Source organism: Phaethon aethereus, assembly GCF_964289735.1.
Source record: "Phaethon aethereus genome assembly, chromosome: 1".
Lineage (NCBI taxonomy): Eukaryota > Metazoa > Chordata > Aves > Phaethontiformes > Phaethontidae > Phaethon > Phaethon aethereus.
This window is the reverse complement of record NC_138575.1, coordinates 200,941,819-201,230,176: the sequence shown is the minus strand read 5'-3', so window position 1 is coordinate 201,230,176 and position 288,358 is coordinate 200,941,819. Positions and strand designations below refer to the sequence as shown.

General features: G+C 40.1%; 4 protein-coding genes across 6 annotated transcripts; 1 reads left to right on the top strand and 3 right to left on the bottom strand.

Moving 5' to 3' along the window:
- Nucleotides 1-52,247: 52,247 nt before the first annotated feature.
- On the top strand, nt 52,248-100,508 carry TNFRSF19 (TNF receptor superfamily member 19; the record flags this gene model as incomplete). Its single annotated transcript, XM_082014216.1, has 8 exons — nt 52,248-52,507; nt 54,185-54,295; nt 64,803-64,981; nt 68,376-68,461; nt 94,010-94,174; nt 97,010-97,135; nt 97,890-97,992; nt 100,118-100,508. Exons 1-8 carry the CDS (start codon nt 52,442-52,444, stop codon nt 100,506-100,508), a joined length of 1,227 nt encoding a protein of 408 aa, XP_081870342.1. The 5' UTR covers nt 52,248-52,441.
- A 31,115-nt stretch (nt 100,509-131,623) lies between these two features.
- MIPEP (mitochondrial intermediate peptidase) lies at nt 131,624-211,491 on the bottom strand (the record flags this gene model as incomplete). The annotated part of the gene is made up of 19 exons (XM_082005750.1): nt 131,624-131,718; nt 140,438-140,511; nt 141,273-141,394; nt 158,288-158,407; nt 163,986-164,060; nt 170,778-170,887; nt 174,450-174,654; nt 175,668-175,745; nt 176,687-176,840; nt 192,011-192,063; nt 192,725-192,785; nt 193,436-193,484; nt 193,919-194,075; nt 197,972-198,154; nt 199,932-199,995; nt 200,828-200,914; nt 204,149-204,237; nt 208,469-208,642; nt 211,321-211,491. The coding sequence occupies 19 exons, from the start codon at nt 211,489-211,491 to the stop codon at nt 131,624-131,626; spliced, it is 2,121 nt and encodes a 706-aa protein (XP_081861876.1).
- A 167-nt stretch (nt 211,492-211,658) lies between these two features.
- LOC309417313 (uncharacterized protein) lies at nt 211,659-219,399 on the bottom strand (the record flags this gene model as incomplete). Its single annotated transcript, XM_082014792.1, has 5 exons — nt 211,659-211,891; nt 212,073-212,257; nt 213,534-214,335; nt 216,594-216,656; nt 219,234-219,399. 5 exons carry the CDS (start codon nt 219,397-219,399, stop codon nt 211,659-211,661), a joined length of 1,449 nt encoding a protein of 482 aa, XP_081870918.1.
- Nucleotides 219,400-230,004: 10,605 nt separating this feature from the next.
- Nucleotides 230,005-248,093, bottom strand: SPATA13 (spermatogenesis associated 13; the record flags this gene model as incomplete). Of its 3 annotated transcripts, XM_082010550.1 has the most annotated exons (10): nt 230,005-230,186; nt 231,435-231,509; nt 235,601-235,973; nt 236,553-236,682; nt 239,058-239,290; nt 239,934-240,113; nt 243,575-243,760; nt 244,820-244,999; nt 245,412-245,548; nt 248,039-248,093. In XM_082010550.1, the coding sequence occupies 10 exons, from the start codon at nt 248,091-248,093 to the stop codon at nt 230,005-230,007; spliced, it is 1,731 nt and encodes a 576-aa protein (XP_081866676.1). The 3 variants fall into 3 exon arrangements, with proteins under 3 accessions (XP_081866676.1, XP_081866677.1, XP_081866675.1); XM_082010551.1 differs by lacking the exon at nt 243,575-243,760; XM_082010549.1 differs by lacking the exon at nt 248,039-248,093 and having other exon boundaries at nt 245,412-246,223.
- Between the last annotated feature and the right edge of the window lie 40,265 nt (nt 248,094-288,358).

The following is a 288,358-nucleotide window of genomic DNA, read 5'->3' as shown; positions in this document are numbered from 1 at the left end:
CAAATAACAGTAAAGCTTTGGTTTCAAATGCTCACGAGACTTTACGAAAAATATTCTACCTCGTGCCGTAGCTTTATCATAAAAACTTTTAGGAAAAACTACAGACCATTCTGCTAAAAGTAGTACAGATCAGAAATAAATACATAAAGACAGTATTTGTAGGAAGAGGTAATAAAGACCATATTTGGATAATATAGACCATATTACCTCTATTCATAAACTTTTCCTTGCTTATGTCCTTAAATAGCAACTGCTACTGTAGCACTAAAGGAAGACAGTGCTCACAGGCAGGATTCTCAGTTTGAAGTGTCCCTTCATTTTCTTCTTCAATACACTCAAGAAGTTTTAAAACATTTAGCAGTTCATCAGTAACCCACCCCTGATGTAGGAGAAATTTTATTTTTTAAAATAAACATTGCACATTCCAAAATGCCTGATGAATCTACCCCTGTGCCTCTGTGTATTGGAAAGAGGGGCTGCACAGAAGTGCTGTTCCCAGCATCCAGCAAATGGCTCTGGACAGTAGTGGAACTAGTCCAACCATTTTCCCATCACCCAATTTTAAAAACTGTTCCTGTGCACTAAGAACCATTCGAACATTTTAATCCTGCTAAACGTTTGGGCCCATAGAGGACAGATTTGCACCTAAGCACTGGAGTTAGCATTGCAAAGGTTGGAGTTTTTAATTTTTATTTGTTGTGGCTCTGCCTGGAGCACACCTAACTGCCAAGGCACTCCATCGTCTGCATCCAGCTCCCTGACCAGCCAGGCTGGGCATCTCTTGGGGTTCACTGTGGCTCCAGCCTGGCTCACATCCCCCGGTGTCTTTCCTGTGGAAACCAGGGATCTGGGGAGGGATGGCTGGCATGCACATGGGTTTCACCCAAAAATGTGATCCAGACATGGCTTTGGTGCACATCCTGAGTCAGAAACTCCGATGTTTCCCAGGTTATGGTGTCTAGACGTAGGCTTAGCATTTCTGGGACAATAATTTAGGTTTTCCTGCACATAGGTTTCTCATCTGCATAGTGGAGTTATTAATGCTACCATTGTGCTGTCCATGTTGCCTGCTATCAGTTTGGAGTAAGAACTCCTGACTTCCTTCTCTAAGACATGAACATCCTGATTTCTGTTTCAATCTTTAGCCAGTACCATAATTAACACATGCACAATAATTTGTTGCAAAGTGTTGGGGCATCTATACAGAGCATATCATACTACCAAAAATCAAAAGAGCAGATAAAATAGAAGTTTAATCTCTCAAGGATATGTAATGCGTGCTTCTCTGCTACACACCTGACTGTGGTGATGACTGTGATGCCACACACCACATAAATCCAGAATGCTTATAAGAAAAGTATGTCACACCACCTGTTCTCATCCAGCTTCTTTTCTTTTTTTAACTAAAACAACTGCAAGTGAAATGCAGACTTTCAAGCCGAAGAAACACTTCAGACAGCGTCCAATTTCAAAGGGTTCATATTAAAATTGTATGAAGAGAAATCCAACAGGAATAACTTCGGGAAATCAAAAGCATAAAAACTGGCAGTTTCAAATTCCATACTGGAAGATGACCTATTTTTAGAGACAAATGAGAATTTCTGCTTCACTTTAAACCTGTTCTATTTCTGGAGCTCCAGCCAGCTGCCTTCCCAATAAAAATGGATAATAATAATAACTACAACATGTGAACATTGGCCTTCTCACAAGGGCTTGCAACTTTACACAAACATTGCTAACGGTCATTTTATGTTGCTGCAACGATTGCATCCACAGCCACACTCACCTTAAGTGAAGGCAAATTTAACTTTTGGCAGCAAATTTTGAGTTAGGAATTATTTTAGGTAAATAAATGCAATGCAAGCTATAGGGAAAAGAATGTGTATCTGGACACCTGTTTTGCATTTGTAATATTGGATTAAGTTCATCTCATCCTCAAGGCAGGGAAAGCATCATCTGAATCCATCTGTGAGAAGTTGAATAAATGATAAGTTACGCAAGAATGCAGAAATTCCCTTTCAACTGGAAGTATGAAAAATGGGTCATGGGTAATTAAATTATTGATTAACTTGGCCTGCCACCCATTCCACAATGTGAAGTGATGTTTAGTCATTTAGACAACACATCTCAGCACCCTTTTGAATACAGGAGCTCCGATTATTTGAATTGATATATTTGATTATATGAGTAGCCTCCCGGTTAATATGTGAATATTGTTTTCAAAGCTTAATACTTACTGGGCCAGAAAGAAAAAGGCCAAAACATGGTGAGTTTTAATGCTGTAAATAGGAGGGCTCTGTGGCCATCTAAAGTATAAAGTCTTTTCTACCTGTGAATTCTCTGACTTGGTGGCTCTTGTAGCCTATACTCAATATATCATTTGTTTTCTCAGCAAACGAACGAGAACTGAACTGCGTGCCGCCCAGGGCCAGATGAGACCTCCGTGATCACTTACTGGTTGTAAGGGGCATAAAGGGCATGAGCTCCCTTCATGATGATAAATGAAGATTTGGAATATGTACGAAATAAATAGAGCGTTAGAGTCTTTAACTTTGGGAAATACCTTACCTGCTACCCTAATGAAGTCATTTGGCTCTGCGTTCATAAAGGCTTTATTACAACTGAAGCAATGAGGCATGTATAAAAGAAGGTGCAAAGAGTGGGTACCAGGTTACCACACACATATGTGCGCACACACAAAGTACATGCAGAAAAGCATGTGACAAGTTTTCATCTTTCAGTATATGAACAGCCCATAGTTATTTCTTTCAGCTAACATACAGCATCTATATTAGGCTCATGTCCCTAATTTATGGCTGATGCATGTGCTGTCAACCAGTAAGTCTGGCAAAAGTAAGTAAATACGTATACAAATACTTCCAAATTAATATCAGTTTTGTGCAAAAGAATAATAAATTATATTCTTAAAACAACAGTGGAGAAGTCATAGAAGACACAATTGTCTCCAAAAATAAAAATGAAAATAATAATTAAGGCAAATCCATCTTTATGCAATTAAATATGTTTTTCCTTAAATAGTTGCATTTGTGAAGCATTAATCCTGTTCATGCACAAAAATATCCTCAAACAAAAAGGAACAGGAATCCAAATGGCAAATATAAAACATTCTGTACTAATAATTTGCCTCTGCTTCATTGTGCTTGCAACTACACTAATCCTTTTTTCCTCACTGGTTTCTGTGTTGTTAATTGCCAGTACAGCCACTCATTTTCATTACAGAAATCTAAACTATGAAACAAGAGGAATATAATAGTTAATCAAATACTATACAAATAGAAGCACTTGTATCATGGCCTTAAGGGCATTGGCTGATTTTAGATTGGAGGATTATCTTGCACATCATATTATATAGTGTAAAATTTGAATGTAAATAATGAGCAAGAGATTTAGGTAAGTAATACCAAAGCAACTTCAGCAGCATCTCAAGTGACTTATTTTTGCAAATCAGCTGCATATAAGGCTACTGTATTTTATTTATACACCCTAATCTTACCTAGATGTCTTGCTGACTTACCCACTTCTAGGTACTTGTTCCAATTCCTTTTTTGGGAATATATCAAAGAAAGAAGCCAAATACAACTTCTGACACGTATAACTTGGCGAGACTGTTTTCAGAGAGAGACCCTTAGATGGGTTCATTATTTCATCCACAGCAAAATTTGCAGCTGCTAGGAGCTGACTGAATACCTTCCAAATTTTTCCTTTTTGTTGTGGATCTTTAGATATCATTGTTTTTGTAGATATCTGCCCAACATGTCTCGACAGCTACTTGATCTCATATTATCTGATAAGAAAATGTAGAATAATTTACTGTTATTAATAATAAACTCTCTTAAGCGCTACTTTGCAAACACAAAAGCAAAGCATACTCACATGAAATGAGCAATGTATGAGTATGCCCCGACAAGTTTACCATCTAATACTGGGAGCTTCAGAAAGAGAACACCATGAGCTCTTCCTATGCCCCAAATCAGAGAATGCAAGCAAGACAAGAAACCAGGAAACTGCTGTGGGAAAGAAGAGCGGAGATTCAAAATATTGGGCGGAAGACTGCTGTAACGAGTGGGGTTTAAGAATGGTCATAAAAGAAAAAACAAAGTTAACTGTTTCATTTTTACTTTTTCGTAGTTTTGCCTTCTTTCCCAGGATAAACTCTATTCCTAAGGACTTCACTCCATCTGGTTCTGGGGAAGGAAACATAAAAGGGTGCTGGGCTTTGCAGCACATATTGTGCTCAGCCGTAGGCACCTCTCCTCTGAGCTCTCGCAAACCATGCATGCAACCTGGCTGCCTGGCTGCTCAAGGCTCTCTCTGCCTCTTGACATAGTGCTTCCCAGCACCCACAGGATGGGAGCATCCTCCGAGGTGCACAATGGCCTAGGAATACAGATAGAATAATAGAAGGGGTGAAATTTTTTTTTTTTAAAGTAGCCATGAGAAAGTCAAAAGAAAGCTGAGTCCACCACTCTTCCTTCCAGCTGTGCAGAGGCTCATGGGCATGTCTACGTACTTTGGTACCAATGCTTGCACATCTGCCGTACCCGTGTCCCAAGCCTGGCAAACCATGAAGCCGTCTGTATTAACAGAGCCATAAGTTTAAGGTAATAAATTTTGCTGGGAAGCAGTATTAAGTAGCTCGTACTACACTAGCTTGTTTGCATGGGTGTTAGTCCTGAGCTAGCCCTTGTCTTGCAAGTTGAGAGATGCAAGTGCCCACGCTTACCCATATAGACACAGCATAAAGGTCTATATTTTTCTGCTCTCCATATATATGTAGATACATTCCTCAGAACTATTTTTCCAATGAATTTAACATAGCTAGCTCTAAGATAAAGCCTTAGCCTTTTCCTTTTTCATTAAAACAAATTCTCTCATGATGAATATGGATATAAACCTGCAAACCATTATTTCTTTCTCCAGTCTTCATGGATGAAATTCAGTTCTGGCACAGACGGCTGTATATATCATCCTGTTCTACATGAAAAGACTGCAGAAAAAGGGGCTGCAGCATCTTGTGTTCAAAGCAGCTCACACACGAACTAGAAAGGTCTCAGCTCCACTGCTTAGCTCGCTGCACAGTGCTAGACCCTCAAGCAGCCACCTTTGGGGTACGTGTTTCTGCGAAGCCAGGGATCCCCGCAGCTACGCAGCTTGCCTGGCAGACTGAAGCAGCAGACGTGAAGGTCTAAGTCTGCAAGTGCTAAACTGCAGGCTGCTTTCCCTTAAACTCTCTGTGCTGCACCTCTAATATCGCCGCGGGAATATTTGCGATCAATGTGCTGCTCCCTGACACGTTGCTCCTTGGGCTTCAGTAACACCGCGCATGGGAGCAGAAGCTTACAAGAAAAAAGAAGGAAAAAAAAAGATATCAGGGGCTTTTATCATATAATATTTAAATCTCTTCATGGATTAAGCTGACTAAATGGAAGTAAAAGAGGCGTTTGCTGCAATGACACTTCAGCTATGAGGTTCCTGCAATTCAGCGCTAAGGAGGTTTATCAAATCCCCTGTTAATACACTGCAGTACTGGGTCCCAAGCTAAGAGTGATGAAATGAAATAACGGGTGGTAGTGGAGCACATTTCCAAATGAAGCCATAACTGCCTAATTCTTTGTCTTAAGATTATATCTAAACATTTTTTACAGATTTCAAACCCTTGGAACTTTAAAAGTTTACAATAGCATAATTGATTTTAATCTTTTCTAAGCACTTATCTGGTATATGGAACTATGTACTCTATATTGTGATTCAGCTCTCAGGCTTTAAAAATTGCAAATACAGTTCCTTTGAAAAATAAAATATTAAATCAAATATGATATCTCTAATGACAGTATTAGGCTTCTCAGTTTATGGTTTTATTGCTGTGATTAATATACAGGCCCTGTGCTTGAGTTAAAAGGAGGCCACAGTTGTGAGAAGAACATTGGTCCAACATAACACAAAGCAATATTAATAAATGACTTAACTGAAAAATCACATTGGCAAGGGCACTAACTCAGCTGCGCGGGACTGTTTATAATACACTTCGTTAGGATCTTCAGCACTTCTGTCATGACTATGTCATTTTAATACCCACCAACGTCAAACTCCGCCGAAGAGCGAAATGCTGGGAGCACCACTGCAGAGCGATGCCACGTGAACGTTTAGACGCTGGGGTACAAACCAAATTCATAACCCAAAATTAGATGTTGAAGTGTCCACGGTACCTGGTGGAGTATGAAGCACCTACAAATGGGATCTTTGCAGGGCAGCACACCGACGAACCAGGGGGAAATGCAGAGGGAAGGAGAGGTCCCAGTGTCTGCCCTGGGACCTGAGGGCACAGCGGCCCCGCTGTGGGATCCGCTTGCCGCCAGCCCCGGCCCAGACCCAGCCGGCACAGCCTTTTATCTCTCCTCGACGTGTCGTCCCAAAACCGCTGTGAAACCTCCAAAAAAGCCACAAAATGAAGCCTTCTGCACAATAACAGGGCACCAGAGCACTCCTCCAAGAAGTACGAGAGCTTTTCAATTCCTTTTTTTCTGTCTGGTATTATTTAAGTACGTCCCTTGCCCCACGGCCCTATCTCACAATTTTGGAGTAAAGTGTACACCTCTGCCGAAGAGCGTACTCAAGTCTCCCACAGAGTAATGACTTTAGCAAAAAAAACCCATAGGTGATGATACACAGCTTTTGCAAAATAAAGCTGTTATGTATTTATGTGTTTATGCTTTACGCAAGTGCTGCTATTATGTCCATTTCGTACAGTCTTGTATCATGTAATAAAATTACTGTTGCACTTCTTAGGAGGTGTGAGACCCATCTTCCAAGTCTCCACCAGCCTGAGGGCGTTTGAACACGCTCGTCTCACAGGAAAAGCCTCGCTCCCGGATTACACATCTGGTGAAGGAGGTGTTCCCGTGATCAGTACCAAAAATGTATACGGATGCCCTTTTATTAAAAAAATAGTCATTTGAATTTCACAAGAATGTTGCATTAGACTATCCCACCTTTCAAGCAAAAGAATTAAAAGCTGGAATGGGTATACTGGGCCAAACTCGCTGCTTCACCTACCATCAGTGAAGCAGAGCAGGAGACACTGGAAAACTAGTTACAGCTCTCTGATTCTCTGCCTAAATTTAGCCTGCATAGGGAGGCCTGGAGACTGACTTGCCCTTGCTGGAGAACAACCATCTCTCGTGAGATCCTCTACAATGGCAGGGCGTAATAAGTGGGGTGGCTGGAAAGCAAGAGGCTTAGCCCTTTCCTTTGGGTGGAGGGATGTTAAGGAGCTTTCACCAAAAACTGCTGCTCCACTCACCCAGAAATTTTGAAGGTGGGAAGGCAGTAGGAGCACTCAGGTGAATCCCCCCAGGGCTCACTTGGCCCATGCTGGCACAAGTAGGTGTAATTTCATTCTCATGGGTCAGCAGAGGTGAAGTGGGGAAAGGATGTCTCTTATGCTTTTAGGGCAGGAAAAAACGTAAATTATAAACGGAATGTAATGTCTGCAAAACGCTAGCTCAGGTATCTTCACATGATTTCCGTGTTGGAGACCTTAGAACTGTGCCTTAAAATTGATCGAAAATGGAGACAATGCACGCCTCATAAGAAGCAATGGGAGCCAAACCTAGAAAATATGCTGAAACATCTTTTTGTTTGTTTGTTTTCTCCACATTTTTCTTTTTTTCTATATTACTCATTTTATGGTTGCACGACCAGGTGCCAGTCAAGAGTGGGATGAAAGGATACAAAAATAAAGCTGCAGTTTATGCATTTGAGGACTCAGCTGCCACTCTCATGTGAGATGTTGTAGTTCTAACTACAAAGCATCTCAGGCTTTAGGACACAGAAAATAAACAGTACCAAGCACAAACACTATGAAGACTAATTTTAGCCCTTAGCCTCTTATTTCACTCTTTTGAACTGAAACAGAAACTGCAGCAAAAATTCCTGAGAGCTGAATTCAATCTCAATCTCAGATACATGGCTATTTCTCTATGTTATATGACACTCTCCAACCTGTCATGTACTGCTATCACTCAGAACCATTTATAACTTGTTAACAAGGTGGTGAAAGGGAGATGAATATTTTCCCAGAATGGTAGTTACATGTTTTAGTAAAGATTAATATCTTGATCATTTTAAGGACATATTAAATAGTGGGGCAAAATAGCTGCCTTTGACATCTGGAGATAAGTTCATTTGCCAGAAGGTGCTGCAAAATTCATGCATTCATTATTTTAAACAAAATTAGGTTGACAATTGACAGCACCAAGAAATATGCCACAGGTTTCTTGATAATTTCATAGCTATTATTATTATAATAGAGAAAACATTTTAGGACAAACTCAGTGAGAGCTAGAGAAAACTTGGGCCGAGGAAGAATAAACTACTGTGGTCTTGACACAGATTTCTCCTAGGGAACGTGCATTGCTTAGTTTCTGAAGGGAAACCCACTTATGATTTTTATAAACCTCACAGATCTCTTTTTGCAGAAGGTGGGCCATCTGCAGCAGACTGTGGTGCATAAAGCACTCTCTTTTCACCTTTTCTTGACAAAGCCTGTTCTCCAGGCTTCGTAGACCATTTCCACATGCTCCCCTTTTCCCTCTTGGTACACGGGGAGCTTTCTGCAGGGAGCAGAAGAAACCAGCTCCAGCCATAGGGACAATGCCACTGAGGTGGCTCCTCTATGCACCAGACTTGTCCCACATCCGGACCACGGTGGGACAAAGACATGAAGTTTGGATTTCCCAGATTCCTTCACAGTTTTTATTTATACATTTGTACATAATGTTATCTCTTCTTAGATCAAGCTCTTTTACTATTTCATCTTCCTTTTGGGAAACTGATCCAAATTAATGCCATTCAGTGACCAGATTTATATAAGGTCTGTGACTGAAGAAGGTAGATTTGGTACATCTTAGTGAACTACCACAGGCACAAGTTCTGTCACCATGTATAAAAATTTGTAACAAAAGGAAAGATGGAACTAATAAAGAATCCGTGAAGTGTAATGAGAAAAATATAAAATGTAATGAAAAATACAATGAATGTTAACTTCATCTCTGCAGTCCAGGTAGGAAAAAATAGTCTTCCTTAAGAACTTAGCAATGCGTCTATAAAAGACTCAATTCTGAAGCCCTGAGTTAGAAGAAACTTGGTGTCTGCGTCAACATTTGCAGAATTGAAGTGCACACTGAAATGAGGTATCTCTCTTTCAGCTTTTCCATTTTCTTTTTTTCTTTCAGACGTCCTTTCCCCTGCACCCACAACCATGCAGTCTCTTTTTTCCTTGTTTGTTGCCAGAATGCAGAAAAGGTCTTTAAGGATTTTTTTTTCCCAGCCCCGTCTGATGAAAAACCATCAAACTGAGTGAGATGCAAATAAAACTGTCATCTGGTTTCACATGTTTCAAGGTGCCTGACTTTTCGTGTTTATAATTTTAAAAATTACTTAATTTTAAAACCTCAGACTTTAAAGGATATCTTCATTATGCCCTGAAAACTAGCACAAAGGCAAAGGATAAAGGAAACAGGTTTTAAAATGAACATTTATTACTTTTTTTTTTTCCTCTGACAAGCTTTTACACAAGCAGCTGCAATAGCGAAATAGTAAATCAGCCGTATGATACTTAACCCTTTGGATGTCAATTTTAATCTACATTTTTAAAAGGAATCAACATTTTTTGTGCACTTGCCTTACCTGCCTCCCAGGTTATGCTTTTGGGATAAGTACATTCTCCCCTCCAGCTGACCACCAAGTGAAAGCTCTGTGCTCCCTTGTTTTGCATGTGTTTTGCTGCAAGTTATGCTGCTGTCCCAGAAGGATAACTGACAGAAGTCATGATCACTGAGTCACCGGCACTCCTGTGTCCAGAAATGCAGCCTTTGGGAGAAAATAAATTATTGGGATATTACCCGCAGGCACAGCTGGGCACTACACTAAAAAAAAAACAGGGTTTCGTGGGTTGTGTCCATAACATTTGCTGAAGTACCATCTTGAGATGATGAGTGTGTGTGTGTAAGTGTATAAAACCAGGCTGTAGAATGGTCACATTTGGTACAGAAAAGACCTGGGTGCAGAAAATGGGTATCAGCCCCTTTTCCAGCCCCTTTACCCAGGCTTCTTGGTGGCCAAATTAACCGCCAGTATCACATGTGAGCAAGCCTAACTCTACAGAGTTAAAGCAAAACCACAAGGACAGGTGCCACTCAGGCTGTCCCATGTCCTTGGGACCTCTTTCCCAAGGGGCACACGCTTCTTCATGCCACGGAGGTCCCCAGGTAGCTCTTTTTTGAGCGCCACGTGCTACCTGCTAACGCACAAAGGCTGAAGTAAAGACCGAAGGGATTAACCCTGATTTGGGCTAACATCACTTACGCTCCCATCTGATTTTTTTAGGAGAAAAAACCTGCACGTGCCTCAAGGCAGAGCACAGCTGGGGCATGAAGAGGGAAGTAGCAGTGACAACCAGCCACAACCCTCCCCGGCTGCCACCTCCCCGCAGAGGTGATGCAGCTGCAGGAGCCACAGACCGCCCTAAGAGCCCGAGTCCCTGCTGCTGCACGGGAGTCTCACGGACGGAAAAAAAAAGAGCTACCCATCCTCAGAAGCTACCCATCCTCAGAAGCCACCCAACCTCAGTTAAGAGGCAGACTGGTCATCTCCTGGGGCTACGTTTCCTGCCGCAGAGGGGTGCAACCTACCAGTCCACCTGCCGTGCAGAGACATAATTTGCTCTCCTTTGCAAAGCAGAAGCGCTTTTGATCCAGAGCCTGGATTAAAATCCAACTTTGAAGATTTGCTAAGTGGTGCTACATTTAAAGCTTTCATATAAACTAATTTAAAGACCCAACAATTATCTTAGACAGAGAATTTCCAAGCTCCACAGCTGTGTTGCTGTGACCTCCTTTCACAGAAGCTTGGGTTGGAGGAGGATCCCTTTGCAAGCTCCAAATATAGACTATCCTCAAATCTATAGTCAAATACAGACTATCCCCAAAAGAAGTGGGGTCAGACAGGCAATATGGAGCCACAACCAGTCCACGCAGGGGTTCCCACACCCATGAGGTGGGCTAATCCCACCCCTCCTTGCGTGTCAAATACAGCCCAGGGTCCTAAGCAGCTCTTTTACAAAACAGTGCAATTAACCAATTGTATAGAAAACTTGATCCTTTGCACTACTTTACTGTTTTGGGGTATATTTGCAGTCCCCTCGGTTACAGAGGCTTTAAAAACAGATTAGGCTGCCTTATTTCATTGCTATGCAAGCTCTGTAAACCCTCGTGACTGATAACTGTTACGTTAATGGGAAACACTGGGAAGCAACCTGCCAAATTAGAATAAGGCCACTAAAATGTATACCTAATAAATATGTGTGTGTACAAGAAAATGTATTAAAATATATTCCTGGGAAAACACATCATTGAAAATAAAAGGACGGCACACAAGATAATTCAAAGGTTGCATAACCTTACAATCTAACCAAGTATATATGCACTAAAAAGTCTTATGCATGCTGGTCAGCTAAGGAACCATTGAGGAATTTTATCAGCTTTTTAAACATGTTACTGTTTTCTGTTATTCCTCTGTGAATACCATTTGCAGTAGTTTATACACATCAGTGACCTATGCCAAGCAAAAGGTCACTGCCACTCAAATATATAGTCCTCAGTGCGTTTTAATACCAGTGAAACCAAGTTTCACTTTACTCAGAGAGGAGTGTGGTTTTTGAAGAGTAATACGATGATTTTTTTCCCACTGCCTGTCATAAATAATCTCTGACCACGCTATCTTTGTGCATCTTGTATGCATATTTATCCTCTTCCCTCTAATCGCTCCTTATAAGCATGTAAAAAATTACATTTTATTCAGAAGTGTTTTTACTACTTTCCATTTTCATGTTATTTAATTGGCTACTGGTTCCTTTTACATCATTAACCGTCTGTCTTGCAAGGTCCCCAGCAACCTGATCCCCAGCCACCTGCCCAGCCCCAGCTCCCTCTCTGAGGCTACCTTTTGTTTAAATAGTTCGTGATGTCTTATTTGTTTCTGATTATAGCTAATTCATCTCATTCTACACAGACAAAGTGGGTTTTGTTAGATTAATATTTAACCAGGCCAGAAACTACTGAGATCATCTAACCTAACTCTCTAAATAATAATGGCCACAGGACTGCCTTGAATTAACTCCCCTTTCAACTGGAGGAGAGCTCTAGAAACACATATGAACTTGATTTAAATTATTCCAGTGATGGTAAATCTACCACAATCCATGATAAACTGTTCCAGAGTTTAATTAACATCTCTGCTAAGAATGTGTGCTTTATTTGTAGTTTACATTTATCTGCTTCATCTTGCACCAACTGGATGTTATTAAAGCCTAGTTGTTTAAGAGTTCAAAAAGCCTTTTCATAGTGAATTTCTGGTTTTGATATAGGTACTTACACGTTCATTGACTCTCTCACCCTGAGGCAAGTTTTAGAGGACTCTGGTCATTCCTACACCCTTCACCTTCTTTACATGTAGACACGAGACCCTGGCACATTTTTTGTCCGAGTTCCATGACCATCTGGAGCCACAGTCAATATTTTAGTCTAAACTTTTAGTCTATGTTCATGAATCCAAAGATGGAAATTGAGCATCATATTCAGATTATTATCCTCTTGAAAACTTCCTAGATAGGGGACTGAGACAGGCAGACAACAGATCACAACCAACATCTTTTAGGACACTATTTATGAATTTGACTGTTACTACTAGTAGGATCAAGCTATTATTACTAATAGCAGGTAACGCTACATTCAAGTATTCAGACACGTTTGCGATCACTTCTCTTTGCCCGGCGGGAGCAGCCATTAGGAGGCCAGCCTCAGTGGTTTGCTCAGAAGCAGAGGCTTATATTGAGGCTCTGGGGGCCTCAGGGGGGTGCTCAGCAAGACCCTCAGGGTTTCACGCTTCACCAGGCTTTATGCAGCAGCCACCACCTTCTTCAGTATGGCCCAGGCTGTACAGCTTCTGTAGGTGCTGGCATGCACTGATAGCTTTGCACAGGCTCTTGGTGGCCTGAGTTTATCAGTTCTTGTGGATTCGCCAGGACCAGGAGTCTTCAGAGCTTGTCAGCTGCTGACAGACTTTCATATGCTACTCCTTAGCACATAATTTTTCTTTCTACAGCTTGCTGTTTTCAGGTCACTATTTCTCCGTCCATACACAGAGACTCCACAGAGCCCGCCTGTACAAACTCTCCCAGGAGAGATGTTCATGGCAGCCCGTCATGATGCTCAAGCCTTCTCCAGAGTCTCACCTTCCCAAGCCCCTCGCCTCTAATTATGGCCTGAATACTACTTTTGGACATTTCAGTGTGCCCAAACATTTCTTTATAGTAAATTTACCAAATTATTCAGATGACCCTGCATTCACAACCTGTCCTTACCTCTTCCCCAGGCATCTCAATATCAGAACAAAATTTCATATAGGAGCGCTGAGAAACATTTCTACTTTACCTTTCACACAGACTGTCTTGATGCTAAGTATTCAAATATGCCTAACAACAGCATAGAAAAAGTATACTATTGTTTCAGTATTTTGAGATAATTTTTTACTTTAAATGTTCTTCCTTCCCCCAAAAGAAGTTCAAGTGAGGTTTACGTATTTTTTATTTTATTACAGGTGTTTAATCTTCTTTTATCCTCATCTATGAAGACAATGACAAGTGTAAAAAAATCACATTTTAGCTACAACTCCTTGGAGCTCCTGAAAACTTTGACATTTGAAGTGTATCAAAACTATCTTTAAATAGTGTATCACAGGTTTTCGAACTGAAAAATATCACTCGTTCATAACATACACTGTAGAATATTTTAGATTATATTCTTTTACAGTTGTACATCAAAGCAATTTTAAATTTAGAAACAAGAACATAAATATTCCTAGCAGTAACTTTCTGCTACTTCCATGAATCTTAAACACTTTAGACAGGAACAAATTAAGACAAACTAATCATTTATATCCTCAAACAAGGTCTACTGAAATCAGCAGAAGGACTACCTCCGAATTCCATGGCTCCAAGTCAGTCCCTTAAAAGTAGGACTGGATTGCTTCATTCACAGTTTTTAAAGAATTTAAAGATCAGTGAACTGACTTGCTAACAAAGTAATTCACCGTTGTAAAAACTAGCTGCTTTGCCTGATGATCAGAAGTTGTTAGTTTAAAAAAAACAAACCAAAACGAGAACATCTGAGCTTGGCAAATAGAGCCCAAAAAGTTTACTTAGCAGCTGTCATTTAACATATCATATTTATTTCATGAGAGTTTATAAATTAAAAACAAATAGTGGCCTGTGATCTCATTGAATTGTTTAGAACAGAACAAGTATAACAGAAGCATTAAAATTCATCATAAGAGGTTATTAAAAGGGGCTAAGTAGTTAAATATGTACTGTATCCTTATGGCTAGGTTCTCTGTAAGCACAGTAGGACTATTTGGAATATTTACTTCAGAGTGTGTATTTTTCCTGGTGATACCCGTTGGACATGTGATTTCTTTCTCTTTGTTTCTGATTTATAGTGGATTGGGTTTGGATTACCTAGGACTTATTTTCAAATATGAACACTTTCAAAGGCGTGCAAGGTTTCTGAGGTAGGTATCGTTGTCATTAAAATAAAAAAAAATACACATGAACCATACAATATACATTTGCAGAAAACAAATGGCAAAAAAGAAAAAGTGAAGAAGGTGATTTTCATCAGGCAGGATCTCACTGTTCTGCATGAAGACCTATGCTGTTGAGGATGTTGCAGGCACACAGCTCATTAAGACTGGTTTAGACTCTCAGGACACATTCATTTCACCTAATCAAACAAATCTGGGAGTTTGGTGCCATAGGTGTCTACACTGATCATCCCTACACCCCACGTTCAGGCAGTGGACAAAGATCGGTCACCCCATGCGCAGGTTGAGTTACCTCGCTTGTCTTGGGCATCTTGTTGAAGGCAGTATGAAACCCTCCCTCCCTGAAAGCCCTGATTTGTCTCCTCAGGCTACTGAGAAAGCTTAAATAACTGTTTTTGCCAACAACTTTTGGATAGGTGAAGTTAGGTGAGATGAATCCTGCCAACAAGAACTGACTACCCCAACATTCAAAAGGAGCTATTTGAAGGTAGACACTTGGCAATAGGAGAGCAAACACCATTCCTGCCAGGTACATACAATTTCTTCCTTTGGGAAGAAATCACTTTTTGAATAACCATATATTTTGATGTCAATTGAATTTTAACTTTCCACAAAAAAGTTTTCATGACAGTGTTGGACACACTTGAAATGAGTAAGTATCACAGAATCACAGAATCATTAAGATTGGAAAAGACTTTTAACATCATGAAGTCCAACCATCAATGCAACACCACCATGCCCACTAAGCCATGTCCTGAAACTGCCATGCCCACATGTTTTTTGAACACTTCCAGTGATGGTGACTCCACCACCTCCCTGGGCAGCCTGTTCCAATGTTTGACCACTCTCTCAGTAAAGAAAGTTTTCCTAATATCCAATCTAAACCTCCCCTGGCACAACTTGAGGCCATTTCCTCTCGTCCTATCACTAGTTACTTGGGAGAAGAGAGCAACACCCACCTCGCCACAACCCCCTTTCAGGTAGTTGTAGAGAGCGATAAGGTCTCCCCTCAGCCTCCTCTTCTCCAGACTAAACAACCCCAGTTCCCTCAGCCGCTCCTCATAAGACTTGTGCTCCAGCCCCCTCACCAACTTCGTTGCCCTTCTCTGGACACACTCAAGCACCTCAACATCCTTCTTGTAGTGAGGGGCCCAAAACCAAACACAGGATTAGAGGTGCAGCCTCACCAGGGCCGAGTACAGGGGCACGATCACTTCCCTACTCCTGCTGGCCACACTATTTCTGATACAGGCCAGGACGCTGTTGGCCTTCTTGGCCACCTGGGCACACTGCCGGCTCAGGTTCAGCCGGTTGTCAACCAGCACCCCCAGGTCCTTTTCCGCCGGGCTGCTCTCCAGCCCCTCCTCCCCAAGCCTGTAGCGTTGCATGGGGTTGTTGTGACCCAAGTGCAGGACCCTGCACTTGGCCTTATTAAACCTCATACAGTTGGCCTCAGCCCATCAATCCAGCCTGTCCAGATCCCTCTGCAGAGCCCTCCTACCCTCCAGCAGATCAACACTCCCACCCAACTTGGTGTCATCTGCAAACTTGCTGAGGGAGCACTCGATCCCCTCATCCAGATCGTCGATAAAGCTATTAAACAAGACTGGCCCAAACACCGAGCCCTGGGGAACACCGCTTGTGAGTGACTGGTCAATATATAGTACTCAATATATAGAAGAAATCAAACACGCTAACAGATTCTAGCACTGATTTTTAATAAAACAAAATTCCCCTAGAGAAAACAATGGTACATGTAGTATTTGAGGGATGGATTATATTTTACTTACCTACCTAAAAATATATATAGCTCAAAGTGAAAAGAATGAACCTAGAGAGAGCATTAAAAATTCTAAATCAAGCATGTTATAAAAATTAAGACTTTTTTTAAAAAAAGAAGCAAGTAGAGTGAACACGAGAGAGTTTATAAAAGAGAACATGGTGTGAGAAAGAGGAGATGGATACTATTCTTACAGAGTGCAGATACCCCATCCCATAGATCAGTATTGATTCTACTAGTAAATCACTATTGCCCGCCTCAATACACTAAGCTTTTTTTAATAACTTCTCCCATATGCGCACATGTTTAAAATCAAGCAATTTACTTCACTGAAGTGGAAGAGAAATGATTAATATTTCTGGAGCCTATGTGATGCCAATATAATACAAATTCCACATCCTGAGTCACTCAGTTGAATTGACCAATGTTTCTCCTCATACTTAACCGACCCTGCATGAGTATGTCACCTTTATCAAGAGTTATTAATGTGTGAGTGTTTGTAGGGTATAAGGTTCTTGGGTTTGAAAGCATGTGTAGTTTTATCCAGTAAGATAATTTTCCTACTGAGGTCTCAAAAAGCGCAACTCATGATGTATTGCCTCTGTTGGAGCCTTCATGTGCTCTGCAGAAAGCTGGGTATTTTTTTTTCAGGAAGGACTCCAAATTTTACAGTACATGAATGTAAATTGCCAGAAATCTACAACTTCACGGAGGCTTAAAACTCAGGTTACTCTTTTAATACGAATGTATACGAAATATACATTCAATAATGCTGCTTCTGTGCTATCTGCTAGTGAGTTGTTTTTATTTCATCTTTCAGTCTACATTTTATCTTTACTGCGCTGTGGACTTGCCTTTTTAAGTTTAAAGAAGCCTAGTACAGGGCAGATCCCATCTCTCAACATTATTATTTCTGGCTTTCTCTCTGACCTCAGGAAGACAACTCTATTTCCATACAACCATACAAATAAAACCACATATTTTCTGAAACATCAGGGCCAGAAACATTTTAAAACTAGGTCTGGGAACTTCTCTGGACATTTACCAAATTATTCCAGAATAATTATTTCAATAAATTCTAGTAGCTTCACAAGTGTGGACACACCCTCGGAATGGAGACAACAATTCTGAGCAAGGGGTGAATTCCACAACAAAATCTCTCCATAAATTACCACCCCAGCAAGGATATAGCAATTCCTCTACATCTACACATCTGGTCTTGTTTTTAGTATCTGCCAACAGATTTTGAATGGATATTTTTGATATGAGGGGTTTTTGTCCTCCTTTGTTGTTCTTATGATAATAATTCTGACATTCCTTTGTAAAACCATCTGAGAATCCTCACCCAAAAAGGTTCACTTATTCGAAGCATTCTTATCATAATTACTCTTGTATTTAATTAGGAAGTTCTATTTGCTGTTTGCATGCCAGTAAGAACAAATTGGCTCTCTTTGCTATTTTTATATCAATAGGAATATGTGCTCTTGTTCTATGATAATTATTTTACTTTTCAGTACTTCTATTACTTTGGAAACAGTTTAGCTCTCTTCTGTCAACTGGTTGCATCCCACACCCAGTGTGCTCACCTATCATTTCTACTCTCATTTTTGATGTTTTTATAAGCCTTTTAAGCAGATTAATTAAAAAAAAAAATCAGACACAACTTGTTTTTTTCTGAAATTGGTATAAACATATAAACAGAACAATGTGACAAGCATGCAGCAAAATAAATGACAGTAATATTCTGCCACATGGTATTTCGGTCTGTGAGTGTGCACACGTCTGTATGTGCACACGTACATTGGCAATTTTGATATTTTACCATTCTCAAAGTCACAAGTTCTAGTTTCAAGGAAGCTCTGCAGGCACAGAATGTCTCAAGAATACTTTCCTTTGAACAGACTTGGTATTTCAGTCAACCACTGGACCAAACGAAAAATCATTTACACAGGGGATCACTTAGAGCAGTGAAACAAGTGAAACGTGGTGAAATATGATCGAAAAGAAAAAGTGTTGGTAGTGCATTTAAAGAAGACACGACGAGATAGCTTTTTATTCCTTTATGTAAAAGTATTTTAAGGACTTGCCATCAGGGTGGCTATCCTTTTCCTGTAAGCATTTAAACTCTTTACAGGATCAAAGGCCATGTGACGCATACTACGTATCCTGAGATATGTAGAGCAGGGAAGGCTCCAGGGGTAGTTCAGAGGATGAAGGTGATAACAGGGCAATGGGAATTCATTTATACTGCCGAAATCTGGGGGAGCGCAGAGTACGGAGCTTGGTGTTACGCGTCCTGCTGACGTTGGGTCTCCCCATCTCCTGCTTGTTCACCTCCTCCTGCAGCCAGAGACCACGTTATCCAGCTGTCCCGTGCCAGGAGAGCACCGCTGACAGACGGCCGTGCGCTGCAGCCTTGGCATGAGAACTGCAGCTGAAGTGCTTGCAAGCTGCAGCTGAAAGGCTACAAGCTTTCTCACCCCAGGCTACGAGACATGTGGAAGTGTTTAAACAAATCTCGTTTCAAAGGGCAGATGTCATTTTTGGTCCTGATCCTTTTGGCTTTACTGCAACTCTAGAGAGCTGAGTAGCCATAAAGCGCAAGCTGTATAATGCATTTCATGTATCTTATCCAGTTTCACCACTTAAAGCAGTAAAATTAAAAAGCAATCAACCAAAAAATAGTTCTTAATCACTACTCCTCGGTAGGGTGGGAAAGGGCAAGAGAAATGAAACCACTATGAATATCAAACCAGCCAAGATCTCATTAAATGAATATGACCTCCTACAATGTTAAAGTATTGGCCCACCTCAGTGCCTTCAGGGAACTCCTCACATGTGGCCCTCATCTCCCCACACCCAAAGAACTTGCTGCCTCCCGTGGAAGAGATGTTCGAGGGCATCTCTGCCACTAACCCCTCTCTCGGGCAGCCCCAGGAGAACGTGTCGCGTGAGGCAGAAGGCAGGGCTGACATAGCAAGAGTCAGGGCTGAGGGAGCGGGCTGGGCGTCCTCCTCAGGCCGAGAAGCATCCCCCAAAAAGATGCAGTAGAGCTGCAGGTCGTTCTTCTTTGCAGAGAGCCTGGATGCCCTTATGTCTCAGCTGATAGTTGAACACCTGCAGTGTAAAATAAAAGATAACCTGCCTTGCTTGCGGATAACTGCTTTGGACCCTGGTAGCAACACAGGATGACCACACGGTGCTCAGCCCAGGCTAGTTTGTCCTGCGCCCTGCACCAGGCACCGGTCGGCACGTTCAGGGGCTGGTACCTGAGCCCGGCACGTTTCCGCACTTACTGCAGGGTGGTAGGGACTGAAGGGATTCCCAGTGAACCAGGGCGCATATGGGACATCTGCCCAGCTTGAGAGGGAGTCTCTGAGCTAACAGGGAGGGCAAGCAAAGTATTATTCACCTTCCCAGACTTTTTAAAGAGATTTTCACACACGTTTCCTAACCGAGAATATCTCACGTAAGTTTTACCATGGGAAGGAGAAACCTAGGGCATTTTGATAACCCGGAAAAACCTGCTTAAGACTTGTGATCTTAGGGCATCTGTGAGCGCATATGAAATCTTCTTAAAAGGTAGGTGTATGTGTGGAACAACTACATCAGATTATATGCACTTCCACCTTCAGTGAAATTACATATGCATGCAAAAGAGGGAGGCTACATGTAAAATAGAGAACTATAATTGTCTGCATCAAGATAGACGCAAGTTTCAGGAAATGATTTTGGCACGAGACTTGGAATAGTAAATGAAAATATAAAGATAAAACATGGAACCGTGACACATCTTCAGCTTAGATAAGGCTGCACAGCATAAGATACTGTAGAAAACTGTATTTACGCCATGACAGGTGGCTACAGATTCCTGCCAGACAAATGACAGCTAACAGACAGCAGCACTTGGAGAACATAAATCACACAAATCAATTGTAATATTCAGAAATTCTAACTAGTAAGAGCTCAAGTTACACTATGGGTGGGCAGAACAAAATCGACTTTGAAATCCATCAGGAAGTACAAGACTTAAAATATGGGAACGGGCCTGATTGTTCATACTAATTGAAAAGCCCTCTAATTCTGCTCACAGTATCTTCTATCTTGCCCTCCTACTGAGAGGAGCAGTTACCTGCCGGGAAACAAGTGAAAACGTGCTTCAGTGCACTGCACACATAATACTTTGAAGTTAAAATTTACCTAAGGAAATCTACAATTTAAAGCAGGTAAATAAAAAGTTTCTTTCCAGTAAAGTGAATAGTTCTATTTACTTCAACTAGCATATGTGGGGGGAAAAAAGAAAAAAGTTCCCTACGTTTTCTACCTTTTGTAACTTAAATACTTTAAAATGTCTTAAGTCATTAAATTTAAAACATTTATAATATGTATTTTATTTTCCAGCATCTTTGTTGCTTGTTCAGTGTTAACATTTTGTCATCTGAGTAATAAACATAAGCATCTTCATTTTGTTTTCTTTTCAGTCTATGTCCTTCCCTGGCTCTCATGTATGAAGAGAAGCATTTAACACAAGTAAGAATTTCTACTTTAGTTACTTTTTAAAAAAAAACAACCAAACAAACAAACCAACGATTAAACTGAGGGATCAAAATTAAGTCAGAATTTACAACATACTGTATTTTTTGTTTGGGCAAGTACATTTTTACAAAAGCAGCCCCCAGACATAGCCCCTGCATTTAACGAAAATATCTACAGGTTCTACGTTAGACAGAATGCACTGTTTTATCTATCAGTTATAAAGCTGTTAGGATGTCAAACACAAGTCAACTTGCGGCCTTCAGGAATTTTTCTTGAGGATTTGTATGTGCCGGGTTTTTTTCCACCGTGGGCTGCTGCAGGGTTTCGTGTTTTCTTTTGAAGCATCTGACACCAGCTACTGCCGTGCGGGAGGCACTGGGCTGTGCCACCTCAGCAGGGCCCTGTATACATCAGGGCATAGGAAGACCAATTCAATGAGAAAAGAAGAGCCAGACTACTAAGAATTTGGGGCGAGGGCTTGTTTTAGTTACCACCTGTTTACATTCAGTGAATAGCTGGAAGTCAGAGAAAGGAACTCTTCAAAGGAAACTCAGTAATCCTATCACTGTGAGTGCAGTGGAAGAGTTCACAGTATAATTTGCTGGGAAACGTGGAAAAAACAAGTCCTCCAGTAAAATCAAACAAGTCCAGACTATGCATAACTGGAATTAATTTTTGCAAGTAGATGGAGTTTTCGAATATCAGGGTGGTTTTTTTCAACTTTTCCGTTGAAAAGACAGTAAAAAGGCAAAAAAAACAGTAAGGCAACTTTAGGAAGTAGGTTTTGAAATTCACTATCCTTTAGATACGTCACTATGTCTCCACCTTCTATGCTATTTGTAAAAATAACAAAATCATCATTATACAAGTAGACTCATTTGTTCCCTTTCTCCCTGTTGCACTGAAAATGATTCCCAGGTATAAGAAAAGGAATATATGACATATTATTATCAACATACAATGTTTATATATTGCTATACCTGCTAGCTAGTTTTGACCATTGCCCACTTTTTTCAGGGAAAGAATTTATTAAGTAGATCTGGGTATTTTATCGATACAAAAAATGGTCAAGGTCTCAGTTCCCTGAAACAACATCATTCAAGCAACAGGAAGTATAGTTGCAAATGCTGCACCAGTTAGCCCCTTAGCTTGAAAGCTTTTTACCACATCTTTGTCTGCAGTGTTGTACTGCAATGTTCTTTATCCTGTTCCACCTTTCTGCTACTCATTTAGAGTTGCTTCGGTCTTTCCATCGTACCAGTCGTCAAAACATACACCCTCCTGTACATCCCCAGTGTTCTTCATACTGAGAACTCAGTATTCTTTCAGTATTCTTCATATTCCTTCAGACAGCTGACCCAAACAAGTTTTATTTTTCTCTTACGCTTATCTTGAAAGAAGGATCTCACTACACCAAGGGCCGAGGGATGAGAGAAGCTGCTGCGTCTCCGCTAAGCTGTGGTAGCTGCTCATGCCCGTTGTAAATGCAAACTTCAACAAAACAAAAGGATATGTCAAAGTATGTCATAATGCTACAATTTAGGAGTATGCACAGTGAAAATTACTCCGTTTCAAGTGTTAATGTAATAAGTTAAAATGTCCAAGCCACTGGTTTCAAATAGACTTAACCCATTTCAGTTACTATACCTGTCACTGTTAAATAAAACTGCAGCAGCAGCAATTTGACACATTAAATGTGATTAACAGTTACAAAGGGATTTGTAATTACTTGGAGGACTCACCACAAGCATTAAATACAAGTACTGGCACTTTACACAGGAGACTTTGTGGCAATTAAAGCTCGTCCTACCCTGGACATGGCATAAGGAGGAAATGGGTCTCTGCAGTGTCCGCAGCAGCCTCCACTCTGTGGGTGGAAATGCTTCAGCTGGAAATACACGGAACGCTTCTGTGGGCTGCGTCCTCTAAATTTATCAGGGCATTTTTCTCCATTACAGCAATTCACTGAGATACACATAAGGTTCTTTGCAGCTGACAGAAAAAGAAGACGTGGGCCTGTGCTTACATCCTCTGCCAGATAACGTTGAATAATAGCATTGTCTAAGGCCAACACAGACATTAAAACGTGTTTTCGTGGCTATGCTATACACAGAATGAAGACTATTTACTTTGCCCCTTTTTAAAACTTCAGTTCACTACTTTTTGCAGTGTTAGGTATGCTTCCACTGCAGCAAGGTGCAAGTATAGCCTACATAAGCAGAGCCTGGATAGCTTTAATTTCTCCAGTTTGAGAGGCAACATCAGTAAAGCTGTGGCAGCACGGACTTCAGCAAAATCTAGAAAACCAAGTACTTCTGTATCTTCATACAGCCTGTTGTAAAGACTCACTGATAGGGCTACCGGAGCTTGCTGTTCGCTAGATGAAAGTTATCTCAGGATGCCCACACATACTGCAATCACACCTCCCAATGGCAACATATGCATAACCTCACTTGTTAGAGTATTAAAGACCATTTATTTGTAAAGGGACTGCCCATGGGCTGTTAGTACTTACAGTGCAGTTTTCCTGTACTGAGGATGGCAGAGCTATGGCGTAGCCTCACAGGAATCCCAAAAAACATTTCTAGCCGATTCTGCTGGGGCAAACCCTCATCAAGGGAGAGGCTCTGACCTTTTCAGATAAGGTGTTATTTGAGTTCCTTTGCCCTCTCCAATCTCTCTGGAGTCAGCGTGCAATTGCACTTTTCGTGTTCCTTGTATTCAGGGAACATAAAGAATGTAGGTAATTATGACTAATGGCCCCACTTCCCCTTACCTGAAAGCATTCACAAAAGACCAGCCACATCTCTGTCAAAAACGTTTAAAAAGCAAGGCAGGGAATATTACAAATACGAGTTTAAATGTGATCTCAGATGTAAACTTTATTGCCTTCTAAAATAGCTAACATCTGTAGATAAAATAATGCTGTAACAGATTTTTTACAGATTTGCAATGTCTCATAAAGCAATATTTTTACAAAATAAATAATCGAGTCTTTCAAACTCAGAAAAAGTTATCCAGTCTTCAGTATATTCCACAAGTTCAGCAAATGACATACTCAACCCATGCAGCCAGAACAGACTGATTTTCATTCATTCCTTAAAGCGGTAAAAGACCTTCTTTCTCTCTCATTCTTCTGTTGTCTCCCACATATGTCAGCATACTTCAAATGTAAAAAGAACTCCATCAAGATGGATTAACTCCTGCATGAGATTACTACTAATACATACACGTACGAAGCAGGAAAGAGATGAAATAGCAGCAAACTTCAAAATGCCAGTTCAGGTTTATCCTCCTCTAACTAGGTAGGAAAGTCATCCCTAAGCACAGTGTTTCATGAGCTGGAATTTAAAACCTCCTGGGGTACATACAAGCTAGCTACATTGCTAAGAATTCATGGTTTAAAACAACAGGAATGTCCACGGTACATTTTTCACTTATATGGTAGGGGGATATATTGACGTTTCAATGCAGTGATAATTAGTTGTGAATGAGTAGTACTATAGTGGCCCTCATTATCTTTATTCCTTCCCTTCTCTAAAGACATAATTAGCAAAGATACAAGAAAATTTCGCTTCAATATCGGACATAAAACTAGCTCTTGAAGAGATATTCAAGCTTGATAAAACTCCGATTTATTAATAATCCTCCTCACATATACACATTTGTCTATAATAAATATTGACTTCACTCATGAGGATGCTAAGGTGTGATTCAGCAGTGCCCCTTTCTACTTGAGAATGCTGACAAAGCACTTCTGTATATTGCTATGGTGGCTTAAAAAAATTAGATGCTCCAACGCCCTATTCCACCTCTTTCAAAGAAGAGTCCTTCGAAGGGGACCTACAACAAAGTCTCAGTCACTTTGGTGCCAAGTCCGGCATCTTCATAACACGTTTTTACATGCAGCTTAAATCAAGAGGCAGATCTAACGCCAAGCGGCAGATTTAACGCCATTCACCACAACTCTCTGGCCGAGCCCAGAGAGTTGTGGTGAATGGCGTTAAATCCGGCTGGCGGCCGGTCACGAGTGGTGTTCCCCAGGGCTCGGTTCTGGGACCAGTCTTGTTCAATATCTTTATAGATGATCTGGATGAGGGAATTGAGTGCTCCCTCAGTAAGTTTGCAGATGACACCAAGCTGGGTGGGAGTGTTGATCTGCTGGAGGGTAGGAGGGCTCTGCAGAGGGATCTGGACAGGCTGGATCGATGGGCAGAGGCCAACTGTATGAGGTTTAATAAGGCCAAGTGCAGGGTCCTGCACTTTGGCCATAACAACCCCATGCAATGCTACAGGCTTGGGGAGGAGTGGCTGGAGAGCAGCCCGGCGGAAAGGGACCTGGGGGTGCTGGTTGACAGCCGGCTGAACATGAGCCGGCAGTGTGCCCAGGTGGCCAAGAAGGCCAACAGCGTCCTGGCCTGTATCAGGAATAGTGTGGCCAGCAGGAGTAGGGAAGTGATTGTGCCCCTGTACTCGGCACTGGTGAGGCCGCACCTTGAATACTGTGTTCAGTTTTGGGCCCCTCACTACAAGAAGGATGTTGAGGTGCTGGAGCGTGTCCAGAGAAGGGCAACGAAGCTGGTGAGGGGTCTGGAGCACATGTCTTATGAGGAGCGGCTGAGGGAACTGGGGTTGTTTAGTCTGGAGAAGAGGAGGCTGAGGGGAGACCTTATCGCTCTCTACAACTACCTGAAAGGGGGTTGTGGCGATGAGGGTGTTGGTCTCTTCTCCCAAGTAACTAGTGATAGGACAAGAGGAAATGACCTCAAGTTGCGCCAGGGGAGGTTTAGATTGGATATTAGGAAAAATTTCTTCACTGAGAGGGTGGTCAGGCATTGGAACAGGCTGCCCAGGGAGGTGGTGGAGTCGCCATCCCTGGAAGTGTTCAAAAAACCTGTGGATGTGGCGCTTCAGGACATGGTTTAGGGGACATGGTGGTTCTGGATTAATGGTTGGACTTGATGATCTTAAAGGTCCTTTCCAACCTAGTGATTCTGTGATTCTGTGATTCTGTGATCTGGCCAGGACCCCCTGATGGCCCTTTTCTGCTTTCTCCATTGGGAGGACACAAGCAGTTAGGTACGGGTGGTGACCTTCTGAAGGTGGGCCTCAAAATCTGTGTGAGCTCATCTCTGTGCTTTGCAGTTGCTCCCTCTCTTCTCTTGCACGCATTGGATCTACAACAGCTACCATCTTCCTGTGTTTGGTTTACATACCAAATTTGCCATGGGTTTATTACCTTTGTTCTCCTTTCCAGCAGAGAGAGAAAAAAAATAAACTTCTGCTATCTTTGCTACCCTCCTTTCTACAACTCCTTGGTCACGGAATACTTAAACTTCTTCCCACAAGGTATCAAACCACATTATCATTATCTTTAATTACAAACTAACCTGATGTATTTTTATAATTAAAGGGAAGTAAATAACATTTAGAGATTAATTCTGAGCTTCTGCAGAAGGCAGTAGTTAAGTTAAATCACTTATTGGAAGTACAAAATATTGTTCACAAAAGATGAAGATGAAATAGACATAACAACAGGTAAATGTGAATCATATCCACAATACTTTGTCTTTCAAAATAAGTATCTGCATCGTTTCGACAAGAAGAGAAAGTGCCTATCTGTAAAGAGTAGTTGGAGTAATCACATCATGCTATAAAAGGACAGCTTTGAACAGAACTATATTTCTTGTGAAATAGGGATGAAAATTGCTGTTTGCAGATCCTTAATTAAAAGGTAGCTATCAAAGCCTTTTAAACCAGAGAGATTACCTGTTCCCAAAATGTTGAACTTGCACTCTCCTTCTTCTATACAGTCTTATTCCAACACACATTTCTATTTTCAAAGCATCTATGCTGAGAAAGAGGCATGTCAAAGCTGTGAATATCAAAATAACAAGACTTGTACAGTGTTAACATGATTTACAAAGAATTAAAGACTCAGTAAAGAGTACAATTACTTATACTGATTCAGTCCAATTTTCAAAGCGGTGTAACACGCTGCTCCCTAGGTGTTAGGCAGAACGAACCAAGCAGCACATAATATGCTGCATATTGGCTTTTTGCAGAATGAAAGGCAGCGTCTCCTCCTTGACTCAGTGGGGATCACTGCCCCACCAGACAGCCCAAACCGAAGACAGCCAACGCTCACTGATCCAACGACTCAGGGGCAACACCAGCACAACTGGGCAGGACTTCAGGGAACCTGTAAGGGTTGTGGCTTGGGGTGGAAGGATGAAGACCTTCCTGCTGAGCACAACATGCAGGCAAGACATCCCCCAGCAAAGAAGCCAGCACCCGCACAAAACCTTGGTGTGGTCTTGGCCAGGCAACAGTGAGCTTTGACTGGGGCTGAACTAACAGGGCTGAAGGAATAGAAAGATGCGCAGAGCTCATCTACGCGGCATGTTAGTACAGCCCAGAACTGCTGAAAATTGTCACTTTTGCATAGATGCCTAAAAGAGAAGCTTTTAACAGCGTGAAAAAGTTGCGGTAGATCACAGTACCAATAACATATGCTGCTATTTACAGCACTAAGGATCCTGAGGGATTCTTAAAACATCAGAATCTTTCATTTTATGTTGGAAAAGATAGGGTCTTTGTTATAGCACTTAACTGTTTATAATCCTCTCTGAATAACTGTAGCACTGTGCAAGGTCTTACCGATACTTTTCAAGGTTGCTCTGATGCAAATCTTGCATGAAGATGTAGCACTGATCTGTAAGCCTCTGTGCATTTCGATAAACACCACAATATACCTCTTAACTGCAGGTTATCATCATCTTCATGCACATTGCAACACATGTTCATTTGTGTTCACCTGCCATTCTGCCCACTGACTTCCCCTGCGCTAGAGATCTGCTCCAGCAATTTAAGACCTTCCACTAGCATTTGTTCTTAAAATGAGGGCTATCATCAGGAAAAGATAGCTTTCGTGAAACTAAACTCTCTAGGTAATGGCTTTTGACCTGTGTCTGCACACTCCCATCAACATAAAGGGTCTAGGAAATAAGAGTTTATTTGAAATAATCTAAAAAATCTCAGTTTACTAGTATTTGATACCTCTATCCCATCTCCCCCGTTCTTTCTTCACAGAACGCACCTTCCAGTCCTCCAGGCAGTAGTGGTGTCCTGAGGGTTCCTGAAGGCATACCTGTTGCCAGATACTATCTTGAACCCACTCCTGGTTAAAGCTCTTTCCCGACAGCATGAATAGCATAAACATTACTGGACACATCACCATTCAGACAGGTTTACAGAACAAAACCTTTTTGTTTTCAGTCAGCCAAAATTCTAACACCATCAAGCAACTAGTCTTTGAGTAATTAGATCTTCCGCCAGGTACAGCATACAGCTTTGTGAGGCAGGGCACTAGAAAATAGGCTGGGTGCTCTGAATTAACAATGAACAGTTGTCCTGGACATTCATCTGGAGGTAGTAAGATCCCCCCTTGTCCCAGATATATGAGTCTCAGAGATATCAGATGTCCTATCATTGCATCCTTACCAGTGTTCATTCAGTCTTTTCTGTGGCTGATGAAGAGGTATAAAATGAAAGAATAGCCATTCTTTCTTTTTGAATCATTTTCTATATTTACCAAGTAGAGCTAGGAAGGGAAACAAAGACCACATATATATTATTGATTGTTCTAGCTGTTTCCTTGTCCCAGCCAGGTTCTTGTTCATCAGCAGCACCCATGCAGGTCGGATAAATCACAGGAATAATTGTCTTGCAAATGCCCAGCAACACAGATCTTCCTTCTCCAACCAGAATATCTCCAGGTAGTGCTTGACAGCCCTGTTCTGCATGACAGAACCGACTGCCACCTGCATGCAGTCTGACAACTCAGTATCAGCAAACCTGCTTCCGACTACTGTTTAGCAGAGGAGATTACATAGCTATTAAAATCAGCACCTGGTGTTGATATAATGCCAAGTTCATACCCAATTTGCATGTTCTCCCATCAACCACTCACTGAATCCTCCGGAGGGGAAGCTGAAGGTCTCCCCATTTTTTCTGGCCCTTCTGCCTCCTGCTGAAAGAGGTGCTGCAAGAAAGTGCTGCTCTCTGGCACTGGCTATAACTCAGGTCACGGAGTGAAGTAAGACTGGGCATAGCTTTACGTGCTTTATTTAACTTACGATGGTGGCACGTTACAAACACTTACCAGGAGGTGAAAGCGAAGGTCAAACAGGTTCTTCCATAAGGCTCTGTGAAGAAATGTGAATAGTGGCAGAAATTTGTTTGGTACTTCAGACCAAAAGATACGGCTGTAGGAAGCCTAGTGCCTACCTGGGGTTGCAGAAGTCAGCGTAGCTGCCAGCTACCAGAATGGGAGTAGAGCGTAGCTGTGCAGAGCAGGTACTTATAGCTGATTTGACTGATTTAGTTTTCCTTATATGAACAAACACTGTACTAGGGACAGACATATAGAAGCTGATGAAATAACAGGCTTTCTCCACTTTAAGTAAATAAATATGGCAAAGATCAGTAGGAGATAAGAGCAAACCATTCTCGGAGATCCCTTCATACACATTTTTCCTGTAGTAGTGATGAGTGATATCTGCTGAATCTTTCAGTGACACCGGTACCAAATAAGTTCCACGAAGTCATAAGTGCTTCAGTCTTACTAAATCTTTTGCACAAATGGTCAGTGCCATTCCAGAGCAGTCACTTTTGTCTCATGGAGGGACCAAGACCTCTTCTTCAAAATAACTTCCAACAGTGCAAAGCAAGCTAGTTCTCAGAGCACTGAGGTCTCCTCTATGTTCACCTCCTTTGGCTCCCCTGTCCCACAGCACCTCATTTTGTCATCCTCTCCCCTTCTAGGACATACAGATTCCCTACTGAATACTCCAAACTGCTCTGAGAAGAAGCAGGTGTTTCAAAGGACAGAGAAAAGGATGTGAGAACAGAGAGAGCTTCTGCTGGAGAAGGGAGGCTGTACAAGTAACATCTGTTCTGGGTTGCAGGAGAAAGGCAGGAGCAGTGTAGGGCCAGATGCTGCCAGGGTCAGGAGGAGCTGAACACAAGACCTCTCTCTGGTGATTGCTGTGAACTGTTACAGTGGCACAGCAGTGGCACCTAAAATTTCTGAAAACACTTGCTACTGAAATAGTATGGTGATCTCAGTATACAACCCATCATTACCCTATAGATCCATTCCCGTTTTGCAGCTTCTTGTAGACTGCATCTCCACACAGTTCCTGCTTACAAAATCTCCAGCCTCCCAAATAACTGATCTTCCCTTTGCGGCAGGCTGCCAGGCTGCTATCTTTGACCTACTGACACTTCCCACACAGGACTCTGATCCCTTAGAATCAGATCCCTTCGATACCTCCATTTTTTTACACCTACCTATGTCTGTTGTTTCCAGATTATTTTCTTTCAGACCAACATTGCTGCATGAGCATGGGATTGGGCAGGACTCTAATGGGGCATGAGGCTTAGTCCAGGCATCTGCTGTGATCTTGTGGAACATACCAGGGACCCAATGTCTCATCGATCATGGAGCCCTTCAATGGCTAGGGATTAATACTAAGTGCCAAATGAGACAGTAGTTTCGTATTTTCTAAGATGCAAAAGCAAAGATTATTGAAAACTTAAAATCCCAAATGTTGATATGGAACAAATATTCACTGTTTATTTTATTACAAGAACTTGTGGGTATCAAATGAAAGAAGTCACCAGGTCCAGAATAAACAAAAGGAGGAATTGCTTCATACAGCTTGATGTTAAGTTGCAGAACAATAGAGGCATTATCATGTTTCTGATGGCTTTGGCCATTCTATAAAGTTCAGTTCATTCCTTGATAAAACTATGAGTTTAACACCAAAGCACATAGAATAGGTCAGAAGCTGGAATATATCATATAAATAAGGAACCATATTTTTATAGCTCAGCATTTTGAGAGACAGCAAGCACATCACACAAAAATAAATCAAGAAATAGAATATTTTGTCATGCAAGGCCATGTTCCACAGAATAAACAGGCTTCTAACAAGTGATTTTTCTGTGGAATTTCGGTAAGGAATTAATGTGCATTAGGTGATAGTCACCAATCTTGACTATTATTTTTTTGTTACCTTTCCTAAGATAAACTGCTGTCACAGTATTTTTCTGATTAAAAAAATCTGTTACACCTTCATAACCCTTTCCAACCAAATCTTAAAGCTGTTCTCCCATCATTTACATTATTACTTTGAATGTATTATTAGAACCCATGATTACTTTCCCTGAGTCATCTTCACTCAGTCTTTATAGTCTCTTGTTTTTAGGTGGTTTTAAACTATTTTTTCATATCTCTGTTTTTTTAGAAGAGCATAAAGAGTTTTAAGGTGGGGAAAAGAGCAGCCATGTATCTAGGGAAAATATATGAAAGCTTTACAAATCATGAGCTAGGAAATGTGTGTCAAACTAGATACAGAACTCCAGACTAAAACGAGATGAATGTCAGAAGAACATCTGCTTTAAAAAAGCTGGAGCAAGTATCAGCTGAGCCTGATCCTTTTTATAACTTATGTGCTTTTGTTTATCTTTTTCCTTATTCTTTTGGCATTTTTATGGCTGTAGCTAATATGGAAAATTTCTTATAGACAGTAGGATGCAGCTGCTATCACATCATATGGGGAAAGTATAGTTTATTATCTATAACCAGAAAAAAAAAAAATCAAACCTGTCTTTCGAAGTAGAATATGTGAAAAAATGATGCATTGCAACTGGGGCTGCAGACAATTGCTTAGGGATTAGATCTAGTTACTTTTTCTTCTGAGATATTGATTCTGTTCAGGTGTCGTTTTAATGATAGTGCTATTTATCACAGCTGCCTATTTAAGGGTGGTGACAATACATACATCTTCTTGTCTTCAATTTCTTCGAATAAATCTACTTTTCTCTAGAAGGTGAAACTCATCCAAAAATTACACTAGTGCTTGCTCTACAAGTCAGTTACTATACCATCATCTGAGGAAAGGCTCTTTATGCCTGAATCTCCAAAAACAACACGTGGGCTAGGCCCCAGTTCAGAAATTTGCATACACTTAAGTCCTATTGACTGTCTCCTGCTTAAAGATATGCATACAAGCGCTTTGCTATAGGGATGAAGTTAAAGAAACTTCAACTCTCTACTCCTTTTGCACTGTTCAAGATAATTATCAACTTTTGAGTGACTAGGTTCAGGCTCTTAGGGTCTTAACGGCAGAGGGAATAAGTACCCACAGCTTGCAGTCATTCTATACAGAACTGAAACTGCTCATCACAGAAACTTGGATTTGTGTTTGCAATATGTGTACTTTGGAGTATAGGATTTGATACAGGCAGTATGGGCTTCTACATTTGAACTATTGAAAAGTATTAGTACTGAAAGTAGGTAGTATTGAAAAGTAGTAGTATTGAAAAGTAGGTGCCAAAGCAATGACAAATCGGGGAAAGTAGAATCGTATTGTTAGCAGGTCTGTGCTGATATAACTCACAGGAAACTACCAGTATTAGCTGAGGATCTGGACTACTACATTTCTACAAGTTTATGCCTTAACTAAATCAGCCACTGAATCAAAGCTCTGGCATAAAATAGTGTTCCAGACAACAATTATAATGAAGCACTGATTTTAAAAAAAGCAAGTAAACTTGTTCGCAGTCTGTTCTTGATTACATGCAGGGGAAAAAAAGGTTGGGAAAGAGGGCTAATTCTGGTTAAGATTGACAGAAAAAAGGGAAGAGGAAGGGAGAAGTTGTATAAGATCTATGAGATAGACTGTTTAAATGGGGAAAATTCTGAACTATAAAGTGAAAATAAAGGGCAAAACTGAACAAATGTTTGAAGACAGAAGTGTGGTCATGTGATTGCAGTCTCGCTATGATGAGACGTAAGTATTTATAAACATCATTCTGTCTAAAATAAGAACATTCTTTTTAGTTGAAGCTAACTTCATGATCTTTTAGAAATTGTTTTGCTGGGGTTGCCTTAAGGGAATACTTCTAAACATGTGTTTTGATAACAACTAGGCAGTTGGCCAGCTATGATCTCCATTCCTCATCAGTTAATTGCACATATCAGATTTGTTTCTCCATTCCCTTTCTTCCCACTTAGCTGCTTTCTTTGCCTCTTCTATAGAACAGTTAGATTTGGATTTAGAGGGTTGGGTTGGGGGTTTTTACACTGTTTTTTGCAACATCTAGCAAAATGTGGCATAACCTGGTTGAGATCTTAGCATGCTTTAGGAGTAAAGGTTGGAAAATAAAGTGTTCTGAAGAGAAGGGCATGCTACTACGTACATAAACTTTTTTAAAAGTATGCTGAAAATACATTGCCTCAAAAACATCCATTGACTTCTGAAATACAAATTACAAAATCATGGGTCTATCAAATCTCCTCTGCTAGCTACATGAACAATATTGCTGATCAAGCTCCAACAGCCTTGGGAGAAGTCAGTTCATTGACACAAATCCACCAGCACCTCTGGAAAGAATGCTAAGTTATTAAAGCTTGCATGCTAGTGCAGAGCTTCACCCACCCTACTAGGTAAAAAATCACAGTGGACCATTTCAGTACAAGTGAAAAACTTGATGTAGAAGAGGCAAGAAACTTTATGTTTTCATTCAATGAAACAATAAGGAACATTTACAAAGACACAACTCTTAGGGTGTTAATTCACTTCTCAGATGTGTGTGAGGACAGCTAAGGGCTGTGAACCTTCAGTGCACAGCAAAGTGAGAAGCACACTATTGCCCTAGGGATCCTTATTATTCTTATTATTCTTCAAGAACACTTTAAATACAGAATTGTTTGAAGTTTCAGAACCATTATTTTGGTTTGGAATTCATACAGAATTATTTTACATTATATCAAGTACAGTATTACAAATAATTACCTTATTTTTTAAAAGATAGGAAAACTGGGGGGACTGGATGGCCACATGGCATAAACTGCCATTGCTCCTTTGATATAATTTTAGCTGTAACTTACACAACTGAGGAGCCAACCCAGTGAGAAAAAGTAACTTGCCTCCAGTAATACCCATGTGATAGAACCAGGAATAAAACCACAATTTCTGACTCCCAATCACAGGCGAATTAACTAATACTTCCTACAGGGTGCATCTACATTATCCTTGAAGACAACCTCAAAGCCAAATTCCCAACCTTCCACATTATCTAGATGCGGGAATGCCCTTGAGGCTTCCCTTAGAGTGATTCACCTGGTGAGCCAAGAACCAAAAATCTCCATTTTGCTTAGATCTTAGGGTACTCATAAGGGAACCAGTGAAAGCTAGGTCCTACGAAGAGCCACGGGAAAAAAAAAAAACACAGGCAAACAGCAATAAAAATTCAGGACCAAACACAGGCAAACCAAAGCTGTTTTTCTCCTCCGAAGTCATGAGGTCAAAGACTTGCCATTGCAGCACATATAAATGGCAGACAGGGCTTTTCCCCTGAAAGTCAAACACTGCTGGGGCTACATTCAAAACTAGTGTTAATTAGAATGAGTAGTGCTGCAATGACTGTGCAGTGTTGCAGATTATGGTAAGCCTGATGACATACTCTGTGATAACAGTGAGCCAGTCTTTCAGGGGGGTCTTGATTTCTCTGCCTAAAGGTGCTGTAGTTGACATTCTTATAAACCTTATGACTATGAAGGAGATTGTAAGCACTGTAGGAGAGTGGGAGTAGGTATCAGCAATACCTGAACTAACAACACCCATGTGATAAAGCAGAAACAGCGTGTTAGCTTTTATTGGGATGGCAATGCAGATCAGGCAAGAGGATGGATTTGGGTATTCTAAAGGACCTCTCCTGACCACAGGACTGACTAGTCTCATGGAACAATATCGCCCTAACACATTAGGAGGGTGATGATCAGCACTTCTGACTACAACTGGGGCCTAGATTGACAACTACTGCTTCAGACCCAGTGCTGACCTGCCATAAAAGGCTCTGAAAATGGGTCTTCCACCTCTATAAATCAGCAGTCCATCGCCGATCATCAGGGGACAGCTGCCCCAGTAGATGTGCATGAGGAAAGCTTGCAACTGCACTGATGCTGTTGGTGTGACATTTGTAACAGGATATCCAGTATCTATGCCACACTTAGAAAGGCTGCAGTTAGCACAAACAAAATTTGCATGGCCAGTGAGTGAGCTATAATGATGGCATTGCGTTTCCTGTGACGATTCTTGACCTCTTCTCTGTTGGAGCTCCTGTGGACTGAAGTAGAGGAAAGGTGACAGAAGAGGTACAGCGAAGTGGTGAAGACAGCATGTATGTAAAGCCACACGGTAAATCATTTGATGATACAAGTATGTCAGGCATAGCATGAATACTAGAAGAGCCTTGTCAAGCACAGGGCAGAGGTTTGTCTAACCACTGTCAATTGTTTGATAGGTTTGATTGTTTCTTCCCCAAATAATTTTTCTTAAGTTTTAGTTATAGTTAAGAAGCATCTCCACAGAGTTCTCATTTCTATCAGCTAACTCTCTTTTATGGCTTTGACCCAATGAAGCACTTTGGGCATGAATAGCAGCCCTGAGCTTTGTTCTGTTTCCCTAAAAATGCCTAAAATAGGATCTAACCTACCTTACGTAAGAGCCTTGACTAATTCTTGCTTAACCTTTAGGAGAAAAATGAAGTGACCTCCTAAAGAGATTGAGGTCCTCCCATATTAAAAAGAGAATGGTAAACCCACTAAATGTTTCTCAAGGAAGAGTCTGTCTAAGTTTAGAAAAGTTTAAGCAATTAATTAGGAAGACAGCATCTCCCTCTGCAGGACTTCACAGACACCTCTCTCTGGTTTCACACAGGAATCACAAGCACTTCTTCTAGAAGAGTTTTTTAGATCCCTAAACAGTAAGCACAAGCTGGATAGCCAATTTCAGTAATTGCAGGTCAGGTGCTACCCCAGTAGTCTAATGGATTTTAATCAGACCACTTGTTCTTGAATGCATTGCCGGATTAGTGACTACAAGAGGAAGCATGAGCTTCTGAGATCAGAAGGTCCAAGTGAAGCGTCATGTATGTAGGTTATATTTCTGGCTCTGGTACTAGTCTGTTCTGTGCCTTATGCAAATCACAATATATATGTATTATCCTCATTTTAGGTAAGGAGAAAAGATTATTATCAACCTTTGGAAAAATACTGAATTACATAGACAATTGTGGTTATTATTACACACTTCTGATCAAATTTTGAGGAAGCTGTAGAATAGGAAATAGCAGATTTCAGGCTGCCAGGCTCCACAGTGAAAAATAGTGTCATAAATGCAAAACGCAATGCTTAAGATTTAGAAGGTTAAATTGGTAGTAATTAACCTTACTTCTCTTTTTCATATGTACAAAAGAAAGATCAAAGACCTCTAACAGACCTTCAGGACTTGCTTTTGCTTAAAATCCAGAGAATTAAAATGTGCTTTCTGGGAACAGTATTTCTTCTCAAAGAAAAGCACCTTTGAAATGAACAGAAAAGGGTTATTTCAGTGCTGTACAGCTCACCCGTAAATTTTATTTCAACATAAGCATTTCCAGTTTTACCATGAAAGCCACTAATGGACTGTTATCAAAAAATCTTCCAGTGAGTAGGGGGAAGCTGTATGTCAGAAGAGCACAAATTAACGTTAAAATAGAAGTAAGCAGCCTGGATAATTTTCTTTTATTTATAATAGATGGTAGTGGAAATTAGAGAAAGAGAGAAATTTATGGTTTGTTTACATATTTTTCCAGCAGCGTATTCCTAAAAGTCGGATTCATTACCTGCAGGATGTTCCTTTGTACCTGCAACACCTCTCCTCCATCTCAAGTACCAGAACATCCCCCAGAGGCCTGCCTGGAGAGATGATCCAAAACAATACTTACACTATGTCCAACTAGCAACAAAATTACACTATATAGTACCCCTTATTAGGACCTCAAAGCTGTCTGGAAACGTTAATTACCGTCACGATGAACACGCTGCTCGGCCCCGGCCTGCTGCTGCCCACAGTACACCAGCCAGCCAGCAGAAGGCTCCCCAGCCTGCCGAGCGCCGCGGGAGCCCCTCGCGCGCAGGCTGGCACCGGGCGGCGGGAGCGCTGGGGCTGCAGCAGCAGCCGCAGCAAGAGCAGGAGCCGCCGCAAGAGCAGCAGCAGCCGCAGCAGCCCGCGGCCAGCGGGAGGCGGGACCGCACGCCGTGGCAGGAGGGAGCGGGCTGCAGCCGGCAAGCGGGGCAGAGAGTGGGGAATCCCGACGAGACGCTTGCTTTATCCCTCTCGCTCTCGGCTCTCCAGTACCCATGCTGTGCTGACTGCTTGCTTTTGTTTTTAATGCTCAGGGCAACCACGGCTAGCGTATTTCCTCTTTTTACTTCTGCCTTTTAAATGAATTCTCGGTTGCTCAGTGTGTAAATATTTGCAGGAGTCTACCGATGGCTACCAGTTGACATGCTTATATCGCTTTCATCTGCACATGTGGTACACCCAAAGTATGGGGTATACGTTTATGAGAACCTCAGTGATCTCTTCAATATGGCTGATTATCCTAAAAGGCATCCTGCTTCATATGTGTATGTTTTATTAACAGCTGAAGTACAGAGGGCTGAATTAATCTCTGTGCCAAAAGCCGACCTTGCCTCAGATCCGAGCAAATGAAATCCAGTCGTGCATTTCTTCTGCCTTTCCTCTGCACGGAAAGAGTGCAAGTCACAACAGCCTTGAGAATACCCCTGCTTTCCCCGGCTGCACGGGACGCTCCAACAGCGCTTGGGTCTACGAACTGCAGCAGCACACAGAATATCTGTCAATGCACTTTTACTCCCCCAAAAGCCTCCCTCTGCTGACAGAGCAATGGTGACCACTTCGATTCTACCCCAGCTAAAAAATGCCTTTCCACTGAAAAGCTTCTGCGAGTTGCTTGTGGCAGCTTTACAGCTCATTTACGTACAGGAATCATGAGGCGCAGATGAATCAGGCTCAAACAACATGATTTGCAAAGGGCCACACAGTAAATAGCAGGCAGGACATGAATCGGGTCTAAGAGCATGATCTACTGTGCTTGATTCTGCCAACGAAAAAAAAAAAAGAAAAACAACTCCAGTGCACAAAATACACCGTTTTCTCCACGCCAAACCTCAGTTAAGAGATAAGCAAAAGTAGTTTTCTGTCACGTATTGCAGCTGCCTGGCACACTGACCTGCATGTCTGACTTCTCAAACTTTATGGAAAATCGTAACTTGCTGTTGCAGACAAAACTATAAAGCATCTTTTTAAGAAAACCTGATAGCTACACTGTGCCCCCTTCTTGGGAGGAAACTTCAATATAACGCAAACTTTGATGCGAACCTTGGGTTCGTTACAATAGACTAACCTGATTAGAAGTCATGCAAGCTCCTGTTGCGCTTTAGCTGTGTTCCCCCACAGGCTGTATTACAGCTCTCCAACCAGTCCCACAGCATCGGATGATGTCATGGGAGCTGCAGCTCAGCGAGATGAAAGGGATAAAGCGGAACCCGCTGGCACTGGGGAAAGCTTCCAACACACAATCCACAACACAGCTTGGGAACTCAGAAGCTACAGATCCAGCCACTCAACTCTAAGCTTTTCAGAATCGTGTGTATTCTCCTGGCACAAGAAAGGAAAGGGGGTGGGGGGACCTAGTGATCGATTTTTGACAAAAGAACTAGAGTACCGAAAGGCAGAATTTAAGAGTGCAACTACCTGCTGGAAAAGGAGCTCTTTTTCCTCTCCAGAGCGCTGCCTTTGATGTATGGCAACTGATCACTGATCAGATTACAGGCATTTGGTCTCGGTGCTCGTCTGCCTTTGATCTGCATGGTTAATTTTATTTTCCCGGATTTGGAGTTTCGTCTGGGCTTGTGCTGACATACTTTTTTTTTTTTTTTTTTTTTTTTTAAGGAGGTAAAAGCATTTAATACAGAAGCTCTGGCAGTGTGAAATTAAGCTGCAGAAAGCCTGGGCACTGGAAAACTTCATCAGATAACAGGTACTGGATTTTGTATTTTTTTTCAGTTTTGTAGTGCAAGATTTTAAGAAATTGTAAAGTTCGCAGTCAACAGTGATACTGCACATCATTGTGTGTACAAAGTTCGAAGATTACGTATTATTTATGCAGCATTTTATTTTCAACTCTTATGCAGAATTATATTGAGAACAGATATAGACAATTGAAAACTGAAGCAAAACCAAAAATTTTTCAACATTTTGGGGGTATATAAGAATTCGGTGTGCACTGCTCGTTCCTACTGTCTACAGTTTTGTGAAGTCATATTCGAATACAAGTATTACGTGACTTAGGGGAGTGTTTATTTTCTAAGACCAACCATATTTCCTACACGGTGTGTATACTTTTATATGCTCTCAGTGCGTTTATTAAACTGTGACTTCTTCAAGCAACATTTTTAATCCTAATAGTTCCATACTTGTGATGAAAAAAGTCTCCTCTTCCACGAATTATTTGAACTAAATTTATAAACATAACATCCTTATATGCAAAAGGGAAATGGTTTTATTTCAAGATTGAAGAGATGATAGTTCAACTGTATCATATGAAATCTTGATAATAAAAGTAACATTTTAACCTAATGATAGAAGTTTCCTTTAAGGCATTTTAATAAAAATATTAAAGAAATCTTAAGCTTATCTAGAGCAAATACCTGGTTTTGCTGAACTTCATGGAAGCTTTGCTGGTATTTCAGTGAAGCAATTTCCATTCACAGTATTTTGTGTTCTGTTCCTCAAATTCGTATTTATGAACATGAATTGTGTTTAAGAAAATTTAAGACATCTACTCCAGAAATTCACTATAAAGGAACAATCATCGGAAGATCTAGGATTATTCACTATACATTTGCAGTTTTAAAGGGCCAGATTTTTGTGTGAGTTTGGGCCAAATTCATGAGTGTTCTGCGCCTGCAGCTGGGGCCAGTCTGTTAAAATAAGACTCAAGCTTCATCTGTAGGTATTTAATTATAATTTAGATTTTCAGAAGAACTTAGAACCCATAATTGGGGCCAGACTTACAAAGAAGTTCAACATTCCAGACATTGAGCTCTTTGAAAATCTAGTCTTAATGGTGGATAGTGAGTTCTTCTGAAATACTGACTTTAGATGTATATTTTTTAATCTAAATTTAAGTGTATATAAGTCTTAAGTGCATCTGTTTATTAACAAATTGCAACTAAAAGTCAGCATAACTGGTAGCTGTTAGGCATTGTTTGAAAAGTATTGTCTAAGAAGTTTATCAGTCCACAGGACCCTCAAGATGTTCCTATTTCAGAATGCACCATAATAACATGCAAACCCAAATTTTAACAGTCTGCTTGCATCTGAATAAGTTATCAACACATCCAGATAAATGTCTTGGTTTTCATTAGGCAGTCTGCAAACTTCATTTCTTCTAATTAAAAGTATATTTGTATATATAAATTTTAAATTTACTGAATATCAAGAGATAATATGCCAGACACAGATTTAACTAAGCCTGACTTGCTATCATTTACTTTGCTATACCACCAATTAATTCATATTCTTACTTAACAAGTCAATTACATTATAAGGAAAGTAATTAGCACTGCATGAATAATGTGCGTCTAGCTGTCAAGGAAGAATAGTTTAAGGCATAGCCAAAGCAAAATTTAATATTTTTCCTTAAATGACAATGATGTGCTAAAACATATTTCCATGACCCTGAAAAGATGGTTTTATTTATTAATTCTGTACTTCACTGATGAGCTTCTCTACCTTTCCAATCTTCTCTTGCTTGTTGTTAGTCTTCTAACATGTACATTTATTTTCTGAGGAAAACTGTTTCTAAACTATACCTCTGTTTGGTGCAAAGAGAAGCAAATTAAAAAAATAATGTAAGGCTGCTTTTTCCTCAAAAGTCAAAACAGCTATGTGAGTCTAACACAATTCAGCTATCACTATAAGGATCTGACCCATCACACAAATGCGTAAAGCTGCACACAGAAGTAACACTGGTTAACCAGATAGATTATGCTTATGAGTAGGCTTACATATATAAATATTTGCAATATTTAGGCCCTAGAAATGCATTTCAGAAACAAAGATTTTTTCATTTTGTAAAAAGTCCCTAGGATTTTAGGTAATCTTCCCACGTATTTAAACACAGATGGGCGTTAACCCATTTAAAATGAAAAATATCTTTGCTTGTCTGTATATAAGGGAGACCAAAATGAAAGCACAGTTGGACATATTTAAGTATGGGGGGGCGAGGATTTTCAGCATTTTTGTTGTTTTAAATAGCAGTTCTCTGACAGTTTAGTCTTTCATTGATCTGAGTTTTAAAGATTAAATAATAATAATTCTTGGCACTTGTGACTTTGCTTTTACAAAGTGCTGTATAAACATTAATTAATCCTCAGGCTTAAGTCTTCAGGAAAAAAAGTTCACAATGCTTTTTCAAGCAAATCTGGCTAGGAAACTCAAAAGTATATGATTTATTTATTAAAATAGCTTGAGCAATTTCTGATTATAGAGCCATTTCCAAACAGTGTGTCTTAGATAACATCATAAACATATTTTAAGATTTGTAATAGTTAAGACTATCAAAAGACATTGCACAGTTATACTGACATCAGTTTCCAACAGCTGTCATAACAAGAGTAGATCTAGCTCACAGTTGACTGGGAGAACTGTGTTAGCATTTGAGATATGGAGATAACAACTTCCTATTGCTGTACAATTCCTGCTTCCACATCAGATATGTCACACAACTTAGTCTTCTTATCAAAGGGGTCAGCTGAAACTACTTTCCAAATATTTCTTTTCTGCTTTCTCTACTGTAGTGAGAATCTCTGTACTTGCATCTCTACTAGTTGCTCTAACAGTTCATGTCTTCCATTTCCTTAGAAGAAGTATCATGGCTTAAAACAAAAGAAACCCTGCAATTTCCAACATCTTTCAATGATGACTGGAATTAACTCATCCATTTTACATTCAGAGGGAATATTTTACATGCTACAACAGGGACTCAAACGTTTACGTTTCAGTGTTACAGATGACATGTTGCTCTTAATTCACTGGCATACTAACCCCCTTTCTGATGAGAAAGTCTTAAATGTTTCTTTATATGGTAATTTGCAGTGTTTAGTCAACACTTCAAGAACTCTTGGGATGTTTGTCTAACTATACTGCTTTAAAATGAGTATCTGAAACACACACGATGACTCCACTAAGAAAAAGTCACACATTGTTTCACTGGTGTCTAACAGAAGACAGGTAACATACAAACCAGTTCTCTGTAAATAGAGGATGTAGCATGCTCAGCGCCGCGCAGCAGCTGCCATTTACAACAGATGCACTGCTGTTGTGCCGTAGCGTGCCATTCCTCACTGAAATTCCAGCCTCTTGCAGAGCTCCTTCTGGCAAGGGTCCTGGAGCAAAACTCTTCTTTGCACGCCCTTTTTTAAGAAAATTAAAGGAAGACCCCCATAAATTCTGAGTTAGTTCTTTTTTTTTAATTGAAAACAACTCATTTTGCAGCAATTCTTTATCTCTCTGCAGACAACTTGCTGTATTTCAGTAAGCGCTACTTGTTTTTATAAAAGTCCACGTGACTGGCGAGCTCCAAAATTTTATCTCTGTGAGAAACTCCCCAAAATTCTGTTTATTTGAAAATGCTTTACAGCCAAGCATATCCTTTAGTTCATTCCCTTCAGAACCCAACTCAGTTCCCAGTGTATCCATATAGTTGTTTACTGTAGTCATATCATTAACCTTTGTTAGACAAGTAAAACCTCAATTCCTAGCAGTAGCAGCTCTTTCACGAAGAAGGATTGGCTTCACCAATGTTGGAGCACCACTAACTTCAAGAAAGCTCCTAATTTATGTCACATTAAGTAGCAGTAAAGTACTACCCTTGTAGTGACTGTGAAAAATGTATTCTTTGTGAAGGGCTCGATTTCTGAACTCATGGTATTGACACTATGCTTATAGCTGGGTAACTTCTTACCTGCAGAATGGAAAAATATTTCTGATTCTGAACTAGAAGGAAAAAAAGCTACTCAAGTACTTTGGAAAGGAAAGCATTTTGCACTGCGTTGTCAGAGGACCTCCAGCATGCCCTTTGGGTGCGATCGGTGGAAGGGGCTTCGATGAGTTGCAAGGATTCGTTCTACACTCACCTTCTAAACTGCTGCGAAGGGTTTTTCCCAGTCCATTTAACAACAGCCCAAGAGTCCAGGGCTAGGCAGCCATCAACACTTCTAAACCAGGGCTCCCACTGAGAGAGATCAGCACCACCAAGGCTGCAGCCCCTAAAGCACAGGCCACCTCTGGAGACAGGGTGGCAGCCACAGCCGGCAACGAACCATCTAGGTGCGCACATCAAGCCTCCGCCATCCTCTTGGTACGATAAAAAGGACCCGAGTGCCTCATTTGTGGTTCACTCTGGCGTAGCAACACTAGTACAAGACACACCCCGCCACTAACCACCAGGCACGCATCTCTCGGCGGGGTAGAGACCTAAACGGGAAGTGGGTACCCTCTCACAGAAGCCGATGCGGGCGCTAACAGCCCCTCCCGCCTCCGGGGGCGGCGGGCGCTAACAGCCGCTCCCCGCCGGGGGGGCCCGCGCGACACCCAACCACGGCCGCCTCGGCCGCGCGGTCCCTCCCTCCCGCGACTCACTCCGCGGGCGCGCGCCTCCTCGCCACGGGGCACGTGGGCCGAGGGCCTGCTGATTGGCTGCCTCCGGTCACCTGAGCCCGGCCCCTCCGGCGGAGGAGGGCGGGGAGCGGCGCGGCGTTGCCGGGGTGACAGGGCGAGCCGGAGCGAGAGAAGGGGAAGGAGGGAGCGGGCGAGGGGCGAGAGGTTCTCGGTGGCGGGCGGCCGGCCGGCCGGCCAGCACCCCGCCGCAGCGGCCGGGGTGGCCAGCAGGCCGCGGCGTGGCAGGTGGGTGCGTGGGCGATCCGGGTGGACCCGATCCCCTCAGCCTCGGAGCGTGCCGGGCCCTCCCCCTCCCTCAGAGGTGCGCCCCCTCGGCCCCTTCCGCGGCAAGGAGGGGGGGTTTTGGCGAGGGTGCGCGGAGCTGCCACGGGGGGGGGGAAGCAGCGGCGCCTCCGCTTCCCGGGGCTCCGCGCAGCTTGCCCCCGCCACCTCCCGCCGCACCGGCCTGGCTAGGCTCCCGCAGCCCCGCCGTGCGCCTGGCACCGGCCCGCTCCGCTTCCCGTTGCACGTAGGGCGCGCTGCGTGCGGCCGGGGAGATGATGGGGATGACCCTCGCGGAAAGCGCAGGCTGCGGGGGAGGAAGGGAGGGGAAGCGGAGAGCAGGGCTCCGCTGGATCCCTTCCTCTCCGAGATGGCTCCAGCTCTGCTGCTCTCTAACCGGCCCCTCTGCCCCGAGGCGTCCCACGGTGGGTATGAAGGGCACCGCGCAGCAAAGGAGAGTTGCAGCTGATGTTGCTGGGTTTTGCTGATCTCGACAGCCCTAGAGTAACTCGTATAGGCTGCGGAGTGCGGGGAACAAAAAGCCCTTGAAAGCCGAGTTTTCTCGTTCACAAGCTCTTCTCGTGTCTACTGCATAAGTAAGTTGCTGTTTGCGTCAAACAATTTTGGAGCTGGAGTTGAAGGAACGGGAGCTAGTAACTTTTTCTCTTGGCTGGTGAAAGGTTGAAAAGACTTTGGTGTTTGCCTTTTTCCTGATGTCAGTCTCCATTAATCTGACCTTGGACTGAAAGCTTTACCTGATACTCAAGAAAAATCTGGATATTTAATACCTATGTATCGCCTTTATAATTACAACTACTTTAAATGCTTTTCTTAGGTTAGCAAAGGGGTTCAGTAGCATTTAATATGAGCAAAAAGTGACAAATGGATTCAACCTGTAGGTAGGTTTGTTAACTACTGCATAATCTCTTTCAAGCACATCACATGTAAAACAAGTTAGGTATATTAACTGGAAGCTTTTTACCATATAAGCAAAGGAGTGTTTTTAGAAATATAATTAAACTTCTTTATTAGTTCAGTAGTAAGATGTTTAAATTGTCAGTTAAGGAGGCAAAAAATTACTTTTTCTGAATTTCCAAGACTTGCAATTGCAATACTAATAAAAGAGAATGCTGAGAATGAAAGTAACTCATCTTGTGCTTTTTAAGACGTTGCATGCTATCCAAAGCGGCTAAAGGGTGGCTGGATAAATGTAACACATTGGCATTGCACCATTGCAATAGTTACTGTATTAACCAGCCTAATACTTTATGATTCTTAAAAATTACTTTGAAAAATAACTACTAGTATACTTTGGTATAAATGAAATATGAACATAATATTGTAATTCTCATTTTAATATATTACTTACATATTTAAGTACAAATATGTACAAATGCAGCTCTGTGATGAGGTTTCCTCTAGCAAAGTATTGTCTCCTAGAAGTTCAGATGAGTGAGATGTATTAAACAGAAGGAGCATCGTTTTTTACCACAGTTTTGATGTTGAAACACAGAATTGCTCATTATTTGTATGAGTAGTCCCATCAACTTCAATGGGATTAGGAGTTTGTATGTGAATCACAGGTTCTGATCCTCTAAAAAGCTTTGTTTTAAGTGTATGAAAAATGTCACCACATTGCACCTTTGTTACCATATTTTACTATAACTTCTAATTAATGATAGTCTGGATACGTTCAAGAACATGGATGATAAACTATTTTACATAATTTTACCAGCATGGATTTGGAACATCGTTTATAAGTGGCAAAACCAGGGATGAATTACGTAGTTCATTCTCAGGTTATGCTGATTATAACCTTTTTGAGACTCTGGGATATAATGCATTCTGTAAATGCTGTATATGATAGTGTAGAGGTGCTTCTTTGGGGTGTTAAATTATCACCATAATTCCTGTAAAGTCAGTTACTTCAGCTGATGTAACTCAAAGCATATGGTACTCAGAAGGAGCACAAATATTTCCTGGCTGTGTGTAAGTCTCCTTTCTCTCTTCCCTTAATCCCTAAAATGGATGTGTTTTATATTACCAGCGAGGTTCCAACTTTAATCTGCTATCTCTGTCTTTAGAAAACTAGAAATAAATTCATAGCTGCCTCATTTTGTCCAATTTCATGTATGTCAGCTTCTGAAAAATACAGATTTATTCAACACAGTATTTAATGTGAAGAATGCTATCTAGCTGACAGTATTTTTTATTTTTTTTCCCCCACGTGGGCCTTCTCAGAGCGTTTGGAGCAAATGTAGTCAGACAAGACCTCATTTATTTCACAAAGGGGGAGAGTACAAGGGTTGTGGGCAAGGTGTAAAGGGAAGGTGTTCTGCCAGTATGAGACACAATAACAATGTGTAGTTCTGGAGTGGAAGTTCTTGTCCCTAACTTGTTCCCTTTGTCTTTATCATTGCAGCAGCATAAGTACTTTCCCTTCTCTTGTTTCTTGCCCGTGGGGCACTGGCTCTGCTAAAGCCATCTGCCACTCCTTGTCATTTTATTGCATACAGTTGACAGCTGCAGGTGGGAAACAGAATGCTGAGAAGGGAGCTGAGGTCCTGTTCATTGGATACCAGAGAACTCTGTTGGCAAGATAAAATGATTGTATTTTCAACCCTCTTTCTTGTCCAGAACTTCTCAGAGTACTCTTTGCCAGTATTATAGAGAGCATGAAATGTTGTCATCAAGTATGAATGTCAAATCAAATACGGGAAACTCATAAGATCTAGGAAAGTTAAGTGAATTCGAAGTTGGGACCCTTCATCCCTTCTAAGGTTTCCCTTAGAAGATGGATGATGTTGACTTCAAAGTTTCAATGCTTATACGTATGAGAAACCTGCTAGTAGGCCATAATTTAATCATGCTGCCATGAGTCTTGAGGTGATGTGTCTTTCATGGTGAAACTTTATTTTTTTGGAGAGAAGGAAGAAATATTTTTCTGACAGATTGACTTTGAACTAGAATGATGACTACTGCTCAGGCAAGCAAGTAAACATAGGAGTAAATTTTGGAGGATGGTGGATTCTAGGACTCTGGAAGGTTGGAAGTTCTTAATTCCACAATGCATTCATTACATGTTCCTAATTTATTGTTTGATATTGCCCTCTTTATACATATGCATAGTAGGCCCCACACAACCTTAAAACTATGCAACTGCATATCTTAATGGAAGTTCTTGAATTCAGGACGTTACCGACGATGATTGCTATTCCCTGAGTAATTTGCGCAAGTGTATTACTGTTAACCTAAAAAGATGCATTTGGAATGATCTACTGACCTCAAAAATAAGTGTATGCAGTTTTCTTTCATTAATAAAAATCAGGATAACTGAACTCAGTATTGTAAATATCAGTATCTGAACAAGAACAAGTACTCTTTAAAAATCTATTGAACTTCCATTTGGTCTCATGTATTTTAGAGGCAAAAATGTCTTCTAGTTACTTCTTACTTGAATGCATATGAGGTGAATGGCTTGTGTCCAACAGACATCAGTGTAATGCCACTTGATATCAAGAGAGAACAAATTTGCCCAATGGCAACCTATTATTAAGTGCTGCAGTGGCTGCTTTTTAAGCAGGGCTTTTAACCAAACTGGAGACAGAAACAGGAAACAAGCACAGTTATGACTCCTTCGGGACTTGCTTTCTGTACACTGAGTTATTAATCACAGAATCACAGAATCACTAGGTTGGAAAGGACCTTCAAGATCATCAAGTCCAACCATTAATCCAGTGCCACCATGTCCCCTAAACCATGTCCTGAAGCGCCACATCCACACATTTTTTGAACACTTCCACTCCACCACCTCCCTGGGCAGCCTGTTCCAATGCCTGACCACCCTCTCAGTGAAGAAATTTTTCCTAATATCCAATCTAAACCTCCCCTGGCGCAACTTGAGGCCATTTCCTCTTGTCCTATCACTAGTTACTTGGGAGAAGAGACCAACACCCTCGTCGCCACAACCCCCTTTCAGGTAGTTGTAGAGAGCAATAAGGTCTCCCCTCAGCCTCCTCTTCTCCAGACTGAACAACCCCAGTTCCCTCAGCCGCTCCTCATAAGACTTGTGCTCCAGACCCCTCACCATCTTCGTTGCCCTTCTCTGGACACGCTCCAGCACCTCAACATCCTTCTTGTAGTGAGGGGCCCAAAACTGAACACAGTATTCAAGGTGCGGCCTCACCAGTGCCGAGTACAGGGGCACAATCACTTCCCTACTCCTGTTGGCCACACTATTCCTGATACAGGCCAGGACGCTGTTGGCCTTCTTGGCCACGTGGGCACACTGCCGGCTCATGTTCAGCCGGCTGTCAACCAGCACCCCCAGGTCCCTTTCCGCCGGGAAATGTACCTTAACCGTTAATGTACCTTAACCGTTTGCATTATTTTTATCAAAACGTTGTCATGAAAAAAAAAAATTTTTTTTTTGGTACTCTTAACAGAGAGGGTTTTTATGGTACACCAGTAAATTTCTTTCTCATATGTTTTAGCCAGTATATAGTCTTTGAGGTGGGGCGGGGGGCAGGTTGGTAGGAACTGGGACAATAAGCACAATGATTGCATGATACAGTACCACAGGTGTTCATACATGTCTACTGAAATGATTTGAATATGTTTTGGTGCTACTAAACCTACTGAAGTGCACTGAAGTTTTAAGGCCCATAGACCTGCAAGCTTATTTTGGAAGATCTGATGATTATAGAAGACAAATTGTCTAGAAGATATCTCTTATTACATCATAGACCTAAAGCTATGAGGTTGTATCATACACACAATGATCAGTCAACAAATTTGAAGCCCAATAAAATGTGTAGATGAGTTGGAGAAGTCTGTGTTAGTTTGGTGCTAGTTCTAACATACGTGATTTTGGAAATTTACTCTGGGTTTTGGAACTCCTGATGTTTGAAGGTGTTGGATTTGGCAAGAGTGTTATAAAGGCAGTAGATTTTCTTTTAAATAGAAAATATTTCCCAGGTGCAATAAAATTTCCACACCTAAGTCAACAAAATGTGTTTTAGTACAGTGTGTTTCTCCATGTGCTTTCTGTGTTCTAAAAATCTTTGAGGTATATGCTATAAGATCATTATGTAACAGACATGGCAAGTCCAAAAGCTGAGATATGCGCTGTCATCATGACCAGCAACATTTTTAATGCTGTTTGTTATTCTGTACTACCTTCTGCTAAGGACCGGCTTTCTTTTTTTAATCCAATTGTAACTCCAGAATGTTACAAACGTAAAAATACATCATTAGCTTTGTTTCAATAATGATTTTAATACACTGTTTATATGCTAACTAACTTTTTTGCAATAGTAAATTTCTTCAGGTTGTTGCATATTGGAAAAAAATGTATAGGATGACTGTGGTTTCATTACATAAAGCTAATATAGTTTTATTGCAATAATATGGCAAGTACTGAATCTGCAATTAATCAGGCTGTTCTTAATTTTCTTTATTTTTCCATACTTCAGGTGAGCTGGTCAGAAAGATACAGACTGTTTAGATTATGCCACAGCTCCATATTTTAGATTGTTAGGCTTAGTACAGCTCACCAATATTGTTTGTATTGATAATTCTACATGAAACTTGACAGAGAAATACACCATTATTATGACATACAATTTCTTTTTTGATATGGTACGCATCTTTTTTCACAAGCAAAAGTAAGTCTTAAAATTTAAAATAAAACATACTTTTAACCTTATTAATAATCCTATTTTTACAATTTTGGTAGTATTATATAGATGGCCATAATTACATTAGAACTGTGCTGTGTTCTATTTGTTTAACAATAATATTGTTTAAGGAATATAGTGACTATAAATTGTTACCAATTAGAATAATCATTTGTCATTCAGTTCTAAGCAACTCAGTTACATTAACGACTTTTTCACTTGCATGCTTATGTAAAGTTTTACCTCCTGTAGCAATTAAGAATGCATATAAAGTATTTAATTTTTTCCACTGAATACCCTTATATGAAATCAAGAAGTCAATTGGGATTTTTCTCCCACATCCCTTCATTTCAGCATGATTCTTTGAATTAATATTTAGTCAGTTTGTATCATTTAGCTCTTAGACTTCTAACTATTGTTTTGTCTTCTCTGAGTCAAATGAAGTCAAGTTTGTTCTGCAGGACTGCGTTTCTGTAATACTGCATAGAGAAATGTTTATTGTATTACTATTCTTTGTTCTTTTTTTAATCTTTTCATAACGCTATCACTCTTGAATTTCTGTAGCATTCCAAAATGTATAAAAATTGAACAGTAGCAAGCTTAAGTCTTTCCTCATACTTTCTTTTCAAGGTTACTGAGATGCAGTCTCAGAATTTGTCTTCTGTCTAATCTGTTTTTGCTTAGCAAATCTTCAGTTACTAATCAGCCAGAAGATACATTTATTATATGATGTGTGTTTTTTATCTATCTTGTTTCTTTCCAAACATAGATAAGAAACATTTCAAGAAAACTTCTGTGTTCCTTTAACAGTACTTTTACTGCCTTTGTCTACTGTTTTGTCTTTGCTATTACTAGAAATTGTTTTGTTCCTATATACTTTTGTTCTTATAGACCTAATTTTCTTCGCAGGATTAGCACTGTCAATTTCTCATGCCAACTTTGTGCCCTTAATAACTTTTAAAGTTTGACTCTTCCATTTTTCCTTTTGTTCTACAGTACTTTTTACATCAAACTGTTGTATCTGGGTCATCCAGAATTCTTTGAGACTTCCCATTTCATGTTTCTGAGCTAATTTTTTTCCTCTGATTGAAAAAAGCAACCTCTGTCAAATACTATATCTGTGTGTATTTGTACTACTTGATGATATATCTTCTTTTTTACCCGTGTTGACATGCATATAATCTGATAATTGTCATTGGCCCATACACCATTACCATCACTAAGTGAGAAATAAGCATAAAAATGTAATCTTTGCTTTCCTGTAGAGTACTGCCTGACACACCTCTTTGCCTATTCTGTTCTTCCTAGTGGACTTCAGCTCTTTTTACACTTCAAAATACAATTGATCTTAAAAGATATCAATAGTGCTGCTGAAGTATACTTTCTTCTTATTGGTTAGAATTTGTTAATTAGGGTATTCATGCAGTAAAATGTGTCTGAATTATAGTTTATGCTCTTTCTGGTCGTATATTTTTTGCAGTGTATTATGCTTGTTATAGTTCCATATTGTAAAGCATTTTGCAATTGTTCTTATGTTTTGGGTTCCATCCTTTCATTTGTCAGTGTCTTCTACTCTTAAATGATAAAAATTACTTATCTTTTAAAGTAGCATAATTAAGCATCAGTCCTTAAGCTCTGAAGCAGGCCAAAAATGTTTTAAACATTATTTTTCACATCTAGCTGAAAGCAATGACATTATATTATGGTCATATAAGGTGTGCAAATTAGGCTCAATTTCAAATACCATGTTATGTAGACTGGATTTATTTATTCTTTTCTTGTTATTGTTGTTATATAGTTTGGATTTCTGAACTAGAAGTTACACTTGCATTTCCAGGTAACAGACAAAACCAAAAAGTAAGAAATTAACACAAAGACTCAAATAAACAAAAGGAAAGTAAGCAGACAATAAATGTTCTGTTGGCCAAGCACAATATTCTTAGTAATTGTGGAGGTGCAGTTGATTGATTTAATAATAAAAAAAAAAAAAAAACCTAATCCCAAATTAGAACTTCCTTTCCATGATGGTTTCAGATAGTTCTCCTTCTTTTTTTTTATCATTTGCTTGTTACCACTTCTTAAAAAATAATTAAACAAGGCTTTATGGGCTGTTCTTTCCTCTTTTTCTGAGATTATGATAAAAATTTTCTGAGGTAGGGTGTGATTTGGTTATGCTGTTTGAAATGTCTTCTATAGTAGTCTTTACCTACTAGATCATAAATTATCATGTTAACACATCTTAAGTTAATATCCCTTAGGTAAGTGACCGAAACAGATCCTGTGTATGCCTCTAGTTCATTGCAGAATGAGGTGGAAGAGGTTATTTTAGCTGCTAGGCAAACCCATTCTGCTCCACATTGTAACACAAAAGCAACATTCTCATTATCAACTATATCTTGGCTGATACATGGCTTATTTGAAGAAATTGATTTTTGTTTGCTGATCATGTACTTAGTTGGGAATCTAACAAGCAAGCAAGATATGTTAGGGATATTAGAAGATGTTAGATTTGTAAATGTTGACATTCTCTAATGTAGACTGATAGCAGTCCTTTATTTTGAGAATTAAGGCTATAGAAGCTTTGTGTATATTGCTGTGTCTTCTAAAAAAGAACATGATTTTTAAAATCTTAAGTTTGTTGTTTAGCTTCCAGGAATCCATCTAAAATATTTTAATGGCACCGACAGATACATACTTGGTTGTGCTGAATGACATGAATGTCCTATGGACATAGGACTTTTGCTATTTAAGCAACATTGTGAATATATAGTATAATATTATATTATATTTTTTATTTTTTCTGTTATTTTTTTCTAGGGAGAAAGGTTTAATTGTAAGAAATGGATGCTAAAGGATTACAAGGAGAAGATAAACTGAAGATGCTCATAATTTTACTAGCATATTTGGTAAGTTAAAAATTTGGGCTTTTTTTCCACGCCCCAAGATGAGTGTTGAAAAAATTGTATTGAAGACAGGAATGGTGTCTTTTGTTTTACACCTTACTGCTAACACTAAAAGTCTTACACACATACACGCAGATAATTACATATGCATTTTACCAATTTAAAAGTGAGCTTGGTCAACTGATTTGTATAATTTCTCACTACTCCTCACATGCAATTAAAAAATTTTACCTTGTGAACCCCTTCATGGAAGAAGGACTGGACTAGGACAGAAAATATAGTGCTGTGAAAGTGATATTGCTTCACTTTGGAGAGATGGCAGGAATTTTAAGCAATTTGCAGTGGCCATCTCTTAGTACAGTATGCTAATATGTATAGTTCAGGAGCTTGGAGTTTCAGTTTATCCACAGAAAACAGCAAAGCGCACAATTACATTCCCTACTAAGCGTACTTCATCTCTGGCTTGCAGAGACAAGTTCTAGCACTAAGGGTAATTAACGCTTCATAGCTATCAGAAAGGCTTTGGTCTTTCTGAAAAGACTAATACACAAAGTAAGAGTTTAGTAGCAGTTGTGGAGAGCACTTTCTGTGATGGAAGCTTCTATGTAGGCATTTAATTCTATTGAGGGTGCTCACAGGGTTGCTAAGTTGCTGGGTAGGATTCAAGTGCTTATAGTGAGACATTGCATGGCTGGTATTACTGCTTATGGTATTTCTCATAACCTTAGCTTCTGGTTTGGCCAGATAATGTACTTAAATGCCTTTGAAGGCAGAAATTGGATTCTTTCTCATTGGGCCCATAAAATATAAAGTGATAATGAAATTTAGAATAGAATCACAGAATCCAAGGTTGGAAAGGACCTTCAAGATCATCAAGTCCAACCATTAATCCAGCGTCACCATGTCCCCTAAACCATGTCTTGAAGCGCCACATCCACACGTTTTTTGAACACTTCCAGAGATGGTGACTCCACCACCTCCCTGGACAGCCTGTTCCAATGCTTGACCACCCTCTCGGTGAAGAAATTTTTCCTAATATCCAATCTAACCCTTCCCTGGCGCAACTTGAGGCCATTTCCTCTTGTCCTATCACTAGTTAGTTGGGAGAAGAGACCAACACCCTCGTTGCCTCAACCCCTATTCGTGCAGTTTTGAGGTGGTTTTTAAGTTTCCAAAAGGTTTGAGTGACCTTTTAAGATCTGTAAATATTTCTGTTTAAAGGAATAAATTTTTATGTATCCAATTGTAATAGCATCGTTTTTAAAAAATCACGAATAAATGAAACACAGCAATACAACGTGATGTGACACAGCTTACTGTCATCAAAATTGTAGCTTTAGTAAATGGTTGTGCATTTTTGATAATGTTGAGTAAGGTGAGGAACTTAAACTCATGTTCAAACAATTAAGTGTTTTGACATTACACAGGTGACAAATATCAAGCAGGTCTTGTAAAAATTGTAAAATTGTTGCAAGTCGCTGAGTACTGAGAGCCTTTAACATTCAGGCCACTTATCCATATTTGGAGTTAGATGATTAATTGCCATATTTAAAGTTTTTGATAATGCAGAAAGTTATTTTTGAGATAGAAACATTAATTTATTTCTCATATTTAGAGGTTATATAAAGTATATGTTAATCAAATAAACTATTTTTAGTGAGCTTACTTTTTTTTTTTAAGCTAAGTAGGGTAATTTGTGAGACTGGGGATTGCAGAGAGCAAGAATTTCGGGACCACAATGGAAACTGTATCCTCTGCAAACAGTGTGGACCTGGAATGGAACTCTCAAAGGTAAGCAAATCATGCTTTCTAGAATTTACTTTGTTTTCAAGAAGTGCAATTATGTATGTGGTTAAAAGAACAGATACCTGTATTTCTGTGGAAATATTTTTTGAAATATGATTTTGGCGTTTGAACCTTTTACAGTTTTTCAAGTACTGTGTTTTCTGGTTCTCTACATAAAATGCTCAGTTCAGAAAATGATGATACCATTAATAAAGTAGGCAGTACCATTAGAGGATCTGGGTATCGGCTCTCAAATTAACATGTTTGGGGTTTTTTTAAAGGCGAGTTTGGCGCTACAAAGCGGGGGATAAACTACAGGGAATTAAGACTGAATAACCTCACTCTGCAGAGGAGAGTATGAAAAATTAATTTCAAGCTAGTGATTGGTACAGACCACTGAAATGGAGGGCTTGATTTTTACAATGCCTTTCAGAATCAGTTATGGAATTTAGGTGAAATTTCTACTATAGGCAATATTTAAATATTTTCTATACAACAACTTGTCTTAACAGAATGTTTTATGATAAAAATAAGGGCATAAGCATATAAATACAGAATAGGATTCAAGTGAGAACTGAACTATTTCCTTAGGACAGTTGGGAGATAGGTGATTGTTCTGTTTTCACTAGCTCAGTTGTTGGAGCACTTTGTGCTGGGAAGCTGGATTCAAGTGAGGCTGAATTTCTTTGTTTTAAAACTTACTAAAAATGCTATAAACCTAATCCATATCTTTATGCCATGTAAAGTAATTGAGAAGGTTGAGGCCAGAAAAGTACATGGTAATATGTAGAAAGCACAAAAGTCCTTGTTAATATCACAGAGAAGGAAAGATTGCTATCATGAGTCTTATGTAAATGTTTTTTATTTTAGAACAACTGCATCTCTTCCAAAAGAAAATCCCCATAAAAATTTGGAATTAGCACATTTTTTAGGAGTGCAGAAATGAGTCAACAGAGATGAGCGGTGACTGAGGTTATGGGGTGGGATTCAGTAGAACTAGAAAGTTAACTTGGTAGAATTTCCAGCAAAATTCCAAGTTTGAATGCAAGTCATGAGGGGGATCTTAGTTGCTTTTCAGCACAGAGGAGGTAGGTGCTGTGTATGAGCAAGGATAGAGAACAACAAAGGAAGATATAGCTGAAATGAGGGAGCGGGGGGGTGGAATATGGTGGGATTCACTAACTCCATCACCGGAGGTGGGAGAGATAACAGAATGAATTTGGAGTTATGGGGAGACTGGATGTTTTGGGGGAGCAGGTGTGTCATGCTAGAGGTGTGAAGATGATCAGGCAAAAAAGAGAGGGTGCAAGCTGGTATCATGAAGGGTGAGCAGACTTGTGAAGTCTCACACATAAGCGTAAGACTGTTTCTTCAGTATCCTGCTACTATACCTATATCTTGCCCATTGTAAGAGTGTAAAACTGTGGCCCAAACATAACTGTGCAGTCTGAATTACAGCTAGTAGGCGGGGCCCTGAAGACAGAAGTGGCTGCCCTGCTCAGTGCCTTTGCATGTAGAAGGGAAAAATCTGTTTTGTACTCTTACTGATAGTGTGAAAAGGATGATAAAGGTACAATTTAGGGTGTTATTTGGGGGTGAAATGTAATTTTCAGGGTTGCTTCTGTAGGCTAGTATGTTATGTAGGTCCAAGGGGGAATTTGAAATGGTATTTTTGAAATTTTTTTAACATGAAACATTACTAAGTCTGGTGTGTATGTGTGTTTAAACAACAGGGAAAAAGAAGCCTTCAGTTTGTGGCTTTGTATTTCTTACTATATTCAGCTCTGAAAAAAAACACAAGTTAAGTGTTGTGGTTTGTGGGTGGTTTGAAGAGATTTACTGAAATTGAGTGACACATTTTCCCTATCTCTCCACCCCCTGTAGCTGGTGTTCAGTGCACTAACAGAAATACTTAGTTTCACACTTCAGTGAGGATTGCTTTCTATGTTAGGTAGTATTAGTTAAAGTTTAGTTGTACAACCAATGCTGTTGAAGATGACTAAACGGTATGGATATGATTGTCTTTGGATGTTTTGTTTTTTTTCAGATTTGCCTTGAATTTGAGGACTGAAGGGCTCTGGAGGGTGTTTTAATTTATAAAGGCACTTGTAAACATGGTGCTTTATGACAGTGGTCCTACTAAAGCAGTACTATATACATTGATGTAGCATACTTATATAGTTGGCAAATAAAAAAAAGCATAAAAACTAATGCCCTCAGTAATTACACTTTCAGTTTAATAAAGAAATGCTAAATTAAAATAGGAAGGCTATAGTTTGCAGTAGTATACTATTAAAGTTATGTTTTTACTTTAATTATTTTTGTTTAGTCTGATAGTCCGGATCCTTAGGACTAGTTTTTCTGAAAATATGAATGCTTAATTAATGATTTAATTTCAATGTGTAAGCAGTTACTTTTCCCAGACATGAATAGGTTTCCAAATACTATTTTTTTGCTACTACACTGGAACTGAAATAACTAAATAGATTTTGCTCAAACATAAATGTGAGTGGAAGCATATTTTCCTTCATAAATAGAGGTAGAGGTACAATTTTCTGTGAATCATAGCAAAGGATATGATGCTGTGGCTGTTACTGAAGTGCAGTTGAAAGTAGTCTTGCTGAACTACAGCTTGAAGCAACAAAGAATGTTAAGTCAAATGTCAGAACACAAAGGGAAAAGGGATTTAATGATATACTTTAAGTAATTTGCAGCGCAGGGGGAGTTTTGTTTGCTTTTTTTACATTTGAGAAAGTGATGATGTAATTATGTAGTTTAATAACAGTTTCTTAATAACAAATAATGTGTCTGCTTTCCTGTCAAATACTTAGTGCTCATGCATAAAACTAGATATACTGCTGGATGTGTGAGCATGACTGTATGTCTAAGTATAGAGTAAAATACAATGTTATCAGTGGGTTTTTTTGTTTGGTTTGTTGTTCTCTTCACTTTGCACACCCCACACACCCCCCAAAGTGTTCTAAGCAATTGACTGACAGGTTTTGTTTTTTTTTAGTAACAAAGCACCTCAATCTATATTGTTGAATACAAAAGACTGGCTATTGGGTCATGCAGCAGAAGACTATGTGAACGGCTGATGTAAACATATGTCCCTATTTCCTTCCCGTGAAACTCAGTTCAGGTAGAACTGCTGCTGCTGAGTAAGCTGAAGAGGACAGGTCAATGTCAAAGACTGTAGAGCCCTCACTTCACTCTTATGAGAAACTACTTCATCTTAGTTACAATCTAAATCTGTAGATTTCTTTCTTGTTATTACTGACTATACAAAAATAGGAACTGTGTTCTTTTCAAAAGCAAAGTAAGGTTAGCAGGCTAAGCACTATGAAAGAAAAACTGGAGTTCTCAAGATAAAAATTAAGATAAATACTGTGGTACAAATGGGTACTATGACTTAAATACATTGCCAGTGAATACCGTTGCCACTTTAAACAGCAATCAGTTTAGAGCGTAAGTACACTTGTGCCTGTACTTTCTTTTTTTCGCCTTTGTTAAACTGAGTACATGACGTTACAGAAATCAAAACTAGTATGTTGTTACATCTGGTTGGTTTTTTTTTAACTTCAATGGTATTTTTATTCTGGATTTATAAAACCCAGTTAAGTTTTCCACACTTAAGGGAAAACACAGTGATACCTGAAGATCAGACTTAAGAATCTTAACACAGGTGACTTAAGGTATGGTTAAAGCCTAATCAAGTCAGGTCCTGTGTGACAGTCCAGTCTGTTCCCATGTTGCCAGATGCACTCAGATACACCACAGACTTGCAGCAGCAGTATGGGTAAATGTACAGGGCAAAATACCACCTGTACGGAGTATGTATATACTTAATTTTACAGCTATTAACTTGAGTTAGTTATATGACTTTTGTTGCTATAGTATGTGAGCATTTCATAATACCATTTTGAGTTAGGGAAATGCTGTTGCCTCTTTTTAATTTATACATGAGATACTACTGGCACAGAAATCAACTTGCAGGTAATGCAGGAAATTTTTGGTGGAACAAGAGTAGACAGAGGCCACAGAATAGACCAAGAGGATGGAGGTTCTCTCTTCAGCAGGCACCACATGGACAAGGCAAGGGACAACAGGTACAAGTTGTACCAGGAGAGAGGTTTTATCTCTATATAAGAAAGAAATTTTTTATAATGAGAACAAGCATTCACTGGAACAACTTCCCCAGGAACATGGCAGAGTCCCTATCACTGGAGATTTTTAGGATGCAGTTGGACAGAATACTAGGTCATCTCATCTTGGCTCCCTGTCCTGTGAAAGGTTGGACCAGATGTTCTTTCAAGGTTCCTTCCAACTTGGGCTGTTCTATGATTCAATATGAGTGTTTAATTTTAGTTGCAAACTAGTGCTCAACCTATCGGATTGACCTTCTTGTCTGCATAGATAAGCAATTTCCGATACCCTATATAGCATGAAACAAAAAACACAACCAAAACACCCGGCCTTATTCCATGTAACTAGTTCGGAATCTAGACTATTCTTTTCAGCTTTCGCTGTTGTAGTTTAGTGGGGCTCTCTTTTTCAAGAATGTTTTTTAAAGTAATTATTTCTTTCTTAAAATAAGAAAAAATAGTACACCCTTAACATTTCCTTTCTGATTCTCTATCAACTGTTCTCCCAGCAGCACTGCAGATGTTGCATTAACTTAGAACTAAAATCCATTGATCACTTATGTTGATTTTATTTTTTATAAAGTACTTTCAACATATTGCCATCATAAGAAAGCCAGCTTTGTTATTACATCAACAATTTTGCATTGATGGGGAAGGGAGTGAAAGCTGCTTCTCCTGTTTGTTTTCTTCTATTCGTTTGTTAAAAAAAAAAATTATATAACCTTTTCTTCTCAAACCTGTGTCCTTAGTAATGTTTGTGAAGCCTTTGAACCACTGAAACAGCTTGCTTTTGAGTGCGTGGGTTTTTTGTTTGGGGTTGTTTTTTGTCTGTTTTGTTGTTTTTTGTTTTGTGTGTGGTGTGTTTTGTTTTTTTTTTAAGCAGGGCTTTCTTCTGGGGTGGGAGACTAAAATGGTTGTATTGATTCAGAAGGAAGTGTTTGCTTCACATGGCTCAGCATTATTTAATTTCTCATTCATTTAGTAGGAAACAAAGTGTCATGTACTTAAGCAAGTAGTTTAATATCTTCCATTCTGTAAGTGGCTTCAAGTTGCCCAATGCCTGAGTAGTCATTGGTGTGGCTTGGTAGGAAGAGCCTTTTCTGTCCTATCTTGTTGCTGTATAAATCAAACTTTATATATGATTCAAATTCTTATAAATCACAATTAATGCAGAAAAAATAAACTGTAATAGTTTGGGTTTTAGCCTTTTCCTGAAAATGTTCCAGTACAGAAATGAAAGTCCTTCCAGTCCTTTCACCATAATTTGCTTTTCATAAAAATGCTGTGATTCCTATAGCTTCCATGTAATTTTTTTTTTATTTATATATGAAAAAACAATCCATATCTCAGCTTCATCAAGCTTATTTTGCAACTCAGGACTTTAGCTGCAATTCTAGGTTGTTTTGTCAACAGATCACATCTGAGGTTGTAATTCAGAAACATTGAAATAACAGTTTGTCAATAATAGGTTCTTTCCACAGTGCCTCACCTGTGCAGTTATGCTGAGACAGTAGATTTTTAGGGTGTACTATGGAACAGATCACTGAACTGATCACTTTTAACCTGGATCAGTCCTGTGGTCAGATTTACAGCTTGGTCTCGTAACCAGTGTATCAGTACAGTTGAGGACAATGTATGACAAGGAAGAAAAAGCAGACATGAAAGGGAGAGAGTGCCTTAAGCCAGCATTGCCACCAAATAATGTGATGATAAAGACTGTCAGCAAGAGACTGCTGCTGTACAGAGAGCCTGTGGGTCACGGGCAGCTTGATGGTTGCTTCCTTGGACCAGGTCTATGATGAAGGAAAAGGAGACCTGCATCTTGGCTCAGAAAAGGAATTGTGAATTGAACAGGAAGGTACTGTTTGAAGCTGCTCCTGAATGTAACAGTCCTCATACAGAACGTGAAAGATGGTGTACTATGTCTGACATGTTGTCCCAGTGAAGTCAGTGAGAGCAGCTGCCACCATGTTTAGCAGTCACTCTGTAACTTTCAAAGCAAGAGAGCTGCTTGTGAAGAATCCCACCATATCTCAGCTCAGGAGAGGCTAGCACTTGTTTCTGGGTCAGTGTCTGGGAACTGGAGCAGCTTTGTGTAGGCATGTCAAATCTTACTGAGCATGAAACTTTTCTGATGCTAACTTTGCACTTTGTCACAGCAGCTAAATCTGACGCGTTTGCAGCACAGTCTTGCAGCCTGTCCTGCTCAGAGACTTCTGCTGATAGATACAGCTGACTATAGGATTCTAGCTGAGGTTGATCCACAGTGTAAGGTACTGTTGGAAGCTAAAACTGTGTTTTATTTAACAAGGCCATAAACTCAAAGTCATTGCAAAAAACTTCATTTTCCAGCACCATTGTAGTGCTGCAACCTGTTGTATGACCTGACAGCAATTAAAAGTGTCTTAGTGACTGGAAGGCTTTTTCTTGAGAATACCCAAATATTCTGTAATCATCATGGCCTAAGTGGAACTTCTCTGTGCTGTACTGTCTAGGGACTTACGTAGGTTGTGGATAATCAGTGGAACTAGAAACAAATTCTGAAATGTACTTGCAGATTACAATCTTAATAATGCCTGAAAGCATTTTCTAAATGAAATTTGAGGTTATTCTAATTGAAAGAATGTTTAAAATCTAATTTACTGTTCATTTACGTTCTGCATTGCATTCAACTTTTAGGGAAAAACCATACCACTTAACTTCATTACCCTTCATAGTCTGCTATACTTTTGGTTGTTCTGTCTGAATCAGTGTTTGGGTAGTATATACTGAAATAAAATGTTAACACTGCCAAGGTAGTACTTTAAGAGGTGTCTGTATTATTGTATGCTTTTAATATTTTTAGCTTGAAACTAAGTTATGAGTTTAGTTAACTAGTTTGCTACAGGTTCCTAGGTGGCTTCAACCAGTCATCTCACTTAATACTTCAGTGAAACCCACTTCTGAACAAAGTTGTTCTAGGCATACATACATTAAAGGTAATGAGATGTCACAATACTGTGATAGTGAAAACTGTATAAATATCCAGAAAAAAGAAGTACATTTGACTTTTGAGGATTTTTAAAAAATTAATTTTAATGCAGTTTTCTAAATTAGTGTTTGGGTTTTCATGGTTTGTACTGCATATCATTTGAGAGAGAAATTTTTCATTAATGTTACCTGGCACCATTGATGGTAGCACTGAAAAGGGAAAGTGGAAAGAGAAGAGTGGGCTAAGTGTTCTTCACAGTACACTTCACAACAGGAGAAATAAATATAGCATATATTTACCTGCTCTGTTTTTTTTTCCTGGCACAATTTTTTTTTTTTTTTTTTTTAAATCTAGCTAATTGAGGTTACTTTATTTCTCTCTTCTGCAGTCCTGAGGTGAACTGCCACAGGAGATGAGCCCTCCTTTAAAAATATGAGTGGGAGGATAGAAGAGATGAGGGGAGCTGGGAACTATTCAGAGCTCATCAGCCATATAATTGGACAACTTCGTAAACAGAGCACTAAGAAAACTGGTGCACATCAGTTTTGCACATGTACTGATAAAACATGAACAGTCAATTGTTTGTATCTTTGTTGGACTGCTAAATTATGAAGTCCAGGATTTCAAAGGGTTTGAATCCATCGTCTAAATAATATCCTTCAGTTTTGGGAATGTGGTTAATTATGAGTACAGATCTGTTTGAAGTTCTGCCTGGTTTACAAGCTTAAATATTTATTTGCACCTGCCAGGCAGTTAACTACCTCAAATATTATGAGAACATAAAAAGCACATACATAAAGTTGTAGTTGTTATGGATTATATCTGCAGAATTCCTGGCAAGGACTTAGAAGCCATCTTTGAAAAGACTGGAGACTGTAAATTCCTTGGGCAGAAGGATTCTTTATATTGCATCCACCATTTTTATAGCTTTAAAGTAAACTATTCCACATTACAAAGGACCACTAAGATGCGTCCATACATCCAACTATAGCAAAGCAGATCTGATAGAGGTAGAAACAACTTACTCAAGCTCTGGTATTTTGGGCCAGTGAGTTGAAGGCGTTTAATTCTAACTTTATTTCCTGGTGTTTGCTTGGTTTTGATCAGAAACTTCAAAGGTAGTCTGGAAAGGAAAACTTACAATTAAGTTAATTTAAGCCTTATATTTGAAAGTTTACTAGGACTTGGGAGGGACTGGTTCCAAGTGATTTATCAAAAGATCCAAATATACATGGTTTGACTGAGCTATATAATTTATCATATAATGCTACTATTTGAATGATCTAAATAGGAGTAAAGAGTAGGTATTGAGAAAGAACGTGTTAAGTAATAATAAGATTCAGTGAAAAAGTTTATTTAGACTTGGGAAGAGCAAAATCTCCTAACAGAAGGTAGGCTGTTTCCAGTCTCTGGTGGTAATCATGTAGCTTTGTATACAGTCTTACAATTACATAAATGAAATTGAGTGTAAAACTGAGCACAATAAGATATTTTTAGGTGACATAAAATAGAACTGCTAGGACCTCCATTGTTTTGGCATTGATTCCTAGCAGAAACTGGTAGGTTTGAAATAAAAATTGTAGAAAATGTTCTATGTCTGAAGTAAATAAAAAAAAAAAATTTTTGAAGTATTTTTATCCCCTTTTGCCTACCAGCTTTATTAGGATAAGTATCACTGGAGGAGTGTGGTGTACAGTGTATGAAACTGTAGTATGGGGTTTTTTTACTAACTGCAATTATTTGTCTGTCTGCTCCTTAATCTGAATAATAGTCAATAGTAAGAAACTACACTTCAGATAAAAAAAACAAAACAAAAATTAAAACTTATTTTTAAAATCCCTGGATCTAGAGACAGAGGAAGATGACTATTTTTAGTGTCCATTTGTAGTTGCTTTCTTAGAATTGTTAGTTTTCTGTGTACTTGAGTGCTTGTTCTTCTTCAGAGGACAGTAAAGATATTCTTAACATGAAAGAAAATTGAAAATTCTTAGAATGTTTGGTAAAATGCATCTGGAGGTGTTTATTGTTACTTTATCATTGCAAATTAGAGGCACTGTAAAATACATATTGTCAACTCCATCACATAACTTTTTCCATAGACGCTTTCTCAGTGTAAAGCTGCAAGATTGGAGAATCCTGAATGCATTTCTAAGGTTCAAAGCTTTTTTTACCGCAGCAGATTTGCTTAGGTGTGTGTCTTTGCAAAAAGTTGTTCATATGCATTGAACATGCATGTGTTGTGGAGGAAACCGGAAAACTTCTCTTAAGTTGCCCCAGTTGAAGATTTCCTGCAGTTTTTCCACTGGGGAAAATGCCCTATCCTTCCACTGAGACCACACACTGGAGAAGGAGGTCCCCACATTGTGCCTTTCCCACCTACTCTCTTCCCAATAAGTCTTTTCCAGCAGTTTGTTGTATTCCTCTTGTCATTTTGTGGTGTGTCGCTAACGGGCCAAATCTAATTCCGAAGTACTTATAAAAAATTAACAGGCTATTCAGATGAGAAAAGGGAATAGCAACTCTTAGTAACTTGTTCAGTCTAAGAAATAGTGACATAAAAATGAAATAGATTGATAGTTCTTCATAATCAGTTTGTGGAATTCAGTCCCCAAGCTATTACATATTGTTGGGTGAAGTGTTTCTCTTTGCAGCCTGTCAGTTGTATTAGATGTCCTTTTGCAAATAAATGGAAATAATTTCTTTAAACAGCTAAATTTGAGATAAGTAACCAACCACAGTGATATTCGTTGTATAGCAAAATATCATACCTCCCTGTGATTCGCAGAGCTATTAAACTTTTCCAACCGTTTAAGAACGGTTAGAACTGGAGCGGATTGAGTTTCTGAAATTCTTAGTGGCTAAGCAACGTTTCATGCCTAGCTGATGGTCATTAACCAGCTCTGTTTTATTTGGTAACAGAAATTCTAAGCCTTTGAAGATCAGTGTACCCTCTTTGGCAATTAACTTTGTTCACCTTAGCTATGAACCTTAATATCAAAGTGGTTCTTTGCTGTTCTTGTAACTGAGTAAGTGCCTTTATACTTTACTTGTCCCAGTTTCTGCACTTTCACATGACTGACCTAATTGAAAAACAGACAGCTCAATAATTCTACCATAAGCTAGTAATAATGAAACTGTGGGAGTCCTTGAAGCCCTTTATCATTCAAATACACAGTGGTTTCGTGAATAAAGTGGATGACTAAGTATTACTTATAGAAGTAAGGGAGATTATTAGCAGTGGAAGACACATTTGAACTTGCTGAAAGGTTGGCTTTTGTCTCTAGAAAGACCTACTCTCAGTAATAATTACACTAGGTCTTCATTTTATCCCAGCATTCTCTTCTTGTTCACGTTTTCAGTGACTGAATAGCTTGCTATTGCTTACTAATCCCGACAGGAATGCGGCTTTGGATATGGGGAGGATGCACAGTGCATGACATGCAGGCCAAACAGATTCAAGGAAGACTGGGGCTTTCAGAAGTGCAAGCCTTGTTTGGATTGTGCATTAGTTAACCGGTTTCAGAAGGCCAACTGTTCTGCCACCAGCAATGCACTATGTGGAGACTGTTTACCAGGGTAAGTCCATTTCTGAAGATGAAACTTGAATAAATTAAAAAATAATTTGCATTAACATTTGCTTGGTCATGTTTTCCAGATAAATGTTTGTATCCTTTCATGTATGTATGAAGGTCCTAGGTTCTAATCTAGACATTGCCAGTAACTTTCTGTGTGATTTGAGCAAAGAATTTCAGTATTGCAGTCTTAATTATCTCATCTATAAAAATGGTTTCATAATTACCTACTTGATCTATGAGAGTATTGTCTATACAGTGCCTGAGCTAAATACTTGAAAATATGTTACTTAGTTCATTGTTATAAAGAATTAAACATTTGGAAATACTCAGAGTTACCTTCTTGAAGACAGATCACACTATTTGCTTGCTTTTTTCCCCCTCTAAGTTAATGCCTAATAATTCCCATGCACATATATTTTTAGGTCAAAAGTAGCAGCTGTGGTTTATGCTCCTAAATTTTCTTCAACATGTTGGTAAATTCATAGAGCATGCTCCTGGCTGAGAATCATAAATGGATCTGAAAGAATTGTTTTAGAACAAATTAGAACAGTGTGGATGCTCACTGAAACTGCTGTTACAAATCAAGACCTGTGCCTAGTTTGTTGTCCAGTCATCCCAGATCCCTGTTGCTAATCTTCTGTCTGTAATATTAAGTGTTAAGATCTCTAAAAAGCTATTCTTTACATTGTGGACAAGTTCTGCTATTATAGACCTGCCATGAATTCATTAAAAGGCATTTCTGATGCTTTTTTGAATTATGGGTTGGTAGTTTAGTTGATAGGAGTAGGTTATGAGAACAGATTTGCAATTGTAACAGACTTTGTATTTTTGGAGTATATATTTCAGAGATGCTTAGAAGTTCATACATGTGTTTTCTATATATATCTTATCCATTTTATTTTATTTATTTTTATATACTTTTAAAAATACCTGAACCAGTATTAAATTAATTTTAATTATATATTTTAGCTATAATGTTATATATTATAACAGATATTAATTAATTAATATTAATTAATTAATAAATACCTGAACAGTGTTGAAGCTCCTACAGTTATTCCTCTCAAGCCAGAAGTGAGGTCTTTTTGTTTAAAAACACCTATTAAAGCTTTGGTAACTAATGTTAGTTTAAGTCACAGTGTAAGAAGGTGCAGCCCCAGCCATTAGATGTTACTCACAACCACTTTTGATACTACCTGTAGCTACATGGTGGATTGAATTATGCTCTTATTGCATATTTTTATATATATATTGTAGGGCTTATTTGGCTGTCAGCAGGGAGAAGATGTTCTTCTTGTGGTGTAAACATTATAAGCTAAATTTTGGAAGATGAGAAAGGAACAAAAAAGAAGCCAGAATAAAACATGAATTAAGGGTAAATCTAAACTGGGGGACCTGTGAATGCTTCTCAGTATTCTGGTCTAGAATCTATTCTAGATAGCTGTGTTGAGTACGTGTTGATATGAGAGCTGTTTCCACAACCTGCTTTTACTGGCAGCAAAGTTGGAATCATGAGGAGGGAGGGAGTCATGGCTAGGGGAGTCACAGGTCATCTGGTCTGGATGTTTTGGGGAACAGAACTGTAGAACACACCACCACTCATATCTGCCCATTGGTTTACGTGCTGCACAAGTGAATGGAGGATATAGCTAGCCAAACCAAATGATTTAGCTAATGTTTCACCTCTCAGCAATCATACTTATTTCTGTCCTGCACAGGTTTCCAACGTGCCATTCCTTATTGTTCAGTTTCAAAACACTACAGTGAACATGTCAGCTAAAACCAAATATTAACACATTTAATTCAGAGTAAATGATCACAGTGGCCCCTTTAGTCTTAACAGCCTGTGAATCTGTTTCTGTTCACGTTGTTAATGCATGAGTTTCTTGAGCAGTTGGAAAACTGCTTGCTTTAGCTGATACAGTTTTCATACTGTAATGTCATTTGCACTGTTAGTAGTTTCACATCAGTAGAGTTAGTACTTTTTATTCAATGTGCCACTACATTCACATACTCATCTTGAACAGAGCACATCTGTTGATTCTAGCTTAGTGCTAATGACTGGTTGAAAAGACAGACCAACCTACTTGATTAGGGAGCTGTTGTAGATAAGTTCTTTAGAGGATGTCATACTCTTATACAAATTTGAAATATAACACTAAAGTTCTGGTTTTTCATTTGGTGCTACTTTTGTTCCCTGGTTTAGGAATGTAGGCTTCTACCTGTCACTGCAGTCAGTAAGCTCTTCAAACATAAACTCAATAGTAAAGTTCTTGAAGGGTCTTTAGAATAAAATGTCTCCTTGGGTATGAGAGCCTTTTTTCTATTTTATGTTTTTGCATTAATTTCTTTAGGAATGAGTAGCTGGATGGTTAGTTTGCTTTAGAGTTTTGTTTTATTTTATTGTGCACTTGTTACTGCTTGTGGCCTCCCATTGCTATTACTTACCTAAACCATCTGACTGATACTTACGTTTGCAATATCCATTTTTTTCATACCTTGAAATGCTTGCTATCTAGAATCTTTAAAGTATACATTTAAGTGAGAATATGGAAACAAAGTGGAGAATTGTGTAATGTAGATTGGGACTCATGTGGTCACTTCATTAATGTGCATTCACAGTCCGCACACGTTGTGATTTTGATTAGTGGTGAAGATATTCCTAGAAGAGAAGGAAGAGTCGGAGAGGGATTGTTGGTTTGTTAAAATACAGTTCTAAAAAGCCATTTTGTGCTGTTCTGTTGTTCTACAAAACAATCGGAGTAATCTTTTTTGTCACAAAGCATGTTAAAACTTGGGGAGCGGGGGGGCGTGATGCTCTTCTGTACAAGTACATAAATGAACCAATTTATGAGTGATTTTGTCTTTCTCTGAGCTAGAGGATATCTTAGGGATTTTAAATAGAAAGCATTGATGTCTGGTCCATTATATACTGTTACTGGTGATGATCACCTTGTAATATCGTGTTTCTTTTAGGAAAGTTACATAGATTAATAGTTTACTTCTATTTCGTAAATGTGGAAATAAGCTTGCATAATGTAAGTTCATCATACTTGTTTTGTATGTTGTGATCTATGTGGAAAACAGGATATTGATTTCTGTCTGAAATCTCCAGAATTCTTATGTGAATATGAGATTATAATGATTATGCATTTGGACTAACAGATCTAGAATTTTTCCTCAGTTTACTTTAGATCTACTGATGTATTATTAATTAATATCTACTGTACTTTTGTTTATTCTTATTTTCTTCTATTTCCTGATATTTTGCATTGAGACAGAGATGAACGAAAGTTTGTAGTTATAGAGGATTTTCTTTAAACACCTGTTTAATTTTGTGAGGAAAAAATAACTGGTTTTGATTAACTGGTTTTTTTCATTCCTTTATCGTCCAGATTTTATAGGAAAACTAAGCTTGGAGGCTTTCAAGACATGGAGTGTGTTCCTTGTGGTGATCCTCCTCCTCCCTATGAGCCTCACTGTAAGTGCTCTTTTCCTCCTGTCGGAGTGGGATTAACTTTTTTCCTTTAGAATGTTTTCTTTTTTAACTTGAAAGCTTGGCAAAAAATGACAGTCACAGTTATGATGAATTCTTTTAAAGGCTCATTTTCTCATTAGTAAATTATTTTGTTAATACATTTCAGCAGGTCCAGCACTATTATTGCAAAGCTCCCTCATATGACCAGTCACCTGAGGATAAGCATTCCTGTCATACCACATGTTTAAGGAGTATTGACTCCACTTCTGATGTTGTCGTATTAATTTTAATTTCTCTTTTGTGTTAATGCCAAAAGAAAGGCAGTCTTCCTAGACCCTCTGCCTACTATCAGGTAGCCCTCAGTGAGTATGAATCCTTTCCTGACACCCCAAAGGGGTAATTTGTTGATACCTTTAAAAATAACTTATGTTATGTTAAATGTACTAAGGTTACAGTGAGAAAGAATAGTATAGATGGATATCTTTACATTTGTCATGGTTTAACCCCAGCTGGCAACTAAGCACCATACAGCCACTCACTCTCCTCCTGCCCCCGCACCCCTAGCAGGATGGGGGAGAGAAATTGAGGGGGAGTAAAACTCGTGGATGGAGATAAAGAGGGTTTAATATGACAGAAAAGGAAAGGAATAATAATAATAATAATGATGATTAAAGAATATACAAAAGAATTGATTCACAATACAATTGGTCACCACCCACTGACCGATGCCCAGCTAGTTCCCGAGCTGCAGTCACCACTCCTTGGCCGACTCAGTTTATATACTGAGCATGACGTTACATGGTATGGAATATGCCTTTGGCCAGTTTGGGTCAGCTGTCCTAGCTATGCCCGCTCCCAGTTTCTTGTGCACCTCCTCACTGGCAGAGCATGGGAAGGTGAAAAGTCTTTGACTTGTTGCTAAGTAGTGCTTATACTAACCAAAACATCAGTGTGTTATCAACGTTATTCACATACTAAATCCAAAACACAGCACTATACCATCTACTAGGAAGAAACTTAACTCTGCCCCAGGCAAAACCAGGATGATAGTACTATATACATCAAGAAGGAAATGAGTGATCAGTTTTTCTATTTGTTTTTGGCCAATGAGAGGTTTAGAAACTCTTTAAAAGAGAGAACCTCTTTATTCTGCACAGAAGCCTTTTTACTACTTCTTCCAAGACTCTTGATGGTCTACAGCCCATCAAGTTTTTAAAGCAATAGGAGTGAATTATTCTTGTTGCATTTATTGCTGTCTGCTTTATAATATGAAAAATAAGATTGATTTGACATAATCTTGTGGAAAACCTTGGGTTTACTTGTTTGTTTCTGTAATTGTGAAGTTATGTTTTGGGAAGGTGTTTTTCCCCTATTGCAAACAGAAACAATTGTCTATAGAAAGAATGAATTGTAAAGTTCCTGAAGTGCTTCATGGTACTTTAATAAGGATGTGTTGTTTCTTATAAACATTTTTTCTTTTTTAACTGCTAAATTAAAATGGCAAGTATATGCTATTGTGCGTTAAAATCGTACTTGTAAATAGCTTTATATTGTACTAAATCTAATGAAATAAGGATTCTTCAGCATTTCATATATTGCTTAGATAGCTGTTTATCAAATGAGCCAAACTTTCTTTTGCTCATTTTTGCTTCTGTTCTAGTTTTAGTGCCTTTTGGGGAATAAACTTACAAAACTAGATTCTCAGACAGTATATTTAATAGTAAAGTTTTTATAAATGTGGCTTCCTGTACATTTCTGTTATGGTTTGAGAGAATTTCATTATATACCTCTGAAACAGAATAATTTAACTTTTACTAAAGATTGCAACATTGAAAACTAGTAAATCAGATTTCTATAAAAATAATAAGTTACAATGTTTGTGGCAGTAAGTCCTGCTTGTGTATAAAGTAAGACTAAAAAGTAAATTCAAAATTTTTCAACTATTTTTGTAGTGTAGACAACATAATATCTAAAAGTAGATAGAGAAAGTATGTTCTTCATAGCAAACATTATGGGGTTTGATGCCAAGAATGAAATGCTGATCATGCTGGAGCAAATTACTTCAAATTCAGTGAGTTGCAGAAGGTATTTCTAGGCAGCATTTGAACCCAAACAGGCAATTTCATATGTACATTTATTTTAATCCCCCCAGTTACCAAATTAAGTATTATCCCCTTCATTTGTTCTTACTCTCTTTTTGTCTACAAAAAAAGAAAGTTAGTGAAATCCAAAGTGCAACAGTATTATTCTGATCTAGGATCTCTAACTCATAAATTCATTTTATGCAGTTTTTCCTCTTTTCTTGTATGTTCCCTTTTTTTGTATGTTCCCTTCTTCTAAGAAAGCATGCTATTCAAGCATGGATTCTGCTCTCTGGCACAACTGAAGACAGGGAACAAATTACCTCCCTTATCTTTCCGCTTTGACTGTAGTTAGTGACTTATATGCGTATTTCCATCTTTTTCAAAATCACAAGTTTTTATTTTTAAAAGATGGTGAAAGAATGGTTACCAAGTCTTCTGATATAACTCAGAGTTGTTTAAATTATAGTGATTTGGCTTTTGTAATTGAGCCTAAGCTTGGATCCTAAATTGAACCATTAGGAAGCTGCAACTAATTTTAAGTGGGCAACAGACAACCCCCGTGGAGAAGAGGATTTTCTCTGGCACAAGCTTCAATGATAAATCCAGATTAGAGACTTTTTTGTTCCCTAATCTCATGGCTGTGATAAAGCCTTTGGCTAAATAACAAGTGTTAACAGTTGCTGGTGACAAGTTATGAGAATTGGCAAGTATTTCCAGCTCTTACAGAAGCAGTTACAAAAAGTTTGAAATCATTAAAATGTTCTTTAGTTACATACTAGCCAACCATTAAAATCTTAAATAATGGAAATCCTACAATGAAGTATGGTTACCATACGTCACTGTGGTTTTCAGAAGGCTTTTGCTTGGAATTTGGATATTGGTTCTTCAGGTCTCTAAATAAGCTGTCTCAGTTTAGGAGAGTGTATGTGCATTCCTCAGAATGAGGAAGTTATTCCTACAATAGTAGATAAATGAACTGAAATCTGTTTGTTTTACCTATCAAATAGGTGGAAATATCTCAGTTTTAAGACTTAAGTCAAAAACATGATTCTACAAGGAAATACAAATAATGGTGTGTGAAAGCAAGCTTTTTCCACCTAATGCTACAAATGTTTGGTGTTTATTTCAATAATGAATATATTTTGATAGTTAAGATGTTTAAGACTGCATTGCTTGAAGATAAATGGAGAGAGATCATTAGGTGTATGGGGCAAGTCCTCAATGAACAGAGGGCTAAGTTCTAATTCTCTGCCTTTCTTATTGTTCTTTCTTTCCACTGTGAAACAGAAAGTCAAATATTAGTGCAGCAAACTCTTATATTACAGATGAAAAGGAAAAGTTTAAATGTCCTGTTTCAATGAATTAATTGTCCTGTGAGGTGTGTGGCAATCTTTTGTTTGTTTAAGAACTTTACCAGAAGGGCAGAAAAGCTCATAGCCCCCTACCTGGACTGAAGGTTCATGTTAAAGCTGAGACATAGGTGAAGTTCTTTCAGCACTAGTAGCAGTTGATTATTACCCAGTTAGCTATAAATCTAAATACTTGCTTTTATCTTCTTTCTTTCTGTAGACATTTTAAAACAGATCTGGTTTAAATATTTACTCATGAAAAAATGAGTTTGTGAATTGCTAGAGGCGAAGTTGAAAGGATTCTATAATGAACAAGTAAAGAGAGTATTAGAGGCCAGGAGAATTGCTATCACCTTTGTGTAAACTTTAACGGGGACACAATGACTTACGTATGTTTTGGGGATGTCAGAAAATTAAATACATAATGATATAGTTATATTTTAATTTGCTTAGTTCAGGTAAATAAACTGTAAATACCAATCCTATATATAGGGTCAGCATCTAAACATTAGATTAGAAATGAAAGAAAGTTTTTAAAATTACTATTTATGTTCACTTTGTAAACTGAAGACATTTTTCTCACCTGAAGACTTTTTTTTCTCAATTGAATGACAGAAAAGGAGTCCTTTGAACTGGGAACTAGAGTGGAAACCCAATCAATCATAGATGTAAGTTCTGAAATGGAACATAGCATAGACTATCCCAAACTGGTATCTGTTCAGCAGAGAAACAGTGACGTAGATACGGTTCAATGATTCTTTTTTCTCAGCACCAGTTTAAGGCTTGCAGAGTTCAGTCTCCTGTCTGCTCAGGCCAATGTTGTGCTGCCCCAGTTGTTAAGCTTAAACTGTTAATGAAACTTCTCAGTAAGCTAGATTGTGAATCTTTCCATGGTATAAAAAGAATTAAAATAACTCCCTTCTTAAGGTTACTTTTTAAATTTAATGAGTTTGTTAACCCCAAAACACTTGTAGTGGCACAAGTGAAGGAGAGATGTGGAAAAGGCTGGGCTAAGAAGCAGAAGATTTTCCAAAGATACCATTGCTTGCTTTGAGCAAGCATTATGTTTTCAGCTAGTCTGTCTTGGCAAATAAACAAAATGAAACATTAGAAACCATACTCCTTATCTTCTTTTGATCATTAAGAAGATGGCAGATTAAAGCAATAGAATTATTTTATCAGCTTGGCTGTTTCAGCTCTTCCTACACGTGGTTCCTGTTGTATTGTTCAATTCAAAATGCAGAACAGTATCAGCCACCAGAATCCTTTGGCCTCTGGACAGGCTTTCTACCAAGCAGAAGGACCTGTGACATTGAACTTTTTAGAGTTAAAAAAATAGTTCCTAGCACTTCCACATTACTGTTCCTTTCTGGACCAATCTACAGGCAGTGGCATTCCCCTGTTATGTGCAAATTCAGTATAGAATTTGTCTGTGCAAACATTTAAATTGGAATAAATTGTGGGAGACAAGGAAGAGAGGAAATGAACGCCTAGTTGCCAAGAGCATTTTACAGCCAAACCACCACCAAAGAAACAGTGTTGTCCTTTTTTTTTTTAATTATCTGCACTATTTTTTTTTTAATTTTTTTTATACAGGAAAAAATTTTACAGTATGTCCAGCCAACCTTATCCTTCCTTCTGCAGGACTATTTCTGTTTGTCTTCATGACGTAGAGCAAGGAGCATGGGAGGCTGCAGGGGGGACAGGATGGGGGCAGGATACTATTCCATGTGGAGCTTGGGAAACTAGCCTCTACATGTTCCAGGAAATAAATGCATTCTTTGCTTCAATGAAGCAGAAATGTTTTGTTGAATAAGTGAGAGCAATGGAAATATCTACAGTTTGACTGTAACATCATGTGCATTTGAAATAAATCTGCATTTGGGTCTACAATTTCTACTTTTTTGCCATGAGCTATGTTTTGAGATATTGATTTCAGTGATACTGGTTTCAAATATAAAGAATATCTCAAACTAGAAAATAAACAGTTTTTACTAAGATGAGGAATAAAAGTAAAGTCTACAGCCTGTTGAGATAAAACACACATAGCAGATTATAGTGAAAACATTACATTTTCATGTGAGGCATCCATATCTTACCTGCTTTAAATATTGTTTCCTTCTACAGCACTTTGACTACCTCCACTAATATTGGTCGCAAAGCTCCCTTTACCGTTTTCTTCTGTAGATTTTTTTTTAATTAGTTTGCTTCTATATGTTTACAGAATTGTTTTTCTGAGAATTAAATGTAAGTGTCCTAAGCTGCAGCTGAGTCTCACTCTTTAAATCTACAAGGTATTCTGTTTCACTAATGAAAGGTGCTATTTAAGGGGTAAAATCTAGTGGTATTTCCTTCTTCCTGGTGTTAAAAGTAGCTAGTATAGGAAAAGTACAATTTGGTATAAATATACTTACTTACATTTACAAGATTAGGATCTGTGATTTTTGTAAACTTTCATGTGAGTATAATGGGTATTTGGGGTATGCAAGGACTATACTTCAGGACAAAGAAGGTAAAAAGCTAGAAACTACAGTCTGCAGGGGGATATTGTATGGTGACAAAATACATGATTAAAACTAAGGGGGGACTGCAAGCTTACTGACTACATCTGCATTCTGTAAAATACTTTTTCTAATGGTAAAAGAGAAAAATTCCCACTGTCTCAGCTTTCCTGGAGTTTTTTACATTATTTCATTAAACTTAAATATAGCATTTTAACTTGAGAGCAATTTTTGGATGACATTCGATTCCACATTAGTTCCTCTGTTTATATAGTGGAATTTTAATTTACTCATATCACTTTCTTCTTTCTGTTTATAGAATTTTGTGATTTGAAAACAGTCAAACTCCAGAAACTGTTCTTCCAGCTATTAAGTTTTTCTGTAATTTTTATATGGTTGCTTTATACAGTAAACTTTGTATTACTAGTGCAAAGCAGCCTTTGAAGGTAGGCTGCTTATGTGCATATGAGGCAACTGGCAGCTGAAATTATATAAGTGCAACCATTCTTAATTATTTGATTCTATTCCAACATGTATGTCCATCTTATTTCAGTATTTTTTCTGATTTGGGGTTACCTCACAGCATGTCTCATAATCCTCTTTGCCATGGTGGACACTGTGATAGAAAGCAGCTGGAATATTATATAAAACTTTCACGAAAGTCATAAGGAGTGACAGCTAACTTAAGTACAGCTAATTGCATCACTAGCTTATAAATATCAGTACTGTTTTATTATGGAGATATTAGCTTTCCATTATCTCATAACTGAAATGTACACTTTTGTAAAAATGTAGTAAGTCAGTCTGATATTTTCCATATGTGACCTGATGGTAGAGTAACTTATCTTCAGGAAGTCTGAAAGAAATTTGACTAGGTGTTTCAGAGAGATGAGAATTGCTATTCATGTCTTATAAAGTTTTATTACAATTTTATTTCTTTCGCTCATCATAGATCAAAGAGAGTTAATGTAGAAAACCTAAATGTTTTCAATTCCTTGTCCTGGATAATTGTGATGCTTCTGACCCACTGGGGAAAGATTCATGTATGACTTAGAGTCAAACAGCTCCTTTTCTTCTTATTCTGAATTTGCTTTACATGCTGGGCTCCCCTCCTAAAACAAAAAGTTGCATATATTTCCTTCTTTTAATTACAGAGATGTTGCCACTAAAATAAATTATAATAGTTCTGAAACATTACTTAATGGAGAGGAAATTTAGATTCATTGCATAGTTTAATCATGTTCCAAAACTTTCTCCTTGCCTAGCTCAGAGAATAGCCTTTTTTAAGTACTCATTCCTGACTTACATTCACTAATTCCTGTTGTCTGTACCTCTCATTTCTGTGCCTGTATCTATAGAAGTACTTCATTATGTAGCTTGTTATCACTAAATATGTATTACAGTGAGTAGATAGAACTGGTCAGAACTGTTTCCCTCACTTCTATCCACCATCCCCTTTACTCTTCCTCCTCTTCCGCTCCTCTGGAAAAAAAAAAAAGTGGAGCATGCCAAAACACAATAGGGGAAAAAAAAATGTTTTCCATAGAAGAAAATATAGCTTCAAAATGTTGAAATAACGTTGCAAGGAGGTGCTACTCATAAACCCAACAGAATTTCTGTGTAGCCAGCCAGCCACTTTACCAAGGAATCTAAATTTGGAAGCCAAAGGTCTCAGGGCTTCTAGTCAGTCTAAACTGTTAGACTTTTATCCACTTTCTTGTACTATCCTTAAATATTTTATTCCATGAAGATTACTTTTTACAGAGGAATATTTGTTTTAACAGAAAGATTTCCAGTCGAGTGTAATATAGCTTAGTGCTGCAAAACTAGGTGTGAGGGCTGTTCTAATGAATTGATTCACTTACTAGTAACTTCTGTAGCACAGAAGTACTCAGTATAGCATGTCTGCTCTGTTATGAAAGATTTATCGTTTGCATCTATAGTAGGAGGATAGTAATCTGAACAACTTCAGCAATTCTAATGAGTGTTCGAAATTTCCTGATCTTCACGGAAGCTCTTACAGCAACAGTAAGCAGGGTCACTTATTTTGTGCCTGCTACCTCAAATCTAACTTAGATTTCTTTGCACAATTAAATTTTATTTCACAAAGTGAGTTTCAGGTAACACAGTTCAAGCTACAAACTAAAAGAACTAGGATAGTAGTGAATGCTTTAGAAATATGCTTAGTATAGGCAGCATTAGCCTTGTAAAGTATTGAGAAGTACTTAAGGCTTAAATATCCAAACAGGCCAGGATCCTGACTCCAAAATTGCATGACCAGCTCTCCAGCCTAACACCTACCTAACTGTGCCAACACTTAAAAGCCCAAGGGACCTACAACTATTCATAGATTATGGTCTCCAGGAGTATTCCACTGATTCTGGGTCCAGGTGGTTTGGAGACATTGCAGCTTTAGATTAGGCCAAAAGGATTGTCGTTCACCTACTTTCGCCTGACTGCCATGGAAGGAAATACGTAGCATGGACTAGGCAGGATGTTCTCAGTGCCTAATTGGAGAATACAGACCCCATTCTTTATCACAGTTGATCCAAGAGGTAATGGAATTGCAATTTAAGGAGGCACCTGCGAAGCTCTCTGTACTTTTCACTGGTCATCCCAAAACTTTTGCAACACTGAGCAGCTATGAGCCCAGCTGGCACTGAAACCATCAGGATCTACAAACTAATCAGTCTGTCACCCACCCCTGGACAACCTGTTCTATGGTGTCTTCTGATGCCAAACTCAGCAGAGCAGATTGGGATATTGTCAGGGAGTCTTTTTCTTGGTAACTTCTTTGAGTCCATAATTCTTTCCTTATGTTGACTAACTCTATGTTGACTTCTTGTCCGTACTCTTGGATTCTTACATCACAAGTAGGTTCCCAGCATTGTGTATGCAGCCTAGATGGTACTTAGTGGTGCAGAGCCTGTGCCTATTTGTGATCCTAGTTTCATGCCTCATCAAATTAATAAGTGTGAATACAACTTAATTGTTCTAAGATACCTTCTTGATATAATGACATTGTTCATAATTCTCCTATTCTGACAGCGACCACAAGTGGTGGTTAAATAATAAATTCCAATTTAATACTCATAGATTTTCAAAACGAGGGGAAAAGCATATATTCTATCTTTGCTGTTTGGATATACTGATTGAAGTATACCGCTAAGACTGTTCTTCTATTGAATAGAAATTTGTTCAAATAATCAAGAATTTGAGTTGTATTTTTGAAGTAAAGCTTAAGCTGTGAATTAGTGAATTTCCATTTAAATTATTATCTGACTAATCAACCAAACTTTCCTCCCTACTTCCTGCTTTATGTGTTTGTGTGAAGTACAGGTGACTGGGTCAGACTTCCAATTTCAGTTATTCTGCTCTTTAATCTCAAATAATGGGCAGTCCTCTCTTTTGCTTCTTGCCACCTTTATATTACTAGATGCATTGAGAATGACCAGCAAATCCTAGAGGAGGTCTGCTGATAACATCCAATGGAAATTTTAAAATCTGAATACATCTCTATAAAGGGTCTGCAAGGTTTAACAAAAATCAATGCATATCAAAAAAAGGATGAAAAACATTAACAGACAAAAAGTTTACCTCTGATCTTTTTTTTTTTTTTCTTTTTTCCCCCATCCCCCCTAAGAAGTATGATCAACAGGAAGGAAAGTATGCCACTGTTTTCCAGAAACTGGTTTAAGCGTAATGGGATGAAACTTGGTAATTGTAAATTCAAGTGGAGAATCAGGAATACATTCTAAAATACAATTTATTGAACCAAAAAAGTTTAACGCACTGCTTCATGCACTATATTGAGTAACGCTCTACATCAGGGAATGAATCTGCATAAAATAATCATTAAAAGACATTTCTGCTGTATTAACTGGTGTGGGTTTTGTACTTTTGTACTTTTTCATTCAGAGAAGTATTGCCTTTTTTATTTCCTTGATTGTGTTTGTACTTCTGTAATGAAAATGTTTTCTGAGCAGCTGTAGAAACACAAAATGTCCTTGAGATACAAGTAAATATTCTGTGGCAGTATGCAAGATCTATGGTTCTCTAACATAGACTTTTCAGTAGCAGTGCAAAGCCAAACAAAATTTGGATTTAATGCATATTACTTGGTAGTATTTCTTTTTGGAGACTCTATGGAAGGATGTGCTTTGAATCTACCTTTTGTATGTCATTTTTCAGGGAAATTGTTAAACCTTTCCTTTTGTTACATATGGTAATTATAGTATGTGATTTTTGGTTTAGCAAAATGTGGTTTGCTAGATTGATTTCACATATTGTGATAACTAAGTCTGTGTGAGATGGATTGTGAAACTTTCTTCTGGATCAAAATGTAGATACAAAGTTCCACAGTGAAGAGGTTTTTTTTGTGTGCGAAATCTGTCTGATTGAGGTGGTACTTAATGGAAGAAGGAAGCCCAAACTGATATACGAACAGTGGAAAAAACATCCATCTTTCAGTAAATAAAAAATATTGTAACGTCACTTTGTCCTGGCAAAAGTAAAGGTTAGGGTTTTTTTATGTGGGTCTGACAATAATACTTTCCTTTGATTCAAGGGCAGTCATATGTATGTGTTTTATGCAAAATGGTATTGGTGCTAATAAGCAATAAATAAGGAGGTAGAATATTCATTTTATCTTAACATGCCAATTAAGACATTTGTACTTTTTAAAGGTTCACCGTTTACTATTTCTCTGATGGTAGAGACTCGTGAAGATCACTGCTTCCATTGCTAGCTGATGAATGAAGGAATGCTGTAGCTCTTCCAACAGAGCAAAAATACCAAACTAAAACAACCCTTTTTAGTTCTTTCCTGCTGTTACTTTGTGCAAGCTTGTGATGTAACACAGGTGGAATGCTGCCATAATGTTTCCTCTTCCAGAATTGGTGGCCTTGTGTCCCACCCTTGTGCTGCTCAACCCTCACAGACATTCTTGAGGCTATGAGAGGCTATCAATAGGAAGTGCTTTCTTGCTGACAGTCAAACATTTTCTGTCATTCTACATCCCTATCATTTAAGTTCTAGATTTATCTAGATTGAGCTGAATTGGGTTGGTTGACTGAACACCTATCAGAGTGTTTGCTGATTATCATTGAGCATGTGGATCATTTCTTTAATGCCTGCATCCTACTAGTTGCTGGATCTGTGAAAGAATTTTCCTTCCTGGCAGTTTAGTATTCTTTGGGGGAAACTCCTTTTTCCTGCCTGGCCACTAAAGGCCAGGCTTTGAGAACAGAGAATTTGTCTTTAATTGTTTTTAACTATGACATATTTGAAACATGCTGGATGTTGCCAGTGGCCCATAGGTGTGACAGTTGTCATTTTTGGCTGCTAAAAATAATTACAGAATTGTAAATTCAAGTGTTATTGCAAACCTCTTAAGATACATGGTAAGATTTAAATTGTGTCTTCTTCAGTTTGGTTTCCTAAGTGAACACAGTATATACAATACTGTTGTCATTTATTATCCCTTTTAAATCCTTTTGACCCTGATGTCTAATTTCTATCCATGCTGACAGAGTAACAGAGACCTCAGACAAGGAATTTTCTGATTTTACAAAAAACAAGTGATCTAGCAGTGAAAGTGCACTTACTGAGAAGGTTGTAGCATATGCTTCTATCACATTGGTCAACAGCAGAAAATCTACAGAAAGCAGAATAATGTAAAACAAATGGTAATTTCTGGACCTTTTGAAAGTGCTCATTATGATGGGGGGGAAGAGGAAAATTTGAATATTGGATGTTTGAAACTTTAGAAAATCATCTACTCTAATATAAAAACTAGAGGAGTAGTATTAGAAGACCCTACTTAGAAAACTGTTAGCAATATAAATATTGAATTTGAGCAGATGTAATGTAAATGGCTTCCATCATACAAATGGAAATCATAGCGTAAATTAGGAATGGAAATGTTATTTTTCAACACTATTTGTTCATAATCTCTAAAAATTTAATATAGAAAATATGTATGATTATAATCCAGTAAAGTTTTAAGTATATGGCATGAAGTTGAGGTGATATTTGACCAAGCTGAATTGCACTGAAAGGCATTGGCTTTCTGGTTTCAGCATGAGAATTGCACTAATTATGTGTAATCCATTTTTATCTACTAAAGCATAGATTAATGTATTTTGGAGAGAACACAGTATTCCAATGTAAATCTCTTTGAAAATACATTCCTTATTGCTTGCTACAATATGATGCAAAATGTATAGCTTGAGATGAAAATGGAAATGTCAGTTTGTGATTTCAAAATAAATAGAGTCAAATTCCATTTATTTCATGAATTCACATCACAAACTCATGCAGCTCTTAACTGGAGTTTACATAAGTGGTGCCCATCTGGCATTAGATGGTTATATCAAATCAGTACACAGTAACGTATAGGGTGGATTTTGTATCTTTGTTCTAACTCACAGCTGGCAATCCTGTCTGTTAAGCCCAGCTAAAGCTTCAGTTTGAAATTCAAAGTTACTTTTGAACTTACATATCCTTCCCCACAGATGTCTGGAGCCTTGGTGATGGGTTTCTTTTATGATTCCTTTTAAATAAGGGAATGCATTGTTGCATTAAGAGTGAAGCTAGCAATTCATTGCCTGACAATACAGTAAATCCTTAAATATCCATTTTAAGGGCATGCTTTATATAAAAAAGAAAGCTGAGAGTGACCAAAATACTTAGTTGTGCATGTTTTTGTGTAGTAAAAATTCACTGTAGAGACCTCACTTCTTTACTAGGTTAAAAAATTCCATAGTGTATAGAATGATGAAGTTTGTAATTGCAGTATTCACGTCTAGTTTGTTCATCTAAAATATGAACAAGCAGTTTGCAAGTATATTTAGTTTTGTTTCTGGACACTGTTAAGTACAGTTAGAAAATGAATTTCTCATCTTAACTGCGGAGTACGAGAATTTCAATATGTTTTTTCAAACCAGTTTACCATACTTTTGTTTCTAGTAGTAACTTGTGCAACCTTTCATCTTATGAGTCAATCCTATAATTAGTATCCTTCTTTGCCAGAGGCATGCTGCATGTTTGTTTTAGGTACAGAATGTCTGCAAGAAATTTAACTTAATCATTACTTTTTAATGTAAAAGCTGGTTAGCTCAATTACACTAGATTAAAGTGAACTTGAAATTCCTGAGTTACAGAGAAGGGGCTAATCGTTGACCTGTACTGAATAAGTACTATTTCCTATGGTTTTTTTTCTAATGTGTACTTACTAATGTGGCTAGCCCTTTAGCCCAATCTTGCAGTGGCTATAAACAATTATCTATTCGTTGTATGGAGTGGGTTTGCAAGGTTCTTATTTAACTTGGCCATGGGGTTGATCATAATTATTCCAGTATTGCATACATTGCAGTAAAGCTGCAAAACATTTTTTTCAGTTAATTTTTACTTTGTTGTGTTTAGGGGTAATCTGAAAAAATAAGTAGTAGTTACAGCTTTTCATTGGGTCTTTTTTTATTATTTTTTTAGACATTTTCTAATTATAAAACTTTAGACTTTTAAAGGATTTAATAACATGCTTTTAAGCTATGTTCAGAGTGGAAATATTAGTTTGAATTTACCTTTCATGATAACCCAGCTAATTCTGGGAATGGTTGCATTAGCACCCCTTCAACAGCACTGAGATTTGGTGCCTATGGTATAAGTACATGGTGACTGCTGTGGCTTTTGGGTACAGAGAATTGTGGCCGACGTGAGAATAAAATACTGCTAAATAAATGCACAATAGTGTTGGCGTGTTTTATTCTGCTTTGTGCTGGAAGATACTATTAGCTATGTTGTTTGGCTACAAAATAATTACGCTGTGTTTCTCTGAAATTTCTTGTTTAAAAAAAATACAGTAGAAAACAGGGAATCCATCTAGGCTGAAACTTTCCGTATTGCCAACTCTCTATTAAGGAAATCATTGTCAAGCAAAAGAACACTGAAATATCACTCCAGAGGACTGGGATTACCTGGAGGACTGGAATGTATTGGAAATAAGATAAGTTGCGATAGCCTTAAAACAGGAGTTGTTGTGCCAAGGGCCTTAGCGGTAATGATTCGTTAGAAACTAACACCTCATGAGCTGGAAACAACCTAATAATAAGACCTAATGTTCCTAGTGATCACTTGCATCCTTCCACTTGTCCTCTACTTTGCTCACCTTTAATTTTTTGGGTGATAGGCTTCACACATTCTCAGTCTTACTGGTTTACTTGCGCTAAAGAAGTGTGCTGCCAACCTGCTCTTTTACAAAGATCATAGAGTGATCTTGCCTGCTATTTTGGGCAGTGACATGTGCCTTTGAGGTACAGGCTGTGACTGTAGTTTAAAAAGATTAGCTCTTTGTTACAGCTTTCTTAAATAAATGGTTATATCTACCAGTTTTAATAAAGTTTCATTTAAGTCTGATGGTGTAATTGTACGTGCATGCTACTGAATATAATTTATAGTTACCATATCTGCATGTGGAAATTTAGAATGGAACTAATGCACCCTAATTTAGGCATATAAAAGTTAATGCTTAACACTGACGTTGTCAGCCCAAACTCCCACTGATAATCAGAGGAGAGAATTGGGTACCTCAAGAGTTTAGGCAAGCCAGATAAGGGAAGATTCAATGACTAACACTAAGCAGTCTTCCAAGCCATTTCAGATTAATTACTTCTCTGGAGATTTCTATGTCTGGCTCTGTTTTAGAAAGAGAGCCTAAGGTAAGTAGCTCTGACTTTGTCAGACTTCTGAACCTTCAGACTTCTGAAGTTAGTTTCATCTAGATGCCAATATCAGGTTAGAACTGCAAATTCAACATTGATTGTATCTGTCTTCCTAAAACCTGATCATCTTACTTTTTAATTAATTTTAAGGAGGAAAATTGAGGTTTTAGTGTAGATTATTTTTATTTTTTCACTCCTGCTAAATAAATGAAAACATAAACAAAACAATAAAAATACTTATGCTTTGATTAAATGTTTCTTACAAACCGAAGCCCCTATTCTAAGAAAATGTGCCAAAGTTAAAAGGTGCCAGAATTGATGCCTGCAACCATAATTAGATTCCTTCGTATATAGTCACTCTGATATGGGTTTTATTTACATTGTTGCTTTGTTATTTCCCACTGGGCCTTTGCTCATTTAAAGCACAGGGTAGGCAAAACCTGTAATTCTATATCTGGCCTTATTTGCTACACACTATTTTATATTCCATGCAGAATGTGAGTTACTAATTACTGCTGGGCTTTTCTGTGGTTCTGCTACTGTACAGCAGTTGTTACAAATTTTGCAGTTGTTATTGACTTCTGTCTTTACAATAGAAGTGATTTGAAATGTATAGTGTCTGTTATACAGTTAATGAACTGAAACAGAGAAATTAAAGTCAAAATAGTCAAAGGCGGCCAAAACCCTGCATCCTTACTTGACAAACCCAGAGTAGGATGCCTCCTCCTTGACTTTGAGTACTTATAATGGCTACATCTCTAAGCTGGTGACCTTAGGCTCACTATATTTGGTGGAGAGGAATGATCAAGGGTGCTGTTTAAAATAGATGAGATTAATTGCACCCTAAAAGAGCCTTTCTCCTCCCCACCACCACTGTGTAGAGACAGTTCAGGTGACTCCCTCAGAAGCAGATATTTGCTTTGGTGATGAATCTCACCAATAGAGCTTGACTTTTCAAAGAGTCTTCTGTATTCTATGACTAATTCCTATTGACTTGTGTTAAAGAGGAGCGATGTTACATTTCCGATTAGGTAATACAACAAAGCAAGGATCTTGTACGCAGCGGCCTTTTGTTCTGTATGATTTGACTTTATCCCCAAAGCTCTAAGTGGTGAATTAAAAACTGCTTTTTATAAGCTATCATTATTTCTAACTTCAAAGCTACAGCTTTTTCATCAGTACTATAGTTTTCATGGGCATGTTTACTATTGCACAGTAGGTATCTTTCTTTGCAGTAAATCATGACATTTACTTTGATATTTGCAGTATTACAGTAAGCTGGTTATAAATGTCCATCATCTAAAGGTGTTAAGGCTGTATGTTATAAAATTACGAAAATTTATATTTAATTCCATGTATATCAGAATACTTACCCAAAAAAAGCATTTTTAAAAGATGCTGAGGTTGCAAAGTTGAGCATTAAAAAGTCAGAAGATACTAGTAGGCTTGATTATGCAACTCAACTTCCACCTTAATTCAGAATCACAATTCAGCCTGGTTGTGTATAAGTATTATGAAACAGTCTTAATTACATAAACATACTCTGTGTTTTCCATACTACAGACATTTTCCCCCCAATATGTGGAAATGGCTAGCAGTTATGTTTTTAAAAACCAAAACAACAACCCCACCCTACCCCCACCCCCCCAAAAACAAACAACCAACCACTCCACATTCAGAAGTAGTTGCCTTGCCTGGAGAATTTAACCTACAGTAATGATATTTTAACATAATTATAAACAGGAAAAACGTAAGTGGGGCAAGCCTGGGTATGGTTTATTTAATTTTGTTGCATTCCACAAATACATTTCACGTGACTGTTGGCTGCACGAAGAAGGGTCCTTACTACTCCTGCTGAAGCTTTACAACTTGGCAAATTCAACTGGAGAGATGAAATAAGCTTTTACCCAGCTGAGCTTATAGCCTAGCAGCTAAAATAGTCGCCATGGAGGTGACAGAGGAGGCAACTGAATCTCCATCTCGTGCTTCTTGGCAAAGGGCTCTTGGGCTTTTACAGAGGAGAGAAACCCCATCATTACCTCCTCTTTTAAGAGTTGCATCTGAAAGGCATTATAAGCCATGCTTATGATTCCTCCACCCTCAATTTCATTTTAAAATAAGATCATAGATTTTTGTTTTCAGTAGAGTTTTAAAAGAAGATGGAAGCCCCTCACTGCCACTCTGGATAATTTATGGGAAGAACAAAGTTTAGTATCCTTCTCCAGGTTTCTACATCTGTAAGCCAAGCTGGTAACTTTAGGCACTATGTTACTCACAGTGACAGATATTTCAGATTCTGTTCTATATTTAACTTTTTCTTTGCACTGTATAGGAGTATGTGATCTAATACAGGCCTCTAGTTTCCCAGATAGAGACCTTGGATTTAAAAATTGCAGATTTTAGCTTCTACATACTTGAGACCTGTGCCAAAAGATCAAGTCCTTTGTTACTCTTCAAAATGGATACCAAAATACAGTGGCATCAATTTTATCTGTGCATTGATTTTTAGATTATTCAAAAGCTTATCTGGAAGTTGTGGGACTTGTATTTTATATCTCATATATTCACTCAATTCAGAAGTAATCTTTTTAAAATTTAATGTAATAAATTCTTCCAGGGTTGAATGTGCATGCACACACATGTATTTCCAGATCACTTTCAGTACTGAATTTTTTTTTTTTAGTCATATTTTAGAAGTAGGCTCTTTCTGCATGGAGTTTATAATAGCTGGAAAAATTTCTTTAGAATTTATGTTTTTTCACATTCAGTAACAAAAATGTTGTACATTACAGAGATTTTAAGGAGTGGAGATGTCTCTAACCATCAGGATTTCATTTTCCTTACCCAGTTTTTTCATATTTTAATTGTAGCCCAGGAAGCAATAATGGAAGACTGCTAAAATTTTACTGAATTTTTTTAACAATGCTGGAACATTTAGCTCTCTGGACTAGAGAGGTTATTTGGCCAATTCAAGAACTTCCTTTTTAAGCAAAATAAGCAAATGATCCTGCAGATAATTTGATATGCAAACATTGTCGGTCTTGTAAGGTATCAATTATTTATATATATTTTTCTTTGAATATACAATCCCCATTGTCTAAAGCTATAAAAACTTTGTGACTGAAAATTACAACAGTATACCCTGTGATTCTAATGACAACACAGGTATCCATTCAGCAGACAGAAGTGATGTAACTGAGTACTGTCATTTTTTTCAATGTCTACAAAACATTTTTAAAGCAAGAAAAAAAAAGTGTTCTTAAAAATGTACTGCCTAGACTATTAGTGATGTTTACCAAAGTTTGTGTTAACAAATTTAGGATACAGGCTTGCAGTCATCATGCAAGCTTTTGTTCTACTCCCTGACTTTTACAACAGATGAATCAGGACAAAGAGGGAAATAATTAGGTTAGAAAGTAAAGTGTTAGAAATTATTTCTCATCGAGTCAGAGGGAGATAAAAACTCTTTTATGACTGACTGACAATTCACTTTTTGCTTTACTAGTATTTATACAAATATATATATAGTACTGTATTAATTTCAGTGATCGTGGATGTACATAGCAGTTGCACTTGAAATACATACGTGGTGCCAGCAGTGTGTAGCTGGAGGAGCATGTATGTTCCTTGCCCAGGTGAGGGCATAAAGTGTCACAGCTACCCTACCAGCCCTCAGTCTTGCCTATCTGGTCATGCTTACAGGATGGGCTTTCCACGCTGTCATGTTTCAATCCATACTACAAACCAATCCATACGCCAACCCACAAACTCATCACACAGCAACTATGGGATCTTGTTTGAACCTTTTAGAACAGATCTGTAACCGGTATGCATGGGATTCACAATGTTCAGTTACGCTTTTGATTAATGGAAGTGGGTTGCCCTCTGTTGTCTAAAGAAAAAACCTTCAAACATGCTTATTCTTATGTTTACATACATGCCATTGTCATTTAATTAGTGAATATAGGATTAGATTCTAATATGGTCTTTCCCTCTTTTAGAAAACAGGTAATGTCAGTAGTTACCCACTTGCAAATGGTGTGCATTTAGGCAATACAAACTCTTCTGCTTATGTGGGTAATGCCTTGTATAAGCATTTTGGATCTGAGAGAGAGAGAGTGTATATAAAAGCAGTAATTGTCATTAACAGACTTAATTGACTCAAATACTGCACCAGGTTGTTTTTATTCTTTAACTGGGTACTCCTAAAGATGAACTGGGACTGCACATACAGAATAAAAAGCAGATACTTTCTACTTTCATCTTCTGTTGAAAATTGTAGTCTGGGTGAGATGGATGCATTCTATAATTGGGTTTGAACAGGAGAATATCCTAAAATACTGTGTTCTTTTTCCCAAAACATGTCTGGAAAAGAATTTGGTTAAAAGTACGATTTAGAAGGGAAGTAGAGAAATAGGTTTTCTGCTGTACATAGCAATCTCCTGTGTTCTGACACAAACTTCACATGATACTGATTTAACACATAAAAACACCTGAGGAAGAAAATGCATTTTCTGAAAAATAGATATTAGACACCCTCAAATGTCAGAGCTGCAAAGCGAGCTGATAGAAGCAAAAGTCAGAGAGGTAATTGCTGACAACACCAGAGTCATATCAACAGCAATATATACTTTGTGCCACCAAGTATTGCCGATTTATGGATGAGAGACATGCTGTCTTTTCACATTGATAACCAGTTGTGTTGTGGGGGGAGAATATGTAGTTCAGCAGTGGCACAGATTTCATCCCACTTACTCTGACTTTTTTCTTACTTTCAGTTTTTTTTCAGGTTATTTGAGGGTGCTGGTGATTTGAGGCTTTATTCTCATGTAGTAGTATTTTTTAATGGCTAGGCATTTCTTAAAGGTGAAAGTTTCATATAAAAAACATTACTTTTGTGCCCATATATCAGTTTAGTTTAGATGACCATGGTAGTACCAAGAATTAACATTTCTTAAGTACTAAAAGAAAAAATGTTGCAGAGGTTGACTATGTTTTACATAGTGGTGTGTATCCAGTACTGTGGAGTTCATATATAATTTAAATTCACCTACACAGTGTAATTTTTCTACCATTTTAAACATAAAAGGCTGTCAGCAGTTGGAGTTCGTGAAAATACGCAGTGCAAGAGAAATGGTCTTGGAAACGAATAAATCAAATTCCAAAGATTCTCATTTATAAGCACATTTCTCAGGATTTCCAAACAATGGATAAATACTTGAATAGTCATTTTTCTCCCCTAGGGTTTTTTGGTACATTTATTTAAAAAAATAACAAAACCAGCAAAATAAAACAAAAGTTCTAGGGCACTAACTTGGAAACTAAAGGTTTTAAAGTCAGCACTTGGAGTACATTTGAAAAATGTGGTTTGACATGATGAACATTTGGGTGTAGGCCATGCACGCAAATGGCTGTCCTTTTACAGATGTTGGGAGACTCTCTCTCTCCAGTGTTTACCACAGTCTCCAGCAGTAATGTTTAATAACGTTTCTTATCTCCTACTTGAAAGCTCAGGAAAAGGGAGGCAATCTGCTGCTTTGTAAAGACTCAGAAATGCACTCAGTGGAAACTTCTTTTCCATCAATGTTAACACTCAGTAGTACATATTGCACATGTATTTTTTTTATATATATATATACACATATATATAAAATACATGTAGTGTTTGAATTATATATACACATACGTTTATACATAATACATTATTTTCCTCATTGGGGACTAGGTAGAGGTATTGCCTTTTTACTTTCAAATGAACATCTCTTAAACTTTCTTCAAAATGAAGGTGTTTCAAGATAAGTCACATTGCCTTGCATTTTCCATGGATCAAGAGTACACATACAGATAGCCACTGCAATTCAGCAGACAGGCAGTAACTTGTTAAATTATCATAACTTGAGGGTATGTCTGAGCACCTAATTCTTGTCAAATAAAGGTTTGATACCACTGACTTGGGTCAATCAGCATAAAGGTAGTGGGCAAACACTTTTAATTATAGGTGAATGCTTCTTTCCTCTGCCTTGACCAGAAATATCCATATTCTAAGAATTAAAAACATTTTAATTTACTTTTGTGTCTTATTTTAAATCCTGATTGTAAAAGATGGCACTCTGTCCAATGTTACCATGTTATCGCTATCTAAGTGGAGTTTTGATTAGCGTTGTTTTATTGAGTAAACCCTCTTTGGGTTATCATTGACTTGACATGGTTAGAAAGAAAACCCAAACAGAATATTCCGCATTTTATCCTCCTCAACTTTGGTAATTACTATAATATTATTATATCATTATTTATTGTATCCATGGAAGAAACGTAAAAAGTTGCAAGTTCTGTTTTCACATGGTTAATCTACCACTGAAAGCTTTCTTTTAAGCATTCTGATACCAGTAGTGACTGTAACTAATCATGGTTCTGAAAAAAATCTGAGAAAATAACATGAAATAAGTGATAAAGGAAGTCTTTTTATATTCTGTCCTGTCTCTGCTTGTTTGGTATAATAGGCCGAAAATTCAACTATTCTGTTTATTGGCAGAAGTTATAGTGATACAGCTGGGATTCATATGTTTTGTATTAGCTGAGTTACTGCTATTTAACCTTCTTGGATTAACAAACTTTACTTGCTTTTAAGAACCACACCTTTCCCTATACTGACATCATGATGTACTATTTGTTAATTGATGGGAGAATGTGTACTTAGGCGTACTGCTCAAAATTATGCAGGAAACGGTTTCGTATTTTGGGTAATAATTCTTTAGCACTAGCACATTTCCAGAATATGTTGGTACTAAGACTTAGAAAAGGAAATCTATTTCTTAAATAAAATATATTTTTGTTTGATTTTTGTGATGCATAATATGCACATGCTTTCCAGAATTATAAAATAGTGTGCACCTCCTCCCGCTTTTCTGAATGTATCACGTCCAATTCACAGTGTTTAATTGCATATTTAAATTTAATCATGTAATCATTTAATAGATGTAAGTACAAGTTTAAAGTTTAAAATGCACCTCCTTGCTTTTCTTGAAATGGGACCATTAAGCCTGTGAGCCTGAAAAGAAAGAGTTTATGAAAATGCATACATATCAGAGTAACACTGAAAGCAGAGTTCAGCAATGCCCAACGGGCCACTTCTACAATAGCAATCCACTTCTGAAATGTTGGTCTCTGCAGGGAAGATCACTATCATTATAATTAGAGCTACAGTACAATGGACTGTTCACAGTAGCTATTCCAAAAAGTTCTTTGAAGGTGAAAATGAGTGGTAGGCATTCTCAGGAATAGAAAATTGCTCTCTCAAGTTAAAAAAAAAAAAAAAAAAAAAAAAATTAAATCTTAAATAACTACATGGCTAAAATAAATTTAATTTTTTGCCATCCAGTGTAAAATAAAATCACTGTATTTCCAGTTTGGATGTTGCTAATGGGCACTAAACAAATATGTGTAATATATAAATTCCCAGAAGGTATAATATGGAATTATACTTGCAAATAAATATATTTTGTGAGTAAAAGGAGACAAAAATACAGGATCTCCACCTCCAGTGCTCTTGTTCTATTTTTGCTTTCAAAACTAACAATTCTTTTTTCTAATTATGAAAGCCTCATTTCTAAGAACTGTTTAGTACTTTTAGGTGGGTACATTGATACAGGTATTGATATACATATATTGACACAAAAAAATATTTGAAGATATTCTGATCAGTTTTTTATTGTCTTGTTTTTAAATACTTGTCCAGGCTGTCTTTAACCTTATAAAGACTAGATCAGGCAGTTGACTAAAACTGAATACCTGATATCAAAGCACAGTCCTTGGTTTTCACACCAAAGCCAGCAGGCATTGCTGTATAGATAGCTTTTTTTAATACAATTTTACTGCTTCTCACAGGATCCTATCCTGGAACTTTACATACGATGCAGAACTTTCTGCGGTCTGTTAAAAGTGTAAACTTAAAACTACAGCTGCAAGAATCCTAGAAATTGAGTGAAAAGTTTTCTCTGTGGAAGACTGCAATGCTACTGCCAAGAGCATTGAGGTTATGACAAAAAGATTATGATGCTGTTGCTTTTTCTTTTAAATAACAGTGAAGATCTGGAAAAGAGGTCATACAACTTAGCTCTGTGAGTAATGGGAAATATAGAACATAAATAGAAGGACAGGTAGTAATTATTTAAGAGAAAAAGTACCTCAGACCCTGAATTGGAATTTTATTGTGTTATCTGGAACACAAATAATAGATAGCCCATCTGATATGATAATGAAAATTACAACATTTCAGTACAAGGACAGAGTTTCAAAATGTATTTCTAATTCATGTAGGAGACTTCAGCCTCTTTATTGACTTGAGTTTTGACATCTGCTATATTTTAATAACTCAGAATCACAGAATGGTTGAGGTAGGAAGGGACCTATGGAGATCACCTGGTTCAACCCCCCTGCTCAAGCAGAGTCACTTACAGCTGGTTGCCCAGGACCATGTCCATATGGCTTTTAAGCATCTCCAAGGAGTGAGACTCCACAACCACTTTGGTCTATCTGTGGCAGTGCTCAGTCATCCTCACAGTTAAAAAAGTGTTTCCTGATGTTCAGAAGGAACCTCCTGTGTTCCAGTTTGTGCCTTTTGCCTCTGGTCCACTGAAAAGAGCCTGTCTCTGTCCTCTTTGCACCCTCCCTTCAAGTATTTGTACACGCTGATGAGATACCTCCTTGAGCCTTCTGTTCTCCAGGCTGAGCAGTCCCAGCTCTCGCAGCCTTTCATCATAGGAGAGAGGCTCCAGTTTCTCAATCATTTCTGCGGCCCTTCACTGGACTCTCTCCAGTAGCTCCAATCTGTCAAACTTGGCAAGTTAAGGGATATAAAAAAGATCTGCTTCAAATTTGCTCTCCACACTTTCGATGTGATGATAGTACAAATCAAAGGTAAATACAAATATTCAAGCAGATGTAAATGCAGTAACACTTGTTTTTCTTCACTTTGAAATTGGGAAATTAACAACTAAACATTCTTTCCTCTGAATAATAGCCGTGATCTGACCTCTCCACTTTTTTATATTCCTCCACTTACCAGCAACTACATGATACTGTAATCCACAGAAACTATCTTTAATAAGTTACGTGTCTTTTTTTTTTAATTTTGTCTTCTTTATTTCTTAGAAGTTAATACTTTGTTTGGTGTAAGTGGTCTGAAGACTTAGAATTCGGTGTAATAAAGTTGATATGCGTAATAGCGTGTTGTAAACGCTTTGCTGCCTACGTTTGATGTGCGTAGAGGAAATATCATAATTATTTGAGAAAAGTATTCCTGAGTAATACAATTCCACTGGTTGCACTAAGCTAGCAAGTTCTCTACTGTTATTATTATATTGCAGTTAGGATATGGAACAATTGTATGTATGTACAATTTCATTAGTGATTTTATTATACTCTGTCAGACATTTATCTCCCAATTTAAACTTATGGCTGCATGGACCATTTCTTAGGAATTAGAGTCTTTAGATTTTAACCAAAGATTTTCATTTAACTTATTTTTATAATTTAATATGGTTCATGTTTTTTAAAAAATTACTATCAGAGAAATACTCAATGTTTTATTTCTTTTCTCATAAAATGTTGCTGATTCAATATGAACTTCAAAATAGATTGAAACAGATGAGCTATCAGAATTCATAAGTTGTTAAAAAAAAATTGTAACAAAAAAGAAGAGCGTGTAAAGAGGACCAGCAAAGCTGGTAAAGGGTCTAGAGAACAAGTCTTACGAGGAGCAGCAGAGGGAACTGGAGTTGTTTAGCCTGGAGAGAAGGAGACTCGGGAGACCCTATCACTCTCTACAACTACGTGAAAGGAGGTTGTAGCGAGGTGTGTGTGGGTCTCTTCCCCAGTAACAAGTGATAGGACAAGACAAAACAGTCTCAGGTTGTGCCAGGGGAGGTTTAGATTGGATGTTAGGAAAAAATTCTTCATTGAAAGGGTTGCCAAGCGTTGGAACAGGTTGCCCAGGAAAGTGGTGGAGTCATCATCCCTGGAGGTGTTTAAAAGACGTGTAGATGTGGCACTTCGGGACATGGTTTAGTGGCGGTCTTGGTAGTGTTAGGTTAATAGTTGGACTCTATGTCTTAAGGGTCTTTTCCAACCTAAATGATTCTATGAATTTAATTTTAAAAGGCAATTTGTAATTTAAGATAGTTTCATTAGTTGTAGTTAAACTTTTGATACTTTTTCACTTTCCACATAAAAGTAATGATGTTTGTCAAACCTAGAAACATTGCTTAAGTCCTTACTAAAATGGGTATGAAGTCAATCTGCTGAATTTTTACTAGAGATACTGTCTGTATTAAAAAAGCTATTACTGAATAAAAAAAAAGTTAGCACAGTTGAAATCCTAGATTTGGTCCGAGAAATGAGCATGGTGTCATGACATATGCAACCAAGCAAAATGGTAGCTTTGACAGCATTTGAACTTCTGTGGATGTCTCAGTTCTCAGAAAATTTACTTATTAAGGGAAATTCATGTATTTGTGACTCCCTCTAGTGGATAGCTTTCTAAACCATACACTGGGAAATGTTATCCATATTAAAATCATCCGACATCATTAAAAATTGAGAGGTCTTTGTTTTCATGGTGAAGATCTGATTCCATTCTCATGGATGGTCAGAGTGCGTTTGTGTGCATCTCCACTCATTACAATTAATTTTGCAATATATTTTTTAAAGGTTTTTTTGTAATGTGGTTGCTGATAATCATATCTATTAATGTGCAACTAATGTGTATACATTAGCAGATGGAACATCCTCTTTTTTCTGTGCTATTGATCCTCTTCTATTTCCCAGACTTTCATTTACATGACTGTATATTCCTGAAATGTTTACAGTTTGCCTTAATTCTTATTTAATTATATTTCAGGTACCACCAAAGTAAACCTTGTGAAGATCCCATCAACTGCTTCCAGTCCTCGGGACACTGCTTTAGCAGCTGTTATATGCAGTGCACTTGCGACGGTGCTTTTAGCTCTTCTTATTCTTTGTGTTATCTATTGTAAGAGGCAGTTTATGGAGAAGAAACCGAGCTGTAAGTTTCCGGTTATTACTGTTTCTTTGTAGTATTCATATACCAGTGTTAGTTTGGCAAATCTCTCTGTAGGTAGATAAATGAAATTTCTACAGCATTCAAGCAAGTTTAGCATTGAGATGAACAAGCTAGCAGAAGTCCAAGACTATATATCCATACATGTTTTCCAGCTCAGTGTGGATGTTCCAGCTTCCACCGAGAAAATGCTGTGCAGATATCCAGAAATAATCCAATTGCATTAGTTTTGTGCCGTACTCTGGTAAGTGCTGCACAAATGTATGTGGATCATTTGGGATCCAATCTGCGATGTCATTATAAAGTTGCAGTGCCAGTGTGGAAATACAAACTCGGTGGATCTGTGCATCACATGCCATTGTGAAACAACTTAGCTCATTGAGATAATTAATGTGGCTGGTGAAGGTAGCAGATTTGTCATTAACCATATATTGGTTTTATGGGCATATTCAAGATGAATTAAATGTCTAAATCAGTTAGATTTGTAAATTAAAAAAAAAATCCATAACAGCTCATTAGGACACTCACAAATCTATGGGGCCTGATGGGATCCACCCAAGAGTATTGAGGGAGTTGGCAGAGGAGCTTGCCAAGCCACTCTCCATCATTTATCAGCAGTCCTGGTTAACAGGGGAGGTGCCAGATGACTGGAGGCTTGCCAATGTGGCGCCCATCTACCAGAAGGGCCAGAAGGAGGATCCGGGAACTACAGGCCTGTCAGCCTGACCTCAGTACCGGGGAGGATTATGGAGTGGTTCATCTTGAGGGTGCTCACAGGGCATGTGCAGGACAACCAAGGGATCAGGCCCAGCCAGCACGGGTTCATGAAGGGCAGGTCCTGCTTGACCAGCCTGATCTCCTTCTATGACCAGGTGACCTGCTTAGTAGATGAGGGAAAGGCTGTGGATGTTATGTACCTGGACTTTAGTAAAGCCTTTGACAGCGTCTCCCACAGCATTCTTCTCGAGAAACTGGTGGCTTGTGGCTTAGACAGGTGTACTCTTTGCCTGGTAAAAAACTGGCTGGATGGCCAAGCCCAAAGAGTTGTGGTGAACAGAGTTAAATCCGTTTGGTGGCTGGTTACAAGCGGTGTTCCCCAGGGCTTGGTGTTGGGGCCAGTCTTGTTTAATATCTTTATCAATGATCTAGATGACGGGATTGAGTGCTCCCTCAGTAAGTTTGCAGGCGACACCAAGTTGGGTGGGAGTGTTGATCTGCTGGAGGGTAGGAAGGCTCTACAGAGGGATCTGGACAGGCTGGATCGATGGGCTGAGGTCAGTTCTATGAGGTTTAATAAGGCCAAGGGCCAGGTCCTGCATTTGGGTTACAACAACCCCATGCAACGCTGCAGGCTTGGGGAGAAGTGGCTGGAGAGCTGCCCGGCAGAAAAAGACCTGGGGGTGCTGGTTGACAGCCGGCTGAACATGAGCCGGCAGTGTGCCCAGGTGGCCAAGAAGGCCAACAGCATCCTGGCCTGTATCAGAAATAGTGTGGCCAGCAGGAGTGGGGAAGTGATCGTGCCCCTGTACTCGGCACTGGTGAGGCCGCAGCTTGACTACTGTGTTCGGTTTTGGGCCCCTCACTACATGAAGGACACTGAGTTGCTGGAGCATGTCCAGAGAAGGGCAACGAAGCTGGTGAGGGGTCTGGAGCACAAGTCTTATGAGGAGCGGCTGAGGGAACTGGGGTTGTTCAGTCTGGAGAAGAGGAGGCTGAGGGGAGACCTTATCACTCTCTACAACTACCTGAAAGGAGGTTGTGGTGAGGTGGATGTTGGTCTCTTCTCCCAAGTAACTAGTGATAGGATGAGAGGAAATGGCCTCAAGTTGCGCCAGGGAAGGTTTAGACTAGATATTAGGAAAAATTTCTTTACGGAGAGAGTGGTCAAGCATTGGAACAGGCTGCCCCGGGAGGTGGTGGAGTCACCATCTCTGGAAGTGTTCAAAAAACGTGTGGATGTGGCACTTCAGGACATGGTTTAGTGGGCATGGTGGTGTTGGGTTGACGGTTGGACTTGATGATCTTAAAGGTGTTTTCCAACCTTAATGATTCTATAATTTTGTGATTCGATGAATGTAATTCACAGATTGTTTATAATAAACATTTTTCTGCCCCTTGATTTAAATTAATAAAGAGAAAAGTCAAAAGCACTCTAGTTCCCATTTATCATTTAAAAAACTTGTATTAAAATATGTTTATAACATCCAATGAAGACTGGGTGTCAAATAAGAATAATGACCAGGAAGAATTGATGTTATCGCTGCTTACAGCACAAGCAAAAATAAAAAGATTCAGAGAGGCATTGTAAGAATTATTCCTAACCCAGAATATGCTTTACAATGTAAGTTTTAAGAAATGGATAGTGAATTTAAACTGCAGTTAGTGAAATTTAGTAACTCATTTGCCTTGGCCTACAATTGTACAGATTAAAGGAATTCTTCTGTTAATGTAAAGCTCTTTAAGATAACATAACCAAAATCCCAGTGGCTGAAAGCTGAATGTGGAAAATTTCAGATGGGAATCACTGAGAGTCATTAAACACTGAGAAAATGTAATAGTAAGATATACTGTTAAATCATCATCAAAATAAGAGCAAATGTCTTCCTAGACGAGGCTGTACTTGAACCAGCTGTTCTAGGGTTTGTTGCAAAATCTGTGGTTTGAATTATATGAAACCATATGATTACTGTGGATCTTTCAGTTGGAAAATGTATGGAAATACCGTGTAGTATGACATTTAATCATTCTATGAAGATAGGAGGCTCAACAGGAAAAAGAGTATAATTTACTAATACAGATTTTTATTCATTTTGTCCAAAGGGTCTCTGAGATCACAAGACATTCACTACAATGGCTCTGAATTGTCATGTTTTGATAGACCACGGCTAAATGAATATAACCACAGAACTTGTTGCCAGTGCCAGAGAAGCACATCACAGACATGTGGTATGTTAGGTCTACTTCAAAGTAACTTTATGGCATAATGAACGTTTTTCTGACACTTGTGTTGCGACTTTTAACTTTGACTACAGAGCTAACATTGTCAAACTACCCTTTGTCCTAGGCTAATTTCTTAATAAGCACATAGAATTTCTAAGTAGCTATTTGGTTATGATTTTTTCCCCATTTTCATTCTAACGACTTTTCACTTTGAAAATAGCTTTAAGTATCTATCCCATTTCTTTTCAATACAAATAGCACTGCATCTGGCTTTGAGACTTAAATTGGTGTGCAGGTTTTACCAGAAAGTATCTAAGAACATGATACAAACTTTAAAGGACATTAAAAACCTGAACAATTCAAATAATTGGGATTTTGTGAAGTGGTATCAGAACAGATGCATTTATGATGTTAACAAATACGTAATTTAACACAAGACCACAGGTTTAAATACCATCCTAACATGTTAACTCCAAATGTGGTACTTCATCTCACATGTACCAAACTGAAAAGTAAATTAATTTAAAAAGTAGATACTCATGACTGGCATCTGTATTACTCCCGGACGAACAGCTTGGCTTTTTCCATTTTAAAGTGATAAATTAAAGAGCCCATTTTTTGCAATAAAAAATCGCTTTCCTCAATCCATATATTATAATGTAACTGGCAAACTAATACTCAAGCTTGAAAGAGTACAGAGACAAATTTTACACAGAGCTTTAATACTTTTAACATTATTAAATTAATTTTCATTCCTTAGGACCAGTTCACTTGATTCCATCACTGTGCTGTGATGAAACCTGTAGCATGGAGCACAGCAGTCACAATTGTGCCTTCCACTCACAGACTACACTTAATGAAAGGTAACGTAGTTTTATAAATGTCTAAAACATTAAATATTTCTTATGCAGTCAAATTAATATTTATACAGATGCAATAGCTGTTTGGAGTGGAATGAGGGATTTTGATAAACTTTAGCCATATATTCTTGCTTTGTGCAAAAACAGGTTTATGGTGAAGAATCCATTTTAAGTATTAATAAATACTGACATAATATCTCAGTTTCTCTGACAAAGTGGTGACTTATTCTCTCACAAGCAGATAGTCTTCCTTTTACTCTATGGTACCTTAGAGGCTTTAGCGATGCCCTCTTCTGCTTTGGGTTAGCAAGGTGCTGCATAAACCTGTGAATCTAAGGGGTATAAGGTAGAGTTTAGAAGTGTCATTAAGATTTTCTTTTTTTAGAAGCTCTTAATGACTGTGAGATTTGAAATATCTAGTATTTCTCAATTTCTACCAGATTTTAACCGTTAGTTTCTCCTGATCAGCCATATATAAATACAGTAGTAGAGTAGTTATTTCTACAGCAGTGCCCTAAGTTAAATACATAAAATTAATGGTGTCATTCAGAGTTTCTTGGTTACAGATCTTAACACAGGATGTATTTACTTCTTTTAGCTAGAATAGTTTTACATATAAGGTTTAAATTGGTCTCCATTTGTTTTGTTCTTATGGCCAAATGTAATAAAAAAGTAGAGGCAGCTTCTTCATAGGTATTGTTCATGCAAGATGACTTAGTGACCTAAGTACAAGATACAAAATACCTAAATTTTCTATAATAACTTGTTTAAATACCAGCAAGCTTGAGTCATCCTTTTATACCACCAAGGCTGACAAATTGAAAGCTGTGTGCTTTGTGAGGGGTCTTTTGGTTAAGGCTTTAAAAATAAATGTCATAGCATAGATATGTGGACATCAAAGATCCTGTGGTTCCTTTCAGTAAAAATGGAGTTTGCTTCAATTTCCTTTGCCAAAATAATGTATTTCCTTCAATTGTGGTTCAGTGTCCTGACTTTTGGCCTCATCTATAAAAATGCTTTGTGTGTATATTAAAGCTATCAAAGCATCACATTTTGGAAATGAGTAAAGCTACTTAAAATCTGTTATAGCCAATGTTAATGTGGGATGAGTTTTGTCACAGAAATTATTGCTGTATATCAGACTTAATACAGCCTTTACGTTTTTGTAAATCTGTAGGCAGTTTTTGGAAATAAAATGTATATCTTTTGGGTTTTGTTAATACTTATTTTGGTATACTATAGCAAAAAACATTACTGGGCTTTCAGCAGATAGGCATGTATAATGCACTCAGACATTTCAGTATCATCATGCACCTTAAGTATATTTGACATAGATAATACTGAGCTTCTACTGCCACTTTCTTCCATTTTCTGTAAAATAAAAATAATCCTTGTGAGAATTAAAAATCCTTGCACTTCATTAATATTCTGTCCTTTCCACATTAAAGAGAATAGGAGGAAAACTTTTCACATTTTGAAGGCTAGACAGAACAAACTGAAAAATCTAAAATGAATGCATGTTCAATATGAAATAATGCGGACAGAGGTTTCAAGCATTCTTCTTGTCTATTCCCTTTCCCAGTCTGAACCCACTTTACTTCTTTTACTTCCATTAGATATTTGTCTAGCCTGTTTTTATTAAAAAAAAAACCAAACCTGGTGTTGGAGATTCTACAGTCTTCCCAATATCTTTCTTGCTGCAATTTAAGCTTGTTGTATCTTATTTTAACCCGCCCCATTGTGAACAGTTAAATTCCTTCCTCTTCAAAACAGTCTTTGTATCCGAACAGTACTATAGTATGTTTTATCATATTTCTGTTCTTTAGCCTATAAACAACCCCAGCTGTAGTTCATGTTTTCTAAAAGACTGAATTCACAGTGTGAAGGGCTTTAGGCATCCTCTTTACCTTTAGTAGTGTTCTCCAGAGCTTTCTTCATTTCCAAATGAGGAACAAACTGTATTCCTTTTCAAAATAATTTGTTTGTACAGGATGCCTCTAGAGTATTAACTTAATATAACCCTGTTAAACCTTCTTGAAATACCTACAATTATTAATGACAATAATTAGAAAACTGATAATGTTTTCTGGAATGCTTTTGAAACGATCTGTTTTTTATCCTTTTGCAGGGCTTCTGATTCTGTTGGAGAAATGATTCCTACCTTCCTTGGTTCTCTTTCGCACTCTACCTGTGGAGACATCTCAGATGCTTGGCCTCTTATGCAAAACTCAGCTTGTGACAGCATTTCTTTCTGTGAATCATACACAGAACTGGCTGGAGGATCTGCAAAATCCTGCAGTCCTGAGACTGAAAATGCAGCCACTGTTGAGTTGGGTAATAAACAGGATCTAAGTGAAGTACTTATTTCACCTAAGTCCCTTGATGGAAACATTGCAGAGTCCTTTGAAATATTCAAACATAGAACATGCATAGAAGTTTCATCACTTCAGAACTCAGCGGCTGCTGAAACCCAGCCAAAGACAAAGCGTAATGGAACAGCAAGTGACTCTACAGACTGATAAAGAGGTAAAAACCGTAACTACAAAGGAATGAGAATGAGTACTCAAGGCACGTAGGGCTAGATAAAAATAGAATTGTAGAAAGTTGTAGGGTTATGTTTCTCCATAGGTTACACCTAGCTATTGTTAAAATAAATTAAAACTCTTAACAAGAGATCCAACAATTTCACATTTTAAAATAATTGACTGAATTTGAAAGGTCTAATTACTCAGACTGTAATGTTGAGATTATGTGAACCAGAATACAATGGTAAGTCTGTACACTAGTCAGCTTTTATCAGTTATTTTTTAAATAAATTTCAAGGAAGAAATCAGTTTAATAGCCTTATGACCAAACTATTATGTGAAGCTAGTCCTTGTTTATGAGGGAAGAACTGAGGACTTGTCTCTGCTTATTGTAAACAAAGCATAAAAGACATGTAAGTGTTCATCCAAAAATATTTACAAAGTCTTCTCTGTGAAGTTACTACAGCAATAACAGAAACAGGAGAGAATCTCAAATGCTTTTTTATGCTGTTCGTATTCCCATATCATCAGATAAAACATTCCATAAGTTTGTCCATAAAATATAATTTAATCTATAAAAGCTCAGTGTTCTAATTCTCAGAGAAAATGCAGGTCTGAGGTCAAAATGAGAAGAGGTAATAAAGCACCATCTTTAACGCGTAACAATATAACCATCACAAAAAGTCACTCTGCTACTGCTTCATCATCGTATCTTTTTTAATATTAGCTGTGCATTATATTTTTAAAATGGCATTTTGTCCTATTGGAAGTAACTTGGAGCAACAAGTAGTTAATTTGTGAAAGGATCCCAAAATATGGCATGTGTACTGGTGGTGTTACTCAAGGTCTCCTGTGCATGTACACAGACACAGGAACAGAAGCAGTTGCCCCTACTATTAATAATCCACCTAACTTAATTAAGAAAATTATGCTATCTGTAATTACGAAAATTTTGAGTCATCTGCAGAAATAAAATTGTCTGCCTTTGATCCTCTTCCATTTGGTCTGCATGCCACTTTCATATTGCTCTTAAATAAGAAGTAGAAGGTAATTAGTATTTAACAAAAAAATATGCATATTCTCGAAATATGTAAGCGCAATAGTTAATTTTTTTGTAAATCAATCCTTAATCCCTTAGGTGACATTTTCAAGAGGAGGAAAGGGAGGTAAACAGACTGCTAAGTTAAGATTTTTTTTTGCCATTGACTTCAATGAAATTCATGTATCACCCTGAAAACTTACTGCTGTCACTGAAAATATCAACCATATCTATGTCATGCATGTTTTTCTCAATATATTATTTACAGTATATAGTTTTGTCTGTAACAGTGTCTGGCACTAACTGCCCGAATGTCAGATAGCAAGTGTCATATTTTCATTTTAGTATATGCCAAATACCATTAGGTGATAGTTATATTCTCTAGGTGTATATAGGATGGGACAATGACATGGCTGTGACTGCAAATCTTGACGCTGTTAGTTCCCAGTTTTTCAGTGATTATCAGTGGAACTTGAATGCTTTCTTGATGTTTTAAGGAAATACATTTCCATATTAAGATTTAAAAAATGAAAAGTTTGTGGGTTTTTTTCCCCCACTAAACCAGTGGTTCAGAGGTATGTGCTTAATATTAGTTTTTCTAGATGAAAGGAACCACAGAACTTCAAAATATCACTATAAAAACTAACTTACATTTCACCATTCCTGCTATGATATATAAATTGTAAATTTTCTTACTAATTCATATTTGTATATAGACATCTTTTCTGACATTTCAAAATCCTGTATGCTGTGATGGTTTTGTACTATCATGGATTACTACTGAGATTTGTATATAATTCTGAATAAGCAAGGTGGTTTGGATTGGTTAGGTTCTTCTTCGGTTTTTTTTCTTTAATAGACTTTGCTAATTCATTTTAGACAATTTCTCCATATTCAGACTCTACACTGCATCACTGCTGCATCTTTGGTGGACAAAAATTAAGTAACATTTGAGGGACAGGACCAAGACTAGGCTTACCTGAGATGTATTTTGAGGCTTAACTCTAACCAGCTATACAACTCCATGAAAATTATTTCATCTCAGTCTACATAATTTTCTTCCATTTGCCCTTCATCTTTGTTGTCTTTTTGAGGTGTTTTGAGGGAAGTATGGGCTTTTTAGTACATGTGGATGCATTACAGTCTTGCATAGGGCCATGGTTCATTATTATATTTCAAAATAAATAATAACATGATAAAATCAGAAGATAGCATATTTTTATTTATGTGCACATAAACATCAGTTTTTAATGGGTATTTTAATACAGATTCAGTCCTCATGTTTAGGTGAATTTTTACAGCAAGCAGTAAGTATAGCTGTATTTTTTTAGTGTTTAGTCAAGTACAGAAGTGCATGCAGTTTTTTCTGAGTTTATGTAACCACTGTTCTATCGCTTTCTTTTAGGAAACCAAGCTATTCCTCTCAGCACTGAAGTTGAGTGCTTCCCTAATGCTCCTCTGCTAATTCTCATCAAACTTAAGTCTGATCTTCAATGTTGCATGGTTTCAAAATCAGCTGGAAAAAAATGGCATCATTTCACACCTTCTGAGCAGTTGCATCTGAGCCATAACAGCTGTAAAGTGAAACTTCAAGGAGCATCCTAGGAGAACCATGAAAGTGGATTTATGACCTTTTGCATCTCTTTTAAAAAAAGAACCTTCTGTTCCCTCCGGTTCTCAGAAAGTCTAATGGAGTGAGCTTAAAAGTGTATGTAAATACAGCAAGAAATATAAATACTTCAGTGTGTTTAGGTAGGTGTCTTAAATATGGCCACAGATGTCAGAAGGCGTGGGACAAGAAGTTGCCAGTTATTCTGCTTGCAGATTTATGCATGCATTAGAAATTTTTTGGCTGGTTCTAATTTTAAATCAGTTTCCTGCTGTTGAAGGACTTAAAAAATAAACATTTCTTATTTATGCAAGGATCATCTATTGATATACTGCAGCTTTTATTGTATATGACATTATAGTCAATAAGCTAGTTTGGGGAGTTAAAGAATTTGCATGTTACAATACGTATGGTTGAAGTCCCCTCCAGCCAGTTATTACATTTGTGGGACGGGGCATTGTTTTGTTAAATCTAGCAGGAGATTAGCTTTAAATTAGATTTAGTTTAATAAAAGTCAGCCATATAGATAGGAATGTTGTGTTTAATTGGTAGTCTCAGTATTGGAATATAGCACTTGTTGTTAGAGCATGTAATTTTTGGATGTTGAAATAAATGTAATCAACTATCACATCAGAATGTCAAACTAGCAGGTGTGCCATGAAAGTATTCATACAATGAGACTATTAATAGTATTTTTTAGTAATGCATTATTTTCAAGGGTCAAGCTTCATGGTGACTTAATTCGTTCATTTAGCAGGCCTTTTCTTTTCAGTCACTGTCCTTCTTACTGTAGTATTGTGTAAATTCAATTTTTCTACACAAAATATAAAAAATAATCCGTAACTTTTTTTTTAAAATACCTCTGAATTGAATCCTCAAAGTTGCATGCATGCCTAGTAAATTATCAACTCTCTGCCCTCACTGCTGTTCTTTAAGATTTTTTTAACTGCAGTTTGTTGCACCACATCCCATAATACCATTTGTTCTGCAACCGTTTTTACCCCTAAAATAGTTTTTACTTCTGTGAGTAATCCCAGTAACCTCTACTGATTCATTACATTCAGCAGGCTCAAACCTGTCAGTGATGAACGGGCAATTATTCTTTAAAGTACCCAATGTGCCTTGACAAAAGCAAAGCAATCAGCAAAACAAATGCAAATTTGCAATAAATATTACTCATTTTTCCACACATGGTTTGTGTGGCAATGGAAATGTTGAGACAGTATTCATATTCCATAATGGAAAAATACTTTTGCTTTGAAGCACACAGTAGAAGGTTCAACCTGCACAAGAATAGCTAAAGCCAGTATAGGCAGCCAAGACAGTAAGTTGCTTCAGCTAAAAGCAGTGAGATTATTCATGTGCAAAAATCATAAATAACAATTATCAAATTCAAACCAAAGTAAGTGAAGAAATTACATAAGCAATTTCTTTAGATAGAAGTAGTAAATACCACCATTTTGTCACTGACAGAATAATACGCAGTTATACAGGGAGTACAATTATTCAGCTAAATACTTCAAAGTATATATTCAAATAAGAGTAGTTTTGAGTAATTACTTTGGATACTTTCATACATTTAACAAGTGACAAAGCATTATTTTTCACTACATGTGCATGAAGAGATGTGTGCTTCTTTGTATATACTTTGTAAATAGAAACAATCCAATGTGCATTTCAGTATATGGCAAGATATTTTTAGAACATATGGAGATTTAACTTTTTACTAATAACAGTTCTTTAAAATGTTATGTTCAAAAGTTTTGCCAGCATCTGCCACAGTGAGTATGTTTTCCCATTGGAATTTACACTTTGTATAATTGTTTTTGTCCGGCAAGTCTAGAGAAAAATACTTGTTTCTTTAAACGAGTGACAGATAGCTTGAGAGCAAATTGGGAGGAAAAAATGAAGAGAGTGCTTTTTAAATATGTGTATATTGTGTATATACTTTTTTCCTTAATTTAACCAAATTGGTCTTTTTTATATTGCCTGTGGCAAACAATGTTGTACATGCCAATAGAAAACATACACTATCACCACATTTAGACTGCCCGCATATCGTGACTAGGGACTTACAGTGCTGTTTTAAATACTCCTTTAAGGAATGTAAATTAAAATCTTGTATAAATAGTTTTGTAATACTTTTTCTACTTGTGAATAAAACGTAACATGAACCAGTCTTGGTTTGTTGATCTCAAACTAATAATAGCATTCTATGCAAAGTTAGTGATCAATTCTTCTATCATTTTCAGAATTCCATAATTGTTTCATTCTATTAAAATTATGGTATAATTAGGTACATCTTTGTCTTGACATGCTTGCTGTTTAATAGTAGCATCATTCATCAAGCTGGAGGACCTTGAAGTAGCAGTAAGTTGATATCAACCCTTAAAATCATAGCACTTCAAAATCTTTTCAATATTTTGCTTGTCAAGAAAGGGAAAAAAAAAGCTGGTAAGCACCACAGATTGCTGTCTGTACAATGTCTTTGGAAAGAAAACCAAGTACTCCACACAGTAGACTGTTTCAGACAAGATAGATACGTAAATAAATGAGAGTAGCTGTATTTTTGAAACAGAAAAGGATGCCCTAATCATAATTGCCCTGAGCAATACCAACAGGACCTGCACTTGTCTTGCACTGCAGCAGCCAAGAGTGGTTTCAAACCTTGGTTGAAGAAAGAGGGAACTGGAGAATACCAATAGAGAAGACTAACTACCTGTGACTATTTAGGCCGGTTTTCAAACATTGTCCAGAAGGTTTATATGTTGAAAAGATTCAGGAAAATGTTACTCTAATGGGATGCTGTACAATTTTAACGATTAAGAAAGGCATGGCATGGTTTGACTGACAAGAGTAGAGACTGAGAAGAAAGAGTAATTTGATAATTGCATATAATTACATGACTTCTTCTGGTAAAGACATAAGAAGCAGTGACTGGAAACTGAATCCAGGTAAGGATGGTAGGTAACATAAAGCCACGTTGTTCCTGGTGGAGAATTTATAGCACTACTGGTTTTTATGGGAAAGTTTGAGAGAAATTGAAAGCTGCTTTTGTTCCTGTCACTAGTTTAGTCAGCAGATTTCACACTGGTTCTTGTCTGTGTATCACTGTTCTTCCTCCCGTCTTTTAGGTACATAATTCAGAGCTTTCCTGGGGAGCGTCTCCCCAGAATAGCAAGGTCTCATACGACTGTGCGTATGTGCTGCACTCCTGAGTAGTCTTCTACTTGTCTTCTGCTGAGCCTGTCAAAAGTGGCAGCAGTCCACATCCCCAGCCTACCTAATCACCCTTCTAGTTTGCTTAAGCGCTTGCAAGTCTGCAAAGCAGCCCATGGCATGTGTGGTAGTTCACTTTGGGTCAATAAATGCAGCTTCGTGATGCTCAGCACTGCTAGGGTTGCAATGGTGTGTCCCTGCCAAAAATAAAAAAAATCAAGAAGAAAACAGGAATTGAAAAACAGGTATTTATTCTATTTTACCTGCAACCAAAATACAACTCAAAACATGTGTGTGATCATAAAACTTCTGTAGACATTTGATCATATCAGATGTTAGATAAATGTCATTAGCACGGCTGCAATTTTTTAGCTAATTATCTGAGGTCTACAGAAAAAAAAAAAAACCACCCCAAAATCTTTTCCCTGCTTGCATTGCTTTTCAGTACTACAGTGTTTCCTACCTTTTCTACAAGGTAGACCAAGCTCTTAATCCAGTGCTTCTCATCCTACCAGGAGTTTGAGTACAGCTTTTCCCTTTGTTGTGGGCTCTCCAAGAGCCTTCAGTTTGCATTCCTGTGAAGTCCCTCCGAGCAACAACCTTCATGCATTAAATTAATCCTCTTGATGACTTGGTGATGGAGGTTTAGATCGCTACCTGCAGCACATTCCAGTGCAGACACTGCTGCTTTGTTTTGCCCTTTTAAAAAAGGGGGTATTGAAGGGAGCATGGAGTGTTTTATCAAGCTGAGGTTGGGTACTGCAGAGCAAAGCCACACAATGCACACTTTGTGCTGGCAGAGTGCAATTTAATCCATATTTAGTTTTGGCATGAGTGTTCGTAAAGCCCACTTGCTCTTCACATTGCACATGAGCCATTTTGATGATGTCTGATAAGCTAGCGCTTTCAATAGGATAAAAATGAGACTGAGTGGATTTGCTAGTAGTGAGCCTGCAGGTTTCCACAGCAGCAGTGAATGATGGGATTAGAGGAGTTGTGTTCTGATGGCATACTGACAGAGAGGGTGGCTGATGAGGTCATGCTAAGGCTTCTAGCAAGAGCCACAGCTTCAACAGCAGGGTCAGTTGAGTAAGACTGAGATTTTTTCCCATCATTTGAGTTTCTAAAGCCTTCCTTATCACAGTTGGACTTAATTTTTTTTTGTTGTTGACCTGACAAAGGGAGATTTGACTTGTTCAAAAGGTTATAAATGACATTTTTCTGAAGCATTGGTGGAAAAGCACACAAGAAAGAAGGCAGCTTTTAGAAAGAGCTTTCTCTCAGCCCCAGTCTTTGTGGAGTTTTCCATCTCTTCTGCCCAGGTCCCAGCCTCAGTTTGTGGATGAAAAATTCACATCCTATTCAGCACACAAAAATTCTCCTAAGTGTAGGAGATAATATACCAAAATCTAGTCTGTAATCAACAGTTTATGGGAGAACACTCATTTAAAGCTTGGAAAAAATTAAACCACTGGAATTCAAGAAATCACCTTGATTTGCCCAAGATCTAGATGTTCATTGGAACATAATTATATATAAATACAGAATGTGTATGTGTACATAAAGATATATTCTACGGTAGAATAAAATAAGAGGTTTTTAAAAAAACTACCATTTTGCATGTGATCTGAGGCAGGGCATTTTCCAGGCCAGTTATAATAATTTTATTCCGAATTCCTTAAATACGGGGAAATTACAGACCACTATGGACCAATATGAGACCTTTACATTATCCAAGCATTTATTCTGCATGTGGCAGAGGTTACAAAAGGAATTGAGAACTTTTTAGTTGAATAGCAAAGGTGCTATTTCAATCTTTTTTTAAATGCCTTTCAGTCCAGTAACCCAAGTGCTCTAGATGTTTCATAGGTCAATATGGGAGTCTTAGGGAAAAAAAATTACTGTAAACAACGAAATAAAACATTTAGGACCTACAGCCAGTACTCTGTGGCTCCCTTCCAGGATTTTTAGAGTTGCAATTTCTTGCTCTTTGATAGTGACATACTGGAATATTCAGTGAGTGCAATTTCTCCGCCGGAGTCGGTAGCATCTGAAGGCCCTGGCTGGCCCCGCCGGAGGAGCTGAGCCCGCAGCGGTAGCTTTAATGCTTGTCAGCTGGGGAGGACTCAGCAGGACATTTTGTAACGAGGATGCTGTGTGCATGCGTATGCATGTGCTTCCATAGAATGGACGTTTAAGAGAACAACATTGAACAAAACAGCAACAGTAGAAGTTATTCAGTATGAAAATAATAATAAGAAAAGGACATCTAGTTGTTAGTGCACCAAAAAAAGAGCAAAACCAGCCATTACGTTCCAAAGAAATCATATTTTAAAAGCCAAAGGAAAGATCTAGTTTACAGCCACCTAATTTCATTTTCACTTAAACTCACGTGAACTGTGCCTGGCCAAAGCAAAATGAGGAGGATATGGAATCAGCAGAGTAACAGCTTTTATTGCACCAGTTTTGTTCATACGTTGCAAATGTGCTTTCTAGTACATTTATGTTGACTCCTGCAACATATGGTAGCTGAGTTTAACCTGAGGAAATTCAACAGCAAGTAGCAGTTTGGTCATCTGGTTCACGCTGTTCCAAGAGAAAAAAGTAAGTTGTTGACCAACTTGATGCCATTTTATGTTGTTAGACCCAACAATAGTTGTGTTCCTTTACCATTAGTAACTCCCAGCTTCAGCTTTATCAAACATTATTCCCAAGGATGTTCAACAATAAAAGTTAAGAGGACACTGCACCTGTGCAAGAGTGAGAATATCTTTCTGAGATACCAAAACAAAACCATAATATTCCACCAAAAAACACTTGCAGTACATTTTGTCAAAATTCATCACCTTTTCTTGCTATTTTGAGACTACAAATAGAAAAAATTCCTTGCTTGAAAAATTTTCCATGCCATGACAAAATGCTGTGAAATCTCACATGAGAGTATTTTCTCCAGGAGGGCTTGTGCAGCTACCCTCTATGCTAAAACCTCACTAAATTGAAACCCTCAATATTAATTTGTTGTATCTTTAAATATATTTTAAATTTTGGCAGCTTTGTTGATTACTCAAGGAGGACTAATCCATTTGTGTGGGCAAGAACTGCCTCAAAGTTATTTTCATATAGTGTTTTTTAACTCATGGGACAGATGGATTCAGGCAGAAGAAATTCTAAATCCTTGAGATGATAAAACACCTGTTTTTTTGATGGGTTAAAAGAAGCAAGCAGCAAGCCCTGTGGGTTCAGCCCTCTCTCATTAGTTCAAACAGGCTATGGGATCTGCAGGGAAGAGCTCAAAAATGCCATAAATTACATCTCCTGTGGCTTTCAACAACAAATAGATAGCGTTTGAGTTTACTCAAGGTGTTGGCAAGTGCTGTAATAGGGATTCCTGAAAATATCTGTCTGCCAGATGATGTTTCCTAATACACACAATGTCACTGAGGAGGTCTTGTTGCATTTACAGGCAGATGCTTTCTTTTACTAGAGGAGAAGTCTTTTTATTGCCGTTGTGCAGAAGGTGAGCTGGGCGTGCAGGGGAAGCAGCAACGCCTGCAGAAGCCGGAGGAGAGCAGGGAGCAGCGCTGATACGTCCAGCACACGCTACAGCCTGCTACAGCTGATCTCCCTCTGCAAGTCTCCCAGCTGTGCAGAGATTAGCTGTAAATGTGCTTGGAAGCCTAAAAATCCCCAAAGATGCATTATTGCACCTTCTGCAGATGTACCAGTGTTGTAACTGCAGTAGCTGAAAGCTATAAGTAAGAAGAAATTAGTATCATCTGTTAGTTGAAGGGCGAGAACCAAAAATAACTAAAGGTTTTGGGCTCAAGGCTGCCTTGGATCTGCTTTCTAATGTTTGCTTGCTGCTTGCTGAGGATGCTCCTGCAGTTCTTACCCGACCTTAGGGAGCAGAAGTTTGGCCTTGTTACATACTTCATACTGCAAGAGCCAGAGAGTTTAAATGCCTGATAATCTCTGTTCTTTTCCCAATTACCTCATCTTTTGGACAAAAAAAAAAAAAGACTCTATTCAAATTTTCCTTAAGTTGCATTACTCCCAAGCTGCCCATAATAAAACTCTGATTTCACTTCCTCATGGAAAAGAAATGCAGTTGCCCTATTGCCACCCAGAAGACAGCCCTGATCAGCTGCCAGAACAAAAATCGAAACACCTCTTTGACCAGAGCAACCCCAACCCACACCAGCAACCCATTGTTTAAAAATCTGTTACTGAATAACAGCTTATGGGTAGTTCAAAGAAAACAACAAAAAAAGAAGAGAGACAGGAGGAAAAAACTGCATAAAGAATTATACTGGAGAGTCATTCAGCAAAATTCCCATTTGTGTATTAAAAGTTTAGCTAAATAACCTTGGGCTGCACAGGAAGCCAAGTAGGAAGGAAAACTCTTCTGATCTTTACAATCGCCCTGCCCCTCGAGCATACCAGGCACTTTATCTTCTTAGTCTTCATTAAAATTTGATTTTTTGATGGAGACATGCAGCATGCACTTACTTACCCCTCGTTCTTGACACCGAAGTGTTTGCCCTCCCCATCCCCTGCCCAGCGTCAGAAATAGTAACAGATGACTGGCACTGAATGAAAGCTCTTTCCAATCAGGGATGGAACGTCTCTGTCTCTTACCTCCTCTCCTCCTGTTTTATGTCTCTTCCCTACCGTTTTGCCTTATCACTGCTGCATTTTTCAGGTATTTCTTCGCCTTCTTTCCTCCGGACTCACATTTCCCATTCTCCTGCCTCCACTAGCTGGTCTGTGACCCCATCGCCACGTGAAAGCAGAATTGTGGATTTAATTTTATGAACCTGGAAGATGTAACACAATGTGCGCAAGCATCTCCGAGGCTTTGCTCTGTTCTTATACACACGCAAAGGAAATAAAAGAGAGAGAAACAAAGGTACCCAACCATAGTGTGCAAATTCTGGCCTGTGTGACACTGGGTAAAAGCTTGCTTTCAGAAAGGCAGTAAGCTCAAATTCAAAGCCAGCCTACCCAGGAATTCATTGGGTTGCATTCCTACCTGTGGACAGCTGCTTCTCAAATGGAAGATAACGGTTGAGTACTTAAAATGATATTTTTTAAGCTCATTCCCTGATCAGGATTTTTCCGCAAGAGCCCTCCATGAAAACTAGAGACAAGGAACTGGTCACAGCAGCAAGTGAGACAGAGCTATCCATGACAGTATGTAAAAACTGCTGACAACGGGACTTACCCTGAAGTGCTGAAAAAATTTTACCTATTGAAAAGATTACAGGCAGGACAGTTGGGAATTATGATGGTTTAAACTGACTGGAAACAGAAACCTGCCTTCCTTTTTTGTCTGGAACAGTCATTTTCTCTTCCCTGAGGTAATCTTACCACAAAATATTATAGCAAAATAAATAATCATTCATATCAGATCTACTTTGCACACTCCTGACCTGGTGTTCAACTTAATTTCCTGAAAGAGTGAGTTAAAGGAGGTTGGGCCAACCTGTAGGTTGAGGCACGCAAGGGCATTCACTTCTGTGTGCTTAGCAGGTTGGTGGAAAACAGCATCAACATGGCAAAGGAGTTACTGCAGAAATGATGACACTATTAGACTTAGTCTCCTGCTTAGAACTGCTAATTATAAATTAGTCCAAATCACACATAAGTAAGTTATTTGTTTAAATTTGGTTCAACAGAAAACTAGACTCAAAATTATTTTAACACTAATGTTTTAAAACACTTTAAAACTTACAAACAGCCAGGTGGAAGAGGAATCCCATATAGTTTGGTCCGAAAGAGGCAATGGTCCCCACAGGCGCCGGGAGGGGATGCCGGGGGTGGTACACCCACCCGGAGGCTTGCTGACAGCACCGCTGTTCCCGTCTCAAATCCTCACCTTTTGAAGCTCGCCTGCTATTGCTGGTTGACCAATCAGCTGTGAATGATAATTCATTTTTTAATATATTCTGCTGTTACAATTTTTACATTTGCTTATGGGAAAAACCTATAGGGCCATACGAGGGGCTTTCAAGAGCCCCTATAGCTGCTCCTCAGGGCTGGTCACTGGTGGATCCGGCCCCTCTGCAGCGTGATGCTCCTCACCTGCGTCCAGCCAAATGCAAAAGTGATGCCCCGGCGGAAAAGGACCTGGGGGTGCTGGTTGACAGCCGGCTGAACATGAGCCGGCAGTGTGCCCAGGTGGCCAAGAAGGCCAACAGCATCCTGGCCTGTATCAGAAATAGTGTGGCCAGCAGGAGTAGGGAAGTGATCGTGCCCCTGTACTCGGCACTGGTGAGGCCGCACCTTGAATCCTGTGTTCAGTTTTGGGCCCCTCACTACAAGAAGGATGTTGAGGTGCTGGAGCGTGTCCAGAGAAGGGCAACGAAGCTGGGGAGGGGTCTGGAGCACAAGTCTTATGAGGAGCGGCTGAGGGAACTGGGGTTGTTCAGTCTGGAGAAGAGGAGGCTGAGGGGAGACCTCATTGCTCTCTACAACTACCTGAAAGGGTGTTGTGGTGAGGTGGATGTTGGTCTCTTCTCCCAAATAACTAGTGATCGAACGAGAGGAAATGGCCTCAAGTTGTGCCAGGGGAGGTTTAGATTGGATATTAGGAAAAATTTCTTCACTGAGAGAGTGGTCAGGCATTGGAACAGGCTGCCCAGGGAGGTGGTGGAGTCGCCATCTCTGGAAGTGTTTAAAAAACATGTGGATGTGGCACTTCAGGACATGGTTTAGGGGACATGGTGGCGCTGGATTAATGGTTGGACTTGATGATCTTGAAGGTCCTTTCCAACCTTAGTGATTCTGTGATTCTGTATATACACAGCAGCTCCTCCATCCACCCCCGCAGCAGAAGCAATACCGTATTATATTGACATCTGCCCACCCGCTTTTTTTTTTTTTTTTGGCGAAGTATTTTCTTGGTGTTTGCTCAAAGTCTTCCAGTGGGTGAATGGATTTGCTACAGGAAATGTACACTACGTTACAGTGTACTGCTGTATTGTGAAATTTGGCCCTAAAGAAGCATTTGCACTTGGTCTGTTTGGCTCTGGCTCTTTATTAGGTGATGGAGTGGGAAACTGCAAACTAGTTTCAGTGAGTGAGTCTTTTCCTTAGCACTGCTCACGGACTTCCAGCAGCTGCAGGATATATCCCTGGCTGCAATTAACTCATCAGTTTACAGTATGTGAAAACCCAGATTCAGAAACGGCTGAAAACGCAGCCACCATCATGCTGCCAGCTCTTGCAACATTGTTCTGGATGGGAATTTCCTTCCAACAGCTTTTTTTGGGAGGGGGGGCGGATCCCAGCTGACCCTCATCATCTCTTTGTACCACCCGTGAAGCCGGCACTGATGCTGGCAGAGCCCGGAGTTCAAGCCCGGCTAAAGGAGTTGCTGCCAGTACACTGCCCAGTGGGAATGCTGGAGAGTGCACCAGGGAGAGGCCTGGGATGAGAAGATGGTGTATGAAGCTGGGACTGGCCTTGTAAATCCCATTTTCTCCTTCAGATTGAGAGGACCAGATTCAGACGTGATGAGTTGTATCGGGTTTGCGTGGCCAGGTTTTGGTAGTGGGGGGTGCAGGGGTGGCTTCTGTGAGAAGCTGCCAGAATGTTCCCCTGTGTCCGACAGAGCCCGTGCCAGCCGGCTACAAGACGGACCCACCGCTGGCCAAGGCCGAGCCCATCAGCGACGGTGGCAGCACCTCTTGGGGAACAGAGTTAAGGAGGGGAAAAAACGTGCTGCAAAACAGCAGTGAGAGAGAGGAGTGAGAACATGTGAGAGGAACAGCCCTGCAGCCCCCAGGCCAGAGCAGCAGGAGGGGCAGGAGGGGCTCCAGGCACCGGAGCAGAGGGTCCCCGGCAGCCCCTGGGGAAGCCCCTGGTGAGGCCGGCTGTGCCCCTGCAGCCATGGAGCTCCACGGGGGAGCAGATCTCCACCCACACCCGGGGAGGGCCCCACGCCGGAGCAGGGGGATGCCCGAAGGAGGCTGTGACCCCGTGGGCAGCCCAGGCTGGAGCAGGTTTGCTGGCAGGACCTGGGACCCCGCAGGGGACCCAGGCTGGAGCAGCCTGTTCCTGAAGGACGGCACCCGTGGCCGGGTTCATGAAGAACTGCAGCCTGTGGGAAGGACTCAGGTTGGAGCAGTCCATGGAGGACGGTCTCCCGTGGGAGGGACCCAAGGCTGGAGCAGGGCAGAGTGTGAGGAGTCCTCCCCTGAGGAGGAAGGAGCGGCAGAGACAACGTGTGATGAACTGACCACAACCCCATTCCCCATCCCCTGCACTGCTCAGAGCGGGGAGGTAGAAAATCGGGAGTGAAGGTGAGCCTGGGAAAGAATGGGTGGAGGGGAAGGGGTTTTAAGATTTGGTTTTATTTCTCATTACCCTACGCTGATTTTGACTGGAAATAAATTAAATTAATTTCCACAAGTCGAGTCTGTTTTGCCCACAATAGTAATCGCTGACTGATCTCTCCCCGTCCTTATCTTGCCCCACGAGCCTTTCATTCTGTTTTCTCTCCCCATCCAGCTGAGGAGGGCAGTGACAGAGCAGCTTTGGTGGGCACCCGGCGCCCAGCCAGGGTCAGCCCACCACATGAGTAAAGGCTGGGCAAAGCTTTGTGTGGTGCATAAAAATTGGTGTAACCAGGATGATTTTAGCTGTGAGGAGCCCAGAAGAACATATAAATCATATAAGCTTAGCCTCACCCCTGAGCTTGGTGCAACACCTGGGGACTCGTTTGCCATCTGTTTGCTTTCAGCAGAGCTATAGGACAAAACGGTTTGCAATACCTCGCCGCAGCGAGCGGTCCGTGCCTGACAGCACGCCTGTCCTGCGAGGGCTGGAACAAGAGCAGGTCAGAACCTAGTTCTGGCTTTTGCAAAAACCAGTCGTTGGACTGCATGCCCTTTTCCTTTTTAATATTTGTGAGCACAGGGAGCGCTAATTGGCAGGATAGCGGACACTTTTTTAACCAAGGCACCATCACAGGCTGAGAAAGAGCACATTTCCCGATCAAAATATGCTGAACTGTGAAATGTTCAGCAGCAGCAGAACCAGTGCTCTGCGAGAAGCAATCTTTAGCATGGCGTGGCCGGTTAGGAATGCCACTCCTCTACTCTGCGTTCGTCCCTGGCCGGCAACGTCAGCACTGATGACCTCACAGAATCACACACAGAATGACAGAATCATTAAGGATGGAAAAGACCTCCAAGACCATCAAGTCCAACCATCAACCCAACACCACCATGCCCACTAAACCATGTCCTGAAGTGCCATGTCTATCGCAGACCTCGCGAGGTACCCAGTGCGTGAAGCACACTGGGTAACACCCACCGGTGGAGACGGAAGATCGTGGTTTTAATTTTGCCCTCTAGAGAAAAACGCAGCCCCCCCGCCGATTCACGCCGCAGTCGATGGGGGCTGCAGACAGACGTGGGCAGCAGAACAGGCAGCAGCCACCCACCACGCGTGCCACAGCCCCGCTGGTGGCGTGGGGCCCACCAGGGCACAGGTGGACTGCGAAGCCCCGGGCAGGGCTAAAGCTGCTTCTTTCCTCTGTCACAGAACTGATGCCTTCTTCCCCAGACAGCTCCATGCCATTTTTTAGGAGGCTGAATTACCCACTGGGAGTCGTGCCACGGCTCAGCTCCGCACGCCCCGGCAGCTTGTGGCGGGCGATGCTGCTCTGCGTTTGGGGGGCTGCTAGAGTAGCCCCCCGCCAAGGGCCGCAGTGACGCAGAAGACCAGATACAGGGGACGGAGTTTGGTCCCTTGACACCAGCATGTTACAGCTATGCTACTCTTCCGCTTTAATTAAGCAAAAGGGAAGCCTCGGGCAGATCTGAAGGAGGGGTGGAGATTCCCAACAGAGCAGCGAGCAGGGAGAGCTTGGCTGCCACAGCCTGGGAGCCGGCGGCCAGCGCGGCAGGACGGGAGCCGTGGGCCGGAGGCCGTGGGAAGGTGAAACAGATGCGTCAGCAAGGCCAAAGGGGAGAAGAGGGCAAGATGCAGTGCAGAACGTACAAAACAGCACAGAGATCAGCTAGAGAAGGTGAACGGATCCTAGAAGAGAGTAAAATGTGTATCGTGCCCGCTAGCCACGCACGGGGACAGTGACAGCAGGCTCCCTGTAAAAACGCTTCTGAAAGCGGGTTTTAAGTAAGTCTGACTCAGGTATGCAGGTGATTTACATGTTTCCAGCCAAAGTAAAAGATCTCAACGTTTTCTTGGCTGGCCTCAGCATGGTTTAATTCCCTCCTTAGAGCTGAAGATACTTTTCCTTTTTGAATGAACACAGCTGTGCTGTACACATTTTAGATCAAACCAACTCATAAGGACACACTTCATGATGCCCGAATTCAGAAAGGCGGCTGAGGGAGTGCACTTGAGTGCATGCCTGCAGCAAGCATGGTGGCCATGGCCACGGTGTCTCCACTGGGACCAGCTTGCTGTAATAGACCTCTAAGTACCTACTCCTTTGCTGGCCGATCCCACTACACTGGCCTGCAGCGAACAGTTCAGCCCTGTAATTATAATTTAAATACTGTAAACTTCCAGCTGAGCAAGACAAAAACACTTATCATTTGGTATGTCGTAGTTACTGCGAAGAAGGATGCTCACCTCAGAATCTTGCACCATTTTCACTATCCAGATATATTTTTATTTGACATTATAATAAATTTATAAATCGATTTCATTTATTATGTCTCCCTCTAGAAGTGTTTGGATGCCTTTTCTACACCTCTGACCAGCTCAAGAGCATATCCAGAGACTAGGAAACTCCCCCAAAGACACACTTCTCCTTGTGAAATAACCTAGGTTTCCAACAGCCAGCTGTGGAAATTAAAGATAAACATGGATTTTTGTTAATTAAAAGATAAATTAAAGATAAACATAAATTAAAGATACACATGGACTTTGCAGGGGGGTTCACAGAAGCATTTTGCAGATTTACCTTGAAGGTAATGAAGCTGTGATATGACACATTCAAAGAAAAAGCTGGGATGGGGACTTTCCTAGATGGATCTTACCTTAGCTTTGTTTCCAGCGCACCTTTCTAGCTCTCATCTCAAGGCCATGTCATGACACAAGCATTTCATGCATGCTTCTCCCTTTTCTGTCCTCACTCCAACCCCCAGCCTCACTCCCTGCCGCGCCGGCTTGAACTTGGCTTCAGGTTCGAAACTTCAAAACTTTTTGAACCTGGCATCTGCAAAGCCACCCCCTCACCCTACTTTAGCCCATTTGGCCCTAAAACAGTGCATGTTTTGGTTCTCCTCTTCCCTCACCTGTCCATGCCCAGGGCTTTCAGCATGGTGCTGCTCCAGCCACTTTCCCTCCAGCTCCCCAGCAGCTGGTTTTCCACACCTGACTTTCACCATTTCATCGCCTGGGTTTCTGTCATGTTGGACTGACAAGCAACATGACCACCAAAAGCATCCATGCACAGCCTGAAGATGGGATCGGGGAAGGGCTGTTTTGGAGGACCATCCGATGCCACTGGTCAGGACGCAGCAGGTCAATGGGCCCCGTGCTGAGCATCCCTCCTATGGGACCTCTGCGTGGGTTTTGGGAGACAGAGTAGAGGCATACCAGGCTCAGGCCAACAGGAAAAACCATGGAAGATGTATACGCACGTGGTATTAATGCTACGGCTGTGGTGCTGAGCAGTGAGAGCGGGTCCAGCCTCCACCACGCAGGAGCCAAGCCAACCCATCAGTACAGCCCCCTCCTTGAAAAGCCACTGATTATTGACAACTTCATTCCCTCCATCTTGCCAATGCCCAGCTTCTTATGAACATCTTCCAGCCCCTGCAGGAGGGATGGCATTTCAGCAGCCCCACTGGTGACGACCCTGAAAGTGGAGCAAGACATGGAGGCCACAGCTGCTGCCAAACACCCCAGTGCTCCTTAACAGTAAGAAAATACCAGTTTGGCTGCCATGTACCCTGCCAAGGGATGTTACAGGACTATTAATTGCCCCAAATGACCTCTGGGCATATTAACACCTACTCTCTTCCAAACAGTGGTCACTGCCAGATCCAGTGCCTCCTTCCACTGCGATCTGGTTTATTCATATTTCAATTGCACAGAGATTCATCTATGGACAGTAATTTGTCAGCTGCCTCCACAGCTGAAACCACAGCTTTTCAATCCCGCCGGTGGCGCTGGCAGCCGATTGGCAGCGTGCTGGCAGCCAGCCTTTGGACAAGCAACGTAGGTTGGCAGCAAAACGCTGCCTTCTTGGGGATTCGGGAAGGAGAAACTTGGATCCTACTAGACACATTCGTACTCATCTGCTGTGTGCGTTGTCTGATAGATGGGACGCGTCCTGTTCCCAGTCTGCTCTGGGATGGTCCAATGTGAACCACAGCATGCTTGCAGTGTTCTGCAGCCAGCCCAGCTGCTCACCCAGGGCGCATCCACAAAGTGTGTCTGCAACTCCTTATCCTTTGCATTCTTTCCTATATTTAGGAGGTTCACATGCACACAACAGCCAGGCAAAGTGTGGGAAGGGCAAGCAAATACCAAGACAAGTTTTGAGTTCAGGAATACCTTGGGACTGTCAACAAGTCACAGGAAGGTGCTACAAGAGCAGCTAAAACAATGCGGGTGTGATGGCCACTGTGTCTACAATGGTTCTGTCCCAAGGAGCAAATGGTTATATACTCTGACTTCTAAAGACATACTCGAGCTCATGACCTCAGGTAGCGTTTTTCAAAGTCCCATCTGAAGACGTGACTTGGGCATTAGCAGCTCTTGAGGCTCCCAAGTCACGCAAGCACTCAATGCAATATTCTCACTGTTAAAATCCAAACCCTTCCAAGTGGAACACCAGGGCCCTCTGAAGCCCCATTACACCACCTAAGACACCAACCTCCTAGTTTTCTGCCATACTTCTGAACTAAATGCCCCCAGCATTTCTGGAAATCAGATCACCAGTTAAAATGTCTTTGATATACTGTACATTGCTTGTTTAATTTTTTTTAATAGCATTTACAGCATTAGGGCAGTACTGATGCAGAGAGAGATTACAGACAGATGCACGTTGGCCCTGCTGGACACTTGCCTACTTTTCTGATTGTATTTGCACACATAATGATGCACAGGAGGGGGCAGGATTTACGGCGTAGGTAGAAAAAAGCAACCAAAATGTGGGAGAATGAGTTGCCCTCAGAGCCAGGGTTTGTGTCTCGTGCTGGAGAGCAGCACCCCAAATCCCGATGGGATTCCTCTGTAGGGTAAGTCAGCGTAAATGGGGTTAATTTATCTGGGAGGTTTCCTGCCACCAGGGTATTCCCAGGTTGGAAGAATTCAAATCCTTCTCTGAATGCATTCCGAAAGAAAACAAAGAAAACACATTTGAACCTAACGTAAAAGATCAATAAAATACAGGTTTCAGGTCAGTGGAGGGTGGTGAGGAGCAGCAGCAGTATAAAAGCAAGGGCCCAATGCTGGCTTAGATGATTTGGCATAATGAGGACTTTTCTCCAGTACACAGAAAACCAAAACTATTCACCCACCCCATCATTTGCCCCAATATTTAGGGGGACATAAAATAAAATTCTGGGACATCAGCCAAACCACCAGCTCCAACTTCGTATGTCTCCCATTTCCGCGTACATACTGCGACTGCTGTTTCAGGTTTTGATAAATAAATAAGCTGTCTGGGCAGCTCTGACTTGTAACAAAGTCTCTCGAAATCGCAGAAGCACCACACTAGCTTTGGCTCTTAAACACTTTTTCAGAGGACCAGGGCTAATAAAACGTACATGTGCGTGTCCCTTGGTTGACTGATGGATCTTCCACCCAGAGCTGGAGCACCAAAGGACCTTCTGGCAGAGGACAGCATGAGCTCAGACAGTGACCTTCCCCACTCGTGACGTCAATATGAGGTGCACAGACTCATCCCTCCAGCCTAAAAACCTAGGTGAGTAATGAAAAAAACAGGAGAAACACTCAAGGGTTTGGTTTATTTAAACAAGTCCTGTACTTCTGAAGGGGTTACACTGAAGTGACCTGTTGCGTAGGGTGCAGTGATTGGGATCTGAAGCGTTTTCCGTTGGCACAAAGGGTCCTGACACACAGAGAACAAGTTATAAAGAGTTTACCTTTTACTGACCATTTTAGTTTGTGAAATGTCTTTTTTTGCCACATGAAACAGATAAAGTTGGAGATGCAAGATGGGATGAGAAAAAAACACAAATTGGGGAAAAAGAAAAAAAAATCAGAGTAAAGCCAGTGAGGCACTGGCTTCAGACCCACTGAACAGATAGTTCTGACAGACCAAAAGGCGTGGAAAACTGAATAGCTCGCAGACAAAGTAAGAAATTGAATGTCAAATTAGCTATTTCCCTCTACTCAGCCAGCCTACATCAGTTTTTCACGCACATTTGAGACTGTCAGAAACCAAAGAAAGAAAAAAATAAAAGCAGATTTTGTTGGAAAACAGAGAGTACAAACTGAACAAACTACTAAAACCACCTTGTCTTGGGAATTTGGCTTAAACACCAGATTGAATCAAAGATAACTAATTTGATTAAGTAGAACAAGTTATCTAAATCCCTACTTAAGGAAAACACCACCAGCAAGTCAGCACTGTTTTGCAAAAGGCCTTCGATGTTAAATAGTTTCAGCAAAAGCAGTAACTACAGACACATGGCACTTCTCAGGGCATGAAGGATTGCGTTCGTTGGACAGGCATCAGGGCAAGACAACAAATTAAACTTACGGGAAAATAAGAAAATTGGCCAGGATGGTGAGAAATGGGAACTGATCACAACTTACCTGGTCTCTGACAGCCAAGCTGGGTCACAGATCCTAATAGTATTGTCTCTTCCTTGCAGCACGCAATTAGATCTCCAATGCTGAGGGGATTCCTTTTTCAACCCCATCGCGACCGTGCATGCTATTTGTGCAGATGTTAAGAGACAGCGAACAGTAATTTCAACGCTTTGTTTGTAATGAATGGGACTTACTTATGGCTAGCATGAATCATTTTGATAATACATAATTAGTTTTATAGAAGCTTTAGTATGTTATAAAATTTGCTGTATCACTTGTATTCCCCGAGGGCTCTCTTATAAAATGATTTTGTTATAACTGTATTCTTCTGGGAACTAAAGTGTAGACAACTGAGCACATCTGTATGTCAAGAGAAGCATTGTAAGCCAAGACATTCAAGGCAATTTTGCTGCCTTATTTGTTTCTAAAAACCATGTGAAGAAACGTGATCGCTTCTGCAGTCCAGCATTATCAGCTGTTCAAAGCTGAAGACACCCATTTCCTCGCAGGCCATCAGTAAGCTGTCTCCGCGGCAGATGCCGCGGCTCAGCTACCAGGAGCTGGAACAGCTGTCGAATGACCTTGGGGAAAATGCTCAACAGGTATAAATAACATAGGTCTTTAATAACTTCATTTGAGCTATGGAAATTTATCCTGGATGAGGATTTGGCTCCGTAGGGAGGGCTGCAAAGTGAGTTAACTGGATTCCACCGTCATGAGGAAGAAAAGTGGGGTTGGTAGGAGCGTGCACTACGTGACACCAGCAACACGTTCTGACTTTATGAACATTTTTTCTTTCATATGTATTTTGAGCACTGAAAGTAGGCTATGAGTGAGCCCTTGTGACTGCTTCTGAAGGGTACTGTTAATAAACAGACTTAATTTCTAACAACTGCCCTGCTAACCCATTGTGAGTGTTCTAGCGGGGCTCGATGAACTTGCCAGCCCTTACAATAAGGGATGCTGCAAACATCAGTCAAACACAGGCTTCTGACTGTGCTTAAGGGACAAGCCAATATTAAAACACCTCCTTGATAAATTACTGTTATTCCTGAGGTGCAGCTGCCTGCTGAGAGCAGCTGTCCCGTGGCACGCAACCTAAAGGGGCTCGTCCATCCCAACTTTCCCTGCCTTGGAAATGCTTCGCCTTCCCGGTGGGTCACGCTCCGGGCGTTTCCCCGAGGCCCAGCTCTCCAAACACTCATCTCCTGCGGCACAGGGAAGGTGGGTGAGAAACGCTGTTCAAGCGCGAGATGCACTTCAGGCTCTGTGGGCACGTGCCAGTAGCAGCTGTGGGCAGGGTGGGAAGAACCTACCATGCTGCCGTTTTGATTTTCCTCTGACATGATCACAACCACAGGTCAGAGTCACAGCCCAAATCACCCTTTGCCTCCTCCTACCCCCTTGGGTCATGCTCCACTGCAGCTGTAAGAGCAGAGGGGGGCATTTGGACATGTCTAAGGAGTAAAGTGAGGGGGCTGTAAGGAGTCGGAGAGACGACTGCCAAAAGCCACTTCCTAAAACCCAAGATGTTCTGAAGATTAATTAAAAGCATCTTCTGCAACTATTTTAATATTGAGCTACATGAAACTGTCATTAACATATAAATTCAGTCACATATGACAGTCAGAAAAAGTGAACGATGGTGGCATTTGACTATTGAAAAAAGGTAATGCCAAAAAAAAGAGTAAGTTTGGTGCTTTGCGGTGTTCCAACTTTAAACAGGATTCCTGACGCTTCCATTCCAGCTGTCTGTGCTCTCTCTATAGTTACTGGAGCAACAAAAGGCAAGTGCAAGAGCTGGTTCATCCCACCCTAAGACAGGTAGGATATGTCCCATTTTGAAGGCACCCGTTTCTTTTCATCAAGCGCGAAGGCAGCTGGAATGGCAAGCTTTAGCCATCTACAAGTTGCCTTAGAGGCTACAGGCTCATAGGCAACTGCCTGGCAAGCGGCATCGCACCCTCTTTCCTCTGTGTTTTTAAATCTACACACCAGCAGAGCACCAACCAGTCATCCTGTCAGATCTTTATCGGCACTTCGTTTCCAATTTAAGTATTTTGTCTTTAACAGATTTTTTGGATACTTCCTCCGAACAACAAGCCGTAATGATTTCCTACAAGTGCGCAGCTCCGGCGTGCCGCGGCGCTCCGTTTAAAGAGCCATCTGTTGGAAGAGCAGCCGCAGATGACTTAAAAGGCAAACAAATCTCAGCCTGGGGAAGATCAGAAGGGCAGACAGGCAGTCCTGCTGGTGCTGATTTATACTTCCTTATCTTTTATCTCCTTCCCTCTCCTCCCCGAGCACACTAGCTGTTCTCCCACGGTCCTTCTCCCAGGGAAATCCATGTGCTTGCTTTCTGCAATCGCACATTTTCAACTCTCAAGTTCTTTAAGTCTTCTATTTTAATGTAATATTCCCCTTTTGCTATACTGCAAACTTGCCAGGATAAAGCACTCCCTTGAACTCATTCTCAACAGTACGTAAATAAATCCTTGGCTCTGGGAACAGAGAATCTCCAGTGCTTTGCCCAGAAGTGACCCGGCATAGCAGATGCACGCTGCCTCCCACTTAACAGCAAGCAGAGGAGGCATTCTGGCTCACGCCGCTTTTCCAGCCCTCCACTCACGAATCCTTCCGTAGCCATGAAGCCGTCAGCAGGACCGTCACCCAGCGAGCGTGGACGTGCTACCATCATAGCAAAACCTCCTTCCAAAGACACCCTCTTCATTCATAGCTTGTAAGACCAGAGAAGATGGCTGTTGCCTAGTGTAACTAAGGCTTCTCTGAATTAAGCTGAACTAGGGCTTATTTTTGAGAAAATAGTCCCATTTTTATGTACACTTCTAGTGCTGATCAGTCAACCCCAGCACCATCCTTCACATGTATTCCAGTGCTCAGTTGTCCTTGCTGTCAAAAAATAAACTAAAAATTTGTCTAATTTCAACCTTCAGCTACCAACTTTTGTTCAACACTTGTCAGACCGATGTTCAACCTTTCAAATTTCTGCTTCTGTATCACAACTAAGATATTTTAATTTTCTGATAAACTGAAATGTGTATTTTCTGAGCCATCAATATTACTGTGTTACAATGATCTATCCCTTACATTTCTGTCTTAGTATCATCTATGATATTAAGCTCCATTATTTTGACATATATCTATTTTTAATTTTTGCACACTCATTTAAGTCTGACCCACTCTACAAGTTCCTATTTAACATCTTTAGAATTAGAAAGTATTTTATCAACATATGATATAAATTCTTCCATCTGGCTTTCCACTGACGACAAGAGCAGAAGTATTTTTCAACACCTGTGCCTTTTCTGTTACTGACAGTGCTGTAATTTCCATTGTAGACTTCTTGCTTTGGAAAGAAAACCCTCCCCAGGTTTGTAACTCAAAGGTCATTTTGCTTCTGTATCAACCCTTTTTCATGCCTAGGTTCTAATCTATATTCAAGTCTTCCTTGCCCTATTTCCCTTCTCTTCCCTGCCTTCTCCACTTAACTGCTGCCCTCTGCTCCTCTTACCTTTGCTGGTAAGGCACTTAGAGAACTCATGCAGCACCAGCTGCATTTATGTCACCAGAAAGCAATGATTAAGCGATATTTCAGTCCATCTTAAGTGAATCAGAGAAATAATCACATCAAATGTGAAAAAAGCAGAGCTGACACCTCAGACTATCAAACATAATCCACGTGTGTTTTTCTGATATGTCTTAATCATGTGTGATTGTTTCAGGATTGCATAAGAGTGTAATTTCTTCTGAAGATGCTCAGAACTTATTTTCTAGAGCAGCTAAAATCCAAAACATAGTACAATTTCAGATTAAAAGCATGATGCTGAGTTACAGTATTATAAAACCAACTTTTGGATAGCTGGTTCAGCAGCCCCAGTGGGAAAATATGGAATGCTGGAAAAGGATTACAGTGGTTTTTACATTTAAGAAGAGTTACACTGCTGGTCACAAGAGAGGTCTCACATTACTGAAAGTACACATATTTGCTGGAAAATAAAAGTCTCTCAAAAAGATAAAAAGAAAGGAAAAAGCATTAGACATTTGAACAGCTGGAAGCATTTTTAGAAACTACCAAAAAAGAAGAAAAAATAATTTAGAATAATATTTCCCTTTCTGTAGTAAGAATCGTAGTGGTGATATAATACGTTCTCAAGAGGCTTAATCATGTCTACTGTTCAATCCTCAAAGGTTATTTCATAAAACAAAAATTAGTGCAGTCAACAGAGTTTCTTCACAAAAAAACCTGAAGCTGTCGTTCTGAGTTATATTTATTTTTCTGCCAGCTCCCATCTTTTTCAAATGTCCCAAGAGCTAATCTGTGACAATAAGCTCAAGTCCACTGTGCTCTGGCAAAAGACAAGATTTTATTCCTTTTTTTGTCTATATCTGATTTAAGTATTAGGAAGATGATGTTAGATGCCACTCTGATAAAAACTGGAAAAGACAGAAGAATCAAATGACACAGTGAATTAAGGAAGTAATAGCAGCCAAACCAGTGACTACTACGTGTATTTTGATAAAGTATCTACATTCTAGAACCAACGTTGCTTGAATTTCTTTCAAATTAAAACCGAGAGGCAATTTCTTAATTTTCAATGCTCTGCTTATTCTGCCAATTATGATGCTGTATCTTCTTTACCGCAGTGCTCCCAGGGCTGTGTCAGCACTAGGATTTCCTTCTGCTGAGTTCTTTTTGTCACAATGAATCTTTCAACATGTGCCAACGCCAGAAAAACATTATTGGTAGCTTGCTCCAGTACAAAAAACAGGCAACAAACAACACAAGGCTCCCTTAGCAATACCCTTGAATTCCCCCTAAAACATACTTCCATTAAATACTCTAAAGGGGGTTGTTAAATCTATGTCCATGAGCTATTGTATCCTTCTGAGAACTTGCCATCTTCACAATGCGCTTTTACTCACACCTAAACTCAAATTTGTTTCATTTCTGTGGGTTTTTTTAATCAGTTAACTTACAGCAAAATACCCACCTAGTTAGTTCAGTGAAACCATTCATTCTTTCCTCGTAGGGACCAGCTGCAGATACAGAACGTAACCATTCAGACGTACAACACAGAAGCCTGGTTGTGGTACATGCCTGAAAATATGCCTGCTATTGTTTAATCAAAACATTTCATATCTAAAAATGTCTAAACACAGTTCTAATAAAATGGCAGTGCTATTCATACAAGACGAATTCCCACCATGCAAAAACAAAGTGAAAAAATAGGGTAAAATATCAAAAAATACCCAATAGAACAAATTCTGCTAAAAAAAGACAGGGCCCAATCATCCAATCAGCTCTTACTCTTATTTATCCCTTCCCAAACTTTCACTTTTTCTGGTTGAGTGTTTTTAATCTTTATTCTTCGGATGCTTCTCTCACAGCTATTTGCCCTCATCTCTCAGCCTTAGTTCTCTTCCTCTCTTGCTTCCTTCACTGCACTTGCACTGAGCAGGACACTTACAATACCTTTTGCAACAACCTACAGAGGACCTTTAAAAGACAAGGCCATTACGCTAGAGAAAAATGCATCACTTTTTTTTTTTAAATAGCCACTCAAATGCCATTTCATAATTTATTCCAGTGAAAAATAAAACCCCACTGATAATGTTTCCTTTGTTTATCACGCACTATGTAATGTGCAACCTTAAACTGCTACAGCCTATCCTGGAAATGCATCTTTGTTTTGAATGACTTTTGTCCTCCCCGACAGGCCTTCCAGTACTTAAAACAGCTCCCCAACACTCGTCCACTCATCATTAAAAGGAAACTATGTGAACAAACATGCAGGGAACAGATTCAGGTTGTCCCTCAGCAGCAAAGTTTGTCAAAATATTACAGAATCACAGAATCAGTAAGGTTAGAAAAGACCTCCAAGATCATCAGGTCCAATCGTCAACCCAACACCACCATGCCCACTAAACCATATCCTGGTGCCATGTCCGCATGTTTTTTGAATACTTCCAGAGATGGTGACTCCACCACCTCCCTGGGCAGCCTGTTCTAATGTTCCGCTCTCAGTAAAGAAGTGTTTCTTAATATCTAGTCTAAACCTACCCTGGTGCAACTTGAGGCCACTTCCTCTTGTCCTATCACTAGTTACTTGGGAGAAGAGACCAACACCCTCGTCACCACAACCCCCTTTCAGGGCCTTGTACAGAGTGATCAGGTCTCCCCTCAGCCTCCTCCAGAATGAACAACCCCAGTTGCCTCAGTCACTGCTCATCAGACTTGTGCTCTAGGCCCTTCACCAGCTTCGTTGCCCTTCTCTAGACACACCCCAGCAACTCAACATCCTTCTTGTAGTGAGGGGCCCAAAACTGAACACAGTATTCAAGCTGTGGCCTCACCAGGGCCGAGTACAGGGGCACAATCACTTCCCTACTCCTGCTGGCCACACTATTTCTGATACAGGCCAGGACGCTGTTGGCCTTCTTGGCCACCTGGGCACACAGCCAGCTCATATTCAGCTGGCTGTCGACCAGAACTCCCAGGTCTTTTTCTACTCATCAGCTTTCCAGTCACTCCTCCCCAAGCCTGTAGCGTTGCATGGGGTTGTTGTGGCCAAAGTGCAAGACCCTGCACTTGGCCTTATTAAACCTCATACAGTTGTCCTCTGCCCATCGATCCAGCCTGTCCAGATCCCTCTGCAGAGCCCTCCTACCCTCCAGCAGATCAACACTCCCACCCAATTTGGTGTCGTCTGCAAACTTACTGAGGGAGCACTCGATCCCCTCATCCAGATCATTGATAAAGAGATTGAACAAGATTGGCCCCAGAACCGAGCCCTGGGGAACACCGCTTGTGACCGGCTGCCAGCCGGATTTAACACCATTCACCACAACTCTCTGGGCTCGGCCACCCAGCCAGTTCTTTACCCAGCAAAGAGTAAACCTATCTAAGCCATGAGCTGCCAGTTTCTCCAGGAGAATGCTGTGGGAGACGCTGTCAAAGGCTTTAGTAAAGTCCAGGTAGACAACATCCACAGCCTTTCCCTCATCCACTAGGCGGGTCACCTGGTCATAGAAGGAGATCAGGTCAGTCAAGCAGGACCTGCCTTTCATGAACCTATGCTGGCTGGGCCTGATCCCTTGGTTGTCCTGCACATGTCCTGTGAGCACCCTCAAGATGAACCGCTCCATGATCTTCCCCGGTACAGAGGTCAGGCTGACAGGCCTGTAGTTCCCGGATCCTCCTTCTGACCCTTCTTGTAGATGGGCGCCACATTGGCAAGCCTCCAGTCATCTGGCACCTCCCCTGTTAACCAGGACTGCTGATAAATGATGGAGAGTGGCTTGGCAAGCTCCTCTGCCAACTCTCTCAATACTCAATACTCTTGGGTGGATCCCATCAGGCCCCATAGACTTGCGAGTGTCCAGGTGGTATAGCAGGTCCTTAACTGCTTCCTCCTGCATTACGGGGAATTTATTTTGCCCTCCATCCCTGTCTTCCAGCTCAGGGGGATGAATACCCTGAGGATACCTAGTCTGGATAGTAAATACTGAGGCAAAGGTGACATGAAATACCTCAGCCTTATCCTCATCCTTGGTGACAATGTTCCCCCCTGCATCCAATAATGGATGGAGATTCTCCTTGCCTTTTTGTTAATATATTTGTAAGAACATTTTTTGTTGTCCCTTACAACCATGGTTGTAAGGGACATGGATCGAGTTCTAGCTGGTTTTTTGCCTTTCTAATTTTGTCTCTGCATGACCTAACAAGATCCTTGTACTCTTCTTGAGTTGCCTTCCCCCTCTTCCAAAAGTGACAAACTCTCCTTTTTCCCCTCCTGCCGAGTCCCAGCAAGAGCTCCCTGTTCAGCCGGGCCAGTTGTCTTCCCCGCCAGCTCGTCTTATGGCACATGGAGACCACCTGCTCCTGCGCCCTTAAGATTTCCTTCCTGAAGACTGTCCAGCCTTCCTGGACCCTTTTGTCCTTCAGGACTGTCTCCCAAGGGACTCTCTCAACCAGTGACCTGAAAAGGCTGAAGTCTGCCCTTGGGAAGTCCATGGTAGCAGTTTTGCTGAACCCCCTCCTTACTTCACTCAGAATTGAGAATCCTATCATGTCATGGACGGTAAGCTTAAGACAGCCTCCAACCACATCTCCTACCAGTCCTTCTCTGTTTGTAAACAGCAGGTCAAGCAAGGCACCTCCCCTGGTGGGCTCCCTTACCAGCTGTGTCAGGAAGTTATCTTCCACACACTCCAAAAACCTCCTAGACTGTTTCCTCTCTGCTGTGTTATACTTCCAGCAGATGTCAGGTAGATTGAAGTCCCCCACAAGAACAAGGGCCAGCGATTGCGAGATTTCTGCCAGTCGCTTACAGAATGTTTCATCTGCCTCTTTATCCTGGTTGGGTGGTCTATAACAGACTCCCAGCAGGATATCTGCCTCGTTGGCCTTCCCCCTCAATCTTATCCATAAGCACTCGACTTTGTCATCACAATTGTTGAGTTCTGTACAGTCAAAACACTCCCTAACATACAGAGCCACCTCACTGCCTCTCCTTCCTTGCCTATCCCTTCTGAAGAGCTTGTAGCCATCCATTGCAGCGCTCCAGTCATGACAGTCATCCCACCATGTTTCTGTGATGGCAACCAAGTCATAGCTGTCCCGCTGTACAATGGCTTCCAACTCCTCCTGTTTGCTGCCCACGCTGTGTGCATTGGTGTAGATGGACTTGAACTGGGCTATCAATTTCACCCCCAACTCCAGCATGCCACCCCTAGGCTCATCTCTAGTGAGCCTGGTTTTATCCCCTTTCCCCTTCAAATCTAGTTTAAAGCCCTCTCGATGAGGCCTGCCACTCATAAGCAAGAATCCTTTTCCCCCCTGGAGATAGTTGAACTCCATCTGCTGCGAGGTGGCCCGGTGCTGTGTAAACCGCCCCATGGTCAAAAAACCCAAAATTCCGCTGACTGCACCAGTCTCTGAGCCACGTGTTAACCAGGTGTGTTTTCCTGTTCCTTTCAGTATTCCTCCCTGCCACTGAAGGGATTGATGAAAACACTGCCTGTGCTCCTGCTCCATCAATGAGTCCCCTCAGCGCTCTGAAGTCCCTTTTAATTGCTTTTAGATTCCTTTGTGCAACCTCATTGTTGCCAACCAGCATGACCAACAGTGGGTAGTAATCAGTGGGCTGAACCAGACCAGGGAGCTTCCTAGTAACATCTCTCACCTGGGCCCCAGGGAAGTGTCTTTTATTATGGAATCATCAAAATGCCCGCAAATCCATCTTCACCGAAATGTGATATACTTCATCCAGTAAAGCCCTTAAAGTAACATGGGCAAAACTAAACCACCACTACACAATAAACCAAACACACCCAGATAATAGATAAAAGGACAAAAGGGCCCAGTTAATGGGAGAATAATCCTCAGAAAACAACTGCACTGTTCCTGACCCACGAGCACTGAAGCTCAGTGAAAGACCTCCAAAATATAAGCCTAGGAACTAAAATTCTAACACTGTTGGATAAAAACTACTAATTCAATAGCAACACCAGTTTTATGGCACCTTGTAAATTCCATTCCTCCTCCCAAACATTTTACGCACCTGATAGAATGAACTGTCCATCTTTTGTATTTAGCTTTAAAGATTGCTACTTCTGTTCCAAACCCAAAGAAGACCTGGTCAATAGCTCTGTATAACAAAAGATACTGCTTTTACTTACAAATGTGGCCACACATATACCCATTGGATCATCACAGCTACAAGAGTGTGACTACTTTCTATATTATCCTCCACTAGGAAACATTTGTGGGGTACCTATTTTACTCTTTTGTCTCTTTTTGTGTTGCAAGCTAACTCCTTCCTCCACACCTTAACATTTTCCACCACCTACTTGTATGACTTGTATGTTTCTCTTCTCCCATCTTTCTGTTCCCCATCTCAAATACAATTCCCAGTTTTCCACTTCGTCTTTCTTTCCAATTTCCCCTCTCAGTTGCAGACACAATTTGCTTCTTCCAAATGCAGAATTCCTGCAAAGAACAGGGTCAAACAAGTTTAAAGGATATCCATGAGCATGTGAGAAAGACCCATGCAAACAGTTCTGGGTCATGACACTTGACAGGTATGTCCCAATACTGAATCCAATGTGCATGCCAAAAGACCATCCACACCACTCCACTCTGCCTGAGGATGAGTTCAATTCCCATTTAACCAGCTGTTCCTACAAGATCAAATTCTCTAACAGTACATGCTAGAGGATTTGTTCTCTCAAATTTCATGCTTAAGCTCCTATGCAATGGAAAGCCACCATCTTCATAAATGAAACCAGGTGGTGCCATGAAAGTATTTATTACTGTTCCATTAACATGAATATTCCAACTTTTACAAGTGTTCATCAAGAAGCAAAACCAGTCACAACAATATTTTATCCACAATTATTAAGTTGTATGCAATCTTCCATAAAGGAATTCAGTTCTGTTGAACATTTTCATGAGTCCATGATAAATGTTTCGAAGTCCTGGTCTAAGTCTGAAACAAGGGCATCCACAAAATCTTCAACTGAAGGTGATTTCTGAAGCATACCTATAAAACCAAGACAACAGGCTCTTAGCAAGAATACTATGACCTTGAAAGCTTTGTCAGTAATTATTTTTATTGCTAACTAACTTTTAATGTCACAATATGACCGAAACAGCTATCATGTTTCTTTGTCAAGAAATAAATGCAGTTATAGTGTATAGGGATTATTTAATTTCTTCAAGCTACTTGTTACATGTTATCACAGAACTGACAAGTTTCAAAACTGTGAACTGATTTTTATCATTACAGTCTTGCTTAAGCAAGGAATTATATTCATTTTAAAGCAGTGTAACCATAGACTCAGTCATTTCCAAATGACTGGAATAAATCAGTGATTGAATGGGTATCTCAACCCTTATCTGCCGAGTGTCAGGTATGATAGAGCCAGAAAAAACCAACATATTTTCTCATAGTGTTACACACCTTAAAAGCATTTAATTTAGTAGTTAGAGTACAGATAACTCTAAAATGTATCACAATGCATGACAGTGTCATTTTCAATGCACTGCAGTTTTAGTTTTGCTTTTTTACCTTATCTGTTAAGAACTTAAGACTTTTTAAGAATTTTTAAGACTTACCTTTTAAGAATTTTAATTAGTGCCTATGTTAACTGTAGAATATGGCTACAGAATAACAGACAGGGAAATTAGCATAATGAAGAATCATACTCAAGTACTTTGTCAGGTAATTCTATAAGCAGACCAACTAAAAATCTCATACCTTCTTCCCCAGAATCCCAGTTTTTAGAAAGCATGAGAATATATCCTGTAAATTATTTTCAGATGTTTCTTTGTACTAAACATTACATTAATGTTGGTCTTTTCACTGTTATTAACATTTTCAAGATTATATATGGAAATTTACTCCATTACTTGTACCAGAAAAAAAAACAGTGTAGCTGCCAAATAATGTAAAATTTAATCTTCGTACTTCTTTGAAGTGATCTGTTCTTTCTGACAACTGCCAATGTAAATATAACCTTGTTCTACCCTTTCTGATAGGCGTACCTACTGAACATAATTTTATATTCTTTCACATCCTCAACAATATTTGCTTTCAGTAGAAATTATAATTGCATGCTGCTAAAAGACCGGAATCTTTTACTATACACAATGATTCAAAACACACCAGGAAACAGACCAGCTCGAGGTAATTTTGTGTGAGCAACCAAGAGAGAAATTTCTTGCCAAGACCTCAGAGAATCCCATTTCAATCTGATTTAAACATGTTGCAAGGGTAAACACAAACTGCCAATAGATTAATTCTGAGCACTAAAAGGAAAACAAATATATATAGGTTGACTGAAATGCTGTTAAATGAAGTTTGCATCAAGCTATTTTCAAAATGAAAGAGAACAGAATTAGTATTTCCAAATACTGGGTAAACTTGTCATCTACTCTAATGCTAGTAAAACTGCTGAACTGAACTACTTCTAGTTCACAATGAAAAATGGGTTGCTATATGCTGGGCTGAGAAACAGATGGGTTCAGATACCAGCTACTAATGTAACCTCCCCAAAGAGCCATGGCCTCTTGCAGTCTCCCTCTCTCAGGTTTCTGAGTGGGCTGGCTGGAGACATACCTATTTGCTCCCTAACAACCTTGTAAAAATTCCAGTTTAAACTCCAGTTTAAAATTATTTTCCTGCAGTTTTCTCAGAAGTAGAGAGAATGCCTTAAGAAGGTGACATGGATGGCAACCCACTGGAACATGTACTGTCAGGTGTGAGTACTGGAGCTTCATCTTAAACTCAGATGGAACAGTCCAGTCCCAACAGTGCAATTAATTTTGCCTTTTTTTGGCCTCATTTTGCTTCAGACATTTACATCTGAACTAACTGGCTCTATCTCTAGAGACTGAACAGTAGGAAGACTTTCATGGGTGCCACTCAGAGGTCTTACTTTATGATGAGTTGTACCTATGAAGAACCTACTTTTCCCTGTATCCCAGAAAGGAAACCTAGATGACTAGCTGAGGTATAAAAATCTCAAGTTGGTGAAATTATTCCTCCTTCCAGTTTTTAAGATGTGGTTCTATAAAAGAACCATTTTTCTACAGCCAGTATGCACTTTTCTATCAGATATCAATATGATGGGATGACTGTAATGTGGCATAGACAGCAGATAAAGATGGCCACAGTAGACATAACCACCACTCCCCAACCCCCAAAATACAAAAACCCCCTTCCAGTACTGACTTTATAAAAAAACAGCCAGCCCAGATAATGTTTAGCCAACTCTTTTGACACACTAACATTTATTCTGCTGTGGACAATTCTTAAAACTATGATTATCAATATGTTGCAAAAGAAGAAAAGCTAACAGTATAATGACTAGGGGGAAGAGACTGATGCTGGGATAATCTTCAAGTAGATTTAATTTCCCTCTTACATAAAAATGGCAAATCATAACAAAAACATTCCAACCCTGGATATTACAAAACAAATAAAAGAAACATAATTCACTACAGTACAGTTGGATGTATTTTAGTGCAGCTGAATACAGTCTTACCAAATCTCACTCAAAACTTGTTACAAATTGCATTCATTTAGACTCCACATGATTTGTTTTAAATATGTAGGAGAATTCAAAATTGTTCTGGCAATAGTGATGTCAAATGACCCCCTACCCAGTAGTTCCAACTTTTGATAATACAAACAGATTTCAGATTTCTTGCATTAGTGGTCTACTGCATTGCTATTTTCCCATCACTGACATCAAAAGCAGACACTAGCAGAATTTGCTTTTGCAAGGGAAAGATGAAGAGTAACTGAATACGTTGCTGAAGAACTCCTACTGTACTAAAATGATCATGTCCTTTTGAAATAAGTAACTACAGATTTTAGAGTAGACAACTCCAAAAGAACCAGGCACTGATGGTATTTCTGTGTTTTAACCTCTTACTCTACACAGATGTGTTAAGAATGGTCATGTCTCCCCTTAAACTACATTAAAATATATCAAAGCAAGATCAGCTTTGATATGTTGTAAGTATTCAGCACTTCAGTCCAAATGATTTAGTAAGATGTCCACAAGGTCTGATGGTTGCAGTTTTAAAACTTAGGAGTGCACTTCATACATTCAGCCCAACTTCTATTTCAGCTCAGTCTCTCCCAAGCCTAAGGCAACTGCATAGCTTATCTCCTCCGCTTTGAAGTTTTCTTTCACATTACAGCAGTGTGGTTAACCACACCCTTTTGAGAGATGGCTAGCTATAACCTACAATCACTGAAAATTGGGAGAAGAATAAAGCCTGTGGCAAAATTTGGCCTCTGCCCCTTTGGAAAACTAATTATTTTGTGTCCATGTAGTTTGTGTTAACATATGTTGCCATTCACATCACCTTTTACGATATATGCATACTTTTTATACTTTCAAAGAGACATACAATCATTATCTGAAGATTTTTACAGCCTCTTCAAATCATAATTATTCCAAAGTACAATTTGAGGCATGGAAAACCAAATTTTCAAACTACATTGGAGCAAATGTGTGTTTATTTACAGATTCCGTTGGTTTGATTACCACGTGTGCACACAACTGAATATGTCTGTCTGCAATTTAATACAGCATTAACAAATCAGGAACACAACTTCACATGTATTTTGCACAAGGATTTCTTCAGAGACCCAAAGGGCAATGTGGCTGCATCGAAACTGCAGCAGAAGTGCACTCCAGGTTATGTTCCATACTCTCAGTTCCCAGATCATCCAACACATTACTTTTCACACTGCAATTCACTTTCTGCCTATGTAACTGGGTTTCTTTCCAGTCAGGGAGTGCCAAGGGAGAGAGGGAGGGATGGTGCACAGCTGAATCTTGTTCAGACTTGCAACCAGCACACAACTGGACCTGGAAGGGACACCTGGCTTATATATCTTGAAAGGAATTCGGAACACCTAAAGCCAAGTAGTCCTGGGAAGGAGAGGGTCTGAAAGAGCCATGTGGCCAATGCAAAATGACAGAGGAATCAAGTTCTTCTCAAACTGTATTTCCTCTACAAAAAAAGCAAACCTCCTGGACAAAACATTGTTCACTCATTTTTTAATTGCTCATGCTATCCATATTTGTGACTATTTATGTATTTTGGAAATTATCAAAGGGGTAAAAGCAGTCACTTCAGAAAACGTTAAAAAAGGTTTCATAAAGCCTTTGTGGGGTTTTTTTTTTCTTTAAATGAAACAAACGCCAAGAGAATGATACCCAAACAAACAAACAACAAAAGCATATTGTGTTTTCTAATTAAAGACTAGTCCAAACAGGAATGTTGTCAGTAACTCCACTGGATGGCAGGTCAGATCCTTTATCTTCCCTAATCAGTACATCTGTGGAATCATGTGGGAGAAAGATGAAAAGCTAAGGTCATATCCAAACACAAAAGACAGACAATAGATAGCTTCTGAGAAGAAAATCATAACAAAGAAACTGTATAAATGAAATGCGCTTGTGAAGTTATCTGTTATCAGGCAGTCAATGAATATGGATAACTTCACAATGAGATACGGAAGCACTTCAAAGGTGAGGCTACATACGTGCATCCAGAAGTCAGACTTGGTAGAAGCGCATTTCATTATATTAAAAAAATGCCTGAAATAACAGCCTACGGAACTTAAGGTTTTTGAAATATGGCACTAGTGAGTACAGAATCTGGACCGTTTCCCTGAAGAAGAGTAAAGTCAACAAGCTTTTAAGTTTAGTGGAATCTGTCTTTAATCAGGAATCTGTTTGGTCATCTGCTATAGGAGCACAGTTCTGCAACTGATGAAAACCAACAAAAAATGGAAATCAAATATTCCGGAACATCCATAATGAAAAGGAAAAAATGCAGCAAAAGGAGTCAGAAGCTGATTGAACCTAAACAAATTAGAGAACAAATAACTCTTCTTACTTTTCTCCTTAAATTCTCAATTTTTGTAATAAATAAAGAACAATTAAGTATAAACATATAATAAGCTTTTCCATCATGTGAGTTCTATGATTTAACCTCAAATAATCCCAAACAAGCTATCAAATTATTAACTTGTCAAAAGAGCTGAGTCATCTCAATTTCATTTTTCCGGGAGTCATTCAAGCATGGTTGTTTAAGTTTTGCACTGTCTACAGATGAACGTGACAATATGCACAAGTAAGGAATCTGCTGATGAATTCTGGCTATTTTTATTATTTTGAGTATCTTCTAAACTTTGTTTAAAGTAATTTACTATTAAAGAAATTCAGAGTATAAAAGTGAAATTCAGAACATAAAAGTGGCCAGGAGGATAATTTGAAGCAAGGAAGATGTACCCTTGGTGAAAGAGGATCAGATCAGGGAATACTTAAGCAATTGGGATGTACATAAGCCCATAGGCCCTGATGGGATGCTGAGTGCTGAGGCAGAAGGCACTGCAAAGTGACTCTCAGTAATCTTTGATCAATCCTGGCCACGAGGAGAAGTGCCAAAAGGCGAAGAAAAGCAAAATATCACTCCTATCTTCAAGAAGCCAAGAAGGACAACCCAGGGAACTACAAGCTGGTTAGTCTCCTATCAATCCCTAGGAAGGTGGTGGAGCAGCTAATCCTGGAAACCATTTCCAGGCTCATGAACAACAAAAAAATAATCAGGAATAGTCAGCATGGATTCACCGAGGGCAAGTCATGCTTAACCAACTTGATAACCTTATATGATGGAACAACTGGCCTGGTAGATGAGGGGAGACCATGGATATTCTCTACCTAGATTTTACAAAGTCTAGTTGGAGGCCAGTGACTAGCGGCGTACCCCAGGGGTCAATAACTGGTTCCATTCCTGTTTATCATCATCATTAACGACTAGGATGATGGGGCAGAGTTCAACAAAGAGAAGTGCAAAGTGGTGTACCTGCAACGGAACAACCCCAGGCACCAACATACGCTGAGGCCCTCCCAGCAAGAAAGCAGCTTTGCAGAAAAGGACTGGGGGGTCCTAGCAGACACCAAGTTAACATACACCATCAGCAGGCCTTTGCCGCAAAGAAGGCAAATGGCGTCCTGGGCTGCATTAGGCAAAGTATTGCCAGCAGGACAAGCGAGGTGATCCTTCCCCTCTACTCAGCACTGGTGAGGCCACACCTGCAGTGCTGTGTCCAGCGCTGGGCTCCTCAGCACAAGAGAGACATGGACATACTGCAAACAATCCAACAAAGGGCCACTGAGATGACTGAGGGACTGGACCATCCCTCCTATGATGAAAGGCTGAGAGAGCTGGAACTGTTCAGCATAGAGAAGAGAAGGCTCAGGGGGATCTTATTCTTATTAAGGAGGGTGCAAAGAAGATGGAGCCAGGCTCTCTTCAGTGGTGCCCAGTGACATGACCAGAGGCAATGGGCACAAACCAAAACACAGGAGGTTCCCTCTGAACATCAAGAAACACACTTTCCCTGTGACTGTGACTGAACACTGGCACAGGTTGCCCAGGGTGGTTGTGGAGTCTCCACCCTTGGAGATATTCAAAAGCCACCTGGACATGGTCCTGGGCTCTGAGTGGCCCTGCTTGAGCAGGGGTGTTGGATCAGATGACCTCCAGAGGTCCCTTCCAACCTCAACTATTCTGTCATTCTGTAACTCTGTGAAAACATCTTGAAAACTTCTGACATTTTTTGTAAATCATTAGTCTGTGCTCTTATCAACAGTATTATTCATGCTAAAGCTGAGACACAGGAGTTACTGCTGTCTGGTTCTCCTATTACATGTGAACAAACACAACAGCAGGTGCACTACAGCTACTGACCTTAAAGTGACACACAGTTCTGATTAGTGATTATGAATTTACTGATTTAAACAAAAAAAAAAAGAAAAATCAAATTGTACATATGATTTTTTGGTCCCATCACAAATGATCCCATTATTCTACCATTAATACAAAGCTCACTGTCCTGCAGTATACACAACTACTCCTTACACACAGCTGGCTCTCTTCTTCAAACCGCCAGCTGCACACCTATCACTTCATCACTCACCATTGGTCCTGAGGGCTCACTGATGAAGAATTTGCACTAAATGAATTGAGGACAATGAACATGAGGACTCTGAATATTGAAACACCTAAAAGATCTAATTATTGCATTACAAGAGAGATAAACTTGTTTGTGTGCTTTCAATGTACCTTGCCATACTTCACCATATTTGGATTTCCTTCAAACTTAAAATAAACCTGGAATTTCCTGGACTATGATGCCACTTTTTCAGGTTAATTTCAGTAACAAGTTTTATCCAAAATATCTGATGCATACTCTCAACCCCAAACTGATTGTACCATGTACCACTGCATTCTGTCACATGAAAGGGAGAAAGCCAGCTGTAGCTCCATAGATATGTTCGTCCAGAGATGAATTCTGCAAACTTCATTCCAATAATATTCAGTTCAAGGGAGCACACTGCCAGCAACTTCAGCATAGCCTCTAGGACATTCCAGGAAGATTCCATGCTCAGTAAAATTAAAAATACATCTCAGAAATAGAAGACGTGATAAGCATAAATGGTGTTTAAAAACATTCTTTCTCTGTCTACAATATGACTTGCAATATAATTGGATTTGCTTGTAAAGATGTACATTCCTGTCTTACAACTACTTAATCCACAATCTTGGGATGCAGTTTTTTGAGGTTACAAACACGGGTTCTTGAAGACCAGTAAAGAAAGATAAGTTTGCAAAGTCATGCTGAAGGAAAAGCAACCCTGTAGATGAGAAATATAAATAGACTAATCTAGAGAATATATAGTTCCTTAATATATGATGAGTCTAAGGAGAGCAAAGGTGGCTCAAACATAAACAGATGGGTCAAAGAACTGAATGTTCTAGTTATGAAACTGTGCCAAGTTCATGATGAAATACACACATTACCACTGTCTTCCTTATCTGTAGAAAAAAAGCCACAGCTTCCAGTCTCTCAAACTGGAGTAATCAGAGGCCAGTGAATTAATATTCATCCTTAATATTAACAATTTCAGAGCAAATTGAAGGATGCCCCACTAGCTCATATCAGGAATAGCAACACTAATGGAAAATTGTTTGGTTTGAATATTGCAACATTACAGATGAAAGTCTTTATCCTCATCTCACTGACAGATTTGAGACAAAGTCAGCAGTTTCTCAAACTTGTTTGATTCTCCTGACATTTTTTTTAATATATGAAGAATAGTAATTTTGCTATAGGAATGTTTTTTAAAAGTTATTTTCCAGATTCAAAAGGGAAATATGGTATTGAGAGGAATAATGAACCATGTTTCTTTAAGACAGTCTTCAGACTTCCATTTCATGAGCATGTATATTCAAAGTACAAAGCTATTTTGATGATGGTAAAATTACATGGCCAAAGCAGGTTCAAATTCTTGTATAGAAAATAAACAGATCTATTATGAAACCCATGTATGTAAAAGTTAATGATTTTTTGTATCCAAAAATGGTGTCAACTATCTTCCTTTAAGTATGTGACACTCTGAATTCTTTAGATAGCCTTGTAATACTACACCTTCCAACACTTCACCTCATCTATCTGTGTGTCTTTTATTCTGTGTATCACAAGGAGTTCTACTCTACTGACCATGACACAAAGTTGACAACCAGTCCACTTAGCTATGTAAAAGAACAAGTTTTCTTTCATAAATCCAAGGAAAACCTTAATTAAATTAAAAAGATCAAATAGGTAAATACAGTTAAATTATTTCTTCCTTGAGCAAGAGAAAAAAACAGCTGTAATTTTTTTCTACCTTGAACCATAAGTACGGGCTCTTTTCCACCACCATGTGCCAGCATCTCTCTACGATAACGCTCACCCATTGCCCTGGAGAAACACAGATGTTAGAGCGATCTGCAAACACAACCTGTTAAGCTTTCAGTCATATTTGCTTCTAGGATCTCTGCAGAACTGAGACAGAGATGGAATTAAATCTTCCACCCTGAAACAATGACTGCCTTGATTCCATGTTGACTCCTCAAATTCAAATTACATTTAAAATTATACTATGAGTAACTGGACAAATTTTACACATATGCAGATGTGTTTGTGTTTATAGAAGTTATTTTGTGAACAACATTTTAGCACTCATTGCTCCAAGGGGAAAAGTTGCTCTGTTACAATGCTCTGAACATTCACCTAAGGTATAGGAACACTTGTGATGTCACAATTTACTTTTTAATTTCACAAAGCAAAATGAGTAGGATAGCTATACTTAGCTTTGAAGTCGGTGACATGAAGCTTGTTTAATACCCACAGTTGCTTTTGATTTCAATAGGTAATTACAAGTAATTAGGAACCTATGAAAATCAAGCTCTCTAATTACCTCTAAATATGGATTTCAGTGCCTCCCAACTGGTACACCTGTATTTCAAAATATCGACATGAAATTTTTGCACCAATGAGTATGTCCCAAAGTACACTTTGGGGTTATTTCCTGCTCTGTAATCCTCTTAAAATCAAGAAAAAGGCTAAAAACTAACTGTCATTAAAAAAGACCATCAGCCTACATGGCCTCATTTGTTTCATGCTTTCCAGAAGCAAGTAGTGTGACACTTCATTCTACTTACTATTTTCTCTGGTTTTACCTATCAAATGGGTCCTGAGCAAAACACTGTTTCCACACCATGGAGGCAACGGCCCTAGACATGAGGTAGGAGTAGTATTTGGCACCATAGCCCACAAGATGACTGAATCGCAGCTGCCAGGCCTGAAAAGAGAAAACAAAAAAAAAACGTAACAGCAGTAATCTTTTAAATCCTTTAAATTACTGAGCATTTTCTGAAGTATGATGGAAGAATTCTGACGCTATTAATGACAAACAGCTAAGAACAAAAAGGAAAAAGAAAAAAAAGCCACCACCACCAGAAATCCCAGAATGAACACATCCTTTATTATAACAAGCATTTTTCAACCTAAATACTGTATACCCAATATACTGATCATCACAATTAAATTTATACATAAATAGGAACAGAAGAGAGAAAACCAAGCAGTAAAAAATTTATTCATATTTGACAATAGCTATGTTGTTCTACTGGTCTTGAAAGAAACCCACAAATACCTTACTTCAAGTAACACCATATTTTATCATTTTCCATGTGGATAACTGCACTGTCACAATTTGGAAAAGGTCAATCTATAAACTCTTGACACAAACAGAATTATAACACGTACTTGCATTTACTACTATATAAAATACAGCTTCCCATATACCAAAAAAACCTCAGAGGTAGACAAACTACATCCACATGCAATGCCATTGCTTGCAGGTTTGTTTGCATATTTTTTAATGTATATACATAGCAGATTATCATCCACAATTGTATTATTCATTTATGTACTGTTACATGACTTTATGACTCATTCCCGTGATTGTGGACTCCTTTTTTAATGCTGTTTGGTGTTGACTGTTTACTTATGTTTTCTTAGCAAAGAAAATCAGAAGTATCAGCCTTACTTTCACAGAAATAAAATTCTTCCCCACGCTCCCCCCGACTATAACAGAGTAATTTAGATCGGAAGAGACCTCTGAAGGTCACCTGGTCCAACCCTTGCTCAAAGTAGAGCCGACTTTGATGGGGTTGCTCAGGGCCTTGTCTAAAGTCTCAGAATCTCCAAGGATAAAGATTTCATCACCTCCTTGGGTGCAATGTGACCAGTCTAGCCTCTACTGGTAGCCTACACAACTAGTTTCAAGTAGGAACAACAAAGTTAGGGGAGATGAAAAAATATCACCGGTCTTCAGTTTTGCTGTGGGTCTTGATGCATGATGCAAATTCTTAAGAATGATTAACTGTTTTTTTTTCTTTAAAGTAAACACCAACTATACCGTATCTCATGTACTGCAAGTATGCAAAAACATTCAGCTTGCATACAGATTCTCCAGTTTGCTCTGAGAAATATTACGATTGCCATGTTTATACTTTATAACTACAGTTTTTCTAATTAGTCCCTTAATTATAACCATAATCACTAAACTAAAAGCACATTTTGAATCAGATCAGAGAGCCTACACTTTCAGAAGACTGAGCAGGAAAACATGTCAGTTTTTATTTTATTGTATAGTAAGATTTCAAAGTCAGGATTAAAAGTTTTAACTTGAAACTACAACTGTCTCAGGAATGTGGAAAGATTTACTGATGAATTGGTTTCACATACTCCGAAATTTAAATAATTTCCAAATAGATAATTTCAGTGAAAAATGCAAGTTTCTACCTCTCCCATCAGAAAGGAATTATTTTAATGCATGATATAAGCTGTAACTAGGACAGTATGTCTTCCTCAACAGCTCAGATTACATTGTTCACATCAAATAATCTTGCATTTAATGGTCTGCACCTAAACCAGATCGTCTTCAATTCCAGGATGATCAGCTATTCCATTCATCAGGTTTGTTGAAACTATCTATCACCAGTAAGCAAGGAGAAAAGAACATCTTCTCAGAAACCTGTCCAAGACCAAAAGCTTGTTTCAGAGTCTGCACCTAAACCAGGCTTCAGTACCCTCTGTTCAAATAGAAGACATTTTGTTTGACCTCATCTTTACACTGCTTCCTTTCAAAAGGGAAAAGGAAATTATATTGAAAGACCAAGGAAAGACTCTGCTCATCTCTCTCCTTGCATTTGGGGAAGCTCTCAAATATGATGAAGTTGAGAATTCAAAAACTCATTGGCAGCAGGACAGTATCCAAAAAAAGGAAACAAAAATAGCGAATGAGTCAATCCATCTTAAGATGGATGCCTAAGGTATAGGTAACTCACTCTTCCTTCACTGGAGTATGTAAAAAACATACTTTTAGATAGCTCAAGTTATATAAGATGACTACCATTCTCAAAAGCATGCTGCAACTAAGATTGTTTTCATATTGCAAAGAGCAGTCAAGGAAATCTGATTGCAAACACTGCTATTCCCTAGTGCAGTTTGAAGCCTATATTCTATTTTATTTTTTCTTTTCTAACCAGTACAGATTTTCCCCACTCTGAAGTATGAATAACTCTAGCATGTCATCATTCTCTGTCACTACTTTTTTCTCAGTCCTCACCCAAAGTTTCTGATCAGGAATTCCCAGTCTTTCACCACTACCCATTACCTATTACATTACTCAGATATATTTTCTGCTTCTATGCTGTTAACTAGCAATTAACTTTCCAAAACTGGACTTTGCTACCTGTAAACAGATATTTAAACATTAAGACACATCCTCTACCCTAACTGACAAGGAGCTACCTGCCTGCATTAAAAAACTCTTCCTATTTTATACAGATGAGATTCTGGTCTAGGCAATAAAACGTTCAAAAAGCCCAAGAACACATAGGCTAATACTCCTTTAAAAAGTTCTGTGATCAATAAAAAATTAACGCATCACTGTAAATATATGTAAAACTAAATGGTTCACCTTTTTACAGAAAACTCCATTTTAATAAAATTAGCTATAGATCCAAAATTACTCGATTTCTTGTGTCATTTCTGATGCTGAATGATTTCTCCATATTAAAAAAAAGACATATCAATTTCCCTTTTGGAAAGCATAAAGGCTAGACATGTAGAACTAGGGCACTCTCCTTATTAAATGTTGTATTTTTGGGAAGCAGCTAAAAAGTTAATGAAGACTCTGAGTAATCACCTACTTCAAAAAAGTTCCATGAACCCATTCCAGGAGTTTATAAAACAGTGCATTTTACAGCATAGCCCATGGGTTATGATAATATGCCATCCACAGGTCATGTTCATGCCTGCTTTTTATCCAACACAACAGACTAAAGAAAGGTGTGTGACTGATCCACTGCAGTTTACTACTGAAGGGGCCTTTTTCCCACCAACACTATCAACCTTTTCTTATAACCCAGGTCCTAAGTACTTCCAAAATTCCACATGCAATGGCCTTCCATCCCACCCTGTAACAAACAAAAATAGCTCACTGATACTTTGGTATACTTGCACCTTTTTTTAAAAGTCCTTGTAGGATACATTCTTGAGGGTAAGATTCAATTCATTTTACTTTAGCTACCTTAACCTAGGGGTTTTGCCCAAACTAGTCACATAGGCTTCCTTTGTAGTCAGAGGACAGAAGCATTTATCCTGTTATCTTTGGAGAGGATAGGACTACTGCTCTAGGAGAAATTTGAATCATTTACTACAACTTCTATTTAAAAGTTAAGCCACTTCATCCATTTAAACAATATGGTAGGATCAGTTAAACTAAACTGTTTTGAAGACTACATAAGCTAATTTAGGATTCAATTATTTGAATTCTAAATTTAGAACTGTTAAGATTATGACAAAAATAATCTGATATAAAAATTTAGATGTGATTCTAAAAAGACAAAACTGAAAGAAAAAAAACTATAAGTAACTTAATATATACTAACTTAGCTTTTGTTTGAGTGTGGGTAGTCACTGTACCATGGAGCTCCACTAATTACATGGAATCAGCGCTACAAAATCCTACTATACCTTTTGGAAAGAAAAAAAATATCCTACAGAAATTCTTGACTAGTGCTTGGACTATTCAAAATGCTCTTCCAACAGTTTCTGCTGTGACTTCAGTTACTTCAAAGTATATTTAAGTCCATTTTGCTTTGCATCTTAAGACAAAAACCACAAGTGAGAACCTGAAAAGACCCAACACTAAATTAAGAAAAGTATTTTCGCCATTTAAGTCTTCTAATTACAAAATGCGTGCTACAGTAATTATATCAATGAGCAAGTTGTTGAATAGTTTCCACGAGGAACAATATTTGATGGAGATGATACTTGGTGCCCTCCTCCTTCTTAATTAAATTCTTATTCTGGCAGGAAACCCAATAGAGGAGCAGCCAACTTACCTCCTTCAGGGGCTCCTGGGTGGAGAACCCCTGGTCTGGCACTAGAAATTATTGCTCCTAATGCCCTTGAATTTAGCTATAAGCACGCGTGGAAAACTCCTGAGAGTCATGAAGAAGCTCCAGGCTCTCATAACCTGGGTGCAGGAACAGAACAGTGATTAGCATGGAAATCAGAACAGGCTACTTCCCTCTGCTGAGACCAAGGTTTATCTAGTGGAACTCCAGGACACCACCACTCTGGTATGCAAACAAGCACACTGAAACTTAGCACAGGTTGTGTTTTCTTGGCACTGTGTCAGCCATCCATACAGCAGGAGCTGGAGATGTGGCGTAAAGAGCTGCAGGTTACTGGTCAAGAACGAAAAAGCCACTTTTCAGCACAGAAAAATGGTAAATTTACTGGGGGGTGCAGATTGGAGGGATGCTCCACATTTAGCTTAGCAAGTTTCCCGTTCTGATGTACTAGCTGCGCAGACATGATTTTAAAATAACAGAAGGAAAAAGTGCTTTTAGCAAAAGAAAAAAATGTATTATGTAATGACCAGGAAATCTGGTCTCACTTTTTTTCCTTTGCATTTTCACACTCTTCACACCCATATTTTGTCCCAGATTGATCTTGAACTTCCCTTTTCTCAAAATGCAAGGAAGATACTCAACAGATTTCACAGCAACAACATCCAGTCAGGACGTACAGAAAATTTCAGTCTCATTCATTCATTACAGTGACTCCCAGAATTAGTGTGCTAATCTACTTGAATCAAATGCCCTTCTCCAAACCTCTTCTATGCTCCCATTCCCAAAAAACAGTTAGACAAGCTGAGAAGCTTCCTGGTAAGACTCCTCTTTTTTTCTTGCCCCTGCACAGCAATGGGAGCAAGGAACCCAGCACTGCTAGCAGAAGCCCAGGCTGTGGCTGCCAGCTCCGAAGCTCAAGCTCTGCTGCTGGATGCGCTCATTTTGGAGAGGCCAAACTGTCACATAGCAGAATTTATTCTCCCACTTTTCTGTTTAAACTACTCATTTACTTTATGAAACAAGAAAAGGATTTTCACATTCATTTTGCAGCTTAAAGAACTCACTGTTTTGTTCTGAAACAAATCACAGAATTTTTTTCCTTATTGTATTAGCTTGTTACATAAGTCTACAGTGTGCTTTGAAGACGTCCTCAATTCATTCTCACTTGAAGAAAGAGTTTAATGAGTTTTGGAGTGCAGCGTTTGCAAACTGTGCCAGTAGCTGCCTCTGGGGAACAGCTAGAGCACTCACTGACTGGCAGAAACAACGCTCTCCATAGGTATGCAGCCGCTTGCTCGGTTAACTTACTTTCTGTACTTTTGGCCTGAGACCCTCTAGGTTTTACAGAATTACATCATCATCATTCTGGAGTTTCACAATAATAAGAAAATCCAATAAAGAAGTTTAAAGCCACTTCCTTTGCTGCAGTTTCTAATCTTGTTTAGAATAACAGAAAGCTAATTTCACGAAACCACATCTTGTGCTGTGCCCCTAACTTGCTGAACGTCAATACTCTTCAGCTTTTCAGTGTCTTGCATTTCTGTGTTAGGAGTGGGAGAGTGCACAAAGTAAACCAACCCAGAGACATGGCTGACATTTTAGAAAGCTAGTCAAGCAAGAGATTACGATTTCAATTTATAACACTTCTGTGTTTTTATTAGAAAATGATAAATAAATCTAGCAAAGCAGGGAATGTAAATATTTTTGCAGTTGTTTACACTAGGGAAGAGGAAAGGAATTTAACATGCAATTAACCACTTAGGTGATTCTAGATAGGTACCATATGGTCCTTGAATTACTTAAATTAAAGAAAAATATTTCATTTTTATTTATAAACTATTAATCCATTTCAGTTGCTTATAGCAAAATCATTTAAAACTATTTACTCTTCACCCTCTTCTCTCCTCCCCACAAAGGGACTGAGGGAAGGGGAACCTGGGAGATAAAGAATACTGACATCAGAAAAGCTGCATGTATGATCTGCATTGCTCCACAACCCTTAAAACTTGGATTAAAAGACACAGAGATATGAAAATTGACTCTATATTGTGTGCTTTGACTGACCTTATTTGGACACATTGAGAGACAGTGTTACTTGTAAACATTATACTACTTTTTAAAGTAAAACATAGGAAATATGCAATCAATTTCCAGACAAGTCCTTCATGTTATAACACATAACTCTAAACACATATACATACACATGCAACACACACGCACCATTCTATTACCTATTAATAATTTCTATTACTGCCTAAGGTTTAAAGATTCGTAAGACTGAGATAACTAGAATCAGATTGTCACGGTTTCCTTTGGGTACAGACTCATAATGAAGCCCAAGGGTTTTATTCTACTTCACCAATTAAACCTAATTTTAAGTATTGATCTATTCTTTTAAAACAAACACCATGAATACTCCTTAAGATAAGCTATTACAAAAACCAAGAAATATCTTAAGCAACACTCTAACTGCAAAACAGATTTGCCAGTACAACTTAATCATGTAAATCTTCTGTACCTACACTGGAAGATGAAATAGTTGCTATTTTACTGTAATGCTCATATACTATCTTTTGTAAGAGCCATTCCAGACAGGGATTTAGGGGATCATGACTCTAATCCTAAATCTGCCACAAACTGCAGTATGAACTTGAAGAAACTACTTTTCTTCCCCCTCTCCGTCTAACTGCTTGTTACACAGGGTGATAATAGTTCCTCTGTCGTTCTCTTCTGTTTTGACTGCAAGTTTTTCATAGAAAGGACAATCTCCCACTACATTTGAAGAGCATTTAATCTCTGGCCCTCTAGCCTGTGTTTATGGCAATGATATGTTCAGTTATGTTGATCACTATTCAATATAGCTCCAGTACTGCAATCCTGGGGGAAAAAAAGGACATGTGAGATCTATGTAAAGCACATACAGCTATTTCAAAATAGTACCATGATATGTATGCAGCTACTTCCTGTACTGTTCCTTAAAATGCTCTATTACACGGTAAATACTATCGCTAAGGCATGTTTGAGTTTCATGGGGCTAACACTTGCAAAAAGAAATTCCTTAAAAGTGCTTCATATCTTATATCTGTAAACACTCTGCTGCTGTAGATAGTTGCACAGTGAATAGTGTCATATTACCACTGGAAAACAAATCTTTACAGTATTTGCTACCAGCGTTTTCTTTATCATAAAATGAACTCAACTCCAGAAAGACATAAACCTAAACAAACCTTGAAGGGTGACTTTAAGAGCTTTTGAAAGTCCCAGCATCTACTTTAATACTGACCTCAGCAGGGCACCAATCTTTTTGAAATGGCTTTTAGCTATTAATTATTTATAGAACTATCACTTCCCCAGAGCTCACTGTGCACTCCTCTATTAATCTTTTCCTCAGACTCAGACTCTTTAACTTGACTTTATAGTATACTTTTAAGAAGGCTCATATGAAAACTACTCTAGGGATCTGCACTTTGTGTAAACAACTTTGGTTTCCAACACAGCAAGGTAAAAAATTACTTTGAAGGGGTTACACAAACTTCAAGAGGTTGAGTAATGACATATGACTTCATCTCACTTCAAAACACTGCAAAAGGTGGAATATGAGCAACATCAGTGCCTCTAAGTAACCGGAGAGAGAGAAAAAGTGGAAAAGCAAATCTTCTATGAAGGCTCTCTCCCTTTACTATGAAATTTATGTCTCTCATCTACAACAGCGGTTTGTTTAAAAGGGAGATCCTAGACCTACTGGGTGCTCCTTCCCTCTTCAACAAACGAGGGAAAAGATCGACAAGAGTTTAAAAGGTTAGGTACTAACCATAATCACATTTGCTGTAAATTAAAACATTTTTCCCTCCTACTATCTGCTCATTCATAAGAAACAAATGATCACAGCCTCAATTCCAATTATATTTTTTTATAAAGGTTTTCAATACCAGAACATACTTATGTGAGCCCACATAATTTTCTCTTTGCTAGCCGAATAAACTCAATTTCCTCAACTTTCCTCACAGGTCATGTTTCCAAACCTATTATCTTTCCAAAACCTCTTCTTTGTATTTCTTCTAGTTTTTCTACATCTTTTTAAGAGGCAGACTCCTACTACAGGACACAACACTACCCACTGCTAAGTCCCCAACACCAAATACTAAAATACATTAAAAAAAAAAAAAAATCATTTTCCTTAACAGCTTCCCATAAATAAAAACACACTCTTTAGGCATTTACTGTTCTTTAAATACATGTGGATTTAATTGCTTTTCCCTAATGTAATTCCTAACGAGAATAGACTAGACTATTTCAGTTGGAAGAGACCTGCAATGATCATCTAGTCCAACTGTCTGACCAATTCAGGGCTAACCAAAAGTGAAAGCATGTTATTAAGGGCACTGTCCAAATGCCTCTTAATACTCACAGCCTTGGGGCATTGACCAGCTCTCTAGGAAGCCTGTTCCAGTGTCTGACGACCTTCTCAGTAAAGAAATGCTTCCTAATGTCCAGTCTGAACCTCCCCTGGTGAAGCCTTGAACCATTCCCATGCATCCTATCACTGGATCCCAGGGAGAAGAGCTCAGCACCTCCCGCTCCACTTCCCCTCCTCAGGAAGCTGTAGAGAACAATGAGGTCGTCCCTCAGCCTCCTTTTCTCCAAACTAGACAAGCCCAAAGTCCTTAGCCGCTCCTCATAGCACATTTCTTCCAGCCCTTTCACCAGCTTTGTTGCCCTCCTCTGGACACATTCAAGGACCTTCTCATCCTTCTTAAATTGTGGGGCCCAGAACCGCACACAGTGCTCAAGGTGAGGCTGCACCAGTGCTGGATACAGCGGGATAATCCCCTCTTTTGACCATCTGGCTATGCTGTGTTTAGAATCATAGAATCATTTAGGTTGGAAAAGACATTTAAGATCAAGTCCAACTGTAAACCTAGCATTGACAAGTCCACCACTAAACCATGTCCCTAAGCACCACGTCTACACATTTGAAGCACTCCAGGATGCAGTTTGCCCTCGTGGCTGCCAGGGCACACTGCTCACAGCTCCTGTTGAGCCTGCTGTCGACCAGCAACCCCAGATCCCTTTCTGCAGGGCTGCTCTCCAGACACTCCTCTCCCAGTTTACACCTGTGCCTGACATTACTCCATCCTAGGTGCAGGATCCAGCATTCTGACTTGTTAAATTTCATCCTGTTAATCACAGCCCAATGCTCCAATCTATCTAGATCCCCCTACAAGGCCTTATGTCCCTCAAAAGAGTCAACGGCATCTCCCAGTTTGGCATCATCAGCACACTTGCTAATGGTACATTCAATTCCTGCATCAGATCATGGATAAATATATTGAACAGAACTGGTTTTAGAATTGAACCCTAAAGGAACACTACTGGTGACCAGTTGCCAGCCAGATGTAGCCCCATTCACTACAACCCTTTCAGCCCTGCCCTTCAGCCAGTTCTTCACCCAGCACACTGTGAATCCACTCATCCCACAGTTGGACAACTTGTCCAGAAGGATGCTGTGAGGGACAGTATCAAAAGCCTAACTAAAATCCAGAAAAATTTATTTTCACTGCCTTCCTTTCATCCATGAGGCGGGTGACCTTATCATAGAAGGATATCCAATTAGTTAAACAGGACTTTCCCTTTGTGAATCCACGCTGACTGTGCTTGACAATTGCATTATTCTTTAAACACCTTTCAATAGTACCCAGTATGATCTTCTCCATAAGTTTTCCAGCAACTGAGGTTAGACTAACAGGTCTGTAGTTACCTGGGTCTTCCCTAACACCTTTTTTGTAAATTGGAAGAACACTGGTTATCTCCCAATCAGCAGGGACCTTCCCAGACTCACAAGACCTTTGGTAGACGATAGAGAAGCAACCTGCCATAACATCCACTAGCTCCTTCAGAACTCTGAGATGAATCCCATCAGGCCCCATGGACTCATTCAGCTGATACAGCTGGTTCCTTACAATTTCAGTGTCCACAAATAGAAAGTCACTGTTGCCACACTCCTGGTCCTCTGACTCAGGGGACTGGGCAGCCCAAGGTCTATCAGTATTATTAAAGACTGAGGCAAAAAACACATTGAATGCCTCTGCTTTTTCTTCATTCCTATTAATCAGATGACCATCTTCAACAAGTATTGGTCCAATGTTTTCTTTAGACTTCCTCTTGCTATTAACATACTTTAAAAAGCCCTTCTTGTTATCTGAAACAACATTGGCCAGTTTCAACTCTAACTGCGATTTGGCCTTGTGTGTCTTCTCCCTGCATAAATGAGCCGCAGCTCTGTACTCTTCTTCCGAAACCTGGTCTTGCTTCCAGAGATCATACAGCTTTTTCCTCCCGAGTTCCACAAGGAGTTCCCTGTTCAGCCAAGCTGGTCTTCTGCCCACTTGCCTGACTTATGACACAGTGATCCAACTACTTTGGATCTTACTTCCTTAAAAGTGCTTCATTTCTTCTATCTCTAAACACTCTGCTGCTGTAGATCGTTGCCCAGTGAAATCCAAATTCTTTGGATCATTTAAATTCTACTTTTCATTAATTCTGCAATTTTTGTCAACTGAAGGAGCTTCTATAAATATTATAAATAAATTCTCATCCAAATCATTACCAAAACTACAGAACTGCAGTAATTCCTGGACAGACCCCTGGTGACTTCACTGTCTGAAACTAAGACTTCACCTGCTCTGTCAGCCTGTCTTCTACGTGTTGTCTCAGCCATAACTCCACAGTTTGCTTGTAGAATTATGATTTGCAAGTGTCAGCTTGCTAAGTTTAAAATTACGCTATCAACCACTTCCTTCCTATTCCCAAATTCAACCAGTTTCTTAAGAGAAAGGGATTTTTCCATCTCAGATAGTTCTTAACAAAACCATGGTTATTTTGCTCACTTGATTGTTCTCAAGGTGCTTATGAGCAGCTTAATAATTGGTTCTACTACTTCCTGAGTGACAAAGTCTGAACGATTAGTCTACAGTTCCCAAATTCTCCTCCCTTCATAAGAGTAGTCAGGATATTCTTTCATTCCTTAATCTCAGATGTATTTCCATCCATCACAAAAATTATATGCATTACTTACCTAATCAAAATTCACTTATTTTTTAAAAACATTGAGGCAGAGGTAGGGAATATTTCTGCTTTCTCTGACATTTGTTATTGTTCTCTCTCCCACTCTCTTCTCACTTCTTCAGTAGTTATGGAACTTCGTTACCTTCACTACTTGCATTTTGCAACTCAGCATTTCTAGCCTTTTTTGTTCTGAATTCTCATATTCTTTCAGTAATTATCTCTATTATCATATCATTATTTCTATTTTTTATGATCTTAATAAGGTTTGTAAAGAGCTTGGTCCCTTATTACCAAATCTTTTTTGCATCAGGATAGTTTGTGTCTTTTGTTCAGTCTCTCTGATAACTCCATAATGTCTTTTGAATCATCATGCTTAGCTATTTTCCAGTTCCAGAAAATACCTGGCAGCCTTCCTCTTTCTGATGCATTGTTTTTAATCATTATTGACATTTTTTTTTCCACACTTTTATATGGCTTCTACTTTTCTAATAACCTCCTTTTCTCAGATATTCAAATGTACAGGCTTTTTATCCCACTCAGTTCTTTTCAGCATCTTATTGATTATCACCATAAATTTTATTCCCTCATCCTCACCCCAGTATTGGTCATTTGAAAGCTCATTGCCAACAGCACCAATTCTACCTTCTAGCTATTCGTTTTCATTTCCTTTAACCTAGCTTTTAGTTTTGCTTAGGTTCTATGGTTACATTAGTTTAACTTAATAAATCTAAGAAAAATTTGACCAGATTTTAGATAAAATAAATCTGAAGTGAAATCACAGTTAATAGGCAGCCACTACTTAGGCTTCCTTACCAATAATCTCAAGATTGATGTTCACCACTTGAGTAAAGTTTTCAGAATTCAAAACCACTGTTACCTTCAGAGGCTAAGGGTTATCACTTATTTATTTTAAGACCGCTGCCTCATTGCTTGCCCAGTCTGACGATTTATTCTTTCTATATGGTGTTACTGATATTCACATGAAATGTTACACAGGACCGGAGTTACAACTACACACTAGCAGTCATTCTGAAGACCTAACAAGAAATCCTAAGACAAAAGATGCCACAACAACACAGGTGGCAGATTCAGTAACAAGATACTTCACTCAAACTGCCAGCTAGCCCTCAGTAGGCTGAGGAATAGGTCTGTTAAAAACTATACTCTCCTCTTCACTGGGGCAGCACTGCTGACCGCGATCATGATCAGTACAAGACTGCGACACAGAATTTCAGAAAACACACTGTCTCCATTTTTGGCCTCTGGCTTAGCTAACACAACCAAGCATGAGGTCAGGTCACCTTCAAACTTCTAAGAAAAGGCTCCTAGGAAGGAAAGAAAGGCATACAGCTGCTCTTTTGCTCTCAGGCGTTCTTCCACAAAAGAAAAAGGGAGCTTGGGCATATGGTGGCAATGTGTGATGCAGAAACTATTTTTTCTCTGCAGAGAAGCTAGTTCTCTCTGTCTAGTGACACCAACTCCTCTTCAGGAGGACCAGCCTCCCAGATGCCTTTATATGTGCCCTGTTAATGAAATCCTTGTGTTCTCAGGACCCATGGCAAGCCACATCTTCCTGTAGGGCCTGACAGCCTCCCCGAGCAAGCACTCCAAATGTTAGGTTGCATCTCATCCATTGATTTCCTTTGTCAGGAACATGACAAACACAATCCCAGCAAGTTAAGACAAGGACCTAGGTGGAGCCTTCCAAGGTCAGGATCCCTGTCTGGGCAGAGTCCCCTCAGCTGCAGGAAGAAGAAAGACTAACAACCACATCGGTGATACACCATTTTTCATACACTTCTTCCCTCTAGGTGTCTATAACAATACCTTCCTTGTTTTGTCTTGGCAAACTTGGCTGGCTAACATATTTGGTCTCACAGGTGTTTCGGTCTCTCCAACCACTAGCAACTATAGGCCATTAAGAAGTTCTCATGCTGCCAAAGAAACCTGCACTCTGGACAAAAGTATATAAGCCTAATTAAACCTGTAACCTGATGTAAAATTTAGGTCACCAGTAAAGGTGGACCCTCTGAACTAATATGTACTTAACATGCTACAGCAAAAAGGTATATAGTAAATTATTCAGTGTTCCAAAAAATATCAAAAGGCTCCCTACATACCAACATGTTCCCTCCTATCAAACATAATTATAATGATGTGTGTGGGTTAATTCCAACATTGCACTTTGTATTCAAGTACCACACAAGAAATTATGCTGTTTCTGGAAGAAAAGCTTACCGGAAGACCACGTAATTTAAAAAAAATGCAAAAAGGGACTATTTGGCAGTGATCTGAAAAAACCCCGCAGATTTACCATGCCTCACTCTTTTTCCTCACAATCACAGGTCAAACTAGAATCTCCCACCAAATTTCCATATTAGAATGAAGAAAGGTTGCTATGACAGACAGACAATTAATACATAAGCCCATAATAATTTTTTGAAAATAAGAATCAGTATTTCAAACTAATTCCATATTTCACAAAGAAAATTCAAGTATGATGATTTGGGCAGCTGGCATTTCTTGTAAAACCACTTCATTACTGGGAGCTCTTTCCTGTAACTGCAGGAGGCTACAATCTCCAATACCTACTACAATATCTCTACAGTATCACTGCAGAGCCTGTTTACCCTGTGTCTCATTTTTTGTTACGATATTGAACCAAAATCCACAGCAGGGGATAGGAATTATTATGCTTGGCACTGGACTAACAATGGCATATCATTAAGTTTTGATGAGTGTCTCAAAGGAAAGTAGTTTTCAAGTCTGAACGTGGGGGACAGGCAGGAGACGAAGCAACAGATTGTGGGGAAAAACTTTGATCACGTCTCAGGTTGATCAAAGGGTCACCTGATACTTTTTAAAAGTCTCTCTGGGCATCCTGGAGACTAAGATAGAAGAGACCAAGGGAGATGCTCTAAAAGCAGACAGTGTTATCAATTGCAAGGCAGGCCAGAGTAAATGGAAACTGGCTTCAAAAGAGATGAGAAATAAGTTATGATTTGAAGAAAAGTTTGGAGCAAAAACTGAATTCCCCACAGTGCACAGATTTTGACACCAAGTACATTCAGGAGAAATTGAAGGAAAATGTGTTGTCATTATTATTTGGTTTATCTTGCTTTAAACAGTCAAAAAGAAGATTAATTGATTTTTAAAGGCATCACAAGGATCAAGAATCCAGCCTGTGCAAAACCTATTCATTTTACAAACTCAGTAACACAAACCTCCTCTGGCAACAAAACTGCCAGACGCTACAAAAACAGGCAGATACATTTCCTTGCCCCCTGCCTGGCAGTTGTCAGCTTCTGGATTCGGTAATAGAGCAAAGAAATCCCAGTGGAATTTCATCCTCCAGGAGCCAGCAGCAAACCCTGTGTACTTTTGAACTGATAAGCAATGTCCAGCCAGAAAAGGAGATTTGCATTCTTCAGGAACACAAAGTCTCATGGAGTGCTGTTTCTCTGTGCTTCCATCTGTCTACAGTCTGCTCCATTCCTCCTTTCTGCCTTGCATGTGGCACGAGCTTCTGTGACCGTCTATGTCAACGCAGCCAATGTAAATACTGCTGCATGCAGTGCCAGCTGTCCCAATCCCTGTAAAACCTATCTGAATGGCAAATACAGACTTTGACAGGATTTTCTTCCCACTATTCTTCCTACTGTTGGCACAATAAGACATGATATTTGCTGAGGATTATGCTTTGGTTTACCTTAAAATAGGTATCACCACATAGGTACAGCAGAATTACTTATTAGGTATAGTTTATGTGCCTCATTTTGAAAGTACTATAACAGAGATGCATACAAATTGACCTATTATCTGAGCTGTGCCTTAGAAAAACAGAAATTCATCTGCTGAAGATATAGCCTGTGGCTCTACTTCAGAAAATAAGGCTGCACAATGAGATTGAAGCCCAAGTACATTCAGAGGATATTTAGTAAGTTTACTTGCCTGTCAAGAGCAGTAAGAGAGAATTAAGGTTTATCAGGAGGAGATAATAATGGATGCTTGTGCAGTCCTGACAGTGCTACTACAGAAAATCACATCAATGCAGTTAAGATCTTGACTGAGCAACAATTACTTCTACCCAACACCACTAATTTAATATATGCAAACCTGACTTAGCAATTCATAATGGAATCTAAACCTACAGAAAGCAGATAAAATTCAAATAATCAAAATACTTTGTTTTCTCTGACAGCCATATATGTAGCTAGCCAAATAACAGATGAAAATAAAAGCTGGTCTCTCTTACTATATTTCAATGTCTAGCTCTGAAATTAAATTAAAGGAAGGAATATACTTTCTTCACTTTAAAAAAAAAAAGTCTTGAAGTAAAAGTTTTTGTTTTTTTTAATCTGGACTACATATTAAACTGAAGACATATCTTAAGTTTGGAAGAAAGAGCAGCAAAGGGCAGCAAGCCAAATTACAGGCATTAATTACTCTACAGAGTGTTAACGTTCTCCTAATGTAATTTTTCACTAAGTTTTACTGAAATTGAAATCATATTACAGTTCTTGACTAGACACACTAATTCTACATTCAATAAATGTAAAGAACATAGACTTTCTGATAATTCAAAAGTTCACAGTGCATTTTGCTGGGATAAAGTTCCAGGCCAAAACTTGCTGACTCTCTTCATACTGAGGCTATGTTCATTACAAGATGTTACATTCTTCTGAAGGTAACAGCTAAATAAAAAAATATTTTAAATGGAACAAAAAACGCAGGGTAACTTTCAAAGCAAGGAACTGTTCCGTTCACTGGATAACTAACACCTGCGGAGGAATGGTGTAAAACAACATGTGTAAAAATGCTAAGTCAGACATTGTACTCTGAAGACATCTTGCTTCTACTTCCAGGCCAGAAGAGGTAGCACATTTTCAATGAGGAAAGCACTGAAGCATAGATCTCCTGGTACCCTTCTCAGAGAGCAAAAGTCACAGTTTTGCTAAGGCGGAAAGTACATTTTCTAAGAAGCAGAAAGCAGAGAAAGGATCTGGGTATTCTGACCAAAGTGTCCAACAGTGATTCAGGCCATGCTCCAGCTGGGAATTCAGCTCCAGACAGCTGAGGAAATCCCATAGACTATCATCTATGCAAACTGCACCTTTGGATGTCTCATGAAACACAGAACAAATGCACGATTAGTCATAATGAAGATCAAAATTACGTAGCTCAGTAGAACTCAAGGCTTTAATACTTTCAGATACCACATGAAAGAATAAATAAGTGACGTGCCAAAGGTCACAGCAGTACAGCGAGAAAAACTCACTTCCAAGTCCTGCTTCACACTGACTTGCTCTCACATGCTGATGCTGACAGTATACAAACACCAACATGCAGCACAGTGTTGCCTTTTACAAACAGTTCTTTGCAAAACTAGAATAAACCCTCTTTCTAATGTATTGTTTCCAGTGCCTTCCTTAGTAAGAAGAAAAAGTAATCAAGTTCAGCATGACAAGCCTACACCTGTACAAAACCGGGTACATTAATTAAATTTTGATTTTTAGCTGAAAATTTCCAACACCCTACTCTCTGGATAAAGTGGCTGAAAGAAAGAAAACTCTTTTAACATAAAAATACAGTAATAAGCACGTGAGTCTGCAGGGCAAGGGGTAGGGAGAGGTAGGGGTATTAATATGCTGTCAAAGAAAAGGTATAGCTTATACAGTCAGTATGTTTCTACTCACTGTATTAGGTACATATGGCAATCCATAAATTTTCTCCTGTGTTTCCTTTAGAATTTCTGTGGTTGACTTTTCTAAAGGATGTTTCCCATGGTAGATTTGGTCCAAGGCAGCATAAAATACCTGAAGAGATAAAATACATGTTTGTCTTTGGCACATGGCATTGGCATGTGACAACCAAAAAAGACAAATAAGAAAGGAGAGAGAGAGAGAATAGGGAGAGGGAAGAATTTAAATATGTATGGTTTTGAAAATCTTCTATTTTTAGTATAACACGCAAGGAGAAAAACAGGTTTTTGAAGCACAACAACCACCATCATGACCTATCATAAATCTGTGTTTAGGTCACTGAGAACACTGGAAGTACTAAATCACCTGCATTTTTAAATAAAATTAAGACCTGTCCCTAAAGCCCTCCAGTGAGTCCCCTTTTCAAAAAGAGTATTTTAAAATAGATTTAATAAAATGACTAAAAGTTATTTGAGTGGCAATTTTTGTGCAGAAGCATGTGAACTACAGCAGAACACAGGTGCACGACTTAACTTCCTGAGGTGTTTGAAGATCAGGGAAGCAGCATCAATAAAAAGACTTTTCAAGCAAAGACAGCAAAGCAGAGTATCTGGCACTTTAACAGCAAACATGAAATAGGCATGGATAGAAGACAGTGCCAAGGCTCAGTGTGTGCCACCACTGAAAAAAATTGCAGCATTTATTTCTTTTAATATGAAGATTTCCTATTCTGTGGAAGTGCAGGGAAGACAGAAAAAGAGCCACCCACTGCTGTGCAATGTAAGATATTTTTGAGAAGTTTGGTGGATCCAGATATTTAAGTTGAAGAGTTCAGGTCAGGCCATCCTGTGGTAGGCACATTTCACAGGAAAATTGACAGCAGGGAGCCTCAAAAAGCTTTTGTGTAAGGGATGAAGCAAATAATTTGGCTAGAGATTCAGGCCAGTCACATTCCCAGGGACACTGCAATACCATTCCCAATGAGATAAACACACTGTTTTAGGAATTATAACTACGAAATGCAGAAATTTTATGGAGAAAAGCTTCTTGGAGGTATTCTCCATCCATAGAGAATGAATGTTTTATGTGATCTGAATAACACAACCCCCTCAACCTGTGAAAAGATTCTTTATTATAAAATTTGGGTACAAAACCATTCTGAACTCTTTAATAATTTATCAGAATTCAGCATTTATTTTATTGGGGCTAGATACAACACAAAATTTCACCAAAATTGTGACTGTTTCTAAGGACCATATTCCTTCTACTTGAATAAGCTGTGTTCTAACATACAGAATCTTGATAAATCCTTTGAGAGTGTTTGTTGACAAATGATAAATTTGAAAATTGATTTTTTTTTTTGTAACGAAAGGGCTGAAGAAGCTATGACTTTCAGGAGCTATTTCTGAATTGCCTACTTGCTTCCTACGGGGCTAATAAGGAGAAAAGAGATCAGTAAGACCTAAACTTGCACAATCAGCCATTAATGACATTGCAAGTTTTGTGTCCCAGATACCAACACTGAACAAGAGATGCAAGCACTTAACATCACCCATCTACAAACCCAGAGTAGGCAGCAAATATCTGTTCAGAAGATAATTCCATGAAGACACCGCACCAAATGGCAAATAAGAAGTACTTTATTTTCTAAAGCCAAACTTTGCAAGTGTGTTTTTAATTTCCTATCATTATATTATATTATATTATTCTATCATTATATTATAACTAAAAATCTAAAGAAAAACCTATACTCAATTGTAAAACCTACAATATTTTATACTTATTTGAAGAGAAAGAGACCTCACAATGCCTTTCCTTGTACTTTTCATCCTCAGAGCTGGTCTCTAGAATCCCAGGTAAAAAAGCTACAGCATTTATAGTAGCAAGGGTGACTGAGAATATGACCAACAGTAAGTACCATGAATAGATCTGAAAATTACCTGATATAGCAATCCTAGAAGACTCACTTTCTCCTGTCACTCTAGGCCTTTGTGACTCTGTAGGAGTCATTTCACATCAACTTCCCGTTCCTCTCAAAAAAAAAACAAGCCAAACCTGAGGAACTTCAGCATCTGACAAAAGACTTTAGCATCCTGCTTCAGCCCAGCCTTGATTCTCTTTTCTTCTATCTTCCAGCTTTGTTAGGACCTGTTTGCAGTTTCTCTTCAGTGCTCCTCACAAGCTGGAAGAGACTGCACTGCAGTGGACCTTCGCTAAAGTAAAACTTGTAGTCAAATAGTTTGTGGTCAGGGAGCTGGAGCAAAAGCTCAACTCACAGCTAGTCAGTGGGGAAACATCAGCTGAAGGCCAGTGAAATGGACTGCCTGAAGAACAATGTGGTGATAGGGAAATGAGTCACTGAAGCCATCTACAAGCTCTCCCCCGATCCTGGCACATGTAAAGCGTAGGAAGCAAGCTATGAGCCAGGCCACCTGGACAGTGCAATTTTAAAAAAAAAAAAAATCCATTCCAGAAAATAAACTTGGATTAATTTTATAGCCATAAGCACAAACCACAGTTCTGTGTGCTTACACAGGCCTCTGAAATGGGAAAGGGAGACATATCCCAGGACCACAGGATTTTAGGTGATACGGCCGAGAAGCATTGCTAACACTTGATATTAAGCAGTAGCTAGAAGATGATTTCTAAGTTCAGTAAAACACATTTCCCACAAGACCTAAAAATATGAAAAGGTCATCAAATAATTATCTTCATACTGTCTATTTTGCACCAACAGTGCAAAAACTATTATTAGTTAATATAGTTAACTACTTAACTAATAGAAACTATTAGTTTCACTTGATTCCAGTTCTTTCTAGCTCCTTGTCTGCTTAATAGCATTAATATGTAAACAGTTATGCATATTCCAGTGAAGTTACTACTGACTGAAAGTCTCTGGGCCTCAAGCTGCATGGCAAAAGCCTCATGAGAAGATGCATGCATTCTCCTATCTTTCCTCTTGAGTAACTGATTACGTGAGCTGGAAGAAAATCCAGAGGTATTATAGTTATGATGAAAAACCGGTATAATTTCTTATTTTCACATGCCAATAGACTTATGTTCTGAACAGATCAGAAAAAACCTTTAGGCACCTTCCCCACTGCTGGAAGATTTGCAAGCATTTTTCTTTCTTTTAAAGGTCAAATATGGCTTACATATCACCTAGTTGTCCATATAGAATATACTCTTTGCAAAGTCTGAAGGAAAGGTATTAGAGTCATCATTCACATTTTCAGGTATATACATTAGTAGTACATGTATACTTTGGCATCTGCAGATTGAAATATATGTTTTTCTTCAATGAATTATTATATTTTTAAATCTGCATGGGTAACAATACATGCTTCTATAAAGGAATGTATGAACTTTGTATTTTCCATGCAGTCTACTTCTCTGGGACATTTTTTCTGAATTCATAAACAGAATAGCTCTGCCAGTCTGTCTCTTTGAAATTAGTGCATACTTCTATGGGTACTACATTTGGAATCTCCAAAAACATGATGCTGAAAGTAGGAAATGAATAATATTATTCAGTGTGGCATTGTAGTCATTTGGCATGGGTTGAGACTGGTTGAACATTAGCTACACAAGAGTAATTTGAGGGCAAGCAGCCTGCTTAATCACTGCATCACTGCCAGCACCAGTCAATCATTAGGCGCCCACAGGAATGAGGCCACCAGAAGTGGGTGTTCTCTCCCCAGTTCTAAAGCTATGGGGTCTGGAGTCACTCTAGGACAGAACCTACAGAGATCCCAGGGGCAGCTGAGGGCCAACAGCGCCAAGAGGGTTGCAGAGCCCACCCCATGGGGGTGCAATGACCCCTCCTTGACTTACTTCTGGAGCATGCCATCTCTCCCACCACAGGACAGGGAGGCCATGTCACTCGTTAATATATCTGTGATTTAAAGTGTTCTTGGTATACAAGCCCATTTAGCCCACACACTGTCAATTTTGTCTCAAACCTTGACAGATTACAGCAAATAAGTATTAAAAGTTGAAAGGAAATCTGTCAGATCTATATATAGCTGTTATGGGCACACCAGAAAAGAACGGGTGCATGTGAGAGCACTTGATCATCACTTTGGTGGTCACTAGTCTGTACATTGGCAAATTATTCTGTGTTGGTGGACTTCACAAATAGAGGTCCACCACTAAGCATTCTCAGTATAAATTTTATTTCCATCCAGACTTGTTTCTTTCCGCCAAAAAACTCACTGTATGAATTAATCATATTCTTGCCCACATTCTTTCTAAATTCTCAGCTATCTCTATATGAGAATCTTTCAGAGCAAGGAGTGTGTATTTCAAAATCAGACCTGAAGAGAAGGTGCAATTATTTTCATGTCACAGAGGTATAGCCACAGGTAGACCCTCCTAGTTCATACCTGCACAGCCAACACTGGCCACTGACAGCCAGTGCTGCATTGAAAGAGTGATTAAAAAAATCCATTAAGTTTAACCAATGAAAAATACATGTATACACTGAAAACAGTGTTAAGTCTGGTTTTGATTAGTGTAACTGACACGTATACATTTACAGGTCCACACTCCAGTATTCTGATTAGTTTTAAATCACTATAAATAACAGCACAGAGCAAACTGCAAATATTTAACTAAGTTTTCCTTTTAAATCAACTTCAGTTAACCAGTGCAACTCATGTTTGTAGACAGGACTGCAATCATTTGGGCACTTTTCAAAGCAAAGAATTACAAAGATCTGACCTTTAATTTGTTTCTTTCCATGTCTTGAAAATAATGACTACCCTTTATTAAGGTACTAGGAGAATTACCTCACCTAAACACTAGGTCAAGTGTAAAAAGAAAAATTATATGCTTCTGGCTTAAGGCAAAACAAAGAAGAAAATGAAATCACAAAAAAATCACACAGCAGAAGCTTGTAGCACACTAAATGCAGCCAAACTCTTACTGTAAAAAACAACTTGGCTGGATTCTAATGCTACTGTTTACATCTGAGAACTGCTGTTGCAGGACTGAAAAGAACTAAATACCCATTTTAGATAGAACCCTAATTTCCTTTACTTCCTTTAAAGAAAAGCAACACTGAGAGTTTGTTTATGGGAATGACTGACCAATCACATCTTCCCACAGAAAATAAAGGTCTATGAATTTAATTACTGCTCCTTAACACTGTGAGAGAGAAGCCTTACAGCCTGATAGCTCAGCCACCAATTTTGATGGCAGTAACAAGTTGCCACTTTCATACTGGAGCTGCAGAAGACAAGGAGCTCAGATCACATTCTAGTAAATAAACGAGCTGGTTTGATTTCACTAAGGTGGTCTGTATCTCTCAGTCCTGCTACACTTCAATGATTGGAAGGTATGCGATACTTTCTCTACTGCAAGCTCTCCTTGGATGATTCTGTTAATTTAAGAACTCAATTTTAAACCACATTTGGGAATACTGATAATAATAATACTAATAATTTTCAAAAGCTGCAGTTTGCAAGATATTTTCCTACAAATTTAGACATTTAGCTTTAAGCAGATGGCATAGAATACATTCACAAAACCAAACATGAATACATAATATAAAATTAATTAATTTTCACTATTTTGCATATAGTTAGATAACGTGTCTACATTAAAATAAAAATTTGGTAAAATTGTAAAAATTAAAATATGTTCTGTAAGTTCTGCATAGACTGTAGAGACTAAAATGCAAACAACATACCTGGAGCTGCATATCAGCAGCAGCACACACCTTTTTGGACTCACATAGTCTTGACACCATGTTTTTTGGTAGCGGCTTGAATTAAAAAAAAAGTCAGAACATATTTAGAGTTGTTGTATATTTGTAAATAGTATGCTTAATACTAGAAAAGGCTGAAGAAAAAAAAAAAGACTCCTGGTGATCATAAAAACATATTTGAGGTACTATGCATTGAGGAAAGAAATCTCATTTGCTAAACAAAGCATTAAAAGGGCAATTAAGATATTGGCAGTAATTTACATAGCAATCAAAAAATCCCTGTGTCTCAGTGTTTGTTCTTCCATAAATTGATCCTATGTTCCCTTATATGCCTGTTAAAAATATTACAACTATCTTTAGAGTGAAAGAATAGATGGGGCAGTTAAAGTCCTTCCAGGTCATCCTGACTAATCTCCAAAAGCAGATATTATAATAGATTCTCCTGTTGTTCTTTGAACATAGTTCACTTAGATTTATACAGAGGCCCACATAACTCCCATTGAGCTTGTGGGGTTTTCATAACTTCAACTGTGACAGCATCAGGCCTTCTACCCTAACCCACATAAAAATGTTTGGTCATACTGAACTGAACAGTAGATATCTACCCTTTGAATTTTTTAACAAAGTTGAATTTATTCCACATCTATGCAATAAAATTATCCATGCCACCACAGACTGAAAGTCAGAAACATTTTTCAAGTCATTAAGCAAACTCTTTTTGACTTTCTACCCAGACATCTACAAGTACATCCAAAGATTTTTTAACACCAGATGTTTAAAAATATCTGTATATGAATGCTTGACCTTACACTTTCTCCACTGCTTCCTGAAGCTTTTCAATAGATGTTTTTCCTAGTAAGCATTTTTTTGCTAGCAGTTTTATTAATCAAACATATCAAATATGGTTAAAATAACAGTTCCTGCTAAAATATTAAGAAAGTTACTACAATTTATACAATGTAATACAGATGTTTAGTATAACACTGAACTCAAAGCATACCTGCACTTTTACAGTGTGTTGAAGTGTTTAAGAAATAATACGTGAAAGTCTACAGATCCTCATGGCAGAGCCATATGTTTAGATTCTGTGCAAATGATATAACTTCAAGACAAACAATGTTAATGTTCACAGAATAAAAACCTAACTCCAAAGAAGTTACACGTAAGTCAGGAAAATGTTATCAATGAACTCTGTGGAATCTGGAAGTTAAAGCAGGTAAGAAAAACTCTCAAGTTGCACAGCTGTTTTATGCAGTAGCTTGCCAACACTTGTAACCTCTTCTCCAAGACAAATGTTAGCTGGGTCAAGAATGGGATAGAACAACACCCACTATTTTGCCTGTCATAAATGTGCACAGCTGTTAAATTTCAACACAGAAAAATAAACAAATGAACATGAAGTGTGTCTTACAGTATATGCTTGTTAGGCCAGTATTTACCTTCCCAAATACAAAAATTCTGTTTCAAATTATTTTGGACTGCTGGAATAAGAGTGAATGGGCAGTTATGCATAGTAAGAAAGATTTTAGTAGCTGACTACCATGAGGTTCCATACTGGGTTTAGTATTGTTCAAACTATTTAATTATGTAGGAAAGTTATTAAGTTAAGAAACAAAGTAGAAAAAGTTACAAATTATAGAAAGTATTTTGGTTGGACAATTTTTCTCCTGGCTCTATGAACATTTCTTATCTCATCTTCTTAGACAGAGTGAAGCATGCACTTCAATACTTTTCACCCTGGAACTAAAGCACATGCAGGTTTGCAGTAACACAGTTTCAGTCATGCAAGAACCCCTTGTGTAAGGAAATCTATAGAATTTTGAACAGATTTTGTTATTAAGCACCAATTTTTTTTATTTCCTAGTGAAGTAGTGTGGATGGAATTAAACAAAACTGATTTCTTCTAGAGGCACCTGTATTTTGGATATAGTAAAGTATGAGAAAACTGGATGGGAATTCATAAATTGTAATTTGTCAGTGTTAAAAAAGCTGAACATCCAAAAGCTTGGCAACAGCAAATATGTATATTTTACACAGTTATAATTTAAGAGTGTTAAAGCCAACAGCACTCCTACCAGTGAGGTCAAACCAGCTCTTTCAACATAATGGATTTTCAATTTTATATTTCAGCTATATTAAATGATGGTAAGAGGAAGTGCACAGACTTTCAGCTGGTACACAAAATAAATAGAACAAAAGGCACGAAGACTTTTCCAATTGGCATTTTGGTAAACCACAGTCCCACAGATCCTCAAATGAATTGGGAAATCCAAGTTTGCAGTTCACTGGGGCACAGAGCAGCAAGCACTGTTCAGCAATGCAGACAGACTTTGTACACTCCCTGGGAGATCTGGTCACATCCAACCCTGCTCAAGAAACAACTGAAGCAGGTCTAATTCTCAGTTCAGAGCTAAGCATTTCTTACAGACTCTCCACCCAAGAAAGTCTTGCCTTCTTTTGACTGTACTGCAAATAGCTGACCTCAAGCCAGAGAAGACTGCTGAAAAGGCAGCCTCTGCATTCATTCAGTTCTTCCTTACGTTCTGCTACAAACATCTATCTTCTAAATGAAACTCCTGAGAGGAGACACAGAATGATCATTAATAATGTACTAAAATCCTTTGCACAGGAGATGGCTTAGCACCACCTTCTAGAGACCAAGTAAAATGTAGGTAATATCAAGAGCCTCTAAGAAAATCTTATCTTTTTTGCAGCCGTATGAATATCAAAGTACCTCTACTCTGCCCTGAAGATCAAGCTCTATTGTTTGAGCAGATTAAAATCAACAGGAAATTACAAATCATTCTTAAGACAGTACCTATGGACAAAAAGGCACAGGAGAAAAAGACATAAACGTTCTTTTGTTTAAATCTATCAGTGCTACTGATCTGGCTCAAAGATTGTGTTGTGATCATAATTCACAAGCCAAGCAGAATTTGGCACCAGAAAAGCATTGCCAAAATTAGATTAAATTGAAAGAATGATGAAAAGGAGACCACTTATTTTTCCCAAAGCACGTTTGGGATTTTAAAATTTAAGATTCCAGGGAACTAAAATTAGACCCCAGAGGATTTTCCAAAGATCATCACTCCTTTCCAAAGTTTGTTTCTGTGAATGTCAGGTATACAGATATGCTGAGGTCTTGAATGTACTGAGGAAGATGCACTGTTTCAGGCAAGAGAAACTATTTCTCCTTGCCCCATTACAATCTCATATAGCCCCTTAATAAGCAGCTGAGTGAAGAAAAATATGCATCAGCATCATTGTTTTACTTGTCCTGAAAGATGAACTGTCCGATAAAAAACAAAATCAAACTGTCATCTTTGTTCTAAAAGACAGACTTCACAGAGCTTTGGCTAAAACTATGATAATTGAATAACCGTTCCATTTTTAAAATTTAAACACTACATGCTTTACTTCGGGTTCCACTTTTCAATCCTTCTATATTAAGTAACTTTAAGATCTTGGCATGAATTTTTCAGCATATTTGCCATGGTGGCTAAAAGAACAGAATTCCTTGTGTCTCAAAGCACACTTAACTCTTTGCTGCTGTGCAGTAATGGCGACACATTATGACTGTTTACTATCTGTGGGCTTATTCTTGTAATCATGCTAATACAACACTGCCTTTGTAATTCCATCTCTGTGAAAAAAAACGAAGTCAGTTCAAATTTGAACAGCTGAAATACTGGCCTTTGATCAAGAGAGCCTCCAAAGACACACAAGCTTAAAATGATTTAGCTCGACAGACCTACCACATATCTGTGCACTTAACAAATGAAATTAAACAAACACAGGGATACAAAATGGTACACACCAGATCGTCTGCTTAAGCACTGTTATGACCTCATTTTGGTATAGCTTGACTTCATGAGCTTACCTGAGTAATTCAACTTTAATAACTAATTAACACGGTCTTCTCTATTTCTTTTTTCTCCTCCTCAAGGATTTTCTGTTTTGAGTTATCTTTAAGATCAAAGGAAAGCTAGGCTTGCTACTTTCTTGGAACAAGTATTTTTGTGCTGGCCAGCTTTTTGAACTAAATTCACAAGACTTACTCCTTTTGCCAAAAGAGCTTGCAAGCTTTTTCACTCCTCAGTACTCAACCACACAACCATCCAAAATGCAAAGAAATCAGAGACAACCTTTCAATAAACTTCAAGATATTTTGGACCTCATGATCCACATCTATATGCATAACACATTCACATCTTTGAAAGCCTGCCCACCAAATCTTTTTTCTGCAATGCTACTAAAACACAGTTTTCAACAGTTCATATGTTTTAATAACCAAAACAACACCTCTTTCCCCTCCTCCTCCCATAAGCATAAGCAATGATCCTAAGTGAAGATACTCAGGACCAGTCCTTCTACAATTGGCTTTTATGGCAAGGGCAATCATAAGCTGAGACTGTGCTACCAAGTTTTTTTTGATGTAATTATGATCAGTAGGAGTGTTAAAAATGACACCACCTAAAATTTACATGCAAAAACTATAGCATAGATGCAGCAATGCCGAAAGAAGAATGCTTTTTCAAATTATCTGCACTCCTCAACAAGTTAGGTCAGCAAAAAACCCTCCTGTCAACATCCAGCAGAGCTATGCTGGTGTAGTTGTTTCAGCAAAGATCCTCACCCAGAAAAGCTCGGCCTCTTTATTCATAAAAGGAAACTTAAATGGAAGCTCTCATATGGAACAACATTTGGATGAAATGGTTTTATAAATTTCATATTTTAACTGTTTCACCCACCTTCCTTACTTCCCCTTGAAAAGGGGGTAAAGTGGGCTCATTTTTCTTTCAAATAACTAAAAAACTGGAGAATAAAGTGCTGATTCAAATTTCTATTTGCACACCAAAAAAATTAGTTAGGGAACAACTACAGAAAATGTAAGCCCCAAAAGCATTTTTGTGAAGTTGTGAATGTAAGAGCGCTAGGATTTTCTGTTCAAAGTATTTCATAACATATACAAAACAGATAAAAGTAATTGCTCTAACAATCACTAAATTTCAAGAACAGAAAAGATTACTTCAATCTACTAGTATTTAAATGGCAGATACAGAAATCTGATATCACCTTCTTAAAACTAGCTTAGATGAACCAACATAAGGAAAAGCAGATTCATATATGTTGGATAATGGCTTAAAAATACATTCTAAATTTAAAAAAAAAGCAATTAAAAGGAAGCCGTCTAAAGCCCTCAAAAGCCACACAGCAGTTTCAGGCTCTTTTTCTCATCTCCAGCATAATCCATTCTTGCCCCCTTCAAGACTGAATTTCTACATTAAACCTCTCTCAATTGCTCTCTGAAAGGGCAAGATTTCACCACCAATAAACAGAAGTTTATGGAAATGCCAAATGGGACACAGCGTCTGGTTCTTAGCTTTTGCACTGCAACTAAACATGGTTTAGATTTGTTAAGCCATTTTGAAAATACAAAGCCATAAATAATGTTCCACAAATCTTTTTCAGATGTTTTAGTCAAGCTCATTCTCTGAACTCATATACAATCAGATTAACTGCACAATGTTTAAACACTACATGAACTTTATAGAGAACACTAGAAAGCAGTATTTTGGTATGTGGACTCAAACATATAAATGATGAACACTCCTGAACCAAGTACTTTTAACTTCCCGGTTTTAAGGAGACTTTCTTAGCACAATCTATTCTGCAGAAATGATTGCTCTGTAGAAACAAAACAAAACAAAAAAACCCAGAGCAAATTTCTCAGACAGTATCTACCAAAATAGAAGAAGTTAAGCAACATATTTTTATAACCGTTCAATGGAGGCAAACATAATTCCACTTTCATAATACTGAAATATACTGAATGCTTAGTAGTGGATAAAAAGCTTCAATGAAGTGTAACACTAAACAATTTAAAAGGCTTTCCTGTTTTTGGATTGATGGTTAGTCTATTCTTCAACTACCACATCTGAGTACACTAAAACTTGTCTCAATCAAAAGCACTAGAAAAAGATCTTTGGTTATTGTTTACTGGTTTGTATTTTTGAAGTGGCTGTACAAATATTAATCATATTCTGCTGCTATGTGTTAAAGTGATCAATAAAAGTCACCTTGTTCCAAAGAGCACTGTTTTCTAAATTTCCCATAGAAAGTAGATCTTGCAGTAGACTGGCATAAAATAGCTTTATGTAAAAAAGGTATCAGAGTTTTAATGCAGAGATTCATGACTGCCAGAATCTAACTAATCCTAATCTAATCCTAAATAAAGCAATACACTCTTCATCACAAAATATTTCAATCACCACCCTACACGCTGCTAAAAATGGGCATTTTTAAACACTGCAGATCATTCCCACTTATTTCCACAATTTGGTACCTGAGCTTTATTTTAAGACAGACTTTAGACAGTTCAATGATGAATCACTATTTTTGTCATAATTTACCTGTAATTAAATTAAAACATTCCACATAACTTGATTTGCACAGAAGTTGTTCACCTACTATACTAAGTTTGTGTAGTGTAGAAACCACACAACCTTTGTAGGAAAAAAAGGTTGAAAGTTTTAAATATGTAACTGGAACCTTGCATATAAAGATCTAGTATTCTTTTACAGATCACGTTTATCTTTTCTGCTATGAGAATATTAACATTTTTTCTGAATAATTGAAATTATAACATTAAAATCATTTCTATCCATTGTTTATTTCTACTTTAAAGATTATTAACAATATATGAAAATATGATTCTTTTCCTGAATACATTTATTCCTATTTTTACATATTTTACATAGTAATTTTCCCTACCTGTCCCGTTTTATAATGCCTTGCAAACTGGTTAACCACTCGATAGTCATTTGCAAAGTACTCCATCAGAATTGAGGGAACTTCAGCAAAATCAGTAGGACATCTGGTTCCTGGAGGTAGAATAATTGTAGACGTTAGCATTTGCTATTTTCATTAACACAAACAGTTAACTCTTCCAAAAAGGTTTTGCAATTTTCAGTTTGGACTTTTGGTGAACTTTAATGTTCTTTCATTTATTAAGTCAATATTTTATTTCCATAGCATTATTGTACATATTGCCAGAAAAGCTTCATTATAATCCTACACATCTTACTATAAATCACAAAGTAAAACAAAATATTTGAACAGCTGGGTGAGGCACCTTATAAAGCTCTGGATCACACCCTTTTTAAACTAAACCAGACTGCAGCCAAACTGGCCCTACATGAAACACAAAATCTATTTAAGTGTCCTAAACCTAAATCAAACTACAATGTAAATAAAACTCTGCCTTAATCCCATTCACAGTTACAATTTTTAGCTTCCATCTGTTTGCTGAGCTTACTTATGCTTTATATTAACCTTGCTTTATAATACCAAGTCATTCATCCAAGGAACACTCTTGTAGATTGAAGACATGTTCTAAGTAAGTGCAATGAGGTAATATCTTAGTAGTTAGCATTTTCAGAAAACACCTTCCCATAAACCTTATTTACTCTAATCTTTATCAGCACTTTGCACAACGGAAGTTATTAAGAAGCACAATGCATCACCAAATCAAAGCTGCATTTCTAATTTCTATATTAAAGTTAGGGATGTACAAAGTTGTTGCTTTAGTAATGGACCCACTGGGTCATCACCTCTATCTCTGTCTACTAGAGACAATGTTAACATTCAACACTAGCCTTCAATTAAGTACGGTTTTTGTTTCTACTATTCCTTCTTGAAGACTATTTTTTAAAATCACTCCTTTGATCTTTACAAACCTTTCTCTAATTTTTCATCTGAATTCATAATCTGTTCCTGCTCAATGTTTTCAGATCGATACTGCTCTTTAGTATAAATAGCATTTCCCACACTTTTAGTTCTTAAATTGAGAGAAATTATATTCTCTCTCAGCCATCATTATCTGAAGGCAAGATGAAGTCTAAAATACTATCCATTGACGCTCCTCTCTGCACCTGCTTGTTTGAATTCACCTTCAGACCAGAGACACAAAACCATGCCCAACCATTGCATGAGGTTTCACCAGTATCTTTTTTAATCACTCTAATACTTACTGCTGTTAGATACACCTCTGAGGTAATTTCAAATCACATTTGCCCCTTTCACAGACACATTAGCTATTTGTAGTTCTGGATTAACACATAAAACTGTTCTTCTGTTCCTCCACCACTGTTGAAATATCCATTTGATAACATAAAATCTCCTTGTACTCTTTAAATGCAAGATCTACACTGTGTAGCTCTGAATTGCATTTTACTTCTAACACTGCAGTATCCAGTCATTCAGTTCTTCTACAATACACCAATCCTCCTTTTGTGCCATCACATTTCATCACTATAGTATTTTTTGTTGTTGTTGTTTGAAAATAATTTTTAAAAAGCCTAAAACAAGGCAGGTCCCAAGACAAATGCCTGCAGAACTACACTGATGTTCCCTGAGCCATTTATGCTTCCTCGGTGCTCCTTAATAAAGTGACAGAATTCTTTTAATAACCATTAAAGAGACTCCTGGAAAATTACATTATCTGAAAGTCAGAAAAGTAAAAGGTTGGGCAGTTAGCTGGGACATGTTAGTCCTCCTGTAAAACAAGTGTAGGTATTCTCTACTGCATGATAAACTAAAACAGAATACAAGCTAGGTTTCAAAAAATCTTATACACAGACATATGCATTAAAACAAACAAATGCATATAGCAAAATGACAGATTATCTTAAAAAGCAGCACATCTTAAGTCAAGTATTATCCAAGTTTGGGGCCCATTAGCAGCAGAGTGAGTTCCTAAATATTTGGGAATGTTAATCGGAAAAGGGAGGCAGAGGAGAGTAGGAAAGATGTCAAATACTCAGTGCATCTCAACTAGAACGTCAATTTTTTTTTCTGACAATAGCCCATAGTCATCTTACTGCCACACTTTGCCATCCTAGTGTCTCATGAGGGCAGACAGCCCCTAACAGACATCCCTGGGACGAGCCATTTGATTGCCACACATTCCAAACCCTAAAAAAAGGTTCTCTGCAGAAACAACACAACTGACCTCTGATGCTGCTTTTGCAATGCTAGGTCTGGAATGGAATCCCCTGGGACACAGAGCCACCTGGAGCTAAGGCAACGCTGAAACCATACACAGGGTCTCATGGAAAGTCCTCAATATTAGCCATTTCCTGCCCCTGCAAGACTTTGACATGAAGACGCATACAATTCACCATAAGAGGAGAATCCCACCAAAGCAGTTGCTTTGGGCATATAAGTATTCCTGGAGGTCAAGATGAGCAAGGCGATATGAGTGGAAGGGGTCGGAGAGTGCAATTAACTGTCCCAGGGAGTATACAGAGCTTATACTGAAAGAACATATACAGTGTTCATTTGTCTTAACAATGTCCAGTAGTGACATACTCACACAGCTCAGTCTATTTTAATTTTAAGTGGAAGACTTAAGAAAGAATATTTTGTCACTGGGTGCAAGGTATCTGTTGACAACACATACCAGGGACTCCCGTTTGTATCATTAGCATAACACAAAAATGGTAAACATAAAAAAAACCCTTCTGACAAGGGAGCAACAATTTCATCTGTTTGGTTGTGTTTGGTTTTTTAAATAAGTAAATGTCTACCACAAATGGGATTTCCAGCACACTACAGAAGAGGATATACCAAGCAGTCCGCAGGTAAGAAAAGCAACATGCCAAGCAGCTTGAGCCAGAACGTGTGTTTGACCCATTTGCCGCAACTGCAGAAGGCTGCAGCAGCCTGCAAGCTGTCAGCCAATACGCTTACTGCCACTGCTTGAGAAGAGGGACTAAATGAAAAAAAGCAATATTCCTTTTCTACGCATCCACTAAGCTGTGACTGCATATTCATTCCTATTCATTTACATATGATAAAAAGGCCTACCAGTTAATCACGCTTGCAAATACACTATGTTTTTAATTTATCCTTGCTTTAATCAGAATCAACTAGAAAAGGCCTGGCTTTACAGATTTTCCATATTGTCAGTGTATGCTCTTTGCAAGAACTAATTTACTAATTTTCCTTAATTCAATTTCCTAAATAATTTCCAACCCAGGATTCGTTGTGCTTTTACACTAGGTACAAGTTTAGCTCAATTTATTTTCAATCCTCCAACTACTCCATTATTATAAACTCCACATAAGGCAAACTTGCAAGAGTGGATACCACCACTGGAGTAAAGATCAGCAGTACAGAAAGAAGAGATACAAATACCTAATTCTTACTAGAAGAAGAAGAATATTCAAGTGTTGTTTGGTTGGGTGTTAGATACCTGGGGATCTGATATTGTATTTTCAAGTCAAAGATGTAGAAGTATCAACATGACTCAACCATTTCTCGTTCATCTTCCTTTTTTTTGTTGTTGGTTTTTTTTTCTTTTTTTTTTTTAAATCTACTCCATTCTCCTAGAAATTAAACATTTAACTAAAACAAAAAAAATCGCTAGTCTAACTTACTTACCAGTGACATGTTGGTACCGAGTTCTTCCCAGCATAGAATGCATAGCATGTCCCATTTCATGGAAGAGATTCTCCATCATGCCAGGACTTAGTAGCGTTGGTGCATTCCTTGTCGAATGGGGCAGGCTAAGCATAAGAACAACTACAGGCAGCTGGTACTCTCCATTTTCCCTTAACCTGCCTCCACGAACTGTGAAATGACAATCCTTTTCAAGATAAAAGCAAACATGTGGACAGCCAGTGTCATTATAGCAATGATATTAAAACAATTATGAAATTATTAAACTAAACTATTAAATCAAACCTTAACACATACTCAGTTATACAAGTTGAATTCAATGATCATTAACAGTGCTGTTCAACAGCAGCATGCTGTTTCTCCATCTTTATTATTTGCTTCATATTTAAAAGGAAACTACCTTATTCCATAAAGACTGTGTTGCTTTTAGAAAATAAGTATTTTTTTAGCATTACCAAAACAACTCAATTTTTCTAAAAAATATCACTAGCTTAAAGAAATTTACTGATGTGCCAAATCCATAATTTATAGGTTAAGTTCTCTCCTCATTCTTCAGCAGTAACGTCTTTATAAAATATACTGCACAGCACTCCCAGTATATTGTGGAATATTAGCAAAACAGAGTTACATATTAAGCCAGTATAGATTTAAAGTTTGTCCACTTACCACCTTGCTAAAAGTGGTAATTTGCAGATGCTTCTACAGAGTAAAATATCTGTTGTACTGCATTGTATAGTCAATACACTGGCACTAGCAGCATGAGTAAGCGAGCTGCAACAGTTGGAACCATCTACAGTTTTAAGTAGAACTTTGAACAAAAATTAGTTGTCATTATGAGCTTTCACCTTTAGCGAGTATTAAAATTTCAGTTTGTGTTTACTTATAAATAGTAGGCCAAAAAACAGGTATTTAAAAGTCTACCATTTCTCTAAACACAGTTCTATGACATTTCATAATGCCTGTCATTCTGTAGAACAAAGAGTCTGAGTTCAGCCTATCAGGTGATGTTTTTTAAATGCAAGTTTACTCGCAAAAATATTTTACCTAAAACCACATTTGAAGTTACAGACTTTCCCTGTTTAAATTTAATTTATTTTAAATCAAGATAACTTTTACTAAATTTACACTGAACGCAAATGGCCCTAACGCTGAAGTCATTACTCAAATAAACCCACGCTGGAATCAGATCATAAATGTTACCTGATGTGGTTTATCAGGTCGCTGAAAGAAGTCACAATAGATATATCCTAGCAAACCTTCAGTTTCATGAACAACAGCCTGAAGAAAAAAGTATCATTTCCACAGTGAAAGTACTGATAAGATGTGTAGATTGAAGACATAATATTCTAATCCAAAGATTTATAAAGAATAAATGACAAATAAACTGGGAATAATTAATGTAAAATCTGTCAATAATTTTACTTGGAAAAAAAATATATACAAGATTCACAGCTTGTCCCTCAAACTACAGCCATTTTTGTACTCCACTCTAACTAATTAGTCACAGATTAGTATTAAAAGTAACACTGTCTGTAGCCCCCAAATGACTTCTGAGATGTCAACAATAATAGAAGCTGATTTACAATGGAAATAAAAATAGAAAGAGCAAGGAGTAAAACATTGACCCACAGGATATAAAGAACAGCAGCTCTTGCTGGAGAAGATGTGGCTGTGAATACATGGAGGGAAGACAACAGAGGAACCTAGGAACCTGAGGAGTAAATTATTGCCCAAGTTTTTATTTTCACCCTCCCTTAAAAAGAGAGCAGAAAAATAAAGACATAAAAACCAATCTCAGAGTAAAGATGACATACAGAATAAAAAAATGAGGCAAAGACACGTGACTACTAGAATATGTACCTACAGCATTCTAGTCATCTACAGTCACCTACAAATTGAAATGAAAAAAACTAGCAGGGATCATTCAGAAGGACAGCTTGGAAGGTACAACAATAATCTCCAAACACAGAAACTGCTTCTGATTCCATCAGCCTTCACAGAGAGACATAAAGGCCATAAAATACCAAGCATACAAAGGGGACTTAGAGGGAGTATAAAGCCCTTGACGTCTAACTTCAACTAAAATCAGACAACTAGTGTGTGCTTTTGATAGGTACACAAGTGATTTAAAAACAAAATCTGATTCATGGCTTAGAGGAACACACCATCTTGTCTAACTTCCCTTTGTCATTTCAGATGCTGGGAACAAGAATACTCACCAACTTTCGAACATCTTCAGACCAAACCTCTCCTCTCTGTGTCTGTTCGGCATAAAGGGAGATGCCTAGGAGTTGACTGAACAAAGAGTTCAAACCTTCCATGCACGCCCCAAGAGAGAAAAATGGACAGTACAAGCCAGGATCGATGTTGTACCTAAGGAAATACAACAATCGCAAAGCAGTCAGTTGCGCTACATAAACTACAGTCTTCACCTCCAAGTCATAGGATGTAACAAAACACACCCGATAAGCCGCAAGGCCCTTATTGCGCATGTTTGGCTTTATTTTTCAAATAGTGAAACTAAGTTACAGACTAGTTATGGAACAGTGGTTCAAGGTAACTCAATTTTTCTTATATTGAAATTGGGATACCAAATTCAGCAGATGTTGACTATGATTTTCAGAGATGTGGCAAACACATAGCTCAAACAGACCACGACAACACCATGGCTGGCCAGGTGATGGCTTTTGATCCACAAGAGGCCACTGGCACTCAAGTGCCATCCCCATGCGAAGGCTGTGCTGTGTGACTGATCAGAAAATGGAGCTGGCTTTCGCTGTGGTGTAAGCCAAATCCTCAGCTGGGGCCAGAAACAAACCAGTAAGCACTGCTGACTGCAGTTTCATCTTTCGCTGCAGCAATAGAAACACCAAGGAAACACAATCACCTCCCATGCACGAATCACACCTTGAGCTCTGGGGGTTCTCTGAGCCATGTAGAAAGTATCTTACAGCTTTGAGCCACGTGAAGATTTTAGTATGTGATGTGGAGTTCAAACATGGCCAAGTCCTGAGCCTAACATCAAATGACTAATATATTCAAGACACTGTAGCACAGTAGACACACATAAACTGAGAATGAACAAAAAGCAGTTATAAAAGTAGTTGAGAGATGTATGCAGCCTATACTTGTGCTCAAACTTCCTGAGATTCTGACCCTAAAAAGTAAACAAGCTACAAGGTTATCAAAGCAAACAAATGCTTTGCAACTTACACCCTCCACAAGCTGCTCAGGGCCACACAACTCCTTGGAGAGGACAGCAAAATCAGAACTGGAATCTGCTTGTAGTTCTGCATGCACCCCAAATAGCAATAATGTTCTTGCTCCCTCATTTCACATACAAAGTCCAAGTGTTAAGTTATTTATACCATTTTCTGAGGTCTCAAAGTAAAGACTGTTTAACTCCAGAGAATCACAGTCCCTCCCTTCTATCTCCTTTCACGCTCTTGTGCTTTTGCTTCTTAATGAAACAGTAACTAGCTGCTGAAATTTAAAAACACATCAGCTAGACTACAATAGCTGAACACCAAAGATGAGAACCATGCTATTTTAAGGCCTATGATCAAAAGACTTAGTCAGAGACCAGCTGTGAAAGTCAGCTAGTCCCTATCCACTTACCTACCCTTCCTTCCTTCCCACTCCCACACACAATAGAAAAGACCCAAAAACAAAGTCCACTGAGGATACTGCATTTGCCAACACGCTGCTTACAACTTCACTATCCGGCTTCACTGCACTGTGATGCACAGCAGGGTGGGGTTATTTCTCTAAGCCACGGTACTCGAATATGTCACTGCATTTTGTTTTATTTTTCTACTATCCTTTATATTACCTTATCACATACTCCAGCAGCATTTTGCAACTACCATCATAACATCTGTCAAAAATACTGCTATGCTCAGTTACAGGATTTTGCTAATTTTCACACTAGAAATACAAGAAGGTAAAGCTGATGTATTCCATTTTATTTTTAATTATACTAGAACATAGAAAATAAAGCAGATTTTGTCTCTACCATACTGACACAAGTTCTTCAAGATGCATAGCAACACTTAAATTCACATTCTGCATGCTGCAATACACACATTTTCCTTCTTACCCCAAAAGAGTCTTTACACCAAAAGAACTAAAATATGCATGATACGAATCACTTTAGATCAGCTTAGATAAAAAGACTGGAAGCAGGTCTCTAAAAGAAAGCAGAAGAGATGAGTTAACTTCTGTGTAATGAGCCACAGAAATTTGGAGTACAAAGGACACTCCTTTACACCCGAAGTCCCTCAAAAGTACAGAATTAAAGTTATGTATTGAATAACCTGCAATTTTTAAGTCAGTAATTCCTAACAACTGCAGCTCCTTCAACAGTGGCACTTTTTGGAAAGCTGTAGTAGGTAAATCTCAGATGTCTCCAGACTTTTATAGTATCATCCTGTGATCACCTTCTGCTCAGACTGTTACCTTGAAAACTTAAACCCACCACTAAATGCTTCAGTCCTGATTCTGCTCTGAAGCTTTCCCTGCATACAGACTACAAGACCTGTTAAAATGACGCTTTTATTAAAAGGAAAAATAACACCTTTTAGCACTGAGCCATAACAACCTCTGTAATAGTTCAGGACTGTTTTTGTCACATCACTTTAAAATCTTATGCCATCATCCTACATACTACTACAAATACTAAGCTGACTTTCCCATTTGTAATTCAAACAATTGCTTCTTTAACTAAGACTGACCACAAATAATAAGCTCACTGTAAAAGCACTGTCTCAAGAGAAGTTTACTACAACGTGAAGCAGGATTTCTCCACATACACCCCTCCAAGCTGGGAAACATGATTATCCTTATTTTTAAAATTACAAAATTTCCTGGAAATTACAAAAATCCTGGAAACCATTTCCAAGCGCATGAAAGACAAGAAAGTTCATCAGGAATAGTCAGCATGGATTCACCAAGGGCAAGTCATGCTTGACCAACTTTATAAACTTCTATGATCAAACCACTGGATTGGTAGACATGGGGAGAGCAGTGCACATCACCACCTGGGCTTCAGCAAGCCCTTTGACACGGTCTCCCATAAGATCCTCACAGAGAAGCTGTCAGTGTACGGGCTGGATGAGCAGACAGGGAGGTAGACTGAAAACGGGCTGAACGGCCAGGCCCAGAGGGAGGTGATCAGTGTCAAAGTCCGGTCAGAGGCCAGTGACTAACAGTGTATTCCAGGGGTCAATACTGTCTCCAGTCCTGTTTAACATCTCCATTAATGACTAGGATGATGGGGCAGAGTGTACCCTCAGCACGTTTGCTGATCACACCAAACCAGGAGGAGTGGCGGATATGCCAGAGGGTCATGCTGTCATCCAGAGGGACCTCAATGGGGTGGAGAAATCGGCTGACGGGAACATTGTTAAGTTCAGTTAAGTGCAAAGTCCTGTACCTGGGGAGAACAACCCCAGGCACCAACATATGCTGGGGCCCTCCCAGCAAGAAAGCAGCTTTGCAGAAAAGGACTGGGGGGTCCTAGCAGACACCAAGTTAACATACACCATCAGCAAGCCCTCGCCGCAAAGAAGGCAAATGGCTTCCTCGGCTGCATTAGGCAAAGTATTGCCAGCAGGACAAGCGAGGTGATCCTTCCCCTCTACTCAGCACTGGTGAGGCCACACCTGCAGTGCTGTGTCCAGCGCTGGGCTCCTCAGCACAAGAGAGACATGGACATACTGCAAACAATCCAACAAAGGGCCACTGAGATGACTGAGGGACTGGACTCCTATGATGAAAGGCTGAGAGAGCTGGAACTGTTCAGCATAGAGAAGAGAAGGCTCAGGGGGATCTTATTCTTATTAAGGAGGGTGCAAAGAAGATGGAGCCAGGCTCTCTTCAGTGGTGCCCAGTGACATGACCAGAGGCAATGGGCACAAACCAAAACACAGGAGGTTCCCTCTGAACATCAAGAAACACACTTTCCCTGTGATTGTGACTGAGCACTGGCACAGGTTGCCCAGGGTGGTTGTGGAGTCTCCACCCTTGGAGATATTCAAAAGCCACCCGGACATGGTCCTGGGCTCTGGATGGCCCTGTTTGAGCAGGGGTGTTGGACCAGATGACCTCCAGAGGCCCCTTCCAACCTCAACTATTCTGTGATTCTGTGAAGATGTCATATGGAGCCTAGGAGTAAGACCACTCAGCTGCAGTATGAGATAGATTACAGCTTTATCAGAGGAGGACATTGTTTCATGCTAGCTGCAAAAGATTACCACACTCAGTTGAAATACTGGATTAACGTGTTTGCTGCGGGGTGGAGGGGAAGAATTCTGAAATTACTTTATGTTTCATGTCGTTTCTGTCAAAAATGAACATACATACTAGCAGGAGAAAGCAGTGATGTTTCTTCATGGATAGAAGAGCTGACATTACTACATTAGAGGGAGAAAATAAGTGCCTATTCCTTCCTCATTCTCAACCTTGAACATGTGCGCTGTCCCCATGAATTTACCCCATGATGAAGAGGATGCGGAGAAGGCTTTCTGATAATACACTGCCACTATCCAAAGTGGGGGGAAGAAAAAAAAAAAAAAAAGAAAAAAAAAAATCAGTCTGCAATAGTTTTGCCTTTTGGAAAAGCACAATACTTATCCACCCACACATGAAAACAGCAGTAACAGACTATACTGGCTTAAGGCAGACTGCCCAAGGTAACTAGTCCCCTACCCTGGCTAATGTTTGAAGATGTCACAATCTTGACATTTTGAGTACAATGAAGTCCTGATTAAACAGCCACTTTAATAATAACTACACAAAGTTCATGTCAGTCACTTCTGGTAGAATACTGTAAGGATCAAACTTCTCCAACATTTAATGAAAGATGTGTGCTAATATTCATCCTGCCAATGGAAAATGGCAAAAGAGTTTTGAAAAACAACATTTTTTAATACAGAACACCCAAAAAAAAATGTTTCTAGTTCTGATCTCACTTATTTCTCCATTTCTACCTTGCCTACTACACCAGTGTACAAAGATCAAAAACAAAGATACTGAAAAATCCTCAGATAGCACTAGTGTCTTATGACACAAGACTGATATTTAAATTACTTTTGGATAATCCTGACAGCAGTCAGTGGTGCTTATTATAACTTAAGGTATTTGGCATCCATAGTCTATTTGTTTGCTAGCCACTGCAATGTCATAGGAGTTACAAAGAAAGTGATTAAAATATGATAGTATAAAGCAATGTTCACAATCAGATTATAATAATCGATAACACACTTCAAAATGAATATTGGGTTCTGAAGAAAAAAGCTACTGCTCCAGGAAGTGGATAGTACATGTTCAAAAATCTTTCTCTCATACCAGTCTATTCCCACTAAGCAGTAATCATTCCAGGCACCAAAACACAGATTTAATTCACAGGTTTTGAATTTGGTCCTACCTCATACATTATCTCTCTTTTCACAAATCAAGTAAGACCAACTATCATTGGAGAAAGCCTAACCCCAAACTTGCACTGATTCCAGGAAAACTTTCTCTTTGGGCTTATTTAGGAATAGAAATTAGCCAAAACCTCAGGTATCTGAAGTTGATGTGCTATAACCAAAAAATTCAGTTCCTGGAATTACTATTAACAGATGAACTTGCCTTTGAGTGGCAAGAGCAAGCATATGATTGACTCTTTTCTGAGCCCCACCTTCAAGATTTAATGCTACTCACTGCAGAATGAAAGGTGTAACAATAGATAAGATTAGAGGACAATGGGGGAAAGGGAAGAAATTACTTTAAAAGACTTGAATCTTTCCCAAAAAAAGAATATTCAATAAGCAGAACAGGAAATCCTACAATCTCTACTAGATCTGTAAAACTGAAGTCTGGCTGAAGGGTGTGGGTGGAAAAGTATTTGGAAGAGTTTACAGACAAACTACATGCTCCCTTACTGAAGATTCTTGCTTGATTCCAGGCACTCAAACGGTAGCAGCCGTTAGCAACTTCATTGTTTCCAGATGACAGGAAAAAAGCATGTTTGCTAGCAAATGACTACCCAACCTCAGTTATTCACAGCTTTATCACCTCAGTGAAACTGCAAGAACACAACATTTCCCAGGCACAGTATTTCAGTGTTCAAATTCATGCTAATCTAAAACACCACAGCACATCATCTTGGCAGCAATGGGGACTGTGAATGGTGACAGCAAGCCAAACTTCTCTTCCCTCAGCCCTTTGAATGAAATTTCTAATGCTGTTCAAGGGTCTCCGATTGTATCTTCAAAACACTCTCTGACCCAAGCCAGATTACCTAAAAGACCACATAAAACCCCCAAGATTAAAACTTCTATCAATACACTCCTTTAGCACTTTAAACTGTCCTGTGACAAAGATAGAGCTTGTCTGTGTAAGATGCAAAGCGTTTTTGAGGGTTGATCCAAGACTGTAAAATTAATTTCTCCTGAAGCTAAAGGGGAAACTCAAAGTTCACCATGTTCTATCCCAGGTGTATGGTGTTTCTTTGATCATTTTTTTCAAATGTGAAATGTGTGTATTTGAAAATGCACACAAAAGCCTCCCAACAAAACCCTACCAAAACAAGGCATTCCACTGCACATTACCTTTCTATTGATAGAATGAAAGGACAAAATCTTTAATGAATTAACTGATAGTAACTGACTCCATATAAAAAGAAGCACTACAGCTTAGCCTGCCCCTGAACTGATCACTGGTCAGAGCAAAGCAATCTTCATAATCTACATGTTAGTAACTGTTAACGACCCTACTGTGCACATAATTATTACTATACTACATGTTAAAGTAGCAGCCTTTCTAAGAATCACTTTATGCATGATTTTCAAGCTGTTATCAGCTGTGGTCTTGGATAGTTGTCTAGCTTTGTTCCTTCTATTTAAAACAAGTAGTGAAAAATGCAAATAAAACTGCAAGAAGCAGCTGCTTTAATATGAGCACACTCTTTCTGGTCACTCTTTGGCAAGCTGCCTCTACATTTATTCAGCCAAGTTACAATTTTTATCTCCAACAGGAAATGCATTCAAGTGTTTTTGGGAAAAGAAATCAGAAAGGAAGTTATTACAACCCATCTGAACTATACTAACAGGCATTCTGCTCCCAGTAAAATTTCTGCTAAGGGTTACTGCTAGTAGCAAGAAAGGTTAATGTTCTGGAAACAGACAGCTAAAATCTGCATTGGAAACCGACTGGAGCTCCATTTGGCGACAACAACTGCAGAGAAGTGCCTGAAGACAGGTTTTCTTGTATGCTGTAATTTGCAGCTTGCTTGCTGCACCAGCTGAGCAGACAAGCAGAATTCAATGGGGAGGACGATGCACATGGCATGCTACTGTCACAAGCAGAACATTGTACTGCTGTCTCCAAAGCTGGTAAGTACATGGAAACATGGTTACAGCAGTTCCTAAGGAAGAAAAAGGATTCAGGTCAACTAAGCAGGCCAGGGCAAGAATCAAACACCCTATCTGGATACCCTTTCACTTAAAATTTGAGTTCTGGGCCACAGCAAGGTGATTCAGAGTGCTTCAAATATGCACCTAGGATGCCTATATCACCAAAGGAAGGCAGACACAAGTATAATGACACTCTCGGGCTTAGCAAGGTACCAACTAGAGCTAACTAGCAGTAGTCTTGAGCTCAGCTATGAACTCTTGGCTCCTCTCTGGAACTTAGGCTTCTCTGACTGGACTGCATGTTGTACAGCTGAATCCCAAGAGGATAAACAGCACAGCCTTTTCTATGGGAAGATGCCTTTGAAAATGCAGGCAAAGGGGATGGAAGAATGGTGGTCTGATGAAACACAACAGAACTTTGCAGAGAACTACATACTCCAGTCGAAAAGATTTCTTACCATAGAACCTTTCTTCTGGGGCATCTGAGGTCAAAAAAACAGGTATAGATTGATTTTTGATACTTGCAGTGCTACAAAATTTTTTCCAATTACCCTTGAACTTGAGCATGTAAATTTTCTTAAGCCCTCACGTGAAACTTAAAGGATCTGAATGCACTCCTGGAAGAGCAGGAAAAGGAAATACCAAGATTTCTATCTGTTACAGACATACCAATCAGAAAACACATTAATATAAAAGATTACTTACGGAAGTCAAGAAGGCATTTTTACATGACTAGATTTTAATAAGACAAACAAAAAAAAGATTGCTTTTAGTTTAGATGTAGGAAATATATTACTTTCATGCAAAAACCAAAGAACACTAGTATCTAAATCTCACTCTGAACAAATCCATCTACAGTGGACAAGAATATTTTTCTCTATGCCAAACTTTCAGTTAGATACTTTGACTTAAAAAAAAAATAAAATCAAGAATTAAAACTATTCCCTTTTATTGTAATAATGAACCATAAATTATTTTGTTGTTCCTGTAGAATTGCATAACTCATATGCTTAAATGTCGAAAACTGTGAAAGACTGAGAAGCACAAGAATGAACAAAAGAAGATTGTTCTGGTTTCATTTTGTCTTAAAACATATTCCAGTAACTTAATTCATTCTGAACGTCTGATTTCAGAGGCCAAAGCTTTGTATTTATAACAAAGCCCAGGAATGAAAAGTTTCTTATGTACTTTATGTCAGAATATGAGCTCAGAAACTTTACAATGAGAAATCTCAGTACCCTCCTAAAGAAAGTAGAAATATCAAAGAAAACAGTAGTTTCTTTGATGTAAATTCCTGCTTTATATTAAAGGATAAATTATGTTAAAAAATCCAGACACCTTACTTTTACAGTATGCAGCCCAGCACTATTTTTAAAAGAAGCAATGTAGCCAAACCAATTTAAAAACCAATTTTAAAAAGTTAACTGACACAATGAGGTTTGGTTATTCTTCAAGAACAGCAGGCTTCAAACAAAAAGGCTGTGTCCCTGTGAAGAACAAAGATGAAGTATGTCATTAGAAATAATTATTTCTAAGCTTGTATGACTTCACCGAGTCTAAATAAAATGCAGACTTCTAAAAATCACTTTCATTTAAGCTATATATTTGGAAGAAAACTAAGATGTTTTGTGTAGCCTGACTTCAATCTATTCTATTAAGAATACTTTTTATAAACTTGGACATTAGGGATATTTGAGTAAGGATCACTGTTCTTCAGAACATGAACATTCAGACTCTTAACTGCAAATTAACTGCTTGGCAAGAATTGTTATCAGTGGCTATTAAATGTGGTCCCTGATATATCCTAACTCCCCCCGCCCCCCGAAAAATTATCCTGTTTACATCCATGTAAATACAGAACACTAAGTTAACTATCTCTAATAAAGCAGATTCTCTCACAACTTTCACAGAAACTTGAAAAAATCTTGTTAGTGGAAGATAAAAGTGAGATGAACCCCTCAGGTTAACTTAAGGAGATCAAGACAAGGAAAACCCCTTCCCATTTTCATTACATGCCAGACTATGAAATTTAATTCTTTACCTGAAGGGAGACTCTTAACCATGATTTATAGAAGACTCTGGATTTCTTTAAAAAAAAAAAAAAAAAAAACCCTTTGTACTCTCATCAACCTTAAACTAGCACCTGTATCTCACATTCCTTTTTTCTTTTTGTTAATTGTACTTCATAGAATATTTCTGAGGAGGTCAGGAGGGGTAGTTAGGAATATTGGTTTGGTATTGACACTGTATGCAACTTCTAGATTTGACTTTGTTTTCAAATCAACAACAATTTCTTTGTCCTTCCACAATGTTTTGAATAAAGAAATAATCCTTGAAACTTGAATTCTGCTTCACAGCAAGCCTTTTCAATAACTTTCAGGTTTTCCTCCAAAAAACTTAGTCCACTAGCTTAGTGATTGGTAAGTTAAATGGACTTTTTGCACGTACATTAGTTGATTTAATAGAAAGCATGCTTTCACTTGCTTATAAACAGATAGTTACAGAAAGTTTTCCTTCTCTATCAGCACTCTGGTTGAAAGATTTCCTAGTTCTTTTTAAATTTTGCATTATTTTTCCACTTCAGCTTTTAATTTGAACAGAGTGACAGTTTTCTCACATATTCCACAAAGGGTCTGGGCTATTTTTCCACATGGTGTTTCCAACAGAGAACAGTTCATAAAACTAAAAATAATTTAACAAAAAGCAGCCATAAACAAGTTTGTTTACAAGTAACTTGCAAACCTCAACATTAGTTGCAGCTTTTAGCAACTTCAGAAACATTCAGAGTCATGTTTAGGCACCTTGGTCTTGTCCCTACCCCTCTGAAAAATCAAAAGTGCTGCGCATTCTCCCCTGAAGCCAGCAGCCTATGTACAGTCCCAACAAGAAAGGAGATGAGGTATTCCTAATTTCTACTCAGCTGATCACTCCAAGATTCAAAACGCCTTCAGCTGATGTGGTGGCTTCTCCTTCCTACACAGCAGGAAACTGGTTTATTTTGGCATTGATTTGTTCATCCCCAAGGCCAGTCTTACTTGCCTCTGCAGTCCCAAAGAGATGGACCAGCACAGAGTGCAATACCCTGCAAGCACTGCCCAGTTGCAAGCTGAATAAAATCTTTCACAATTTGGAAAAAATCTCAACCATGAATTACAGCCTGCGAAGTCAGCCCAGCCTGGTAAGCAGCAAAGGTTAGGGAAACAGGAGTCAAACACCAAATACACTAAGCTCACCACTGACGGTTCTCAAGAGCAGTTCTGTGCCTCTGTCAGAAATGGCTTAAGCACAGTCAATCCCACCTTCAAGGCAAATAGCTGACCTCAAAAGGTATCTTCCAGTGTTGTGGGCTTTTTTGTGACCCGGAAGAAGTCAGCAAAGCTACTACATCTTTGCAAGATCAGGGCCTTGAGAATTATTTATAACTGCCGCTGCACTTACTGAGAAATAATGGGATTTAATTAATACTATGGTACTTGCCTGTACTAAAACTCAACAGTATTATTTTTATAATATACATATTAGACATCTTCTTACACGTTAGGTGCTGAAGCATGTTCTAGCATTCACTGTTTTATTACCCTTAGCCTGCCAAAATTCTTGAGGTTCTCCTAATTACTCTATCTTCTTTTAAGATACTACTACCATGAATTTCAGACTTTTGTCTCCAGTTTCTCTTAAATGTATATTCATACAGACACTATTTTTTCTGCCACTTAAACTATAGCTACAAAAACATTACACTGTCATAAGTGTGGATTTAAACCCAGAGAGGATACTTAAAATAATTAAAAAAAAAGTAGTAAACTATCCTGTTACCATCAATGGGAGACTTACACTTTTGAAGTAGGATCAAGTTTCCAGAGAAAAGACTTGGTGAAAGCTGATAGAAATAAAATTATTGTGGCTAAGTTTACAGAAAGAAAAACGTCCTCTGCAAATTAAGTCTGGAGCTCCTCCTGCTGTTCAATTTACAAAACAGCAGAAACGGTCAGTAACGACTGTAGAAGCAGAGTGAAAATAAAGGCAACCTGATAATGACAGCAAATGCCATTAAAACTCAGTAGTCCAAACGCATGTGAATAACCTACATTCTCCAGAAGAAAATATCCATCTCTTAAAACTAGTTATGAGGAATCTAATGAAGGATTTGATATCTTAATTGTGTTCTAATATAGAATAAACACGTATTTAGAATATAAAATATATAAATACATTTAAAATATACAACATACAGATATAAAACCAACACATTAAAAACATGTCATGAGTTTCAGTGTCATCTGAGACAAATTGATGTAGCTGGTCAAAAGCTGGAGAACTACACAAGAAGTAAAAGATATATCAGGATCACACTGTCTAGTGTTTGCTCACAACATTTCTGTTTGCAAATATGGTCATACAGACCAAAATAGGCATCAGTAAACCTTTTTCAATAGACATAGACACTGTCCCATTTAATATTTTTCGCACCCCTTAGTGGTGCATGTGCAACATACGAGAACATTGCTAAGTTACTTCATCAAAAACTAAAGCCCTGTAGTCTCTTGCTTTATACCTAGGTTTGTAAAGATAATCTGCATGTTATGTACCTGACAATATCTAGGAAACTACAGTTCTGAATATCAGCTGGAGCCACAGTAACAACAGTACTCCAAAAGAAATACCCAAAAGCATGCATTTGTTTCCCTCTCAACAAAAACTAAGCAGGAAAAAAAAAGAAATTCCTAACAATACAGAAATACACCACACAAACTACTACTGAGTCCCAAAACACTGCAGACAAAAATGTAAGCCATGTGCTGCACGCACCACTATTACAAATATGACCATGGCATTTCTGTAAAAGGTATAAAGCTAAAAGTAAATTTCTTCCCCAAAAAAAGAGAAACCCTTGAAGAACAAAAGAATTAATCTACTAAACAAAGAATACCAAGAATGGGAGAAATGCATGACAGGTAAAAATATCTTGTTTGAAAACATACTTTGTCATTCCATGATGGAAAAAATGCGTAATAAAGTAGGACACAATAAGAAAGAATTAAATTCTTTATTTCTCTTATAAATAAATACAATGAAACATGGTGGAATTAAAAAAAAAACAACAGAAAGTATAAATTATTTTCCCGGGGAAAAAAAAAAACACAAAAGAAAAAACCATCACTTTTCCTTAGAGACATAACTTAATACTACAATTGGCTCAGTTAGAAAGACAGCAATAACACATACCCAAAAGTCAAACTGCTGTTGAACTGAACACACCATAGCATCCGAGGGGCATTCAAGAAAGGATGTGGTGAGAGGTAAGTACAAATACTAGATAAAGGATAGTGGATTCACATTTACATAGATAGTAAGTGGCAAACAGAACATGTTTGCACCACAGACATGACAAGGTATATTCCTGTCCTCTGGTTGTTGTACGAATACTCTCTCACTCCTGCCTAGTTTCAGTCGTAGAGCACAACCACTGATGCATTGCACTGGAGAAGTGCGTTTTAACTTTTCAGGGCTGATTACCCATTACCTGGTAGCCTGTTAATTACCTAAAATAAGGGAAGAATGAATGTAAAGCATTGGTAAGACACTGCCAGATCAAAAACTTTTCCCAAAGACAGACCACCATACAGAAAACAGGACAGTGAAAGACCTGAGCCCTTGCATTTAAGTGAAACACTGCTGCACACGATGGCACGGAAAACTACTTTTGCTTCCCTGTCCTGTAGATGCTTGTATACCTGCCAGAAAAAAGTACTCCTGCCCAACTTGGAGGAAGAAAAAGGTTGGGCCCCAATCTTGCATTGTGATCAGGGAAGCCCTACACATGTTCAGGATATTCTTCAAACTGATCCAGCTGCCAGACTTGGTGCCTAAATAAGTAAAAAATAACAAAGATAGATCACCAGTGTCTTGGTCTGTTTTACCTGCAGCTCTGCCTTCATAAAGTTACCATGCAATTCTTAAAGTAAAGTAACTTTCCTGGGTCTTTAACAAAGCCCCACAAGGAAAGGAAATATTTTTCTTCCTAATGCCAAATTGAGCAGAATAATCTATTTGTCATCACCAGCAACTCAATTACAATATGGTTACCTTCATAAGATGATCTACAAAGGAAAATAAGACAGTATCAGAAGACACTCCTCCAGGAGGAGAAAGACACAAACACAGAGCCGTCTGCACCTAACACACTAACCCGTGGTGGGACATGCTAATTCTGAAAACAGGGAAAGCAGACTCTACAGGAAATGTAGAAAATAAATAGGATACATAGGCGAGAAATTTCATCAACATTTGACAGTGATGTTAAGCACTATGTATCAGAATGTAATTCTTGCTGTTTTGAAGAATTACACAGAATCACACACAGAATCACTAAGGTTGGAAAGGACCTTCAGGACCATCAAGTCCAACTGTTAACACAACGCCACCATGCCCCCTAAACCATGTCCCAAAGTGCCACATCCACACGTTTTTTGAACACTTCCAGAGATGGCGACTCCAACACCTCCCTGGGCAGCCTGTTCCAATGCTTGACCACTCTCTTGGTGAAGAAATTTTTCCTAATGTCCAATCTAAACCTCCCCTGGCGCAACTTGAGGCCATTTCGTCTCATCCTATCACTAGTTATTTGGGAGAAGAGACCAACACCCACCTCACCACAACCTCCTTTCAGGTAGTTGTAGAGAGCGATAAGGTCTCCCCTCAGCCTCCTCTTCTCCAGACTGAACAACCCCAGTTCCCTCAGTCGCTCCTCATAAGACTTGTGCTCCAGACCCTCACCAGTTTTGTTGCCCTTCTCTGAACATGCGCAAGCACCTCAACATCCTTCTTGTAGTGAGGGGGAACACTACACAGGCAAGGTAAAGGAGATCTGTAAACTACAAGACAGTATCTTGAACAAGTATTGACAGTGCTCTTCCAGACTGCTATTCACCACTGCTAAGATGGAGATAGATGGACCTTGACTCTCCTCCAGTGTAACCACTACTTCGTTCCCACTTTCAGAGAAGTGTCTGCTACCTGTCCAGTTAAAAGCAGCTACTCCCAGGCTGTGCCACAAACAAGCAATCCACGCATACACTGTGGAGTGCTGCATGCTCCAGCATCGACTACTGGGAGCAGACCCAGCAGCTGGACATACCTCTCGCTCCCCTGCACGGCAAGTTTTGCACACCCAGGACATGAACGCTGCTGCAGATACACAGCTCAGTTCCCATCTGAGCACACAGTAGCTTAGGGCAAGGCCAATATTAGAGCTGCTGCTCATAAAACTACTGCCTCAGTAATGAAGTACAAGAAAGTAGCAGAACAGCCAGGACAACTGCTGGCAATCCTTCCATGACACATCTATACTACCATAGCTTTCTGATCCAGAGTAAACTACTACTTTAATGAGATACATCCAGTCTAAGTTTGTTTAAAAAACAAAAAGCTACAAATCTGGAGTGAAGGAAGATTTTTTCTTCCCCCTCTTGTGGGAGAAGCACAACTTTAAATTATCTTTTCCAACACAAACCTAAAAGGTCACAGCTGCTTATCTAATAAAGGCAACATGCAGGGCTCACATCTTTCAGAGCTAGCATTTCATTATGTGCAAAGGTCTTGTGCACTATTTAACTCTACGTAAAGGATTTACTTCTCAGTCTTTGCACGAGAGATGAGAATGAATTCTATCCATAAATAGTGAAAATCTACTCAAGAAGTTGCTATTTCAAGTCTGTAGAAGGAGATGATAGGTCCACGTTCAGCAAGAGGTACAATACAGTTGAAATATGAAGAGGAGTTGGATTGTATTCAGTGATCAAAATTAATTCTTAAACATCACTGGAGCTCAGCTAAGAGCTAAAAGCAAAACAAGAATAAGGATTTTATAGTTGCTCTAGAACAGTTTAATCTTCTTATATCTTCAAAGAGGGCCAATACTTCCCCATAAAACAACAGAGGAGCCAAAAACTTCTACAGGCATTCCAGCAGTAACTAAGAAATGTTACAAACAACTGCCCCACAAGGTACTCCTTATTTTTTCACATTGAAGTACATCTTCAAATAAGGAAAGCCTGTTTACATTGAGGACTTTCTTTATCTTTATTACAAGGAATGAAATAAAGACACTCATTTACGTTACAATCATGAACATAAGGAGCTTACCTCTCAGCACGAAGGACGCCACTATAGTAAGGGTGATCCCACGGCATCAGCTTCTGAAAGAGAATTCCAGCTTGTAATTACAGTAATGGACAACAAGTGAACCCAAAGTAAAAGTTTTGTTTCCTTTGAATATTTTTGCAGTTTTGACAAGTCACGGACCCTTAAAACTTAATGGGAAACATTCAATGCTAAAAACATCATCAGAAATAGCATCATATATCACAACTGGAAACCTTTTTTTTTTTTAATATTTGCTTGAAGATGGTACTTCTTATTCAAATATATAATGGGATTTCATATCAGAGTTCAGGAAATACAGTCAATTCAAATAAAAAGATAAACCTAGTTACATACAGAATTAGGATACATACAATACAGCATGCAAACTGGACATGCATCTAGCCTGAACTACAGCCTTTATTTTTCAAATGAGTCTGTTAATTCAAGACGAAGTAACATTCACTTTCACCACTTCATGTTTTGGTTATCTCAGTATCATTTTGTATAAACCAACAGCTACCTCTCACTCAATGCCTGGTTTTAATACAAATAGCAGCTAGGCAGTCAAAAAGCAGTTGAAGCCAGAAGACAAAGTTTCTCTTTCTAATTACACTACACTTTGTCAGTTAGAGTTAATTTTTCTTGTAGAACAAGGTTAGCTTATATTTGTAAAAAGAAACAAAACAGAAAATGACACATGAAAGTTTAACTTACTGAATTCTGAGGGTTGAGTTTCATTTTCATCTTTGTCATCATTTCAAAATCTTTTTGAGTTCTGAAAAATATTTTATGATGAAAGTGTTAATGAAAGATTTTTAACCAATGGAATACAGTATACAATAATACTCCATCCTAAGAAAATGCTCATTATCAGAGATTGATAGTACTCTATAAAATGGCAGGTCTGTGTACTACAGTAAAAGAACCTTTCCATTCTGTTTTTGTCATTCAGGTTCCTTCAAATTAAGTCCCTCTTACTCTGGTTGTACACCTCCAAAGCTTTTCCTTTCTTACAATACACCCCATTTATACACAGTGATGAAAACTGTTTTGCGCTGTGTGGAACTAAGGGAGGCAAGAAGGACAAACAGGGGGATTTGCTTATACAGGTAAAATATATGGACTTGTGCATATGGGGAGAAGACCAGGAGAGGTGTGCTTCAACACTTAAACTTGGTCCTCCTGTTTGATGCCACCTGCATTTCTTGGCACATCATTTGTTGCATTTGGTCCTAGGTGTTCTCTGATCATAGACACAGAATTTACTCTAAGCTGATGGCTCCCTTCAAAACTCTCAGAAAGTCTTGCTTTTTGTTTCATCAGAGCACGTGATAAGCAGCACCACCTGACTTATGAGTGCACAAGTTCCTCTATTCTTAAAATAAATAGTATGGTTTGAAAAATAACTTAGTGAAAAATACATACCTTTTAGACAACTGGTCAGAAAGCTTCTCCAGAAACTGTGTTACTGTCTCTAGAAGTAAAACGGCGGGGAGGAGGAATATTAAGAAAGTGATTTCTTCCCTTAAAAGAAGTTAAGTTTACATCAAAATTTTCAAAAAAAACCAAGCTCTGTTAGAACAAAGTTGTTTTTAGAACAAACTACTTCTTTGACCACTGTGCCATCATTTCAAGAGAATTCAGTACTACATCTCTTTGTTACATTCTGGGATAATAGCAACTTCGTAATCTAACAAGTGAGCACTGATTCAGAACAAAAACATGGGTTCCTGCTCAGTGAGTATTGCCATGTACAGAAAGCATGAGTACTGCAAAATGTAACTGCAATAAGATACTTCACTGGAAGAAATATGTGTAAACTTAGCAAAAGAAACTAACAACTCTTGACCTCATACCTAACACAGTGCATTTGATTTCTCAACACGTCCGTCCACACATGCCTTATACCTGGAGTTTTGGCCATTGTTCCCTGAAGAGCCCTGTGGGCAAAGGTGTCATACCCAACCAACTGCGCCAGACTGTTTCGGCTAGCAAGCAATTCTTCTAAACGGCTCAACTGTTCAGCATTTGGGTAAAGAAAAATCTTGTAAGCAGCTTCTCGCACCTAATAAAAAAAATAAAAAGGTCACATTACTACAGTGCAATTTTTAAAGGAAACAAGTGATACAATTAAAGATCTTGCATTACATCTGTATTTCACTGATATTTTGGGAGAAGGCCTAAAGTCTTTTAACAATAGTAATTATGATTGCCTGACAACTGCATCTCTCTTATCCATTAAAGATGGAATGAGGAAATGCAATGAGGCAACTTAACAGATCAAAACTGCCAAAAAGGGTCCTGTTCTCTACTCCAGTCAACAGTCCCCTCTCTGCTCATTGTGCCCCTCCTTCTGCCAATACCCCTGACAGGGTCAGGGGAAAGAAAAAAATAAAAAAGGAAGAGAAAAGCCTTATTTCTTTTGCAGTAGCAAGCTACTAGTCTGCCCATCTGCCCACAGACACTCAGTCTTTCTCCCATTTCTGGTTTGGGGTTTTTTATAACTCGGGGGAAAAAAAAAATCACCTCACGCCTCAGAAAATTTGATAAAATTTTTTTTGTTTCACAAACCAATTGAAGATAATCTTCATTTTGTACATATGGAATAGGCTTAAGAAATCTAGCAACAACTTATGCTTGTCTTCATTTGAAATAAGCTTCTCTCTTGGATCACATATTCAACAGGACGGCAGGTCCTGCGTTTATAAAAATTATGACTATAATAATTCACAAGTCCTTTCATACCTGTTCTGTTCCATCAGGCTTTCATTTTAAAAAAAGCAAATAAAGCAAGATAATTCCTCATCCCTGAACATGATTCAGCAGCGTGTCTTTGCAGCAAAGGCCAACAGCATACTGAGCTACTAGGAAGAGTACAGCCATCTGGACCATGGATGCGATTGCTTCCCTCTACTTAGTACTGTCCAGACCACATTTGGAGTGCAATGTCCAGTTTGGGTTCCCTGGGACAAGACAGACACTGACATACCGCAGCGGGTCCAGCATAGGGCCACCAGGGGCTGGAGCACGACACAGAATGGAGGCTGAGCGCGCTGGGTTTGTCCAGCCTAAAGAATAAAAAGCTCAAAGGAGATCTTAATATTTATCTACTTAGCAGTAGGGCGTAGAGAACAGGCAGCCAGATTCTTCTTGGAGGTGCACAGCAAGGGGAGGAGATGTAACAGACACAAGCTGGAAGATGAAAAATTCCATTTTGGTATCAGGAAAAAAAAAAAACCCACAGCAATAGTGAAGGTGGTCAAACAGGCTGCCCAGAGAAGTAATAGAATCTCCATCCTTGGACAAGGTTCAAAACTCAACTGGACATGTCCCTGAGAAACCTGATCTACTTGATCCTGCTCCAAACAGGATCAGACTCAAATTCAAGCTCCAGAGGTCCCTTCCAACCTAAATTACATGATTTCCAAAGATCTGACTCAGAGAACCACATTCTTTAATTGATATATTACTCAGAGCTTCTGTAGCAGTTCTACAGATCATACTATTTTCAGGACAACAAGAGTTTATAGATGACATGCAACAAATATTATTCTTTTATTTACATCCTACCAGTGCCATAATTTAATTAATTTTTAATTTGTTACAGAATATAAACATTACAGCTTGGGTTCTACCACAGTATGCTTTTCTCTTTTTCATGACAAAGAAGATTTCAAAGCTACCTTGATTATTTAACTATACAGTAAATGAAAACAGAACACTTGAGTGTGGTAATACACTCCTGATCCCTAAGTCCTATCTAAAAGACTAGGGAACCAGTGTCACATTTCAAAGAGTCTAAATTAATTTCAAATTTATAAACAAACTCTAAATGAATTTTTTTAGAAAATCATCGTTAGCAATAACTAAAATAAGATCATTCAGGCTAATTCGGGTCAGATGGGACCTCAGGAGGTCTCTAATCCAATCTCCTGCACAAAGCAAGGTCAGCTATGAGGTAAGATCCAAGTTGCACAAAGATTTCTCCAGCCAAGTCCTGAAACCCTGCACAGATGGAGAGGCAGCAGGGCGTGTCTGTTTCACTGCCTGGGTACCCTCGTCAGGAAAAACCTCTCCAACCAGCATTTCTTACTTCAACTTGTGCCTGTTGCCACTTGTCCTCCTGTCACGCACCACTGTGAAGAGCCTGGCTTATCTTCTCCATGATGTCCTTGTAGGTACTGGCAGACTGCTGTCAGGGACCCCCAAAGCCACCTCTGCTACATGGTGAACAAGCCCAGCTCCCTCAGTCTCTCCTCACAGTGCAAGCACTCCAGTTTCTGGCCATCTTGGTGGACTCCATGAAATCACTCCTAAAGAGTAATGTGTAAAGGGCTATAATTTCTTCCCACAGTCTCTGTCTCTGCCCCTGTTCATGCAGTCCAGGATGCTTTGGCCTTCTTTGCTGCCAGGGTCACTGCTGGCTCATGCTCAGCTTGCTGCCCACCAACCCTCTGGGCCTCTTCCACAGATCAGATGCAGCCAGGCTGTCACAGCCTGTACTATTGCCAGGAATTCCCCCTTTCCAGGTGCAGCACTTTGCATTCACCCTTCTTGAATTATATAAGGTTCCCACTGAACCATTCCCTCAGCTTCTAGGCCACTCTGAATGTCATCCCTGCCCTTCAGTGTATCGATTTTTCCTCCCAATTTGGTATCACCTGCAAATCTGGTAGGCAAGCATTCTGTCACCTCCTTTAGGTAACTGATAAAGATGTTAAACAGGCGAGGTCCCAGGACAGATCTCTGTAACACTTCTCTCATTACCAGCCTTCCAGTAGAGCACACCACCTCAATCACTACTCTCTGAGTCTGATCATGAAATGAGGGGTTTTTACCTATCTGGTTGTCCACCAATCCAGACTGTAATCTCCTAACTTGGATTGCTCCATTAATCTTCCTAGAGATCAAAGTGAAGCTAAATTGCCTGTAGTTCCCCAGTTTGGATTTTTCTGGCCTTTCTGAAAGTGGGTGGAGCACATTATTTCCACCAGTCACTGGTGTTCTTCCCTGATCTTCACAGCCTACCAAAGACAGCAAGCCTTTCAAGGACAATAGCCAGTTCTCTCTGGACCCTTGGATGCAGCCTGTCTGGTCCTTGTAGAGGTTGGACTTGTACAGGTTGAGCTCTCTCAAGTAATCCCAGACTGGATCTTCATCTACTGCTGGTTGTTCTTCTCTTTGAACACTTTCACTAAGCACAGTGGGCTGGGAGAACTCATTGGTGAAACACTGAAGCAAAGAAAGCAATCGGCTTCTCAGCCTTACCTGTGTCAGCTGGCACTAAGTCACTCACCTTACTCAGCACTGAGCCCACCTTTTCCTTGTCCAGCCTTTTAGTACTAATGCAGCAGTAGATGCTCTTGTTGCCTTTGATGTCCCTTGCACGTCTCAACTGCAGTTCAGCTTTGGCCCTCCTGACATTATACCTACATGTACAGGCAATAATTCTAAATTTCTCCCTTGCACCTCTGTACCTGCTTCCACCTCCTGTCTGTTACCTTTTGGAGATGAAGCTTTGTCATGAGTTCCCTGCTTGCCAAGCCTGGCTCCTGATTATGTCTGCTTGGCTTTCTAAGCACCAGGATGCGCAGCTACTGTGTATCTTAGTATTCTCATGTCAATGGAGGATACTATCTTCAAAGAACTGCCAGCTTGCTTAAGCTCCTTTACCCTTCAGAGCTGCATCCCATGGTATCCCGCCTCCCAGTTTACTGAATAAGACGAAGTCTGCTTGCCTGCAATCCAGGGTCTATACCCTGCCCCTCTTCTTCCTCAATCCATTCAAGATCTTCACCCCCATTATTTCACAGCTGCTACAGTCAAGGCTGACATTACATTCTAAAATAGTTCTTCATTGTTAGTCATAACATCGTAATTGTAAACTACATGCATTTGCCTCAATAACAGTTAAAATAACTGATATGCACTTTTGCCAAAGCAAACTCAGGGAATACACACCAGATCATCAGGACAATCAGCATGCAGACCAGCCACTTGTAAGTAATTGCCTTCAGCTGTAAAATTATACCGAATATGCTCTGGCAAAACATGTTTGTCAATCTTGTTGGGAAGGTGAGTTCCTGTCAGAAATTCATTACATAAATCCAATATTCTGACGTTGAGGTTAACTGCCTTTTCACGCTGTAAGAAAAATAAAATACAAAATACATAATATGTTCAGACATAGTATAAGCAGAACTCAAACTTTCTAAAACCTAAAGGACCTTTCCAGAAATGAAGCAGGAAATACAACATGTAAGATTAGACCTGCAACATCAACAAAATCCTAATGCAGAGCTGAAGTCAATAAGATCAGATGCCCATACAGATCTATAATTTCATACAGGATTGAAATTTGAAAGAAAATGCCTATGTTTCTGCAGTAAGTAAATATACAGTGGAGTTCAGGTAGAATTTACATAGCTGCTTGGAAAGCCTTTACAAAGCTATGCCTAATAGGATTGCTATGTAAAACACAGAGGAGAAGAAAAGAAGCATCACTGAAATGGATAAATCCCACTAGCATCCTGAAATAGATATAGAATTACAGTTCTCTTGTTACTGTTTGTATTGCATTATTTTCTGGAGACCACAAGGCATTTATGGTATTTCAGCCTTTCCCTCAGGATTTTGTGATTTAGGGTTTTATCAGCATCATTACAATATTTCACACGTTTAACCTTACTGTAAGATTTGCTTCAGTGAACTTGCTCATGTTAGTAGAGTATGCTCTCTATTGTCTGTGGGTTCATAGCTCAAAAGAAAAGGCTGAGGGAACAGATACAACATACTTATGAAGTCCAAAGAACGTACAGATCTGTGTCCTCCCATTCCACCTTTACCCTTTAAAACACATCTTTTTGAATTTTATTCTAAAAAGCAGACATTCTTTGTAGCAGAAATAAATTTCAACTTATGATAGCGAAGGATTTCTAAAGTTTGAAATGAGAACTGAAAAGAAACACTGAGCAGCAAGCAACAGAAGAAAAGTGGAATAGGCAGGGGAGGAAGAGGAAAACATACAAAAATAAGGGGCAAGTGAAATTGTAACCAAAAGGGGATGGGCACCACCACAGAACCAATAGTCAAAACAGAAATAAGACCCGAAGTCCAAGTTTCAGAGTTGTTCTTTGTACAAAGTAATTGTAAAAATATATTCCAGAAGCATTTTCCAGGTCACAAAACATCATCACAACCATGATCTTCAGAGTAATTTTACCACATGAATCTGGTAAAAGAGCTTTGTACAGATCTTTTTGGAGGGGATGACCCAAATAAACATGGTATTAACTTTATACAGGGACATAAGCTATGAACAGACATCCAACAGAGCATCCATACCACAAAGCATGGTGAAAGCTGACATTTTTGGCAAACCCATCACTAACTACTGCAAAAGGGTGGAAAATCTCCATGAGATGTAATCAGACCATGCACAGACATTCAGTTGTGCACAAAATTTACAGCTTCTGGTTATGTGAGCACCAAAGGAAAGCCTGCCCTTCTAAAACACTCTACTTTATTAACCTGTCATCACAGTGCCATGGGATGCTGCTTTCCCCCCCTCTGTAAATAACTTGTTCAGACAGTTAAGCACTTATTTTCAATATCTGTTGCAGACACCAATCAAAGGAAGCAGGATCCCAGGTCTTGCTTATAACTCTTCAGAGCAGGCAAAGGAATGTTGGAAAACTGGGAAGAACAACCAACTAATATCTAAAACAAAATTAAAAAACACACCTTAGAAGTGATTTCAATAGACAAAATTAACCACTTCTGAGAAAATAAAATTCCACAGAGGACAATGGGAATCTTGGAGGACAAACTGGCCCAGAATCATGTGATTCATGTCCCACATGTTTCATTGGTCTTTGGTAGTCAGGCAAATTTCTGTTCATACATTGTAGCCAAAAATTACCTTTTCTTCATCCAAATGAATGCCACTGATCTCAAAATCAAACATAAAAAGTTCTGCCACTCGCCTAAAAATACAGTAAATCCCCGTTAAAACAGCATCATTTGATAGCAAGCATAATTTCTCAACAGATTTCAGCCTTAGTAGTTTTTTAGGTTTGATGTCTTTCACAGAGAATAACAACACAGTTATGTGAGTATTGTTATTATGGACATAGACTTCCTATGTTTTAGGTCCTTAACAGTCTACTCAGTGAAATAGGGTTTTTCCTTTGTAGTTATTTTATTCATCTGCATTGAAAATGTCCTTCAAAATAATTCCCCTACATTAATCTAGATGTTTAACCATTTGTGAAAATTCCCATTTTAATTTGACACTTTATTTATTCCAACAGATCAGAAAAAGACCTCTTCAAATCTAACATCCTTGATTGTAAGGAAAGAAGGAAGAAGGAAGTAACTTATTCAAAAAATTAAGCTTGTCTAACCATGTCAGCAAAGAAATAATTCAAAACTAAGCTGAATAAGCAGCTAATAAAGCATTTTACAGCAATCATAAAGTAAGCTTTAAATAAATATACTGAAAAAATGATTTTGAAAGATATATTTCAGTTTATAGAAACTTATCTAAAGTTATATAGTCTGTTCCCTACTTTTATTGCTAAAAACACTGATTTGTACGCCCCAGTACAGTACCTGATTTTAATCAAAAAGGTGTAATTGGAGAAAATATTAAGTTCTTTTTTTTTTTTGCTTTCGCAGATCTCAGTTACTCAGCTTAAATATATCCTGTGGTATGTTTTCCAGTTGTATTAACTAATTTAATAAAACACAAAATATAAGCACAAAGGAATAATACATTTTATCTAAAACTCTGAATCTGTAAGCATTAATAAGTACCTGGTTTCTGGATCTAGAGAACTCATAACAACTTCATCAGCTAGCAGACGTCTCAAACTCTGACACAGTTCAACATCTGTATTTAATCTGGAAAGATACAGAGTAAAAGAAGCGTGCATTAGGAAAAAACACTAATATTTCAGCCTCTTGGTACTACTTATTCAAAGGCAGAGCTTAATATTTACTGAAACAACATTAAAAAACAAGGACTGTATTTTCAAAATGCCTTCTGATTCCCAACCACACTTAAAAACTGCAAAATTTTTACACAAAGGATGTGTGGACAAACCGGCATGGAAACATATCTTGTGTATCCAATGATACATTTATGCACTTTCTGGAGGGTTATTGATTACATGATTAGTTTAACTCTTGTACAGATTTCTTTAGCCTAATAACTGTGTGATTATGTTTAACAGCCTACTCTCATAGTTCTTAGGCTATACTTGCCTCAATGCTAACCAAGAGGCCTCATGAAATCAAAACAAAGAAGAGTTAAAGGCAAGGACTGAGAAATTAATGAGTACAGAGAAGATATCTTAACCTTGAGAATAGAAACATCCTAGCAGGAGTGCCCAAACAAAGATGATAAGAAAGAATTGCTTGGCTGTACAACAGAAGGGACAAACATCCAAGGAGAAGAAACTATCCTCAGGAGATCTGAGACCATAGAAGTGAAAAAGGAGTAGGGGGCTACCTCCCCAAATGACCACCGGCGACCACCCGAGATCCCTGCGCATGCGTAGTGTAGTTTTGCAACGCCAGCATTATGTAAATGTAGTAGATAGGCAGGGCGGTGGGAGGTGGAGATTTCTCAGAAAATGTGTGAATATTCATGTCTTATATCTTAAGATACATAAAGGATGAGCTTTTGTTTCAGGGTATGCACGTTATGTGGAGCGATCCCCTGTGCATTCAGCACTGCAATAAAGAATGCCTGCCTTCTAAAACTTCAAACTAAGCGTTGGAGGGTTTTTTTGCTGACTTTTTCGATAACACCAACAAGAAAATACTTCTGGATGGCATTTTGTGGCAAATAAGAGCAAGTCTAAGACTGACAGCTTATTTTTATGCACAAAGATAATCATGGCAAGAGCATAAGGTAGGAGAACTGTTTTCTAATCCTTATTTTGAAAGGACTTCAACTCCATTAAAGGAAAATCTGTGCTCAAGTTTGCCATCAGGTAAATGTGCTGCTGGCTGCCACTGAAGTAGACCAAAAGCATCCCCAGAACATTTCCAGATGCTCATTACTGTCCCTGTGCCAGAAAATACTATGTCCATCAAATTTCCTGTCATGTTAACGACAAGCATGTATGTCAACCTGGATTATTGGGTGGGAATCACAGTGGGGAATTAAATACACACTTATACATCAGCACAGCTGCTGTGGACAGCAGCCCCCAGTCTGACAGTCTTGAGCACTACTTAAATCAGCTGAGGTGCAGGAAGCCTCTGCAGGCCCATGTGTAAAATGAATTTAGTAATTACCAGCACCCAGTTCAGAGACAGAAGACAACATTGCATCATGTCTGTATTTCAGAAAAGGGTCTGTACAGAAGGTGCTAAATAAGAAGCCCAACACTGTCAAAACGTGTCTAAAAGCAGATACCTATTGCTTGTAGTTCCTGAGGTATACCATTTGCCCATGAAAATGAACAATCAACAATAGCTAGTTTTGAGCATTTACAATAGTTTATGAACCTCTCAGGTTAATTTGTGAATACTGTCTTCTTTCTACAAATTTTAAATCTGAAGTGGTATTGAGATATTAAAGTCATATTGTTTTAGATGGTGTGCTCAGCCTAGGTCTTGAAAGTCTAGTTTCAAGTGAAAGAGTTCCCAAACGTGCTGGTGAGACCAAAGCACCAATTTCTACTGAATTTAATTTTAGAATTTGCTTTTTAGCCAGCCATGTTAGTCACAAGGCTTACTAAACAAACTGATACACTGCTGTCCTCCTCAGAGTGCAAACAGCTTCACTGCTTCCACTGTTACCAGGAATCCCGAGGGAAGCAGCAGACTCTGGGTCACCTTCACAGTACTGCTTGTTAAAGCTTTCACTTAAGACAGCTACTCCTGAATGCCACAGGAAGAGAAGATACTGAAAGGGCACTGTATTTGGAGATTAAGGATCTTAATTTTTCCACCTTCTCAACAGCAAGAGCAGAAGAGAAGCAAATCAATTCACTGTTGTCAAGGACCACAAGAGGTAACTTTCAGGACTTGGGTTTTAAGATATTAAAAAAAAAAAAAAAAAAAAAAGAGCCAAACTTCAGAAACATAGGTCTTTAAGAATATGTTCCATGAAATGGAGTTTTAAATGCATAAGCATGCCAGGGCAGACCAGGCATATATCACAGCCTTAGAGAGACACATTCTCAAACACTCACTCTAATGGGAGACTGTCTCTTCCTCTTTCACATATCCCATTCATTGGCTGAAATTCGAGGTGTCAGCAAACCAGGAGAAAAAGTGTTGTGAAATATAGAATCATTTAGAATCACAGAATCATTTAGGATGGAAAAGACATTTAAGATCATCAAGTCCAACTGTTGACATCTTACAGAACAGCTTAAACCTTAAAAACAAATTAGCATTTTGTACATATGCTTTACAACAGCTAGTTAACTGTCACAAGTCCTAGAAAAATGTAGCTTTGAGTCTTTGATGGGTTTCAGTGACATGGAGTCAGCTGATAACTTAAAAACTGTTCAGAACATAAATTGAAACTAAACCAGAATGACTTTCCCTGAGATACTATAATAAAACTAAATCATAGAATCACAGAATGGTTTGGGTTAAAAAGGGACCTTTAAACATCATCTAGTCCAACTCCCTCTTCAACTAAAACAGGTTGCTCAGAGCCCTGTCCAACCTGACCTTGAATGTTGCCAGGTCTTTTCCAACGTTAATGATTCTGTGATTCTGTGTGATCTATCATGTCTCTAGGCAACCTGTGCCAGTGTTTCAACACCCTCATTGTCAAAAATTTCTTCCTTATATATAGTCTGAATCTACCCTCTTCTAGTTTAAAACCACTACCCCTTGTCCTGTCACAACAGGCCCTTCTAAAAAGTCTGTCCCCATCTTTCTTATAAGCCCCCTTTAAGTACTAGAAGGCTGCAATAAGGTCTGTCCCCCAGAGCCTTCTCTTCTCCAGGCTGAACAACCCCAATCCTCTGCAAGACTGACACTTTGTTCTGACGTGCAAATGCTTCCTATATATTTTTTTGTGGATTGCTGTTTTCATAGATGATCATACAGTATATTTTTAAATATGCGTATTGAAATAGCGGTGAAAAAAACAAGAAAGCATACTTCTCAACCACGGTACCAATGTTCCTGCAAGCTTCTTCAGCAGCCTCTCTGAATGCAAAGTCAGGATGGGCGATTTTCACAAAGTCAGCCTGAAACAGTAGAATAAAAAAAACAGTGAGGCAAAAAGACAAATTAAAAAAAAATCTGGAATTATAAACAAATTTGCACTCAAGTAGTTTCACTTATACTAACATTTATTCCTACAGTTTTGTGAAATCTATTTGCTGAACTTTTTTTCTGTTCTAAAAAATAAAGCTTATTGGAAAACTGCAGACAACTATTAAAGCAGAGAGTAAATGTGTCTTTCCAAAAAAATATCTTTAATCCATATACTTCTTAAAAACATTTTTAGTATGGTGTGTATCTTAGAGTCCTTACAACATAGAGATACTCCAATGTTTTTAAACGTTATTACAAAAGATTTTTAAAACTAAAATTGACACATAAGAGGAAAGCACACTACCAAATGTGTGTAGAGGGGTTTTTTTCAAACCCTTTGTACCCTTGTGTATAGGCTATCAAGTTACAATTTGACATCATTACCTAGTAGGAAGAAATATGTTTAAAGAGAAAATCCAGTTCTTTTGGATTCAGAATAGGGTTTTTACTTGACTTACTGATTTTTAGTAAGTCTCCAAATACTTAAAGGACCTCCTCGCAGCTGATGGAGTGCAACTGACTCCAAGGGGCAAAAGGATTCTTGCTCATGAGCTGGCAGGCCTCATTGAGAGGGCTCTAAACTAGATTTGGAGGGGGGAGGGGATAAAACCGGGCTCACTAAAGTTGCACCTAGGGGTAGCGTGCCAGCATTGAAATTGATAGCCCAGCTCAGGTGCATCTACACCAATGCACGCAGCGTGGGCACCAAACAGGAGGAGCTGGAAGCCATTGTGCAGCGGGACAGCTATGATGTAGTTGCCATCACAGAAACATAGTGGGATGCTTCTCATGACTGGAGTGCTGCAATGGATGGCTATAAGCTCTTCCGAAGGGATAGGCAGGGAAGGAGAGGCGGTGGGGTGGCTCTGTATGTTAGGGAGAGTTTTGATTGCATAGAAATCAATGATTGTGAAGACCAAGTAGAGTGCTTATGGGTAAGGATGAGGGGGAAGGCCAATGAGGCAGATATCTTGCTGGGAGTCTGTTACAGACCACCCAACCAGGACGAAGAGACAGATGAGACATTCTATAAGCGACTGGCAGAAGTCTCGCATTCGCTGGCCCTTGTTCTTGTGAGGGACTTCAATCTACCGGACATCTGCTGGAAGTATAACACGGCAGAGAGGAAAAAATCTGAGAGGTTTCTGGAGTGTGTGGAGGATAACTTCCTGACACAGCTGGTGAGTGAGCCCACCAGGGGAGGTGCCTTGCTGGACCTGCTGTTTACAAACAGAGAAGGACTTGTGAGAGATATGGTGGTCGGAGGCCGTCTTGGGCTTAGCGACCACGACATGATAGAATTCTCAGTTGTGAGTGAAGTAAGGAGAGGGGTCAGCAAAACTGCTATCATGGACTTCCGGAGGGCAGACTTTGGCCTATTCAGGTCACTGGTTGAGAGAGTCCCTTGGGAGACAGTCCTGAAGGACAAAGGGGTCCAAGAAGGCTGGACAGCCTTCAAGAAGGAAATCTTAAAGGCGCAGGAGCAGGTGGTTCCCATGTGCCGTAAGAAGAGCTGGCGGGGAAGGCGACCGGCCTGGCTGAACAGGGAGATTTTGCTGGGACTCAGGGAAAAGAGGAGAGTTTATCATCTCTGGAAGAAGGGGCAGGCAACTCACGAAGAGTACAAGGATCTCGTTAGGTCAAGCAGGGACAAAATTAGAAAGGCAAAAGCCCAGCTAGAGCTCAGTCTGGCTACAGTCATAAAGGATAATAAAAAATGTTTTTACAAATATATTAACAACAAAAAGAGAGGCAAGGAGAATCTCCATCCCCTACTGGATATGGCGGGGAACATTGTCTCCAAGGACGAGGACAAGGCTGAGGTACGTAATGCCTTCTTTGCCTCAGTCTTTAATAGCCAGTCCAGGTATCCACAGGGTATTCAGCCCCGAGCTGGAAGATGGGGATGGAGAGCACAATGTATTCCTCATAATCCAGGAGGAAGCAGTTAAGGACATGTTAAACCACCTGGACACACACAGGTCTATGGGGCCTGATGGGATCCACCCGAGAGTACCGAGAGAGCTGGCGAAGGAGCTTGCCAAGCCACTCTCCATCATTTATCAGCAGTCTTGGTTAACAGGGGAGGTCCCAGAAGACTGGAGGCTTGCCAATGTGACGCCCGTCTACAAGAAAGGCCAGAAGGAGGATCCTGGGAACTACAGGCCTGTCAGCCTGACCTCTGTACCGGGGAAGATCATGGAGCGGTTGGTCTTGAGAGTGCTTACAGGGCATCTGCAGGACAGCCAAGGGATCAGGCCCAGCCAGCATGGGTTCATGAAGGGCAGGTCCTGCTTGACCAACTTGATCTCCTTCTATGACCGGGTGACCCGCCTAGTGGATGAGGGAAAGGCTGTGGATGTTGTCTACCTGGACTTTAGTAAAGCCTTTGACAGCGTCTCCCACAGCATTCTCCTGGAGAAACTGGTGGCTCATGGCTTAGACAGGTTTACTCTTTGCTGGGTAAAGAACTGGCTGGATGGCCAAGCCCAGAGAGTTGTGGTGAATGGTGTTAAATCCGGCTGGTGTCCGGTCACAAGTGGTGTTCCCCAAGGCTCGGTTCTGGGGCTGGTCTTGTTCAATATCTTTATAGATGATCTAGATGAGGGAATCGAGTGCTCCCTCAGTAAGTTTGCAGATGACACCAAGTTGGGTGGGAATGTTGATCTGCTGGAGGGTAGGAGGCTCTGCAGAGGGATCTGGACAGGCTGGATCGATGGGCCGAGGTCAGATTCTGTGATTCTGTAAAAGGGGACTGGGTAGCTAGGGGCTTCCATGACTGCCAACATGAATTCAGGGAGGTTGTGGCATTGAGATGATGGAGAATTAAAGATTAGGAATATATTTAACTTAAGATTAGGAATACAATGAAGACATTCAGCATGATTTTACAGAAAGTACCTCAAATAAGCTTGACTTTAACAGTATGATTGTAGTTTCATTGAAAAGGCAACCTTACAAATGTTACACACTTAAGATTTGTACTTCTTAGAATGCCTGTTTAAAATCCTGTATAATATTGACAGAATAGGTGCTGAATGGCAGATCTCGAAATTCCTGCCAACAATCACCAAATTACTTCCAGACAGAGCTCTGCAAGCACTGCGTCTTTGAAAATGTAAACCTTCAGGTTTACAGTAAAAGTAAAATTACTACAGAAAGTAGTACATAGGAGGTAATTTTAACTGAGCAAACTGATACAAAACTATGACCACTGAATTCTGACATGAATGTTTTCGATATTGATTGGTTAAGAGGAATTAGGCATAGTCTATGCAAAATACAACAGACAAAAGGAGAATTAGTGACTCGACAGAGATAAGTACTTTCAGAAGGAGGAAGTGCCTGGCACAAAATATGTCTTGAATCTAGAGAAGAATAAGAAACAGTATTTGAGAATTGAAAACACACAAGAGAAATTAAAATGTGAAAACTGAAGTAAAAAAATTCTGTGACCTATTTATTAAGAACTAATTTCAGTATGAAGGCTGGATCTGCTTCCTTCGAACAAAGGATGATGCTTTGATAAGATACACTTTGAGTAAACAGTTTCTAGAAAGCAATACAAAGTACTCCGTTAAACTTAACATTTTGTAATACAGAATGTCAGACCAAGTACTCTAATTCCGTGGATCACAGAAATTGCAATCTAGGAAATACCTGCATTTTTTCTTCTGTTAATAAAAGGCGATACTGTTTAGTTTCATCTGCTGCTTTTAAGCTGTAAGTTCTTTATGGACCTTCACCTGTGAACTTTCATAACTTAAAAACATGTGTATTTCAACCCCAACTTTAACTTTGAAAGCAATTCCATTTATAATGTAAGTGACACTAGAAAGCTTATGTATTAATATTACAACAGAAATACAATTTTGATTTCACTGTTATTTTTCCTGTTGTGGCCTTTATACTACATTTACATCTGTCTTAACATTAACTGGAGAGTTTGACAGGATTTGTAGTTACCTCTCATGTGGTAAAAGCCTTTGTAATTAACTTTTAATCAATTTAAATTTCTGTCTTAGCACAAAATTTCACAGAACTGATCTACTATTTACTGCAATGCAGAAAATCATAAAACGGAACAATACAGTGTAAGCTTGTTAAGTCAGTCAGTTTAAAATAAATTGCTTCAAGGAATAATAAAAAAAAGTAACTTACCAAGTCTGCTACTCTGCACAAGGCATCTGAAAGCTGATCAAAGATCATTACTGTCTCTGGCCCAGGTGGTGTTGAACATGCCTTCTGGACTAGCTGTTCCGACTCTTGCAATGCTTTGTCCTGTGCTTCTTCAAATCCTTCTGGACAGCTCAGTTCTGGAACACCAAACAGACCCTGCAGTGCAGAACACAATGAAAACACATCACTATTTCCCTCCCCGATGAATTATCACCACCACATTTTACCCGAATGACCCTTGCTAGTATATTGTGGCACGTCCCACATGAGAGTCTTTGTAGAGAGAATAGTCACAAAATCAGACAAAAACATCTTCATTTCCTAGAGCAAAACCTCACTGAGGTTCTTTTATCCATGATTGTTCTCAGTAAACCTTAAGAGTTCATCATAAAAGCCCCATAAATTCTCCTCTTCCACCCCATAACCTCCTATACCATCCTTTTCTCAACAATTTTTTAGCTCGATTCCAAGACATGGGCACCACACAAATCACGGAAGTCCATTTACATTCTGAAATGAGGGAAAATCATCTGTCTGAAGCAAAAGAGACTTATCAAGGAATATGAAGACTAACCAGGAGTGTCAAAACAGTGGATGAGTTGGCCAGCAACCCTAGATATCAACAGATTGCAGGCAATAGGACACTGGTCTCGGGGTCATTAAATGAGCCCCAAGTACTAGATCTCAAAGGAATGACTAGCAACAACTCAAAAATTTTATAATATGAACACTTTTATTCCTGAAGTTCTTACCAAGCCTGGCCCAGTCCAACAGGGCAGGGTAAACACATTGACTTGGGCAAGGTAGGCACATACATCAGTTACGTTCTGCATTTGCAGAAGAGAGTTAAAGAGGTCCTACAGCAGATCAAACAAAATTGCTAACGCTACCTGCTAGAGAAGTTCCATGACACAGACCTAAAACAGTTAAAAAATTTCATTTAAGATAAAACAGCATCTCTGCAAGCAATACATTCCCTTTGCAACTGCTCAACTGCAACATGAGCATGTCTTTACTTCCTAACTACAGCATCTAACAGTGTAAGGTATGTGATTTCACACAACGTTGATCCTTTCCCAAATTTAACCTCAGCATCTAAAAATCACAATTTGGATTTTCAAATCTGCAGGCTAGCCACTTTATTACAATGCACCTTCTGCAAACTCTTTATATTATAGCAGTCACTTGCAGGTTTGCATGTAGCTTACAAGCTTTATCCAAATAAAATTAAAAGCTGCAAACTGACAGCTTGTCTGTAAAAGTATATATTCTGAAGCAAAAGCATCCCCTAAAGTAAGATTTTGGGACATTCTGAGTTGCCTTTCCCTATTTTATTTCTGTCGATGTTGCTAAACCTGCCCTTTTTTTTCCTAAAGCTCTTACTATAAGCTGGCCACCCTAAGACAGAACCCCCCTCCTCACACTTCCCATAATAATGTTTTATTATTTGAGAACAGGAACTGGACTGAAATGAACATTGAAAAAGATATTTTTATATATACACGTGCATGTAAACATAAATATACATGTATCACACCACCCTTCAATAATGCTTGCTGCATAAGAGACTCAAGACTGTCCCTTCACTCAGATCCTCAGCCAGCTGATGCAGTGTCCTGCAACGTCCCAGAGAGCTCCTGGCCTTCCTGCTGCCCTACATGACCATCCACCCTCCCAAGTGAGCTCCCTCGGTGCACGTAGTCCTCTGTGAGCAGGAGGTATCTTCTCTTAGAGATAAATTAGCCATGGAGCTCCTCTTCCAGATGACACCAAGTTTGACATAAAAATTTAAAAACTACAAAAAAGTGAAGCCTGGTGCAGGTCTCTCATGCATGTTCTGTAACGGTATGGCTGCACACCTGCAGCATTATTCTCTTTTTCTTGGCCGCAGCACTTACACTCTACTTGTCACAGCCTCTTTGCAAGCCTGAAATATGCACTTCCATTCCCAAACAACTCTACATCCTCTCTGTGGACCAAGCAAATCCAGAACGCATTCCCTAGACCAGGCAAATGCAAAATATTTAACTGGATTATTTCCTGGAGCAACTTACTCACAGAGGCAAGAGAGCCAGAAGAAAGGTTTCCCAAACAAGTGCTGGATTATAAACAGAGATCAGATTTGTCCTCACTGAATCCCTTAGTCCCAGAGTTCAACAGCTTCACCAGCCTGGGCACCATAGCAGGAATAGCTGAGTCAGCAGACTAACACCTGGAGATGCAAGTATTCTACATGCGCTGTGCCATTGCAAGTACACATCATATGCTGTCCAGGAACTTGTTTAGATTCCCAGGACTCTCATTAACAAACCTACCCAACTCGCCCTAAAAAGAAATAAATCAAAAAGCCCAAGTGTCATCAACCCAGAAGAAAATTGCTTTTTTGCCAAAAGCAATGGAATGTCAAAAATCATACCCACGCAAAAGGATGTCAGCACCCTAATGGATTTTGAAGCACTGCCAAAGTGCATTGGCATGACACTGACAGATTAAAAAAGACACAAGCAGGTAAGAGCTGGGAGTGGAAACGGTAATGTATACATATATACACACACGGTCTCTATGGAGGCTCTAAGCAAATGTTTCAATAAACAAGGCCATGATTTTCAAGCACTTGAGTGTCCAGAAGACAGAATGTTCTGGTTCATTAGAACCGAAACAAACCCTTACAAAGATGTACCCGCCTAACGCTCTGGTAACAGGCGGCTGTCCCCGTCACCGCGACTTAGAAGTTCTAAAATCAAAGACTGCACGCAAGGAAAGCAAAGCGCAGTGCTGCCGGCAGCCAGGGCCGCCTCCTGCACGCAGCAGGCCCTTCCCCTCCCGCCGCTCACCGTTTCCCTGCCCGCCGCGCTGCCGCGCTGCAGCTGCTGCTGCTTCGCATCGAAAGCGGCGCCCACCGGGCTCCAGCTGGTGCTGACGGCCCGGCGGCCCGGCCCCGCCGCCCGGCCCCGCAGCGCCCGGCCCAGCGCCGCCGGCAGCGCTCGCCGGCATCCGGCCAGCATGGCGGAGCGGCGCGGAACGGGCCCCGGCGGCAGGCCCAGGCGCTCTCAGCTCGGGGCTCCGCCGCGACCTCCGCGCGTCCGGGACGCGGGGCGGAGAAGGCGGAGCAGCGGCAGCGCCGGCGGGCACAGCGCGGAAGGAGGCAGAGCTCCCTAGCCCTCACCTCCCCTCAGCCCGCCCGCGCAGCTCCCGCGCTCCCGCCCCGGCCGTTCCGGGGCGGAAGCTGCCTCTGGTGGGCGGCGGTGGGCCGGCCCGGCCCGGCCCAGCGTGACGGGGCGGGGGAAGGAGAGGCCCGGCGACAGGCCGGGCTCTGCCGCAGGCCAGCGGGGGCACGGCGCCGGGGCCGCGGGGCAGGAGAGGCCTCTGCTGATGAAATTTCTTCTACGTGTCTTCCAGTTACACCTAGGTCCGTTTTAAAGAATTTTTTAGTCTAGATGTGCCTATGATACAAACTTTCGGCCAACGGCTTATGGGGAAAAAATCTCCTCTTAAGGAAAAATTCAGAAAGGGGTCTCCTCTCTAATTCCCTCACAGGAATTCAGGTGACCTGAGAACTGCAGCCATTTTTCCTGAAAAAACCCACCTTGCCGTGTGCGTTTTGGGTCTGTTACTTGTATTCCAGGTTCAACAACTGTGGGAACGTGTCCGCATTTCCTTGCCTCCCCAGCAGCGTTAGGGGTGATGGGAAGTTCGGCCTCGTGCTCTTCCATTGCATTTGTGCAGAATTTCACGATGTTGACCCACATCACTTGGAACTTCTGCTTTATTCTTTTCGAAGGGATGGGAGTGAGATGTACCAGCATCTTTTGTTATATTTTTGGGGTTTAGGGGAGAAGGGGAAAAAAGAAAAAAAATTCTGAGAAAATTCACAGAAATTAAAAGTTTTTTGGCACAGGAGGTATCTCTCAATCGGTTCTCCAATGAGTCTGCTTCAGTGTTGATTAAAGATTATCCTTCATTGGGAAGAATTTCGTTTGCCCCAGCTAATTCTGAAGTATAGCAGCATTATCTGTATTTTTACACTGGCATTGAGTATCTGCCCATGTCAGAGAATCCACATGGTGCTTCCTTCTGTTGCTCTATTTCGCACTATTTCAGACCTTCAGCTACACAGACAGCAGAGAACTGTACTTAAAAGCTATATTCAAAAATCCACCCAGCTGCAATGACTCACCTGTGCCGCAGAGCCTGCAGCCCCTGTGGAGGTATGAAACTATGCTAATTTCAAGTTTTAAAATTATTTTGAATTTTGGTTGGATGCAAACTAATCAAGTTTCAAGTCCACCTATGCATGCCACGTAGAAAGGTATAAACTGGCTTGGAAGTAACTGCTGCGTAATGTTTATACAAGATGACAGGGACCCACATGTCATAATTCCAGAACTTGAAATTTTATCTCTTATTTTTCCCCACTTTCTTTTTAAAACCTGTGTCCTTCAGAAGTGGTGTACGCGCCCCTGTGTAGCTGCAGTAAGTCACCAAACCAGCAATGTGTCAAACCCAGCACCAAAGATGCTTAAGAGTTGTCCTGTCTTGTGCAGAAGCCATTCCTGAAACCAACTGTACTGCAACTGCAGCCATAAAAACAGTTTATGCACATTAGGAACTTTTCTATTTTGAGTTTTAAAAAACAAAGCTGACAACAGTAGATTAGGACAGTTTAATAAATAAACACTGGTATCTTGTGACTGGGACCAGAAGGTGTTTAATTCAAACTCTTCCAAGTATGGCTCTGAAGCCTTGAGCTGTGTTTTAGCAGCAGATCATGAGGTCTAGTTTCCTATAGATACGAGTAGTATAATCCTACACCTTCCCACTGTGATGACTTCAATAAAAAAAAAAAATTTACTCAGCTTTTAGGGAGATGCCTAGCTGGTCCCAACCTGCCCTGCAGTCCTACATCTCCCTTTCATCCCTTGGTGTACCTCCCTGTATTATTTCTGTTTTCTGTTGAATCCCATATACATTGGCAAGCAGGTACCAACTTTATTGGGGAGGGTTGAAGGACACAGACATACAACATTCTTGGATAACATGGAGTTACGTGGCGGGCGATGGCAGCGGCTCCAGTGGTTCAGAGGTGCTGAACAGGAGGAACCCAGAGAAGGTGGTATCATCATCAGCATCTGCAAACAGCCCGTTGAAAGTCTCCCCTTGGTGAGCCTGCAGCCACACCTCGTCTCCTCCCTGTAGCTCGAGGATAGCAGCTCCTGAGGCCTGGTCCTCTCCACTCTGATACCTGTCCACCGTGTGTAGCATCTTGATGCCGTTTTTAACTAGAGCTACTCGGACGTTCCTTGAGTAGACAGTGATGTGGTAGGTGAAATAGTAAACACCGGGGTATTTGCAGGTGAATTTGCCAGTAACTGAGTTGTAGTCATTTAGACTGTTATACAGCACCTTGTCAAACCTGACTGGGCGGTTCGGCGGGGGAAATTTGGTGGCGGTTGTGAGGCCAACACTGAAAGCACTCTTTGGCAGGACTGCTGGGGCACCTACGTTCCCTTTATCTCCTCTGTCTCCTTTCAGGCCTCTTTCCCCCTGAACTCCTGGATTACCCTGTGGCCCCAGATCTCCTGTATTACCTTTAGGACCTGGATTACCAGTCAGACCAATTGGCCCTGGGAAACCAACTCTTCCAGGATGGCCAATTTCACCCTTTGTCCCTCTCGGACCTATGGGCCCAATGTCTCCTTTTAATCCCTTTGGTCCTTGCAGTCCCAGCTCTCCCTTCTGACCTTTGTAACCCACTGAACCTATAATTCCTTTTGGTCCCAGTTTCCCAGGTCGTCCTCTTTCTCCTTTATCTCCTTTGTTCCCCTTCTCTTCAACAGTCCCATTGGCTCCTAAATGAAAAAGAAAAAGAAAAAAAAAGAAAGAAAAAAAAAAAAGGCACTTTCTTGTGATCTTCCACTGCATTAGTGGGGCACAACATGAGTTTCAGCATGAAGACATATATATGTATGTGTGTGTCACCACTGTACATACTGTGCTCACTGTTGTCGTGGTTTAGCCCCAGATGGCAACTAAGCACCACGCAGCCGCTCGCTCACTCTCCCTCCCACAGTGGGACGGGGGAGAGAATTAGGAAAAACCTCGTGGGTTGAGATAAACACGGTTTAATAGGACAGAAAGAAAGAAGGGAACAATAATGATAATACCAACAAAGGAATGTACAAGAACAAGTGATGCCCGATACAGCGATTGCTCACCACCCCGTGATCGACAGCCTGTCCCCGAGCAGCGATTCCCGCCCCCCGGCCAACTCCAGTTTATGTACTGGGCATGACATCGGATGGTAGGGAATATCTCTTTGGCCAGTCTGGGTCAGCTGTCCCGGCTGTGTCCCCTCCCAGCTTCCTGTGCACCCCCAGCCTGCTCGCTGGCAGGCCAGCACGAGAAGCTGGACTGTCCTTGACTGCTCAGCAACAACCCAAAACATCAGCACATTATCAACAGTTTCTCATCCCAAATCCAAAACACAGTCTCACACTAGCTTCTGTGAAGAAAACCAGCTCTATCCTGGCTGAAACCAGGACAACTGTACATAAAATTTCTCATACATTTAAGTGCAGGATAAGCATAACATCTGAAGAACCTGCTATTGTATTAGAAAACAGGTGCCCTGTCTGAGAGCAGCAAGAATAAGCTCAAAGAAAGGAAAGTGTGGTTTGTCTACAGGCTGATGGTAGCACCAACAGCTCACATCATCTCAGGCACCTGTCTAGAGACTTGTTTTCAGCCTTTGGTATACAAAATGTGGGAGACGGTTCACATTTTGATCACAGGAAGGTTCTATATGGACAACACCCAGAACTTGCTTGCCACATGTTTCTATAATTTCTACGTGATGGAACTTTGCTTGGGTTACCTAGTTTGCTACTGCAGTACAACTAAAGGCTTTTTGCCCTTGCTATTTGCTATCACGTGCTCCATTTATCCTTCATCTAGGCTTGGATTGAAGCTCAAAGCCTTTGAAAATGCTCTGATTGCTGCACAAGTGTTTGAAGGTGGAGGTCTCATGATGTGCAGGGCATGTTAGCAGTTGATAGACAAAAGGTATCATAATGATCATATACTCTATTAATCAGGAAAAGAAGCTGATAATTTCTGTATAAGAGCCTCCTGCTTCTGATGTTAGGAATCATGCTGTATTTACAGTTTACTGTTCTCAATTTACAATTGAGAGTATTTAACAGCAACAATGAATTGAAAACAGGTGAGATTGTATGTGTAGGAAAAAGCAGTGTAGGTCCATCGGGACAAGGACACAGGAAAAGAAGGCAGCTTTGGTAATTTTAAACGTCATTTGTGTCTTCATGTCTCACTCTCTTTCCAGGACTGGGGTCGTTTCTAACAGACTGGAGAAAAGACTGAGGGATGTAGAGCAACTCGTAATTACTCCCATGCAATATGTATATGGTATGTTATTTCTCAGGGTTAACTTCAGGATTCTGGAGAACCTGGCAACTGTCTTTGGCAGGCCTCCATGCGTTTGTATATATATGTTTGTGTACAATTACTCTAAGGATGCACAAGTCCAGCATCTCAGAGTTATTGAATTTGTGCAGAATGATGTGGTGCCATTTGCAAAATGGCTGACTCTTTGCTTTTACGCACAAGTCGCTCTGCACATGTACATCCATTTGACACGAGACATGTTGCGTATGCATAGGTTGACTAAAGAGGTGAAGTACACAGGATCTGCCGTATTTTTAGGTGTAGAACTTGTGTCTTCTACAATTTCTTTTATAAGTCCCTTTCCCTGAAGTTGCATACATAGCTACAGGAGCCTCACTTTCCTGAGGTGGTTGCAGATGCAATGTCTTCCCCAGCAGCTGACAAAAGAATCAGAGATGGGAAAGGTAAGATAACAGGCTAAATGAGCAAGTTTTGGGGCACCAGACGCAGCAGGATGATTGGAGGTGGCAAATTCCTCTTGTATTGTCAGCATATGTGTGCAGCCTCTACTACTTCTGGAAAAAGTTTTTTTAACCTTTATGGTACTTTCACTACAGCTAGAATGTATAGCACGTACAGTGCTCAGAAACACAAGGGCAGCAGTTGATAGACAAATAATAAATTGAAACATTTCTCCTCTGACCTCGTTCACCTTTCTCTCCATTTGAACCATCTTTTCCTGGGCTGCCAGGAAGTCCTGCTTCACCTAGTACAGAAGAGAAAAACAGATTTTCATTAAACAATTAGATTACCGGAAGACTTGGGATGAATCCTTCCCTAATCTTTCCTTTTCAAGCCTGGCTAAATGGTAATGTAAAGAGTAGTCTTATTCCTGACTTTCAGTGGGTGCCCCTCTTGGCACATATATCATATGAAGAGATTGATAGAGAGCATAGAAACTCTGCTTGAGGATGGTGCTTTTTTGAGACAGAGGGAATCCTTGGCATAAAGAGGTCAGTTACTGAGACAAGTAGAGGAGCTGTACCCTGGTCAGGACCACCAGTGTGAAAACATCTTGTCCTATTGTTGCCTCTATCCATGGAAGATACCAGCAGGAAAAGGAGTGAGGAAGCTACGTTCAGCAAGAAGATTTGCAGGAACAGGAAGCCTAGTAGTGAAACCATGTTAAACTCCTCTCTCAAGAACAGACATCTGCAGGGGTTTGGCCAATGGTAATGAAACATTACAGTGGAATAATACTGCCTGTAGATCTGAGGAAGGCATTCACACTTTTGATCCCTGCATCTATCATGACATAGACTTTCCACTGCCCTAAAGAGAGCAATTCTAGATGTCGTTTTTGTAGTAACATCACAGGTGACCAGGACGTGTATGATCAAATACCTGGATTTGCATCCAGAATGGAACAGAAGATATAAGAGTTGGAAGTTTGGATGTAACCATATTCCAAGAGTAGCTCTCCGGCCATATGGACTGGAGCACAGTTCTTTAGCAGTTTTCTGCACAATGGGAACAGTCCAGCATCTGCTGAAATTTTGTTGACTTGGTAAGGAACAAAACTAAATCTCATGTATTTAACTGCAAAGATGTACATACATACAATATAAAGAATGGTATAATCACCCCAAATTCTTCAAACAAAGAATACTCAGTACAGTCATCATAAGAGCTTAATTTAGGAAAAAAAATTGGGGTCTTTATCAGAAACCAGTGATACCATGTGATAACTCACTGGTATAAAGTGAGGGCCTTTATAAGTTAAATGAAAATAAATAAGTTCTAGATTTTCGATTTTCAGGCTTTCCTGAATGCCTACATATAGAACCAGGCGGCAGTTAATTGTATGTGCCTATTAAGAAGCTAAATGGAATTTTTTTAGTTTGTTTCTAGATTTTAAAAGGGTTTTGTTTTATCCAGGCGAGGGCACTGAAAACAGACGGAGCACGTAAGTGGTTGCTTGACAGAGAACCCTAAATCATTTTATAAACAAGAGTTCAAAACAGCTCTTTAGCAATCACTGAGGTAAATACGTAGAGTGGGTAGACTTGTCTTTCAGTGGTCCAGGGCAGGCCATAAGCAGTGAATAATTCTTCATTGCCCAAGTTATAAGTGCTGGTTATTTTTCTGAAGAAGCATATGTTTTTCTGGTGGAACAGGTGATTCATTAGCTTAGCAACCCATTTCCACGAGCTTGAAAGACATAGTAAAACACTTTAGCACATTTTATGTTCCTTTCTTTCAGACTGTTGACCTCAGTTTGGTTTATGTACTAGATTATGTACTCCACTGAAAAGAGCTGCGATTCACAATCCTTAATATCAGCACTCAGTAGAAGAGTTAATCTGATAAATACAAGTTTGATCCGGACTGATTTGTGCAGCTGAGTTACCAGGACCACAATAACAGTGTTTGTGACAGGTTTATGCATTAAGCCATAATGCCGCCTGCATGATGCCACACAATAGCTGACCTAACATAAAGCTTGTTGGGGAAAAGTTCCCCCCCAAAATTTTGTGAACAAATTTGAAGCAGCAGATTTGCACTTGTCCTGTGCTTTGCATTCTGGGGTCGTGACACTTCATATGAAGTGTTATATATCTCCAGACTACCACAGATTTATCACCTTGTGCAACCCTGGCCGTGATATTCCAGCATGGATGCAAGGGCTGTCGTTATCCTGAGGCTTAAGTACCATGGAAATTACTAGCTTTAGGATGCTGAGAAGATTACCTCTGTCTTCAGTATCACACACAAAGTTCTATTGTAGCCTGTTAGAGTAGACATGGATCCTACACTGCTTTTCAATAGTCTCCATTCCTGAACTTCCCTCTAGTGGCTCTTGAGTTACAGCAAGTAGGTGCACTCAGAAGCAAGTCCTACAAACGTAAAATTTAGGTAAGAGAAATCTTCTTACCACTGTATACTTCTTATTACACCAAACAAGGTATCAGTAGTTGGTTGTTCTTTTTAGTGGGCTTGAAACTCTTTACAGAAATGTAGTTGCTATCTTGGAGATGTAAGAGTAGGTTTACAGGCTTTAAAATTTCCAAATAGACATGAAAATATTCCAAAAATAGAAGGTAAAGTCTTTCTTCTTTTCTTTTTATCCCATGGACCAGACTTCTCCATAGTATTAGCTATCTTGCTTTTATTATTAGGTCTTTCTTTATATTTCCTTCTTCAAACAAGTAAATGACAAACGTCTGAAATGTTTTCTGAAGGTGAGGCAGAATAATCCCATTAATGCAGAGTGACTACAGACAACTCAAGGAGCTAATGGCATTGCATCTGATACATGAAATCATTATTCTGAACATATTACCTGTCTCTCCCTTGTCACCTTTTGAACCATCACGTCCGTCACGACCAGGTATGCCATTGTGCCCAGGATTGCCGGGGATGCCAGGATACCCTTGGGTACAGACGTCCTGGTTTTGGGTTTCTGCTGTGCTGACTGCAATAGCCAGCAGTATAATCCAGCTTTTCATTTTTAGGTAAGGTATATGATTTTGGCTGAAAGATTTAAGAAAGCAAATGTACATCTGCCTAAGTCTACTTTAGAAGGGGATGCAGGGTGGGGGAGGGAGGAAAAAAAGGAAATGGGTTTTAACCATGTCTATTGTTTTGTTTTATTTATAGGTCTCTATATAGAATTAAGTACAGTCCTGGAGACTACTGAGTGCTATATCAAATAATAATTCAATGGGAATATCAGCCATAGCGTCATTGTACATTTGAAACATTAACCCAGCTTTAGACAATTGAAAATATTACTTAATTCACTGCTATTTGGAGCATCAGGTTCTGTTCCATATTTTCTTATGCAGTATGACTTGTGGAAATAAGTGACTCTGCAAAGGGAAATTTTGATGCAGGTAGATGGTGACCAGCTGAAATTCACAACAGCTCTGAGGAGGTTTAGAGCTACCCTTGATGTCCTCAGGGTCTACCCAACAAACAAGAAAACAACAGCTCAGTGCATCCCATAGAGTTTCACTGTTCTATTTAAACCACAAGTGCATTAACAAAACCCAGATTTTATGGATTTGGGTGAACTTAACCCAATTTTCAATGTCATAATAAAAAGGCAACTTGGGCAAAAGTGATAATCTTTATGTTTTTTTTCCCCCCAGCAATTACAGCAAAGAATATACAGTTGCAGCAGTTATATGCCAAAGAAAAGAACTTCCAGGGACCTGTCTTGCTCCAGCCAAAACTGTGAAACCCCAATGCCTGGCAAGTCTACAAGGAAGTGTGCTAATAATAATGTTGCTGCTGTCCTAAGCCCAGATTGAGAGTTAAAATTTCAAGTCTTTGGGGGGTGATTCAGGTAGGACCAGTGATCCCGAATTCATACACAAGGATGTTTCTCTAAGCTGTAGTTTTGCTTACGTAACATACAGGCATTCTCCTTGTTCAGTAACGTCTTTGTAAAATCCTCTAGCCAGAGCAGTGCCCCAAAAGGAGCTATTTCATGGCCATTGCTGCCTTTCAGAGCCACGCAGAAGCCTGTCTACATTTTCCAGCTTCATCTTTCCTACTTCAAAGATGTCCTATTAAATGGTGCCTTATGCATTTGGAGTCTGTAAGGAAACCCGTCTTCTCTCTGATCTCCAACCTTTTATCAGTGTTGGCCATTAATAACCAGTAACTATCTAACAGCTTCGTAAGGGAAAAATAATAGAATTGAGCCAATCAAACAGCTCATAACCAAGAAGCAGCAGAGGTCTTAATGCCCACTTCTCCATCCACATTTCTTGCTGCACCTACTCGTGACTGCACAGTTGTACCAGGAGGTACAGGAAGCTGGCTGGTACAACCAGGAGTTGTACCAGTTGTACCAGGAGCTGGCTGTGGTGCCACAGGAAGTGAGCTGGGCAACTCAACCCCCTAATTCAGTAAAAAGTAATCGTCTTTTTTTCTTTTCTTTTTTTTTTTTTTTACTGGAGTTAGTAATCTACTGGGTTAATAAATTGAATGACCTCAGAGGGTGTCAGAGCTGGAGCAGAGTGAGATGACGGCAAAGATTTGAGGGATCAAGTAAGAGAGTTTTTGGCAAAAACTCTTTAGTCTGGTTCTCCTACTATGCTACTTAAAGTCCATCTTATATTTATCCTTTCATTAAGAGCATCCCTCCCATATAATGTCTTTTAATATAGGCTCACCAAAATACTTTAATACTTCATTCTGGACACAACTGGTTTAAGTGCATGTAAGAGCAATTAATGGAAAGAGATTAGACTGAGGAACAAAAATCAAATAGCAACACAATTAATGACCATTTTATTTATAATTAATATTCATAAATGTCTAATGCACAGAAGCTTGGGCTATATAGGTTAAGTACTTATACAGGTAAAAGTGGTAGTCAGAATGAGTCAATGTTCCATAATTGGCTTTTGAATTGGTTCTTTCATTAATGAGAATTTAATACTAAGATCAGTATACTTTTTGAAATAAACTAGCATTGACTAAATTATGTCTTCTGTTTAATCTCTTCACCACCATTTCTCAGTCTTATGCACAGAAATAATGCACACAAATACCATGTAGAGAGAGACTAGTATGTTCTCAATAAGAATAATTACACCCTGTTAGCAATATTTGATCTAAATAGTCTTTTAATTTATAGAGGAAGACTTTAATTTTGGGGCATGTTCCTTAATCTTTTTATTCTGTCTTCAAAAAAAGTTCCCCATTGTGCAACAATTATTGGAAATGTGATTTATGGTGCCTTTGCCAATGGTCTACAGAGACACATTTGATCACCCGCCAGCAAAATCCTGCTTTGTCTGCTGCTGCTGGTTGGCACTAAAGAAAGTTGAAAATAGATTAAACATTTGTTACTTCTGAGCTATATAAATATTTGCTGCCTTAGTCAAAGGACTCCAGAGGAGCACGAAAGGAAGAAGTGCTCTGTGTGACGCTGTTAGGATACAATGCACCCCATGGAGAAGCCTGACAGCCCTTGTCCACTGACAGAAAACCCCATTCCCAGTTGTCTAAGGGAGTGTTTCTTGCCTAAGAAATAGACAGTTTGGTCCCCACACATGCACTCCTCTCTACAAGCTGACAACATCAATATCATCATCACCACCATCATCACATATATAGGATCTTTGGTCTTACCTCATTCACTTTGTTCTTGCAGTGTTCTTCGGCATCATTAACCAGAGTATGAAAGCTTCATGTAAAGGAATGCATGCTTCAAATATGTGCCTTGAGGACAAGCACTTGTTTGGTCACTAAATTCTCAAAGGTCAGTGATTTAATTTTGAGAGCTGTTCAATAATTAAAACAGAAGTTTAAACTGCAATCTTCCTATTTATTCCAATATTAAGCTGAAGTGCTCTGTACTTTGGCTTTTACCACTGTTATGTAAAAGAAAAAAATGTTAAAATTGATTAAAAAGTCTTTGATTTGCCTGTTCCATTGTACAAATACATTACACAAATGTTAGCCTTTGACAGCTTGACTCGTTTGTGGGATGGAAGGCATGTCTCATACTACTATTGTGCTGCAAAAACATGTAATAAAGTTAGGTTCTGTATCAAGCAATTTACAATGGAATTAGGGACAAAAAGACTATAGAAATTCAAAATAACAATACTGCGAACATGGCATTACAAATACTAGGTGATTATGAAAAAGAAGTAGCGAGGTTGAATTAAAGTAAATAAATGGAATGACAAAGAGCTTTTAATGTGTAATTAGCAGGCTCCCCATCTAGCCACTCAAGCATCAGTCAACACTATTGTGCTACTAAATTATATATTATTGGTAACTAAATTTGAAGAAGCCATAACTTAACTGTGTCTTCTTTAAACTACTGAAACTACTGCTGTCTAAGGACTAGTGGAAGTAAAGCAACTGAGCGTATCATGAGCTCCTTAAATGCTGATCGCGAACAGTGGAGGATAAAACCAATAGTAACAGGAGTTAATGTGTTATAGGAAGTGGCCTTAATTCACCCCTGTTGGTGCAAGTGACTGAAGACACTGTGTCTGAGGGGGTATCCACACTGCAAAGATAACACACGTGGTCTGTGTATCAAATAACGTATCCTCAGCACAGCTGAGCAATTAATAGTTCTCACTAAGGTCTTCACCACCACCCTGTGGTAATGAGAAAACATTGCAAGCGTTGCGGTGCCCTGGTTTATATCTGGGACATTGTTATCTACCATGCTCCGAGGAAAAGGAAGGACAATGTGCAGCAATTAGCTGCTCTACTTGAATGAACTTCTGTAGCCAAATTAGACTAGCTGCTTTGCTAATTGAGAGTAAGAAATGACAGCCATGACAAACAATCCTTTTCTCTATACCCACATCTAAAATTTTCTAAGGTTGCTTAGCCTCAACCTCCTCTCACACTTCAAAAGCTTGTCATTAAAAAATAGCCCACCCTGCCAGCTTAGTGCTGTGCCCTCAGCGATCTGCCCTGCCATGCAGAAAACCTGATTTTATTGATGAACCTTCCTGGCTGCAGTGTGCTGGGAGAGATGGTGATTCTGGGGGTACAGCACTGGAGGCAGCAGGAGCTCCTGGGGACACAGCACCGGCAGCAGCAGGCCCTCCCAGGGCGGCAGGGTCCTTACGCTGACCCAAAAGAGGCTGCAAATTTTACATTGACAACAGTCACGGTCTGTCTAGCCCAATCCTGAGGTGAGGATGACATAATTCATTAGTTACATCTACCTTGATGGACTCTGCAGTAAGTCCAGTTTGATGCTTTTTTAGCAGAGAACCAAGAAAAGTGCTGTAGGAATGGCCTTAAAGACAAACACTACCATCAGCTGCTTTCTTGTGTGCCTTGTCTCATCACAGAATGCCTTGGAAATAATTACACAGTAGCAAAAGTTCCTCATTTGCTCTTAAAAACCATTTCATCTGAATGGCAGAAGATGCAAGGGTTTTTTAGATTGATTGCTGTGCTAATTACCTTTGTTAGAAGACAAATATGGTGGTAATGACCATGGGATGGATGGTTAAAAGAAGATATACCCAACCTCATTAGCGGAGCACCTTGTAGACACTTTTTCAGTCCTTCATAAGTCAGTATCTCCAAAGTCTGGGGTATGATCATAGGTAGAGGCCAAGGTCAACTGTGCCTAGCGAATCTGCCTACTGACAACTCACTTCAGTGTATGTATTTGGCATTCTGCCTTCTTATTTCCTATGTGCCAGAAACAAGGAGGAATTTGGTGTGTGCCTGGTTCTGCCAGCAAAGTCTCTCAGGAGCACCTGGAGCTCCTCCTTCTCCCGAAGCAGTTTCAGCTTTCCAAAAATCACTAGGAGAAAGTCAATAAATCTTACATCATGTTGTGTTTCCCTTCTAAGTGAAACTCAGCCCTTGAAGGGCAGTGGTGCTCCTTGCTTTGCTCACTTCTGCCCTCTCAGCTTTTGTCCTTCTGACCTTTTCCGACACCAGACTCGTGATGCAGACACCTTCCAATCTTCGCTTGTCTGTGGTTTCTCCGTCATTGCTGGTGGCCCACTCGTGAGTTCTTAAAGTATTAAAACAACTCAGGTAAAACCTTGCCCAGGTGTCGTTGTCCCCTCGTCGTCTTCCCCCTCCGCTGCCAAAAGGCACAACAGAAATGTAAGATGTAACATAAACAGAGGGAGGGTGTGATGGGTGTGGATCACTTGTCTGGTGCAACCTGCTGTAGATGCCAGCAGAGACATTATCTGGGGATGCCATATGGAGTCTATAAAGACGGTATGGGTGTAAATATATAAGTATTCAAACACACACATCTTTTTCTGAAACCAGAGCCTAAATACTTAATAGTGGCAGTGAGTTCTCAGCCCCAGATACTCACCTGGACAAGCAGAAGTCAGTTTTGACTGCAGTGAACTAAACCTAACACAGACCTAAGATTAAAAAAAAACATGTTGTGCTGACAGTTTATACAGTTTTGACATATTCTCACAATTACATGTTCTCTAGCCAGTTAGAATAGCTGAATTTTGAAAAATATTCAGAAACACACTAAGTATTTGTGTGCTTTCCTTACAGGCTACATGATGTGCAGTTTTCCATTGCTGACTTTTTCATTTCTCTTTTGGTACTGGTACTGTAACATAAAAAGGCCCAAATCCTTTTAGCCTCTAAAAAAACCCCAAACCAAAAAAAAAGACAAGCAGTGCTGTTTCTGTGCAAACAAAAAGCTCGACCTGATACATCAGCTCTTGGCGAACTTAAAAGCTTACAGTATGGAATGATCTACAGGACTTAGCCTGACTGCCGAAGTATGAAATAAAATGCAGAAGTGAGCTCACCATGGCCAGATGAATTGCAGGCTCCTTAGGAAGCCTATTGATCACAATGTCCTACTCCAGTGTTTGCTCAAGCTGTATTTTTTGGTCATCCTATCTACCTCACTGAGTGCTCAGACTGTGCCTTTCACTTTGATATCGGAGCACTCTGCACACATCCTGCTGCAGCAGCAGCACTTGGGAGGCCTGGGAAACTCAGTTTTGAGGTGACCCAAGAAATAGAGATAAGAGGTTGGACATTGAAAGGAGGGGGAAAGAACTGGCAAACCCAACTATTCTGACAGCATTTGAACGCAGCAAAGCATTTGTGATGAAAAGATTTCAGCAAAGTATGTTATTTTGTTAAAGCTAATGTGTCTTAGCAAAATGTAATTTTTGATGCAGCCTTGAGATGTGGTCCCCTGCTCTGTCAGAATAACAAGAAATGAAAAACTTCCCTGAATCAGAGCAGTAAGCTGAATCTCCAGCAGCATTGCCCATTGCTCTAACAAGCAGGCAGGTTCACACACATTTACAGAACATGCCTTTTGGGTAAACCCTTTCAAAAGGTTTTGCCTTTGTTCCAAAGAAAATAAAATTTAATCCTCCTTACCTAAGCTACAGTACTTAAGTCACCATCCTCTGTTAGCAGGAGCTTTATTAATACAGAAGCTGCATTTGCATTTACTTCCAAGGGGTACTGTAGGAGCTGTCTGCCAGCACAAGGTGCAGCACAGTGATCGCAGATGCATACGGCTGGGACAGTAACAAGGATGGGTTTTGCCTGAACGATGAAGACTTCAATCCCAGAATAAGCTTTAGTAGTTGTTAAAATGAACTTGTGCTGGGAAGTACTATAGCAGTTACTGGAAAACCGAGAGAGGAGGGCATGACTTTTTTTTGCTTTAAAATAATAAAATAAATATGACAATTGATACATTTTTGCATCACAAAGGATATTTCGTAGACAATAAAAAAACACAACAATTTTAAAACTTCACAATAAAGTTTTATAAGACACAGCTGAGGAACTTCAGCTTTGTACATTATTTAATTCAAACATGTACAATAAAAGAAAAATAATGGGAATGTAAGTTTGTACTTATTTCCAGAAAATAGAATCATTTGACAAACAGTGTTCCAAGAGTAAATAAACCTTGTAATGCAATTACTTCAAAACAAGTGCACATCGAGCTACTGCAGTCCTATACATTGTACTTCAGCTGTCAACAGCCAATTCATCTGCTCTGTAGTCAGGACACTTCATTTACAACATGTGTAACAGCACGCAGCTGGTAAGATGCACGTATGTATGATAAAATGTTACAAAACACTTGTCAAAATAAAATATATATGCAAGTCATCCCTAGTATTTACAACAAATAGTTTTAAATTAGAGACCGTTCAGAAGGCATCTCCTACATACCAATGCCACACATATAGAAAAAAAGCAGAAAGGCAGTCAAAGAAAGGTACTGTGTTAGTTATGGCTAAAGACCTTTGGCTCCAAAACTGTTATAATTATTTTCAAAAGACAACTAAAATGTGGAACATTTGAGTAGTCTGTCTTTGAACTCCATTATTACGCTGACCACTAAAACTCAATGTGAAATTTAGCATGGCAAGAGCCACTTGTAAAACAATCTTGTTATTTTATACATCAAATGCTCTGAGTTAGATGCAATTATGGTTTGGCATTTTCCTAACTCAGTGGGAACACATTTGAGGACAATTACATTTTACTGCATCTCATGCATAAAGTCTGAGGTTATCTGCTCAGCAGGCCATTGGGAAGGCTCTGGCCGTGCTTTATCTAAACGAGGCACAAATGTGCTTAGTAGTTGCCTTAGAACTTTTTATAGTAACTTAAAGCATGCAAAAGCAAGAGGAAAAGAACAGATCTTGCTGTCGCACCTTTCTGATCATATACAAGCTTTGTCATCAGAAGGAGGATCAGAGCAAGAGTTACTAAAATACAAACTTTTACATTTTAGTTGCAACTCTTTTTCCCACAGATGCTAAAGTCTGAACCCCAAGTAAATATTTGTCTTAATTGTTGGATAATGTAATTGTATGTTCTTACTTAACTACAGTTTATTTAAAACATTATGGTGTAGTTTAAATTTGGCCTGTCTTGCTACATTTTATCTTAACTCTGTTGCAAGGTCAGATTGCACAGAGAATATTATAAAACAACAACGTCTATATGTAGGGTACTATATGTAAAACTGTCCTAAGTAATCTGCACCATGAAACATTTGTTTTTTATCTCTCTGAAATTCAGTTTTTGAGAAAAAAACTGCTGCATCCAAAACCATATGCAAACATTTCTGTTCGTTTTTAGGGCTAAGGCACCAGCGCTACTACATGGGAAGAGCCTTCATGGGCACTGACAAGTCCCAAAACCTCCTTTTTTTCCCAGCACTCCACAGAACCGAGCCCTGGAAGGAAGTAGGTTTTAGCAAAGACACATATGTAATTAAGTGTGGATTTCATTATGTCTTCAGGTCCAGCTGGGAAGGCTTCAGGGTGAGCACTGCAACCCAACTTCAGACATTTTTTTTGCATCTAGAACAAGTCTTTCAAAATGTGATTATGAAAAACATTATCTCTGCTTCCACAGTACGTGCATCACTTTGGTTTGCAGGCCTGACTGTGGCAAGTACCCACAAAAATGGGTATGTAAGAAACACAGAAGGGTTACTCATTTAAGGGGAAGTGCATGCATCCATGCCTGCATTTGGAAGTCTGCTCCTTGTGTTTAAATTGAGCATTTAGAATTATCTTTTAAAAAAATCTGAACAGAAATGGCTTGTTTTAAATATCAAAAGAAAAATACAACACAGCCAGGTTCTTTCACTAACTTTTCCATGCATTTTCTTTAAGCTGGATCATTGAAAATGTCAGTGCATATTTCCAGTTCTTAACTGTTTCAGGTCATCTTCCATCGCTATGGGAAAGCACAAGCAGTGGAGTTCACTATGCAGTGAACAATTCAGACGAGCATCACCAGACTTTGCATTATTGCTGAGCTATATACACAAGGCATTTGAAATGTACAGTTGTCAAAAGATGGCATTTAAAATCAAAACCCCAAACCTGGGCTTTGCAGAAGTTGCCACAAAATTATAAAATCACAAAATCTAGCGACTAGTGGGCTTCATAACACTGACGATAAATAAAAATATAGAGGTAACAATAGTAGTAGGAACAAATACATGTTTAAAATAAGGCTCCTTTACATTGTTGTTAAGATGCCTGGCCTCTAGCCCCTTGTTTGTTCTTCATATATTTTAGATTCATGACAAAGCTGATTGTGTCCATTGTCAAAGAATACCCTTGGATTTATCCTTATCATCAGATAATGCCCCTAATCAGCAGCATAGGATAAAGTATTGTAAAGACATTCATAGCAAATCAGTTCTGAAACATACGGAGTCTTTCTTTCCTTCCATATTACCAGCAGTCTTGTCATCCTTAATGAGAGCTATCAAGCAGAAATTATCTGTGCTGCAAATATCAAGATCCTGCTTCTTCCTGGTGGCTTTTTAAAAGTTATTCTCACAAATCAACTTCATGTCATAGGCAGTTCGTAGCATTGCAAATCACACATTGCATAAGATGGCTGGAGCTGACCTTAATTGAGTCAAGTTCTTCCTCTTCCAATACAGACTGATGACTCTGAGACAAAAACCCATCTCCAGTCCATACAATTTCTCTGTCCCTTCCAGTAAGGATTTCTCTCTTTGTGAAGAAATAATTGGTCAAAACCCATTATCAATTGACTGTGTATAAGAAGCATGGATTCCAGACCACTTCAATATATTTACATTACCATTCATACATTTTCTAAGTCAAGCTATATGAATACAAAGTGTGATAACTATGTAACATAGCCAGCAGTCGGCACATACTGTCTCAACTCTGACTTTGTACATTCACATTATCTCAATTAGAAAATTAAAAAAAAACTTTTTACACAGAGAAATAAGCATTCTGGAAATATAAAGAAGCATCTCCCAGGCAAAGTGTGCAAAAAGTGATATAAAAGCTCTATACTAGAAGAGCATACATGCATGCAGTATATTGCTGTGACTGAAAGTAAGCAATCTGAGATGCCCTGGGCTCTTCTTGTTTCCACTTGTGTGCAATAAATGCACATACCTTTATAGTCCATTTCACACTCTATTCATGTTTCTATATGACAGAATAAAATTTCCCTGTTCCAATCTGGAATATGGTACGGCCTTGCAGGACATTCTCCTGCCATTTGGCAATTTAAGAGAAAAAGACAGGAAGGATTAGGGTCCACTAAATTCTGCAACAGCTGGTTAATCACATGGGATGTCTCCACCCGATTTTAATGGGTAGTCTCTGCTCAGTGCTCCAAAAGGAAGGAGAAAACTCTCCTAAGATTCCTTGCTGATATACACCCAAGGAAAAATTCCTCCCTATCCTAAATTTGGCCATCATCAACCATAAGGTTAAGAATAATGAAATGTTACAATGACCTGCATGATTCCATCACTCCTTCAACATAACTATGAAACAGAGATCAAATACTGCTGCTTCAGAGTAACAGTAAGTTGTCTTTGTCAGAAGGGAGACTGCTCTTCATCAGCAATGCTGACACTCGGCAACATTGACTTCAGAGCACTCTTGAGGAACTTCATTCTTCTAGACAAAGGTTGTGTTTCTGGCTCAAGGGAGCCCAAGGTTTTCCCTCCAAAACTGGAGATTCACTGAGCTCAAATAAGCTTAACCATGTGTCCAAGGTCCTTCTGTGGAGTAAGTCTCCCTCTGTGCCGAAGTCCTTCCCAGGTCCTTGGCCTCTCACTTTTTAAAGGGGGTGAGTTTGTTGAAGGTATGCCAGAAGAGAGATGGCTTCCGCTTGGGTTCTGCCAGGGCAAAAACCTGTTGCTGTGGGATGCTGGTAGGCACAGTGATGTGGCGCTGATGAATAGGATGCAGGCTTTGGTGTGGAGGAGGCACAGGACACCCGTTATAGCTCACACCTGCAAAAGGAACAGTTTAAGAAAGTATATGAGTCATCTAGCAGAGCAACCAATACTGGGAAAATTGAAGCACAGGACAAATTCAAGGGTCCATAGAGTCACTATGACTTTTGCCATGATCTTGAGTGGAAGCACTACTAAAGGTTACCTTTTCTGATGTTAGACTTTTTAATTGCTGCACTGATTTGTCTTAAGAAGAGAATACTACCAGAAAAATAACATTACAGAATTACCAAAATTAAGCAGCGGTTTCACATAGCCTGGCTATATTGTTTGCACAAGTAAATTCTGGTATTTCAAAGGAATGACTTAACACAGTGGATATTTGCATTTTAGTCAACTCTCAGAATAACGCTGGGTAAAATATTGCTACCAACAAAATGTTATTTCTTCAATTTGGAAAGTATTTTTCCAGGCTAATGTTCTCAGACTTTGACCTTTGTACATTCTGAACAGAATCTCCTTATTGCAATTTTCAGCCACTCCCCTGAAAATCCAGACAGGTTTTATAGGTATCTAGTGATTGATAAAGAGAAAAAACTTTATTAATACCAATCCAAGGAAGCAGAGGACTACCAAACATCAACTCCTTCACTCCTAAATTCAGGCTTAATCTGGTCCCACTTGCTCAATTTATTCTCTCAATACACTAGAGATTTACCCAAATTTGACTTTAAGAGGGAAAGGACAAAATTACAACACATTTGCTGAGAAAGAAAAGGAATAAAAAAGCTGTTTCCAGAGAAACACGTTTCTAGTCCATCCTTCCTTCTAGTCTAGGAGAGAAGGAAGCCATTTTGAGTGTGTTATCATAAATACTGCAACACATGGCTTGCAAAAAGAACTTTAAGATATTTTAAACAAAGCACAGAATTCCTAAAGAAGTACGAGCTGTTTGAGTAAAAGCAAAGGAAGGAATCAGTAACCCTCATTTCTAATTTAATCTCTGCATGCACTTTTTTACATCCCTAAATAAATCGCTTGCCTTACCTCTTGAGTTTCTCCCGTAATAGAGAGAATACTGACTTGCCTGTCTGAAGGAGACGGGTGAGCTGATTTAGTAGACAGTTTACAAAGGCATTGGAATTTGATATTACAATACAGACTAATGGAAATTATTTGAACTCCATGTAAATGATGAAAATTTTATAAAAGATTGAAGAACTCAACCATAGCCAGATTGTGCTATTTCCTAACATAAAAAACACTGGAACACAGTAAGAACGTAAAGCAATTCTGAACACCCACCTTTAATTTTTCCATGCCTTGACTTACGGGCATTCTGCATGGCTTGTTTCTTCTGGTTTTCTGAGATTTCCATTCCTATATCAGAGTGTAAATTAGGGCACTGTTATAAAAGTACTGTATCTAATACTTGTTTACATTAAAGTAAAACAAATAAGTAAACTATATTTAAAATATGTTTAAGTAAATCTTAATAGTAATATACCTGAAGTTTTTAGAAGTATGTTTTACTTTGTCATATGAATTTAAAGATAGTTTTTCACTGGGATAACAACAGGAATGTTAATTTGCCTGTAGATGACTAGCAAAAGCTGCTTTCCCATTCCTGCAAATGGCAATCACTGGGAAACTAACCACACAAAAAGTTCTTTTTATAGATAAGTTGAGATAACAAGAGATTAAAAAGAACTGTAAATTAACACTTCTGAAAGCTACAAGCCATGATGTAGCCATCACAAATGCAAAATCTGTTTCTTTTTTCACTCACTCTGAGCTAACTTGAGGTAACAGATTGAAGTCACTGGTATTGTAGTAGTACAGATGTGGGTATCTTTCCCTCCACTCGGAGGAGACAGTATCGCATAATCTGCCAGACACCAAAGCAGGCTGTGATATGGTTGTGGCTGCATCAGACTGGGGCTGGACCCCTCACTCTGGTTTCTCATGTACTTGTTTGCAATACTTGTATGACTTACATGATGCTATAGTATGTGGTCAACCCTATGCTATGTACTATCCTGTGACGTGTGTATGACTGATCTGTGCCGAGTACAGAGATGCAAGACATCTGCTATGAAAGGTGACACCAGTGACTGGTGTTGTCTGGAGCCCATGTACAGGTCCTCCAGTTTCCTCTCCCTGTGTGCAAGACAGTTGAGATACATGGATATGTTATGTTTGCACAAAGAAGCAACAGGGTGCACATGCTGTCACTCATTTCACCCATAAGCACATGAAAAGCACAGAAGTTGCAATTCAAAATCAGAATGAAGCATCTGGTTTGGTTCCATTCTGCATCTTCCCTGACTTCTCTATACTCTTAAAATTTCTTTTACTTTTTTATCCTGAACTTAGGAAGAAGTTATTAAATCAGCCTATTAACTTACAATACAACAGCAGGTAGCCATAATTTTGGGGTAGCAGAAGTTTATTTTATTCTACAGGGTTTTTTTCCTTTTTAGAAACAAGGAAACAGATTTTTTAAAAATGAAAGCAATTTCATCAGCAGAGATCAGACCACTTTCTTAGGGTTACTATTAGTGGTTTGGAGAAGGATTTTCTGGCTGTGGCCAGATATTCAGAAAAGCTAAGAAAAGCTAGATATGGTTTGGGAGACAGTGACTCGCACCGAAGTGTCTTTGAAAATAGAAGTAAAATGCCATTTGCAGTTCTGAATTGGAAGAGTATGTATTTGTTCTTTGAGTGGTTAGATTAGAGGCTTTGTGTGAAGTCCAGCAAGATAGCTTACAAAATCAACAAGATAAATTTAAACCTGAGGTTGAGAATACTGGCGCCTTTCCACTGGTTTTGGCTGAAGGAAATGTTCAATTACGTAAAAAAAAAGACATTTTAGAAAAGAAGCAGTCTTCTGGGTAATGGAGAAAACATCCAAGCCACTGTGACTCACAAGACCAGATGGACATTAGCTATTACAACTCAACTGTATTTCCTCTGCTTCACGATACCTGAGCCAAAACAGGTACATCAGAATAATGAGTTGCGACATTTGAAAAGCAAGTTTCCAGAAGGCTGGATGTTACATAGGCAGAAAAGATTGCATGTGCCTATGTGCCATTATCAAAAATGCAGTTTCTCGTTGTACTAAATTTTCTTCATTATATTGCACAGTGCCTGAAAAGCAGCAAGCACGATGGGCCCTCCCTTGCAATCCTTGCACTCAGCACTGTGGGAATTTGTGACTCAGCCCTACATAAAGGTTAGTGCTATTATGACAAATGTCATCGTTATCACTGCCACTGCCACCGCCACCACTGTTGAATGGTTACCCTTTTGAATATGATATGTTGATTTTCATGAGGTCCAGAAGAATAAATGTAGCTACATTTAGGGCTGTAGCTGCTACAGCTTTGCAGTGTCCTCATGCTTGGCGATTTCTGCAACAGTGTCACTGAGAAGGAACCGTAACACCCCACTGCCCGCACAACACCGACGTGCTGTAGCCCAGGGCAAGCACTAGAATGAGCCTCAGAAACATCCCGATACACATTTATGCCTCTCAACATACTCTCCTGGTGCTCCATAAAGCAACCACTGCAGGAGGAGAACAACTTGACTTTGACATTTTCAAACTAACTCTGGGGTAGTTTCTAAGCAACCTGTTTCCATGGCAAAGAATCCTGGGTTTAATCCAGGTTTGTTTTTTCTCCTAGAATCATAGAATTCTATGACACCATGATTCTAGGAGGTGTAGGTACAGATTTGAAGAGCTCAAGAATGCTGCTCAGAAAGGATGGGGATGGAAAATGTTCACATTTTATGGTTTTTTGCTCAGTCCTGCTCACAAAAGTGCAGGAGCTGTGATTTATTTCATATTGTCCTTTCATATGACTGTACTACTGTTCTCACTGTATGCTGGAGTGGAGGCTTTCTGTAACTTTGTTGTAAGAGGGATTGCTTGGACATTCATCATCAGATCCTCTGCATTGCTTTATTATGTTCTGATCACCTTCACCTTTTTGCAATATCCACTTTACTTTAGAGTTCTGTTTAGGCGAATTAGGAAAGGCAGCAATCACCCATCCCTGTGAGCACAAGGTGACTGAACAAGCTCTACACAGAGCAATTCATGAAAGCCATCAGTGTTGTGCCCAACAGGATCGTAATGTCGCACCGTGATGTTTTGCACAGGAGAAGAGTTGGTTTTGAAAAGTTTGGAAAGTGTGAGGAAAGTTTAGCTGTGGCTGCTTCATTGTTTACTCTAGACTCAAGACAACTGGGGTTAATTGCAGAAGTTGGTGCAATGGGGAAGAATTAAAGCCGGTTTTAGAGTATGAATTGGTAAACTTGAAAGCATTTTCTTCAGCTTATGGACTACCTACAATACATATGGAGGAGGCCTTATTTTTGTCATATTTACAACAGTATCAAACGAGAGAAAGCCACAAAGATCAAAAGGTTTACATCTTTTTTCTAAGGGTTATTCCTGTCTTGCTGTTCTGCTGGCCAGGTGTTTTAAGTGAACATGGAATATGAGACTTGGCATCTTGTTTAAATTTTAATAATTTCTGAGCTATATCATCCACTTCACTGCACTTCCAATTTTAACCTGCTGTCATCCAAAGCCTAATCCAGAAGAGTGTTATAAAAAGGAGAAGTTCTCATGCAGTCAACACACACAGATGCACTAATATTTTCATTGCTGCTTTAGGAATATTAGAGAGTTTTATTTTTCTTGTTAGTGTTGCTGTCTTCTTTGTGGATGTTCTGCCAGTGAAATTTAGTTGGAGGATTTGTCACCAATCTTAAAGAAAGAGTGAAATTATGCCCCCAAAAAATTAAGTAACAATCCTAAATGTACATTCACGTATAAGACACTGTCCTTAGAGTGTCTCCCAGGCTGTGTGTCTAAAGCTGACCCTAGAATTTCCTACCTTGCTCACTCAAGGTTAAGCTTCATTTCTCTGTAACCTGCCCAGTGGTGCTGTTGTTGGGTCTGTAACTAATGATACCACGCAACTGCACAGGTCTCCTTGACACAGGAGGTGCCATTATATGACATGGACAGTATAAATCTACAGTTATTGCTGCTTGGCTTTATAATAAAGTGTTCTTTACGAACAGGTGTCTGGGGCCAAGGATTCATACAAAAGTGCTAGGACTTTGGATGGAATTTTATTATTAATTGGTCTTTATGAATTGTATCTTGTCTTATCTCATATCACCTTCTGCTCTGTAATGCACCAGAATCACACGGGTTACGCTGTGACACGGATGTCATAGCTAACTGCCCTGGACCTTTGGCTGACAATGACAGGGTAAACACAGTTGAATAGGCTTCACTTACGCAGCTAAAGGTCATATCAGGTAAGAAAGAGACACCAGTCCCAGAATGCAGAGTGCACATCTGCACAAAGCATAAAGAAGTGCAAAAAGCAAGAACATTCCTCTTTGTTTTTACCACCTTTTAGAGAGGAAATCCTTCCACTCACCCATTTCCTTGTCTTCCTGAACTCTTCTCCTTTCACTTTCGCATGCCTCCATCCACCTCTTTTTATCCTCCTGTTTTTTTGCACAGAACAAATGAATCTCTTCTGTTGCTCTGTTTATTATCTTAAAAGCATTCTTGACATTAATGTTAAAGTCTTTGTCTCTGCCATCTTCAGTGTCCACAATTTCCATCTCATCCATGTCAATACGATCCTTATAATACAAGATGTCCCTTCTCAGCAAGTCCTTCTTACAGAACACAAGCTGATGGTCAAAAAGGAAGAAAGTCCTCTGCTGGCTTTTGCCTTGTTTTGATATTTTCGTCAGTTCTCCTGAGTGGATCAGTTCTGAGCTTCTGGCTAACACATCTGGTCCCTAAGAAGATAGATACAGATACGTATGTATATGTATGTAGTAAGTAAACAATACTTTAAGATCTTACTGTGTGCCTAACCAGTGTCATTTTATAACCAAGTCTTAAGTTCATTTGTTTTTACTGTATTTTTATTATTAGATTTTAAAATGTCATAGAATGTAGATAATCTCATACAGGCAAACTCAATGAACATGGTTCTGCCCTACTATATTTCTGCATAAATCAGGAGAAAACTCATGAAAGTCAGTGAAGCAGGTTCAAGTTCTGACAAAACTACCAAATATCCAAAGGAAAATCTATAGGTCTAGCATTTTAAAAAAATCAATTTTTTCATCTCAGTCCAGTGTCATCTCGAAGACAAGTGTCCATTTTAATATATGCTGCTCTTCCTGATTTATAAGCAAGGTAATCAGTAACAGAATCACGGCAAATTAAGCAACTGGACTTTTAACTGAGCGATGACCAGTTGAAAAGTAGACACCATAAACTACCTACTATGCAGAAAGACATATCCTGTAGAGGACATGAAGTACTGTACACAGTACCTTTGCTCAGGAAAGGGACAGGCTGACGCTTACCTCCCAGTCTACAATAGAGACTTGCCAACGTGCAATCTTGTCTATGCTTTCTAGTCTTCGTTTTCTCTCATTGATCAGGCACGCTACATTCTTCATAGCCTCATATGCAGCTTTTATGTTGTTATAATCACTGTGAAATGTAGGCACATTTCAAAGATCACTTATGCAATGGATATGATGCAATCACAAACTGTGACACAGTGCTTGAAGTATTAGCCTGCATTACCCATTTATCCCTCTACTCAGGGTACTTAAATAAGAGAAACCTGAGTCTCAGCTATTCTGAACCTCACATAGTAGTCTGTACAATTCAGTGCTGCTGTACGGCTAGGCTTTGTTCAGGAGCAAATTACTGACCTGGTGGAACGCAGAGGAGGTAGGTTAATGAATTGTAATATTGTCTCTACTGAAAACAATGGTAGAACTCCCATTGACCTCAGTGATACCTACATTTCACCACAGGAATTTGTTTTTTGCAAGATTTTAGTGGGATTTTATTGGGAAGGGCATTCCTTTAATCATGTTTAACAACTGTATTTTCTCCTTCTTGTTCCCAATGGCTGGATCAATGAACACAAATGGAGAACTCTATGTGGGCAGAAAAAATACCAAAAGCAACCTCAAACAGGGTGAGTGAGGGACTCAAGAACATGGGCACCAAACAGAGGAATTAAAAGAGACAATGCTGACAAAGTGGCCTGTTTTCATGGAACAAGTGTCTGAGAGCCAAGATGGTCACCTTCACCTGCCTGCTCCAGGTCAAATGCAAGCCTCCTGTCCTACTTCCATTGCTCTCTCCCCTTCTTCTTTCCCTGAGCTCCCCACATGCTTATGAATCTCCCCAATCTGTAGGCAGGTTTTCATTCCCCTTTGAATAGCATTCAACACTCCTTCACATTCCTCAAATGGAGTTTCTGAGAAGAGAGACGTATTTCTTGCCTTAGAGTCCCAGCAGAGCAGCTGCCTTCGCTCCTTTATCAAATTGCTTCTTGCAGAAAAGGGAGACACAGGTAGAAAACAGCACAAACCAGAAATAAATGCTGCAAAGGGGTCAGCCTTGCTGTCCTTTTTATCTGCTCCTGTCTCAGTTCCTATTTTTATCAGCTGCTGCTGATGGATGTGCATCCCTTCTAAATCTGCACATTCCTCTCCCCTCTCTTTTTATATCTATGGAAACTCTTTTCTGCCACACTGTATACGAAAAGTGAGATTAACAATAACAGGATCCTGCTAATGTCAGGGAGATATCCCACAGGGCAACTGCATGATATCCGTGCTGCTACTCTTGCCCTTCTTTATCTCAGTTCCTTCTTTCTCTGTTGGCATGTACGTTATTCCCCACTTGCTGCATAACCTGTGGCCTTCATGGAGGCTGTGCACATCGGATCTTCAAACTTTTTATGAAAAGAAAACAAAAAGCTACTAAAAAACCCAGCTGGCTGGAGCTTTCCCAAGGCTCCGTGTGGGCATAGGCCTGCCTGTCTGTGAGCATCTCTGTACACCGGGCGCCTGCCTGTGCTTGTAAGCCTCTCTGGATGCTGTGCCACAGAAGAGGAAAACAGGTACTATGGGTGGAAGGTGGCAAGACCTTGCTGTCACTTCATCTGCACTTTTAACAGCTCACAGAATAATCATTTGAAAATTAGTAGCAGTGAAAGAGATACCCCTGCTAGTAATTGTTATTGTAGGACTTCCCAGGTAGCCACAGAACTGAATGGAGGCATTTCACACCTCAGTGTCAGCGCTTCACATCCCCTATATTTTGCCCCTGGCAAAAATCCCATGGTCTCCGAGGGGAGTTTTCTCAAGGTTAAGGAAGTGCAGATGTTGCCCAAGGAAGCATTGCCTCAGGCTGCATTTGGACTTTGAGCACAGGGGTCACAATGGAACATTTTTCTTGCAGTTGTACAAGGTAAAAAGGCAGACATTTAAAAATGTGAATTTAGTCAAAGATTTAACTTGAAAGGCAACAACTTCAATTCTTATTTATCCCAGCTGAAAACCTAATATCTGGACTTTATTGCAAACGAAGGCAATGTTTATTACTAATAAGTTTCTAAAAAACATTACCTACAAACTTGCTCAGATTGTGTTTTTTCCTAAGGCCCTTTTTACCTTTTCTTGCATCCACAACATTTATGCAGCTCCCCCTTTCTTCTCTGGATTTCATTCTCCTTCATTTCTTTGACACATCAGCTTTTTTTCACTCTGATTTACACATCCCTCCCTGCATCCGATTTCAGCACCTTCCTCCTTTCCTTCTCCCTTTCACTTATTCCTCATTCTGTCTTGCATCCTGTCAGTCCCCTGTGCTGCATTTTCAGATACTGTTTTTGTTAATATTTGTGATGGTTCCAAGATGCCTATCTAGTAAGGAGCTCCTGTCTATAGTGGTCAATGGGAGTTTTGTTCCTGATCTCAAAAGCCTCAGTGTTGCATCACCCAGAAAGCTTGAATAATTAGGTGTTACTGCTATTATAAAATTTGGTTTTTTCATTCTCTCACCTGTGCTCCTGAGTGGTGTATTTGAGTAATTCTGCAAGTTGCAGAGGGTATTTGCAGATTTTCTGAACGGGTGTGAGAAGAAAACCATCAATGGCAATGTCAATCATCTGCTGAAGCAAGCGACAGGCCTCAAAGAAGTGACGGTATTTGCCCTGTTTCATTAGTTTGGAAAGTTCAATGCAGGCACTGGGATGATTGTTACAATACTCTGAATAAATAGCAAAGCCTTCTTGCTATTAAAAAAAAAAAAAAAAGTCAAAGCTTTAACTAAAGTATTTGTCTATAAAGAAGGAAAGATATTTTTGTAACATCTATTATATCTAATTAATTAATCCATTTCCTATATTGTTTCCAGGCTGATCAGCCTTGAAACTATGCAGAAATCTACTTTATAACTGTCAAAACTATATACCTTCTTTGCAAGAACACAGAAAAAGAGGCCTCCATTGAGCCAGGATAATCAAACCCACTTTAAGAAGTACTTTTCTTTGGGGAAGACAGCTATAGGCTTAGCAACTGTCTATCATGAACTCACAGCCTCTTTCCCTACCACTTTCTTTCCTTATTTTCTTTAGTAAATTTTTGCATGCACAAATTGAGATCACTGCAAATAGTCCAGTTCATCTGTGATCACTGCAATTTTGAAAAGGAAACTTAAAATTGTGTCCAAAGTTACATGCCTGCTAAAAATGAGGAGAAATCTAAAACATTTAAATAATTTTAACTGTAAATTATTTTACGTTCTAAAATGCTATTTATACATAGTTTAGTATTTGATAAGCACTTGTTACTAAAATCCCCTCCTAACATGGTAACTTAGCATTTTCTTACCATACTTTGTTAATTTCATAAATAAAATAAACTTTTGCAACGTACATGTTGAAGAAAACATGACCCTATTTCACTTAGATGAGGTTCCTCTTTGTTGTACTGTTTCTCAAGATCCTTCAGAAACTTCCTTTGGAATTTGTAAATATCTTCAATATTTCCAAAAATGGTGCTTAACTGAGCTGCAGTGAACATTCCTGTATGTTTGCGACACTGCCGAATATAACCCTGGAAATGAAATTAATAAAAACTTTTTAGTTTGAAGATGGCAAAACAGGTTCTACCCTGAACAAGCCCATTTGAGCTGGCAAAAGCCCTGTGGTCTATGGGCGGATGAGTGGTTTCAAAGCCCCATGCACACACAGACATGCCATCCAGAGGGACCTGGACAAGCTCAAGGAATGGGCCTGTGTGAACCTCATGAGGTTCAACAAGGCCAAGTGCAGGGTCCTGCATCTGGGTCAGGGCAACCCCCAGTATCAGTACAGGCTGGGGGATGAAGGGATCAAGAGCAGTCCTGCCGAGAAGGACTTGAGAGTACTGGTGGATGAAAAGCTGGATGAAAAGCTGTCTCGCAGCCCAGAAGTCTAACTGTCTCCTGGGCTGCATCCAAAGAAGCACGGCCAGCAGGTCGAGGGAGGTGGTTCTGCCCCTCTGCTCTGCTCTGGTGAGACCCCACCTGCAACACTGTGTGCAGCTCTGGGGGCCCCCAACATAAGAAGGACATGGACCTGTTGGAGCAAGTCCACAGCAGGGCCATGAAGATGATCAAAGGGCTGGAGCACCTCTCTATGAAGACAGGCTGAGAGAGTTGGGGTTGTTCAGCCTGCAGAAGTGAAGGCTCTGGGGAAACCTTATTGTAGCCTTCCAGTACTTAATGGGGTCTTCTAAGAAAGATGGGGACAGACTTTATAGCAGGCCTGCTTGCAATAGGACAAGGCGTAATGGTTTTAAACTAAAAGAGGGTAGATTTTTACTAGAGATAAGGAAGAAATTTTTGATGACGATGGTGGTGAATGACTGGCACAGGTTGTCCAGAGAGGTGGTAGATGCCCCATCCCTGGAAACATTCAAGGCCAGGTTGGCTGGGGCTCTGAGCAACCTGGTCTAGTTGAAGATGTCCCTGCTCATTGCAGGGGGGTTGGACTAGATGACCTTGAAAGGTCCCTTCCAACCCTAAGGTTCTATAATTCTATTCTATGATTGATTCTTGCACTCCAGCTTCTGTCTCGCCATAAATGAATTGGGGAACGAGAAATCTACAGACTGTGTAAAGCTCATTTGCATCTCTTTGTTACGACTACCCGCCAAGCTGGAGGCAAGCCTGGTGTAAGGCCCCACGCATGCTACTATAGCTGCTGTGCTTTTTCATAGCAATTTCTCTGTGCCATAACAGTTCTTCTCTACTTCTGTGTGTATAAGAACAAACCCTAAAACAAAAGACAATTTCTACCAGGGCTAAAGTACTGGTTTCTTAACCAGTAGGTAAGTAGGGTACAGTCTTTGGAATGCTGCTGTTTGATAAAATCCATATGGTATTGGCAGGAGGTAATAGTATTGGAAAGACCACACATAAAAATACAATCACTTCTCCATTTTTTTTCTCTTTCCTGTAAGAACATCACCGGGGTACAGTTTACTTTATTTGTATCCAGTGTTAAGGAGATACATAACTGAGTTCTCCAGTCTCAAAATACCTTCAGAGCAAATTCTGCTCTGCCATCAGTAACCGACACTAGATCGCATCGGCATTCGCATATCTGAGAAGCGGAAGTATGATTGGGGGCCTCTTAGGGTTGAAACACGCGGCGGCAGCTGCCACGCACAGCCGGCATGTCCTCAGGTACCTGTTCCACAAAGCTGAGCGCGGCGAGGAGGATACAGCGCAGGGGCTGAGTATCCAGCAACAGCTGCTGTGCTCATACTCGCGTATCAGTTATGGTGCCAGGGTACAGATGAGTGCAAAGGTTAACTGGTATGATAGGGGTTATCTGCCAGGCTCCTCCGTTTGGCTGCTTTCAGGCAAGTTTCCCCCAAATCACTTTGGGAGCAGACAGCTGTAAAAAGCCTTGCAATTGCTCCGATGAGGTTTACCAGGAAGCAGCCCTGAACACTGCTGGCACTGTTATGAATATTCCTGTCTCCTCCACAGCCATCTGCTCTGAGAGCTGTGCGGTGGCTACGCTGCAAGCCAGCTACCACATTTACTACTGTTGGGAGGATAACTCTAACACGGAAAACTAATTCTTGTGCAGCTCTTGTAATGTGGATTGCAAACTCTTCTTGAATGTAAAAGGTTTTTCTAGGTATACTCCAGCTTCATGATCCTGACTGCACAAGCCCTAGTGATTCATTCTAGTGCAGAGCTTGAAAATATAGATTACTATCTGCAGCAGCTTTTCTGGCTTGAGTATCTTTTCAGCCTTGCGCCGCCCTACAGATTCACTCTGAGGAAAGCAGACCATCTACCCCACATGTTGAACATGGAGCATCACTTCTCTGCTTGGAAAATGTGCATTTGCTCTCTTGTACTAAACTCAGAGGCATGTCAAATTTAAAGAATAGAGGTATAGAATATAGGTGTTAGAGAAAATTAATTCTTAATATCAGTCTAAGAATTAATAGGCCAGTAAAATATGGAAGTCATGTCCTAGAACTCAGCTAATCATGGCAGCGACACAGCTGTGTGTACAAAATCCTCCCTGATCTTTTAGACACACAGTCAAGCTTACTAGCTTAAGTAAATAGTGAATCTAAATGACAGAACTTACATTTAATGTTTTAAAATTAGCCAATTAGCAACCAATGTTTGTCTTTTTGTTTTCCCCTTTTTCTTGCTTCAAAATGCATTAAAAAGGCCTGAGCTAAAAAAAAGTCAAAAAACACTGCTGTCTTCTCTACATTGTTGTCCATGAAAGAATCTAATGATGACTGGTGGACTAAGGATGACAACATGACAAATACAGAGAGAGACCTAGCAAACTAAAGGTACAAAGAATGTTTTGGTAGGTTGCTTAGCACCCTTCCAGATGCTAACCACAAACAGAAGTCAAATACACGTCAAATGCATCACAGTCCACGTCAGAAGAGGCAAACTTCAGTGAAAAGTATTAAGAGGCTTCTTGTCCAAGCATGGGCCTCCAACAAAATTTGAACAAAAACAGACACACACACACATTTTATGGTTCAAGCAAGCAGGGTAGTTCTAAAACACCTTTAAAGACTTCTTCACAGCTTCTAAGCATCCAGAAAAAATCTCTTTGTTGGAGAAACAAAAAAAAAATCTCACCCAGCAAACACTCGCTTTGCAAGTGACTTTCAAAAAGTTTTGTCCCTGAACTGTAATTGATTTTATTAAAATTACTGAAAGTTTCCTATCTAAACCAAGTGGTAAAAAATTCTAAATAAACTGGACTTCCTTCTCTCATTATTATGGAAATAGCAGTCAGATAATCAAATCACTTTTTCCATGTCAAAAGTGAAATTTTTTTTTTTTTAAAAAAGGAAGCAGTGCCTTCTGGCAGTCGGCAGAGAGGAAAGCCATAAGAGGACACAAGAAGGATCTGACTGACAGCCTCAGAAGTGCAATTGGGAATATTCTGATATGAGAAACCACTCCGGTTCTCAATTTATATGGGATGTTTTGTTCAAATTAGGTCAGCAGAATGCCCTCAGGTTAAAGCACGTACCTCACAGATGTCCTTAAGATGCTTGATATAGACTCGTTCTGTGTTCATAATTTCCTGTATAACGTTGGTTCTCATCTGATCCTTGTTTTCCGCTATTTTCTGACGATGCTTGCTAATATCTGCATCTTGTTCTTCATCCTGGGTACTACTACAATTTTCTGGCACTTCTTCCTGATTAACTCGCAGCTGCAGCCAGAACAAAGCAAACTACAGTAAAGCCGCAAACTTTTACAAAATGTGATAAAACTGTTACAAACTTCTTACAATTAAGAGAGGACTTGCTACAGAAATATTCCCATTCTTACCTTATAGAGAGGGTTCCACAACAGGATTTATCTCATTGTACCCACTGCATATTCAAATAAAGTGTTGAGACTTCTGTCTGGTTAAATACATGGCTTTCTAATCACAGTGTCTGAGAGATACCATGTTGTGTTGCCTGTGTATTTTTCAGACTTAAGCTTATTTCTGACCCTTGCTAATAGTTTATGTGTTATTCTGGCCAAGCCAGCGTATCAGTAAAAATTACAAAAGTAGACAACTCAAACACTTTTAAATAGTTTCACTCTGTCCCTGTTCCCTATCTGTATGATGTGGATAACAGCAACTCCTTTTCCGACTTTCGTCTGATTGCCCATGTTGGCTGGAGATCTAGGAAAGGCAAAGGCAGGAACCATCTCTTGTACTTTGTGTAGTACTTCATACAGCATGGCCCAAGCTTCATTACAGGCTCTCAAAAAGTATTTTAAGTTAATTTCTAAAACATAGTTTAATTTTATACCATTGGAGAGTTATACTGTCATTAACGTGGCTGAGTTCTGATTGGGGAGTTCAGACTGTGAACCAGATTCCTACACGATGTTGTGATAATAAATTAAGCCTTATTTTACCAAGAAATCCCTGCAGCATAGCTTTCCCCAGTCCCTCATGAAAACAGCTGTGTCCTCTCTGTATACACTGATGGCTCCTGGTTGAGCTTTCTCCTTCAGAAATTCCTTTGTTTACAAAAGGATCACGCAAAGGAAGAAGCCAGAGTAAAAGGTGTCAGATGAGCTAAGGGATTGTGGAGTGTGATTCTCTATTGCTTTTTAAATTGTGAAGTCATTAGGAGTTACACCAGTGATGTTCAGATACAAAGACACTGAGGATCAGGCCTTTCACTTAAATGTAATGGCATGACCATTGCTGTCGCACTCTGCTCGGAATCTCGTGTGACAATGGTGCAAAGGCAAGAGAGTAACTCACCCTGACAAAGCTAGCTGGAAACCAGGCTTCCTTGTCCTCGTTTCTTCCCCACCACCAGTCTTTGTTGGAAGCTTCTAGAACTCTAATGACATCTCCAGCTTTGAAGCCCAGCTCTTGATCATCCATAGTCACGTGGTCCCAGAGAGCTTCTGCATAGACAATGCTGCCATCGCTTATCAGCTGAGATGGGAAGAAAAAGAGGTTGTGAAGGACAAAAGATAAACAGTGAACTGTTTATAAGTTACTAAAAGATCAAAATACCTCACTAGAGGGCCCATGATTACTCCTATTCCTGGATAAAACTAAAGTTCTGGATTTTCAGAAATCTATGCGTATATTTATGAGTGAGAACAATTAGAGTCCTACTCCAGAGCAGTTACCTGGGCTAACGAGCTACACTCCCAGTGAAGTACTACTCACTGTGCTCTTCCCTCGGCATCTCCTCGTGGGCCCTGCCAGAGGCAGGACACCATGGCCGCTGGATTCTTCGCTATGCTGGCTACCGCCATGGCACTTTTTATTAATATGAAACCTCAGACCTGTGGAAACCTCCCCTGCCGTCATTACAGCAATGCAAAGCCAAGGACATTACCTCATTAATGGCTAGCTGTTCCCCTCCGGGCTGCAGGTACCTGGGAGTGGCTTGGCAGAGCTCCTCGTAACTGTAATCTTCCTCACTGCCATTGTCGTCCACTAAGGCCGAAGATTCAGTCCCACCATCTGCAGCAACTAAAACAAAGGTGCAACAGCTGTTTGCTTCATCATTTCTGTCACTCCTCCAAAAAAAACAAGGCAAGAGGAATTGCTGAGAAGTTGCCTTTGTTGTCATTAATATAACAATAACGGCAGAAGCGGAGGGCAGCAGAGCTATCAGGAAAACCGCTTTTCCGCCATTAAATACTTTTTACTCTTTTTCGGAATTTTCTCATTCAGCAGCTGATGAAACTGAGAGATTCACCTTTGCATCTGCAAAAAATAGAACTAAACCTATTATTTTTATTTTTTTTTTTTACGCAGAGGAAATCTCAAATGACCTGAATCAGAAGGGAGGTCTCAACACCATGTCCCCACATGGCAGATGAGAGAGCTCCGACGGGCCCCCGGCAGTCAGAGGGGACCGCTGTCAGTCCCAGGCCGGGTGCCATCACATCGTCACATCGTCACATCCCCTGCAGGGATGTAACGACCTGACACCTCCGTGCCCACCCATCCGCGGGGGTGGGGGGGAGGCCGTGCCGCAGCCCCCGCCCTGAGCCGGCTGCCGCCACCTCTCCCGCGTGCCAGGGGAGGCTCTGGCAGCACTGAGGTACCTCCGGGGAGGCCCAACGGGACGGGGAGTCTGGCCCGAGCACGGTGTAACTGCCTGAGGAAAAAAATGGTTCTAATTGCCCCAAATCACGAAAAATTCTTGGTGTGACAATTGTACGTTTTCTGACCAAAGAGGCAGCTTTGAAAAGAAACAGAGGCCAGAACTAAGGCTTCACCTTATTACACAGCCACATAAACCAAGAGAAACATCATGTACATGACTGTCACGATACACATGTACATCTGCAGTTACTGTACAAAACTGTAAAACCCACCACTGGGTGGTAGATCCTTTTGGCGATCGCCGTCGTACGGGCAGATGAAGAGGACTGGGGACTGATCTCAGGACCAAGTAATACTGGCTGACTCACACCCACGCTGCTCCGTGCTAGACCCTTTCAGAGTAGGTTTGCCTTTGAAAGCCAGCTGTAACGTTTAAACGGGTCAGGGGATCAGCTAGTAATCAAGAAGCGTTCATGACCAGTGGCCCAGTGCTTGAGTGCACTCTCTGGTCCTTGTTAATCAATCCCTAAAGATTTATTCCTATGGCAGGCCCAAGCTGTGAATAACTAGGGAGTCTATAGATCACACAGTGCTCAAAAATCCAATTAAAAAAAAAAAGGAAAATATAAAAAAACTTTAAAAATTAGAATTCAGAATGGGCTGCTAGCACTGAACCCCATTCCTAGTGGGTACTGTGTCCCAGACAAGTTGCCACGCAGCCTGCAGAGCATCTCTCTCACTCCCGAGTGCCTGGTAAGGGACCTTTAAGCGGAGTTATGGAACCTGCCGCTTCCACCTTAGCAGCAGGGCCCTGACCTGCCCTGCTTCAAGCCTGGGTACCGCCTGCCTGCCGAGCTCTGGGCTCCGGGTGGGCGAGAGTTGCCAAGGGATGACTCCTGGTTTTACTTCCACACACCTACACAACTAACAGGAATGCCGCTGCCTATCCCGTTATTTACCTTACTGGGAGAAACACTTCAACCCCCTCCTTATGGGTGCTCATACCATCACTAGCATCTTTGGTCCTCTGGGTATTAATTTGCAAGAGAGTTCAAAGCTGATTACTGCACAGATTCACTAAAAAACTCAGAAGATTCTTCTTTCCTTTAAAAATGGAAAAATATAGCATAGTCTTGATGTAACAGAACATGGCTATTCAACCATTCTCTTCTACTACCCAGCATTTTAAATATACACTCATGTTAACAGTATAATCTGCCTAACCAGGGAGGATGAAGAATCCCTATTTAAAAAAACAAGATTTTTTTTCCCTATAGGCTCATAAATCTGAGCACTGATAAACTTTTAAAATACATCTTATGAAACTTACTCAAAAGTACTTTATTAAAAAAAACCTGCAAATAAATAATTCATTAAGTCGATTTTCAGCTTATAAAGCAACACCAAAAAAAAATTAATCCCAGTGATCCTTTATACATCTCCACTGTACTATCAGTACTGCCTGTTGGTTTGTTCCAGTAACAATGGCACATCAAAATAACCTAATTCATTTGGCTCCAGATGAAAAATGACTGCAATTTTGGGACCGATAACTGTTCATTATTCTGTACCCAATCAACAATCTTACATTGTCTTTGTAATTAGACTCATGCGAAAATCAGTCGCTTAGATTCTGCATCTATTCCTCTATTGTTTACAGACAGAAATTTCAGAAGCCGGGGTGGGCTTTCCTGATCGCACCGTCGGGATGCAAAAACTTAAAAGACAGCCTGGGACCTATTCTGATCTCGTAGCAGCTTTGTTCCCAGCGTAAAGCTGCAGCCTCCCATGGATGACACGGTATAAGCGTGATCAGAATCAGGCCCCCTGACTGCCACAGTTTATCAGTTCAGCATAAAAACACCGTAAAAAATAGCAAGAGAGAGAGCATGTTCTACTCACACGTACCCATCTGAAGGCTCTCCAGACTCCAAAATCGTGCCATTCCCCCCCTGGCTACCATGCTGCCGTCGGACTCGACCCCAGGGCAAGGGTCTGACCTCTAGCAGGTGATGCTCCGTCCTCACGGGCTGGCGGAGGAGCACAAAAGGCTCTGAGCTACCGACAGTGCGGAGAAACCGCCAGTTCGCTGCCTTCAGCTCCCAGCTGTGCCTCCGAAGCCGAGTCCGGCTGGGAACTGCCAGCGGCGCGCGCTCAGCCTGGCCGCCGTGAGCTCACGGCTCGCTGACATCATGGGGTGCCCTTAGGGAGGAAGTTCCAGAAAAGAAACAAAAACCTGGCCGCCTGGCCCTGGCCGCGCTGTGCCTGCAGCCGCCTGCACTGCCCGGACCGCTCCCAAAGTGCCCGAACGTCTCGAATGCAGCAAGCCAAGGAGTGCATTTGTTTTTCATTAAAGCAGCTTAATGCGATTTCAATCTATATTCAGATGACTGCAATTCAAAGGGAAAGACTATTTGGATGGGAGCTGGGAGTTCCTTGTATTACAACACTGTTTGGAGTATTGGTCTTTGTTACATTACACCAGTTAAAATTCCAGTAGAAGTAAACAATGAAGGTATTTTTTTCATGGCTATTAAAACTTCGCTTGCTTCACAGGCAAACGCGGTATCATTATTTAGGGCACAAGCAGCCAAAGTGTTAAGGCTGCAGCAGACTGCTCCCAGGAAAAGAGGGGAGGACGGAGACATTTTCCCACTCAAATTTAATTCAGCTGCTCCAGAAAATAGGGAATGAGGCAGGAAAGCACCCAAACAATCCAGCTTTCACTGGGACTGACCCAGCCAGAGCAGAACCTCACTCATTCACCATGGGCCAGCATTTGCCACCCTTACATCTGGGTCGTTCTGCCGTGAAGCTGGATCAGTTCACGCACTGGAAGCAAAGGCAGGAGCTGCTCCCATCAGCAGAGAGCAAAGCCTGCTGCAACCTGCCCTTGTACACGGCACTACATTTATGCTTGGAAAGCTCCGTCATCTTTATGGCTCATTCTTTACCTGCAAGCTGCATTGCTCAGCTGAGCCTGTCCTTTAACTGGGGGCTGCCTCCACCAGGGACGTGTTCACAAAACCCTGGAGGCACTTCTGCACCCAGCGACATCTCAACACCCACTGAAATCACATGGCTTTCCCTAGTACTGCCTCAGACGGAGAAGGAAAGGCCAAACATTGCCCTGCAACATTAATGCCATCTTCCCGCAAAAATCCAGGCTGCGCTGCACTGCACAGGAGACTGATAGGAATTCTCGTCCAAAACCCCAATCTTGCCTTTTATTTCTTGCTGCAAGGACACTTGTTAGATAGCATGGTAAAACCAAGCTACTACATATTATAAGATGTTTATACACAGCCCCACACATTTTTCTCGGCACAAATCATTAAAAAAAATTAACCCAGCAAACAGAAGTGACACTGAAGTGCTGATGAACCTGGGACCTGCAAGTGAAGGCTTCGCGCTTTTAATCAGCCAGAGCACAAGCTCTCTGCCCTGTCAAACCCCTACCCGCAGGGGAAAAACAGCTGAACTGCCAAAGGAAAACCAGATCAAACCCCACACAGCTCTTCTAGAAGATACATTAAAAACAATCCCTGAAAAACAGTTACTTGGTTTGATTTTTGCAGAACGGAATGGATCGTGTGCTTTTGCCCGAAGACTAACCCAGTGCTCCTGTGGGATGCTGCTGGGGGGGGTGTGCTGTTCTCCCTCCTCTGCACGGGCACGTGTAGCAACTGCACAGCCACAAACTGAACCACCACAAAAGTAGTCGTTTGGGGTGAGCTGGTGGCGGTTCAGCTCCTCGCAGGATCAGCCGGGGACAGGAGGAGGCACAGGCTGTCCTTTGTAGTGGCAGTCCACAGTGACCCCGTCCAAATGCATGCCGAGCTGGCTTACCCCCCGCACAGGGCACTCTGAAAAGGCTGTGGGTAGCACATACTAAAATACTAAAACTAAGACCTAGTTTACCCGCCTCAAGAAAATCCAGTTCTAGATAACCCTCTGGTATCATAGGGCCCTCCACCCTGGGGCAGCCCAAAGGTGCCCCCCACCCACTGCTCTGACAGCGACCAGTAGCAGATGCCCAGGGAAGAACATAAAAACAGATGAGGCATGTAATGGCATTTTTCTGATGTACTTTCGTAAACCCCAGCTATCTGGAGATCAGAGTCAGATCCCTCCTGGGGCAAAAGTGGTATCTTTGTGTTTAATGAACTGAATTTTTGAAACTACTTTCTGAATTTCTGTAAACTTTTGGGATGTCACATATCATGTGTAGCAATTAGTTTCATAATTTAATCTTATAGAGTGTGAAAACTACCTTTTATTTTGAACTTGCTATCTGATGATATCATTTGGTGCCCTTTAGTTCTTACATTATTGGAAAAAAATAACTATTATCTGTTCATTTTTCCTGTGTCAATCAGACTTTTATTCCCCTAGTGTCCTTTTTTCCAAGCTGCGGAGCCCTACCCACATTAATCCTCACACAGAGACACTGAGTAGGTTTTCTTGTCCTTTTGCCTTTCCCTGTATCGTCCCAGATAAAAAATGCCTTTTGAGGTGGAAAGGAATGGGGAGATGGCCCCCACACGCCACACCAGCGGCACAATTGGGCTTTCTGTCTTGTTCTCTATTCCCTTCCTACAAAGTCCTGCCCTTTTATTTACTGTTTTGACTGTTACTATGCACTGAACTGACACTTTAATTGTCTGTTAGGATTGCAGGATCTCTTCCTGAATGGCAATACCCAGCTCAAAGTCCGTTCTTCTGCAAGCATAGCAGGCTGGTGTTCCTCCAAGTGCACTATCTTGCCTTCATCAACGCCGAATTTACCTGCCACCAGCGCACTGCCTTGTGTCTCAGTATTGTGAAATCCCTCTGCAACTCTGTTCAAGCAGCTCGTGCTTCTACTACCATGAATAACTTAGTACACAAGCAAGAATTATAATTTCATTCTATACCTCCCTTCCCACATTATTTGTGAAGACACTGACCATGTAACTCCACTCGTGAGCTCTCTCCTTAAGAAAACCGACCGCTTTCCTCCTCTCTGCTACTTACTGCTTACTCACTTGTTAAAGCATGGGAGGATCTTCCCTCTTATCCCTGGCCTCTATTAAGAGACATTTTTAAGAGATCTTGTCAGAGGCCTTTTGGAGGTCCAAGTAGCCTATACCTACTGAATCCCCTTGGTCACATCCTCAGTGATATTTTTCAGAAAAGCTAATCCATTTGTGGGGCTAGTAACTTAATCCTGTCACTATACTTTTTCCTGTTTAAGCATGGCATTCCAGTCCACGGATCCTGTGGCACTTGATGATACAGTCAGTTTGTTTATCTGATTCGGCTCGTAGTTTTTCTTTAATAAATTAGAGACCCTCTTTCACTGGTACAATCTTTTCTGTTATTCCTATACAGCCTGCACAATGGTGATATGCTGGTTATGCTCCACTGCCTGCCTTCCTTCGACCAAGCTTCTGACATATGCCGTATAGCTTCTTTAAAATGTGTTTATTTCTCCACCTTACTTTTTAAACTTTCACTATTGCTGGCAGGGTTGCCTGTTCTTCTAAATCCTCTTTAAACAACATTTGTCCAGCTGTTACTGACTCTTTCTTGCTTGAGTTTTGTCAGCTTCTGCCCCATCCTTCCTTTGGGGGTGCCGTGACAATTGACATCGCCTGTAAAGGATGTGCTGTCCTATACATGTATTATTTCACCTTGCCAGGTTTCCCCTAATTCTTTGTTTAGAAACTACTCCATAATCTCTTAATTTGCATGTCAGCAGCCTGCTTTTGTTTTGGTTTAGAAAACAAAGGATCTTTTTATTTCAAACGTTCCTCGGTTCATAAATAATCTAAATCTCCTTCTTTTTAATACAATTCCCTACATGAAGGTGCCTGGAGGTAAAAAGGCCTCTCGGTCCAACACTGAGCGTGGTACTAGCAGCACTTGGGACAATTCTACCATTGGGCTCCTGGTCTTTCAGCTTCTACCTGACAGCTTCAATTTTGCCCTCAGTGCTTGCCTCCTGTCCATCCCACTCTCCCTGGCACCCAGCTGCCCCACAGCTATCACCTCGCCTCCAGAGTCCCTAGGACTGCCTAGGTGCCTCACCTGATGCACCAGCTGCTCCCAACACACTGCTAGGTCCTGTTCGCATCATCAAGCCCAGCTATCTATGCAGCTAACAACCCTGTTACCCACCAGCATAGTTTTTATCTTTTCCCTTCAGTTAGAGTTCCATCCTTCAAAGTATCACACAGCCATCAACCTCCGGTCCAGAGGCTTTTCTATCTGCAGCGATGCTGGGACTGCACAGCCTGCGGTAGCGGATTTCGTGATGCCCCTCCAGGTCCTGTCCATGAGTCTTTCTGACTCCCTGAGCTTTTCAGGCACTTGGGCCGCAGAATACAGCAACCACCATGGAGGTGCTTGCAACAGCAGACGTATTCCACCCACCTCCTAGTGATCACGAATATGGCACTCAGTATAGCAACCCAGGAACTGGCATTTCCTGCATATTGTCCTACTTCCTCACTCTTTTGGGGTGGGGGACAAAGGACAAGGTAGCAGGGAGATGGTAGCAAGCAGGGAACTGCTTTCTCTTGAGGAGTGATTAATAACTTCTGTTTGTTCACTTTCACGGCCAATAACCTATTTGGGATGGGGTTGATTTGTTTGATCAGTGATAGGGGTGGAGAACCTGGAAATCTCGTCTCCCCAACAGCCCATTTGTTTGCACGTCAGGTCCTGAGCTGTGCCCCACACAGGCTGAATTCTACTCGGTTACCCAACATTGATGAACTGGGAAAAGCTTGATAGTAGTTTAACACTGTAGGCAAACATCCAGAACGGGATACTACTTGAATGAAAGACATTTAAATTTATTAATTTAAATGCCAGAATCCACATTTGAACAAGCCACCTAAATCAGCAGGTATCGGTCACAATTAAAACAGCTGAGAGAGCAATCCACCTCATCCAAAGGCAGTTCCTACTCCAACCTTCATTAACTGCAATGGCGAGGCCCTCAGATCAGTTGTATAAACACAGATACTTAGCGCCATTTTAAGCGTTTTGGATATCCCACTGGCCTCCCGCTGCCACTGAAGAAAAGGACAGGTCTCCCATAGGTCCTCTGTCGTATCTGCCAGCTGCAAGCAGGTACTCAGGTACCCCACACCGATCTGGACCTTGGGGTGGGTGGCTGAATCAAGACCTACACCTCCACTGCCTGTGACGGGTGTTTAAATGTTTAACTCTTATGTAGGTACCTACTTTTAGACTAAATTTAGGGACAAACTAGAGCTGAATCCCACCCCGCCCACTCAGAGCTGAGCCTGCCTAAAGGAGTTCACCCATTAATTTAGCCAAATTCAAGTCCCACATCACAATATGCAAAAAAGATGGGTTAGTTTTTAAGATACTTACAAAAATTGCTCTACTGTTATAAATAGCTAACCTCTTTAATATAATTTTAAACTTGTAATCCTTTAAGTGCAAGAGTAGCAATGTAAGTCTCAAGGGAAGTTTCCCTTACGTGTTGGCTAGTTGTTATTCTGTCTCCTACAGTATGATGGTTTACTGTCATGTAACAGCTATTTTTCTAAAAATTTACATCTCCAATTTTATCTCCCATTGTTATAAAAGTAGACATACAGTGTATTAGGCTTTAGCAAGTAACTAAAATAAGATACCACTGGTTTTCAGTGCTTGGGTTTAGAATTTCTTTCTATAATAAAGGGCTTTTGTGCTATCAAATTTCACTGTACATGAGCAAACAAAAAACTCTCACATGTTCAAAGACAAGGAAATGCCTTGTGAATTTAAGAGCAAAAGGAAAGAGATCAGAATGTGTGACACTAGTCACTTTATTATTTTCTGCTGGAGCTACTTAACAGACCTTTGCAACTGCTCTCAAACTGCGAAGTCCATGATATTCCCCACTTGCCTTCAGGGGTTTGATTTCAGAAGCTTTTCCTGCTCAACTGCTATGTTTATTGTAATGAGTCATAAAGGTCACATCTAGCATAATCAATATTACTTTGGCTTCACTGTCATGAAAAGTGGCAGAAACCTGGCTTTGTGTATTTGTCATCCTGTTGCTTATGTTTAGGAGACCAGTTATTCAAAAGCTAATTACCTAGAAAGATACGACTCTCAGGCAGTTGTCTAGGTAGCTAATATTATTCCATGTGGTTTCCAAACACAAAATGGAAAGGATAACTAAAAATAAAAAAGGAATCCGTACTCTGTGATGCGTAAAGAGTCTCCTTTTTCAAAACAAGCTCATGGCACACCTGTTGCATTTAGATGTCGAATTTACCTTGATGTCTAATCTGGATCATTACGTATATTGAAATACATACAACAAGGACACACTCCAGACATGGGTTTTAAAGTAGTTCCCAGTATTTTACTAAAATATAAATTAAAAGGAGAATACTAATACAGTATATATAATGTATCTCACTGCTATAGTTAGAAATTCTCAACTCTGTTCCTTGGAGAGCACTTTCTGAAGAAAACTGTCATGCTCTATTGAAGACTGGAAAATGCAGTTTTTAAATGTTATTACATAAATTAATCTGTAGTTGAGGGATTTTTTCAGCAGAATTTGGACATCATTACAGCTAAAACTCAGCTTAGAAAAGCCAAGTACTGACTAGTATAATTTTAATAAAGAAACATCAAAAATGCTATTGCTTAACTTTCCTACTTTGGTCATGGCAAGCCCTGATCCAGACACTTTTACTTATTCTCTCCACAGAGAGGCAAAGTAGAAGGTTCCCAGCAGTGTTTTGTTCACCACTAACAGTGAAGATTATAAAATTTTAATTTTATAAATTTTGCTTTTATGTCCAACCATTGCCAGTGGGGTCAGATGTAAAAAAAAATCTAAAACTGTTTAGATTACGCTCGTGGTAGTCTGAAAGAACACAAATGGTATACACCCGGATTCTTCTGGTCCTACCTGCCAAGAAATGTTCCACTAATACTAGATATGACCTTCTATCAACTCAAGCTAGTATTGCATACTAAAAGTAAACAATTACAGAAAAAATACACAGGGCACATCAGAGAGTCTGACAAGGGGTACTGCTTCTGAAAAGGCAGTCTTTTTCAAGAATCTGTCCATCGTGTCCCAGAACCCTTATTGGGCTACACTCACCACTGAGTAAGCAACTGCAGCTGCATACAGTTCTCTGAAACAAGCTGCTTAATTATTTCGGGCTTGCCTATCTAGGTAGTTAAGCTGAATGTATGGCAAACAGAAAATTAAAAGTACATGCGTGGTGTGGCTATGGTTCGGGTATGAACTCAAGCATATTAGACCTTACTTCCTTCAAATACTATTATTATCTTCAGGCACGTATGTGAATAGAGAGTGGAGAATACAGGAGTGTAACAGGTACAGAAGAATAAACCATAGCAATGTCAAACAGTAGACTGAAAAGCAAGTTTCACATGTGCACAGCAGGAAAAGCTACTAATGAGAATGTGATAAAAGAAAGCAACTCAGCTGGGTACTACTTTGTTACTGAGTATTTGTCACTGAGTATTTGTGTTCCACAGTATAATCTACTTCCTAACCAAGCTGCGGTATGAAGTTGACATCTAGAAAGATCTTGCATCTAGAAAGATCTTGCCCTAGTCTTGGGCATCTAGACTTGCCCAACTTACCGTTAGACGTTCTCATCTGTCGCCTTCGTCCAACCCGGTCCAGGCCGATGGGGGTACTTTGTGAAAAGGTGAGCGGCCGGAACCTGGCTGAAACAGCTTTGTAAGGGGGCACCTGGTGCGCTGGAACGGGTGGCCGTGTTGCAGGCTGCAGGGAAAACAGGAAAATCCAGTATTAGTAAAGCTACCAGCAAGTCCAACTGCGCAAAACTCGGGTATGAAGTAAGGTTTCTTCACATAGTCCAGCTAATTACAGAGGCAGTAAAATCGCCTACTTTGAAGTGACATTGCTTGAACAACTGCAAGCCATATCCACCAGCATCACGGAAAATATTTTATAATGTTACAGTTCTCTGTTGCATTAAAAACTCCTTATCCTTCTGTTAGGATCAGATATGTTCTGTAATTTTCATCTTGTAATACTCCGTGCCCAAACGCTCTGGGATCTAACTGCTTTGAGAACAGCCTGCGCAATGCCGGCTGGCGTTGTAAACGCACATCTGAAGGGAAACCCAAAGTGAAAGAACAACCAGAAATGCTGTGGTTGGAAGTTGTGTTCATTTCCTGGGACACTTGCTATCTTCAAACAAATGTATTGCTTTTAAGTAACATAAACATGGTTTACAAGACAAAAACAATTGTCTAAATGATCCTCTGCTCTGAAGATCCCAGGAGTCTCATGAAAAAGAGGTAATATTAAGTTTACTCGTAACTTTACCTAGAAGCCATTTTCTTTAGGTAAATCATTCATTTGCTTAATTATGATTAGAGAATCTACCCTTGTTCTATTTGCAAATTGAGTCTAATTTTATGTCGTCCCTGAACAACTCCACATTAGCCAGGCTGAATAAGCTCTCATAAACATTCAAAATTAAACAGCCAGACCTCAGCATATGAACTTCAGAGAAACTAATCTTTACATCTTCTCTTATCTTTCAGTTGTTACTGTTCCTAGGCCCTTCTGTCAAGTAATCTGAAAGATCAGGGTTGGCTTTGTTATGATCTCTTGACAGTCTTTTATGAAACCAATGACTTAGTATTGTTTGAAGGCATTTTCTCACATCTAAACTGTCACATCAAAACAAAACACAACAAAGAAGGAATCAGCATTACACTTTTCAAATATTCCCGTGTGTTTTCAAAGCTTTTAAGAAAAAAAAATCAGGAAGGTGAAGATCAGCCTTTGAAAGCCCCACATAAAATACTTCTAGCAAATGTATTCCTGCTTCATTAGTCCTTTTTTCCATTCTAGCTACAAATTTATTTTCTAATACGACTGCCAAAAACTTCTGTGTATATTGAATATAATTTAAATACAACCTCATCTTTAAACTTCATTTTAGCTAAAGCAAAGTGTTTTAGCAATATATCAGGATCCTATCGCTCAATAACACCACAAAGAGTAAGTCAGATATATTGCATCAAATAACTAGTAGAAATGATGGCAATTACAATATCCAAATAACTGGCTCATTAAGCAACACAGATATTTATTCCTGGGCAACTAAAATTTTCTTGTAAGGCTTCGGTCCAGATCCCTTCCCCAGACAGATAAGGATGTGCTGTTACTCAGTGGCAGTATTTTTGGGCTAAAAATGTGTCCCCACTGGGAATGCTCCATAGTTTTGGTCTTGACCACAGCGACCCAGCAATGTGCTCGTTTAACCCAGCCAGCCCTCACAGCAGCATCGGAGCACAGAAAACTCAACTCAAACAGCGTCCTTGATGCATATTCCTTCGTCAATAAAATGATGCAGGCAAGGTTTGAAGAGAGATCAATTTGTTTTCGGCAGTAAACGAAGGGCTTGGAGAGTGTTAAATCACTTCCATTGTACAGCAAGGATTATTTGGGTTGCCAATAATTACTATTCCTTGAAATCCATCTATTATTCTTGACTAAGATGGCCTAAAATTTATAACACGTATTTTCCTCCTTTTTTTTCCTCCAAGCTAAATAGTGATAAAATTAATTTTAAAATATGCCAGTTATGTAGGGTTTGAAACTATGGCCTTTGCCTGGGTAAAAGGTTCATTGGCTTCAGCTAGAGTTTTGCTTCAAGTTTCATTTTTTCACCAGGGAATTATAAAGAAAAAATGCTCTATATACAATAACAATGTCCATGTTAAAAATTGCTTTTCACAGGGGACTGAAAGTCCTGCCATTGTTTCAGCATTTGATTTCAGTCGGGGAAGTACCATAGCCGTGAATGATACTTCATTGAACTTCCCAGCAGGAAGTCAAGTAGCATGAGAAAGATTAAGAAGATTCAAATTCCATTAATAACCACTGGAATCACATTTTTTTGAGGATGTAGATACTATTCCTTTTTTCTGTTGCTTTATCAGCTACTTATTAGTTTTAAGTATCATCGCTATGCCAATGCCAAGATTTTGAACAATCACAGCTAATGCCACAGGTTTTGAGCAGGCCTGCTTTTGGCAAATTTGAAATGATCAATAAATAATGTGTTACTATCAAATTGTTTGTCTGTTCCTCAGGCCCTACACCCTGTAAGGTGACACACAGCTGCATTACGCACAAATCAGCTCTTATACACCAATATGAGACATAACAACCATTCCAAGAAAGAAATAAGGTTAATTTACAATACAAAAAAGATTATCCCAAAGTCAGTATCAGTTTTATTCCATGCTGTTTTGTTTTTTAACAACAAGACAAAGTAATTAGTGACCAGGAAAGCAGAATTATAAGTACACAATGTCAGTCTGACAAAAGGGAAGGAAGAGAAGGAAGCATCCATTCTATTTTCTAGGCTGAAGATAGAGACAAGGAAGTGAAAGGGTCTTTTGCAGTTTGCAGAGAGCACATCTCTTATCTTACTTGTGTCAGCAGACCTTCTATCTCTTCTGCTGGATCGCTTCCATAGAAATTGACCCCACCTATTACAGAGATGGGTCTTCTTTTTCGCCCTCTGTGGTAGCCTACTGTATTGCTTTGGATCACGGACCCGACGGCAGCCCGTCCTGGCTGATTTTCTCCGTCCATGCAGTCTGCCTTCTGAGACTCCACAGCAACTGCATCTTCTGGTATAGAGAAACTTCTGATTGACATTTGGCCATAATCTGAGAGAGGTCTGGGACGAGATCTTTTTCCAGAGCCCCATCTCCTCGGTGTGACCTTTTGTGTTTCTGTCTTTTCTTCGTCCTGGGATGGGGACCTCTTCCAGTGGTCATCAGAAACAACCTTTTTAAATGTGAACAAGTCAAATAAGCCACAGAATTTTCTGACAATCATTTATGAGTTTTTCATATGGCAGATCAACTTAACATTGACAACATTAACAACTGCAATTTAAGCCTTACCATAATAAATACAATAAATAAAACTGACAATTCAGGAAGAGAGTAACTTTGCAAAGGAAAGACATCATGATGCTTGTGCTGAGTAAGTTTAACACCCAACCATCAGCACCTCTTAGGCAAACATGACTAATAGCAGTAAAAACTCACCTATTACCTCAACAGTACAGACAGGCCCTATCATAATCACCGAATTCACTGAATGATGTCTTGGAAAGACAGCTCTGGCACTCACAGGACTTCTTCCTGTGCACAAGTAGGATGCTACACGTAACACCAGTAAAAATAACTCAACCAGCACACTGTGTTTCTGGACTTTCTACCAAGGCCTGTAGTGACAGGACAAGGGGCAATGGTTTTAAACTGTAAGAGGGTAGATTTAGATCAGATATAAGGAAGAAATTCTTCACTATGAGGGTGGTGAGGCACTGGAACAGGTTGCCCAGAGCAGTTGTGGATGCCCCATCACTGGAAGTGTTCAAAGCCAGGCTGGATGGAGCATTGAGCAACCTGGTCTAGTGAAAGACGTCCAGGCCCATGGCAGGGGGCTTGGACTAGATGATCTTCAAAGGCCTCTTCCAAACCAAATCATTCTATGATTCTATGATGTTCCTCTGCTTTTCCTCTACTCAGTGATGAAAATAAACAGTAAGGCTGAAGTTTCACTGCTTGCTGATCCCATGTAACTCTAAGCCGATACCAAGACGGGCAGTCGCACCCCCTCCTACCACTCACTCCCACACTCTCACTTGGGTCAGATCTAGAGATTGTGCAGCCATGTGTGAATTGGGTGAGTGAGCTCATCCAGTTTGGAAGAGAGAAGCTAATTTTCTATATACTTGGGGAGGTTATAGTCATATAGAGTAGGACCAGAGATACATCATAACACAAATGCAGGAAAACCTGATGTTTTTAGAGAGGAAGCTTGGAAAATGAGCATGTTGTTCCTATATAACAGCACATCTGGCTCACAAAGGTTAATGCCTACAGGTATCATAAATGCACTGGTACTGCAAGTTTGGAAATAAAATAACCTCAACTAAAATACCTGTTAGAGGGAACATTTTTAAAGATTACAACGCATTTGGTGTAATACTGCCGTAAACCTTTCTAGAAAAAACCTTGCAGTTTTTCTTTCAATAAAAAATTCTGCACATAAAGATTTATATTCAGTTTTTCCTCACATTTCCAAATTCTCAGCATTTCCTTGGCTTTTCCTGACTCCTCTACAAAGAACAGAAAAGAAACAGCACGAGGAAGATGGGTGTTTCCAGGCTGGGTGGCAGTTTGCATGAATGCCTGATGGAGTGAATGGCAAATTCCAAAGCACTGCTGAGCAAATGAACCCTGCCCCAAGTTCTCACACAAATTAGGAATTAATTCTGATTTTTTTGGGGTAAAAAAAATCAGTTCACTTCTTTATTAGGATATCCTTAGACTACTCAAGTGCATTTCTGATGATGTTCAAAGCTAGTAAGTATTGCAAAAAAGAGAGGCATCAGTTTGTCTGTCTCTGGCTACATTTTGTTCATCTGTTTCAGACCAGATGGGCAGTTCAGGTATTGCATATTCAAAGCAAACATGCAGCCCAGAATCAGCCTTGTACAATGATGAGTGTGAAAGGGGACCCAATCGTCTGTCACCTTCTTCTCCACCTACTGTTTTCAACCAGGCCAGTATAACTCCCAGTACAACTTTTTTAGAAGGCTACCTGATACCTGGGCAGATTTCGTTTTTTATGTGAAAGACAGCTAAAGACAAATTTTACTGTATGAAATCACTTCAGCTAGTAGGCAGAGTTATTAAACAGTCAGCATTTTAATGTGATTACTACAATTAAGGTATGAATAATTATCAATGTCATCTATTGCTCTACATTCAATTATTTCACTTGCAGTATGAAAATTATTCTAAGTAAAGCCCTCGCATAAATTCTTATTTCTATGGCATCATACCTGTCATTCAAGCATGCTTCAGCTTCTCTGCAGATTTTAGCTCAGGACCAGTTTTAATAGTATAAGCGATTCAGTAGAGAGTGACTCCCTGGCTGGAGCACCAACACAGCTCCAGCAAAGTTGTCCCTTAAACCTGCCCTTCCAAGGTCACAGCAGCAAAATCACAAGTTAAGTAAGGTTCTTACCTCAGAATCAGACACAGGCAAAGAGTCTCCACATATGCAGTGACTGAGAAAGGAGCTCATGAGAGTCATTTTATGTTTTTGTTTTGCCGTCTTGTCCGTAAGAGCTACAAATGTGAGCACACTCTCTGCATAATCAGTCAGGCGAAGTTCATCCCATGATCCTGTACTTTTAGACTGAGGGAAGGACACGTCACATGTCATGTCCTAATCTGCTTTTTACACCCGTATCTTGAGCAATAACATTTGCAAAGAGAGGACTGCTCTCCTTCTGCAGCACTCCACCTACAGTAGTCATCCAAATGACAGCAAGATTAATCTCTGCTGTGCAATAAACAATGCTGAAGGATGTGTATTTTTAGGCTTAGATCTATAAAATGCATTGAAGAATACTAATACAACAGAAAACATAATCCTCTCATAGCAAAAATCAGAGGAAATCACACTGATAACCTCACATTCCTCTAAGTGACCTACTCAAGCAGGACCTGATCAAGTGACCACTTGTAGTAGGAATAAAATATCCAGCACACAACTCTCAGGCTCCAGTACTGCAGTCACTTAAGCGTTAAGTGTGATTCTTGACGTCAATGAAAAAAATCTGAGGAAACAATTTTGTTCCGCTTATCATTGGCTTTATAATGGTGCAGCACCACTGACCTCAAATGACCTTCTTGTGATTAATCCCTTATAAGTGAAATCAGGTTTATGTTCTAGAGTTATTATCAGTAACATCTATAGACATGAGTAGAGATATACACAGCATTTCATATAGGATGAAAATCAAAATGTCATGCTCTGACTCATGCATTATAAGTGTTGATCAAAAATTTCAAGGAATTCCAAGTTTTCTGAGAAGTAAAAGTCTAAGCTGAATCCACACTGGATTTTCTGAAATTCACACCTGCCAGTCTAGCAACAGCACAGGATCACCAATGCTAGCAATCAAGATTATTCACCTTGTCTTTTAGGCTGCCTCCTAGGTTAGGTTTCTTCTGAGACTGCAAACACAAACAGCTCTACTTATTTATACTGAGGCGAATGAATTAATTTTATCTGGACAGCTAAATTCCTACAACAGCATATTAGTTAAGTTGTTGTATTTCATTTCGATCGTCTTCCTTTTTCCTGACAGCGGTATACCTACAAATACAACAATTTAAAATAAATATTTACTTCAAACCTGGCTACACTTTTATTTGCTATTGTTCCCATGTAATATGTCACTCTTAGGATGGGATTCAGCTCCAGATTCCCACATCTAAATTTTGACGTCTGCAATGGAGGTGTCTGTATGTTAGGTAGATGCTAAAGCTGTCAATCGTAGCCTGTAGAAATCTGGGGAGAGATTTTGTTGCCTGAACATAGGCACCCGGGGCCATTTCAAATGTCCTCAGAGATCTAAAATATCTCCACGTACCGTGCACCATGCAAGTCTGACACAGGACCTAGGGGAGGCATGGGCCATCCAGAAGCAGCCCCGGGAGACCAGGGGGAACCAGTCAGGGCACCTCCAGCAGTGCTGGCTGCTTATGTTCAGGCAATCGAGTTGAGCCCCCAAACAAGAGGGTCAACCAACCCTACAGGGCGCTACGGGCAGGAGCCAGGTGCCCAGCCCAATTGCAGGTAGATATAGATGGCACTTACAACCATGTTCTTCAATGCTGTGGGGAACCCTGCTTGGTCCCCATCTCCTGCTCCAGCAAGGTGCAGCTTCCCCGCAAGGTGCCTTCCAGCTGTGCACAGCTGACTTGGATACCTGCCCCTCACTGCGCTTGACAGCTATTTCTAGGTAACTTGGCTCAGCTCTAGGCGCCACTTTCAGGTGTGCTGTTTAGGGTGTGCCCACCAGGCACATCACATCGACCTGGCTACGGTGGGAGCTTTCGCCAGGCTGCTCCCAGGTAGACAACTACACCACGGAGTCTGAGCCCAGCCAGACTCTCCTTTGCCTGGGCCCAGACTGATTTCCCAATCCAGGCACAGCAGCTTCAAGGACTCGATCCTGATCTCACTCAGCTTGACCTGGCACTGATACAACCCCGTTGCATTTAATGGCACGTGACTGCTGTTGGCATTCCCTGTTACTCATTAATAGCAATGTAAGCAACATCAGCACCAGGTATTTAACCACTGAAATCTTAGCTTAGCCTTTATAACCAGATGACAGCCAGGTTCTGCAACTGTTACTCAGACTCAGTGTATATTTGATGAATTCAGCACCTAAAATTGTCTTCAGAGGGAGGGCTGCCCAAGGAGCATGAGATCTGGTCTGTACTGTAATAATAAAAGTGTTGCTTATATGGATATAACTTTTACCAGTAAAATGACAAAAATTGCCAGTACCTGAAATAGCATGGCAGGACTTTTGCTGGCACAGTTATACCAACCATGAATAACCCCTCATACTATAACTGACAACACTCTCTGGACTGCAGAAAAAGCCCAGGCTATTAGTCTGACCCAACACAGCCTGCTGCTGGTCAGCTTGCTGCTGTTGGTATGCTTGTGGGGGCTGACACAGAGCTGCCCCCACAAAAAAAGCAAAACAATCCCTGGGTGATTTTTTGCTAATTATGTCAATAATCTCCCTAATGAAAATAAAATCACTGCTCTATAAAAGTCTTGATGCCTGTGTACATTGCTGAGGTTCCCTGTCCACTAATCTGCATTTCTACCCCTACCATTACCTATTTGGATTTTTTACATTTTATTTTTATGTTCTAAATGTACTGATACAATTCATGCTTCATAGTGTATACATATAGACACGCACGGCAGCACAAGGGGACACTTAAATCTCCTGCAAGTTTTTTCTCTACCTGGCCATCTGCTGGGCAGTCCCAGGTAGATGCCTCCTGGACAAGGACCACCAGCCATGTGGTCTCCAGGGGAAAGAGCATCCTCCTTCCCTCCCTCTGCCACAGCAGCGGCTGTGCCGCAGGGCCACACAGGCAGGCTGCAGCTGCTGCCCACGAACCCACGGGCAGCTGATGCTCAAGGGTATTTTATAGCTGTTTTTCATTTGAGCAATTGGCTCCCATCTGCTTTTTTTTTTTTCTTAGCTCCACAGTAAGTTGCAATGCTTCTTGTTTTGGTTTCTCTGTATTTTTGAGCTGCCTGGTTGAAGGGCAGCCTTGCTAACTACAGCTGCCTTTTTCTAATCCAGAGAAAAGAGGTACTCAAAACCTAATAATGTCTTTACATGAAATGCATACTCCTCGCCAGATGCAATTTATAAAAAGGTGTGGTAAATGAAACGGATAATAATTCTGTCTCAGTTACAAAGAAAACCTGAGTAGGCTGAGAAGTTTCAGAACATGATTACTTGTGATGGATAATCAGTCATGTTCTTCTGTAAATGACAAGGCTTAAAAGCAGAAACCGGAATATTTATAGGGGAAAATCACAGTATTTGTGCTATTTCATGTAAGTATCTGTGTTTGGATCACGAGTACACATTTCTGTGTGCATTTAGGAGTCTATATAAAAATGTACAAACTTTTTATGCTAGCAATGACAGCTATATGCCAGTATTATAACTGGTTACTATTAATTAGCTGATATTTCTATGTAACATATTAACTGCCAAACGCTACGAACTCAGTAGTAATATTAGAATTCATTTTTCGGTTCATATAGGTTATCAAAATATAAAGGACCAAGCAATCATGACCTAGTGTCCATAAATTATTTTATCACCTTCACTTAACAGAGTAAAAGTCCGGACAATATGTCTCCACGCAGGTATATGATAAAAGGCAAGCTTTGCACCTTTTCTTGTTGCTAAATAGCAGTGGGGGAGCATTAATTGAAGTTCATTTATCATCATTACTGAGGTCAAAAGCTTGCTTTATGATTCATGGACATGATCAATATTTTTATTTGCAAGCTGTTGTGACAGACACAGAAATTATGAGACTCCAGATACAACAGAGCCTCCCCGAGAAAATATACTTACTGCTTTCTTTCCAGATTTTATAAAAAGTGTTTATATAAAAGTGTTATCAGAGCCCAGTGATTCCCTGTTGATCCAACAGGTTCAACAATTTCCACCAGTGATACCATCACAGCAATAGTTACTGTGGAAATGACCGCTTTTACTGTAGAAGAAAGCACCCATTCAGTCAGTGTTTGCATCATCTATCACAAACTAACCAGAATTATTAAACCAGTCCAATTCACTTACAGGAAGAAAATGTCCATCTACTCCTTTCCAATTAAAGGCAAATTGCACTGTATTTTTTCTCTTTACATCCCTCTGCCTGCTCTCCCACTAGCATCTTTTAATTAGCTTTTGAGAAGACCCTAAATAAATGCACTGATTATCTATCTCTAGAATATACAGTGCTATTTGACCTGTGGTCTGCAAGACAGGAGAATATGATCTGTGAAACAACTGCAAAAAAGAGCCATTTAAGAACATACGCATTTACACCTATACAAACAAGCAGAGCAGAAGAAACCAAAGCAATACAACCACGTCCAAAATTTATCATAAATTTTAGCCGCTCGGAAGTCTTGGAAGTTAAAAACATTGTAGCAATATAATCTGCCTGGGTTTTTTTCCCTTCAAAATTGGGTGGACCCACAGTTCAAAAATTTGCAAAGCGCTGCTTCAAACAGGGACTCTCTAAAGGAATACCACTGCACCACACTAGTATGAGCTTCTAGGATGGGTGCAGGAAAAAATACGCATTGTCATAAAGTAAAATTACATCACTGTGACTTGTAATATGGTAAAATCAATCCCCACAAACTACTGTGGTAAAACTCATTTTGGAGGTGTTAGAAATTGGAAAAAAATTGTATAATTCTACTCTTAGGATTTGTTGACACCAAAGCAATTGTGGTGTTTAAACTAGCAAATACACCTGTAAAACCGCATTAAAAGATCACGCTATATAGATAAAGCCACAAACAAAATTTGGCCGTATATTTCTAGGGCATTTTTAATGAAGGCTTGCTTCATTTAACCTGATCCTTGAAAAACTGCTTATCATAATCAACAAGCATAACACTTTCCCTCTCAGAAATATGCCTTACCAAGATTAGCGAGTCCACCTTCCTACTACCCACGTTTCACAGATGAGGAGCAGACACAAAGCAGTTAAGGCATGTAAGTCACAGAGGAAGCACAGGGCTGGAAATGACAAGCAGGTCTCATGACTCTCCAATCTGTTCTTCAGCCTCAAGGATTTCCTTTGTCCTCCCTTCTAAATCATTTCCAAAACTAAATCATCTAACATACTTCCGATTGGCATAGGGGGATTTGCAGGGAAATGTATTTCCTTTGCAGAAATAATCTCGTCATATAAAAATGCAAGTGTGCTAAAACAAGAAAACTGTTTCCACGAGTTTTTATGGTGGCTGATACTTGGGGATGGCTGGGTGATACTCTAACGCTGTCCCTTCTTTACTTCAGTATCTGAACCAGACGGCAAGCATGTAGCGTAAAGGCGTATTCATGTCCTCCGCCTCTTTTTAGAAGATGTGCAGGCATTAATAATCCCTAAATTAATCCCTAAGTAATTTCTAAGTCAACTCAGAACACCCCAGACCAAGTAACAGGTCTTAAAAAAACCCGTTTTCCTTTTATTTGGCAAAACAAGCAACTTTTTCCAGGCCGTCTTTGTGATACCCGCTGGCGAACCTCGAAAGCCAGATGATAACCACAGGTTGAAAGTGGAACTTTATGCTAACGAAGCAGAACATAAAAAGCCATAGGCCTTTGTGTCTCTTCAGTGTCTCTCCAGATGGAGGTCCTCTGGTTCCCCCCTCTCTCCCCCCTTCCAGAGCAAAGCCTCATCATCCCTGCCCAAACCCAAACCCAAGCCCAAGCCCAAGCCCAAGCCCAAGCCCAAGCCCAGCCACCAGCAGATCCCAGCAGCAGTCACAAACTCCAGCTTGCGTGGGGTGGAGCTGCCTTGGGCAGCTCTGTGTCTGCAAACTATTACTTCCTAAAGCGTGGAGTAAGGGTGAGGCTGCTGTGGTTGAGCTTGGAGTAGGAAGAGTGGAGGCTGCTGTGCTCGGTCTCCTCCAGCACCCGGCCAGTCTCCCAGCCTGCCACAGCATCCCGCTCAGCATCCCGGTACCACAAGCAGCACAGCAGCCCCCAGACGCCAGAAGGGGAAATTCTGCAGCTGCCTGTGCTTAATTTGAGTATCGCAACCTCTTAGCATTGAGACGGGATTTTCAATGCTGACAACTCAACACCCACGCTCGATGTAAAAACCAAATTACACGGCCAGAAGTGCCGCTCCACTCTCTGGGGTACTATTACTCCTGATCCCAGGGCAAGCAGTGCCTGGGTATTAGTGAGGTGTCAGAGAGAGCTACAGCAGATTCAAATACCAGACACTCTGGAAAGGCAGAGGAGCACATGCAATATGGAAAGGGAGCAGCTTGCCCCAGCCTAACTGCAGTGGAGTCTGTTTGATCTCCCCCTTTCAGCATCCACAGACCCTTTCGCAGGGATGAGAACCCCTGGATTACTCTACCAGTTTTTAGGAATGGCCAATTTTATTCAGCACTGCAGTTAACCTGATCCAGAATTCAGATTACTGTCACCACCGCCTTGTTTTTCTTCTTCCTAGTAGAGGATACAGCAACATATGATCACAGGCTGTACTGAACGGCAGACAGCCCTGCTGCAGTGAGCTGTACGAGGTTTTGCTGCCACGGGAAGATACACGTGTCCTTTGAGGGCTCCCTTCTGCATCACTTCGGCCATCGGTTCTTCAGTTTGGGTTTGCAGCAATGCACAGTGATTTCTGGTTTAGTTCTGGGCAAGTGCTCTTGGAAATTGCTTTTTGAGCAACTGTGAAGGGTGAAGACATTGTGTGAACATATCCTGACTTGTGCAGAGCAAAATCCAGTGTCACTTGGTCCGACTGAAACCTCAGTTTGCTGTCAGACATGCTGTTGAAAGCCTGTGACAGTGCTCTGCTGCTCTGTCCCCAGGCCCTGCGGCCAGCAAGGCCAGAGTGTCACTGGAGTCTGGGTCCTCACTCCAAATTACAAACCCCATAGGAGTAAACTTAGTTTAAAAAGTTCTCACCTTTATTCACTTTATCTAATCATCCTTCACAGTTTAGCACATTTTCAGTTATACAGATTAAGTCACATTCTAAATTGCATGTAGGTGAACCAGAGGTGAATAAATCCAAAAAGAAGGGTTCAGAGAGCTGAAACCAGCTAACTCCAAAGCAGATGTGCTCATGCCCAGCCCCACAGCGCTCAGGAGCTTGCGGTAGGTACCAAGGATGCCCATCCTCAGCTACCAGTTGCTGCACGCTCCTTATAGGTATTGAACATGACCACATCCAGCCACCGCCCTTTGGTCCTTCACTGTGAGGACACATTTTGAAACAAGAAATCAGGAGGATGAACAGTGAGGACATAGTTGAATCCACTCTGTATTCCCACCCACACAGCTCTTCTTCCTCTTCTCCTCTGTAAGCTGGTCCCCAAGATAAGCCATCTGTGCTCAATATTCAGAACCCAGAGACGAGTATGGGAAAGACGAGCTCAACTCTGCAAATAGTGGAGTGCTGGGGGACTCTACCATATGGATTAGATGGGACCACTGATTTTCACATGGCATGAACAGAAATGAGTCAACAGACAGGTCTTAGAGCACTTAAAATACAGTCTGCAAACAAAATGTGACTCAACCCTAATTACAGCAGAGATACCTCTTCACTATAATTTATCATTCACTTACAGTCATGCAGATAAGGTATGTAAGTAATACAAAGTCTGGTGTACTGTGAAGCCAGATGCCAGCAAGGCAACTTAGACAGCAGGGGCTCCAAGAGCTTGTGGAAGACTAGGTGGAATGTCAGATAACTTGATTTGTCTTTTTGGTAACAAGTTCAGAACAGTGTTTTGTTTAGGCAGCCTTAGTGGCCGACACGTGCCAGTCCAAAGCAAAGAGTTTAACTTTTTGTTACTTACAATGGGGCTCTTCTTCAGGAAAGTCAAGTCTATGCGAAATGGTCCAAATACAGATTTGTACTTAACCATCTCCTGATGCTATTTAAAAGGAACATACTGAATTTAAGTGACAATGGTGTAAAGCAGAGTCTGGGAAAGCATGGGCTGTTACAGATCAGCTTTGGTGACTCATGCCTCTGTTGCTTCAGAAGTGCTGAGGCATAGATCCAGGCTGCACTTAATTAGCTCTTCCCTGGGAAGCAACCTCTGGCAGGACCAACAACTGAGAAGGCCAAACACCTCCCCTGCTCCAGTCCGAGTCTTGCATTTTGATGAAACCAGCAAAGTGACAGAAGTGACAGGATCTCAAGACTGAATCACATAGGGAAAAAAATCCACAAAACATCGATTCAGGTGAATGGATAGGCATCCTTGTGTGAATACTGCAAAATCAGCTTTACAGCATCGGGGAAACGCAAGGTAGAAACATTTAGTTTCCACATTTGGGAAAATACAGATATGGACCAAGTTCCACAGACTTCACTTGCCAACTAATCTACTGAGATTTCTGAGTGGGTAAGGGAATAAACTAGATTTACTTCCAGCTACAGCAGCCAGTCTGGAAATGAGAACACATTTTAGCCTGACCGCTTAGTACCTTGTAAGTTTTGTACTGAAATATGTCTGCAAGCTACAGAGATTTTAGTGGCTGTACTAGCTTACTGGCTTTTACATGCAATCCATACAGAAAGAAGATGCATGAAACATGGGAAGAGTGCAGATTTGTCCATCAACACAGTCTATTCAAGGTTCAAAGTGTTAAAAATTTGGGATTTGCATGGCTCAGCATTACATTTCAAATGATTGTTGAGAACAAACCAAGCGCTTGACTGTCACAGGAACAACTTGCTGGGTGGGTACAGTTCTGTAACACGAAGGTGTAAGGTAGAGTTAAAAATGAATTGTAGTCAAAAGTTCAAACCCCAATGACCTCATTGTGTGAGTATGTGGCATTCACAAAAGTGCCTGCAGGCTGAATAATCTCCAATTAAAAAACAACCTGGCCTAAGTATCTTTGGTACCAAGCTACCTCCATGCTGAGGGAAGCATGCTGTAAAGGGGGAAGAAATGAGCAATGAAACCCTCCAAAGAAATGGCAGGGATAAACCCTATCACTCTTTCTTTTTTGTAGTCACTCTGAGTGCCACAGCTTTAGGGTTGCGTACGGGATGAGGAACAGGCGTGGAAAAAAGAGCAGAGTTTATACCCCTTGGATAGGAGGACAGAAGTAAACCCTATCCTGCACAGCTCCTGCTTCCAATCCACAGCTGCCAGCTCCAAAAACTTTGCTTTCCTGGATCAGAAGAGAGGTCTGGATGCAGCTGCACCGTTTGGGTGGCCGCAGTTGTTGTGCCATACGGAAGGCTCTAGGCAGTTCTCACAGCAGAAGGAGGGGGCTACCCTCGCTGATGCCCTACCAGCCAAGGAGTCCATCCCCTGGCCACCATCTCCTGCAGGGCTCCATCCCACACCCACTACACAAACCCAGAGCTGCCACCAGTGCACACTCCGTATTTTAGAGAACTGAAGTGAGCACTAAAAGGCACTCACAAGTAACCTAAAATATGTTATAATATAAAGAGAAAGTTGAAATTGCATGCTAGATAATAACAGAATGTGGTGTTAAAACTAAAATTGCAGTAACTTTTATCCACCCAATGTACACATTCATTTAAAAACGGTACTGGTTTGTTGGGAGCCAAGGGGAGGGACCAGCTGAATTTCTCTTGGGTCATGATGGCAGATCACCACTAGATGGTAGATGAGTAGCATTAACTCTACTTCCCATTTTATTCCTGAGAAATACAGCTGACATATGTCCGTTTCTGGCAGTGTGAAAGCATCTCCTTGCATATGTTCTTAAGTGACAATTTTGGAAAAGATGGATGGCTGTGGCAGCTCTGGGGCTCCAGAAGATGAATAACCTCAGAGCCGCAACATTTATACACACTGGGTTTATTTTTCTAATCTTACCATAGCTGCAAGCACTACGTAAACAAACTCGCTTTTCTCCATCAGAAGGACAATATTGATAAGCTCTGTAACCATTTACAATTAGTTTGCAAAAACCATGCCAGGCTATTGAAAGTAAGACAGCTTCACAGACATCCTAAGACATGACAGCATGAAAGACTGAAGTTTGTGCGGCTGCAACAATTGCCTTTGTCTACCTCATAGCTAAGGTATAAGATACTTTTAGTGAAATGGAGGTGGCTTAAAAGATACGTCAGCTTTATTTTGCAATTAGCTTCCATATCCATACAAATACAGAGGGGTTTTTGCCTGGTGCATTTTTCCTGGTGAGTAGCAAACCCTTTGCTGCTGCCTCACCCCGAGTAGCTCAAAACCACACTCCTGCACATTGCTGGGGCTGAGGTGAGACACACCATTTCAGATGGGTGCAGGATACGTCTGACAGCTCTTCACCAACACTGCCAAATCACTGCAGCTGCTCCAGTGCCAGCTTACACAGTGCTTTAGCTAAGGGCACAGGGTTATTACGTGAACTTACCTCAGAAGTGCTGCAATACATCTATCTACCCATCTATTGAGAGTATGAAATCATGCATTAGGTGCAGTGAAATGCTGGTGTCATCACCAAAACATTAGCAGCAACACACTCAGCCCAGCATCTAAGGTACTGCTGTTTGAAATTTGCAGGCAAAAAAGTAACCCAGCAGTTTACCCTCAGCATGGGCCATCACTGCACAGTGAAAACATCGGATACAACTGAATGCTTAAACCTCTATACGGTATGTTTCACACCACGCTGCTCTACAAATACTACCACGTTCTGCAAGGCTTCCACAGGCAAGGTGTTTTACATTAAATCAATGCTACTTCAAAATATACAGACTCTTTAGAGACCTTTCAGCTTGGAAGGAACTACAGCCAAATTTTACCCTGCTTAGGCTGGTAAAATCTGACACCACCACATGACAAGGTGGTGTATCTGCAGGGTGCAATAAGCTGCCCTTGAAAACGTACCTGAACAGCTTTGCTGCCAAAACTTTCTTTGATATTAATGCACAAAGAAAAAATAATTTGACGTTAGCATCCAAAGAGAATATATTAAATAATTACTGTTAGCATATTTTAGCAATAACAAGCTGCAACAGCCATTAGTATTCAGGTTATTTTGCATTGTTTGCATTGTTTTGCATTAATAAAGACAAAACCTGATAGATATATAAACAGCTTCTGAAGGATTTTGCTTTCTTTCTTACCTCTTCCTTTTTCTCTTCAGCACCAGAGGCTAAATTGAGGCTCAGCTGAGAGTGACTGCTTATGCCACTGTCTTCATTTCCATCATCATAGTACACAGTTTGCACTGAGTCCTGGAAACAAACAGGATTCCTGCCCAGCTTCGGCCCCGGTACCTCGACCCTCTCCTCGCTCTCTGACGAGCTCAGTGACAACGTGCTGTGATGGTTCGGGCACTGGAAATTCATATTGCACTTGACCTTCTCTGCAGTGGGACTTTGAGGCTTTGGAGTAGTTGGCCTGACCGGAATGTGAGGGTTTTCAGCTTCATATGGAAACTGCTGGGTAGCTTTTGGTTCATCCAAGTCCGAATAAAACACTTCATTGGGAAATGGACTAATGTCATCCAGCGTGGGTGATAAGCTGCCAGAGTCTGGGATACCTGATGACGTCCTGAGGCTTTTGTCTTCAGCAGCGGCTACATTCATTCCAGCCTCTTTATCCTGAGCAACTGCAGGGCTTTGCAGACAAGGTGTTCCTAGCAAGGAAGAGTCTGGACTAGATACTGGGGAGGTGCATCTCTTTCTGTCATGATCTGTGCTGCTGGAAACCCTGCGGGAGTAATCATCGTGCAGTCTGCTGTTTGACCTTGTTCTCTGGGACTGCTCGCTAGGAGAAGGAGCCGGGCTCTTAGAGCCATCCTTCTTCCATGCAGCATCTGTAACATTACCGACAAGTTTCAAAACTCGGTCAAAATCCTTTGCCCTGATAGGGCTCTTCCATCGCTTGGATCTCCTCTCAGGGTTCCCACCAGTTTTGTCTGAGTCAGCAGAATTAGCACTCACAGACCTTGTTGGCATCTGTTTTTCATTTGCAACCTTGAGGTCAGTAAGGTTTGAGGTGGACTTCCGTTTGAATGAGCTTTTTTTCAAAAAATTCAAATTATCTGAACTTTTGCTTCTCCGATAAATGATCCTATTGTTTTCAGAGTCTTTCACCAAAATTTCACAGATCTTTGGCTCTGCGATGACGGGTGATGTTGGCCTAGTACAGTTGTGATGACTCTGAACTTTATCTGTATCTACCAAGTTTATGCGGCCAGCACCATAAGCCCGCCTGATGCTGCGTGAGCGATGAGTGTTCCTCAGGAAAGACTCATCGCTCTCCTCCGCATCAGAGCAGTCAGAAGCTAAACCATCCACAGCGTTCTGGAAATCATGCAGAGGCCCTGAATAGGAATATCTGTTATTCTGAACTTGCACCACTGCCCCGTTCGAACCGTGTTTGCCTATGCCATTCTCATTTAAGATGTCTGAGCATTCCCTTGTTTGAACTCCTTGGAGAACTGAAGATTTCAACTTCTTGAAAGATCCCATTTTTCTGATGGAAGACAAAGCATTCCACGTGGATGAGTTGCCCATCAAAACCAGAGAACGAGGCCTGTCAGAGCTGGAATTAGCCCGTTTCCGAGGGGTGGTGAAAAAGCGCATGATTTTGGAAGGGCTGAGTTTATCCTCTTGAATTTCCTCATCATGACCGTTGCTGGTGCTGTATCCCCCGTTATGACTGATACAGGTAGTTTGGTTTTGGGACTCTTTATTATCCATAACTATACAAGTAACGGTGGTGCCGTTTCCACAGCCATTGGGAAACGTTGTCATGCTCTCGATGCTGTACGCATGGAGACAGAGGCTGGGGTAGCTCAGAGCGACACTGCTGTCTCCACCAGCCGACCTCGCTGCCTCTTCTTCATCTGCTGCACCTTGGTTTGTCTTGCTTTCACATTGACTGGGTGAGCTGAGCTCCTCAGGTGGCACTGCCTGCATCAGGAAAACAAAAGCAACTGTTAGAGAAATTTCCTTTCCCAACTAAAAGAAGTTTGAGCCCCATTGTAGGAAATGAAGACAGGCACGAAATTAAGGAGTTCTTTTTCACCCAACAAAGGTGTGTTGCAGTGGTGAGAAGACATTCATAACTCCCTCAAAGTATAATTGCATTCGTTAGCAATTTAAGTGACCAGAAAAATTTCAATATGTACTTGTTTTTCTAAGGCTTAATAAGCTAGCAAATTCAATAAGACTACCACACCTACCTTACAACACTAAAAATATAATCCCCACACACATTTAGAGAGAGAAAACATCCATCCAATCTTCCTCCTCACAGGGCTCACGCTGAGCCCCAAGACACATGAGAAGTTTTCATCCCAAAAAACAAGCACATCCATCAAATGCCACTTAATCCTCAAACAGTAGGCAAAGAAGAGGAAAACATAGATATTTTTTCTATGCTTGCTACTGTTGGAAGGCTGCATGACACTGGACTGTCTTGTCTGTCCCCTAGCAGGTAAAGCTAAGAGTTACATCAAGTGCACAGCAAAGTATTTTTCCCGAGCTGAAGAAAACAAGATTCAGAAGTACGTAAAGCCAGAACTGCCTGCCTATGCTATCATGACAGCACGATGAAAACTTGAATTTGGAAGTGACCAGAGTCTTTGTGACTGGAACCTGCTGTAGGAAGGAACCCTTGAGCTGAGTGTGGGAGACCCAGCAGCCCAAACCACATGCCGGTGCTTGGTCCCAGCTGTGTGGGGACCCCCAGCCATGCGAGGACCTCCAGTCATGCCTTCCCCGCCCTGGCCGAGGGTCTTCGCAGGGCAGGCAGGTGCTTGCATCACCATGCTACCAGAAACCACTGGGATGCCCAGCCCCAAGCTGGCACCGTCTTACAAACAAAGGTTCTCTCTGCAAGGGCCAGCGGGATCCTCACAAACCTGCCACTGCCTGGAGAGGGGAGATCTCTCCCTCCCCGAAACGAGGGAAAACGTACAGCAGCCCTTGAGGGACAGAAGTAGCCGCGGGCCCTCCTTTGTCTCCTTCCCACCCTGGTGGCCAGCGGGGAAGGGGGTGGCCCCGGGCAAGCGGAGGGGGCCGGGCGAGGCTGGGGACCGGCCGCAGAGCCCCGCCGGCGGGCGGCAGAGGCAGAAACCCTGCCGGGGCTTTTCATCGCGGTAAGGGGGCAGCGAGCGGGCCCGGGGAGCAGTACCAGATCCCGCAAGGGCAAACCCCAGCCACCGCGTGAAACGCGGGAGTCCCGGAGCTCGTATCCACCGGTTTTAAGGCTGCTCCCTCCTCAGTGCACTTTAAAAGGGGTTTTGCGAGCCTCTGTCCCTCTGGGGATAAAAGGATTTTCTTGTCTTTCAGCGAGACGCCTGAAATCTCCCCCGCCGCTGTTTTTAATCCCCGTCATTCACAGGGTCGCGGCGGGAGCCTGCCGGGCTGCAGAGCCGGGCCGAGCCGAGCCTGCCCCCGCTGCCGCGGCTCCCGGGGCCGGACAAAAGCCCGCCGGGCACCGAAACCTCGGCCTGCTCTTGTGCTCTTGTACCGCTGGCAAATTTCCACGCGGGGGAAAAAATCTCTCTCTCTCTCTCTCTCTCAATAACGAGAACCAGAGGCTGCTCTCGGCGCAGAAGTTCCCAGAGGCAGCGGCGTTCAGAGAAACTGCACCTGAACAGGCAGCAAGGGAGCGGAGAGACGCGGGAGAACAAATACAACGAAACCAAATTTCAAAAACCAGCTCACAGCGCGGAGGCTGCAGCAGCTTCCCCGCGATGCTGCCGCTGCCGGGAGGCGACTCGCGGAGCAGCGCCCTTACCTGGGGGGACCCGGGGGACCCCGCCGCCGCCCGCCGCCGCCGCCGCCGCCCGCTCCCGCATCGCTATGGCAGCGGCCGCCGCAGCGGGGCGGAGGGCGGGCGGGGAGAGCCGCGCACACGGGCTGGGGCGGGGCGGGAAGCCCCGGCTCCTCCGGCCGCCCCCGGGCCGGGCCTGCCGGCGGGCCGCAGCCGCCGCGCCCCCCGCGGGCAGGGTCTGCTCGGCTCCGCCCGCCCCGGAGTGACTCTCGCCGGGTCCCCGGCGCTCGCTGGAAGGAGTCTCCCGTCCATCTGCCGTTGTGCGGCGGCGATGCCCCAGCAGAAAGCACCCGGCCGCACAAGGACGACCATGCTGAGTACCTTCGAACGGCACCGATGCTGCCCCCGCCTCACCTCGCCACTCACTGCGCGTTCCTGGGCGCGTGTGCCCCGCTCACCCTCGCTGTCCGTCGGCGGCACTGGCCTTGCGCAGCCCTGCCGGGTAGCACGGCCCCCTGGCCAGCACGTGTACCAGTTCTCACCCCTTCTCAAACAAACTCCTGAGATTATTTTCCCAGCTATAACCTGGGGGTTAAACAGCCCGCTTCCTTACCCGGTGTACCTCATCCTCCTAGGAAGCCCAAAGCATTTGAAAAAAGCCTCAGGTCATCTGTAGCTCTTTTTCACCCCAGCAAAGTTAGTAGCTAGTTGCTTATTTTACAACAAAACAATCTGTAACGTATAAATATATTTTATGTAGTATTTAAATTGGACTGGGGCCCTATTGTGTTTGTGGTGCTGAATACAAATTTCTTACTGGTGAACAAATGAGCGTATTTTCCCAAGTGTGCTTTGCTTTATTAAGCTTAAAGACATAAATGTTGGAAAATAAGTACTTGGCAATCTGCAAGCTCTTTCAGATGCTTATGCTTGGTTCCCAGGCTGTCTTTCTGTGCCAAACCTGGACAACTTTTTGGTTTGCTACCATTCCTCAGAGTTAACAGCAAGAACAACATTTTGTGCACAATCTGAACAGCGTTCACATACTACAAGGAAAATGCTGTGAGACAATATCTTACAGTCTCATGTCATGACTCCTGACAAAGACCCATAACAACTGGTACTCCTTGCTCAAATAGTTTAATGTCTGAAAATATTTCTACACTTCGTCTGGAGCTGTAGACATAATTAAAATTGTTCTAATGTAGCTCAGGTAAGAGGCAAAATGAAAATGGGACAACACAGAATGCACGGCAGAAGAGATAGATACCCTAAAGAAGTAGCGAAGGCCATCTGCCTCTCCTCTGAGACTGGTGTGACTGTGCACGCTGTAATTACTTCTCCCGGGAGCAGTATAGACATAACTCTCAAAGGCAAGGTGTAGTTAGGGGATGAGGCAAACAAATGGGCTTAAGGGATGTAGGTCAAATGAGGTAGCAAATAACTCTGGGAGTGACCCACAGGATTCTCCGGCAGTCAGCAGCAGCAGGGACAGCCTGCCACCAGCCCAGGACTTGCTGGCTTCAGCTTTATGGTACGCCCCATGGAAGGAGTGAGTTTTGAAGAATGACTTGAATGAGGCAGTAAAGCGGGTGCTCTGCAGTGTTGGGCTTGGGAAGCAAAGGGGAAATGGAGATTAGGACTGGAAACACTGACACAGTATAGAGAGGATCCATATGGACCGTGGCTGGTGATCTATGCTAGCTTTGGACTACCTGGGGGAAGTTCTCAAGTCAGTGAAGACAAGAATTATCCGCTTCAGATCATGGGAAAAGGAAGTCTCTGAAGGGGGACTCAGTGAAGGTGCTGAAATGGCCAAGAGAATGACTTTAGCAACATTATTAAGGGAAATATTATTCCATATATATAAGACAAGATGTGTATCAGAAGTTAACTTTAAAAACACTTTCAGCAGGTTTTGTAAACTTACCTCACAGCCTCCCTGGTATCTCTAGGGTTTTGTGCTGGTTGTTTCAACCTTCTAACTCTTCGAACCTGAATTTCAGTGGATTTATGTTCCTATGTTTCTGCACATTCCTTTCCTTAAATATCCCAGCTATATTCATCACATTCATTTTTAATATCCTTTTTAATCCACAAGCCCCCTCAGAGAAGGGAGCCCCCAGTTCTACTTGTGTCCTCTATCTGCCAGCTGGACAAAAGCTGAACTGAGCCACTAATTTGGGTCTCTCCTTTTTCCAGCCAACAGTGTTTCTGAAACTTAAGAAATTCTGATAACTTTGAGAGCTGAACCCTTCTTTTCAATATATTTGAAGCTCATCAGCAGGTTAAAAACTGCTTGAGGAGACAGAAATGCCACGAGAAGATATTGACAGACTAACAACATGCTCGCAAGAACTTAACTTCCTTAAAAATCTCACTTTAGATAATCAGGTAAGAACATATTTTATGTTGTAACCCTTAAATGGCCCTACATTTAATAAGGGAAATACCTAGAAAATTGCAATTACAGAGATAATAGTATTTAGTCAATGAGACATTTGTCAAGTTTCTAAAAGTAAATACTACAGTTTTAATCTTCCAGACTTATCTGTCATAGATATTCTACTGGTAGCATGCTTAAACGCTCTTGCAGCCTCATTGAGTCAGAGTCTGTCCTTCCACATGTGCGTACTATTTAGCGAAGCATGGATACAGCACGCTAAAGAGTGTGTCTGAGGACAGGTTTAACTTCCTGTACTGGAAACTAATAATTACCCAAATCTTTTCTTAATCTGAATTATTATTTTTTTAAAGGCTGGGAAGTGTATGTAGTATTCAGGTGCCGTCACACCAAGGTTTAGTAAAATGATGCCAAGCAAAATTTATCAACAGGACTGCCATGAGAAAGAAGGCAAATCACTCTTCTGACTATACACTTGAACAGTTTCCAGTTTCTTACAATATTTGAAGAAAAACAACCCATAGTGTTTCCTCAAAGTTACAAACCAAAATTTCAGTAGACTAGTCCTTCCTATATAAAGATTTTTCTGCAATCCTAAAAAAGCAAAATGTCATCCAAATTTCTGACTAAAAAAAGATGCTTTTGAAGTGGTGTTCCTGGCTGGTTTTCCAGCTTTTTTGTTTCTTGAGAGGATTAATACTGTTTGAAAATGCTTGAAAAGATGTAAATAAGAACAAATTCATAGCACTTTCATAGGTATTTCTGAAAAACTGAGCTATATACTGTGTTATTTACAGGCTAATAGTTGGACTCCGGATGAGTAACAAAGGCTGCAGTGAACTGAGAGGCAGTGCCAGCATGCTATGGTTGACCAAGTACAGTAATTTATCAAGAGAATAACTCTAAGAATAAATTCCAGATTGATACATGTATGAGATTTTTAAGAGTGATTTGACAATGGTCATCACACCACAACAAAAATGAAAAGCTTGTTTCAGAAGCTCTAAGTCTGTAATTTAAAAGAGGTTTAATGTGCATGTGACAAGGAATGAGAAGGATTATTTCAAGTGTAATACAGGTGGGAAAGGATTACAAAAAATGTGACATGGGAGAAAGAATATAGAGCGTTAGCGATGAAGGAACAACCTCCTAACTTCTAATAGGTAGTGATACATCTCTTAGCTTTCTCAGAATAGCGAAGGGCACATTTATATAATAAAGTCACCCACTTAAACCTGAAAATGAGAATGATTCTTCCTACTTCATTTAGAAATCCTCTCTTCCACTCCTACAACTCTATTATTTCTTTCATAGTTCTTTTATAAATACTTTTTAAAAGTCTATTTTAAAGTAGTGACTTTTTTAAAAAGGTGCTCTTAAAAGAGAGTACAAAAAAGAACCAAAAGGAATAATTTCAGGAAAACGCAAAAGCATTTGTCCTACTTCAACAGCTATTGAGCAAGATGGCAAAGGAAATGACTCTCTAAGACATACTCTAAATTAATGACTGACCATATTTAATTATTAAGATGCAGGATTACTGAAATAAGAGATCCCTTCGCTTTAAATGACAATGTCTTTTCCAGGCTGCAGTACATAGCTAATGCTCCAGTTCTGCAATTTGCACCTTCCTTTTACATCCCAGGCAAAGACTCTCCTGCAAGCAATTAACCTCCAAGGAATCTTTACACGTTGACAGGTCCCACGGGAGGAATTAAGCTGAGTCATATATCAATTGAAGTTAAAGGCAACTCCCCCACCGACTTCACTGGGAGTTGGATCAAGATCTCATTTTGTTCAGTTTAGAAATAAGGGAAGAGTAGTATGTTTGTGTATGCAAGCTCAAACAAACACAGGCTTGCTAATTATTTTCATCTGTTTTATACATAAACTGTGTGCAATTAATGTAGGATTTTTCCATTTGTGGGTATCTGCAACCAAATTAGCAATAATAAATTGAAAGGGATTTTCCAAATTCAAGACCTTTGTCGTCTTGGCACTGAAAAAATGCATTCCATAAAATGAATCACGTTGCTAAGGAAAACAACTTAACTTGGGTTAAGTTGCTGTATTAACTTGTTAATTTGCCCAGTGAAAGTTATCATTGACCCTATGCAGGAGGCTGGTATGCTACTTCTGAAAGGCCAGTTTCTGTTGCATTTACTTTGCTGCTGATAAAGGCAATTACTGACCAAAATGAGAAAAGTTTATCACAATTTAGTCTAAATCACAACACACAACAAACTACTTTTCCCTCTAATCTTCTTTTAAATGTTCTTTGCTGAGGTTGTTTCACTGAGCTTGCTCAGCTCTGTTAAACACAGAGACCTAATTTAGGGAGAACACAATAGCCCGATGGAGTGACGCCATCAATGAAAAATGACCCTTGTGTACCAGGTTACCATTATCCCATCTCCGAGTTGCTCTTACTCACCCACCTACACCACTACAGCTGCATGCAACTTAATGATGGCTTCAGCCTTTCAGGCTGCTAGAATGCTATTTATAACCTCATGGGGTCTGACTGCGATGCTATTCTTTCACCCCATCCTCAAGAGACATTATTCAGACAGCATGACATGAAGAGATGGCTGGTACTACAGAAGAGCAGTTTCCAGGAAACAGATCATTGTCGTTAAACATAAAGAAGGCTTCCAGTTACCAATTAGGAAAGCTGAATTCCACCTTTGTTTTGCATGTCACAAAGTGTAAGATGTAAGAAGGAAAAGCAGCGTGGAGATGTAAAGTAGACAGAAATAGGAAGGAAAAGAGATTAGTAAAAATTGTTTTTCTTTTTTTTTTCTATACCATGTATTTTTTTCTCTTTCTTCTTGTCTTGAAAAAAAATTACATTAGATTTTCTGTTAGATGGATGTACATTAAAGTGATATGGACTAGTTGGGAAGAAAGAGCGGGATCTCAGAAAGTTGGAATTGTCCCACTCTGCAGCCATTTGCCTTCTCTTCCTTCTCTGTCCTACCTGCCATCCTTTCCTATGTCACACCCCTTGCTGCAGCGTCTGATGGCCCTACACCATTCTGTATTTATTTGCCTTGCTCGAAATAACAGCATGTAAAAGTGACTATTAAGAGCCCTTTATCAACCTTCTTCCCCACCCACTTAATTACCCTGCCATCCCGTCTCTGTTCAAAACTGTCCTTCCAAAATTACCTGAGGATATGAAGATGCCTTGTTATGCAACCAGGAGGCCAAGATAAATTAATGGAAGAATAAATACATCAAGAAAGGGACTTGAGGAGCTTGAGGGCTGAGGATCGCCTGCAGTGGGTGTTTGCAGCGCTCAGGTCAGGGGCCGGAGTGACGGCGAGGAGCTGGCACGCTTCATGCGTTTTCACGTGTGAGCTGTAGTGAGGGGCTGTGCACGGGTTTATTTGATTTCTGAGCGATGGTGCTTCTCCCTGGGCTCGGGGAGGAAGCACAAGCAGCACTCAACCCTCACTTCAGTCGTTCAGCTGTGCTGAAAGGGAGCAGGGGTACAGCAACACCGCAGAGGGACGGAGTCCATCAGGTGTTGGAAAAGATGGAAACGCTTTAAAAGTGAAGCAGGTAGTGGACTTTGTTAGGAATGATGCTACATCAATAGAAATTATGTGAAGGTATATAAGATCATCTTGCTTTTGATGCTTATTATAATAAAATAACAGGTCTCAGTAGAATAATTGGCCCAGCATGATGCAACAGAAATACCCAACTGGTTATAGTGCAGCTGTGTACCTTAGTTATCTCCATGCTGGCCAGGGCAAAAAGCCCTGAACAATTACAGCTTTTGATACGTTCATGAGGTCAGAACAGTGAATATCTCAGTAAGATTAAAAGGAGAAACAGGTAACGTAGGGGAGGAGCACTGGGGCTTGTTGTTAGGAGGCTTCGAGGTGGTCTTGATTCATGTGCTTCAAGATACCCCAGTTTTTTTTTTTTCAATTAGTATCAATACTTTTCTTTGTTTAGTCTCTTTTTGCAATGACAAACTTGCTGTCTTCGTTACAGCCTGAAGTAAATTAACATTCATGGACACATTTCTTGTGCCAGAAGATTGAAATACCATCTCCACCATGTTTCTCTTTCAGGCAAAAAAAAGATAAATCTTCTTGCTAATTCTACCTCTAGTTTGTCAATAACTTCTACTTTTTCTTGGAATTTAATCTATCAAGAATCCTGTGGAATGGAAAAGCTAGAGAAAAACAATTTGAACAACATGGATAACAATGTAGTGCTACAACAACATTTATGTGCTAGGCCTTTTCAATAAAATTTGTGCTCTGAATTTAGCCTGCCTGAAAACTTCAAAGCAATAATAAGCCTTTAGCTAATGGTCATGCCTCTGTTTCTCTGGTGTTGTAACTAAATATCTTCTTCATTATTAATACTAGAATCAAGAGTATTTTTTGAAAACATGGATGATCAAATTTAAGCAAACTGGCTATTTATTTTGCCAGGAAAAGAAGTTACCTGATTTTAAAGATGCAGAAAACACACAGTGCTGCTCACTCGAAAACTGAGATTTACTTGTCTGGACATGGAATCAGACACATACAAATTTATACATTTTGGGCTAGCTTACTGGTCCTGTTAAAAACAACCATACCTATTAAATTAGATCTTTTATCAGTAGTATAGTCAAGGAAATGTCTTGCAGCCTGATGTTATTTGTAATATTATAATTGTTTCTAGGAAGCAATACAAGTAACACGTTGACTGCCTCTATAAGATATTGCAGCTGCACAAGTTAGTTAGATCTTGGTGGGAAATCAGAAGAAGATTATTTAAGATCAGAACCTCGGAATCGTGCAACTGTCTTCCTATTAGAACAGCACAGAAGATGACTTAACTTTAGTAGCCTTAGATGGAGTTAGTTATGTATATCTAAGGTACTAAAATGGCATAATTGGATGAAACGAGGGGACTGGAACCAGTGCCCCAAGGGACCTTCATGGCCATTGGCTCAGACACCTGTATTCCTATGAGTAGAGGTTAAACAACTCTGGATTTTACCAGACCCAAAAGTAATGGTAAATTATCTGAAAAAAATGAAAGCCCCGTCTCAGGCAGGAAAGATGTCTTTATGACTGAGGCTGAGGAAGAGACACTCTGGATTTTGTTTCTCTCTGACCGTGGCAGTTCAGCATACTTTTCTCAGCTTAAATGCCATATGTGTAAAGTAAGTGATGATAGGAGTAGTACCTTATAACCTATGGGCCTGAAAGGACAAATCTGTCAATGCTCTTCTGGCACTTTGATGCTTACGGTGATAAGAGCTATAAAAAAGTGCACACACAGAGAAAATAATCCATTATCTACCCATGCAGAGGACAAACCCTAAATTCCAGGTTTTTGAAAGGAGTTCAGACTAAAGTGGCCATTTCAAGATTCAATTGCCTATTTTGATGATGGTCCATTAATCTTCTAAACCAGAGTTTGCAGATCTGGCTAATAATTTATGTCTTGTAAGAGCACAGGGTAGCTCTGAACCTGAAAGGTTACACATTTCCTTACTACAAAAGTTAATTTACGTTGGTGAGCTGTCTTTGCCTAAATATTGCAAACAGCAAAATGGACACTCCAGTTCCTGTCAGTGACACTGTCTTTTTTAAAAAGACATTGTTAAACTTCAGGTTAAGAATATTGAATGAGAAAAACCTTAGAAGCCATTCCCACAACACGCTGGGGTACGTAACTAAAATAGTAAGCTGGAGATGTGAGCCATGTTTCCAGCTCCCGTATGAAAGGGAACCAGTTTGCACCAATTCTGTCCTAGGGTTGTCTTTTGCCTGAGCAGTACTAAATACCCGAGTCAGACCTCTTCCCACCTCTCGCTTTTCATTGCACAATTCAGCAGACTTTCTGTTTTCTGTGCTTTGCTCTCTCCTGTTACCACATGCTGACCCAGAGATGCTTGTCGCTCCCCATAGACCGTCTGCTGCTGTTCACATCATCTCCTTTGACCCACCCCGTCTCTACGGATGAAGGCAGAAACGATGGCTCCAGCCAATCTAAGATCATGCCGCCACCCAAAGGGAGAGATGCTGGACGTGCCTTCTGCTTTCTCCTGCCAGGCTGCGAGTCGAACCAGCTCCCCCGGCCGCACCGGAGCTGTTGCAGGGCAGGAGGTGGGGGTAACCGTCGCAGGCAGGGGCGAGGGCACCGGAAGGCGAGTGGCAACTCCTCGCATAAGCAACGGGACTCCTGAAATGGCTCCAGACTCAAAATTAGTCTGAGGAGCTGCCCACGAGTGCTGTGAATTGGAAAGGGCTTGGGGCAACGTGGAAGCGGCCTCAGCTTCTTCCCCGCGCGTTGTGTTTCAAAGCCGTAGGGTGCCAGGACGTGTGGGGGCGAGGCGGGTGTGCGGGTGGTGGTGCTGGGTGGGCGTCTGTAGCAGGTTTGCAAAAAGAGATGCAAAGAAAGACAAATTCTGTGGCAGCATCCCAAACGGAAAATATTTTTAAGTACGTTATCTGGAAAAGCAGGAAAATACTTTCTCCAGAAAACCTAATGGAATTTCTCACAAAGTGCTGTCGTGTCAAATTCAGGTATGAAAATCAATCATTAAGGTGAATAGAGATTTTAATCTGCTTTATCTTATTATATATATTATTCAATCTCTGAGTCAGTTTCAATTCCGGATTCACCACCGAAATAACACAATATAGTCCCAGCATAAGGACACTGGGATTGATCTATAATACCCTTCGTAAAATAACTCAGTAAAGATGCCACCTAACACTTTTCTTGATGCAGCAAAGATTTTGGAGGGCTAATCTCTGCTTGAGTAGTTATTCAGTCTCGTTGGTAGGATGAACACTGTGTAGAGGCAAAGCTACCCCTTTACGCTAAAATCAGTTGGTTCAAAACCTGTTTTCACCAGCCTCCCCAGCAGCCGGGAGCAGGGCCTCCCGGCCGAGCCATGTGCAGCGTATGTTCAGCTGAGCCACTGGTGACATCCCCTGTCAGCATCTGGTAATTTTCCTGGCAGGGACAAGACTTACATGAAAGCTTTAACTCTGAAAGTCCTGAAGAGCCACAGGCAAATACATTCCAGAATAATTGTTTTAACCAAAGAGTCAGAGGTGCACCTTTATAACAAGCCAATTTCAGCTGACTGCAGTATCGGCTTCGTACTTCACCATACCAGGCCAAGAGAAGATGCTTAATTCATCAGAATTCCTGCTATCGTTCAGCTGATAAAGAGCACCCTGTTCACTGTTCATCCCTCAGAGTCACTGATACTGCTGCCTGAGAAACACTGAAATAACAGCCATCCTGCGCCATGCAGGGTACTCTACGTCTTGATTTTCCGACGCTTACGCAAAACACAGCTACAAACACTTGGAAATGATTCAAAATTGACTATCACATTTTTCATTGTTCTGACGTCTAAGAAAAGGGGGACAGAGGGAGTTCAGGCTCTCTGGAGAAAGCAACCCTTCCTAGGGTTTGCAATAAGAGACAGCAACTTCTGCTAAATCATTCAATATCCTAACGAAGCACATTCTCTTTTCTCACCAGTCTTGCTTGCCTCATTGCTCTGGGCACCAAAGCTACAGCACTGTTACTAGTAGAAACCAACATGTAATTTTTAGCCGAATCTCATTTCACTGGAACCTCTAAGCTTTTGAGAGCTTATTATTCCAGATTTAACCTGGTATTAAATGAGAGGGGAGTGAAATCCAGGCTTTACAGCAAGTATTAAAAAGCTTTGCTAACGCATAGTAATGAAAAGGAATTAGCATACAACCAACCCCAGCCTCATTTCACCTAAACCAGGAGCTGTTTTCCCAGGGAGGATATTGAGTACTTGTGACTACTTTCTGCTGCAATATTCTTACACGGGGTCATGTGGTGCCTTGTGCCTTCATCCTACGCTGGAAGTTTTGGAAAACACTTCACTGGCATCAGCAGTCCACTTTGGTTCCCATAAACTTCTACCTATTTCCCTACTTTCTTTTAACGAGTAAACAACTCTTAACTTGTTAGTGTCGTTAGCTTAGCTAATTGTGCTTAAAGTTACACTGAAACCTTGCTAATTTACTAAAGAGTCCTAAAAGCTCAGTTTTGTTTGGGTTTTTTGCTTATTCCCCAGAAAAGCACAGCAGCCAGCTTGTCAGACATTACTCTGAGAAAACTGGCAGTAAGCAAGTTGTTTAGTCCTCAGTCTACTTATGTACCGATTTCATACCCTGATTTCGGTTAGAGTACGTTGCCAGAGCTGTGATCTTGCAAATGTTTTGCGTACGTGATTCTCTGCTATTGCATGCTTAAAATCACACTGACCTCAAGGGAAAATTCACACATAAATGTGTGTGCAACTGATAGATAAATTGTTGGAGTAAGGGAAAAGGCCAACAGTGTGGTTATTTATTTTGAAAAGATATTGTTACTAACACATGGATGTATTTGAATTAAAGTGAGAATCCTCCAACAGTCCCTAGAACAGAACTGTGCCTTGGTCTTTGGACAACCTCAAGTATAAGTCTGAAAGCAAAATTCAGGTTTAGTTTTTAGTTCCTAATTACCACTATTTGCAGGCAATACCAGGACCAAAATCAAAAAACATCTCCTTGCCTGCCTAGCATGGGAGGGTGTTGAACAGGGAAGGCAGGGGCTGCCTTTTTGGAGGTAATTGTCCTTGCTTGTGGATGGAATTAAACCCCATCACTTAAAGGTTTCAGGTCCTGTCTTCTTCCTTGCAAACAATGGAAGATTACGGTCTTCATCTGCATGCAAAACAGCGAGAATAACTTTTTAGAAACAGTACGTTACAGCACTTTTTCTGTGCCAAGTACATCTAAATTTACAACACAGGCCAATGCCACGCTCTTCTCCCGAAACAAGTTTCAGAGAAAGAGTAAATAATCGATACTCTAGTTTGTGCAGGCTACACCACATCTTGTTCTCATGAAGGTACATTTGGCCACTAAATATGTCTCCTGGCTTCCCAAAATGTAAGCAATGGATCAACTTAGTACCCTTCCATAAAGCCTTCTTTCCAAAATGCCCGACTCGGGGGAGGGCAGCACTCCAGCCCAGTGCCGTCGGTGTCTGCACCGATGCAGGCAGCCGCCGGTGGCTCGGCTCTATGGCTGGGTGGGCTTCTGCCCAAGGGGACCCCATAAAGACGGGATAATGCCAGGGAATCGCGCCCCCCCCTCCCGCCCCGTGCCACTGCCAACGGGATCCCTTTGAAGTCGCGGTGCACAAAGCAGCCCGTTGTACGTGCATAAGCGCAGCGATGAATAGTGCCCGAGTGGCTTTGCCAGATGAACTGCACAGATTATCTGCAACTCCAAGAAACACAGACACTTCAACAGAGGGGCAAAGCACGCTGCAGCCAACACACAAAAGATTAAATATTAGTCTCAGTCATGGTTTTGCACTTAACTAGAACGACTAATAAAGCCATAATTGTAAAATGTAATTAATTACCACCATACATACCTAAATGCTTATGTCTTCCAGCAGCCATTAACTGCGAGATCTGCTGTTCTGGATAAGATTTAATCTAAATGTATAAAAATCCATTGCACAAAATATTGCCCAGTTACAGTATGAACCTTGCTCCAGAAAACCTGTTTGTTTTTTGAAAGAGCCTGTTGCCCGAATTCAAGGCTCAGTCCTGCGAGGTGCTGAGCACCCCTTAAGCCCTTAAACACCGCTGGGAGGGAAAGGGGCTCAGCATGATCCAGAAGCAGGTACCTTGCGGGACTGAGTCTTAAGTTAATAAATAACAAACGGCTGCACAACGGTGTGTGAGATCAGCAAGTTAAACATACACTTGAAAAAACTGTAACAACAGAAAAGCAAGCATATTTACAGGAGCATTTTGTTAAAATCTTTGTGCCAAAGAGTCTCATATGCAGCATTCCGACATGTTTACCAT